At 43.4% G+C, this 229,380-nt stretch overlaps 8 protein-coding genes and 1 long non-coding RNA gene across 22 annotated transcripts; 4 read left to right on the top strand and 5 right to left on the bottom strand.

The window, feature by feature from the left end:
- Nucleotides 1-124: 124 nt before the first annotated feature.
- LOC310889120 (histone H2A-like) lies at nucleotides 125-2,395 on the bottom strand. Its single transcript, XM_083816175.1, has one exon. The coding sequence runs from the start codon at nucleotides 1,545-1,547 to the stop codon at nucleotides 1,038-1,040; it is 510 nt and encodes a 169-aa protein (XP_083672301.1). The 5' UTR covers nucleotides 1,548-2,395; the 3' UTR covers nucleotides 125-1,037.
- Nucleotides 2,396-25,760: 23,365 nt separating this feature from the next.
- LOC310893643 (ovostatin-like) lies at nucleotides 25,761-55,911 on the top strand. Of its 2 annotated transcripts, XM_083822930.1 has the most exons (36): nucleotides 25,761-25,915; nucleotides 26,797-26,980; nucleotides 27,716-27,872; nucleotides 28,771-28,823; nucleotides 29,311-29,331; nucleotides 30,200-30,368; nucleotides 31,545-31,629; nucleotides 32,335-32,452; nucleotides 33,183-33,303; nucleotides 33,524-33,633; nucleotides 34,313-34,471; nucleotides 35,244-35,471; nucleotides 35,687-35,744; nucleotides 36,927-37,072; nucleotides 37,489-37,638; nucleotides 38,490-38,660; nucleotides 39,236-39,365; nucleotides 40,745-40,832; nucleotides 41,529-41,757; nucleotides 42,323-42,449; nucleotides 43,301-43,422; nucleotides 44,034-44,085; nucleotides 44,376-44,459; nucleotides 45,473-45,649; nucleotides 45,955-46,036; nucleotides 46,903-47,059; nucleotides 47,543-47,617; nucleotides 48,926-49,091; nucleotides 49,721-49,941; nucleotides 50,386-50,601; nucleotides 50,741-50,865; nucleotides 51,160-51,250; nucleotides 52,843-52,914; nucleotides 54,153-54,255; nucleotides 55,238-55,327; nucleotides 55,716-55,911. In XM_083822930.1, the coding sequence occupies exons 1-35, from the start codon at nucleotides 25,851-25,853 to the stop codon at nucleotides 55,288-55,290; spliced, it is 4,365 nt and encodes a 1,454-aa protein (XP_083679056.1). In that variant the 5' UTR covers nucleotides 25,761-25,850; the 3' UTR covers nucleotides 55,291-55,327; nucleotides 55,716-55,911. The 2 variants fall into 2 exon arrangements, with proteins under 2 accessions (XP_083679056.1, XP_083679055.1); XM_083822929.1 differs by having other exon boundaries at nucleotides 55,238-55,911.
- Nucleotides 55,912-69,209: 13,298 nt separating this feature from the next.
- LOC310895460 (ovostatin) lies at nucleotides 69,210-107,188 on the top strand (the record flags this gene model as incomplete). Its single annotated transcript, XM_083826862.1, has 36 exons — nucleotides 69,210-69,266; nucleotides 70,480-70,607; nucleotides 71,135-71,318; nucleotides 71,690-71,846; nucleotides 73,325-73,377; nucleotides 74,274-74,294; nucleotides 75,385-75,553; nucleotides 76,096-76,180; nucleotides 76,993-77,104; nucleotides 78,100-78,214; nucleotides 78,419-78,528; nucleotides 79,182-79,340; nucleotides 79,807-80,034; nucleotides 80,523-80,580; nucleotides 81,068-81,213; nucleotides 82,326-82,475; nucleotides 84,001-84,171; nucleotides 84,441-84,573; nucleotides 86,485-86,581; nucleotides 87,073-87,301; nucleotides 88,554-88,677; nucleotides 88,990-89,108; nucleotides 89,568-89,619; nucleotides 90,396-90,479; nucleotides 91,089-91,265; nucleotides 91,775-91,856; nucleotides 92,325-92,481; nucleotides 92,902-92,976; nucleotides 95,940-96,105; nucleotides 96,384-96,604; nucleotides 97,230-97,445; nucleotides 97,844-97,968; nucleotides 98,321-98,411; nucleotides 99,918-99,986; nucleotides 100,921-101,026; nucleotides 101,368-107,188. The coding sequence occupies 36 exons, from the start codon at nucleotides 69,210-69,212 to the stop codon at nucleotides 101,430-101,432; spliced, it is 4,491 nt and encodes a 1,496-aa protein (XP_083682988.1). The 3' UTR covers nucleotides 101,433-107,188.
- An 8-nt stretch (nucleotides 107,189-107,196) lies between these two features.
- LOC310893562 lies at nucleotides 107,197-115,363 on the bottom strand. 4 transcript variants are annotated; one of them, XR_014579091.1, is made up of 4 exons: nucleotides 112,652-115,363; nucleotides 111,815-111,938; nucleotides 110,241-110,412; nucleotides 107,197-109,296 (listed from the first exon to the last, which is right to left on the bottom strand). It is a non-coding gene; the product is annotated as an uncharacterized lncRNA (long non-coding RNA). The 4 variants fall into 4 exon arrangements; XR_014579092.1 differs by having other exon boundaries at nucleotides 107,197-110,412; nucleotides 112,652-112,874; nucleotides 112,975-115,363; XR_014579093.1 differs by having other exon boundaries at nucleotides 107,197-110,412; nucleotides 112,652-112,874; nucleotides 112,979-115,363.
- On the top strand, nucleotides 112,052-152,079 carry LOC310893397 (alpha-2-macroglobulin-like). Of its 2 annotated transcripts, none has more exons than XM_083822334.1 (36): nucleotides 112,052-112,357; nucleotides 117,675-117,858; nucleotides 118,850-119,006; nucleotides 119,539-119,591; nucleotides 120,290-120,310; nucleotides 123,331-123,499; nucleotides 125,369-125,453; nucleotides 126,171-126,294; nucleotides 127,007-127,121; nucleotides 127,257-127,366; nucleotides 128,219-128,380; nucleotides 128,690-128,917; nucleotides 130,607-130,670; nucleotides 131,964-132,106; nucleotides 132,459-132,608; nucleotides 132,805-132,981; nucleotides 133,686-133,785; nucleotides 135,833-135,965; nucleotides 136,147-136,375; nucleotides 137,529-137,655; nucleotides 138,245-138,366; nucleotides 142,107-142,158; nucleotides 142,817-142,900; nucleotides 143,027-143,203; nucleotides 143,704-143,788; nucleotides 144,321-144,477; nucleotides 144,769-144,843; nucleotides 145,566-145,731; nucleotides 146,722-146,945; nucleotides 147,534-147,752; nucleotides 148,038-148,165; nucleotides 148,498-148,588; nucleotides 149,182-149,256; nucleotides 149,683-149,785; nucleotides 149,936-149,977; nucleotides 150,942-152,079. In XM_083822334.1, exons 1-36 carry the CDS (start codon nucleotides 112,269-112,271, stop codon nucleotides 150,965-150,967), a joined length of 4,446 nt encoding a protein of 1,481 aa, XP_083678460.1. In that variant the 5' UTR covers nucleotides 112,052-112,268; the 3' UTR covers nucleotides 150,968-152,079. The 2 variants fall into 2 exon arrangements, with proteins under 2 accessions (XP_083678460.1, XP_083678461.1); XM_083822335.1 differs by lacking the exon at nucleotides 112,052-112,357 and adding an exon at nucleotides 115,518-115,594.
- Nucleotides 152,080-154,508: 2,429 nt separating this feature from the next.
- On the bottom strand, nucleotides 154,509-182,737 carry A2M (alpha-2-macroglobulin). 2 transcript variants are annotated; one of them, XM_083822117.1, is made up of 36 exons: nucleotides 182,484-182,737; nucleotides 180,673-180,856; nucleotides 179,887-180,046; nucleotides 178,939-178,991; nucleotides 178,393-178,413; nucleotides 177,899-178,067; nucleotides 176,561-176,645; nucleotides 175,612-175,732; nucleotides 174,238-174,355; nucleotides 173,892-174,001; nucleotides 173,223-173,381; nucleotides 171,588-171,815; nucleotides 171,184-171,247; nucleotides 170,551-170,693; nucleotides 168,548-168,697; nucleotides 167,780-167,950; nucleotides 167,044-167,176; nucleotides 166,343-166,454; nucleotides 165,787-166,015; nucleotides 165,384-165,510; nucleotides 164,610-164,731; nucleotides 163,395-163,446; nucleotides 163,031-163,111; nucleotides 162,443-162,619; nucleotides 161,885-161,969; nucleotides 160,589-160,745; nucleotides 160,172-160,246; nucleotides 159,733-159,898; nucleotides 158,519-158,742; nucleotides 157,712-157,930; nucleotides 157,299-157,426; nucleotides 156,876-156,966; nucleotides 156,136-156,204; nucleotides 155,609-155,711; nucleotides 155,415-155,456; nucleotides 154,509-154,691 (listed from the first exon to the last, which is right to left on the bottom strand). In XM_083822117.1, exons 1-36 carry the CDS (start codon nucleotides 182,579-182,581, stop codon nucleotides 154,666-154,668), a joined length of 4,452 nt encoding a protein of 1,483 aa, XP_083678243.1. In that variant the 5' UTR covers nucleotides 182,582-182,737; the 3' UTR covers nucleotides 154,509-154,665. The 2 variants fall into 2 exon arrangements, with proteins under 2 accessions (XP_083678243.1, XP_083678244.1); XM_083822118.1 differs by having other exon boundaries at nucleotides 174,238-174,352.
- Nucleotides 182,738-186,707: 3,970 nt separating this feature from the next.
- LOC310893478 (killer cell lectin-like receptor subfamily G member 1) lies at nucleotides 186,708-198,974 on the bottom strand. Of its 2 annotated transcripts, XM_083822551.1 has the most exons (6): nucleotides 198,596-198,965; nucleotides 198,288-198,491; nucleotides 191,915-192,007; nucleotides 191,010-191,161; nucleotides 188,915-189,018; nucleotides 186,710-187,943 (listed from the first exon to the last, which is right to left on the bottom strand). In XM_083822551.1, exons 2-6 carry the CDS (start codon nucleotides 198,400-198,402, stop codon nucleotides 187,832-187,834), a joined length of 576 nt encoding a protein of 191 aa, XP_083678677.1. In that variant the 5' UTR covers nucleotides 198,403-198,491; nucleotides 198,596-198,965; the 3' UTR covers nucleotides 186,710-187,831. The 2 variants fall into 2 exon arrangements, with proteins under 2 accessions (XP_083678678.1, XP_083678677.1); XM_083822552.1 differs by lacking the exon at nucleotides 191,915-192,007 and having other exon boundaries at nucleotides 186,708-187,943; nucleotides 198,596-198,974.
- A 3,034-nt stretch (nucleotides 198,975-202,008) lies between these two features.
- On the top strand, nucleotides 202,009-205,543 carry M6PR (mannose-6-phosphate receptor, cation dependent). The gene is made up of 7 exons (XM_083822004.1): nucleotides 202,009-202,280; nucleotides 202,923-203,096; nucleotides 203,314-203,486; nucleotides 203,575-203,684; nucleotides 203,881-204,011; nucleotides 204,560-204,686; nucleotides 205,272-205,543. The coding sequence occupies exons 1-7, from the start codon at nucleotides 202,024-202,026 to the stop codon at nucleotides 205,392-205,394; spliced, it is 1,095 nt and encodes a 364-aa protein (XP_083678130.1). The 5' UTR covers nucleotides 202,009-202,023; the 3' UTR covers nucleotides 205,395-205,543.
- Nucleotides 205,544-205,749: 206 nt separating this feature from the next.
- On the bottom strand, nucleotides 205,750-224,760 carry PHC1 (polyhomeotic homolog 1). 7 transcript variants are annotated; one of them, XM_083821472.1, is made up of 15 exons: nucleotides 224,684-224,760; nucleotides 220,772-220,928; nucleotides 220,275-220,385; nucleotides 219,022-219,099; nucleotides 218,090-218,239; nucleotides 217,002-217,157; nucleotides 215,368-215,866; nucleotides 214,285-215,042; nucleotides 212,990-213,137; nucleotides 212,668-212,876; nucleotides 211,942-212,053; nucleotides 211,266-211,374; nucleotides 210,447-210,597; nucleotides 209,615-209,846; nucleotides 205,750-209,341 (listed from the first exon to the last, which is right to left on the bottom strand). In XM_083821472.1, the coding sequence occupies exons 2-15, from the start codon at nucleotides 220,883-220,885 to the stop codon at nucleotides 209,187-209,189; spliced, it is 2,982 nt and encodes a 993-aa protein (XP_083677598.1). In that variant the 5' UTR covers nucleotides 220,886-220,928; nucleotides 224,684-224,760; the 3' UTR covers nucleotides 205,750-209,186. The 7 variants fall into 7 exon arrangements, 6 of the variants coding, with proteins under 6 accessions (XP_083677598.1, XP_083677597.1, XP_083677599.1 ...); XM_083821471.1 differs by lacking the exon at nucleotides 224,684-224,760 and adding an exon at nucleotides 224,518-224,623; XM_083821473.1 differs by lacking the exon at nucleotides 224,684-224,760 and adding an exon at nucleotides 224,309-224,490.
- Nucleotides 224,761-229,380: the final 4,620 nt, after the last annotated feature.

The following is a 229,380-nucleotide window of genomic DNA, read 5'->3' as shown; positions in this document are numbered from 1 at the left end:
AGGGCCTGTCTCTTGTGTCCTTCACCCTGGAAGAGAGGCTGACAGTTTGCTCAGGCTGGATCAGGAACCTGAGCATACAGGGTGGGGAGCCTGTTAAACGAGAAGAGGCTGCTCAAGTCCTTGGAGCATGTCCAGCACTGGCCTCCATGGGCTTCAGCAGCCTCTTTTTCTTCGAGTGTCAGGCAAGGCACCACCAGAAGAAGAGCAACAACTGCCAGGCCTGTTACACGCACCTCTCCATCTGACCAGCCAGGAGGAGATTTTCTGAGACGATGCAAACAGGTCGTACCCCCACGTGGGAGCTCCTCTGAGAAGAAGCTCCCACAAGAAGCCTGGTCCCAAAGGCCCTCTTATAGACCCCATGGGCAGGTGGCCCTTCCCCCTGGCAGAAAGAGAAGGGAGGGAGAATGGAGCAATGCTGTGGAAGAGAAGTGCCTTTTCTTGGGCCCAAGAGCTGCATTGCATTGTCAGGAGCATCCCCTGGTCCGCCCTTGAAGGGAATGAGGGATGCGGTGGAGAGACCATGCTTGGACAACCCTGTCACATGGACAAGGGGCTGAGGGAGAACCTGCTGCTCTCTGGTCACTGTCAGGTGCCACTTTGATCACCCACGTGAGCCCTCTTTGCCCCACGTGCTCTCCCTCTCTCTGCTGTCATGCTTAGTCTCCTGTGCAGGAACCATTCTTTCCCGGACAGGGAAGGCAGTGCAGTGAGAAGGCCCTGGAAGCTCAGCTGCTGGCCAAATGCTGAAAGGCAGATTGGGACCCTGAGCAATTCCTCCACAGATTCTTCCCCGCTGCGACGCTGCCAGGTGTCACTGTTTAACAAAGCAGTCCACTGGCGGGGTGTCCGCTCCTTGCTGTCCCCCATCCTCCCTCTCCCCACTTCACTGCCTAGCATCCACAAGGCACGCCCCAGGCACAACACGGCATTTCAAGGGCTTTTATTGGGCCAGTAGACCAGAGCGGTGGATTTGTCAAGAGCCGGGCGAACGGGACAGCCCTTGCCATGCTGGTCTGGGACAGGATTTTCTGTTTTCACTTGGCAGTGACAGCAGCGGTGGCACGGGCAGGTGCAGCCCGTTGCCTGCGCCTTCTCCTCCTGTCCTTGGCCGCCTTCTTTTTGGAGGGTGAGGCCACGCGCTGGCTGTGGGGGACAGCCCTGCTGTGGTGCCTGGGCTTGCCTAGCAGGAGCTGCCTGAGCGCAGAGCTGTTCCGCACAGCCATCTGCAAGTGGCCCGGGGAAATGCGCTGTTGGTTGCTCTTCTTGGAAATCCTCCCAGCCATGTCCATGGTCTTGTGCGTCACCCACTGCAGCACAGCAGCCAGAAAGACGGGGGCCCTGGCTCCAAGGCGCTCAGCGAAGTGGCCTCTGCGCAGCTGCCTGTCTATGCGGCTCACAGGGAAGAGCAGCCCAGCCCGGGAGGAGCGGGAGGAGCGGCTCTTCTTGGCCTTTGCTCCCCTGCCTGTGGGGGGGCCCCCAGAGCACGTGGCTTCAGGCTCCCGCTCCTGCTCAGGCACCACACAGACCTCCTCTGCTCCAGACATGCTGCTCGCGGCTCAATCCTGAGGTGTCTCCAGGCTGCGCGGGCGGATCTCCCTGCGTCCTGACTGCCTTGCCCCTGCTCTTGCTGTCCTTGTTGGCCCTCGCGGTTGGTTTCCGTCCGCAGGTCCTGCCTGCCCCTGCCCGTGCCTGTGCCCGTCCTTGCCGGCCTCTCCAAGCGCTGCGTGTAGCAGGGTGGCCCCACGTGCGCTGCCCAGTGCCCACCACTCTGGAGATGGGCTCCGGACCAGGCCCTCTCCTGCGCAGGCTCTGGTCCTTTATCGCCTGGAGGGGACCAGTAGGCAGGAATCCCCCTGTGACCTCACCCCCCTGCCTGTGACCTCACCCAGCAGGGGGCTCAGGGACCACCCTGCTCCTGCTCCTCCCATTGCTATGGAAGAGGCTGTCCCCACACCTGGCCTTGCCAGGATGAGCCTCCTCCCTGCTCTCCAGCCTGGCCCTGCCCTGTGACCTCTCTGCATCAAAGGCTGCCTCCCGCCTCCAGCCCAAACCCTCATTTCCACTCCTGGGCAGAGAACCTCCCTCTCCTCGCCCTTCCCCATGTCTCAGGATCACGGGGCCATGCCACAGGGCCTCTGAAGTCACAAGGAGCCTTCTGAGCTCATCCAGACCACCCTCTGCTCAAGCAGGGTCAGCTACAGCAGGTTGCCCTGGCCTGGGTCCGGTTGGGTTTGGAAGAACTCCGCAGCTGGAGACTCCACAACCTCTCAGGGTGACATCACTGCACCTCCTCCAGGCTCAACAGTCCCAATGCTCTCGGCATTTCCCTCCAACCAAAGCCCGCATTTTCCCTAGGCTTCCACGTACTTTTGTTGCATCTTCCGGTTTCTCTTCCCCTTCCCTCTCCTTCCCTGTTGGGTAGGTCAAGGTGGAGAGTGACCCAGTCGGAAGGAATGCCAATCCCAGCCCGACGCCTGCTGTGGCTAAGCAAGAAACAGGTCCCTGGGGTGTGGTTGCCTGGGACAGGTTCGTCTGGGCAGGGCTGTGAGGGAGAAATGCCTCGAGAACATCTCAAGAACACCTGCAGGATATTGTTGGCTGGGGCACTGTGTCTGCTGTACTTCACTCCAGAGGCAATGCAGGCAACGTGCTCTGCCTGGATGTGGATCCCGAGGTCTCTTCAAGTGCCTTCCTTCAAGACTGAAAATTTTCAGAGACCTTTCTTTGTGATTTCAGCCTTCTTGGCTTTTTGTAGCAAGACAGAGAGCTTGCCAGGTGGCACTTGTTGTTGTTGTTGTAGTTGATGTTATTATTATTTTTTTCATTTTTATTAAACTAAGAAACTCATACCAAGGTGTCATTTAATCACTTTTTAGGTAGTCCCCCTGCTCACATTGCCCAAAGTGGGCTTCACACTTCCAACTCAAACAGTGAAGGCAGGTCTTCCCCTTGGCCCCATATTCCTCCCCTAGTTGAAGAAACTTCAGTCTCTGAGTAGCCAGAGAGATGCCAATTAAAGTGAATCCCAACCTCTCCTGTTTCCCTGCCTTTTATTTATGCGCTATTTACTCTCCCACAAATCAAGGGATTTCGGGATAGCTTTGTCAGTGTACCTGGCAGCCTGATGAAACGCAGAGGCAGTGCCTGCCAAAGAAGGGTGGCAGCTGGAGTTGCTTTCCTTCCCTCCAGGTCACCTCTAGCAGAGGTGTGGAGGAGCTAAATCATGCTGCTTAGTAGAGAAGCAATATCTCATGGACCAAGAGCTTTGCCTTTTTTTTCGTTGTTTGTTTGTTTGTTTGTTTGTGTTCTGAGAATATTGCATTTGCTGTAGTTGTGGAGTTTTAGGACCACTCTCTGGGATGATGGGAAGTCGACTCTCCTTCATGCATGAGGTCACTTCAGAAACAGAGTGTTTTCAGATGCCCGTACCACTGGTAGGAATGCGTTCAATTTTATATTTGTCTACTGGTATTGATAGCAAATTCTTGTTGATTTCCAGTCTCCCTGAGTTCATAGCATCAATGCCATGTGATTTTTAAAGCTTCCATCTCTGTAAGCAGTCATGGATCCAAATTAGTATCTATGAAGTATGCTGCTTTTGTGGCATTGCTGCTTGCAAGGGCTCCATGAATTGAGGTCTCTGACTACATGGTCTTCTCTCGAACAACAGGAACCTCTTAGCATAAGAAGTGTTTGGATGGCAGTATTTTACAGATCCATTGGATTTGGTTTTCCTGGATTTCTTTAGCATATTGAAAAATAGAGATCTATGTTTAAAATTCATAGTCAGGATTCCCAAGGTCACACAATTCAAACAACTCAGGTAAAAGACTCAATATTGTAGGAGTTTTCATATGCAGCAGCAGAAATCAAAATGCTGTTCTTGAATTGCCGTCAAGGTCTCTTGTCTATTAAGGTTATTGCGAGTTTCTTGCTGTTGGGAAGATAAAGGTTTGAAACTGCGCTTTTGCCCCAGCTCTCACAGAACAGAGCGCACTTGTTTGTCAAAAAGTAGCTTCAGAGTAAGTAAAAAGCACAACAGGGAGACAGTAGGAAGGCAGTGCTACTTCTTCATATAAGAGAGCTGGGACCTGACCATCTGCTCTGGGAAAATGAACCCCCTTCCAATCTGGGGCAGGGGGGTTAAGACTTCCCGTTTTACTAATCATTATGGAGGGGAAAAGAAATAAACGAAAAAAAAAAAAAAAGAAAATAAAAAAAGAAAAAAAAAAAGAAGCTTAAAAGTCTGCATGCAGAGCCCTCAAAGAAAGGCAGAGAGCATTACGGGTGTTCTGAAATATGAAGTGGATGGCACTGCTCACGGTTACAACTCGGGGGAAAACCTTGTCCCACGCGAACCGCTGTGAGCTGTTTGCGACACGACGACCAGAAGATGGCAGCAGGTGACACTGAGAGCATCCAGGGATGCTACATTTCCTTCAGAGATGCCCAGTTGTTTCGTCGTCCTAAAACAGAAAACTTTATTGATCTCAGTCCTACAGGCAATTATAAGCAGGACACACGGAAAAAGAAAATGCTTATCTTAGAAGTCCAATTCCTTCTCCTTCACCCTCTGAAGGAGATCTGGGAACTACAGCGATTCTGGGAACAATAACACTCTGACCTCAAGTCTAGTGACTTCTACACTCAAATAGCCAAGTTCTGCCCACCAGTTACCTCAATTTTGTAGCTTTTTCCCAACGATAAAGCCTTCGAGAGATCTTTTACAGTGTTAAGGTTTAATACTCCCTACGCTCTGCCCAGGAACATCTGTGTACAATGACACTTCTACAATGTCGGAACTCCCTGCACCCTTTCATGGAGACCACACCGTGAAGCAACACAGACTGCATTTCAGGATTTTCTTGCCTTGCTGCCTTGCTCTTTCTATGAAGGTTTCACCTGCATACAAAGGAGTCGTGATGGATGGCTGTATGAGATTCATGACATTCATGATCCATTTTAAGCACAAACAACTGCACAGAGCTGTATGACTAGGGTAAATGAGAGCCCTAAAATCCATATTTACCAAACCACAAGTTCTAGACATCTATTTCATCTTTAATACTCTCTTGCTCTTCTCTAAATGAGAATTTTACACTGACTACGTACGGAGGAAAGTTTAAAGTCATCAGATGAGATTTCATACTGTATTCAGGTTCTGATTGATAACATTCTAGTAAAAAGACTTCATCCTGAATTTACTTAGGATACTTATACTATACTGTAATTTTAAAATAAGTAAGAATTGTTGAGTATAGGGTGCTGGTTTTAAGTATAAAATCCTACTGGTTTCATTTCTATGTCAGAAAAAGTGCATTTTCTGGTAAACATTGGTTTCTTGGACCACATTTGTTCTCAGCATACATTAAAGTTGGCTTCCATAGCAATGAAAATCTGTTTGTGTTTGCGCTATGTATTTTTCTGAGGTAAATACTATATTAAACTGCAGAGCATTGTAACAGAAATAAAAAGTTTGGTATAAATGGTATCTGAATGGAAATTTTTATGTAGAGGCAGCTTAATAAAGAGTTAGAACAAGGAATAAATTAATTGTTGCAGAATGTTATCATTCAAATACCCAGAAAACAACCAGGCCAGTAACTTAACGCCATAAAGATACAGTGAGAAAGAGATGAGAAAAAGTCTTGCAGCCATAAAATACTCAAGTAGGAAAATAAAGAATGCTGAGACTGAGTAATTTTTCCTTATACTTTCAAGGGGCAAGAGAGAATAGTCATGCATATATCTCAGGAAATCTCTACTTGTGGAAGATGTAAATGGCACAACTAAAATTCAGTTAATAAAGATTAATAATTATTGCCAGTCAAAAAGAGGCTCTGAAGATATGATGAGGAACCCACAGCTTCTGTCACCTCTCATCTGTGCCACTACTGTTCCTTCCCAGAATACTTGGACACATATATATCTTTGCATTTGTAAGTATGAGAGACTGAGAGAGTGAAATCTATGGCAGAATGAGCATAATTTATGTTAGTTTTGCTTAAAATAGGAACCACCTCCCACTTTCAGAAGGAGTCACATTGAGCTTACCTACAACAGCCATACTAAAGAACGTAGATTTTTTCTTTTTCGTATCTAGAGAACGAGCATAGCATAAAGTTATAGAGCACCACTTCTACCCCATAATTTTCTTCTGTTTTCTTTGATTTTTCTGCTGTATCCTACACCACTACATGTGTTTTCATTTTAAAAACCTACTCACCAATATGCACCTTTATAAATTAAAATGTATTCTTCTCTGGAAAAAAACTTAAAACAATCCATCTTTACTCCCGTCATTTTACCTAATTTTTCCTTCAACTTTCTGTGCCTCTGTGCCATACACCACAAAGGCTCAGAAAGATATCACATCAAGGAAATCCAAATAAATAACAGGACATATCTCTTAAAAGCAAATATTTATTTTATTATGCAATAAACTTCTGTGCAAACATAGCACAAGACCCAGCCTTAAAGGTACCGCAAAGTATTACAAACTGTAGGAGAATAAATTCCTTCATTTATTCTAATGTGGAAAAAGAAATGGAAGGACAACAGATAATATTGTGTATTTCACTGTTGTTTTCAGTAATGTCTTCTGCCTGAGAGAAAACACAGCCTCAGACTGCATGTTGTCTTCCTCCTAAACACATAGTTGAGCAGGTAATCGTGCATTATAATTCTGTGTGCAAAATGTAGATCCTGCAACAGAATTGTGGATATCGTATCAACAAAATATCAGGTTGCCTGAAATTGGTTGTTAGATTTATCATAGAATCATAGAATGATTTTTCTTGGAAGGGATGTTTAAGATCATCTAGTTCCAACCCTCCCTGCCCTGGGCAGGGACAACTTCCACTAAATCAGGTTGCCCAAAGCCCCATCCAACCTGACCTTGAACACGTCCAGGGACGGGGCATCTTTATCTTCTCTGGGCAACCTGTTCTCGTGCCTCACCACCCTCAGAGTAAGGAATTTCTTCTGAATGTCTAATCTAAATCTACCCTCTCTTATTTTAAAGCTGTTACTCATTGTCCTATCACTATACTTCCTGTTAAAGAGTCCCTGTCCAGCTATCTCGTAGGCCCCCTCCAGGTACAGGAAGACCACTATAAGGTCTCTAAGGATTGCAGGACCTTGCACTTGGCCTTGTTGAACTTTATGAGGTTCACAAAGGCTTACTTCTCAAGCATACCAAGGTCCCTCTGGATGGCATCCCTTCCATCCAGCATGTTGACAGCACCACACAGCTGAACAGTGCTAGTTCCAGTACTGATCACTGAGGTATGCCACTTGCCACTGGTCTCCACTTGGACACTGAGCCATTGACCACAACTCTTTGAGTGTGACCATCCTGCCAACTCCTTACCGACTGAATGGTCAAATTCATGTTGCTCCAATTTAGAGACAAGGATATAATGTGGGACAGTGTCAAATGCTTTGCAGAAGTCCAGGTAGATAACATGTATAAATACCTGAGGTGTGGGAGACAGAGGGATTTGGACAACCTCTTCTCAGTGGTTTGTGGGGATAGGACAAGGGGTAATGGCCACAAGATAGAGCACAGGAAGTTCCGCACCAACATGCGAAAGAAATTCTTCACAGTGAGGGTGACGGAGCACTGGAACAGGCTGGCCAGGGAGGTTGTGGAGTCTCCTTCTCTGGGGATATTCAAGGCCCGTCTGGACGCCTACCTGGGCAGCCTGCTCTAAGGAACCTGTTTTGGCAGAGGGTTTGGACCTGATGATCTTTCGAGGTCCCTTCCAACCCCTTTGATCCTGTGATTCTGTGGTTCTGTGACATCAGTTGCTCTTTCATTATCCACCAATGCTGTAAACCTGCCCTAGAAGGCCACCAGTTTTCTCAGGCATGATTTGACCTTAGTGAAGCCACGTTTGCTTTCACCTATTACTTCTTGATCTACCATGTGCCTTGACATAGTTTCCAGAAGGATCTGCTCTGTGACCTTGCTGGGCACAGAAGAGAGACTGACCACGCTGTACTTCACCAGGTCTTCCTTCCTCCCTTTTTAAAAATGGAGGTTATGTTTCCCCTATTCCAGCTAGGGGGAACTTCATCGGACTACAATGACTTCTCAAATATGATGGTCAATGGCTTAACAATTTCTTTTGTCAGTTCCCTCAGGGTCCATGGATGCATCTCATCAGTTCTCATGGACCTTCACATTCCTTAGATGGTCTCAAACCTGATCTTCTATGGTGGGTGGTTCTTCATTCTCCCAGTCCCTCCTTTGCCTTCTGTAACTTGGGCTGAACTCTTGCCAGTGAAGACTGAAGCAAAAATGCCATTGAGTACCTTCTTCATATTCCAGGAAATCTGCTTTCCCATTTCCTTCAGGCGAGGGCCCACAATTTCCCTAGTCTTCCTTTTATCACCAATGTACCTATAGAACCCCCCCCTTCTTGTCCTTGACATTAGCTTTCCTAACCTGATCCCTGGTTGCTCAGATGATTTCTCTGTATTCTTCCAGGCTATCTGTCCTTGCTTCTACCCTTTGTAGGCCTTCTTTTTCCGCTTGAGTTTGGCCAGGATCTCCTTGTAGATCCATGCATGCTTCCTGGCATTTTTGCCTGTCTTCATCCTTTTTGGGATGCTTTGCTCCTGAGCTTGGTGGAGGTGATCCTTGGATATTAACCAGCTTTCTTGGGCCCCTTTGTCACTGACACTGGCATCAAACTGGCATGAATGGTATGGACTGAGTTTCCACTCCCCCAGCAACTTTAGTTTAAAGCCCTCTTCACCAGTTTGGCAAGCCTATGACCAAAAATGCTCTTCCCCTTTTCTGATGGGTGGACCCCATCAGCCCCTAGCAGGTTTCTCAAAGTGAGTCCCACGGTCTGTGTAGCTGAATTCCTGTCTGTGACATCAGTCCTTTAACCATCTGTTGATTTGCCAGAATTGATTGGCCCTTTCAAATTGTTTCCCTTTAACCAGGAGGATTGATGAAAAAACTGCCTGTGCTCTTGAGTCCCTAACTGCTGCTCCCACAGCTCTGTAATCCATATTGATACTCCAGGATACTCCATTTATCAGACTTCTTCAGAACAGGTGGAGGTTGACATTGAGTAGCCTGTGCTTGAAAAATCTTCTTGCTACATAACCCAATAGTAATGAGCCAGAAAATGGACACATATATAACGTACTTAATAACCAAATTTCCACTGTGGATTAACACCAGAAAGCTGCCATCCCATGGCCAATTTAAATCACTAAAAGCAGTTGCTGCTTACTCTTGTGTCATGGCTTTGTTTGAAAGAGTTAATTGTCTTTGTAGAGGCTTGCATAATTCTGTGTTTTGGATTTTTGATGAAAATAGTGATGATAATACACCAATGTTTTTAGCTGTTGCAGAGAGTGCTTGCAGAGAGTGCTTACAGAGAGTCAAAGACTTTTCTACTGATGCTGCCCTACCAGCAAGGAAGCTGGGAGTGCACAAGCAGCTGGGAGGGGACACAGCCAGGGCAGCTGACCCAGACTGACCAAAGAGATATCCCATACGATATGATGTTGTGCTCAGCAATAAAAGCTGGTGGAAAGAGGGAGGAAGGGAGGCACAATCAGAGTGTTGGTGTTTATCTTCCCAAGAAACCATCACATGTGATATGCCCTGCTTTTCTGGAAGTGACTGAACATCTGCCTGACAATGGGAAGTAGTGAATGAATACCTTGTTTTCATTTGCACACACAGGTTTTTCTTCACCTAATAAACCATCTTTATCTAAGCCTGTGAGTTCTCTCACTTTTAACTTTCTAATTCTCTCCCCCATCCTGCCATGGAGAGAGGAAGAGAGCAGCTGTGTGGTACTTAGCTGCCTGCTGGAGTTAAACCACAACATCTTGTGTACCTCCACAAACATTCACAAAACTACAAAATTAACTGCATGCTGTATTGCTGATCTAATTCAACACAGAACTAAGCTACAAGATTTAATTTTATCCCATATCACTCCACTTGGCTAACTGCTTGGCCATATGCAAATACACGTGCACATACATGCAAATACACAGGAGAAGGTCAGCAGGTCAGTTCTGGTCACAATGCTCACATCAGAAATTACTCCACAAAACTTGATACCCAAGGTGTCATTTCACCAGAAATATTTTGATTCTTGAGGGTCACGTCAATGTGATTGAAGAGTTATGTTTGGAGCACAGCAGCAGTATTCAGCTATGACTGAAACTAGCACCCACGAAAGAGCAGGGTGCTATTATAAAGATCAAATTCAAGCCATTCAATAAAGTTGGATGCACATTTGGAAGCACGGATTCAGATTTTCAAGAAAAATGGTCAGAACGCTCAAGGAATAATAAAGCCTCATTTCCTTTGAGCTAATTTCTCTTTTACTTCCTTCCAAAGCTACCTGTTACCTGTAAGTCTTTGCCTTCTGTTTCTGTACTGAGAACATCTATGCCTAGTATATATGCAGAACAGTCTTACAGCAGAGTGCTGAATTGTAAACGGAACCATCTTATTGCAGATTCCAGAAAACACAGAGTATTTGAGGATTAAAATAAGAATATTCATTCATCTTTTGGAGGTTTGCACTGTCTCCATGAAAACTAAGAGAGCACAAACCTTTGTACATATATGGGCACACTGGCTTGAATGCTTGCAGTAGAAATGGAATTCTGCATCAAATCTAAATGAACTTTCTTCTCCACTGAAAACAAGGTTAAAAACTGTTAGCATTTGATCTCTATTATTATTATTATTATTATTATTATTATTTAAAAACATGATTCCAGCTAATTCTAGTTGGTGTAAATCATGCATGTATATGCACATTCCTACTCGAACCGTGCAAAAACGTGACCCTTCTTCAGCTGAAAATCAGAATAAAAGCATTAAAGTCCAGAATCTGCCTCTGAAATTCAGGCACAGTGTAAATTGACCACCTTTCCAAATTATTCATCCCCCACTAATATGATAAGACAGGTATATTTGATTTATCTGCAGCACCCAAGTGCCCTAATACCTTTACTTCTTCCAGTTCAGCTGAGACTGCAAACCCAGCCTACATCATTAGCAATGCTCAGTGTTTGACTGCCAAGAGAGGCCTGGAGCAATCCAGGGCAGGACAAGCCTAGCTCTGCCTCAACTTGTCCTGAGAACAGCTGCCTCACATGGGAGCAGTACATGCATGTCCCCTGCCAAGACTTTTTCACAATTGCATTCAGAAAGCTAGATACCAAGGGCAGCAGTTTCTGGAGTACTGAAATGACTGAGGAGCCCAACTACCTTTTCAAAGGAACCCATTTCACTTACAGAGTTCCTTTCTAAAAGTCTTCCTAATCTAGCAACTGATTATTGCCACATATGCTTGCTTACTTCTTTAGATGAATGGCCTGCTATTCAGATAGGAAAAATACCCAGAGCATGGGAAAGTTGGAAAATAATATTTTCCTTTTGTATTAGAGCAGAGGAGGAAGAGAAAAAGTCAATAATGATAGTCAATATAAATGAATATTTCCATCCACTTAGCATCAGTGACAATAATCCCAGTTAGTCTGATCTCAAAAAGCATCTGGCACACACCGTTCCTGTGAGTCTTGTTATTGTTCTTGGCCCCGGGGTAAAAACAGGCAGTCTCTGTCCATCAGAATAACTTTTTCATCCTGAAAGAAGAGCAAAGAAAACAGAGGTTTCTTGGCAGTTATCTCTAGATGTAACAGACAGTCCCTCACCTTTTCAACTTTATGTCCTTCCTCCTCCAGTCATTTTTTGCCATTTTTTTTTCAGAAACTGATGCCAATTTGTGCTATAGGCCAAGATAACAACTGAAACATCTTACACTGAAATTTTATACAAAACACTGGTCTTTTAATTAATCACATGTTATGCAGACCAGGTCCAGGGAAACAGAAGGGTTTGGTACCTCTATTTCTGCTCTCTCCCTCAGCTTGATGCATAAATAGATGGTTTAATTTAAAACAGGCTGTTTTAAGAACAGTATTTGAATGTGCAAATATTTAGGATGTACTGTATGTTGCTAATGAGCACATCAGACCAACAGGACTTACAGAAATATCAGTCTGCATCTAACACTTTAACTTCTGTCTGAATGAGACGAGTGACTCAAGAATGATTTCTGAACAGCAGCCTATGTTCGTCATGATTGAGAAACTAAAGAGCCAATTGAAATGCAAAGTTTTCAAAAAACTTAGCTCCCAATTTTAAATCATGATGTGATTCAGTTTCATCAGTCACTCAGGGAGGAGGCAGTGTCTCTAGGATCAAAATATACCAGCACAAGAGGTATCATATATTTGAGCTTTGTACATACATGCTGTTATTCCACTTCCTGGATGTCGGCAATTATTCTAAACCAAAGAGTCTTTCAGTGTCCCCCAACTGTGAAATACCTGCTCCACTAGGATAGGAGTATTAGTAGACAATTCTTTTTGAAACCTGCCTTGTCAGAAGAACAGATGAAGCTTGAGATGAGGGTTGCATTTCAATGCCAATGCGGAAAAACAGGTCTGTCTCACCCAGCATTTGATCCTCTTGGGTAAGGTGGAACAAAGCCTCTCTTGTCCATGTTGAAATCAGGATAACAGAAATCTATCTTCAAGGGAGAGAAAAACCTTCCCATACTCATGCAGGCTTCCAACATGACCACTTGTTACCCAAGAATAAACATTATTCCTGTCTATCACTGATATCAAGACTGCAGGTGGTATCAAATCACTGTGGAACTCTGCAAAAAAAAAATAAATTACTTTGCAAGAATATTCTTCTCTCATTCAGCTCAAACTGTTTCTCTGTCATACAAAGGGACTACACAAGGAAAAAAGAAATGGTTACCGTCTCAGCATTACCAAATGCACATTTGTAGGGAGACAACTGCAAAACAATCAGTCAGGTACTTCACCCTAGCGGCAGCGATCTCCAGCAGTTTAGACATTCTCTGTGCAATGATGGGTTAGGTCACACAGAACATAGTCTTCAATTTGAGACTTGTTTCCAAACCTCACCATAAACTTTCTAGACAGCCAAGAGGGCAGAACAGAGCATATAATGGCAGTGTCCACCTAGGTTTTTGCAGCAAGGAAACTGTTACACCAAGAAAGAAATTAAGATGAGAATGCTCATCTGCTGGCCTGCTGCAGGTATTTTACCTACAGCACTATGATTTTCACAAACTTATGGGAAAGGTGGGACTCTGTTGTAAATACTACATCCCCCTTTTAAAGAAAAGAGGAGATTGACATCTTCAAAGTCTGATTTAATATAGTACATGTTTTCAGAAGGAATAAAAGCATATGATATGACAAAACTACTGGAGTCACATCCTGCCCCTACAGGTCATGCTGATGCAGAGATAGTAGCTGAATGCTGGATCATCTATGTGCACTGAAGAATCAGATATCCTCAGCTATGCTCCTCCTGACTTGTGTAAATACAAGTGCAGCTCAGACTGCAAGCCCTGGACAGCAAGCATCACTCAGGTGTTGTTCTGTATTCTCCCCAAAGTCAAGCAGTAGCAGAGTGGAACAGCCTCCCTTGTTGGATGCTAGTACTTTAAGACAGTGATAAAGAGAAGTCAGATGAGTAGTTTTGCCCCTGTGAAATCATTTCAAAGCAGACAATATTGCAATTATGCAAAATGCAGAAAGGAACAAATCCAAAGTCAGTGCCATAGAGATTGAATCAGACACAGCAAATTTACATTCAGCAGATATAGACAGCATACAGAACACATTTCTTTCATTTATTGATAAAAAAGCTGACAGTTTTAGATAACTGGTTACTTTAATTAAAATCTGAAACATGAGAGGGATTTGAAAACCTGACATTCAATAAATGAGCCAGGTATTTGAGAAGTGTCATTGCACTCAGTGTGTTGCAGTTACCATAACCTTGTTGCAGTTACTCTCTAGTTCATAGAGACTGTGACTTCATTCAACGCCACATGTCAACTAATTGTCAAGTAGTGCTATGTGTTGAAAACAGGTACAGTGACTTGGACACATTCTCTTACAGCTGGTGTTTAAACATCAGAGCTCAACTAACTGACGTGCAAGTTTCCCTTCTCCAGCAGGCTGAAGAGACTGAATTCTAGAACACAACGCAGTTTCATTAAGTCCCTCGGAAACCATATTTGCATGTTAAACAGATTACAGAAGTAGCTTTTAATTAAAATATGCTTTGAATCAGCCATAAGACAGCACATCAGAATCCAAGCTGTCCAAAACAAAGAAGTCAACATTTCTTACAGACTACAGGAAGCTGCTAAGCTGGAAAGAGAATTCCCATCTTCCCTCAAAACACTGCTAGTAAGAAAGGTTGTGCTGTAAATCTTGAGAGAAACTAACTGGTCTACTTATTATATCTGCCTTTCCATGGGACCAAAAGGTACATTTTGATATAGTTGACTTTACTGCTCACTCCTCCAGAGAAGTAGCACATCCCATTGCAATTCAACTGCATAGAGGAACACTTGCAGCTCATATCAAGTTGCAAATTCAACATTCAATAAAAAATTCAGAGCAGGCTTGGCGAAGGCTGCATTATTCTATCTCATCTGAGAGACACCACTGTGCTAACTCAGCAAGAGAAGGAGACCATCTGCTAGTGCCAAAATCTAAAATTCAAGGTCTTTGCAAGACATTAAACATAAAAATTTATATATAATAAAATAAAATAAAAAAATCTGATGTAAATTCTGAGTCAGCAAAGGCCTGAAAAAGCTCATTCACTTGGAACAATCTCTGCTTGTGGAAGGTGAAAGCAGGGAAACCATTGTGACCCAGAAGGAACCAAGAGTCCTTTAAAGGAGGCCCAACAGTACAGAGCTAGGCTTCAGGAAAAAATGCACACATGGAAACACTAATTGCCTAACTCAACTGAAGATTATTAATTTCAGTAGACTGCAGTAGAGACTAGTCTGCACTTTTAATTTTTGTTTTTGTTTTCTTATTAATGGCATGCTTTTAGCCTGCCAGCCCATTTTAGTGCAGGATTATGAATTAACAATCAGCTGCCCTTCTCTGAGAGTAGGTGACATAAAGGAGGTCTTGTGAGAGTCTGAATATACTGCCAGAAAGATTTACTAAAAGGTACACCAATAGCAAGAAAAAATTGTAAATGATCTGAGAGCTGATGCTTCCTACTCCACTCACAGCTTTGGAAGTTTTGGTCTGCTTGGTTCTCAGGCTTTTCACTGAAGTGCTTGTTACACTCCTTAACACAGATAACAAATTTTACTTACTTCTTTCTTCGGTACCTCTTTTTGGGAATTTACAGAGCATTTTCCTGTGGGGCACAACATGCTACTCGCCCACTTGTGCCAGAAAGGTGTATTGTAACCTCACTGGCAGCACTTTTGGGTTTTCATTATGGTTTGGTTAGTGGAGGCACAAAAGCTATTTTAAATATCCTTGTGGAAGGGCAACACATCTGAAGTTGCAGTGAGATGATTCCGTTCTGTGGGTTGATGCTGATGCTGTAAACCTCCTCCTTGTATCTCTGCAGTTACCTTGCCACTCTCAGTCACCTTACAAGTCCCAGGATGCTGGTGTCCCACCATGACAGCTGCTTCCTGCTTCTGACTGAGCCTCTCAGCTCATCCCACCAGGGCTTGGCAGGGTGGCAATGGGCAGGGTGCAGCTCGGGAACATGCCAGCTCCCAATGGCCCCGTCCTGTCAGCTGTGCAAAGGACCAGGACATGCAGAGTGCAGACTACTCCCGGACTGTGCTGCCCCCAGCCCTGTCCCCAGCACATCCCCCCCTGCCAGTCCAGGGCTGGGCACTTCCCCTCTGTAGCAGTCATGGCAGTCCAGCCCAGGGTCTGGGGGTGCGTGGCCTGGCCACTTTTCCCATGAACTCCATGGGATGCTCCACTGGGATTTGTCCCCTCAGCTCTCCTCACCCACTGGGAGGGACAGCACTGCAAAGCTAGGGGTTCCCCACAGCCCAACAGCTCCCTTCTGGGGCAATACAGAAGAGAAATAGATGAATTACAGAGACTATTGACTCCACATAGTGCTATGGTAAAGCATAATCTTCTCCCCTCTTCTGGTTGAAAAGCTTTGCCTGCTGCCTGGAAAGCCAGAGCTTCTCCATTAGCACAATGCAAGGAGGTTGCAGGTGTCATAGCCTTGCAGAGCAGGTCTTCAGGCAGCTCCTGGAGTCCCTGAGAAGTTGGTCGCCCACTGCCCAGCTCTAGCCTGCTGACAGGAGATACGTCTACGGTCACCCCCACCAACTTGCTGCTGGTTCATCTCCTCTCTCTCCTTAGCAGTCTTTCCCATCTGCCTCTTCTTCAGCATTTGTCTTCAGCATTTTTCAGTATTTGCCTTGCTCTGTTTGACACAGGAGCATCTATCCAATGTCAGCTTTCCATTTAGTTTCCCTTTGCCTCCTGTTTGCTCATCCATGCACTTCATGCCACGCCTGTACTCACCACTCCCAATTCCTGGCAGTAGCAAGCACGTCATCCAGAGAACTGTGTGTGATAGCTCCTTAATTACTGAGTAATCATTCCCAGATTATGAAAACTGTAATCATGGTTTATAATGATGCCACTCTGTACATATTGTAAGGGTATTTTGGCACTGTTGTCCAAGAGCCACAGGGGAAGATCCTATGGCTGTAATACCACCACCATAGCTTTAGTCTGTGGTTGGAGGGTCTCATTCCTCTCTGTCCAGGACAGTCCTGACTTATGCAGCAGGAGCAGTTCTTGTGTTCACTCAGGAACTACAATCTTTCAGGAAACTTCAGGAACTGCACAATTTACAATCTCTTCAGCCTGAAGAGCAAAGGGCAGATGGCTACAACACAACAGTGTAATCCAGGATTATAATGATTATACACATGGTGAGGATGGCATTCATTTTAGTATGGGGAAACCATGTAGTGATCGGTGTCTCTGTGGTGGTAAGGGCTTATTCCTTCAGATGCAGGATATCCTTTTAATGTCTGAGTCTTGTCTTAGCAGTCCAAATTCAGTAGCTTTTTCCACAGCAGCACCAGTCCCTAGGCATACTGTTGCAGACTGGAAGGTGACACAGCTCAGTTCTGGGGATCTTCAGATTTTCTTTCAGTTGTCAGTGTCCCTAAACATTTGCTTTCAGCAGCTAGTAGTGTTAATAAATTCCTTATATTTATAGGGATGAGCAGAGAGATACTGGAACACTGGTGCTTCTGTCCATCTTCCATTCCTGTTAGGAAAGTTCAAGTTTACACAGAAGTGGATTTCACGTAACATGCTTTTTTTTTGTCACAAACTCGCAATAGCTTGTCTTTCAATGTACTATATTTTGCAGAGACCACATTATTAACACTCTGAAAGATGCTTTGTGCAGTAGACAATGTATCATATATACTGCAGTTAAAACTGAAATGCAGACCCCCACCTTCCGCTTATATAGCCACAGCAGCACAGAGCCACATTACTTAGCTCCATTTCTATTTTTCCTGCTGTCTTGGATGAATTTACTAATCTTCACTGAGTTCTGTACAAATGTCACTACCCTTAGCAGTTCCTAAGATAGGTATTTCATGTCTTTGACATCTTTTATGACGTCTTTCCCTAATCAGTATACAGAGCTTTCTGTTGAGTTTCAGTCTTTTAACATACTGCATATTGGGTACATTGCCCAACAGAGGTGAAGTTGTTGCATCTCCTTGCTCTCAGGTGCAGCCAGTAGCGAGGCTGAGCATGTTATTCCTATTACACACACAAACACACACATACACCATATATGCGTATATATGTATATTATATATATATACACATACATGGCTGCCACACAGATCTACACAGACACACGGAGCACTCACAAGAACACAAACAGCACCAATAGCCTCCCCCCTGCTTCCCTCTCTGGCTGAGCTGGGTAGAGGTCCACTGGTGGGAAGCACATAAGCGTATGTAGAAGGTACCTCCAGCAGCTGGGCTTGGATACTCAGTTTGTCTAGTGATGGGTTTCACACCTGGAACATGGGGGCTGAGACAGCCCTGGGAGGGGTCCAGTAAGGGTGTCCATTCTTCTGAGTCCTTAATTTGGGTTCCCAGATGCCATTGTACCCTTGGAGATGGGCCTTTAATGAGCTGATGGGCCAAGTGTTAGCTGGGATACAGTATTATTTAGGTTCCTCCATCTGCCATTGTTTCTCTCTGCTCCTTTATGGATGTGCAGAGGAGCTTTTTGTCACATAAACTAACAATATCCATTTCCTGCTGTTCATCTTAAAACACAATATTCTGATGGTTATAATGCTTTCATGTTGATCTTTCAGTTTCCAAACTCTCATAAAGGATTTCTCCTCTTAATTTTCTCTGGATAAATCCAAGAGCTGTTCTCCATGGCAATGTGGGTATAATTATGATCATTAATAGCTTAGGAAAGAGCAACTGTTTTAAGCTTCTGTACAGAAGGAACCAAGAACAAATATGCCTAGAAAGCAAAGATAGCCTTCACTTCATTCAGACAGTTTACTTTCATGTAAGACTAGTTAACTTTTATTTGTTTCCTTCAATTTACCACTCTCTTGAAATCAAAATATTATCAAGTCACTTAATAAAGATAGGCAATGATTTCCATGGCTTGGATATGCTATATAAAGATAGATGAAATTCCAAAAGTAACTTTGGAATTAAAAAATTGCTTTTGATATATTTCTGTCATTTGGTTTGAGATCTCATTGTCAAAAGTAGCTTCTTGTCCTCATAACAGTGAAAATATCCAACTTTTGACATCAGATGAGTTTTGGTGTTGAGCTCCTTTTGTTACTGAGTGAAGGCAGCTATTAATCAAGTTTTTGTTGTTGCATCTGATCATCTGTGATGCAACCCAGTGCTTCTCAAACATCAGGTCCTATCAACAAGCTGATTGAGAAAGAAAAATCTGGTAGTTAAAACACGGAAATGTGTTTCACATTTTATTTCTGGCTCATTTTATTTCTGACGCATTGTGATTAAGATCCCAACCCTTGACTGTACCGTGCTTCGTTTTCTTTCATTCTATAGGCTGAATATTTTATTTTAGACAATGAAAATAGGATGGCCTGTATTGCATTTTGGAGCTTGTGTGTTATCTAAGCATCTCACACTGAAGTAATTTTCAATCGGCTGCTGCTGGTCACTACCCCACAAGCAGATCTGTAGGGCTCAAATTACTCAGTATGAACTACAGATTTTCAAGTCAGCAATAGGAAAGAGCGACTCCACTGAGAGATGTAAATAGATTGCCTCTACTTCACCAGAGAAAAGTGACCTTCCTCAATACCACGTGTCCTGCACCCGTATTTCCTGCTGTAACTAAAGGACAGTCAAAAGGAGACAACGGAGACAGTATCTCCACTGCTAAATGCATCTTCCTTAGGGAGGGCTCTCTGATTAAACCATGTGATGATAAATGTCCTATGTCCACCAACTCAGGGCTCTAGAAAAAATTGGTGTCAGAATTGCACAGTCTTAGACCACGTCTTCTCTGTAAATGCAGAAATAACATGAGGATTTTGCTGTAATCCACAGGTCTATGTGTTACATGTCCTGACATGCCTAATGGAGGCATGTGGAGGTGACTGCAAGTGCAAAGCCTACTGGCAAAACAAAAAGCAGACCTAATGTTGATGGGTCCAACCCCTCATGACTCAAGTATTGGTACCTGCCATGAATTATCTACAGAACTGGTTAGTTCATTCCATAATGGTTCACTTGGGTGAATTGATATCATCTAAGGTGGACAAACTAGGAACCAGGTCATGGGAGCCAGGTGATCTGATAGTGCAGAAAATACCCAGATACACAGAAAATGAGATTTTGGTGAAAGAGCAGATCATGACCACATGATGTGTACCTGTGGCAGTGGTGATGTGTGAGAGTATACAGGTGTAGAAAGGTTGTAAAACCCTCTTGTGGCTTTGTAGCATTTAAGGTGTTTCTCCTGCAAAACGAAGGTTCTTCAAGAAGATGAGTGCAGGGTGATCCCATTGTTTAGAAAAGGTGAGGTGGACAAAATAATTTGAGCTGGGTAATCATTGTTCCCTGATCCTTGCAAGAGTGACAAGCTCTTCAGGCAGATGCAAAAGCCTTGTTTTTGCTGCCTGAAGAATTGCTTTTGAAGTATTTTCTAGTTTCTGGTCACTTACAGGTTAGCTTGCTTAGTGTTACCCTTTACAAAGTTACAGTGGGTACCACAGGAGGTACATGTGGCAAACTGCGGTTAGGTCATACCATCAGGAAGACATTTTCAGCAGCCTGTAAGCCTTTGTTATAGGAAATAACATGCTTGAAAAAAATGTCTTGTACGAAATGGAAGTCTGAGAGTTGAGAGGCGTGCTGTAGCCATTACTCACACATTACTCAAAAGACTGGGAAAAGCAGGTCTTAAAATACAAAGTGGGATGTCATCACTTTAAATAGTATCTTTTATTTAAACTAGTGATTCGCCTGAACCACTGGCATCTTATAAGACTTATTAACTAGTTCTTAGCTTATCCATGATGTCATATAGTCTTTGTAGTGTTTTCAATTAGCAGTTTCATGATCAAGGTGCCTGTTTACCTGCATGTAGTAGTTCACTTGTCTTTGTGATTCTTTGGTAGTGATCCATTGGACCAAAGAGCCAGGAAACTGTTGCTCTCTGATGTCTGTTCTGACTTGATTCTAGCTGATGCTACAGACTAAGGAGTGAGGGTCTGTTCTGGCTCATGGCTCAGCTACAACTTCACACTGAGCATACCTTGTGAAATCTCTATTACCAAGGATCATCTCAAAGCAGTAAGAAAAGCAATTTTTTCATGTGTCAAGCTCTGCTTTCCTGGAATTGCAAAATATTCTTTTGACTTACAGAGTTTGCAAGTTTCCAGGAGAGTGAAAACAAGGGTATCTTATGAAATGGGTGATTGCTGAATGGGCTATTGTAGGGGCAGACTTACTGTTCTCTTTGCAAAATTAGATATAGACCCCAAATTAACTCCTTTAACCACAGAGAGTGGTAGGCTATTTAAAATCTGAATCTGGAGGAACTGATTCTAATACATTTTCTTTATAATAGAATACAAAATCTGAGATGTTGGTTTTTCAAAAAGGAAAGTCTGAAGTCCGTTTCTTTATTTTAACTCAATTACTCTTTGCCTTTTTTCATCTATCTCCATCTAAAACAAAGAAAAATGTGAGTAAAAGAACAAGGGATATAGTAAAGACTGGAAAACTTTTCTGTTGAAGGAAGTTCTTTGGTTGTTTTTTTTTGTTTGTTTGTTGTTTGTTTCTTTGTTTGTTTTGGTTGGTTGGTTGGTTGGTTTAGTTTGGTTTGGTTTTTACCCTTCAAAATGTTCTGTTTTTGTCCTCTGTGATCAAGTGAAATACATGTTCATGGTCCTTTATGGCAAAAGTCTGTAATAACCAAGCCTTAAGTTAAATCAGTATTTTGTTTGAAGATTTTGAGCTAATTCAGAATGGCAGTGACGTAACTAAAGCATCAGAAATACATTGTCCATAGATTGTTGGTTATTATTTGAGAAATGGATTTTTTTATATAAAATAGTTTCTTTAAATACAGTTATATTTAACATGTGTTAGATTAACTAAAACAATAGTGAGTAACAGTAATTGTACTGCTCTTGCACTCTTCTTGACCTTATCTTCTATCCTTTTTGTCATGAGTCCCTGTGGATTCTCTGGCAAAAGAATTCTCCCTATTCCCATTGTTTTTAAAGAAAGATTTATTATTAGTTTTGAATGCCTTTGTTACTCTTTTATAAACTCTCTCTTGGCCTGCCTTGCTACTTTAGTGTCCTCCTATTTTCATGTTTTGGACACAGCAGGCTTTTTTTGAGATGTCCTTATATGTTAAACTTTATAGATAAGAAAAATCAATGGTATTTCAAGTGTTTTGTTCCATATGAGGTTGTAAAACCTCATTTTTAATAAGCAAGTCTAAAAAATGTTCCAGAAAGATGATGTTGATAACATGCTGGGAATGAACAGTGTTCTGTTTACTTTTCCATATGTAAGTGGTACCATGCTTAATGTTATCTGATCTTTGTTATTACAGAAAACATCCAATATCAGAAAATGTTCCATCATTCAACATGAAATGATGCAGCGTACTATATCAATAGCACTACGCACTGCCTGCTGCTGGCAAACATATTGACATCAGCTGATAGCCTAAAACCTTGCAGGTAAGGATAGGCCTTGGAAGAGTGGAAGGCAATGAAGGCAAATTCATCCAAACTATCTAATCTCTGAGATATATACAATATTATTATGAGACATGTTGGCTTTTTTTAAAAGAAAAAAAAACGTTTTGTCAGAAAGGGTTTGATAAATGTGTCATGGGAAAGCATTTCTCAGATTACAACAGAATTCCTTTAGAAAGCTAGCAAATAGTCTGGAACCTTTGATGAAGGTATTTGCATAAGTGATATGGAAGCTGGGGCTCTGACTCCTCATGTACCTCTTTTAGAGACAAAAATGAGGCAAATTTTTAAAGAAGAAGAAGAAGGAGGAGGAGGAGGAGGAGGAGGAAGAGGAGGAGGAGGAAGAGGAGGAGGAGGAGGAGGAGATGGAGGAGGAGAAGAGGTAATGCAGTGCAGGTTGGATTGTTTGTCCTTCATCTCAGGTTAAGTCACAGCTTAGAAAGTACTCCCAGTTCTTGAGTGTTATGCAAATGTAAAGTGGAACTGCCAAAGAGAAGCCAGTAATTACATATTACTCATTCTTTTGGAAAATCCAAGACTTCACTGCTGAAAATCATTCCTATTTCATTCCTATTGAACTGCTGAAAGCCTTTCATTTTTCCACTGAACATATTTTCACTGTGTTGTGATTTAACCCGGCCAGCAGCTAAGCACCACACAGCCATTCACTCACCCTCCCACCTCCCTCTCTGGGGTGGGGGAGAGAATTGGAAAGAAGTGAAAATCTGTGGGTTGAGATAAAGACAGTTTATTAGGACAGAAAAGAAAGGAAAATAATAATCATAATGATAATAGTACTACTAATAATTTGTACGAAACAAGTGATGCACAATGCAATTGCTCACCACCTGCTGACCGATGCCCAGCCTATCCCCGAGCAGCTGGTCCCCCCACCCCCATATTATATATGTCCAGCATGATGCCATATGGTATGGAATACCCCTTTGGCCAGTTGGGGTCAGCTGTCCTGGGTCTGTCCCCTCCCAGCTTCTGCTGCACCCCCAGCCTGCTCGCTGGCAGGACAGAGCAAGAAGCTGAAAAGTCCTTGGCTTAGTGTAAGCACTGCTCTGCAACAGTTAAAACATTGGTGTGTTATCAACATTATTCTCATCCTAAATCCCAAACACAGCACCATACCAGCTACTAGGAGGAAAATTAACTCTATCCTAGCTGAAACCAGGACACACTGTTTTTTCTCTGACTCAACAGAAAGCAGGCATGACTTCAGATCTATACTGAATGAGAGTTTGAATTCTCTGCTGTTGGAATATGAGGTCTTCTGGGATCAGTAACTTAACTAATGTAATGAATTCATTGTCAGGCTTCCAGAGAAGCAGGTGCCCTTTAATTGAACCGAACATAAAGTCATAATATTTCAGTTTTTCAAGTGCCTTATCTTTTCCTTTTTTGAAGTCTATTCATTTACTGCCAAGAACTCTAGAGGCTTGCTGCACTTAAATAAAAGGTGATGTTCTGGAACGATTTGCACCTAAGCCTAGGAACTGATTGCCATTTCCTTCTCCTTCCTTAATTCTTCTTTGTCTATTGCTTAGCAGCTGTGGACTGCTAGAAGTAATACATGGGATCTGAGGTATTTCAAAGCTGCAAATGCAAACACATCTCCAACGCATTTAGCTGCCTTCTGCCCTGATTGTAAACAATGCAGCTGCTTTCCTCACAATGTTTCTGCCCTGTTTGCACATCACCCACCTGCCACGCAGAATTGTCACATTAGTGACAGGACATTCGGGGAAGCTTTGTGCAATGTTTCTTGCTAGGAACTCACTGGGAATAGACAGTAGCTCCAGCAGCACCTTAGGCACTTATGTTTGTGTCCTAACTTGGTCATCAGAAAGCTTCTGGGAAAGAGGAGCTGGTTAGACAGGAGTAGTTTAGAGTATTGCCTGTGCTGACAGAAATAATAACCCCTGTATGGCTGAGTCATTAGTAAGCATGTATTATATCATGAGAAATAAAATTGATAGTCGGGCTTTCAGCAGTTCTACATCTATTTGTACTACATCACTATAATAGTTCTCATTTCCTTCTTACAACCCTTAGATAACTGCAAGCCCACCCTGTGCTGCCTAACCTTTATTTCATTGCCCCTAGCTCTCTTCTGTGTCCCTAATTATTCCTACAGTATACTCAGCTCTCTCTCCCCTTTTATCACTTATTTGTCTAAAGAAGAAGAAGAAGAAGAGGAAAAAGTGGGGAAACTACCTAGGGTAGGCTGCAGTTACACACATGTTAATTGGATACCTTGTTGTTTTCTTTTGTTGTTGTTTGTTTGTTTGTTGTTTTTGGTTGGTTTTGTTTTTTCTTTTCATACAGAAGAGTGTGAATGCAGTCCCCTACCACCACAGATTATTTAGTTTTCTATGTTCAGGCTGTATTAGCAAGAGTGTAGCTAACACATCATGGAAATTCACTCTTCCCCTCCACTCAGCAACTATGAGACCACAGGTGGAGTTCTGTTTTCAGATTTTGTTCCCAAGTACAAGAACAGCATTAGTAGACTGGAGGGAGTCCATTGGAAGGTAATTTGGATGGTTAGTGTCTGGAACAAAGAGAGAAACTGAGACGATCTGGTTTACTCAGCCTGGAGAAACAAAAAGGAACATAATTGCAGTCTTCCACTATGTAAAGTGGGATTATAGAGAAGACATATTCTTCTCAGAGGTGCACAGTGAAAGGACAAGACACAAAATATAGTAACAGAAATTCTGATTTAAAGAAAAAAAAATATATTTTCACAACAATGGATGGTTAAGCATGGGAGCAGATGATGTGGACTCTTCATCCCTGGAGATACTCAAAACTTGACTGGATAAGCTTTGAAGTTAGCCTTACTTAAAATGAACTATTGGACCAGACAATATCAGGAGGTCTTTTTCAATGAGAATTATGTTATGATTATATATGTATAGCTTGACTATTCTAAAATTTCTCTTTCTTGGTCAGATTTACTTAAAATTCACCAACAGGCTTAAATGTTCTATGATGAGGGGAGCAGGAGTGGAAGAAAAAGATGACTGACAGATGAGTGAACAAAAAAAATAAGGTTATAAAATTCCTTTCCCTAGAGATATACTTGTCCTGTCCACTGACAGATAGACAATGGTAGATATTTAGCCAACACCATTCCTGAATGGTACTGTGTGCAGTAACAAAGACAGAGTAGGAATAGAAGTTTCCTTCTGTATGCTGTATTTTTACTGCCCAGATCCCTATGTAGGCATACAATAGCCCTGTGTTATGATTACTTCTGTTTGGTGAGATGTTTCTAGGGAAAAATCTTCACAGAACAAGGAAATACTTTAGCAATGGCAAAAATTAACAAGTTGAAACATTAAGCAACCTTCACACAATGACGTTAATCACAGAGCTAAGCTTCAATAAAACAGATTGGCAGGAACCGGTCTGGCTAGCTCACAAAGCTATGTGAAGTATGAGAGCTTTCCTAATCTGTTGTTTGAGAATTCTAAGAGTGTGAGAACATACAGGTGAGAGGAAGATGAACCTATGCAAATTTTATGTAGATATTTTTTGTTCGAATATGACTGAAGCTGGGAAGGAGGAGCACCATCCCAGGCCAGTTTAAAAGCCAGAAGACAGGCTGTCCACTTGAGATCAGTCTCTCTTCTTTCTTCCTCAAGGACAGAGATGTGGTCAAGGATACTTCTCAGTATTTTCTGCTGGAGCTGGATAACCACAGTGTCTTCTGAACCGTAAGAGATAATACCTTATGTGTTTTTATGAAACAAAATTTATTTCAGGTTTTTTTCCTTCTAGTTAATTTATCATGGAACATTGCTATGTAATGTAACCTAGATTCTGAAATATGTTTGAAATTGAAGTAGATTACATTGAAGTATGGTTTGGAATGATGTTCTCCATCATAAAACTGCTACAAAATCTGATCTGAGTGACAGAAACCTAGAACCAGAGTAGGTGAAATCTGAAGTGCATTGAGAGGACATTCAATATTAGGTTAGCAAGTAATACTAATGATCAGGGAGAAGTACATATTGGCAGTACAGAGTGAGAGTGTTCTATAGGGCAGATAATGTCTGGTTCCAAGGAGCTATGCTAAACAGTAATCCTGTTGCTATTATTGTTACTGTTATTTCTACACTTGCTGTGCTATGAGGGCTTATACAGCACTGTCGGTGTCTATGGCTTTATGAAAATCAAAGATTTCAGTGACAGTTTTCAAAAATACACCATTTGAGAAGGGGATTTAACCCTTCTCAGAAGTGCTAAAGGAGAGCACTGTGAAGTGTTTAGCTTTGTCAGATACACTGTTGGTTTTATTTTTTTATTGTTATTTTACTTTTGATCTTTGAATATCATCCATTCTGACTTAAGCAAGTGAAAATAGCAATAAAGGCAATATGAGTGAGCAAAGCTGGAGGTGGAGGGAAAGGAGGGAATGGATCCAATTACCAAGAAAAGACTGTGATTCATATTGTGTTGAAGACCCAAATCATCAGCTCTGTCATGCATTATTTCTTTCATATGTATAGCATTTCTGTGGCGTTTTCCTGTCCTGTTTGTTATTGCTTTCCTCTATGACTGAACTCTCTGAACTGGTCTTGCCTTCTTGCAGTCAGTATGTGCTGCTGGTACCAACAGTAGTGAGGAGCGACTCTCCACAGACCGCTTGTGTGCAGTTCCACAGCCTCAGCGAGCCTTTGTCACTGAGTGTTGTCCTGGAATACAACAACATCCAGACAACTCTCTTTGAGGAGTTTGTAACAAAGAATGATTTCTTCAAGTGTTGCGAGTTCAAGGTATTTTCTCTTTTGAGACTACTAAAGAGGGTGTAGAAGCTGGAAATATTTCAGTGCCACTGTCTTTGTCAGTGAGAGCATAAAGGTGAAAAGTGCAGGCATACAATATGACAAAAAAAAATAATAAAAAGCTGTTGGAAAAGCTGACAATAAAGACAGGAAAAAAGAAAAAGAAAAAAGAAAGAAAAGAAAGATATTTGGGCTGTAGAGGAGAGCTGGAGAAAGGCTTTTCATCTCCATTCATAGAGTGAATAGGCTTTTAATTGCCATCCCAGGTGCATGTGTCCTATGGAACTGTCATAATTGCTAAGGGAGAATTGTCGAGTCACTGGAGAATCCAGAAGGGAAATGCTCATTCCCTTTTCTATGACTCTGCAAGATCAAGACAAATATGACAGAGGAGACCCAAGATTATGTCTTCCAGAAAGCAGCAGGATAAACACTTCAGAACTAAGCTGTACAGCTAGGAAACTTGCCTGTAGGCACGTAGCTACATGAGATGAGGAAATGCTTAGGATAGGGCATAGCTTAAAACCTTGCTACATGGTGACAGAGATTTCCACAGCATAGTTTACCAGAGACTATGTCACTGGTAAATGTGGGGTTTCTCATGACTTAGCACAAGCTATTAATGATTCACTTCACAGGCAGTATCTTACTCAAGAATCCAAAGCGTCAGGGCACCTCAACATGCCTCATTTAACACATTTCTTTTGGGGTTTTGTTTCTCTCCAGGTTCCTCCTGCTGGTTCTGACCCCTTGGCATTCATTTCTTTCTCTGCCAAAGGCTCCACAGTCAACTTAGCTGAGAGAAGATCAGTGGCAATCGAAAATGTGGATAACACTCTCTTCATCCAGACGGACAAACCCATCTACAAACCAGGACAAAAAGGTGGCTGGGGAGTTTGACTCAGAAAGTGACCTGGGAAAATGAGTGCAAGGGTGGGTCAAGAATGACAAGGACTTCTCTTGTGGAGGAAAAGACCACAGACTGCGAAGGCAGTGGATAGTGTATAATTGTCATCAGATAGTGTGTAATTGTCATCTGACTTTGGGCTCATCAAAAGTCAGTGAAAAACAGAACCAATTCACAGAATTGCAAGAAACAAATAGGGTTCATGTATCTTTTCTGAGTTAATTTCATTTACATAATTTTGAGTTCTGCCAGATTTACTAAGATCAATCACGTAAAGAGCATCCTTAAAAATACAGAAAATAGTAGGCAAAGCTTGGAATTAAATTTCACATAAAAATAATTTGAGCATGTCATTTCCTGTCAACAGCTCTTTATAGTTAACTGCTAATCTAATTCTTAGAGCTAATTTAATTACCATAGTTAAATGACTACTGTCTGTGTTATAGTTAGTTGTACCTTTTGTACAAGCAAGTTAGAGTGCTGCAGGGTTTAAAATCAGAATAAAGATACCTTCTTCCTTCATTTTGATTGTTTTATTGAAGTGATTTGTATAGGCAGTTTCTTAGGAAACACTCCAAAGTACTGAATCCTTCAAGAACAACTGATGATAATATAGGATATTTGTATTCACTTTATAAGTTAATTTAGTCCTGGATGGTCAGTATTAAAGGCATTTCAGCTGATAAGTGTTTTGTTTTGTTCTGTTTTGTTTTCCACTGGCTAGGATAAAAAAAAATCCGTTCTAGTTCTCTAGTTCTCCAAGTACTTATTAGTTCCTCCTAAAAGCCTGAACAAATTTTGTTTCAGTTATACAATGAAAGTAACTTACCACTGCTAAAGTAAATGAAAATTTTTTGTTGTATATCTTTTTCAGTGATGTTTCGTGTGGTCAGTTTGGATAGCCAGTTCAGACCTGTTCAAGAGACAGTAAGTAAGAGTGATAGTCAAGATTTTTCAAGCTCTCTCTTGGGGTGCCTCTTCACAGAGACTCTCTCACTTGTATATTGAATAAGAAGGGACTGGAACAGGCCTCTGCTATTTTTGGAGAACTTCTGTAAGTTGACACCTTATCTCTTTCCTGTCTTTATAGAGGGCAAAGTTTCTGAAAGCACTCCTGGAAATCTCTCACAGTGCTCAGATATTGTAGCCACTTCACTTCACATGCCCCAGATCTGTAGAAAGAGATTGGATGCTTCTGTAGAAAAGATAAATTCATAAACAGGTTATCCCCCTAGAATTATCTCTTCAATTACAGACAAGAATTTCAAATCATTTCCCTGACACAGTCTTCTGTATTCAGAGAAAGGGGTTCACAGTTCTCTTTATGGTCTAGTATTTTTCAAGCTGCACAGTTAATTTCTTGATGTTCTGATCATTTTTTCTTTTCTTTCTATTTTTTTTTCCCCTCCTCCAGTATCCCCGAATCATCATTGAGGTAAGAGATGCCACATCACTAAAGTGCAAATTTCTTTGGAAAGGTCGTAGCCTTTCCAATGCTTCAGCATTCCTAAAACATGGCTTTCTCATTTGCCATTTCAAATGCATACTCCTCACTAGCCCTGTTGTGAATACCAAGTATCCAAAACAAATGAAATCTATTTCCATCATGATTTAGAAAACTTATCAGACACAGATTATGGCAGAAGGCCCACAGAAAAGTGTACCTAGATGATACCAGCTGTAGTATGCAAGTATTGCACTTTCAGATGCTTCTGTGAAAAAGGTTCATATCTAATACTATGCACAAATATTTACCAGAATTGTGAATAAAGCTCGAATCATTCATTCTTAATAGAGATGTATTAGATTTAAGAATCACAAATGTCGAATGTGTCAAATTTTTGTAAGTCAGAAGATGTGAGTCTTCTTTCCACCTCTATTACAACTGATTTAATACAACTTTAACTGAAAGTTTTCTCCCAGAATCTTTGGAAGTCAGCATTGATTTACGTCAACAAGACTTAACATCTTTAGATGATAGAAGATGTAATTTTCACCTTCTCCCATGCACTTGCACCATGCACTTATCCCACTCCTTGGATAGAAAATAATTACATACTACTGCAGAGGTTAAGAGTGGTTCCTTCTCAAGTAATTTTAATAATCAATTTTTAAAAAATGTAGGCTTGTTTAATGCACAAAGAGATCTGGAAAACTAATGGTAAATCAGAACACAGGTCATCAGCCCAAACTCCCGTTCATACAGTAATGCACTAAGCCAGCATGCCAGGATACAAAACTTAAAAGAAGACAAATAAGAGGGTGACAAAGTTTTTCATTTTTCTTTTTATCCCACTCTCCAGGACCCAGAGCAAAACCAGATTCTGCAGTGGTTGGACGTAACATCTACACATGGCATTGTCCAGCTTTCCTTCCCATTAATCCAGGAGCCAATCCTGGGGTCCTACCACATCATTGTGGAAAAGAAGTCAGGGGATAAAGAGTACCACTTCTTCACTGTGGAGGAATATGGTAAGCAAGTGCTGTGAACTTCATTGCGTCAGAGGCTGGCTCTGTCTAAGTCAGATAAGAGGTGTTGGTGTTTGAAATATCCTGTTTATGTCTAAGAAAGAAACACATGGAGAGAGTTGGGTGGAGCAAGTGAAGGCAAGAAGGAAAAAAGAAATGCTGAAAGAGACAACATTTTTCAGGAATTAAGATCCATGTCCTATCACTCAGGTGTTACGTTCTTCACTTGTTCAAAGGCAAAATTAATGACTCCTGAATCATTTCTGTCCTGTTTTGTGGAGGCCATCACCGTATGAAGGGCACTAGGATAAAATATGCAGCAGAAATCTGAAGAGGTTTTCTGTCAGACAGTAGATGATGGTTACCAGGTCGTTACTGGGAGAGGCTGGATAACCAGTGGAAGTGCAAGATGGAAAGTAATTAGCAGTGGAGGTGCCAAAGCGTTCATAGTGATCCCCTTACAGGGGAGTCACACAATTCATTTTAATTTTACAATTTTTTCATCTTATAGGTTGTGGCAGGTTTTCCCTACTAATGCCTAGAGAAGGCTTGGACAACTCCCAGCCTTTTTTCCTTTTTCTTTCTTTTTTATTTATTTATTTTTTTTTTATGACAGTAAAGCACCTTTCCTGCTCACCCTCTGGAGTTCTTTCATACATTTCAGTCTCCTGTGTACAGGTGTATGAGAAAAAGTCCTGTTCCAGCTGTGTTTTTCTTATTGCTGCTGACCTGGGATAAAGAAGAGGCTGAAAAGAGGGTGTGACAAAGGAGTGGGACCTGTTTGGTTTTACTGTTTCACTTAATCATTGGCCTTTCTCCTTCAGTAGGGCAGGATTGCATAGTGTCTTCTGCTCTACAGGGCTTAACTACATTTAGACATCAGTGTTACTCCCACATTTCCCTTGAAAAAATGCATGCCCAACTAAAGTCATTTATCATAGTTTCTACTGTGGCTGTTAGCATTACTATGATGGTTATTATTGCATTTAAAAATTATTCATCTTACCGCTTAAGTTAAATATATTGTCCAATAATATTCTACAGCGAAATCCTAGGCAGACTTCTCTCTCCCATGTTGGTGAAAATGCTTTTTCCAACTATTTTTTTTACTGTCTTCCTCATACACACCTGCCTATGGCATGCTACTGCTGATCAATCATATTCATCTTGCTTTCCCAGTGCTGCCGAAGTTTGAAGTGACAACTAGTGTGCCTAGGAGGATCTCTTTCTTTGATGAAGAAATCAGGGTGAATGTTTGTGCATCGTAAGTATTAAAGCTGAGAATAACACATCTGTGAACAAGAAACATGGGAAAGAGGAAGGTGTGACATGCTGTGAAACAAGGAACCTGCTGCTGATTCATGTGTGGACTGTAGGAATTCATTTAGCTATGGCTTCCATGGCATGAAACAACTCCACTCTGCTACACAGAAGAATTAGAACTGGTAGGATTTGAGTGTGTTCAACAGTCTGAAGGTATCAAATGGTACATGCTCAATAGCTGTTGATTTTATTAGTACAGAGAAGGAGAGAAATAGTACAGGAGGACAGTCTATCAATAGGATTTCTGGCTGTAACATTTTCGTCTTTCGGCAGAAAGACAGAGTGGCATAAGCTTGAGCACCAAGGACTGCAATACGTCCTGCTTTGTGTAAGGCAATAATGAGGAAAAGCAAGCAGGAGGGAATAATATCCCAAACCTGAGTCCAGCATCCCTTTCCAGCTGCAGACCTTAAAGAATGGCTACACCAAATCAATGGTAAGGTGGGCTTTTAAAATAAGGTGCCAAAGACTGTCTAAAAATAGTTGAAGGGAATTCAGGTAGGGCTAACTGGTCCTAATTCCTAGCTTCTCTTCTGACTGTGCTCTTGGCACTTCTGAGGGATTTAGAGCCTGCAATATCCCACAGTCTTTGCAGGTTTCATGCTAATTTGACGTAATTGGATTCTTGTTTCTCCTCCTCTCCTAGGTACACCTATGGCCAACCAGTGCAAGGGAATGTCCGAATCAATGTGTGTCAGGAGCGCTTTTATAACCCACGATGTAAGCAAAGCCAGAAACCAACCTGTGAAGCTGTCACCGGACTGGTATGATACAGGGCTAAGCCTTTCTTCCCAGTGAACTTGACTACTCAACATGTAACACAGTGTATGAAGGCCCCATTCATTTCCTGGGGAACACCAGAGAGATAATCCCAGAGGCATATTTTTGTCTCACTATCTTACAGGCAATGCTGAAAGACCATAAAGGTAGTTTTTACCAATGACCTCATTAGGAGACTGGCTTTTGCCATTCCCCTTCAAGAAAGGGGGAGAAAGGAAGTAATTTTTCAATAGAAATTTAAGTTCTGACTCATAAGAGTCAGTATGAGGGATGGAAGCTTATAAAACTATGAATTTGTGATTATTCCTAAAATGCTAGATTTGTGCTCTTACTGGGGATAATCAGCAGACCTCTGCTGGGAGTCTTTGAGGACACATTGTTAAACTGATTATTAATTTCTCAACTAGATCAGGTTCAAAGTGCTTTAAAGAAATAAGCTCTGATAAGAGAGATCAAGCATCATACAAAGTGTGTTTGAGAAGGGATGTGAGTGCAGAGAGGATGAGGGGGAGGGAGGAGAGATGGTTCCCCATGAAATGGTGGGGAGCTGGAGGGTAAGAAGTGTAAGGTAGAAGGGGAGTGAGTAGAAAGCAAAAGCTGAAGGAAATGTGAGCAGAGGCATGAAGCTCTTCAGAGACCTGATAATATAGGTTAAGGAGCAGTTTTCCAAACCTTGAGAACAATGGGCTTTTCTATTTGTGCTCTTTTTTTCAGCTTGGGAAGGATGGTTGTCTCAGCACTGTCATCTCCACCAAAACTTTCCAGCTCTACCGCAGCTATGCCAGGATGTATGCCAGGCTCAATGTAGAAACCATTGTCACTGAAAATGGGACAGGTAACACTAAGTGAAGGTTGAGAAGTAGTTGAGTAAATCTAAAGGGTAATACTTCTTGAGAGGAATCTCCTAGATCCCAATCTGTGCATCAAACAGTGAGCAATCACCATTTTATGTGGAGCTCTCCCTCCAGAACACCACTTCTCCATATTACTTTTCAAAAGAAACCTTTTTCTGCCCATTTCTGTTTCCTCCCCTTTATACTGGGTGTGTCTTACAGGTATCCAGATAAAAGACTATGACTATGTTGCAGTCAACCAAGAAAATGACAGAGTGATGTTCAGGAATATGGATCTGTATTACAAGAGGGGAATTCCTTACTTTGGTGAGGTGAGTAGCTGAGAAGATACATTTAGAAAGAACTCCCTCAGGTCCAGAATGATTTCTATGTTGCCCTGTTTATGTCTGCCCCTTTACTATGTAGTGATAGCTTCCCTTGATAATGTTGCATAGCAATGATTGCTGCATAGTTCTGTCATTACATTAGATGTTCCTAGAAAAAATAAGAAAATTGTATCAATAATGCCCTCAGCCATAATTAGAGAATGCCTGAGAGATGGGTAAGTGAAAGGTCATATGTGGTGAAGACAGGTCTGCAAGAAACTACCCCAGCAACAGCAGTGCCTGAACTGAAGGCAAAATTTACCCTACATTGCATCACACAGTCATGGGGGTGTTTACTTAGAGCAGTACAAGTGCTAGAGCACACCCAAATTCTTCCAAGCCTGCACATTCAGGATAAAGCCAGGCACAGAAATGAGGATGAGCTATTCAGAATTGTTCTTATATGCAGTGCAGAAGGAAGGTTGTATATGGATGTCCAGAAGCTTACTGAATTCTACAGTTTACCCATTTGCCTTTTAAATACATTTCACTCTTGATTTCTACTCCCTGCAAATGTGCTTAGTGCTTAACTTATTATCCTCTGGTGAGCAGAGAATTTCTCACCATTTTTCTTTTTTTTTTTCTTTTTTTTAACCTGAATCCTTTGTGTATTTTTTGTGTTCAGATCAGTGTGAAAAATATGGATGACAAGCCTCTTGCCAATAGGATAGTCGTGCTGGAGGTCAATGGAGAATACCATGCCAACTATACTACTGACAAGAATGGCATTGCTGCCTTTTCCATCAACACGTCTGAATTCTTTGATCCCAGTTTTAAGCTAAGAGTAAGTATAAGCCCCAGTCTAATTCCTGAAAAAATACTTCATCAGAGAGAGGAATTAGAAGCAAACAGTGGGTACTGGCAGAATTGTTTCAGGTGAGGAAAGCAGGCACTTAGTCCACCACCACCTGCAACTTGTGCGAAACTAGTATGAGAAAATGTTAATTCTTGAGAAGCAGCAGACTGCACCTCAGGAGCGTTTTGGCTGCAGTGATCTTCATCACCTCCCTACTTTTTCCTCAGCTCAGAAGCCCTTTCTGCTGCCATCTTCCTTCTTTTTATTCTGTGGACTAGAGGACCTTCCTCACAGCCTGCCCTGCCTTCCCCACCCAGCTTGGATGCACACCCACCTTCTTCCCTGCATTTCTGCTGTCAGACGTCCATGCCCATTACCACAATATGTTCTTCTCATGTTCTCATGCTTTTTCTCTGTTTTGATGGGAGGAGGTGAGAATCAGCATGGTGTTTGAAACCAAAGCCATTCCAACTCAACATTAAGTCCTAACAACCTGTCCCAGTCCAACAAGAATCTGAAATAACCTTCCTCCTGCAATGTGCCATGGATGTGTGGATATATTGAGGTATCCAGAAATGCTTCCGCTGTGGACTGAAGGAACACAAATTTTTCACACCAGCTCTTGCTCTTAGCTAAAACAGCCCCACAAAATCAATTTCCCGACAGAATATTTTAGAGGGAAGATGCCTTTGTGTCTCACCTGCCAATTTATTATTTTCCACTTTGTTGATTCCTCATGTATACCTCTTCTGCATCATAGGCCAGGCAGGCACCAGATGACTGTGCAGACTTCTTGATGTGGAGAAATGACAATGAACCCCAAGCCTTGTTCTTCGTCCGTCGCTTCTACTCGCGGACCAACAGCTTTGTGAGAATTGAGCCAGTGGGGGAGAAACTAAGCTGTGGCCAGCAGAGAAAGGTCAATGTTCACTATGTCCTGAACAGAAAAGGGTATAGGAATGCCAACCACACAAACTTCTATTATGTGGTAAGCGCTATCTCAATTCCCACAATGCCTCTTTTCTTCCACCTTCTCTTGAACACTATATAAGTCAGAAATCTCCAGGTCAGCCAGTGGCTATAAATCACAGCTCGACTTGACAGCCCCTGAAACCTCTCAGAATACCACTCAATATCAATGATTTTGTGGGGGAAAGTAGGAGGTGCTTTTGATTCTGTCTCACACGTTTTTTCTATGCTTAGGTGACGGCAAAAGGAAAAATTGTTCTCAGTGGCCAAAAGCAAGTCAGCATCTCTCATGGTAAGCTCTAGGCTGTATTACTGCTGTTACTTCAAAGCATCATTCCCAGCAGCAGAGCATTAGTAAGTTATGTAAGATGGGATGAAAGCAGAAAACTACAGCTAAATCAGGTGCTAGTTCTTAAACTTCATCACCTTTCACCACTTACAGTATCATTCACTTTTGATGCAGATTCTAATACTCCATATAATAATCAAATTGATCTTGTTAGCTGAAAGATGAAAACAGGAGGAATGTAACCTTTTCTGTTTTATTTCTCCTTTATCTCTTTATTTCAAGGAGTATTTACAATTTCAGTTACTCTGTGACATCCAAGCCTTCACCAATTAGAAGATTAAAACTTTCTGAAGTTTAAAGAATGCGTGTCCCGTTTGAGAGGGATATTTAGCAATTAACTGCTTGGAATTCACTGAAGTTTTGGAAATCTCCAATGAATGAAAAGAATTTAATCCTGCAAATGCAACAAATAGAACTAACTTTTTTTCATTGTTAAAAGCATATTTTATTGCAGAACCAGGTCCATTTCCAGTCTTTAGTAGGTGTCTTAAGTAAGCTTCACTCTACATATAGGACTTGTAGTTTAGTATTTGCCATCTTTGGTCTTTCTCCGGGCACTCAGGCACTATGGCTGCACAGTATGTATTTCACCATAGTTTACAGAGAGGCATTCTATTCATCAAAAAGCAGTCACGTCACATGGTTCTCCCTTCATTAAATCAGCTTGAAGCCGTGTGGTTTTCCCATAGTATTGGTGGCTAACCAATAGTAAGGTATGCGATAATGTGTAACTCACCAAAATATATTTGAAAGCTTAGTCCCTGCTCTAGTAGCTGTCATCCATATTGGCAAGAACTTCATAGTTCTTAGTGTTAAAAGAATGTTCTCTTAGCTGGTCTATATAACTGTTCTATCTCATCTGATATAGGAAGTTCTAGGTTTGAGATCCAAAGGCAAAATTTTGCTCTTTTTGTAGCAATCATGCACAGATTTTGCTGTCCAGCTTATACTGAGCTCAGAACCCTTTTTGTAAAGTATCCTGCTCTCAACGTTGTCTAGTTTGTATCTGGCATTTTGCTGATAGGAGGTAGGTTATGAAAAAATATGTAGTCCTTCCACCAAAGCTGAGGCATGTCTAATCTCTTTTGTTGGTCTCTTTTCCCCTGTTCCATGTTTCTTCCACAGCTCCCAGAGGTACATTCTCCATTACATTGACTGTCAGTGAGAAGCTTGCCCCCAGTGCCAGACTGTTGCTCTACACAGTGCATCCTCACGGGGAGATAGTGGCTGACAGCTCCTGGATACACAGTGATATATGCTTCAAGAACAAGGTGAAAACCTTTGCTTTCTTATCAAGGGCTACACCTGCCTTCTTTTTTTTTCCTGAGGGAAGAGTTAGGGAATGACTTCATTATGAGCTCTGCACTCAGGATGGCATTTAGGAATGGAAAAGGTACAGATGTGCCTCATAACTTGAGAAGCTGTCCCTGGAATTGACACACATGCTCGAACTCAGACTAAGTTCTCAATAGAGTGGGGAGGAAGAGATGACTAGGGAATTACAGTGATTAGGAATTTTCACTGAATTTCAGTGAATTTCACTGATTCAGAAGGGCTGTCTAACAGCAGGAGCTTTGCCCCACAGAGAATAGAGAATAGCATGAGTGCTGGTGAAAGGCAAGATTTAGATCTATGTGCCAAGCTGATTCTCCTAATTTCTATTTGTCTTTGATTTATTCTTTTCCAGCTCCGGCTCAAATTCTCTGAGAAGCAGGGTCTCCCAGGCTCTAACATCGGTCTCCACCTTGAAGCTGCTGCCAACTCCTACTGTGCTCTGAGAGCTGTCGATCAGAGTGTCTTTCTTCTTCAGCCTGAGCGAGAGTTATCTGCTGAGAGCGTAAGCTACATCCCCCGGGTTTTGTTCTTTTAATCTAGGGACATCCAGAATGACAGTTCCAATGCCCACCTATAATCTCTCTGTTGCTGGCTGTGTTTTTCTTTTTCGTATATAAACAGTCACCTCAGTGATTTAAAAAAAAAAAAAAATATAGCAGTTGTACACTTCAAAGCTGGTAGTGTAATATTTAATTTTGTAATGCATGGCAGCATTACACGTTTTAACAGTATGTTGAAAGAAAGAAAGAAAGAAAGAAAGAAAGAAAGAAAGAAAGAAAGAAAGAAAGAAAGAAAGAAAGAAAGAGAAAGAGAAAGAAAGAAAGAAAGAAAGAAAGAAAGAAAGAAAGAAAGAAAGAAAGAAAGAAAGAAAGGAAGGAAGGAAGGAAGGAAGGAAGGAAGGAAGGAAGGAAGGAAGGAAGGAAGGAAGGAAGGAAGGAAGGAAGGAAGGAAGGAAGGAAGGAAGGAAGGAAGGAAGGAAGGAAGGAAGGAAGGAAGGAAGGAAGGAAGGAAGGAGAAAGAAAGAAAGACCCATACTTTTGAAAAACTGTAGAGATCCTGTTCATTTCATGCTTTCAGAGACAGTTATGCCTTGAAGTGAAAGAGTGGGTACATGCTGCACAATGAGGATGCTCTAGAATGGACTGCACTGTAAATCCTGTCACAGTTTTCATTGGACTTTCTACATTTTCAGTCTGCAGTCATGAAAGTTTTTCATGGTATAACAGAGAGAGTCCTTATACTGTATCACTGTCTTAGAGCTGGCTCACCAAAGTCAAGGGCTTTGGTGAAGCAGAATTTTGCACATGCCTGGGACCTTTCCTTGTTTTTACATCTGTTGTTCTCACCTCCCAGGTGTACTATCGGCTTCGTTTGAGTGATTTACATGGCTATTACTACAATGGACTCAACCTGCAAGATGACAAGACTCAGGAGTGTACCCCAGTCAAAACCACCTTTTTTGATGGCTTGTACTATGAACCTGTCAATGTCAGTCGTGATGGTGATGCCTACAAGATTTTCAGGGTATGTGATTTATGTGGCTCTTTAAGTGAGAAGTAGTCCAGAAGAATTCATGCACATTAGCATTAAACTTTCTCAGGTGGTGGTTCTGATCCCTGGAACTGCCTTAAGCCTCCAGTCACACAGTTTATGCCTTCTCAACCCTACATCTTACTCGGGAAGACTGAGAATCACTATTAGATATGTCCACTGGGATCTTGCCCATGTTTCAGTACACTTTTCCTAAACTGGACAATGACCTTGGCTCATGATCTCAGGCATTCCTAGTAAAGATCCGAGTCCATTATGCAGGCCACTGGTTTACATGGATGTCTCCATGACTTTCCTTGTCCAGTTGCAATGAACCCCATCAGTACTGCTCTTCACAGAACACCAGGTGTCTGCATCACAGAAATGACATAGAGGTAGAAATGAGAGTGACCTGTGACATTCAAGGTTGAAAGGCTGGCATGTGAGGAGGGAGGAGAAAGATGAGGGATGATAACCCAGATGGGAAACATAGCGTAGTATAGCATAGCATAGCATGATACTTAGTATATGCACTGAGCGACAAAATTAATTGATTCTTTTACATTCAGGATATGGGCCTGAAGGTTTTCACCAACTCTGTGCTGCGGAAGCCAGTTCTGTGCAACGAAGACAGGTCAGATCGAGGAGATGACCATATCTATTTAGAACACGGTGTCAGTGGCGGTGCCTATGGCGCAGGTAAAAGAAAGTTCATGATGTGTCTCCATTCCCAGTATGCCTAGTCTTCAAAACTGCTGCATGTAGAAAATAACAGATAGCATGCTGAGCTTTTTGGGAAATAAGTCTCTGTTTCACAGTTTGCCTCTGGTGATCTCTTGTTGACAGTCCTCACAGAAGTGAAGTCACTTAGTTACAGGGTGAATATGGGAAAGACAGAGAATATTGGGACGCTACTTTCATAAATTGATATCAGTTTTCCAAGGTTTTTATTTTTTTTCACTAACGCACAGTTAAATATTTAAATATATATATTCCTTTTAAATAAAAGGAAATGCCAATGCAGAAAAATAATGCGAATTCCCAATGTTAAGAATTCACACAGCATTCAGCATACTTAGCAGATAGTCTGAAAAGAACTTTATAGATCAGCAAATGGTATGATTTTTTTTTTGTTTTCTCCTAGTTAAGTTTTCACAGCAAAAGAGCAAAAGTAATTGTCATAGGTTACCATAAGGGAAATTATTGTTCAACACTTGGAAGAAGTTCTTCCCCATGAGAGCCTTGCTGCACTGGAAGAGGTTCTCCAAGTTTTGGGATTTCCATCCCTGTAGGTTTTCAAAACTGAGCTGGACAAGACCCTTGAGCAACATGAGCTGACTTTGACGTTTGTCCTACCGCAAGGAGATTGGATTAGAAAACTCCAGAAGTTCCTCCCAACCTATTTTTTTCTATGATTCTGTGATTCTATGATTCTAATTCCGGCAAAATAGCAAAGTACTATCATTTCCATGATATAACTAGCAAGTCTGAGGAAATTGAAAGCACCTCCATGCCACATTGTTTGTTTAACATCTCATCCAAATCCACAGAACCATGGTCTTAGGTTCCTAATCCCAGTCATGTAGTTTGGCCATCTGAATCAAAGTAGTTTTCCAGTTGAGTGGATATTCAGCTCTAGTTTACTTGTCTGGATATGGTAAAACAATTGACTTCTAAGGGAAGTTTGTAAAGCAGTATAGACTTTGGTGACAATTCTGGCCTCTGTTGGCATTTGCAAATTGAAGAGAGCTAGTGATAGAGGACGAAGAAATGCCTTTCTAACTAGATGATGAGACCTTTCAATGTGAAAAAAGGTGAAGTGTCTTGTGAAATACCTACATTTTCCAGTATTTTCCCATGGGAAGACAGACTAGGTAAAAAAAAATGTTCCTTCTTATGCCCTATATTTGTTAGAGTTTTCATTTTTCTTATGGGAAAAAATGGAAAAATGCTCTGATTGAACACTTAGTGTTCATTTATGCTCTCAAGCATATCTGATTGCAGTTCAGATCTCATTTAATTGTTTGTTCTGGCCTGACCTCTCTAATAGTATACTTAACCATACACAATCTTCCTAGATGAGTCAAGGATTAATGCTAATAGCCTTGTTAACACTGTTCGGAAATACTTCCCTGAGACATGGATTTGGGATCTGATTCATACTGAGTGAGTATTTTTACCTTCATTTCTTACCTCTTATGGATTTTTGAGTTGCTGCATCTTGCTGAAATTAATTTTGGGAAGAATCGATGGAATGTATGTCTACTTTGTAGGTATGAGTCTTGTTTTCCCATTGTGCTCACAGAGCTTTGACATCCCAGTCTTATATACAGTATCAAGCCTACTTGAACCGTGACTCATATCTGCTCTTTTCTCTGCTACTGTTCTTCTGATGGGGAGAAAGAATAAGTGCTAACAATAAAATACAAGACTTTGTTTAGGCAAAAACAGGAGGAAAACTTGTTATTGTTCATTATATTTTTTATTTCCACCAGCAGAAAACTCAGGTTATTTTGTTTTTATTTCCAGGTTATAATAGCTTCTGCAAAGAGAATATCTCTGTCTAAATATGCATCCAGGGGCTGTTCTAAATGCTTTTTTTTTTTTTTTTCAATATGTTCAACTTTTACAAATGATATTTCTAAATTTAAAAAGCCAAGTATTCTTCCAAGTGCTTTTTAAAACATAGTTCACCAACACCTTCATCTTTACCTCCAGCTTTATATCTTTTAAAATATAGAGAGATATCTCATGGAAACTGAGATGAAAACAGAAGTACTAACTCAGCCAGGGGCCTATTCTGTAATTTGCCTTGAAAGTGCCAAAGATAATTTCTTAATCTGTTTTTCTTGTTTTCCTTAGTTCCAGTGGACAGGCTAATGTCTTTTACACCATTCCTGACACTATCACAGAATGGAAAGCCAGTGCTTTCTGTTTGCAGAATGATGTTGGCTTTGGCATCTCCTCACCTGTTTCGCTGACAGCATTCCAACCATTCTTTGTGGATCTCACCTTGCCATACTCTGTCATTCGAGGGGAAAAATTTAATTTAATAGCCAACATCTTCAATTACCTCGACAAATGCATCCAGGTACGTCAAGTCTCCTTTCAGTTCTGATATGGCTTGCCTGTTTCCCAGAGTTCCTAACATTGCTTCTGTATCCTGCATAACACATTAGAAAAACAGAAATAAGTGTTTAACTTATGCTGTAGCTTGACACATTACTCTTTCACCCTCTCTGCCAGGATCCATTCTTGATTCATCAGAAAAGGCCGGCTAGTCCACAGTTTGCTCCTTATCCCTACACAATTCAGTTATTTTTGCTCTTGAGGGAGGAACTTGAGAGGGTGTGGGTACTGTGCTGTACAAAACAATACATACTGAGTATGTAGTATGTAGCAGTTAGTCATAAGAAGGCCTGACTGATAAAACGAGCACAGACACCTCGGCACACTTCTGTAAAAAACAGCCATTAACAGTGGCCAGAAAAGAAACAGGCTCCTTAGAGAAATGTGCCATCCTTATTTCCCAGCACCATCCTTCAGAATCAGATGACAAAGAGCTTCTCCAGCAAGTAACCATCTTCTGTGACCTGCAGCTTACCTTTAGGGACAGTCTACTTCATTTGTAATCTTGCTTTCTCTCTGTTTCTCAGGTCAGTGCCATACTGGCAGAGTCGAGTGACTACAAGGCAGAAGTCCTTTCACCAGAGGGAAACACAGCAAGGGTGTGTGCCAATGAAAGAAAAACCTATATTTGGACTGTTAACCCCCTCAGTCTTGGTAAGGTTGTTTTTTGGTTACCCTGATTTATCCTTATTTTATCTTTCTACCTTTGTTGCTCCCACACTTCAACGAAGCATCAATAATCCACAGGCAAACATTTTTGGACAACTCTATTAGTTGTGTCAAAAATTTAATATTGGCCCTCTGCTAAAGTTCTCTTATATGCACTGAAAAAGCAGTGAGTTGTTCATTTCCTGTCTATTTTAGGAAGAACTGTTCACTTGCTTCGTTATGTATGAAATACTGACAGGGTTTCATGTGCCTATGATCCTTCAGTTTACAGTTTTACACCTAATGAACTGTATTCAGTAAGAATAAAATTTGCTAATAATTTTGCAGTGGGTTCTCAATAGGCAGAAGATATTGCTCCCCCACAGTTTTACAGATGTGTCTATTTACACTGCCTTGAAGTCGACATTGTCTTTTTAAAAAAAAGCAATCACAGTAGTTTATAAGTTTATATATGTTAGTGCCTCAAAAGCTGAAGTACAAAAAAAAACAACCAACCAACCAACCAAACAAACAAAAACTTAAATTAGCAAAGATTCTTCTCAAAATGAACCACAGATAGGACTTTTCTTTAAAAGATGGTAAAAACTGACAGCAAGTACTGTCAGTTGTTTAGCCAGGATCCATCCCTATTTCATCCCTTGTACTATGTCCCTAGGCAAGTACTCCTTGCCACTAGTGGGCAGATGTGGCGTTTTAATGAAATTTGTTTACATTGCCTTCAGAGCAAATACATTTATCAGCTGTCAGTCAGACTAGTAAGAGGCAGTGAAAGACAGGTGTAACTGCAGACACTAAAAATAACTTTTTTTTTCTTGGGCTGGTGGCTGGTTCTCCAGGAGAGGTGAAATTCACAATTACTGCTGAGGCCAAACTGGATACTGGGGATGCCGGAAAGAACACATCCTCAGAAGAGAGGACAATTCGCAGGGACACCCTGATTCAAACATTACAAGTTGAGGTACAGTAGAAAATCTGCATAGGGTTTCTTCTTTTTGGAAAATTCAGTGCCTATGGCTGTGGGTTAGAGGCAGTTAGCTAGTGTGAGGAGGCAAGACAGCTGACAGATGGAGCTATGTGCAGTAGGGCTTCTCCACATGAATCCAAGAGTGGAATTCACGATGATCCATGGCATCCAAGAGCATACATACCCTGACACTCCTTGAATGTCAGCAGAGCTGTAGCCATAAGGGAGATTTAATTCCTTACCTGTATGTGCCTTTCACCTGTGACTGTAATACTGGGGAGGAAAGGACAGATATGAAAGGAATGGGATTTACCTTGAGCATCATAAAGCAGCAGGCACATGACTCTCCTCAAGTCCTTCTCAGAGGCTGGAACCATCTATTTTCTACAAAGGATGGTGCTCAGCACAGTCTGTGGTGTAAAAAAGAGAGTAAGCCACAGCTCAAGAGATATTCCAGTGGAGACAGGGCAGGACAGGGTACAGGAGGGTGCACTCTCTGGATAGCCACTTCCATGTAATGCTTTACACTGCTTAATTGTTCCTGATTTCATAGTGATATTTTACACTTTTTTTCTCTCTCTGACAACTTCTCTGCAATCAAACAGCCTGAAGGTATCAAAAAAGAATTGACTCAGAGCTCCCTAGTTTGCACAAAAGGTAAGGCAAGTTTATTCATCCATTCCAAGAAACTGATAGAAATACTTCACTGCCTTCTTGATTTTCTCCTATGAAAACAGAGACCTTCCCAGGGGAGGAAGGACGGTCTCAGGGTTAAGGAGCTGGGCTACTATTCAGAATTTTCAGAGATACCTTAGACTCATTGGGCATGGGCCCTGCAGTGGTTTCTTTACCAAGACAGCAAATAATAACTGTAGTAACGCATAGAAAGTAAAGATCTGGGGGGAGGAAAATGTTTTCAACAATTCTTAGTTCTATTTTCTTGTCAGGCAAAACAGTTTCTGAACCAGTGTCTCTCAGCCTGCCAAGAAACCTGGTGGAGGGATCAGCCAGAGCTTATTTCTCTGTCATCGGTAAGTTTAGTAACTAGACTAAAATTAAAAGTAAAACATCTTTTCCCTTGTGATGAACCCAGTGCCACCATGTATACATATGCAAAACTAAAGTTGAGGAGATACTTCATCTGGATTTAGAGAAAATGTTTTCTACTTTCCAGAATGCCAAAGACAGAAGTTGCCCAGAATTATCTCATATTGTATCAAAAGAGCATAGAACAAAATAGTCAGATTATTTCAATATACTACATTTCAGGTGATATTGCATTAGCATATAGTGTAGTATGTGTATGTATATGTGTAGTAAAACAGTTGATTCAGCTGAAAATTAAGCCAGAGCAGACTTCCTGAAAAAAACAAAACCAACACATTTTTATTTCTTGGAAAGAAGACTTCAGAGATATGCTGACTGCACAATTCAAATTTATACTTCTGCATAATGAAAAACATTTGTCAGTTTATAAATACCCATAGAATGAGACTAACACATCCCAATCAGCTCTGCGAACCTTAAAGTCATTATTAAGACCAACAGTTCTCCTCAATGAGGTTCTGAACTCAGATTGCTTTCTAAAAGTAATTGTTCTGCATGTCTGGGTCAGTGCGTGGTGTGTTGGTACTGTGGAATACAACCTCTGTAGCCCATCAGCAACATACCCCCAAACCTCATTTTCATATGTACACACCAAATGGGAAGCACATGGTAAAGGCTAGGGAATTCTAACCCTTCTAACCATTCATAGCTAATTCTCAGAAAACATACCAGTCAGCATCAATCATTCCAGTGATTGGTTCCTTCCCAAATTTGCAGTTTTGCAGGCATTCAGCATCAAAATCAAAAATCAAAATCAAAATGGGGGTACTTCAGTCTTTCTTCTAAGCTGTGTCTTTGGTTACTGTGCTTACTCTGTATTGGTCATATAGAGTATCATAATAATGAGCTCGTAATAATGTAAAATAAAACAATGTAAAAAACTGCATAAGAAAATAAACATTTGAACTGAACTGGACTCATATCTTTCATTCTTCAGGAGACATCTTGGGCACAGCCCTGAGGAATATGGAAAACCTCCTTCATATGCCTTATGGCTGTGGAGAACAGAACATGGCCTTGTTCACACCCAACATCTATGCCCTTGATTATCTGAATAAAACTGGGCAGCTGACTGAAGAGATTAGAGCCAAGGGTACTGGTTACTTAATTACAGGTGAGAGCCTTTCACATTCTTCCATTGTGATCATTGTGATCGTATGCCCTGAGCTCTAGATGGTGAACAAGGATCTCTGAATTCTAGCACCACATGTACTGCACATAAGCAGTCAATGACAGCACCCCAAAGAAGCATTTGGTACTCTCAGGAGCAAAAGTAGCTAGAAATCCTAATGGCTGATATTATTCACCAGACATGTAGTACTTAATATTAAATACCAAAGTCTTACTGCTTCAGTTGAATAAACAGCAGGACTAGTCCTTTTCTGTGATAAGAAAATGTCTTCTTTATTGCACTTCTAGGCTACCAAAAGCAGCTATCATACAAACACCGGGATGGATCCTACAGCTCCTTTGGGACACGAGATGGGGAAGGGAGTGTGTGGTAAGTGGTGACAATTTCTATTTCCTTAGCTCAGAATCTTTGAAACATGTTCAAAATTTTAATTGGTTCTTATTTTTAATCATCTAAATGGACATAGCTCAATTAATTTGATCACCCAGTAAGTGAGATACTAATAAACTGGAGAGAATGCAACAAAACAATGATAAGATGATCATCGACTGGAGCACATAATGTTCAAGGAGAGACAAGGAACTAGATTTGTTCAGCCTCTAGAAGAGGAGTCTAATGGATAACCTAGGTGCAGCCCTCCACTACCTAGATCAGGAGAAATCTGTAGAAAAGACAGTCGGACTCATCAGAGGTACAAAGAGTAAGGAAAAGAGTTTTTCCATACAAAATTTACAACAGGGAAAACTGGACAGAATGAAAAAATTCTTTCCCAGGAGAAGGGTGCAACACTCAACCAGGTGCCTGGGGAGGGTGTGGAAATCTCCATCCCTGGATCCCTGGACTAGACAAGACACTGAGCAACCTGACCAAGCTTTGAAGTTGGCCCTAGTTTAAGTGGATGGTGGGACTGCAGACTTAAAGAAGTTCCTTCCCACACAGATTATTGCATAGTTCCGTTAGTTATGATAAGAAATTACTATCATCAGTCATCAAGCTGTGTCTATGCTTTACCCCTGTTCTGAAGGAACGGTTTTAGCACAGTAATAGAGAAATCTCATGTCAGTTTGTAATACCAGGATTTTAACTATTTATTTAAAACTTACAAAGTACTTGTTTCTTTTACCACAGAAGTTATGGATTTCATTCTATGTTCGTTTCTATGCATATCCAATTGCTGGTAAGCCTTCTTTATCTTGTTCACAACTATTTGCTTTCTGTTTCTGGTTCACCTGCAGGCTCACTGCCTTTGTGTACAAGTCATTTGCACAAGCCAAACGATACATCTACATCGACAACAATGTCCAGTCACAAACTTTGATCTGGCTGGCAAGCAAGCAGAAATCAGATGGCTGCTTTGAAAATGTTGGGTCACATTTCAACAATGCTTTGAAGGTAACTGAGTTCAGTATATTCCAAAACTTCCAGTCCTGCTACTGGGATTGATTTATATTATTTCTGCCATACCCAAATTTATCATCACACCCATACGCTCCCTAGTACCGTTCTCTAGTGTTGTTTGTTTATAAGCTGGGCAAGATTGTTATGTCTTCTATTGATTATTAGGTAGAAACAAGCAGAACTTTCTAAGCTAGAAGTCTCAGCTTTTATTTTCCACCACTGCATTTAGTTCCAGGCTATAATGTGCTTTATTGAAGATATGTAAAAGCAAAAAATAAACAAACAAACAAAAAAGAAATAATTACAATTTTGGCTTTATCCTGAGTGATCTTTATTTTTCTTGTTCTTGTGCACACAGGGAGATGGAAGTTGCTTCTGATCTCTACTCTAACTATTATCTGGACCGTAAATGAATTCATATTTCCTTTCTTTCTAGGATAGCTGTACTGACCTATTTTTTGCTTTTGTTTTCTTCAGGGTGGAAAAGAAGGTGAATACTCACTCACAGCGTACGTTGTGGCAGCATTGCTGGAGGCTGGACACTCTGTTGAGGTAGGTATTTTATTCTGTTATCTTTTATTAGTCTGGTCAGCCATGTACCAAGTAATGTTCAAGTCATAATCCTCCCATCCATATTTTTTATCTATGTCTTAAATATTGATTCTAGGACAGTATGGTCAGCTCAGGAAATCTGTCTACAGAACTCTGCAGCTGCCAGAATCATTTGATGTGTATTATAGATTAGTTATTTATCTAGTTTGTATAAATTCATCTGAAGGTGTAAAATCCCTGGGGAATCCAACTGTGTTAAACAATTATAGTCTATGTAGGTGTAAAATCCAGACTGAATTTGCCCACTCCATCCAGAGTCCAGTCTAGAATTATCTCTGAATTTTCCCAGTCCAAAGACCAAACTATCCAAATCTCCAGTCCTACAACTTTCTCTGTGCCTTTATATCCAAGTCATGTTTCTATATTCCTGTGTCATTGTTAACAATGGAAGGAAATGATGACATGTTGTTTGAAATACTTAGCTGGCTGGAATACTTAATAGGTGTGGGGGAATGAGAACTCAGTTTTGTTCTCTGTAATATACTTCCTGTATATCCTCGAGACTCTGGCCTGAATCTTTGTTCTTCTGTAAAATAGGGAAGAATAGAATTGTTCCCAGTCTGACAAATGTGTTCTAAGCATACTGAGTTTTACAAGACTAGAAGCTGCGAGATGAGACATCATTTCTGTATCAAGATAGACAGGATAAAAACATTTTACAGGATGATTCAGCCTTGTGGACTTAGTTCCCAATGTCTTTGTGAGAATCTCTGAAGCCTGATGCCACTCCTATAAAGTAAGACTGCAGTCAGACTACTGTTAACAGTGTGGTGGTGATATCTGAGCTGAAGCAGTCAGTGCTCATATAGAGAGTCTGTAAGGCTAAAAGGGTGAAGAGTTATCTTGATAGCTATAGCTAGCAAATGAGTAATAACACCCATCTGAGAGAACGTACTTCATCGTGAGTGCTCAATATACTTTACATAACACTGTAAAAATATTCTCTGTTTTATAAATGGAGCAACCAAGAGTCAAAGGATTCACCTGCATAAGATCATCTCACAAGTCAGGAAAAGAAACCGTGCTCTGTTAGTCATGCCGCCTCTAAATAAATGCAGAAAGAAGGCAACACTACTGCAAGATCACATTTTATAGAAGACACACTGTAGGCCCTTAAACATGTAATGGACTGCATATATTTTAGCATGAAGTATCAGTGATGGCAGCTTAAGAAGTGATGATCTTTAAAGAGAGGTCGAGACACAAACCCGAGTAACCTGACAACCCTACTATATTTTGTATTACTAGCATCCTGTGGTTCAGAGTGGCATGAACTGTTTGGAGACTGCATTTAGCAATGGGGTCCACAACCTGTATAACCAGGCCCTCTTTGCCTATGTTTATGGCTTAGCTGGCGAAGAGGAAAAATCCAGATTTTTCCTTGAGAAGTTGGATAAAAGAGCTACGAGAGATGGTAAGTGAAGTATGGCCATGATGCAGGCAGTACAGCTGATGGAATGGCCTTTGTTATGATGTAATTATTCCGATGTACGGTATTCTCATTCATGTTGCTCCCTTCTCATTTCCTGTCTGCTATGCTACTGAGTTTATGATCTCTATGATCTTCTCTCTCTGTGTCTTTTGGCCTCACAAAAGATTGAGCTGTGGCCTGATGTTCTTAGAATTATGAAATAATCTAGGTGGTAATTGATGTCAGGAAGACTCCAGTCCAAGGTAGTGGAAGACTACACATAGTTTTCCCTTTAGCCTCCTCTTCTACAGGCTGGACAAATCCAGTTCCCTTTACTATGTCATGTGCTCCAGTCCATGACCATATTGGCATCCTACTGCTGCACTGCCTCCACTTCATCCCCCACTTTGACTTGTACAGCTCCACTTTATTAATTTCTTTCCCCTTCCCTTCCTGTGTTCTTTTCTGTACTTAAACTAAAACTCTTACAGCTCAGAACGTTATAGGCTGAAAAAAATCTCTTAGGTAAAGGAAGGTGGGGAATTGTATGCCTATCTCCCATGTGATTCTGCAGTGAATTAACCAGCAAGTAACATTTTCATGCTTTTTACATCCTGCTTTTTTCTTTTCAGGTAGTTCAGTTCACTGGCAGAGAGAAAATAAGCCACCAGCAGAACATTACCCCGACTTCTATCCCCGTGCCCCTTCTGCTGAGATTGAAATGACCAGCTATGTGCTGCTGGCATTGCTCAACAAAGCCGAACTCACTCCAGATGACTTATCATACATTGCTCGCATCGTGTACTGGCTTGTCAAACAGCAGAACCCATATGGAGGTTTCTCATCCAGCCAGGTGACAAATGGGTGTGGTAAAAAGAATAGATTCTGGGAACAGTTCAGCCTGCAAGCTGGATCTCAAAAGTATGATGTTTCGTCTTCATTGCATATTTGTTTGGATAATATTTGATAAATGGTGCTCATATAAGTCTCCTTGGCAGGACACATTATGGTCTTCGTAGGCAGCTTCATACATTTTTTAGTTTTCAGAAATGGGAATTTACCCGATTTTCAAGTTAGCAGAAGATAAGGGTAACTGTTGACAGAGCATTATACCAGATTTTCTGGGATAATTCAATCCCATTAACCCAGAACTTGTAGCTTCTCTCCTTAGCTCTTTACAAAGGCCTTCTCCTTTTATGATTGATCACTGACAACGGAAAAGAGTAACTTTGCTAATCTCATGCTCTATTTCACAGCTGTGTATCTATCTCATTAGGGATCTTATTGTTCTTTTCAGGACACTGTTGTTGCTCTCCAAGCTTTAGCCAAGTATGGATACCTGACCTTCTCTAAGGAAAGCCATAACACAGTCAAAGTCAACTTCATGCAGTTCCCCAGTAAGGCTTTCCAGGTGAATGACAAGAACCGCTTCTTACTGCAGCAGGCTTCCTTACCCACTGTTCCAGGGAATTACAGCATGGATGTGAATGGCACTGGCTGTGTCTATCTGCAGGTAAGCAAGCTGGAAACTCACCACAACCCTGGTGAGAACTAAGCAGAGGTCCTCTTTACCTCATTTCCTTCCATACCTCATGCCAAAGCCACCAAAATCTGTAGATCTGTGACCATTTCACACTTTCCATCTCTTTTAGACAACCTTGAGATACAACGTTCATCTACCAAACAAATTTGCAGGATTTTCTCTCTCTGTACAGCCAGCCAATGTATCCTGCACAAACAACTTCCCACCAAAGTTTGACCTTGTCATCTCTGCCAGGTAACTTCCTCTTCTTGATCTACCTTCTTGCATTCTCAGTTTGGTAAAATATCCAAGGGAGGATTTAAGTACAGGCAGTTAATTGTCATTGTGCGCCTGCAGGAAGACAAACAAGACAATATCCTGAAACTCTCTCATGCTTCACTACTAAATTTCTCACACTTGTTGTAAACCAGTGGAACATCAGGACCATGCAGTATAGAGATTATCTGAGTTGTTTGTGAGTTATAGCTGAAAATTTCATTCAGTGGTCTCCTCTTCATTTGGACATTAATAGAGGTTTTCTCGTTTCAGTTACACAGGGAACCGCCATGTCTCCAACATGGCTATTATTGATGTGAAGATGCTCTCAGGTTTTGTTCCCAATAGATCTTCCCTGAAAAAGGTAAAGAATGGGAGCAAAGTGAATGGTAAACCTTGAAAATAAAGGAAGTTGACAAAAACAGTCACTGATTAGCAAATTGTGGACCCATGGGGATTCTACAAAGTCCCTGGTCATAGTCTTCTGTCACATACTCTGTCAAATTTGCAGCTGTTCATCTGCTGAAGACAAATCTGTTAGGGGCTGCCAAATTCAGTAGCTCAAAAGAGGTGAGACTGCTGTCCCCAAGTCCAGTCAGCAAACAGGGCTGAGCATGTATTCCCAATAGGCACACATGCACGCAATACATCTATACATCTATACATGTCTGGCCACACAGACCAATGGAGACAGAAAAGGCACATATAGCACGGATGGCCTTATCCTGTTCCTCTTTCTGTCTGATCAGGATGAAAGCTCATTTGGGGAAGCGACATAGGTATATATGCATGAACACAATGTGGAATACCCTCTGGTAGCTGGCCTCAGACACTCAGTCTCACCGGTAGTTGCCCCTGGTTCCTTGGTCTGCCTTATACTGGCACTTGGACATATATACACCTTCAGGGCCACTCCAGCCACTCCAGTGTCTGGGACTGAGACCCCTTGCAGCTACACATATGCATGGTGGGTACCTCCAATACATAGACCTTAGGTACATAGTCACTAATATAGCTGGAGTTGTATGTTTTCCCAGTTGCCTCATGCAGGCACATACACACACACAAACAAGTCTCTCTGCTAGCTAGTCCAGATTGCTGGCTTGTCCAGTATGTGACCCCAGGACCTTATTAGTGTCTCCAGTAACAGACTCAGACCTTCTGGTCCCTCCAAATCAGATCCTCTGTTCTCTTCAGTATTTGGCCCAGACTTGTGGCTGCTTCAATACTTGGCTGCCAATCCACATAACTTACTCATCTGTTAGTCCATTTTGATATACACTAGCAATCATGAAACTTAAACTCCAAGTAAAAAAAAAGAATAATGCAATTTATTTTAGAATCTTCTCATAGCTTGGTGCATCTAAAAGCACTCATCATTCAGGCCTGAATTTCTTTTTTTTTTTTTTTTGGCTAGAACCGTAAGACATTCATAACTTTTCTTTGGAAAATGAAAACCCCTGATGATGACATCATTGACATCCCACTCTTTGCATCCATCTGGCAAAAATAGCTGGTTTTAACATTTGGAAAATTTTATTTTTGTGTCTTTTTATAGTAAAATAATTTTGTTCATATGGTTTTCTGAACCTTTTCTGAGCTATTGTAGTATTTTTTTAAAAATATATTACTCTAGAAAGCAAGTTAGTTCAACCTGCATAAGTGATCGTGTGATTGTAAATTCTCGTTGAAATGAGACTATGCTTAAGCTAATAAGGAGACACACACACCAAACCTGACTAGTAAAACCAGGATACTTTTCACTGTGATTGATTTCAGCTTGCCATCGTATGAAAGCACTCAACTTTTTGCATTTTTTATTTTGGCCACTAGATGTCATGGTGGCACAACAGGAGCACAGCAAACACTTTAGACATTTTGCTAGTGTATAGCTATTTGTAAGTCTCCTTGGTAAACCTCCTACATTAAAATTGGTATCACTTGTCTTATTCATAGCTTCAATACCAGGATTCTGTTGTGGATCGCGTAGACATCAAGAACAACCACATCTTCTTTTACCTTCAGAAGGTAAGTTTGGGAGGTTTCTTTTGGGTTTTGTTAAACTAGAATTTTAAAATAGGCTCCCAGATAAAAGGAAAATCACGTCAAAAACAGATTAAGAATACAAACCTTAAAGAATTAAAGGGACTTTACCCTGTCCAACCTCAAGTAAGTTACCTAGAAATACAGTAGTTGTAGTCTAATGTGAAGAGCTTTGTTGCTACTTTTCATGAAGAATGCTATGTGATTAAATAATATTTTGCAAACATAGCAAAGTTGCATTTTGTGTTGCAAAAAATCATGGTCTACATAATATTCCTGAGCCTCTAAGTGACACTTTTCATCATTTGATGAAAGCTGAAAGTGTATCACAGGAAGTCAATATCATCCCCTCCCTTTTATAGAGAGGTATGTATGAAAAGAATGCTCCTCCCACACCAATGACATTAACAAAGGGAGCGAGAGAGAAGGATGAAAATCAAAACACAAGGTATCTTAAAATACCAAAAGGGGAAGGAGTGAGGAAGCAAAATGAATTATATCTACCTTTCATACAATAATAGTTATCAGTTGGTCTCCAAGGATCTAGTAAGGAAGATCAGAGGCAGTATTCTGAATTCGCAGAGAGCCTGAGGTGTTGAGATAGGAAGGTTTACCCAGCAGGGCACCAGTATTGCAGAAAGATCTACAGTCCATGGCTCCATTCCTATAAAGACATCAGCAAGATAAAAACAAGAAGAAGTGGAGAGGAAAGCAGGGTCACAGTCCCAGACATACAGCAGAAAGCTTGAAGATGAGGAAGAGGAGCAAGGAAGAAGGTTTGGGTCTGGCTGCAAGAGTATGGAATGAGGAAGAAAACAATAGGGGAGGTTGGGGGTCTTGAATTCAGTGTAATTAGAGAGAAAAAAAATGGGAAGGTTCACAGGAAGGTGGTTTTAGCTGGGAAAGAGCAAGGAAAGAAAATAACAGTAATTTTCAGTGAGAGGAAGAATGGTGATGTGTAATCAGTAATCACAGAATGGTTGTATTATAGGCAATGGAAGTATGAAAAGGAAGAAGGAAAATAGCTCACAGGTTTAGCAACAAAACATGTTTACCAACAACATTTAAACAATTGTCTGATTTCATATAAAGATTACAACCTGGAGAGAACTGTAGAATGGTACTTTGTCACCTAGTCTGACCCCGATGCATCTACTCAACCTTAGCCTCAGGAGCAGACATGTAAAGAAAAAGTCCTCATCTTTTTGTCTTGCCCTTTCCAGCTCTCCCAGAAAGCAATCAGCTTCTCCTTCAGTGTGGAGCAAAGCCTGCCTGTGTCAAATATCAAGCCAGCACCAGTACATATTTATGATTACTATGAAACAGGTAGGTGACCTCAGCAAACACACACACACACGCACAAAAAAAAAAAAAATTTTAAATCAAAGTACTGATCTCAGCATTTGCTAGGTGAGGACAGTGGATTTTCCCTTACTATCTCTGTGCAAGCTTCTCTTCATGTTTCTGCTGCTTTTATTTCTCTTTGTTAGAGAAGCAAGCTAGCAATTTTTCTGCTTTTTGTTACTAGACTGCAAAGGGTTTGCAGAAACATAGCAGATGTCCCCATCTTTTCATTTCTTGCTTCATTTAAACATACAGCAGATTAGAAAGTGATGCGTCATGAGTTGCTTTCTTACAAATTACATACAGAAAGAAGCGTGGTTCCACTTTCTTTCCCCAGTTTGGACATGATGGTTAAAATCAGTAACCCAAATACAACAGCATTCATGACTTCACTAATCTAGTTTGTCTCATCTAGCTTGTCTCTAACTTTACATTACCACAGTAGGCTGTGGTCAAAAAACTAGTCTATACTGGAATTCAAATACTTAAGTAGGAATTACAGTTCTGCTGAACTCAACAGGAGCTTAAGCACGTAATTAGAATATTAAGAGCCTGACCACCTTTCTAGATATGTCCTCAAGGAACAAATATATCGGGCATTACCCAATTGTGGCAGTTTTGTTATCAAAACTGTGCCTCAGGTTCTCACAAGCTTTTCTCAAGACTGGTATAACCTTTGGGAACTCTCTCTCAGCAGAACAGCAGCAGTATCCAGAGAATTCTCCCTGGAGTGCCTGTTGTACTACCCAATCCACATCGCGTGTCATCACAGTAACGATGTGTCCTCACAAACACTGGCAGAGGAGTGTATTAGGCGCTGATGCCTTGACGACTGACAGACCACAACAAAATTTATAAGATGTTTTCTGATTCAGCATAATGTCTTAATCTTATGCACAGGGACTAAGGTCTGAATGATTTCTTGCTCTCATACAACTGTCATCTTTCTTTTTTTCCTTTCCAGATGAATATGCCCTTGCAGAATACCATACACCCTGCTCTGCATCTTCCAACTGAAATCAGATACATGCCAGAAGAAGTAATGGGTCAGAAGGTATAAGACAAGCATCTGTAGGGGAAGAAGAGGATAAGAGACTTGGTTGTTTCTGGGGAGGGCAATGAAAAGCGCAGAGAAGAATAAATCCCAATGTGACATCGATTAAAATGACACATTCTGGTCCAGGCTTTAAAAACGTTTTGGGTCAGTGAGGATCAGAAACTGCAAATAAAGTGGTTTTCCTAATAAGGGAGATAACTGTGCAACCACCTATCTTTTTGGAAACTCATGTCATATGTTTCAGTGGTAGCTTTATGTAAAAGTAAACTCCTGAAACATGTATTTTTGGCCACAGATTCCTCTTAAGAAACCTAAAATTAGGAGAATAATCTGCTGATGATTCTGTAGATTTTGATTTATTTTGGTCTTTCCATTTATCCTGAAGGAAAACTCTGAAGAAATAACATTGATTCTCACATTTTTCCATGACTGAGCTTGGAGAACGTTGTTTACAGATGTTAGACTTCTAGTCACAAGAAGAAAACTTTGTGCAATCTTTACTTCCACTTGGAAAAAAGGATTCTCTCCAGATTAACACCTCATTTTTTACTGTTCTTTGGAATAAAACCTTCTGATTGGTAGTCCCAATCTCCACTCCTTGTTGTAAATGGGGACTGTAAGGTTTTTCGTAAGCTAAATGATTCATATAATCAACAGGTCAGTCAGTGACAATGACCTTGACATCAATGACATCTTCACTCAGAGGGTGGTGAGGCACTGGAACAGGTTGCCCAGAGAAGTTGTGGATGCCCCATCCCTGGAGGTGTTCAAGGCCAGGTTGGAAGAGGCCTTGGGCAACCTGATCTAGTGGAAGGTGTCCCTGCCTATGGCAGGGAGGGGGAGGGGGGGTGGAATTAGATCTTTGATATTATTAGATGATTTTTTTAAGATAATCAGATGAACTTCTGTACTCTTTCAGTACAGAAATTTTTCCTAATATCCAACCTAAACCTCCCCATTTCCTCTTGTCCTGTCACTTGGTGCTTGGGAGAAGAGACTGATCCCCACCTCACTATAGGTTCCTTTAACGTAACTGTGGAGTACAATAAGGTCTCCCCTGAGCCTCCTTTTCTCTAGGCTAAAAGAACCCAACTCCCTCAGCTGCTCCTCATAAGGCTTGTTCTCTAGACCCTTCACCAACTTCATTGCCCTTCTTTGGACACACTCCAGCACCTCAATGTCCTTCTGATAGTGAGGGGCCCAAAATGAACACAATACTCGAGGTGTGGCCTCACCAGAACCAAGTACAGAGGGACAATCATTTCCCTAGTCCTGCAGGCCACACTGTTTCTGATCCAAGCCAGGGTGCCGTTGGCCTTATTGGCCACCTGAGCACACTGCTGACCCACATTCAACCATCTATTGACCAATACCCCCAGGTCCCTTTCCGCTGGGCAGCTTTCCAGCCACTCTTTCCCCAACCTGTAGTGTTGCATGGGGTTGTTGTGCTCCAAGTGCAGTAACCAGCATTTAGCCTTGTTGAACTTCATACAGTTGGCCTCAGCCCATTGGTCCAGTCTATCCAGATCCCTCTGTAGAGCACTCCTACCCTGGAGCAGATCAACGCTTGCACCTAACTTGGTGTCATCTGCAGACGTACTGAGGGTGCACTCAATTCCCTCATCCAGTTCATTGCTAAAGATATTGAAGAGAACTGGCTCCAATATTGAGCCCTGGGGGACACCTCTAGTGACTGACCTCCAGCTGGTTTTAACTCCATTCACCACGACTCTGTGGGCCAGGCCACCCAGCCAGTTTTTAACCCAACAAATCATACACCCATCCAAGACTTGAGCAGCCAGCTTCTTCAGGAGAATGCTGTGGGAAAAGGTGTCAAAAGCCTTACTGAAGTCTAGGTAGACCATATCCACAGCCTTTCCCTCATCCACTGAGTGCATCACCTTATTGTAGAAGGAGATCAGGTTCATCGAGCAGGACCTGCCTTTGATAAATACATGCTGACTGGGCCTGATCCCCTTTTTGCCCTGCAGGTACTCTGTGATGGCACTCAAGATGATCTGATCCATAACCTTCCCCAGCACCGAAGTCAGACTGACAGGCCTGTAGTTTTCCAGATCCTCATTCCAGCCCTTCTTGTAGATGGGCATCACATTTACTAGCTGACAGTTGACTGGAACCTCCCCTGATACCAGGGCTGCTGATAAATAATGTAAAGTGGCTTGGGGAGCACTTCCACCAGCTCCCTAAGTACCCTCAGGTGGATCCAATCTGGCCTCATAGACTTGTGTATGTCTAAGTGGAGTAGTAGGTCACTAAACCTTTCCTCATGGATTATGAGAGCTTCGTTCTGCTCCCTGTCCCTATCTACCAGATCAGGAGGCTGAGTACCTGGAGAACAATCAGTCTTGCTGCTTAAGACTGAGGCAAAGAAGGCATTAAGTACCTCAGCCTTTTCCTCATCTCTTGTCACCATGTTTCCCCCCAACATCCATTAAAGGATGGAGATTCTCCTTAGTCTTCCCTTTCTTGTTTATGTATTTATAAAAACTTTTTAAATTGTCTTTAACAGCAGTAGCCATATTGAGCTCCAGTTAGGCTTTGGCCCTTCTAACTTTCTCCCTGCACAACCTCATAACATCTTCATAGTCCTCCTCAGTGGCCTGCCCCTTCTTCCAAAGAAAAAAAACTCTTTTTCTTCCTGAGCTCCAGCCACAGTTATCCCATTATTTTACTAAGGGTTTATCACGTCTCAGATCTTTGTACTAGGACTGCATTTCTTTAGAAGGAAGGTTGCAAGGAAATATCACACCTTTGTTGCTGCCAATTTCTAGTCTGCAGTCTTCCCATTTTGCCTGTTTACTCTCATTATTTTTCTACAGGAGACAGGTCTGGGCTTCAATAATGTTAGTTCCAAACAATTTACTAAAGGAAAGGATGTCATCCAAAGGGACACTGACAGGTTTGAGAGGTAGGGCCATGCCAACTTCATGAAGTTCAACAAGGCCAAGTGCAAGGCCTGCACCTGCATCGGGGCAATCCCAAGCACAAATATAGGCTGGACAGAGAATGGATTGAGAATAGCTCTAATGAGAAGGACCTGGGGGTCTGGGTTGATGAGAAGCTCAACATGAGCTGACAATGTGTACTTGCAGACCAGAAAGACAACTGTATCCTGAGCAGCATCAAAAGAAGCATGTCCTGCAGGTCAAGGGAGGTGAATCTCCCTCTCTGTTCTGCTCAGTATGGAGTGGCAGTGCAGTCTAGGCAAAAAAAAAAAAAAAAAAAAAGTAAAATTCAGAGTAATTTGGCAACATCAGGACCTGGGAAAACTTGGAAGGCAGCTGGACAGTTGTTCTAAACAGCTGAAGGATTGGACTTAGGATGCTAAAGTGACACAATATTTTTGTGAATTTAAATGCAGGCTGATGTGGGATAAGTGCCTTGACACCCTCGAGAACCTGAATCCGTACTCTGACTTTGGTTTCATCTTTCCAAATATACCACCTGACATTTGAAAGTGCCCAGAATTTGGCAGCTTTTCATGTGGAAACGCTGTGCATACAGAGAAGTCTGAAGGGACCTTTGTAATGAAGAATATTTACAAGCACATCATGTCTTCAATATTTTCAGATACTCTCTTGAGAAAAGAGAAACGGGGATGGAGATCCTTCCTTTGGGTTGAATTTAAGTGTTGCTTTATTGAAGGACAGGAATAAATAGTTCTCTGGCATTTCCAATGGAATGCCATGCAATGTGAATGTTGAGAGCTTCTACACATTTTGAAAAAAATGAATGACCTTTTGAGAAAAAGATTTTGTGAGGTGGTTGGCTTTCACTTCTTCCAGTTCTACTCAAAACCCAAAAGTCCTGTCCCCGGTATTTCTGTTCCCATCAGAAACTTCCCCCTGAGCACGATACCTGACCTAAAAAGTCACACAAAACAATGTTTTTGTATTTGCTACAGATGGACACTTGCTGAGGAATCAGCTATGACTCTGAGGACATTATGGTACCAAGTTGCCTTTTTAATGACCCCAAACTGCCCCTCACTCTCCCATCCCTGGCAGCAGAGATTGTGTGAGCTTCACAAGTGGTAAATCAGGCTAGTTCAAACCACTTTCTTCAGCTGTGCACACTCAATCTGCTGTAAAACAAAGGCCTTTGTTTAATGCCATTCCAATGAATGGTCAACTGCAAGACTGGTCAGATGGAAACTGATATGAAATGCAGCTTATTTCTAAAGTGCAGCATTTAAATTTTGCTACAAATTTCCAAAACGCTAGGCTGAAAGGGAGTGGCTGTGACAATGTCAATGGTATCTAGCAAAATCTGCATTTTATAACCTTTTACGCCTATAACTTTCCTCTTTTACCTCCAGTACATCTAGTGACCTACCAACTGTTTCTCACAGAGCTTGCATCATGTGAAGTTGCTGATGCAGGAACTTGGGAGTTCGCTCAAATGTAATACAAGTCTGACAAGTTAAACTATATCCCACACTCTCGATTATTTGAAATTTTCATTTTATTTGTTTGTCATGAAGTAAAAAATAGTGCCTTGGGGCTCTTTCACCTGACTTACTGTGATATATCTATACAATCCTGTAGCTTTAACGCAGAAAATTTGGGAAACTTGTCTATCTCTATGTTATGCTGTTTCATTCTTTCTCCCCATATTTCACTACCTAAGAAAATTAATTTTAAATTAATTCATGAGCTCCGTAATAAAGTCTTGATTCTTAAACAATGCAAAAAATTAGATGCTGCATAGAGAACTATGACAGTAACAAGTATGTCATCTTGCTATTGTTCAGTCAGTCAGTTGTCCACTAAAATATTTTTCCATATGAGTTCCGTATCTTCTCCACATGGCTAAGCCACCTAGCTCCTGGTATCTCCTTACCAAAGGAGAATACTTTCCTGTAGAAAGAACTTACAAAAATCTTACTTGAAAGAACAGACAAAGATGCAGAGCAAATACAGAAGAAATCTGACTTTGTGTCTCTGACTCAGTAACTATCCAGGTGAATCCTTCATCTCAGTCACCTTCTAAAAGCTTTTGATCAGTGCTGGAGGCTTTGCTGAGCTCATGGTCAATATATTAGCCCTGCTCAGTAGTGTCACTCAGAACAAACATATGCAACATTACTAGCACTGTTTCACACTGAGAGTTGTCTCTAACAATTAAGCTGTAATCTTCTCTTTCCTTTAACTGTTATTACTTCCTTCTTGTCCACATTCTCTCTGCCTTTATTTGAGAAAGCCAACTGAATTATATCAGCAAGGAGTCCCTGATCAGAGGCTAACTGGTCAGAGAACTAGGGAGGGAAACAGCAAAGAAGAAGGGACAGATAACTCTTCTTCAGTATTTCAAAGGAAGATCTGTATGTTCCTTCTAGGCAGTCTTCACAGCCTTCAGTATTGCTGTATCTTCCTTGAAATAAGAAGGAGTTAAAAATCAAGGTGCCCTGTCTCCAAAATAATCTTTTTTTTTTTTTCTTCTTCAAAATTTAGCTAGAGGATTTTCTATACTCTCACCAGGGTGTTATTTAATTTCAGACCAAATCCACAGACTTTTTTCTCTTTTCTCTGAAGTCAGTGGAGCAATTGACTGTTGAAGATACTAGCTTTCTCTTCACTACATTCACAATGGGAACCACTGAATAAAACCACTGAGCTAATATCTGCTTTGTACTCTGCTTTTTTATTGGGAGAGGAAAAATTCTGTCTCATGTATGTGCTGATATAGTGTCTTCTTGTGTGGACCTTGCTTCTGGAAAGAAGCCTGAACTACTCATTAAACTGAGGAACTGTACATCCTTTTACATCCCATGGCAGCTTTAGATCTCCAGCTTGTATGGCTTTACTAGAGAATTTTTTATGTGTCTGTTCCGTAACTTGTTTTTATTTCACTATTCAAAGTAAGGCTTGGACTGTTTTTTGTACCAGAGAAAATATTTCTGGAAGAGACAAAAAAGGTCAATTTAACCTCATCACACCAGGAAAAGTCTACAATTATACAGAATTACTTAGCAAATCTGCTAGCCATAACTTGTGTCCCAGACTGACTACACATCATGAAGCACTTTTTTTGAAATGCACCTAACATCTGAACAGAGTGATGACCTTGTTACTTAAATGGCTGAAATGAACCTTTTCTGAATACTTTTGACAATTCATTCCAGAACTTCATGTAGGGGATGGCCTCTCCAAATGATCAAAAGCAGGAGTCGTACATCTAAGAAACAATCAAGAATTACACCAGATCATTTCACTTAGTTTTAGTCCTCTGTGTCTCTTTCCTAAGTTTCACTTAGTATTCCTAGACTATATAAATAGGAAAGCTAGAGGCATGTATGCTTTCACTATTACCACTGTTTACAGGATCACCTCTCAGATCATGCTAGTCCATGACATCTCTGTTTGTTTGATGTAAAAACAGTAGGAGCGTAACTTGAACAATGCTAAGTCACTGAATCCCCTCCAAGCATTCATATTCAACCAAACCAAGTGTCAATAAGCATAAAAAAACTCATGAGACAACAATGAAAAGAAGTAATGATAGATGTAAAACTCAGACAAAAGGGTTTAACTCCCAAAAGGCCAAAAGAAAAATGCATTGAATGCACAGTGTCTGCTAGTGAGCAAATTCTGGAGGGAGCTGCTATACTCATCACGCTCATGAGTCTATCCTCATTTTATACTTGAATAGCTGTAGGATAGGATCATTGAGTTACAGCTTTCAGAAACTTACTATATCAGAGGAATTTAGCATGCTTATCTTTAGCAGTCAACAATTTGAAACTTATTTTTTAATGTTTTATACTTTTTTAATACTTAAAGCATAAGTATAGCTAAGATGAGTGCAGAAGACACTTATTAGGAAAAGGAATGACACTACATATTAAAGATTATGAGAAAAAAAATCCCCTTTTATATTTTCTGAGGCCTGGGGAGCTTTTATTTTCCTTAATTGCTCAAAATTAGCAATTCACTTCAGAAAAAATGTCAACAATTTACTATTTCATGAAAAAAAAAAAAAAGAAAAAAGAATGAGCCATGTTTTTACTGGAAACAAAACACTTCCCCCCTAGACAGCTTTAAAACTCTTGATTCCCCCCAACAGAAAAGGCTGAGAGTTTCAGTTTGTGCTCTTATTTTTGCTCTGTAGGGACTGTTCTAAGGCTTTTCTGAAGGATTGTTCTCTTTGTGGTTGTATTTAGCAATATCACTTCTACAGCAGGGCAATTAATACCCGAATAGTGCCCAGAAGGCAGAGTTTTCTATGTCCAAGCATCTCTCACATTATAACAAAGAGAGAGCCTGAGGCATATCATTTCCCTCTTCTTGGTGTCTGTTGGGTGAGTTTCTTTGGTCACGTAGATCATTCAATCAACTCACTGAAAGGCAGAGTGCATTGCTTGGCACAGGCATCACTAATGAGTAATATTAAAATGTGGTATTCTAAGAAACACTTTAAGTTCTAGATTTTTTTACATTTTTTGTGCTATTGAAAAACTAGGAACATCTTTAATACTCACTCAGCCATTCCTGATGCTTACTTTTCCCAGTTGTGAATGTTTTCTTTCTAGTACATCCCAGTAAGTAATGAATACCTCATTAAGCCAAAGCCTGGCTTTGCACCTTCCCTGCAGAGAGCTCAGGCAAAAACTCTCCCTGCTCTTACTTTCCCTCCAGGTGGAAGCAGTGCAGTAGTCCACTCCTTTTTTGATTGAGGTTCTAAGAATGTATTTGGAGCTGAAATTGGCAAATGTGCAAATACCTGAAGCTTTACCAAAAACTGCATGTTTTTGGAAAATGAGCTCCAAAATTAATAGTAAAATTTTTAAAAAGAAAAGAAAAGAAAAAGAAGCTTCTGGCCTTATGTGAAATAGATTCATGGGTGACTCAAGAATCAGTTTTTCAATGTCAGCTTCCTGGATATTCATATTTAGAACAGGAGATTAATAAATATGCAACTTAATTATAGGATCAGAAGGTTGGATTCAAAGCATTGGAGCTGAAGTAACAAAAGTAGATATTTGAATAAAAATTAAAATGAACAGTAAAAGAAATGCTGAAAAAAATACAGTGAATGAGCACTCTTGGGGCCCAAAACTGGATGTTTTCCAGATCTATTTAAACATACTAGTCCTAACCACACTCTCAATTCTTTTGCGGCTGATTCTTCAAATATAAGGTGCTGCCAGTGTCAGTAGTGGGCTCACAAAATACGCTGAAGAATTATAAGCCTATTGATATATAGGGCAGGAAAAAGAAATGATCGAAAGCTAGAGCAAAGAAAGCCAGAAGTGTCAAGAAGGCAGCAAAGTGACCAAGAAGGCAGCAAAGTATTGTTTAGGCTGAGGCCTTGCATGCTGGAGACTATGAAGAAAGCACATATGGGGAATCCTGCAGTGCCTGGTTGCTCTTCTGTTTTATCTTTGGCAGATAAAGCACGAAGATTCACAGTGGCTTTACTTTTTTTTACCCTTACTATGTTATAATGAACAAGTGTTAGAATATCCTGAACTCAGAACAGCTTCAGGGTTACTCAGTTGAATACAAATCACACAGACTATGTCTACTCAGCACAACTCCAGTGAGCAGCCTCTCATTGGCTTCAATGTTACTGTCCCCATCCATGGATCCTTCCAAAGCCCATGTGAAAGTTTTGTTCCCAACTGACACACTCTGTATTAAGAAGTTAGCTGAGTCATGTTTTCTTACTCTGCCGTGGTTAGAAAGATGCTCCAGAACCTTAATCCTACTTTAACTTCCACTGTGAGAAAAGATTACCTATCTGATCCCACTTCTTCCAGCAGTTCATATGGGATCCGTCTGCTGCAGTGTACATGAAGGTGACAGTAGAGACTCTGGAAGCTTTCCTCAGAAGTGTGAACTCCCATGCCTTTGCCACTTGGCAGGATTTCTACATAATCCATGTAAAAGCAAAGAGCTTGTACTCTCCTCAAGCTAGCAACTAGGGATGACATTACACGTGGATGTGACTCTTCAGTCACTCACTGATGTCCACCCAGGGCTCTCCAGCAGATGTTTTTTACCTGGCACTGGTGTTTTATGAGGTAGTAGCCTTAAAAAACACCTAGTTCTTTAAAAGGGAAAACTACGCAGCAAGGACTTTCTCTGACTCACAGTTTGCCTGAAACCGAGTTGTTTCCCCTCAGCCTACTTGGAAGCCTCAAATGCTTAGAAATATAATAGAAGATAATTAGGAATGACAGCACTTCTTCAAGGAAACATCCTCCAATATGTTCTGTACAGTGCTAAGCAGTTCAATATATAGCTGCAGAATACATTACCACTGGAGAGGAAGCAGAAATAGCCTTTCTGTTTGAGGAACGAGTACAGAACACTTCCAAAGCATAAGGTCAGGGGTGGAAGGCACAAACACAGGCTCTCCCTGGGAGGCACCCTTGAAGTAGTGCAATTATATCGGGTAACACAAGAGTATTGTTGTGCTGCCAAATAGATAGTAATAAAAGGAGAGAAAGCTGTGGACTCTGAATTGCATACCTCCAATAAAGTATCTGGAACAAACTCACTTTTTGGTGTATCATGGTGGAAAGGAAATTTTTTTGTGCAATAAACAAAATGGATTTGGAACTCGATATTGGTCGATAGCAAATGTTCAAAGTGGCTCCTGTATATCATAAAGGGACTGTAGTCTCCAACATTTGGTGTTATCAGAGAATCACAGAATTGTAGAGGTTGGAAGTCACATGTGAAGTATGTAAAGGCATTACTCCTCCAACATTCCCTCCTCACAGCACAAGTTGCTGTTCAGAGGGAGATTTGAGAACTATTGTGTCAAGAGTGGCCACAACTCCATGAAAGAAACTTAGGGGTACAATTATGTCCATAAAGCCTTTGTAGGCTTTATACTCTGATGGATGAGATCCCAAGGGGAAACAAAACTCTCAGATCTCCCCTCTCAAATCATTCCAGAGAAGAAGGAAGCTGTGGAAGCAGAGAAAAGCTATGGCAATTTGAAAGCCTCAGACAGCTAACTCTTTCTACACGGTACTGTTAGGAGTTGTCACTTAAACTTAAAGCAAATGTTCTACTTACAGAATGCAAAACATAGGGCTCAGAAGACAGGAGATTTGTGTGTAGCTGTGAAGCAGGAACAAGGAGTCAGGATTTTCCTGACAAGCTGAAAGGTCAGAGAATGTGTTTGGCACACTTCAGCATGCTAAAGAGGGCTTTTAGCTTCAGGAACCTTGCTAGCCAGGAGAGCAAAGTACATGGCAACATCATGTGCAGCTTCTGTCACAGCATTTTGGTAAACATGAAAGTCTCTCAGTACCAACCACGAGCTGAGGAGTATTAGCATGGGAGGCTTAAGGAGGGGTCATGCAGTCAGCTCATTGCCTCCCCAGAGAACATCAATTAACTAGCTATGTTTCTAAGGATTTTCTTTCCGCCCCGTAATAAAATTTTGATTCACATCTACAAGTCTGATGAATGAACTTACTAGATACCAGAGATTTTTCATGGAACTTATTCTGTTGTTTTATTGGTAATATCTCTACATCTGAACACAACCCTTGCTGCTGCCTGTCAAGACCAGGCAGAAAGGAATGTTGAATAACTCTTGGTCCTGTCCTTCCAAGGAGAGCACTAAAATAGTGAAGTACCCCATGAACAAGTGCAGCCTAACTTGATAGCCGAGCTGTACTACAATGTGTATAGCTTAGCCTAAGCTCTGCCAGGTAAGCTATGTGTAAGTAGAAAACATAATTAATATACCATTACCCACTCAGGCTTTTGCAGGAGCGGAGTCAGCAGGGAGACTCCAGCTGTACCCAACTTTGACTGGTATGTTTGCCAGTAAAACTGCATATTAAAGACAGTCGTACTACTTTAGCTCACACATGGTTATGTCTGCTCAGACCTAGGCCTCATCACACAGGAAGATAAAGGTCTCAGCTTTGAAAATAGGTTCTGGATGATCCATCAACACTCATATGAATCACAAGTGTAACAGAATCCTTGCAACTGGCTGACTATCACGTACCACCTTTTAAACCACTGCCTTTTCTAAGAGTGAAAACATCACAGGCCACTGAAATTAATTTCATCAGCCCTCCCTCTACCACATTTCATTTGTTGAATTAAATTCTATTACTCATCAAAATCACTGCTAGCTGTGACTATTCCTCCAGTGATACACGTATTTCCTTTAATGAGCTCACTGTTCTCTTAGCTGGCTTTGCTGCTAGGGAACTTTTCCAGGGCCCACTTATCTTAGAACAAAGAAAGAAATCTTGCATGCTTGACTGGAGACCTTATTGGTCAAACAGGACTTTACCAGTAGTTACCATGTTTCAGTATTGTTCCCCAACCACCTGGGCCAAACCAAGCATTTCGACCTTTAGTATCCTAAACAAATTGTTACAACCTAATCTGCTTACAGAAAGTTTTATAGGAAGCATAGTCAAAGTCACATATTGCTTCAGTGCTTCTCAATTAATTTATGTAGCTGTAATGACTAAGTTTCTTTGTGTTGATCCTCCTTTGAATGCAGTAATTAACCCATTTACAAGAAAAGTGCCAGTATCTACACCACAAAAATAACAGCTACAGATTTTGTAGGCATATCCAAGTTAGCTTCAGACTGCCAGCTGGGGTGCTGCTAGCAAGGCAACCATGGAACTCCTCATACAGGCTTTGCCAGAAGTCATGTCACTGCCTCACTACTGCAGTGCTCAGCTAGCAAGTTTAACATTGCTCTGCTATACTGTGCAAACTCCCAAAGAACTGTCACTCTCCTTTCCTACACTGCTTCAGTCAAACACGAAGAATTATTGGAAGATGATAATAAACTGCAAAAGAAAGAAGTGCTATAATGAAATTAAATGTGAGCAGCTACAAATACAGCAAAAAGATAAAAAACACAGAATTCCAGAGACTACTGGAATTTTCCAAGAGCCATTTCATGACCCCCACAGGTGAAAAAGAAAAAAAAAAAAAAGGTTCTTAGCAATAATAATGAGTAAAATTTGAGGCCAGGACATTCATTGACACAGAAGTCACTGTGACCATGTCTCTTGGGGGTTCTGGTAGATGAGAAACTTGACATGAGCCAGTGTGTGCTTGCAGCCCAGAAGGCCAACTGCATCCTGGGCTGCATCAATAGAGGAGTGGCCAGCAGCTTGAGGGAGGTGATTGTCCCCTTCTACTCTGCCCTTTTAAGTCCCCACTTTCAGTACTGCATCCAGGTTTGGGGCCCCCAGCACAAGAAGGATGTGGAGCTGTTAGAGCAGGTCCAGAGGAGGGCCACAAAGACGATCAGAGGGCTGGGGCACCTCTCCTATGAAGAAAAGCTGAGAAAGCTGGGGCTGTTAGACATGAAGAAGAGAAGGCTCTGGGGAGGCTTCATTGCAGCCTTTCAGTACTTAAAGAGGTCTTATAAAAAGGATGGAGAAGGACTCTTTTCCAGGAGGAGGACTCTCAAATTAAAAGAGGATAGATTTAGACTAGATATTAAGAGGAAGGCCAGGCTAGATGGGTCCTTGGCCAACCTGATCTAGTGGGTGGCATTCCTGCCATGGCAGAGGGTTTGGAGTTAGATTATCTTTAAGGTCCCTTCCAACCCAAGCCATTCTATGATTCTGTGATTCCTTGTTTGCTTATTTCATAATTAGATTCTCCTTCTCCATTATGATTAGTGGAAAGTTTAAACTAGCATAGTGAGTTGTTTGGACATAGGATGCATGGAACCTTTCTGTCCTGCATTTGGTTAGCATTCAGAAGGCATATATGCACAGAAAATATTGTAGTTAGTGCCAGTTCTTGAAGATACAGGTGGACTTTCTAACCAAAGCCACAATCCAACCTATATTTGGGCAAAACAAAGTTCATTATAACAGAAAGTTATAACTTTCATAGCTAATCTATCCTATTTATACAACATTTGAATGTCACCTAACCCACCTGATCTTTTGTTTAGACTTTCAAAATTAGCCTCAGAAAATTCTCTCTGCAGGAAGACGTGGACTGCAATAATTATAAAATGGGCCTGTCTGAAAGCGAATATTTTATTATGTTGCAATAAATTCATAATTACCTGAGAAAGCCAGGAAGAGCAAGAACATGCAATATAGGCTATTACTTATTTTACAATGTCAACTCAAGTTCAAGACTTTGACAGTGAATTTTTGTTATTGACAGCTCATGGTGTGGGTATCTCGTTACAGAAAAAAAAAGCAAACCTGATTCCTAGTGAAGCTCCTGAATTGTTGATACAGGTGGAGATCCACTTTAACAGGCATGACAGGGAACTGGTCTTTCAGAGTAGAATATCAGAATGTTGTCTGTGGTCTAAGCAACCACAGCATGCCACAAAGAAAGCTCTGGGCGACCACTAGTTGCTGCTGCCCTGTTTCCATTTCGTATGATTTGATACTCTGTGAAAATTTACAGACATAAAGGAAGAAAGTTTCATAGCTGTCCTGGGTGGCACACACTACCATTCCCTAAATCACATTCTAGCAGTAAACAAGAAGAGACAGTCACACAGTTTATCAGGAAAGCAGAGAAAAGTATGCTTCTTTGAAGATGTTCTGCCTTTGAAACCAAATGTCTCTAATAAAATTTAACCATTCTGCTGGCATGTAGTTGGGGGTTGACACTTCCAGCATTCATGCACCCACCCTGCCTTTTGCTCACTTCCCTCTCCTAGATCCTGGGGAGAAAAACAGAAGGAAGATAAAAATAATTGATTGAGATAACGACAGTTAATAAGAAAAGCAAAAATGTGCACATGGAAGTGAAGAAAAAAGAGGAATTTATTCACTAGTTCCCATTGGCAGGCATATGTCCAGCCACTAAGTGGGAAGCAGGGCCTCAGTACACATAGCAGTTTCTTTGGAAGACAAGTGACTTAACTATGAATGTTCCCCCTCCTCCTCCTTTACCCAGCTTTTATTGCTGATTATGATGTCGCTTTGGTCAGTTGGGTCAGCTGTCCTGGCCATGTCCCCTCCCACTTCCTTGCACGCCCCCAGCCTACTGATTTTTATTTATTGATTTATTTATTTATTTATTTTCTGGGGGAGAAAGAAAGCCTTGACACTGTGCAAGCACTGTTCACCAACAGCCAAAACACTGTTTTATCAACACTGATTAGCACATATGCAAAGCACAGCACTATACAAACTGCTATGAAGAAAGCTGGCTTCATAAAATTCATCCCAGCCAGACCCAGTACACATACCAATATGAATGGAAAAAAAGGAATCATAATTATCAAACAACTGCTTTCCAGCTTTGTTTTTCTTGTGAGGAGCAGAACATTAAGCACTTCATTTTCTCTTTAGAGCAAGACCAAACAAAAGAAGGAGGTAATTTTTCTTCATCATAAAAAAAAAAAAAAACGCTCTTTGGCTGAAAGTAGATTTTCTCCCCCTAAAAACAAACCAAACCAATCAACCAACCAAAAGCTAAACAAAACACACGCACACATACAAAATTAAAACAAACAAACAAACAAACAAACAAAAACTAAGTAGCTTCCACAAAGGTGTAAAAACTAGAACCCTGAGGCACTAACAAATGCTACCCTGTGATCTACCAACTGGCTAATTTCAGGATGAAATAAAACAGACTTCAACAATACTGCAAAATGCTTAATGGACAGAGATTAGTCCATCTCACCAATATTCAGAATATCTAAGAAGGAAGAGAAAGGAGAGGCCAACACATTATTTTAACCAGAATCAGGTGTCAAAGTATAGAAAGTTACTCTACTTCACCCAGACTGGGAATCCAGGAGGTAAATTATAAGAATGAAGGGGTAAGCCCTCAAATATTAACATAGTTTGACAGGCTCCTTCTGTTTTGGGTCATTTCATCATTTTCTGTTCCAAGCATCAGCATAAGAAGAAAAGCCCCTCACCTGAAAACAAGACTGCTAAGGACACTTTGTGCAGACATTCAGAGAAGTGCAGCAAAGTGTTGCTATCTGGAGACAGTGGGTTGGTGGTGTAGTTTGCAGTAGGGCTAGGGGAGGTTCTTGAAAGAATTAGGATAGACTAGGATCTCCACCCCTTACTGCAATTATAAAGGCACTAGCATCTAAGGAAGGAACCAGAAAGGAGTTGCAGGGCCAGCTCCTTTCTTCTGGAGCTCTTGGTGAGGAATGTTGCAGAATTGTTAAAGTAGCAAGCAACGTATTATTTCTTGGGAAGAGAATTTATCTCTTTCTTCTGTCTCCCAGTGAGAAAAATGTGGTTGAAGTTTCTTCTGGCTATTCTCCTCCTGCATGTAACAGCTGGAAAGGAACCTGAGCCGTAAGAACTACCACATTATTACTAATAGTATTCTTTGTAAGGCTTTAAAGACAGTGCTAGTTGATGCCACTACTTTTACTGTAAATATTAAATACTGTTATGACTCATCTTTCATATCTGGAGAGCTAAGTTAACCTGGAGTGTGGATGGCAAATGAGTGGTTCTCATTAAATACCAAGCAGACCTGCCTGTTGAAGAACTTCCAGAGAAGTTGATGTTTGTGTTCAGAAAGGACAATAGCAATAATAGCGACAATATACTTTGCTAAAAGCAGATGAGTACAGGACTAAGGTGATGGGCTAATGTGTAACAGTGGGGAGTGCTGGCAGAACTGTGTGGGGAACCAAAGACTGAACTCACTGGGAGCTACAGGGCAGGAGTGGGGGACACCAGCAAGAGTGTCTTATGTTTATTCCAAACCAACCTGCAGGTATAGAACAGTACAAACACTTTGTATTTGTTTCTTCCTGTTGAGGCTGTTTCTCCATTCTCTATGATGTGATCACTGTGCTGTTTGGATCCCACAGGCAGTATGTCCTGATGGTGCCTGCTGTCCTCCAAAATGACTCTCCAGGACAGGTTTGCCTGCAGTTCCTCAACCTCAATCAAACGATATCTGTTAGAGTCATCCTTGAGTATGGTGCTGTTAACACCACTATTTTTGAGAAAACCATGATGGCAAGCAATGGTCTGCAGTGCTTCAACTTTACGGTAAATGAATTTTAGTTTATGTCCCAATGGAAAAGTTAGCTTGTTGGAACAGCTGATGTCAGATGTTCACAGGAAATGTAGGGAGGGTGAAGAAAGACAGAGCAGGGAGCACAGGAAAGGAACACGCAGCAGTAGGAATAAGACATGTTGAAGAAAAAAGGAAGTGGAGAACAGGTACATAGTGACAGACAAGGAGAGATTTTTATTAGACATAAGAAATGTAGAAGGTTCAAGAAAGACATTTCAGATGATGGGAGTGAGATGGGTTTCTCTTTTTAGGAGTCTAGTCCATGGGTAGAGGTGTTCAACAGGTTCTGGAGCAAATGACTTCAAGACTAGCATCCTCCCCTTGTTTTCCTGTTTCCTTACAGATTCCTCCTGTCAATTCTGTCCCACTGGCTTTCATTTCCTTCTCTGCCAAAGGCACCACAGTTAGCGTGGAAGAGCGGCGGTCAGTGATGATTTGGAATGCAGAGAGCTTTGTCTTTGTGCAGACGGACAAACCCATCTACAAACCAGGACAGAGTGGTGAATATCTGTTTAGTTGATGGCATTTCCCTTAGGATGCAATTTCTTCAGATAGAGTTTTTTATGCAGGGTGTTCCTCAGGCTGAGCTACAGTCTAGACACCTTCTTCAGAATTTCTATTAAAACCATTATGGGTGTTTGCTGTGGAGCTCAGAGAGTCATCCTCAGGATGGCAGAAGACTACCGTCACACAGTCTCTATTCATTTTATTTGTCCCTTCCTTAGTTAAAAGAAGAAGGGAGCTTTTACTGCTGTCATTTCATTCCTGGTAACAGGCCAAGCAAGTAGAAAAATGTGATAAGATCACTATTTATATTGCCGGTTGAAACAATGCTCACACAGTCTGTGATACTAGTCAGCTTCAAAGACAGACAAAAGACCAAGACCATGATTTAAAAATGAAATACAATTTTATTTTTTTAAAGAAAAGATCATGTCGTTTGCCCTCTTAGCTCTGATAGCTTAGGACTTATATTTTCTTTCCCTTTTATTTTTTTTTCCTGCAAAGTTGAGACGTTTATGCTATTCAGCTATCCATACTTCTCATCTTGCTATAGAACAGATCTCCACATACACAAAGCCCTATTTATTCGGATCAATTTCTTAATTCACTGCTAGGTTTTAAGGTTTCTAAAACAACATTGTGGGAAACACTGAGAGAATATTTCTTTCCAGAGGTAAGCCAAATAACTTAGTAGTTAGACTGGATCATCTATATTTTAATTAGGGATGAGTTCTGTCTTAACCTATTGCAGAAAGGAAAGCTTACCAATCAGAATTTGGTTCCACCAAGGTGTCTCACAAACATGGCCTGATTATTTGACAGATTGTTTGGTACTGAGGGGGGGGAAGCAGTAGATTAAATTAAATGCTGAAAACATAATGGTTTGTAAGGACATTTTTGAAGCATGCTTTTTTCTGTTTTTCATTGTGTAGTGATTGTCATTCTCCTTTCAGTTTTGTAAAGACTTTTTTTTCTTGTAAAGAAAAAAAAAAAAGTAAAAACCTGTACAAGATTAGAACAAACTTAGCTAACAAGAATTGCACTGCATTAGGAAAAACTGACACTTTGCCGAGTTGCAGTAATATTAGGAGCTTTCATATGTTCAAAGCAACAAACCTCACTTTAGAGACTGGGTAATGAAGAGGAACAAATTTGCTTACATCATACAGACAGCCACTGAAAGAATTATGGCAGTCACTTGAGACTACCTGACCTGCACTGCAGTGCAGCCATCCCTTTTCTCTGAGGTTAAGCAAACTTTCATGAAAGAGTGAGAATACAATGCTGGGGAAAAGTGCACTCAGCAAAGTCCCTGTAGCATTCTTTTACCTTCAGATGCATTTTATTACTTACATCCTGTGCAAGTGGGTTTGTTAGAAGATCCAATGAAACTGGAGGTGCTAATAAAAGCAAAAACACATGCTCAGCTAAATAAGCTCCAGTACTGTTAATGCTTTGTTCCATGTCTTTTCAGTGATGTTTCGTGTTGTTGCTCTGGATTTCAATTTTAAACCTGTTCAAGAGATGGTGAGTGATCTGAAATATTTCCCTGTATTTAAAATTACTGGGAGACAAACTCCTCTCGAATTTTAAGTAAACAGTTGTTGTGGAAAAAAAAAAATACGAGTTTTTGCATAGACTACATGCGAAAAGCAAACAAGATTTCCTAAGCACATGATGTGTTCTACCCTTACCTTACAGTCACATGTAACTGGACAAGTGTGTAGCAGATTGCACTCCTGACACAAGACCTCTTGCTACTGCTGGGAAAGAGGCTTTAAAAACCCTCTGCCTTTGTGCTGCAGACATTATTTATAGCTCTGACTAGAAAGCCCACTTGACAGTCTCCTGCTATTACCATTCAGCAATTGTTGCTTGCAAAAATAGGCAAGTCAACCACCTACCGTACTTTGCTCGTTTTAGAAAAGAGGAAATAAAAAGACTTACCATGACTGTTTATTTCATCAGTGACACTTTTTTTCATTGCCAGTAAGCTGTCTTCATGCTAATGGTACATAATCCAAGAGATGGAGGGATCTTTACCGGCCTCTTTTCATGTGGTTGTAAAGCAGAAGACAGCACAGTGTTACCAAAAAAACTGGTGCTAGATAAACAGAGTGAAGATGTAAGATCAAAGAAGCCCAAATCACGATTTACATGCACCTCTGTAACTCTGCATAATCAACTGCTTGTGACTTCCGCTAAATCCAGTATGATCAGAGCCTGTCCCAGCATTATCGTTTCATCTGGTCCCTTTATGTAATCTTCTTATTGATGTAGAACTGCTATGAAAACTGATTACAAGAGATCTGGAATTATACTTATTTTTAGTTAGGCATTTCTCACAATCCTGGAGAAAAATAATTTGTGTTTGTTCAGACATCTAATTTCTTCTCCCACTTTTTTTTTTTTTCCTTTTTCAGTACCCCTTGATCGCTATTCAGGTAAGAGATTTTTCTCTTTGTAATGTACCACACTTATAAACAAAAAATCTAGAGCACATATGCTTATATTGGTTTATATTAAACAATATAAGCACGTGCTTATATTGGTTATATTGGCTGTGTCTACACATAGCCATATCCTACTCCTGAATACACTGGCAGAAATTAACAGAAACTCCATAAAATTCGAGGATGCTGTTCAAGCTTTACTAACATGGAAAACATATCTACCTTCATCTCAGCAGTTATAAAAGTTGTATTGTTCTTATGCCTGTCTTTGACTCCCTTACACCACCTCCAGTTTGTTCAACTTGTTTTGGAGTATATCTTTTCATAACTCAAGACTGTGAACAAATATAGGCAGTGGGTAAAATTAGTAGCTATACTGGCACTTCCATGGCATTTTGCAGTGGTTTTTAATCAGAAAACACATCTAGACAATATTCCTGCAAAACTTTGTCACACTGTGAAATCATGTGATATTATTTTGTTTGCATTGAATCACAAATATTTGGAGTTTTGCATGCATTTTTTTTGCAGTCTGTGTTGTAAAGAGTTCAAGAAAATGGCACGAGTTAGCATTCTGTAACCTAACTAGCATGAAATACAGTCGGAGGCAAAAGACACTTCAGTACAAAAGAAATGCTCCCTTCCTCCTTCTAGTAGCAGAAAGAAAAGAAAAAAAAAAAAAAAAAAAGGTTCCTTAAGGGCAAGATTTGTTGGGGATAAGGTAGGCTGAAGGAGAAACATGAAGAAGGGATTTTCTTTCTCTCCCCCCTTGACACAAAACTAGCAAAATACATGCTAAAGAGCAGGGGAAAACAGTGTAGTGCAACTTCCTCTGATCATTGAGACTAATACCTAGGATTGCAAAGGATAGCTAAATCTGAGATCGTCAGATAAGAATCTAGCAACATTAAGAACTGGAGTACCAAGGCATAATTTATCTCAAGTAGCATTTGCATTAAACAGCTTCTTCAATGAATTAAGAGCAACTTGCCCTATGTTTCTTTGTTTCTGGTTTTGTATGCTAGTTGCAAAAGATTTCTGAGGCAAACAAACTGTGACTCTATATACTTTTTTTCTTCAGGATCCACGGAACAACAGGATCTTTCAGTGGCAAAATGTGACATCAGAGATGAATATTGTCCAGATTGAATTCCCACTAACTGAAGAGCCTATCCTGGGGAACTATAAAATTATCATAGAAAAGAAATCAGGAGATAGAACAAGTTATTCTTTCCTTGTGGAGGAATATGGTAAATGCCACCTGCTGGTTTTAATTCAGAGTAGAAAACATTATTAGAGATGAGTCTTTATAAGGCAACCCTTTTGATTGCTAATACTTCAAACACCTTCCTGGCAAAAGTAACTTCAGTTATTTTATTTGTCATTAAGAAATGGAGGGGAAAAAAAAAAAGTAAAAAGACAACAGAAATTAACCAATCTGCACAGATTCAGCTGGGAAAAGAATCTGCAAAACAAATCAATAAATTGATAGAAAAATCCACTGTGATGAGCTAACCTTCTCCCAGACAGGTCCACTAACTCTCTGGCCATAGCTTTACAAGACTTCTAGATATCACAGAATTCATCATTCAGAATTGTCATTTTCATTGTTCTCATCAAAGCTTTGAATTAATAGTTAAATGAACCTTCACTGATCAGGCCATTTCTTGGCTATCTTGACACCCCAGTGCTGAGTTCTCATTCCATCTGTGACTAAAGTTATATCTTATTTCATCTCAGGAGGGACAATATGACAGTGTTGTTTTTTTTGTCTTTTTATTCTTTGTTCTAGTGTTGCCAAAATTTGATGTTATAGTCACTGCACCAGAAAGTCTTACAGTCATGGATTCAGAGTTCACAGTGAAAGTCTGTGGAGTGTAAGTACCAGGTGCAGAGCAATTAGTAAACATACTGAAGAGCAAGAACTTCCCAAAGACTGTGGAAAGAGAAAGGACTTAAAGAACAGACTAGAATAAGTAGGGCCTCAGAAGAGGTTGGTCAGGGCTGACTTGGTGGTTGGAGTTTTCATTTGCTTGTATTCTCATCTCATTTTATTGTATGAGTATTCTCTTCTCAGTGGTGTTTGATGGGTTAACCAAATATTTCAAGGAGTCCCCTTTTAAAGTATGATGTGTCCTCTCCCAGCAAATCACCTTAGAGAGGGGCCTTTGTACAGCTTAACACTGTTAAATTCTAATGTGGGTCTTAATGTTTCAGCTGTCTTTAACTTCCCCACAAACCTTAGTCCTTTGGAAAGACCTTGTTTACTCTAATACAAAGATCTTGTAATTTATAACTAATGGTTGAAATCCTGAACCCCTTACAATTATGAGGAGTTTTGCTTTGATCTCAGTGAGTCTAGGACTTCACTCTAAGAAGAAGAATGGAGAAAATAGTAATAATTTGGTTGGCAGTTACGTCTGGCCATCATCCTTATAGATGTATTTATTTTGACATTTACAGTATGGTTCTGGTTCATGGGTTCGTGGGTGAAACAAAACTCATCAGTATGTCAACTTGCAACTTATATTATCTTTCTGTAACAGAAAGAAAGTTATGAAAAAGTCTATGAAATCACCCTAGTGTCTGGCTTGCTAGATCACTGCTCAACCTAGGTCTATTCCTGCGTAAACTAGCTTAAGTCAGTTTTTCAAGCATCTTCTCATAGACATTTTTCTTCTTCCCCTAGGTACACCTATGGCCAGCCTGTTGAGGGGAAAGTCCAGCTGAGCGTGTGCAGGGATTTTGATTCATATGGGAGATGCAAGAAAAGCCCAGTTTGTCAATCATTTACAAAAGATGTACGATGCATAATTATTATTCCTCTTTGTGCTTGCCTTTTCCTCCATGTTCCTGCTTCTCTCCCTTTGCTCACAACACTTCTGTATTTTAATTTTTTTTTCTTTCCTCAGTCCTTCACTTCACTGAACTCACCTATTCACTTAGATCACTAGCCAGAAACTCAGGGCACTTAATTGTCTTGGTTTTCCACCAGGCATGAAGAAGGACTGACGTTTTCTTTCTTCATGACCTACCTGAAAAGTGTAGGCAGTGATATCTCCATCAGTCCTATATAGATCAATTTAAAAGTAATGGGAAAAGACTTCTTTTTGAAAACTATGGAAAATTCTTCTCTTGACAGCTGAGAACTCATTTTAACTGATAGAATTCAGTAACCATTTTTTCCCCATTTTCACTCCGCTGTGGAAGGCCTGGCATTCTTCAGGTGGAAGAAGTATTTCCCAGATATGGGAAATATATAGACCCGAGAACTTTACTTTCACTTGTCTCACCAGTTGAATGTCCATCTAGTTAAGCAGAGCTGTCTTCATACAAAACTATGCAGCACAATATTTCCAAAACAGTAGACTAAGAATTTCAAAATTAAAAATGTAAAGAAAAGAGATCATGTGATGCATCCACAGTTGGTTTCACGTGCATCAGTAATCTCCCAGGCAGAGTCAAGATCTGCCAGACAGGGAGAAGAAGATACAACAACTCTTTGCGAGAGTTTTTTCTCTCCTCTCATGCAAAAACTGATGGGAGTGCCTTTCCTCTCCCATTGCTGCCTGGCAGTTACTTCTCAGGACATTTCATAACGTAGAACAAACAGGAGTTTGATGGACTTAAGAACATTGCATGCTGTCCTGGGACATGGGTGTCAGGCAGTGTCATAGGAAGCATCTGCCCGAGAATTCAGTAATTCTAAAAGATACCACCAAAGAAGGGCATTGTATATTGCCAGTATCCTTTGTAAGCTGTGATCCTTGGTAACAGAATTTTCTTCCATTTCCAGCTGGAAACAGATGGCTGCCTCTCCCGTGTTTTCAGTTCCAACATCTTTGAGCTAAATCGCATTGGTTATATGAGGAACCTTGATGTGAAAGCCATTGTCACAGAGAAAGGAACAGGTAATCCCTTCTAGACAGTCAGAAACAGCAACAGTGGTATGGTTACAAAAAGACAGTAGAGGATATTCAACCTCTGTCTGCTGAGCACAAGGATGTCTTCCTATTTTTATAAGCACAGCGATCATTTCCAGGCAAATGCTAACTCTGAAGTAGCTATATACAAGACAAAATATATCTTCTCTTGACTCCAGGCATGTCTTATAGGTCTGCAACTTACAGCTGCTCAGTCTATTTCCATAACTCGAGTGATGAGCAGTTTGCAGTTTGAGAATATGGATCGCCACTATAGAAGAGGCATTCCCTACTTTGGACAGGTAAGTGAAGGAACAGATAGTTTGTAGTGAAGGTGACTGATGGGATATCACAAGACAGCCAAGACGGGAAAAACTAGGGGACTATTTTGGGGGGATTTTTTTCTCCCCAAGCTTCTTTCTTTACGTATAGAGTGCCTTATCAGTAATTCTGAATACTGAAGAGTACAAGCTTATTCTGAGTTTGTTTCTGCCAGAAATACTTTGGATCAAAACAATCCATTAATTAGCATTTTTCTAACTTGTGTTTTCAATTTGATACAAATCACTGCTTCTCCCTTCAGAACTGACCATTACAAATGAAAAAAAAATAAAATACTGGGCAATGAGGGAAGACAGAGTAAAAAAAATTTACAAAACAAACAAATATACAAGGAAATACAAATATACAAGGAAATATACAGGAAACAGTTTCTGTCTCAAAAAGCCTTTTCATGATTTTATGTTTGTTGACAAATCCCACATCACCCTGTCAGTGATTTAAAGTGGAGGTATAAATGTATTTTTCTTTGTCTTACATTCAGTTCAGCCTTTGTCAGTGAGGAAAGGATAAGGTCATCTTACCAGTAACACTGAAAGGAAAGGGTGAAAAACATGCATATCTACACAAAGAAAGATAACAAGATAAACATGTCTAGTATTTTCTTCTCCTATAGATCAAGCTGGTAGACAAAGACAACTCCCCTCTTTCCAATGAGGTTATTCAGCTATTTGTCAATAACAAGAATGTAGACAATTTCACCACTGATGCTTATGGCATTGCTGAGTTTAGCATTGACACATCCGAAATGTTTGATCCTGAGATCAGTCTGAAAGTGAGTACAGGGGGGGAGGGTGGGGGGATGGGGTGGGGAAAGGAAGGGGGGAGACATAAGAGAGAGAGGGAGGGAGAGGGAGAGGGAGAGGGAGAAGGATAGAGTGAGGGAGAGGGAAAGGAAGAGAGAGAGGGACAAGGCTAGTCTCAAACTGAACCCCAAAAAGATGGGATGAGGTTTGAATTCTGGTAATAAAAATGTCCATTCTTTGTCTTATTTAATATTCTAGAACTCTCAAAAATGCCATAAAAGAAGTGAGGAAAATACCTGAGCTCTTACAATTCAATGGCTTGCTGCAAGGCTGCAAGACCAATGTGATATTTCTTCCTTCCCAGTTTGTCTTAAGATGCAGTTCTTAGATATGTGCATTGTGTGAACTAATCATTCTGATGTGAGTACATGATAATGGTTTCTGTAGTGAGTTATGTTTGTTTTACTTTGCTTCCCTGCTACCTCTCCTAATCAGGCAACATACAAAACCAGTGACCAGTGCCACACTGAAGGTTGGATAGAGCCTTCGTACCCCGATGCATCTCTCTCTGTCCAGCGCTTCTACTCCTGGACTAGCAGCTTTGTGAGGATTGAGCCTTTGTGGAAAGATCTGAGCTGTGGGCAGAAGAGGATGATCACTGTGCGCTACATATTGAACACAAAAGGATATGAACATACCAACATCATGAACTTCTACTATGTGGTGAGCGTGGGTTTGTTACAGAGTTTCACTGAAAGAGCTTTACTAGGCAGATATCTGGGCAGTGGGTTTTACCCCCAGCAATTATGGTAGTACTTTTCCAGCCTCTGGATAACCAGCAACCACAATGACCAGAAACTGTACTGAGCTGGCTTGGCAAAAGTACCTGCTCAGGCAAAATAACCCACAATTTCTGGTTGTGCTACTTTATTTTGTAGCAAGTAACCACCTTCATACTGGCTTAGGCTATGGTTCATTTCCCTTCTGTACCAGAAACTCTTTATGGTATTCTGTGCCCTACTCATTTCCCTTCCTTTTTATGCTGCTTCCTTGCCAGTAACAGCAGCAGTGCCATATGGCTGATGTTTAAGCATGCGAAGCCATCCCAATGCACATGCTTCAATTGCCATATCAATGTACATTGAACTTGATTGTCATTTTCTTCCTCCAACCTCTACCAACCCATAAATGTATTGTTGTTTTCTGTACAGGGCATGGCAAAAGGCAAGATTGTCCTTACAGGGGAAATTAAAGTTAATATCCAAGCTGGTAAGTTAAGTTGCCATCATGTTTCTGCAATTAAAAAAAAAAAAAAAAAGATGGGTTAACTGGGGACCAAGAAAAGACTTCTTGGATGTACACAGCAGCTATTGAGATGGTAGTATCCCTCTACACCCATGCACAAGTGCATTACTAGTAAGATCACTATAAAATCAGATTTAGTCAAGAAACTAGTTTCAGATATAATTCAAGAAATAGTGTCCTGTAAAGATGTTCCCAAAGGATAATGGAGGGAATGCAGAGAGTCTGTCTTGGGGAGGCGGTCTGAATCTGGTCACCTGTTTAAACTGACAATAAGTCTGAGGGCATCTGGATTTAAGCCTTGACTTGTCACCTGGCCACTCCCTGTCACTCCAGGATTTTTCAGTTTGACTACAGATTGCTCCACTGACAGGTCCTGATGCATGTCTGTCTATGATGGCTACTACAGCAGTAGTACAGCCATCTTTGGGTGTCTCTTCCTCTCTAATAACAGATCAAAATGGCACTTTCACCATCCCGCTTGTGGTCAGTGAGAAAATGGCTCCAGCCCTTTGGCTGCTAGTATACACCTTACATCCTGACAAAGAGCTGGTGGCAGACAGTGTCCGATTTCCAGTTGAGAAGTGCTTCAAAAACAAGGTGAGAGGCACCGAGACAGAGCGAGTCTTACACATTGCCAAATAAATACGTATTTATGCACATGTTCACAACAAATTTCCAGTTTTACTTCTTGTTTCCGTCTACTTCTCTCAGCATCTCTCTCCTTATTCTCCTTTTTTCTCTTTGGTCTTAAATCTTTCCCCTACCTCCACCTCCTGGCTTTATTGCCAAAAGGTAAATCCTCTTTAACATTAAAAACTACTTTTCTGGAAACACACTACCCCCATATTGTACCCACTTCTCCAGCACTAAACTAGTGTATTATTTAGTTTCGACAGTCTACGTTTTAACATAGCAAACACACTTTAGTCTTAACCCACTTCACAAGGTAATCTGATTTTTTATAATTTTTCTGTGGAAAAAAAAAATGTAGTTTATGTTTACCACAACTAAATACATATAGAAAAGGAAGCAAAAATAAAAATCTTGGGGTCTAAGGTTATGTGGTTTTTTTTTCTATATTCTTTTTCTTGTGAAAAGTATTGATTTGCCATTTTGAATTGAGATTTTAAAGATTTTTCTCATCTTCAGTTTCTGAAAGCTAAAAGATCTCCATCATGAAACAAAACAGAAGAAAAAACAAGTGGTGTTAAGGATAATGTTTTCATTTAGCTGATACAGTCTCTCCTTCCCCAACACGCACGCACACTTTTCCCCTCTTACGTAACACAAGTATCAAACAGATTTCTCTATGACTGGATTCATACCAGAATCTGTACTGCAATTCCTAAGGTAGCCCATGGACCTAGTAAAAATATGATTTGCTCGTTGTAGTGCTTATTACATGTAGTCAGTGTCATAATCAGATTTGGTTTGACAATAGCAGCAACAGAATCACACTTCATTTTAAATCACTTAAGGTAGGCTTTATTTAAGTTGCCGTAACGTGTGAGTCTTATTGCCTAACACCCCATTATAGTTGAGGCCTGGTCAACAAAGGCAGTGGAGACCAGACATCACCCTCTGGTCAGACAGAGCTGTGCTTTAAAAAAAGAGCTTTTACTCTTCTTCTCATCCTCCTTTCACAGAAATCCAGAGAAGCCCTGAGCAGTAGGGATTAGCCATACCAATATGTGTTTGATAAATTTCAGGTCCAGATGCAATTCTCTGAAAAACGGATGCCCTCAGCTTCCAATGTCAGCTTAGTTATAGAAGCTGCTCCTAACTCCTTCTGTGCTGTGAGGGCAGTAGATCAGAGTGTGCTGCTCCTGAAGACTGAGACAGAACTGTCTGCAGAAACGGTAAGCTACCCAAACAAATACAATGTCTCCTCCTCAGAAGCACTGTTTTCTTCTCCATTGCCATGTCTCTCTACTGGAGATTGTTAGACTGTGTTAGACGTCTACCACTTTTTACATGTGCTGGTAAACCATCTATAATATGTAATACACGGCCTTTGTTTCTTGGCAGTCACAAGTCCTGTAAAGGACCTGGGATTTGATTTAACCAGTGATTCTAGGACTCATATGCTCATAGGGGAAATTTCAGTAGATGATCACAAGTCAACAGACAGGCCACACAGCGGCATCAGCTCTATCCTGGCTACTATATACCCAGAAGGGCCAAGCACAAGAAAACAGACTTGTTAAAGAGTAAAAACCCAAAAAGGAAGGTAAAGCCCAGCTTACTCTCCAGGTAGATATCCCATTATTCTTACCGCATGATTCTCAGCAACAATCACCTAGAGGGACACATAGAACAGGTTTCCCAGGACCATGTACAGATGACTTTTGAATATATCCAAGGAGGGAGACTCCACAACCTCTTTGGGCAACTGGTGCCAGTGCTCAGTAACCCACAAAGTAAAGAAGTGCTTCCTGGTGTTCAGAGGGATGTTCCTGTGCTTCGTTTTGTGCCCACGGGCTCCTGTCCTGTGACTGGGCTCTGCTAAAGACATCCTGGTTCTATCTTCTTTGCACCCTCCCTTCAGGTATTTATGTACATTGATGTGATCCCCCTTGAGTCTTCTCTTCTCCAGGCTGAACATTCCTAGCTCTTTCAGACTTTCCTCATATATGAGATACTCATCTTTGTAGTGTTTTGTTGGACTCACTCCAGGAGCCCCGTGTCCCTCTTGTACTGGGGAGCCCACAACTGGACACAGTATTCCAGGTGTGGCCTCACCAGTGTTGAGTAAAGGGGAAGAATCACCTCTCTCAACCTGCTAACAACACTCCTCCTAATGTGAAGGAAACCACTGGCCTTCTTTCTTGCAAGGGTACATTGTTGACTCCTGTCCACCAGGACCCCAGGTAGATGAAGAAGAAGCAGAAAAGCAAAGCTGCTTTCCAGCTGATAGGCCCCAGGCATATGCTGATGCATGGGGTTATTCCTCTCCAGGGGCAGAATTTTGCAATTTTTATTTTTGAGCTTCATGAGGTTCCTGTCAGCTCATTTCTCCAGCCTGTGGAGGTCCCTCTGGATGACAGCATGACCCACTGATATATCCACTACTCCTCCCAGCTTTGTGTCATCAGCAAATTTGTTGAGGGTATGCTCTGTCCCATCATCCAGATTATTAATGAAGATATTAAACAGGGTCAGATACAGTATTGACCTCTGGGGTACACCATCAGTTACTGGCCTCAGACTGATCCACTGATCACTATCACTGATCACTCCACTGATCACTACCTTCTGGGCCTGGCTATTCAGCAGCTTTCAATCCAGGAAACAGAGCATTGTTTCAAACAGGACAGCATCTCAGCTCTGGCAAGTACATGGCCGTGTAATCAGGATTGCCCTTTGTGTTTCCTTCCTTCATAGATATACAGTCTGCATCCCCTTCAAGACCTGCAAGGCTATATCTTCAATGGGCTCAATCTAGAAGATGATCCCCAAGACCCCTGTGTCTCATCTGACAACATCTTTCACAAAGGCTTGTATTACACACCTGTAATGTCTGGATTAGGCCCAGATGTATATCAGTTCCTCAGGGTAAATGTCCTGTACATTACTTAAATCTGTTGAAGTGAACTTCCACTTACGTAGCTTTACAGCTTTAATGGTTTGTTAGCAGAACACATACATGACAAATGTTCTGCATGGACATCCATTCTCATCTGACTGTGGTGCACTCTGATTTTCTGTCACGCGCAGAACTCCCTCAAGTCAGTAATCAAAGGCAGTGATGGGATAGTGGGAGGAATTGAATAAACCTCGTCTACAGTATGGTTATGGCTGACACCAAAATATTTCTTTCACAGGAAATGGGCATCAAATTTTTTACCAACTCAAAGGTTCGGCAACCAGTTGTATGTACTAGCGAGACTGTAAGACCTGTGCCATATTTCTCAAATGCAGGATTCACAGCTTCTACACACCATGTCAAATCATCAGGTAATATAGGAAACAGGAGAGAGGTTTTAAATTTCTCCTTAAATGAACTGGTATTTCTGTGGACAAGACGTGGACGGTACTCATAGATATCATTTGGCAATGTTCAAACCTTCCGAAATCTCCATTTGAATCCTGGTCTGACACAGAATGAGATAGCTTAAGATGATGGCTGATGGCCAAAAAAAAAAAAAAAAAAAAAAAACCTTTCAGGTCTACACTTCCGATTCATGTCCAGTTGTATGCTAGGAAGTGTTGGCAATTGGTAGAGTGTCAGACAAAAGTGACACTGTTGACAATGATTCCTTTCTGAACAGAGCTTGGTGAAGAAACAGTGCAACAGTGTGGCCAGGACACATATCTATGAACCAAATGTCACAAGACCTAGTCCTAGGTCTAATGTTCATCTATGCAGACCAAGAGCACTTAAAGAAATGTTTTCTTGCTTAATGACATAAGTTTATACCAAACTCAGAGACACATTAATTAACACTTATATGGAAATACTGACAGTCTCAAGTAAAAAGAATTGGTAAATACTAATTATCCTTCATACTGGTCCAAGCAAATTAAAGCTTGTCCTTTTCTGGAATGAGGATTGATGAAATTTTATGAGGAGCAGCTGAGTTTACATGGCCTGTTCAGCATGGAAAAGAGGAGGCTGAGGGGAGACCTCATCACGGTCTACAGCTTCCTCACAAGGGGGAGTGGAGGGGCAGGCGCTGATCTATTCTCTTTAATGACCAGTGATAGGACCCACGGGAATGGTGTCAAGCTGTGACAGGGGATGTTCAGGCTCGATATCAGGAAGAGGTTCTTCACTGAGAGGGTTGTCGCGCACTGGAACCGGCTCCCCAGGGACATAGTCATGGCACCAATCGTGTCGGAGTTTAAGTAGCGTTTGGACTGTGCTCTTAGTCATACGGTCTGAATTGGGTAGACCTGTGTGGTGCCAGGAGTTGGACTCAACTGTTGGACTTGGAGTTGGACAGGAGTTGGACTTGGAGGATCTGGATAGGCTGGACCGATGGGCAGAGGCCAACTGTATGAAGTTCAATAAGGCCAAGTGCCGGGTCCTGCACCTGGGGCACAACAACCCCAAGCAGCGCTACAGGCTGTGAGATGAGTGGCTGGAAAGCTGCCTGGCAGAGAAGGACCTGGGAATATCGGTTGATAGTCGGCTGAATGTGAGCCAGCAGTGTGCTCAGGTGGCCAAGACCAACAGCATCCTGGCTTGTATCAGAAACAGTGTGGCCAGCAGGGCTAGGGAAGTGATTGTTCCCCTGTACTCAGCTCTGGTGAGGCCGCACCTCGAGTACTGTGTTCAGTTTTGGGCCCCTCACTACAGGAAGGACATTGAGGCCCTGGAGCATGTCCAGAGAAGGGCAACGAAGCTGGTGAGGGGTCAGGAGAACAAGTCTTACGAGGAGCGGCTGAGGGAGCTGGAGTTGTTCAGCCTGGAGAAGAGGAGGCTTAGGGGTGACCTTATCACTCTCTATAGGTACCTTAAAGGAGGCTGTAGCGATGTGGGGGTTGGTCTGTTCTCCCACGTGCCCAGTGATATGATGAGGGGGAATGAGCTAAAGCTGTGTCAGGGGAGGTTTAGGTTGGATATTAGGAAAAACCTCTTTACTGAGAAGGGTTGTTAGGCATTGGAATGGGCTGCCCAGGGAAGTGTTTACCTTCCATGATACCTCACCATCCCTGGAGGTATTTAAAAGACGTTTAGATGTAGAGCTTAGTGATATGGTTTAGTGGAGGACTTGTTAGTGTTAGGTCACAGGTTGGACTAGGTGATCTTGGAGGTCTCTTCCAACCTAAATGATTCTGTGTAATTCTGTGTGTTATCCTTGTGGGTCCCTTCTAACTTGGGATATTCTATGATTCTATGAAATTTCCATTATCTCTTAACAGCTGAAGTTGCTAGAGAAGAACGTGGGAAGAGACTCATCCTTGAGACTATTCGTGAATTCTTCCCTGAAACTTGGATTTGGGATATAGTCCTTGTAAAGTGAGTATTGCTGCTTCTCTCTCTTTGCCTGCTTTTAAGGATTACTAAATATGTCCCCTGATGTCCTCCTGCATGACTGCAATTTATTGCCACCTCTTCTTACCATTTGGCCTGGAAGAACCATCTTTTTCAGTCATCATCTGACCACCTGCCCTCCCCACTTCCATGATAAAATGTCCCCAAAACATCTATTCCCACAATGTGTGTACCATGACTCATACTCTGTAAGAAGAAGAACACATCTGTTTAAAACATGGGTCTGCAAAACAAGAATTCTGTTTTCTTTCCAAAGTCAAGTAAGAGATGAGCAGAAGAATTTTCAAATGGACTTTTATCCAAAGATTGGGGTGATAAATTCTGGGGATACTCAGATGTGGGGTTTCTACAGACAGAATAGAGGTAGTGTTATTTTGAAAATGTGGAGCCTCTATGGGAACTAAGGTATATGAAACTTCCCCTGTCCAGACTCATTCTTTGTCCATTCCCACCAGCTCTACTGGAAAAGCCAGGGTCTCATACACCATTCCTGACACCATCACTGAATGGAAGGCCAGTGCCTTCTGTGTGGAAGAATTGGCTGGATTTGGCATGTCTATGCCTGCCACCCTGACAGCCTTCCAACCTTTCTTTGTGGACTTGACCTTGCCATACTCTATCATCCGGGGAGAAGATTTCCTGCTTAAAGCCAATGTCTTCAACTACCTCAACCACTGCATTAAGGTATGTACTTCTGCCCACACTTTTAGTCCCTACCCCATCTCCAAAGAAGCTACAGAGTTTGTTGTTTGGACAATAAAAAAAAAAAAAGTATCAAAATGATTGGTATAGATGACTGGATCTGTCTCTACTCTTGATAGATGTACTGCTCGTTCTATCTGATGATAAATTATCCTGACTGGATTTGTCTTCCTATGCCACTACAAAGCAGAGGGAGATCTGTGTGAACTGTGTCTAGGACAGGTATACAAACAACTGTCTCCAGAGATCTAAAGAGGAAGGAAACAAGTGTTTTGTGGAGGATCATTCACACTCCACAGCCACACAAGCCATCAATGTCTTTACTGGGGTCTTTTCTTTAGGGATATATGTGAAGCTGTGGCGAAGTAAAGTGCTTGTGCCTCCCAAACAGAAGTATGTGGGAAAAGCAAGAAGTGGAGAGCAGACAAACCCTTCTTCTCTGGGACAAAAGTTCCCAAAAGTACCAAAACAAGGAGTACCAAAGTCCCAGTACATGCCCTACAGAGTATGTGTCCAGCTAGAGACTGTACTGCTCTCAGACACTGGGTGCTTGTACTCTCAGTACTCTGCACTTTCCTGGTAAAATGCCTCCAGACCACAGGTGCACAGCACCTTTGTATTGAGAGAGCTTACAAACAGTTTAAAACATACTTAAAGAAAGAAAAACAGCTCTTTTTTTGACTTCTTGTTTCTTATGTTGTATCTAGGAATCCTTAAAAGAGAGCAGGTACAGAGTCTATATTTCTTTTACTTAATTTGATTGCTGAAAGTTAGCCCTCCAGTCTCACAAGGAGACCACCACAAAAGGAAGAAAAATCAAGACGCATCTTAGGAATGATCTGTTATTGAGAGTTCATCTCTTGACCTCGTTTTTTGGGTATCCCTACAACAACAAAAAACAAAAATATTAGACAGTGTTTTCCTTTGCAAGTTAGTTCAAAACCATTAGCACCAGGTCAACTGAACATAGCTCCAAATCCTGATCAGGAATCATAAGTATGTGTCAGATATTTAACATCTCATTGGAGAATGTCATGAGGAGCAAAAGAGAACACTGTCAAGGTTGTATCTGATAGATGATTCATCTACACACCATCATCCTGGACCTTAAATCTCTTCTACACTGTTAATACTGGACATAAATAGAGACCATCTGACCACCCTCTAACAATAAAGCACCGTTTGCCTATGGTATAAAATCTTCATCCCATCACATTCCTCTTTCTGTTCTCAGATTAATGTTTTGCTGTCAGATTCCCTTGATTATCAGGCCAAACTAATCTCCACAGATGATGATGGATGTGTATGTGCCAAAAAAAGAAAGACCTATGCCTGGAATATTTCCCCCAAAGAAATTGGTAAGTGCCTGTGAATCTATCTGGTTTTCTGTCCTGAGACTACTAATGATCAATTTATACCTCACCTGAAAACTTAATCTTTTTTTCACTTGGAGAAATTTGTCTACTCCTGTTTCAGGAGGACCAAAAAGCCCATCCAGAACTGCAGTTTGTTTATCATTCCCATTTTCAGAGATCAGTTCTCTTTCCATGTCTCACCTCAGTACTTACTCTACTACTCTATAGACATTCATTATCAGATGTAATTTCTTACTTTAGCCATAATTCTTTATGACGGAGGTCAAATTTCCCTCTTTTCTGCTACTATTTAAGGTCAAGTAGTATTCAGCATTACAGCAGAGACCAAAGATGATGGAGATTGTGGAGATGAAGCATCCAGGAACACCAGTATTGGCTACAGGGACACCCAGATCAGGACATTGTTGGTTGAGGTACTGCTGAAAGCTCTTACTGTTTTCCCTGTACTCCCTTTCATGAGGAAAGAAAAATGCAGCATAAGTACCAAAAAGAAGTACAAGTTTTTCAGGTTCCTTAAAGAACTTCTGGTTTGGCTTCACCTTCATCTTGCTAGGACAGGGTCCTGCTCTTCGATATAAGACCAAGTCTGCTCCCATCTGATGTCCTTTTCCATGAGGATCACTGGGTATTGGTTGGCCAGTGCACATCTTCCTCCTCCTCCAGAGGAGAAACTGGAAAGGAGGGACTCTATCTGACGGGTGCTCCCCTTTAGCAGCAGCCACATCAAGTATGAACCTGTAAACTATTGCTTTAATACTGCCGTTTTATGATGCAGAAGGCTGGGTATGAGTATGGCCCTTCTGTCACTGCATTACTTCTGCATGCTTTGTTCTCATCTGCTGCATGTGTCTCTTTTCCCCATCACCATCCAGCCTGAAGGAATCAGAAGGGAAGAGACCCAAAACTCCCTCATCTGTACAAAAGGTAAGTGCTCTATATACTGCTGTCCTGAAAGGAAATGAAGGCTGGAGTTTCTGCTCTTTCCTGATCATTAACGCTCACCCTCCACTTTTGCATGAGGTGCCCAAATGGCAGCTAGTGTGAGTGCTTAAGAGTTCAGTTCCCTGCTACAAAATTCATGTGTGATCTGGTGCATGTCACTTAGGCAGTGTCTGTGCTGCAGTCAAAAGTGCACAGATACTGAAGGAAGGCTGTTATGAAGGTATCAAAGGGAGAAAACCTTTCTGTGCAAAATCTATTCTGGGCTGCATGCACTCATGTTTGGCTGCTGTCCTCTATTCCAAGGACAACTGTAGCTTGTAGTTCTCCATTTCTAGCAGGAATGGAAGAGGGAATACTAATGTACCCCTCCATCCCATCTCGGTGCTGACTGCAAACGGTTTCCAAAGTTTCCTGGAAGCTGTCTAAAAGATGCACAACGGCAGCCCTGTCACTCCCCAGTGCCACACTGAAGAAAACCCCAGAGTTCACAGACAATACAGTCCGTGAGCAACAGCCTTATCTTGTTTAATTTATTTCTGTTGAACAATGACAGCTACTGCACCATTTGAGCTGTTTTTCACTAGATTAGTTTAGCTGTGCTACCTTCTCTCCTGATGTTCTTCGTGTCAACAGTGAGTTTCTATCTACTGCTGTCTCGTGTATAATTTTGAACTGTGCAATTTCTCCTGAGCATTTCATTTCTATAACTAATGCTCTTATACAAATGACCACAATATACTTGATATTATTCTTCACAGATGATGTCATTACTCAAGGTGTTGCTTTAGACCTACCTACAAATGTGGTGGAAGGATCAGCCAGAGCTTCCTTTTCTGTTGTTGGTAAATATAAAATTAATAAAACATGTAAGGAAAGAAAATTTTAAACTACAAAATGAAAGCTTTGTCAGGAACTTTGGGCTTGGTTACATGACTCAAAGGTCAGAACATACTGGCTTTGTAATACTGATAATCTTAGCTCATTCTAGAAATCTTTCCTTGAAGTAGCTATTTAGATGTGGCCTATGGTACCTTTACATAACCAATGTTCCTTTTCAGCATCAGTTGTTAATTCTGTAATACATGGTTCACTGTAGCATCTCTGGGCTGTTTACCTCTCCTTCTCTAGAAAGAGAAGTTTCCAGGAAGTTCTTCTTTTCACTTCTAATAAAGAACATCAGCTTGAAGTGGCACTAAAATAGGCAGTATTTCTGGCATGGGCAATTTAGTCTAAAAAGAGGCAGGGTAGGGATATTTTTGTTGACTGTAAAGCAGAACAGAACAAATCACGCAGTAAGCACTGGAAACTTCAGGCTCTTTGGAAAGCTCTTCAGTTCCATAGAGGCTTACAAACCCAGCCAGGTTTTCCATGACTCTCCCTAGTGAATAAAAATTATTGTTTATTTCAATGTCCATGAGTTGTGCTAATCCCCACACACACCCCTTCCCCAGGTGACATCATGGGCACTTCCATGCAGAACCTGCACCAGCTCCTCCAGATGCCGTTTGGCTGTGGGGAACAGAACATGGTCCTGTTTGCACCCAACATCTATGTCCTGGACTATCTGGACAAGACAAAACAGCTGGGTGAAGAGATCAAATCCAAGACCATTGGATACTTAGTGAGCGGTGAGAGTTTTTGCTTCCTTTACAGTGTGTGCCAAAATCCCCATTGAGGTCCAGTGAGCAGAAGCAGTAGCATGGCTATCCAAGCTGTACGGCACTGATGCTGTAGCACAGCTCACTTACTCAAGGGATGCTGTGACATTTGCTTTCTTTGATTTAATTATTTTTTCTTTCCTCATCCCGTTTTACTGAAATGCAGATGTCATGTTTACTTTGAGGTCTGTCTTTTAATCCTTTTTTTCTCTTCAACCCAGGCACAGCATCTATCCTAATTCTGTCAATTTAGGTGGAGCACAAAACTGGCACAGAGCTACCTATTCTGTGACTCCATGTTTCTACAGGACAGGATGTTCCATGCCTACATTTAAGCTCCCTCAGGGCTCCCTCTTTGCTTGGTAGATATATATCACCTCTCCACACTTTCCTACTGTGATTCCATATAAAACTGGTAGAAAACAAAATTAGGTTTTGTTTTTAATTAGGTATCAGTTCCTTCTTCCATCTTTTTGCAGGCTACCAGAAGCAGCTATCGTACAAACATCCCGATGGGTCCTACAGCATCTTTGGCATCAGAGATAAAGAAGGGAACACCTGGTGGGTGATTGGGAGCAGAAATGACTTAGAAATGAATTTGCATTAAAATCACGTGGTGTAGGTAAATGCTATCTTTGCTAGCTAAATCAGGTGTACAGAGCTGGGTAGGACTGGGACTCTGTAAGTACTAAAAGACATGGTTCTCTACCTCCTGTCAGGGAGTATATGCGGAGAGAAGGCTGGCTAAAGGCTCAGCTGCCTTTCTGATTCCCACTTTTCCTCTCTCCTGTGGAACACAACACACTGCAGTGCTCTGTAGCCAGGACCAGCCCCAGAGTGTGCTGGTCTTCCTCTCTGGGTCCCAGCTAGATGTTATTCTTTTTGCTACCCTCTCCTGGGGGAGCACACCAGGACAAAGCAAGTCACCAATTTGTTGGCTGTAATTATTCAGGCTTGTGCCTAACATGAGTGGAAGGGCTGACTTTTTCTGTTCCTAGCTCAGCTCACAGCTTCATGGTTCCCTTGCAGGCTCACTGCCTTTGTGTACAAATCGTTTGCACAAGCTAGTCGCTTCATCTATATTGATGACAATGTCCAGGCTCAAACCCTGATGTGGCTGGCAAGCAAACAGAAGCCAGATGGCTGCTTCCGAAGCGTTGGGACACTCGTCAACAATGTCTTGAAGGTGGTAGAGAATTACTTCAGTCAAATTTACACTCTTATCATTAAAAAGATGCTCTCCCATTACTGCCAAAAACTATCCTTTCCTCCAAATGCCCGTCTTCTGCCAAGAGCTCTCTCTCCACATCTTAGATTTAGTTGCTGAATTATTTCCAGTTCAGTCAGTTTCCTCACACTATCTTTTATACTTCATGCACACCCAAGATAGGATTACAGGATTGCAGCCTTGAGGGAATTACAGTATTTGTTTTTTTGAGGCTTTTGTTTTGCTGTTGTTGGTTGTTTGTTGTTGAGAATTTTTTTAAAATTATTTTTTTAATTATTTTAGCAATGGGTTTCTCTTAGTTTAAGATCTATTCCTGATGTGTGTGTGTTTCTCACTCATTCCATTCACTGACTGTTCCTCTCTCCATGTCCTTTTCAGGGAGGAGTAGATGATGAGCTGTCACTTTCTGCCTACATTACCATTGCCATGCTAGAGGCCGGGCACTCCAGCTCGGTAAGGAGGCTTTCCACTACTGGTATTCGGCTGGAATTGGTCCCCATTTGTTGCCTTGGATTCTGTGTCTGCTACAAATTGTCCAGGTAGTAGAGACGAAGAGAGGGAGAGAGAGAGCTCCCAGGGAACACGACCCTGCTCTGAATGTATCCGAACTAGTTGCTGTGATAGAAAAATTCCCCATCTCCATCCCACTTCAACCACCAGTTTTCAATCAGAAATTCTATACACCTCAGTGGAATTAGATCTCTGTTGGAGAAGCCTAGGATATTAAATGACACCTTTGAGCTACCAGATAAAAAAGCTTGCCAGGTAGTAGCCCACACATCGTGGCTTAGACTTAAACATGGCTTAGTCAAGAAGGTAAGGTATTGCAAGTTAATCCATGAAGTCTACAAATGGAACTGAAAGCTATGTTGGGAAAAGGCCACTTGGGAAGAATACAGGGACATGGTCAGAGGATGCAGTGATGAGACAAGGAAGGCCAAGGCCCAACTGAAGTTCAATCTGGCAAGGGATGTCAAGGACAACAGGAAGGGCTTCTTCAAATATATCAATAGCAGAAGGAAGACTAAGGAAAATGTGGGCCTGGTGCTTAATGAGGTGGGTACCCTCGTGACAAAGGATAGGCAAAACTGCTGAATGCCTTCTTTGCTTCAATCTTTGCTGCTAAGACCAGCCCTCAGGAATCTCTAAACCTAGAGACAAGGGAGGAAGTCTGGATAAAGGAAGACAAGACAAAGAGATCAAAGAGAATCGGGTCAGAGATCTCTAAGGCAAAACTGACACCCACAAATCCTTGGGCCCAGATGGGATGCATCCACAAGTGCTGAGGGACCTGGTGAATGTTATGGTTAGCCCACTCTCCATCATCTTTGAAAGGTCATGGAGAACAGGAGAGGTGCGTGAGGACTGGAAGAAAGCCCATGTCACCCCCGTCTTCAAACAGGGCAAGAAGAAGGACCCAGGAAACTACAAGCCAGTCAGCCTCACCTCCATCCCTGGAAAGGTGATGGAATCACTCATCCTAGAGGTCATTTCCAGGGACATGGAGGAGAAGAAGGTGATTAGGAGTAGTCAGCATGGGTTCATGAAGGGGAAATCATGCTTGACCAATCTGATAGCCTTCTATGATGGAGTGACTAGCTGGGTGGATAAGGGGAGAGCGGTGGATGTGGTTTACCTTGATTTCAGCAAGGCTTTCGACACTGTCTTCCATAACATCCTCACAGGCAAGCTCAGGAAGTGTGGGATGGATGAATAGACAATGAGGCAGATTAAGAATTCATTGAATGGCAGAGCTCGGAGGGTTGTGATCAGTGGTGCTGAGTCTACTTGGAGGCCTGTAGCTAGTGATGTCTCCCAGGAGTTACTTGGGATACTGGTATACTGGGTCCAGTCCTGTTCAACCTATTCATCAATGACCTGGATGATGGAACAGAGTGCACCCTGAGCAAGTTTGTGGATGACACAAAACTGGGAGGAGTGGCTGATACACCAGAGGGCTGTGCTGCCATTCAGAGCAACCTCGATAGGCTGGAGCGTTGGGTGGTGAGGAACCCCATGAAGTTCAACACAGGCAAATGCAGGGTCCTAGGGAGAAATAACCCTATGCACCAGTACTGGTTGGGAGTTGATCTTCTGAAAGCAGCCTTGCAGAGAAGAACCAGGGATGCCTGGTAGACAGCAGGTTAACCTTGAGCCAGCAATGTGCCCTTGTGGCCAAGAAGGCCAATGGTATCCTGGGGTGCATTAGGAAGAGTGTTGCCAGAAGGTCAAGGGAGATGATCCTGCCCCTCTACTCAGCCCTGGTAAGGTGTCACCTGGAGTACTGTGTCCAGTTCTGGGCTCCCCAGTACAAGAGCAGCATAGATCTCCTGGATTGAGTCTAGCAGAGGGCGACAAAGACAATTAGGGGACTGGAGTATCTCCCAAATGAGGAGAGGCTGAGAGAGCTGGGCCTGTTTAGCTTGCAGAAGAGAAGACTAAGAGGGGATCTTATCAATGTATACAAGTATCTGAAGGGAGGGTGTCAAGAGGATGGAGCGGGACTCTTTTCAGTGGTGCCCAGTGACAGGACAATAGGCAATGGGCACAAACTGAAACAAACTGAATATGAGGAAACGTTTCTTTACAGTAAGGGTGACAGAGCACTGGAACAGGTTGCCCAGAGGGGTTGTGGAATCTCCTTCTTTGGAGATCATTGAAAACCCACCTGGATGCAATCCTGTGCAACATACACTAGGTAACCCTCTTGGCAGGGGAGTTGGTCCAGATGATCTCCAGAGATCCCTTCCAACCTCAACCATTCTCTGATTCTGTGGAAAGGAAGGTCCATGAGAGTGAAAAGCAGATTTGTCCTTTTTAAAGAGTGACTAGTACAAAGAATAGTATAGGTGGGATGTTAGACTTCAATATACAAGTTTCTCTGCCTCCAATTTGTCATGCCTTTTTTAAGACCTTCCTGGTTAAGAAACACATTAGTGAGGACACGGGGTCCAATGGTGAACTTCTTTCACTTGGTGTAAACCTAGTGAAATACCACAGAATTAAATTAAAATTACAGCAGAATCACTGAGAATAGAGACTACCCCAAAATGCTGGGTTTGTTCAAGGCAACAGAATCTTGACCATACAAGTGCAGTGTGAATTGTTACCATAAAGGTAAGCGGAAGGAATTATGTGTGAAGGAAGCAGAGCAGTCTTTTGTTTATACACCTACATCTTCAAGAACACACTGAAAATCTGCTCTATTTGTATGGTGTTTCAGTCTGAAATCCCTCCTTAAGGGGATCTGGATTCTCTTTCCCAAAGTCACTATACAAACTGAAGTGCCATTCTAATTGCGATGACAGGATGAAGAACAGGTTTAAAGACACATTTGATCAGGTGAAGACAACTGTCCAGAATTCAGATCCAGATGTTACATTTTTGCTTTTTTGTTTGTTTGTTTGTTTTTGAAGTACACAGTAATACGAAATGCCTTTTATTGCCTGGAGACTGCATCTGAGAAGAATATCAGTGACATTTACACTCAGGCACTCATGGCCTATGCTTTCTGCTTAGCTGGCAAGGCAGAAATATGTGAATCATTCCTTAGAGAGCTACAGAAATCAGCAAAGGAAGTTGGTGAGTTTCAGCTATTTCAAGATTTTGGGAGGTGGGAAGACGGAATAGATCTTACTGATGGCATGTGTTCTAACCTTGACAATATTGAGAGTATAAGCACATGAATCTTCCACCAGACATCCCAAAATAATTCTGCAGTAAACTTACAGCACATCTGTTGCTCCATAGTAAGTAGCTATGAGAAAGAGACCAGGACATATTACATCTCTGAGGCAGCATTGAGCAGTGACTCCCATAATCCATTCTCATCGCTCCTTACCCTCTCTTTGTTTATTCAGGTGGTTCAAAGCACTGGGAGCAGAAGCAGAGATCCCCATCCGAAAAATCCCCCTTCTTCCCTGACCATGCCCCATCAGCTGAAGTTGAGATCACTAGTTATGTTCTGTTGGCATTGCTCTACAAACCCAACCGGAATCAAGAGGATCTCACACAGGCCTCAGGAATTGTGCAGTGGATCATCAGGCAACAGAATCCCTATGGAGGTTTCTCTTCCACACAGGTGAAGAAACTCCCTTCCACTCCCCAGCCAGTCCTAGGAACTGGGACACTATTTCAGTGTGTCAGTGGGGCTATGACTACCTGGTCTTATTTCTCTCCTGTTATTACAGAGACCAAGCCTTTTTGTTGGAGGGTTCCAAATTCTTTTCTCTTTTCTTATATTATCCTCTTTTTAACTTGGTCAACAAAGGTTAAATCCATGAGGGAGTAATTTCACTAGCAACAAACACAGATATTCCTGTCATGAATGAGGCTAAAAAACGCTTTGATTGCCAGGTCTTCTTTTTTGTATGACCAAGGGGTGCTCTGCAGTTCCTTAGGAAACATGCTTTTCCACTTGAAATATCCTGCTGAAAAACTTAAGAAGTGTGCTCTAGTGCTTATATTTTATGTTCTGAGACCTTCATTATGAGTAGAGAGTTTTCTTCCACCCTAAAACATACACGTCAGAATGAATTGGATCCTTCTATATGGGAAATTATACACAAAATTATCCTTTAATTAAATTATACACAAGTTCGGGTTGTTTTTTAGACAGGACAAAGTGACTTTGCTTTGTATTGGAACCATGACTTTGATTTCCTCTGCATCAGTCACACTGTGTAGCTAATTGTCTTTTATTTCAGGACACAGTCATTGCTCTTCAAGCCCTTGCTGCTTATGGTGAGGCCACCTACAATTCTGTTACACAAAATATAGTCAAGATCACTTCTGAAAAGCCTTTTGAGAAGGTATTTACTGTCAACAATGAGAACAGGCTCCTGCTGCAACAGACTCCCCTTCCTGAGGTCCCTGGGAAATACAACCTAACTGTGAATGGCACTGGGTGTGTACTTATGCAAGTAAGTGTCTGCCGTTCTCTTCATTGTGTCCCACATTCTGCATGCCATACAGCCGTGTTTCTGATGACTCTCCATCTGATTGCTCTTTACTTTTCCTAATGATTTGATTTTCCTAAACTCTTTAAACAGTCTTTTCCCCATCCCACATGCTGACTCCCATGATGGGATCACAGAATGGCAAAAAAATAGTCTTTTCTGATCAGCAACTGTTTTCTCTCTGGGTGGTGACTGGGTACAAGCACCTTTATTGTTAAAGAGCAGAAGTCTGATCAGTCCATCTTTGACATAATCAAGGACCTTCAATGTCCCCAGGAAACCTCACTAGGTCCGACGCTCTTTTTTAGAATTCACAGAAAATCCCTTGGCTTCCTTGAAAAACTTTTTTTCTCCTCCTCCAGACAGCACTGAGGTACAACATTCACCTTCCTGAGGGGGCCTTTGGATTTTCTCTCTCAGTACAGACATCAAATGCTTCCTGCCCACAGGATCAACCAGCAAAATTTGATATCGTCCTCATAAGCAGGTAATGTACTATCAACAAACCAGCTGAACTGTTGACAAGACATGCCAAGCAGACTGCTGTGTGTATTCAGTTTTGCTTAAAGTCATAAACCATGAGCTGATCTGTGCTGGAGAGAGTTGTTGATATCAACCTGTAAGACATATCCCAAAGGACCTTGTGATAACCCTGGTATTAACACATATGGTGCTTGCACATACTTGACCCCTTCATACCAGGGGCCTCCCCATTGCCTCCCATACGAGCCAGTCAGTAAGTGCATGTGATTCACTCCAGTTGTATGAGGCCAGAAATAGAGAGTGAGATTTGCTTCCCTTGACACAGTCCAGACTGACAGGGCACTCTGTTGTTTCAGTTACACAGGGAAGCGCAGTAGCTCCAACATGGTCATTATTGATGTGAAGATGCTCTCTGGCTTTGTTCCTGTTAAGTCTTCTCTGGATAAGGTAAACTATAGGAACAAGATTGAATGAGTCACTCCAGGGACAGAGGAGATATCCATTTGTGACAACAGGAGCTGCATGAAGACAGGCCTGGTTAAGAAGAATTCACACACAAAGTGCAAAGTTTTCAGATAACATCAAGTTGGGCGGGAGTATTGATCTGTTTGAGGGCAGGAAGGCTCTGCAGAAGGATCTGGATAGACTAGATGAATGGGCTGCATCCAATCACATGACATTCAACAAGGTTAATTGCTGGGTCCCACGCTTGGGTCACAACAACCCCATGAAGGGGTATAGGCTTGGGGAAGAGTGTCTGGAAAGTTGGGAAGAGTGTCTGCAAAGTTGCGCATCAGAAAAGGACCTGGGGATGCTAGTCTGAACATGAGCCAGCAGTGTGCCCAGGTGGCCAGGAAGACCAATGCTAACCTGGCTTCTATCAGAAATAGTGCAGCCAGCAGGGCTAGGGAAGGGATTGTCCCTCTGTGCTCAGCACTGGTGAGACTGCACCTCTAGTACTGTGTTCAGTTTTGGGCCTCTCACTGCAAGAAGGATATTGAGTTGCTAGAAAACAGAAGAAGAGCAACAAAGCTAGTGAAGGGACTAGAAAACAAGAGTTAGGAGGAGTGGCTGGGAGAATTGGGGCAGTTTAGTCTGGAGAAGAAGAGGCTGAGAGGACACCTCATTGCTCTCTATAACAACCTGAAAGGAGGTTGTAGTGAGGTAGATGTTGGTCTACTTTCTCAGATAAGTGATAGGACATGAGGCAACAGCCTCAAGTTGCACAAGGGAAGGTTCAGATTGGCTCTCAGGAGGAATTTATTCATGGAAAGTTCAGTTAGGCATTGGAACTGGCTGCGCAGTGAAGGGGTGGAGTCACCATCCCTGGCGGTATTTAAGAGATGTGTTAATGTGGTTCTTAGGGACATGGTTTAACAGGGGACTTGATAGGGCTAGGCTGATGGTTGGATTTGATGATCTTAAAGATCTTTTCCACTCTAAATGATCCTGTGATTCTGTGAAATCCTGTGAGGTGTCTGCATGGCTGCACCATCTTCATTACTGTGTGGAGGAATGCCCTACAAGGAGCTGTGAGCATATAACACAGACCTTCACATATTAAAAATTAGGAAGGGTTCCAGCTAAAGCCTGACCAGCTGGCAACTGCAACTCAGAACTGGCACTGTCTAAGCAGGGAAAGAGTCAGAAATCTACCAGGCTAGATTGGAAACCTATATGACAACGTAGGCAGGCAGTTTTCCCTTAAAGAACTGCAGTGCATCCCAACTTGGGAAGTGCTCATAAACTGTGCTAAGTCAAGTGCCAGTTTTTGCTCAGTCCCCCCTATCTATTCAGGAAAATTTGGACTCTAAAAATGTCAGCTGCCAGCGATTAACACCAGACTATGAGCAGAATGAATCCTAAAGCCACAGGGTGGTAGGTTCTGAGGTAGCACTTGTTTTTTAATGATTTATTAATATATCAGTTTATCTCCATTTCCTTATTTTAAAGCTCATTGATGGCCACACAGTGATGCAAGTAGAATACAAGAAAAATCATGTTCTCCTTTATCTGGAAAATGTAAGTTCTGAATTCTGGCTATTTGATTCATACAAATGATAAAAGCAGTGCGTAATAGACACACCTACAGCGAGGATACACTCTACAAAGTGCATTATTATGTTTTCTTCCCCATCAGCTTTGCCCTCTGTTCACTAAGCTGCTTAATCCTCAAACTACGTTATATCCCAAACTCCCGAACAGCTTCAAACTGACACCTGACCTACTAGAAACTAGAAAGAAATTAATCAAAAAAAAAAGAAAAAGTATGAATAAATTAATCAAAAAATCTTTTTATTTTCAGTAAGTAGTGGATAAATTCCAGTAACGCGGTTCCTTTATGTGTATGTTCCCTTGGTAGAGTCCTAGTACATCTCAGTCCTTCTAATAGGACATAGAACAATACTCTCATCTCCCCTGAAAAATTTTCTATTCCTTCTCTTATGCCAGTTCATTCCCAAATCTAACTTGTAATCTAACTTCTGGCCCAGAATTTGCATATTAAAAGTACATTTGCTTGTGGCCCTGTAGGACTAACAACAAAATTAAATCTCCCAGTGATGCATATTGATTCACAGTTTCTTGGTGACACATAATATCTGAAATGGAGGAGTTAGAATACCAGACTTGATTGTCCTGACCTTTGGGAAATCCTGGAGAATTAAGCTCTCAGTCCTTTGAGACTTTTTAAGATCCTCTGGCCTGAAAGCAATAAAATGTGTTTAACTTACAAAATAAGGTAATACAAACAGGATAGGAAACCTACACATCTTCTCTTCAGTTTCACTTTGGACTCTCCAAAAATATTTCTTCAGCTTGGCAGGCAGGTAATGCGTATCTGTATGTGGGGCATCATTGGGATTGGAATATATCATTGATCAGCTCCCCCTGTCTGCTCCAAGACTGTGTTATACGAATAGAAAGTCTTACGTGATCCCTGTCCTTCGGTTCTCAGATGTTGCAAAAGAAAAATAAAGAAATCACTTTCTCAGTTGAGCAGGACTTTGTAGTGACCCATCCAAAGCCAGCTCCTGTGAAGATCTATGATTACTATGAAACAGGTAGGTCTTTTTGTTTTAACCAGCATGAAGGGAAGGGACAGGGAGAGCAAAAATACTGCATGTGTAAGAGAGACAGAGAACCAGCTCTCATGGAACTAATACTCCTCTGAACTGTATTAGGAATTGGAGCTAATGCCAGGGGACAGATCCATCTCACTTTAGCGAGCTTGGGCTCATGTCCAAGCTGACAAGTGGGCATGACTGGAAAGGTATGAAAATGTATATCCCAGAACAAAGGAAATTTCAAGGATCTTCAAATTAAGTATGTGTAGGGTATGTACACCTCCAGGGAAATGAACAAGAAGTGGTCTCCAGGGAACATTTCTTTCCCTCTTTTCCAGAAGAGTATGCTGTTGCTCAGTATATGTCACCTTGCAAAGATGCTGTTGCAGAAATGGATGACTGATTAGCAAAGGTAAGTAAAAGCCAGGAAAAAATAATAAATAAATAAATAAATAAATTAATTAATAAACAACAAAAAGTGGCAATGAGGATGAAGCACTGGGGAAGGAAACAAGAGAGAACAGTTAGTAAAAAGAAAGGTGAGAAGGTGAAGTATAAAACAGCATGAACATAGGAATTGGCCATATGAGTAGAGTGATACTTGCAGGAAAGGAGCCTTCTATCTCTACCAGGCTTCCCAGGAAGCAGCCAAAGACAGTGACCAGATCCTCTCCTATGCTACATGCTCTGTGGAGTTCAAATAGGTACGTCTGTGCTGTTCAAGAGAAGGCCTCAGCTTCTCTGTAGGGTGAAAGCCAAAATGCAGAAAAACAGAGACACTGTAAAATACCTTCAGAGTCTTCTCAAAAATGACAACGCTTAACAAAAATATTCTACCTACAGCCTCCCTTGAAAGCCTCCCCTCCAAAGCCTGTGCTTCATGGGCACAAGCAAGGTATTTCACATGGACTTAAGAAACCCCATCCTGGCCAGCTAATGCACGTTCTGAGGAAAACATTTGAGTTGACATGAACCATGGAGGTGATGTGTTGACTAGTTAGATATACAATGCTGTCTTACTGTAGGGTAGGTCCAGGTCTGTGTGCTGCTCAGTGTAGCAGTTACTCTGGCTGTTATCTGCTGAACAATTCTCTTGGTGCATGGGCAGAGCTTGCTGTCAGTACTTGGTCTAGCTCCTACCTGTTTTACACAGAATGGGCTGCCTATTCAGTATCCTGAAAGTGTATTTTATATCCTGTACCTCCTGTTTGATGTTTTTGTTTGTGTTCTTTTTTTGTTTGTTTTCTTATTAAGTTTATTTTCTTTTGAATTTTCCCCTGCAGGATAATCATATATGTTCAACAATTGATGAAACACCCTATTTTCTTCTGTCATTAAGTCCCAGAAAGGGCCTTTTCACCTTTCTAAGCACAGTGGGAGTCTGTGATCTTGTTTGTACTAGTGTCTGTTTCTTTATTTCCCTTCATGGCATATCTCTTCAGATCTGCATCATAATCATGTATACTTTTCCATCAATAAACCTCATTTTTACACTGGGTATTGGCTTTCTTTCGGTATCACAGAACAGCCATTTTAATGACAATCCACATGTTATGGTGGCTGGCCGGAGAGGAATAAGAGAGAAGCAACTCTGTCCTGCATGTGACATTCAGCCTCCTATGCCAGCTGCAGCTGATAACTACTGGTAACTAGTGTAATATGCAGCATGTTCGGACACTCCCAGCCTCCCATCTCCAGAGTTTAGTCCCTGTTCCCCATGGCTATTGAACAGCCTGACACTTTTCCCCAGCCCCAGTAAGGGGCTGCCTCTGCTCCTTTGACATAAAAGTAAGGTTTTATGTACAGAAATCATGGAGTGCCTCAGCATTGTGCTAAGTACAGGAGCGAGTGAAGAAAGGGGCAGTTTCAGTCAAGGCCTGGTGACTGCCAGGTCCCATATCACGGGACATGCATGCATGGTAGGTACCTCCTTATGGAGCTGCGCCAGGCAGCATGTGTTAATGACCGTGCCTGTCCTACATCTTCCTAGTCCCAAATCTCACCCTGCCAAGCCAACCAGTCCACCGGACTGGCCAAGACTTTTTCCAAGAGAGATGGTGAGCACCTCAAACACATTGCCCTGGTCTGATACAAGCAACAAGCCCCCTGCCATCCTGCACCTCTCCTCATCACCCACACAGCTCTTCCCTGCTCTGTTACACACGGAGCCGCGGTGTTTTCTGCACGGGGGGCTGGATAAATGCTCATGGGCTGAACCGTGCCAGAGCCACAGCACAGATGGGAACAACGCGACATACGCCTGCCCTGCCTGGGGGCCGCCGGTCTGGGGCCAGCGCTGGAGGGAGGCAGCGGCCGGCTCTCTCCGCCCTCGCCCGCCGGGCGGCGCCCGTGCTCCTTGCCGGGCCACGGGCCGCCATGGCGCCGCCGACTACCTCAGGCCGCGCCGCTGAAGGGGCTGGGGGTCCGCGGCCTCGGGGGCTGCCCTGGGTCGCGCAGTAAGCAGCAGGTTTCGCAGGGCAGCTAGGAACGGCAGCGTCGGAAATAAAATCACCTTCGGTGCTTGTGGATGGTTGGGAAGTGGGCTAGAAGCCTGGCTAGAAACCAGGTACCGAGGTCTGGTTTATTTGTGGTGTGTTGTAGGGTAGTATCTGATATGCCACTGGGCTGTCCTTACCGGGGGCTGACCATCCGCCACAACAGCCTCAGTGCTGGCTCCTCGCCTTACACGTCGTCTTGAGTTAGGAGTGCTTGACTCAGTCTCAGTGGGCATGACCAGCTCCTTTGCATGCACATTCCTCAATCAGAAAGATTTCTGTAAAGCTTCTATCGCTGATTAAATTCCTTAAGAGATCCTGGCCTAGAGAGTAGTCCAAGTATGTGCTAGTCCCAAATAAAGTGCCAAATTTAAAACTAACAAGTAATTAGGCCTGAAATTCTGTATGTATGCTGAGGACACTGACAATTTTGAACAAGTGTGATTAACAACATTCTGTATGATGTTTTTAGCATGCTGTGCACCATTTAAACTGTGGCCAGTATTTTCATGCTGAACTCAGTGGACTCAGAAGTTAATAGAGTGATCTGCGGTTTACAATCTACTTTAAAGAAGACCAAAATGGACAGAAGACAAGGGGGGAGAGGACTGGGGGAAAAACGCACCTGTCATGTAAGAGTGTAAATAATAGTATAAGTGCAGATGAGAACTGTTGAAGCGCTGACAGCGTGTATATATGTTGAAAGGAATTGGGAAAGGGATCCATTTCACTGGTTAATTTGCTAATGATGTGTGTGGAAATAGAGACTTGCATTTTTTTTTCAGGGAAAATGAATCTGCATGTCAGCACAGAGTATCACCCTTCTCAAACTATTTTTTTTTTCCAAAAGGAACTACATAATTTGAGAAACAATATGATTTGTGCTTCTGAGTTCAATCCTGAAGAAATCTGATGTCTGAGTCTCTACAGGCAGCAGGCTACCCAAATACTCACAGGATCTATCAGCCATATGTGATTTTCAGAATTGTGAAGGGCTGGCTGTCCTGGATCTGCATGATACTAATGTTATAAAAAGGCATTTCATTAAGTTTCACAGACAAGAGGAATTTGTGGGCCATGAAATTGCTTTGGGTAGAGTGCAGATTTCTGTGCTACGTTACAAAATTAAAACTTCACTGGCAGTGGCAGGGAAGCAAGCACGGCTATGAATTTTGCTGTCCTGATACACTCCAAACTGTAGCAAATAGGCTTGATTTACACCAGCATCAGACTGCATTAAAGCAAGACAAATCACAGCAACAAGGTTGAAAAGGAGAGCAGGCTGAGTGGATGTGGATATAGTGATATATCCCTTTTCTGGGGAATTTGAGGCTAGTTAAGCGAAGACTTCAGTGTACCACATGGAACTCATAAAAAAAGCCCTCAGGTCCAGCCACATGTTATTGTGCTCAGGCAAATATCATTTTCTGGGAAAAAACAAGGTCCTGAAAAAAAAGGAAAAAGAAAAAAAAAAAAAGCCTACATTTTTATCATTCTTGTGGAGCCTTCTTTTCCTCTTAGGCCAAGCCTGAACTGTTAAAATATCAAGAGCGTATTTCCCACTGTAGACTCTTCCTCTGCATACTGAAAATGTAATATTTATATCCTGATTTTATCTGGTGACTCAAAGAGCTAATTGCCAGTTGGAGTCAGATCTAATAAACATCCCATGCTCAGACGCTTCCTCCAGATTTTTACATATAAACCATGTTCTCTTTGGCTCCTGCTTACACAAGGAACAGCAGTATTCCTTAAAGTGCATTCCAACAACTCGCAGATTTCTGGAACCTGGGTGTCTTGTTTTAGCTATATGCTTCATGGCACGTACACAAAATTGAAGAAAGTTTCTTAGTTGTTCACTAGGTAAAACAGGAACACGCAGAAATGACTGAATGTCATTTCTTCCTTCTTAGTCCAATAATATTGAAGTGTCATATCATTCAATCCTAGCACCTCAGAGAGTGTTATAGGTCTCAGAAGGTCAGAACTACTTTCATTTTGGCAAGATATACATGCTAGGCAAACCGTTTCCCCAAGTAGAAAATCAAACCCACTGTCCCAAAAGGTGCACTTAGTTTGCTGTGCTCAGTGTTGCACAGCACAGCTTCAAAATCTATCAGAGAACAGAGACAGATAGAGGTATCCTCAGAAACTGTTGTACAGGTTTGTGGACTGAGTCAGAAATGCTGCAAGAAACGGGAAATAAATTCACTACAGTGGTCTGCCAGTGCCTTCATGCCTGCTCTGCAGCTTATTTATCTTCTATGAATCTATCCATGCCTCTATTAAAAATGCATTAAAAGCTATTCTGAACTTTGGATTTTTATGAGAAAAAAAAAGGATGACAATTGTATAATCACATGAGAATGTCTTTGACTAAAGTGCTCAGTCATGCTTGCTTCCCTTTGTGTTTAAGCCTTTTTTGTAGTTTATGTGTGTCATGGGACTTGCTTTGCTGCTCATGTGGAGTTCACAGTGAAGAATTTGCTAAAGGCTGATGTGACCACTTATAATGACCACACTTGTTCTGGAACCTGAACATACACTTTTTTACTGTAGACCATAGGTCTCACCCACAGTGCAGGCAGCAGGGTGCAAAGTCTAGAGAAAAAAAAATAAGGGAAAAAGTATCTCCCCAAGAAAGATGAGCTCCAGTGTAGCAGTGTTCTCTTGCTGGGGTCTCTCAATTGCTTACCCAGTGCTCTCATTTGGAAAAAGAGTCCTTGGTTCAGGGCATTTGGATGCTTCATCTTTTGGCTCAAATCGTCTGTGATTCCAGTGATTGCAGTGTCACAAGTTAACAGAGCCAAGCTGTTAACAATGGCACAACTAGAACTCTGTATGACTTCTCTTGTTTTCTAGATTTTGTTACCTACTTGTTGATACTCAGGTCTTCTCCTGATCACCTCTGTCAAACAGGAAGTGTGAGTGATGACCAATGAACTCACTGATCAGAGAAAATCAGGAATGTTCCAGAGGAACCTTCTATCAAGAAGCGATGATGTGCCAAAATGCTCTGAGGAAACAAATCAGCCTTGCTCTCTCATCATTCCTCTGTTGAGTTCATTTGCCACCTTCCTGGTGGGCAATTAGGGAGGTACTGCCATGTAAGCATCCCCTGACACCTGATTCATCAGACAAGTGGCATGATCACATCTGTGGCACCAATGGCTGTGATAAGGGTAGCATCAGAAAAGGGCTTCTTGAGGAACAAGTGAAAAATATATATATTTTTTTCTCTTTCTCGCTCATGTACAATTTGAAATTGTGTATTCAGTGTTAAAATGAAATATTCTGGATCTCCTCAATTTATTTTTTCTTTCAAATGGAGAAGAAAAATTTTATCAGCTAGTCCTGCAGCTCAACAGCAAGACATAACTTCTTTCTGATCAATCTCCTAAAGGGTCACCTTTTGAGGGTCAAGAATTTTTTTAAGCCAGGCATCATATTGGATACAGGACCTACAAGCCTCCTTCAAGGAAACTTCTCAGTCTTGCCCTCTCCGATCTTCTTGCAAGCTCAACACACCAGTCTTCTGATGCCCTTTGATCCTGTCCTGGAGTTGTCCGCTCCTCGCTCCAGAGTTTCAGTGCTGGGTAAAATTCTCTTAAGAACATGATTTCAGGAGGGCTCCTGGACCCCGTGTTCTCACACTGTGTATATAACCTGGCAGTTGGGAGAGTGAAGAATTCTTATTTGAAAGCAAAGATAAATATGAATGAAGCAGGCAGAGGTGGAGGGAATAAAAATCACCATACTGTGTATTGACAGGGCTCTGTGTGCATGCTGCAAAGTCCTAACCTTGCACATTTTTTTCTCAGTCTTTGGCTCAGTACCCACTGGGAGGTGAAGGCTAGGTTATTACCAGAAACAATTGCATAACCATGCCACATGTTTGCCTTTCCTACTTCACTTTACTGGAAGTGATAAGCTCTAGACCCTACTGGCTTGGGGTATTAGTTGAAACCTGTTCCTCCCATTGCTGTCCCTCTGGTCAAGGCAAGGTGTGTCCACACTTACTTGCTGACCTTATGCCTATGCCATGGTAAAACTCTTCTAGGAAGTCCTATACACGGAGTTTGAGTTTCACGGCTAGCTCTGGAATGCACAGCTCTCCTGACATTTTCTGGCTCCTTAGGCAAGGTCCTTGTGCACTTAGGACTTGTCCTGTTCCCTACCAATCACTTGTGTCCAGTGCAGGGTATCCCCAAACACAAGGGAAGTGCAGTGGTGTAATGCAGCCAGGGCAGGCTCTGTAGCAGGACCCTAAATTCAAAAGGAACCTGTTCTTCAGCATCATGGCTTACACCCCTTTTCCTGACCCAAAAGGATAAATGTGACACACTCTGCGCTGCCCACCAAGGTGCAATGTGGAGGTGTATGGGAAAGGGTTAACCATAAGAGTATCCTATTTCTTTGCCTAATACTCCATCAGGACTTCTTGTCCTGCTTTCTTGTAGCATCCTCCGTCTCAAAAATCTGTACAAACACATCAGCTGAATTACAGCTCTCTGCACCAGGGAAAGATCTGTACTGGGTCTTGAGCAGCAGATCACAGCTGGCTTAGCTGTGGCCCAGAGAGGGGCCTGGGCTTGCCCAGTGTGACCCAGCACATCAGTAACTGAGCTAAGCATAAAGCCTATCCCTTCTTTAGCTCAGCCAGCTGGCTCCTGGCCCACCACGCCAATGGATCCAGACCAGTGTTCCCCCTGCACAGCTGGAGGATCAAGCCCCATGGCAGAGCCACCACAGTAAGCAGATGCTGCACAAGACAAGTACAACCTGGTCCAGCCGGAAAGGTGGCATAGACACAGTCGTCTTCCACTTCTTCTTCCTGCAAAGTCATTCAGAGGGGCAGTGATTTGGGGTTTCACCTTATTTATTTATTTATTTATTTATTTATATATCTATTTTGTAGCTAAATGAATGAGCATCAAAAGCTAAATGGGAAAAATCTTTGAAATGCCTGTGCTGTGTTAGCATGGTCTTCTTCTGTACTGGTACTTTTGTGCCATGAAGTTTGGACAGTCTCCAGGGATGGCAATCCCATGGCCCCTCTGGGCACGTGTTCTATTGCTGCACCACCCTCGGAGGAAGCATTTTTTCTGTCTGTTCTGTTAGAGTCTCTCTGGACACAGCCTGGCCCGCTGCCTCTGCTCTTGCCACTGCCTACCTCTGAGAAGAGCCTGTCTCTCCCTTGATGCTACCTGCCTTGAACACCAACCTCAGGACCACCAGAACCACCTCAAGAGGTGCTTGCATCTCATCTGAGGAGAAAGGGAGCCTGGATTATAACATCACAGAGAGAGATAAAGTGAAATTTGTAGTTTTATATGCATTTTTTATGACTTTATGTGGTGAAGTTTTATCTGAAAAGAGAAAACGTGAGTCATAAATAGTATTGTTAATTATCTCATATGCAGTTTTCAGACACATTTGTAAATACTTCGGCTTTTCCCCACCCTTTCCATGCAATAGTCTGAGAAATACAAATGTAATAGCTTTTCATTCTTTACATCAGGGACCATCTTAATTTCTCTGTAATATCAAAACCATATCTGTCAACATGAAACAGCTAGTTTCTTGGTTATATATTTAAACAATATTAATGTTATTCACTGATTACCTTGGATGGATTTAATGGTGGGATTTCAACAAGTGATCCCATTCCACTGTGCTCTATAAACATCAGACTGACATGCTGCAGATTTCTCATACCATAGGGTTAACAGCTTTGGTCGCAGTCTTTTTAGCAACAGACAGCATAGGTTTCTTTTAAGGCAAGACAAAAAGTATAAACAGAAGTAATATTTGTTATAAGAAGTTGGGAAAGGTGGATTAGCCCTACTTTGTATAGGGCTTGCACTACCAATGGTCTTGCCTTGCATCACACAAAGTCAGTCACAATCTATTTATAAAACCTAATGCATTACAAAGCACACTAAAACATGGGTAATTTGTTGATGCCTTTACCATACCTGAATAGATTTAGTTGTTCATAGGACACCACAGAAATTCATATGAGTTATATTAGACAGCCTAGATGTCCGCACTCAGGAAAGGCAGTTAATCTGCCACCAGAGCCTTCTGTCAAATTAAGATATTCAACAGGCTACTAAAGTGGATAATCTTTATTTGCTCTAATATTTTCAGTTTAATTTGAAGTTCAACTGATGAAGCCTTTTTACGGGCCTTCATTTCATTGAATATCTTCCTTCATCTGCATGTTGCGACTTGTGTAATGTTCACGCTTTCTGAGTTTTCCTAATAAGTTTTAGAGGAGCTTCTCTTCACTACAGCCTGTGAAATATTTTGTCTCCCACAAAATAATAAACCCTTTTTTTTTATCCTTCTGGGTATTGTTGTTAATCCTATTAATTTGTACAAATGCTTTTTCTTGTAAAGCTTTTTATTTATTTATTTATTTATTTTAAGTAAATTGCTTTGGGTTTGTTTCCTTTAGATATCTCTTATCAGATCAGCTACCCTTGTTGGAAGAAGTAGCCAGTCCTTCAGATACACAATCTGTCTTCCAGGTATGAAAAAGAACCAAAAAGCTTTCAAGCTAAGTACAAGTTCAAACCAATTGTTCTGCGCTTAATGGGATAGGTACCAGATAGACTGCCTCAGTCAGTGCTTGTGGAGCAAGGTGGGCAGTAGGATGTCAGAGACCTAATGAGTGGTTCCTGGGGGACTGAAAAACAGATGTTTTGTACCTTGTGGATGGGAAATAGGTGAGTAGAAGAAAGATTGCAGTGAGAAGGATCTCTGCTGAATCCCCGCTTCTGATAGTCCTCTAGATCTATGAATTTTAGTTTTACATGCTCATCCTTAAAGCATACTGTACGTGTCCATTCTGGTTTCTTTTTGTTTTCAGTTCACAACATCCTGAATGAAAACAGAACACGTGGGGTGAGTCATGTTTTCCAACAAATATCCAGGACACAATTGCTTTGAAAACTGCTACTTTGCACAAGTTATTTACTGGAGAAGACGGAAATGGGAGGGAGAGGACAGACAATAGGGGGCATTTTTGGAGAAAGATCCATATGGCTTTTATTACTTTATAGTTACACAACCAGATTTTATCAATATTTCCATCTCTAGCTGATAATCTGCTAAATCTTTTGGTTTCTATGACTGTGTATGTTCATTCCTTTTTCATATCACGCTTATATAACACTTATTCCTAGCACTGGCTGCCTCCTGTTTGTTTTCCTTATTTTTGTGGTTTGTAAAAAGGTGTTGAACTTTATTCCATGAGAGACTGTGCCTGATTTTTGAACACAGTTCTTAAACTTCCTTTCCTCCTCAGACATTTCTCCTCATCATTCACACTGCTCTTCCCTGCAGTTTTCTGTCAGCACAAGAGTCAAGACACACTATGTAGTTAAACTAACATTCAGTTTTAACATTCACTATATTTCAAAGTTTAATATTCAGACAAACCATTAGTGTTGTTCTGATCTTATCAGTTCCTCTGTACAGATCAGAGAACCTCTGCCACTAATGTGGCTTCATATAATCACATTCAATAAGATTTGTGCTAAAGTATTTTATCTCCTGAGTATTCATACACAACAGGACTCTTCACAGGGGTCACAAATCTCTAATAAGAGCGTGACCAATCTTTGATTCTTTGATTGCAGAGACTCTGTAGGGCAAGCTGAAGCCCTACAGCTGCAGTTTTGCAGTCTTCCAAGGGCTGATACAAATACCCCACAAAGTCAGGCTACTCAGGGAGTTCTGGTAGCTTGGACTGAATATTTCATTTCTGTGACCAGCTGGAATGTAGCAATCTTTTTTTTTTTTTTTTTTTAATTACTAAATTCAACTTCTGGATAAGCTGTTGCAACAAGATATTCACAGACAACCAAGCCAAGTGAGCAGTGCTGTTTCTGAGTGACTTTCACTATGGATGCAACTCACAGCAGCACAGCTCTGAATCTGGCAAAGGGAAAGGGGAGACACCTGGGGCACCTGGAACATTTTCACCCCAGACCAGGCAGTCTAAGAACAGGCAACACAGAATGATGGAAGATGATCACCATGCTGGGGGGCAGGGATGCCACCCGATGGCATTGCCTAATATTTATGCATGTTCACAGTGGAAACAACATATTTCCATATCTAGACCTGTAGTCACCTCACTTTGGATTTTATTCCTGACTGACTAATTGTCTAACCTAGCAGCCCTGTTAGGGGCTTTGTCAGCAAACTACTTCAGTATTCTGTTAATATAACATGAGCAATGCTTTTGCCTGTGGGTTTCCTTTTGTTCGTAACATACCTATAAACACAGCTTTTGACTTCAAAAGATGGCATTACTGGGTGTCCGAGCGCTGAGATTGGATGCCACCCTCAGGGAGCAACCTTGTGTCAAACCTGGTTCATTTCCCCAAGACTGTGGATCTCTGATGGGTTAAAGAAAGCAGGGTATGAATGGTTCGAAGATTTCTAATATAAGTACTGTCCAATAAACACCCTTCCCCCACATTGAAAGTCTCTAGCCAAATACTGTCCCTCTGCTCCAGCTCCTCCTTATACGCCTCTCGCCTCTCCCCATTTCCGGATGGGTCCTGGCCCACAGCCCTTATCTCCTCTAGCCCCTGGGCTGTTTGCAGAGAGCAGTTAAAAAGGGGCTGACCCAGCAGAGAGTGGAGGGGAATTACAAGGTGCAGGAAAACAACAGCACCGGACCAGACTGGATGTCTGCTTGAGTCACCACAGTCCTGCTCTGCACCATGGGGAAGGACTGGCTCTTTGGCAAACCAGATATCTTCCTCCTTCTCCTCTTCTTCCTCCCTGGAAATACCTCTCCCACTACAGAACCGTAAGCTACACATATGGAAGGGGGAGGGAGGTCTTAGTGCTCCTTTTTTTTTTTTGGTCATTTTTCTTCTTTTCTGTCATTCTTTAAACAGCTGTGCCAGTTTCTCCCATTCCTACCCTGCATCCCACTACTAGCCCAGCCCTGACCTTCCTGCACATCTCTGCCAGTGTTCCCTTTTCCCCTCGGTACTCCCCTGCTAGTCCAGCCCTGGTTCAGAACAATATCTCTGCCTAAATATATTCTTACCTAGAAATCTTCAGGTGCCTGAGTTTTTGTGGGCATGCATGTACTTACCTTTCCCGTAGTATCCTTGTTTTGATCATTGAGTCATTTCTCCGCGTTCTCCTGTTTCTTTCAAGCTGGTTTGTTCCCTTTCTCCTGTTTCTTTCATCCCGGTTTGTTTCCCTTGGCAGCATCAGACGTGCTTGTTCCCAAAGAGGATCTGTGACCTAAATTCCCTTCCGCCAGCATGGAGTCTGGCGCTGGCACCCTCCCCTGGGATGTCCACCCCGGGGCTCTGCAGGTGAGGAGCATGGCTGCAGCACTCACACTGCTGAGGGCCCCAAGGAGAAGCTCTGCAAGGGCAGATCAGCCTGGCCTCCCCACCTCAGCCTCACCTACCACAGAGGGTTCTGCAGCTTCTTGTCCAGGCAGAGCAATCTCCCTCTTTAGACTCTTGCTGCTGTCACAGCGTGCCTCTTGCTGTGCCACGGTTCTCTCCTCTGTGGTTCCGAAGCTGGTCTTGTGATGCTTGCTAGAGATCTCGTGCCCACAAGCACCGCATGAGCACTAGTAGCTGCAGCAGGAGGTGCAGCAACACTGCTGTTGCTTACTGTGTGGTCAGAGGTAAAGTGGTGACTGGCTCAAAACTGAAGGACCTTTGACTCACACTTCACCATCAGTCCCTCATTCACCTGCCCTATTTGGCTGCTTCTGGGGTAGATAAGCCAGCCAAGTCTGCTTTGGGGTCAGGCAAAGCTCTCCAGTGTCTCCACGGTAATCTTGTTCATATCCCTGCCAAAGATCAGACGGAAACTGCTTGGTCCTTTCCTCGCATAGGCAACATGCTGCTCTTTTTCTCTGAACTGAGCATCATTTTGGGAGGGGAGAAAGAGGAAAGGATGAGAAAGGTGTGAGGAGGAGAGGTGTATTTGGGATCACAGAACAAAGATAGGAGCTGAGTGCAGTAAGCAGTCAGGGAAGAGGTAGACAGTGTGGTCTGAGTAGTGAATTGCTAGGCAGGTGTGAGAATAATGGATCTCACTCACACTTGGTACCATGTGCTGCAGGGTTGATCCGATGCTGTGTATAACACAGGAGGGAAGCTACCCTAGAACGGAAGACCTCCAAGTCAAATCAAAATGAAGCTTCCAACCAAGATTTGTGTTCTGCATCTTGCACAGGGAGATAGCTTTGATAAGCAGCAACAGTTGTTGCTCTTTCTGTTTCAGAAGTGGCTATCTGCACAGGAGACACAATTAAGGTTCAGATTAGATATTAAAAAATAAATAAAACTCTTATTCACCATGTTACTGCAGCATCAGAACGGGTGACCCATTGCAACTTCCTTTTCCAGGAGAGAAGTTGGCTTGAGACATCCAAATGTCCTTTCCAAACAAACAAACAAATATATATATATATATATATGTACGATACTGCGGCATACTGACAATAGGACTTTTTTTCTTACTCTGGATCTATTCTGGAAGAATTCAACAGTAGGCATTGTTCACCTATTCTGATATGTGGTTGTGCATGTAAGCTATTTTACAATGTAGTGTATAATGTTTGGGAATATATTTGAGATAGCCAAAAGTGCTCGCTCATGATGGTATTTGAATTGACAGATATGGATACAGATTGACAGAGCTGATGAAACTCAGTGGTTTCTTTGCTTGAATGTTTGTTCCAGGAAGCAGCTGAGAGTTGATACATGGAAGTATCAAGAATCATAGAATCATGTATTCTGTGATTCTATGATTCTAAGCTAGTCCATTGTAAGCTAGAGTATTACCTTCTCCGTATAGACAAACTTAGCATTTTTAAGTCAGCCGCTTTCTCTAGGGTCCCTTATCCCTCCTTGTTGCCTGCTTCTGATGGAGTCACTGCCTCTGTTTTCAGAATACTGCCAACCTTGCTGGCAGCGAGGCTGGTGAGGTCTCTTCTGGTAGCCCAGAAGCATTTCGTCCTGGAATGGCTGTATATGGACTGTGTGACCCAGACTATTTAAAGCTTTCATAGTACTTTAATTCATTTAGCCCTTTTCACCAACACATCTCAAAACAGTTGAAGGGAGGTCTATAAACAGCGTATTTCATAACCTTGTTTCAAAGACCGTGAAGCTGGCATAGGGGGAAGTTCTGTGCATTGGCCAAAATTTCAGTGAAACAGTGAACAGGAGGAGGAATAAAGCCAAATTCCCTATGAACTAGGTCACGCTGTCCCTTCGGTAGACTGGACATTGCAGTCACATTGCCACTGACAGGATGCAAGGAAAATTAGATTAGGGGACGTAGGGTGAAGCTGTGGTGAGAAGGCTATGGAGGAAGGGTAGTGATGTAGCAAGCAGCTAGTTAGTGCAGCATAATCAAAAGCTGTAAGTCATTCCCTGGGTGGCTGGAGGTCCCTCCTTTCACTGCTTCTGCAGCTGCGAATAGGGGCCAGAGGTGCCTGCTGGCTCCTTACCATGCTTTATCGCATTGCCTGGTTTTGAGGGAAATGGAGGTACTCCCTAGGTCCCACTGTCTTCAGAGTAGTTTTAGGAGGGCCCAAAAGCTCAGAGCCTGGGCAGTAATGTAGCTCTGGAATGTACCCAACTATCTTTCCGCAGGGCTGAAGGGAGACCACTCTATTTCTACACTTCTCACATCAGCTCTGCCTGAATACACTCAGTCCTGCGAGTAAGCATTTCTTCATTCTGATGCCCTGGGTATGATTTCCATCCCTCAACAAAGCTGTTAGTACACCACCATACTTCTTCCTAGGTCACTTGTGACTGTGTGATCTTTACAAAGTGTTTTTATTAACTATCTGGTAAGGTGCACATTAGCCTGCCCCAGTGGAGGGTCCATAGCAAAGCAGTTTAAACAGTGCTGACCCAAGGTTTCCTCCCATACAGTGATTAACATACCTTGCAGATTGAATTGCCACCAGGACCTGCTGCTGAAGAGCTTGAATGTACACAGGGAACAGGGAATACCAGGTCCATAAAAATGGCCCTGCATCACACAAGAAGTGGTAAGTGATAGGTGCTGTGGGACAGAATAAAGGAGTAAGGCAGGTACTGTGCCTGAGTTTTCCACCTGCTGTACCCTTATGGAGCTTCTATTTATCAGAAGTGCAAGGTCTTCTTGTAGCAGGGATTACATCTGTGGCCCTATGTTTTCTAGCCCTTTCTGGGCAATGAATTTACCCAGGCCATTTTTGATAACCTTCCTATCAAGAGTAGCAGGTCTTCTTGCCTCGATGAGTCTCATAACAAATTTCATGTAACTGGGACCATGGGGTACAAACCATATCCCAGAGTTACCAGCAGCTGGGACTGACAGCTTCTTTCTAAGGGTCTGCACTTGGCTGCACATGCAGGTAGGGCCCTAATTATCAAATTCAGTGGTACCTGCTGGCTCCTTTTGTTCTTTACCCAGGGAAGGACAGTCAGCTGCTGTCTATCACATGATGCAATCTGGGTATGTTTGCTCTTCTTGGACTGCATGAGAAAACCAGAAGATTCAAGAGCCACAGGCTAGTCATACCAGAATTATACTTTGGACTTTATAGTACCTATTACCATTAGATTCCTTTATTTAATTTTGCACCTTAGTGAAGAAGTTCTGCTTCATTTTGTTTTTCTAAAAGTGTCAGTTAATGTTTTTACATGGTGTTGTTTAGTACATTTATTGTCACAGATGATGAACAAACCATACTTTAGGAATCCTTTGTGCATAACAGCTTTCTCTCATTCCTTTTTTTCCAGGCTAAAGAATCTTAATCTTTGTAGTGTCACTTCCTATAAAAATTATTCCAGATTTCAGACCATCTTTCATTGAATCTTTCTTCTAAATCCCTTTCTGAAATGGGAAAAAAAAAACAGCATACCATATTCGAGATGTGGATGCAATTACACATTGGCAAAATTATGTGTTCTGATTTGTCCTCTATTTCTTTACGATCTATCTATCTATCTTCTTTCTTTACGATCACAGATTTAAGGATAGTTCATTACAATCCATTTGTCACTTATCACTGAATGAGAATTTTAGAAGAGTGCTTAACAGAGTTCATTCCTGAGTGGTAATAGCCCACTAAGTGATGCATGATATACATGATAGTATATACTGTCGGGGTGCTATTTTCTTCCCTGAATCATTCTTTTCCCTTAATGAAGAGTTAATTTGCCATATTTGCTATAGTCCCACAATACGATAAAAGTTTTTCACAACTAGTTCACAATTTTTTCACTTTTCAACATTTTCTTACCCTGGATAATTATCAGAAAAATTTTACTTCCCAGATCACTTAGAAGTAGACTGAACAACAGGGGTCCCTACACAGATTTTCATGGTGACCTGCTTCTGCTGTACAAATGCACTATTTGTTCTTACCATTTACAACCTATCTTTTAAACACTTAATCCACATCAGAATTAATAATTGGATTTATTAATAAAAATTAGTAAAATTATCCCTTTTATTGGAGGGCAGCTTAGTTTACGTGTCTTTTGTGAGGGACCTTTGTCAAAAGCTCTTTGAAGATGCAAGTGCACTTCTGTTGCAATAAACCACTGCTCTCTGAAATCCTTTGTGTGCTCATCTTAATAAGGTCACAAACTGCAAGCACTCACATTTTTGCTCAGCGTGAGAAGGGTTTGGAAACCTGGATAAGCAAAAACAGGAGCAGCCACAGAAGTAGGTGGTTTTTTCAACCCTGTAACTGCTGAATTTTCAACCTTTTTTAGCTAATGCCTTTGAGTCTCAATAAGAGATTGTGGGATACACAAAAATCAATTAACAGCCTGGAACTTTTCACGCCATCCTTATTCCCTGCTGTGAAGCTGAACAAAACAGCCTTTATAAAGGGCTGTCTATTAGCATAGAAATAGTTCCTCTACTGAAAGCATTTTCTTGCTTTTAGGCTAATTAGTTAGGCAATTTAACATGTATAAACCCAAAATAAAATGTATGTGTTCATGTGTATATGCACTGGAGCTCACAGAGACAGTAATGGATTAGGCTTGCTGATTTGTTAATTTCCTTTCATTTAATACTGTTTTCTTTATACCACTTCACAATTCTGATCCTTGGTTCCCCCCTCTTTCTAGGCAATACATGGTGCTGCTGCCCTTTCTGATACACACCGATGCTCCTGAGAAAGTCTGTGTTCAGCTGACCCACCTGAACGAGTCTGTGACCCTGAGTGCCACGCTTGAGCATCAAGGGGAAAACAGGAGCCTGATTGATGATGTGGTGTCGGAGAAGGATATATTCACCTGCATCCCTTTCTCTGTGAGTATCTAATCCCTTTAGGCTGATCCTTTGTGCTTATTGCTAAGTCGTAGTATTACTAAACAGTTCAGAGATGAGAAATAAGACACTGCAGTTGGAAGTTTCTAAGTTAAGCCAAACAAACAAACAAAAAAAGAATTTGATGTGGAAAACTGACTGTGATAGCCTTATGAGGAACAATTTTCCTCAAATTCTGCATTCCACATGATATTTTTGTGCATGCAGGGCTTAGGGAACTCTTTTGGGATGATTCATCCTAGAACTTTGACTTTAAAGTAGAACATAACCCATCTTGGTTTGATCTCGTTAAGCCTCAGAGGAAAAATACTGAAGTGGAATGAGAACCATAGAAGATGGGGAAGTGGTAAAAGAAAGTGAAGTCCATGGGGTTATCTTGTCTCCTTCTGGGACATATTCATAATTGTTTCCTGGTGGTTGGAGAGTAATGTAAGCAACTGGTACCACCCACAAAAAATGAATCTGGGTAGATTTCCATTTTAATAAATCACAGGATGGAGCAAGATCAGTTTTAATATTTCTTTGAGGAAAGCTTATAGATGACGGTAGGGAAAGGCTTCCAGTATTGGAAGGACAGGCTGAAGAAGCATAGTGAAAATGCAAGGAAATGGAGAAGACAACAACCCCAACTCTCAGCCTGTCTTCATAGGAGAGGTGCTCCAGCCCTCTCTCTCATCATTGTTATGGGCCTCCTCAGGACCTGCTCTAACAGATCCATGTCTTAAACTGGGGGCCTCAGAGCTGAATGTAATTCTCCAGGTGGGTTTCACTAGTAAGGAGTAGAAGGGGACAACCATTTCCCTCAATGAGCCCTCCAAGTTCACATCAGAAAGTCATGTCTTACTCTTGTTTCCGGCCCTGTGCCTTTGGCATCCCTTCAGAGAAGTTTTAGACCTAGCTAATATTCTGTCCTCCAAGGGCTCAGTCCAATGAGATGAATCAGTAAAGTAATAATTCTCTTCATTTTCCTCAGGTCCCAAAATCCAATAGCACATCAGTGGCATTTCTCACTGTGATGGTGAAGGGGGAGACCCTGCAGTTCAGAAGCCGCAAGTCAGTGCTGGTCAAGAATTCTGAGAGTTTGGTCTTTGTCCAGACAGACAAACCCATCTACAAGCCCGGACAGACAGGTACAGAGAATTGGGTTGATGTTAACTCTGACAGCAAAAAATCGTCTGGGCTTCATTCCCCAGAGGACTCATACTTTCATTAAAGTTTTCAGACTTCTTCATGGGGGGAATTACAGCCAACAGTAAATCTTACTTCTGTCAGCTGAGATCTAGGGCATGTGGTACCTTTGTCATTGCTGTTTTCCATCCTTCAGGCAGAGCATCTTAGTCAGGTGGCACAGAATCAGCTAAAGGCACAAATGTGGGATGACTTCAAAGCATAGTCTCTCTTGGCTGCACCTGAATCTACAGAGCAGAACAAGCACTCCCAAGGGACAATTCAGTTTGGCCAAGAACTGATTATCCTATCCTATCTATCACCATCTGAAAGAGAGAGCCTAAATTAATTGCTTCTATAACTTAGGGATCTCAGTTCAGAGTTTGTTGAACAGTGAAGTGAATCTGAGTTATAAGTTATTGAAACACTGACATTTCCTGGTAATGGCTACAAATCTAACAGTGGAATTTCCTTCTTCTCCATTACACTCTTCAGTTCTATTTCGGATCGTCTCTCTGGACAAGGACTTCCACCCACTGAATGAGAAGGTAGAGACATAATTCCTTGTTTTTAACCGGGAGGTGTAATTCCCTGTTAATACCATTACTATCCTCATCCAGAACCACCAAAGAGAGCATTTAAAGCAAATGATCCTTTCTTATTCACACCATCCTTGACCCATCCCATATGTCATATCTGGTCCTGGGACACAATCCATCTGACTCCATTGACTGAGAAACCTAGCCCCTTTTTTCAAAGGGATTTAGATGTTTAGAAACAGATTACCAAAGGAATGTATGTGGATAAGCAAGCATGTAGGCAGGGAATTCATTAGAGAAAAAATGGGTGAGGCAAGTTTCTGTTGAAAGTGACAGATGTGTAGATGTTTTTGGCAGTGGGTGCAACCGCATGCTTAGAGACAGAGAGCAGCATGAAAATGACTTGATTTGAAGAAATTGGTCACTGGTGTAGTTCACCTTTTAGCTTATTTGTCAGTCAGATCCTCATATAGTTCTTCAGAAACTCTTTTTCACATATTCATATTGTGGTAAGACAAAAAGTTGGAGCTCTAAAATATTGTAGAAGAGATTCTCTTATCTATCAAGAACTAAGGAAGTACAGAAAAGAACTCAGAGGACCTCTTAGAAGGTTGTTTTTATTCCCTTCAGTCCAAATCAGGAAATTACTTCCATCTGCAGGCAACCTGTATTTCTAACTCTGATTTTCCTTTGTTCTTTCCCCACAGTTTCCATTTGTCTATATTCAGGTGAGTGGATAACTACATGTATATTATTTCAGCAGAATGTGAGTGCACAGAGGTATTATTCCTCAGCAGTGGTGTTTGTAGGCTGAAGTGCAAGGGAAAAAAGATGGGTGCATGACCTTTTTCCATTGTGTAAAGGACGGCTGATTAGTAGGGCATCAAAATAAGTTCTGACAATGGTTCTTTGATTGAGGAATGTGCTGTAGGACCAAAATAGTTAATGAGTACTAGCCATGCTGTGAACAGAATTACACATGCCTAGAGGTCATATCAGAATGGCTTATTCCTCTTCCCAAGCAGAGCTAGGATTCTCTGTCTGCCAAGTATGACTGAAACCATAAAACTGCATTAAACAAATTAGCAGAATTAAAGAAGTAAAATTATGTAAGTAGGCATATCCCCTATCATCCCAAACATGCCTGTTTTTTTGTTTTGTTTTTGTTTGTGTTTTTATAGTTGAACCTCAGTGATAAACAAAAGTTAAAGGAAGGATGATTCTGTCAGTGAATGAGGTACCCACTATTTCAGCTGAGTAACCAGAGTTTTCAATTACTATCAGAGACATCTTCTAGCAGAAAAATGATAGGAAGGACCCCGTGATAGATCCTGAAGTCATGATAGCAGCACCAACAATGATGAAACTAGTATTCACAATTCTCAATTTGGTTTGTGTGATCCTGGATCCTATGTAGTCAGTCGTAGTAGTGCTCCTTGTGGCTTGAGTTCCCTGTCTCCATTCTGCCCTGTCTCTCTCTAAAGCTGGGAGTGTTGCCACAACAGGGAGGGCAGAGCATGGGCTACAAACAGGCCATGTTCTTTTTTTCTGCCGTCCTGCCACAGTGCTCTTACTCTCCCTTCACCACAGCAAATGACCAGAACAGAGTTGCACAGCTGGTGGGCTACTGACAGTCTGTGAATAGTGGAAGAAAACAGGTTAAGAGACTTGTGGTGTGGGATAGGAGGAGAACGTCTCAGAACTGCTTTATGCTGAGGTCTCTCTCCTGGGTGCAGTGCCCCAAAGGAACAAGTCCCCTGAATACAGGAATTTCATGAAATGATCAAGAAGGAAGAAAGCCTATCCACTGCCTCCTGAAATCCTATATGCCTTTGTATAAAAAGACTAATAATTTCATAACCATTCTTGTATCAGTACCATGAAAAGCTTCCATTTCAAAATACCAGGAAGGCCTGGAGAGCTTTCAGCTCCAGCCTATGATGTGTTTGTCAGTACTGTTTAAGCCAGCTTGTGTAGGCCTTGTCCTCCATTCCCACCGGCACCTCTCCCTTCCTTACTGCTCCTTTTCAGTCCAGCACTGCTATTCAGCTTTCACAGATATCTGTGAGGCAGTCTTAGAGAAAGACTGGGGCTTTAGAAAGACTTACAGACATAGACTGGGAAACTCACCTGGCAACACATTCACCACTTGTTTTTCCCTAGGTTGTTGGGGGTTTTTGTTTGTTTGGTGTTTTTTGTTTGCTTGGTTGGTTTTGGTTTGGTTTGGTTTGGTTTGGTTTGGTTTGGTTTGGTTTGGTTTGGTTTGGCCAGATCAGATCCACCAGTGCAGTTTACCACATTCTTGCATTAAATTTGGACTGGACCAAAGAAAAGGGTGGCAACAGTGAAGGAAGGTGACAGCTTTAAAGTTAGCAGGGCTAAGGAAAGGAATGTTCATCATTCCATCCTTAACATAGCTAACTGACTGTAGTCAACCACAAAGGCAGATATTAGTATGAGACTATTTCTGACCTATTATTTTGACATTGCTTCTGTCATTAAAAAATAAAAAGACTTCCTGGGAAAAACAAACTTACATTCAGGCTTTCCCCATAAATCCATCACAGAAATGGCAACAAGATTACAAGCCCATCTGTAAACATTCCTCCCATAAGGAGGCCCAAATGGTGTTCTCCAAAATACGTGGTGAGCTTTTTTATGATGAAGAGGATTTGGTCAGAGCCACAGACACTTCACTGACTGTGCCTTCCCCACATCTGGGGGTGTTTCTTGGGAGCAAGTCTCTGCTGCCCTCTGACTGATGACCTCCAGCTAGGATGTCTTTCACATCACCTTTTCCTAAGCCCAGGGATAAAATCTCAGTGAAGTAAATGTACCCCATCAGCAGTTACTTACCTTGAGCTGTCTAGAGCAAACAGGCTTTTAGTAACAGCCAAGGTACAACGCATAGAGCAAGCAGAAAATGAAAGGCTGTAAACATTAACTGTGCTGCTGAGGGGCCTAGAAAGGGTGCATCAAGCTTCACTGCACCACTGCATTAGTTCAGTGACTTCTGTGAGAAATTTGGGGCTGTCTTGATGAATTTGGAGCACAGCCTGTTGACAGTCAATTCACAGTGAGCAATACTCAGCTGTTGTAGTGATGAGATTTCAGCCCCAGAATTAGGAATGGCCAGAGACAAGGGAGAAGTCTCAGCTGGGTGCACTTATCTTGGATGTACTTTCCCTATTCCTCTGATATTCTCCCTGTTCCTTCCCCCACGTCCCCACCCTACCACAAACTTTGGGCTCTTAAACATGTAGATTTCTCAGTCCCATATCTCATTCTTCAGAAGACTATGCACTGGTTCTCAAGCAGACTCTACTCCAGGCACAGAAAAAAACTTTGAACAAGCAAGTCAAGAAGTCTGTAATGAAACTTCCCTCCTTTCCCCCCATGCTCAATTTATTCCTGCTATCCATATTTTTGTTGTGTTACCTTGTCAGTCTTTCCCAGCCTCTGGGCCCCATACTTTGTAAGCATCCAATGTTGTTGAGAGGGAGAGAACACAAGACCTCCAGAGTTAAAAACTGTCTGCTTTCTTTCATGCTAGCTATGCAGAACTGACAGGTAAGTGCTCCTGGAGTCACAGATGCTCACAGATTACTGAGTAATTACAGCTAGGCATTTCATAGCCTGGATGTATATTTCCTGGGCACTCCACTGCTCTGTCCCTGCGAGCATCCTGCACCAAACTGCCATGATTATGTACGTAAGTTACTGCCTTGTGACTTATTCTCACCTGCAGGATCCACAGAGGAACCGTATATACCAATGGCAAGGGGTGGAACTGGAGACCGGCCTTATAGAGCTGTCCTTCCCTCTCACCTCTGACCCCATGCAAGGCTCCTACAAAATAGTCGTGCAGAAGAGCGTTACCTCCCATGTGGAACACTCCTTCAGTGTGGAGGAATATGGTAAGGAAAGGAGGGAAGGGCTGCAAGCAGGGTTGACAGAAATGCTTTTTACTGTGGCCTCTCAGTTTGGGATTTGCTGGGAATGGCATGAAGACAGGGATTCTGAATACATAGGCAATGGGGTTCAGGGTGGCTGACATAGAAGGTGCTAAATACCAGAGGTGGTTGCTCAGTTTATGGCCTGTGATCCCCACCTTAAAATTGCATTTGAACCCCACGAGTTCTGCAATTAAAACTTGCAAGTGCGTTTGAGGTGGCTGCTTGCCCTGGGCTCTGCACTGGATCTTCCCTGCGGCTCCCCCAGCTGTACAAAACCTGAAACACCCAGCACATTGCTCAGAACTTGCAATTTCTGGAAAACACAGGATGCAGACCGAAAGAAGACTGTATCTGAAATGCTTGGGCACTGGTTTATCTGGTTTACAGTTAGTCATTGTGGCTAGTATGAACATGGTGAATAATCTGAACACAAACCCAGGTTATAGGCTCCAGCCTGCCATGGTGACAGATGGGTTGTGCCTCCTCCCACAGAGATGTCTCAGACCTCCTCCCCCAACCAGAGATGTATATGCATTTCCTAGCTTCATGCTAAAATAGTTTTTCTTTTATTCATTCTTTAGCCTTATCCCCATGAACTTCCCCTGTTGCTAACTCTGTTACACCTTAGGCAGAGCCTTTTGAGGAAATGCATCCTGGGGTTGAAACATTGAGCTGAGGAGGTGCACACCCTCCCTTGTCTTACTCGCTTGCACTGGGGAAAAAAAAATAAAAATCTCAGGTACAAAGCCTGGAAGCAGGCCATTGTATGCTTTAATGCAGTCCTGGGCTTGAGTAGCTGGGGGGGCCTTAGTGTTGCAGGGTGCAAAATGGGTTGTAACTTAATGAGTGGCTGAGAGAACTGGGTTTATTTAGCCTGGAGAAAAGGAGGCTCGGGGGAGACCTTATCACTCTCTACAACTACCTCAAAGGAGGTTGTAGCAAGGTGGGGGTTTTTCGCCCAAGCAACAAGTGATAGGGCAAGAGGAAACAGCCTCAAGTTGCACCATGGGAGGTTTAGGTTGGATATTAAGAAAAATTTCTTCACTGAAACAGTTGTAAAGCATTGGAACAGGTTGCCCAGGGAAGTGGCTGAGTCACCATCCCTGGAAGTACTTAAAAGATGTGTAGATGTGGTGCTTAGGAACATGGTTCAGTGGTTGCCTTGGCAGTGCTAGGTTAACAGTTGCACTTGATGATCTTGGAGGTCTTTTCCAACATAAATGATTTTATGATTAATACTCAGGAGCAAAACATGCTTTTTACCTGCCACCCTTTATATCAGGCCTTATTGCTGCTTCATTCACTTGAGAATACAGAACTGAGGTTCCACGGCTAGGCACAGTAGAAACATCTGTACATGCAGGATAGTTTCACATACTACATGTCAGTGAGCCTAACAGCAGCCTGGGATCTCCAGAACGGTAAGGAGCAGCCAGAGAGTATCAATGATTTGAGCTGTTTCAAGGTGGTAAATGACATAAGTGGTGAATGTGCTGCTCCAAGACTTAGTTTAAATTTATGTGTTGTGAAACATGAAACACAACATACAGTACCAGTATGTCCCTCTGAATAGGCATATGTGAGGGGTGTGCATGGCTGTCTGATGACAACAGGATCACACAAGCATGTGCTGAGGGAAGGTAGGGGCTAGAACAGTCCTTCATTCCCTTTAAACCCAAATGGTGGTGAAATCTGTAAAAACATAGGAAAGGGGTAGCAGAGCTGTACGGTAGACCACACAGAAGTGATGGTTGATATTAAGCAGATTGTTTGGGTTTCTGTGCAGTACACTCTTTACCCTTCTCATCAGACTTTCTCTCTCCCATCTAGTGCTGCCCAAGTATGAGGTCCTGGTGAAGCTGCCCAAGATGATCACTATTGAGGATAAGGAACTTCCAGTGTCTGTCTGTGGTCTGTGAGTCACAGAATTGTAGTAAATCTCTCACTCCTACTTCATTCCTCCTTTCTGCTGAGCACAGAAAGAAGACCTTAGGAAGGCTTTTCATACTATTCTAAGACATCTAGTGCAGGTTTGTTCCACCCTATCTGTTCTGAGCCTGCTACTTGGCCTTAACAGACAAAGAGAAGGGGATTCTCTGTGTTCCTTAAAAGACGATGCCAAACCAATCAGCATTTCTCTCCTCCCAGTTTACTCTACACTTTCTCTTTCTCACTTTACGCTTCTGCAGTTAGAGCTTTTCTGCCATTCCTGAACCTTCCAGTACTTGGAGATGTCAAATCAGACATCACTTAAGCAGGTTGTGCAAACCCAGTGTTGTAATTTTTAACTCATAAATTGATCCACCTGAGCCCCTGTTCAACCTTTCTGCTTCTTCATTGAATCCTCAACAGTTTGGCATACAGGAATAATCCCAGCTAAAATAGTTTTATACAGACAATCTTTTTCTGCATTCCTGCAGACATCTCCCACCTAGAACAGATTCTAATGTATGATGTAAGAATCTCACCACCAAAATGATGGAAACGTAATCACTAGCATCATTAAAATATCAGATTAGTCAGGCTTTCAGAAGAAATTTTGTTAAGTCATCCACAGAAGTTCTTAAGGAGCTATGTTTGAATGTGACTTTGACTGACATCATCTAGTATATCGTTTAACACTTTCTAATAGGTACACTTATGGGAAACCTGTCCCTGGTTTGGTGAATGTCCAAGTGTGCCGGAAATTTTCTCATTCTGGTTCACATTGTTATGGAAAAGATTCAGAAGCTGTGTGTGAAGAATTTGTCAGGCGGGTGAGTTCCAAGATTAAAATGTAGGGGTCTTCCTTATGGGTAATGGGCAATGTTGTCTAATGGAGGGCAAATTTATGACTGTTGGGAGATGGTAGAACATCAATGATAACACTCTGTCAAGGGAAAAACAGATATTCTAACAGAAGGGTATTCTTAAGAGGTCAGTCATCGAACTGGAAACAGAAATGATGAAGAAAACCCCACGGATGAAATCCTGACCCCATTGGTCACAGGTCTCCAGTTAGCAGCTAATAGGCCCCTGGTATTAATCCCCACACTAAGGAAAAAATATGGGAAATAATTTTATAACTGTGGAAAGGACTGGCAGGGATCAAAGAGTGTAAAAGATGAGGAGAAGACAAGAAAGCAGTATAGTATATGGGTCAAACAAAAGAAGAGAGAAGGGACAACAAGGAAGAGAGTAAAGACAATGGAAGAAACAGGAAGAAAAACAAGGCTAAGGTAGAAGGGAGATAACAAGGAAACCACTGCATGGCTTGGAGAACTAAGTAAGAAGAGCCTCACAAAACAGAAAATGAGTGTGTGAAACACAAGGAAACAGGCTGTAAACAAGTACTGGTGTTGGAAACAACCCCAGAACATAAGGCTGGGATTACATGAACAGAAGTTAAGCATGTTGGGTTTGGAATATCTATTCCTGTTTCACAAGGCACCAAATTTGTTCCAATTTTCTCTCCAACCACCTGCTTAGGCAGATGCTCGTGGGTGTGTTTCTGATGTAGTAAGGACCAAGATATTTCAGCTCCAGCGCAGGGGATATAAAATGAACATCGAGGTGCAAGGCAAGATCACAGAAGATGGCACAGGTACGTATCATATGGAGATGGCAAAGTGATGGCAGGCCACAACAGGAGGGCCTGGCAAAGATGAGGAACATAGAGTGACATGTCTGTAAATGTTGCAGTTCCTTAATAATCCCTCTTTACTGTGCTCTTTCTCAGGAATAGAGATGGTTGGAACAGGCTCCTGTGAAATCACATCCGTCATGAGCAAAGTCAGCTTCCACCTGTTGGACTCTTATTACAGACCAGGGATCCCACTCTTTGGGATGGTAGGGAACTTCTGAGACCTTGGAAAGTGAATGGCACAGCAGACTCAGCGGTGTATAATCCCATCAATTGGAACAGCAGTGTGTGCAGAAGACATAGTCCACCTTCCTCTGCCTCTGCTTAGGCAGGCGAATTGGTGTCAGTCAGAGCACCCTGAGAAACACATCAATGAAATTCCCAGCAGTCATACCAGTTACATAATAGAAGGCCTGTTGTTCTGACACGTGAGGATAACATTAGGGAGCTGCCAGAATGGGCTATTCTACAGGGAAAAGTGAGCCAGGAGCAAAAGGTGACCACAACACAGGTAGGAGTAGTGACATCATCACTGGTTGACATTGACCAGACTGAGCAGAGCAGAAGTGTTGACAGTACCTGTTTCCACCAACAGTCCAGTGGTCACCAGACAATGTAAGATGATGAGTCAGGGCTGAGCTCAGTCAAGGAAGTCCAGTCAACAAGATGGGAACAGCAGGAGAAAGCTGAGTGTAGATCTAACTCCAGTGTAGCTTAGTCAAAGACTGGGGTAAGGCACAAGCCTGAACTCAGAGTTCCTGGACTGAGGCAGATGATATGTGGTGACAGTGATAGATGAGGCTGGCCATGGCAATTAAAACCTATTGAAAAACTCATGGCCCTGACAGATAATTTCCATGGGCCGATCAGATTGTCTTGCTGATCTGCTGCCTTAGACAACTTAGGACTCACCTGCACATTTCCACATTCATCTCTTCAGCTTTTCTCCATAAGAAACACCCTGCCTGGCAAGGATGACAAGGGGAAGGGGTCTGTAGGACTTGAGAATTGTTTTCTATTTCTAGTCTAAAACCTGAAATTTGCTTTTACTTTACTAGGTGAAGCTGGTGGATGGTACTGATGCTCCCATTGCCAATGAAACTATCAGAGTTTCTGTGAATGGAGAGAGTTACAAAGGCAACTACACTACAGATGAGCAGGGACAATCCTGGTTTTCCATTGATACTACCACTTTCACGGAAGCCTCCCTGGAAATCCAAGTGAGTGGTAGAGACAGGGCAGAGAGACTGGGGTAAGCCTCTCTCTCTTCTTGATCAGCAGAGGAATTATCTATCCATGGGTTATCCATGATTCTATGATCAGTCTTTCTGCCAAACAGGAGATAAAGCAATTCTTTTGGCAGTTCGCCTCTCTTCTTTGTCTCCTGTGCATGTTCTTTTATGTCTCTCTCTCTTTAACTTCATCTAAGAAGAGGAAAGACAGAACATAGCCAGAATTTTCCCATGGATATTTATGTGATCTGCTACCTGTTTTTGGTCAGCTGTGAACTTTTTATTCTTCTTTATCAGGCTGAACATAAACCTGAACTGAACTGTTATGACAGCGACTGGATCACGCCTTCATATGAGCATGCCTTGCGTAGCATAAGTCGGTTTTACTCCCCCAGTAACAGCTTCCTCAAAATTGAGCCCAAGTCTGAGACATTAAGTTGTGGCTTCCCCACAGAGATCCGTGTGCACTATGTCTTCACACCAGATGTTATTGGAGAGCAGAGGAAAATTGTCATTTACTATTTGGTAAGAATTGTTCCTGGTTACTTTGATCCATGGCCACAGAGAGCACTGTGGCACTACCTTCCACACAGCAACCGCAGCACTGCTATGCAATTAGTCCTTAGCCAGTAATAATAAAGGGAGTTTGAAACTGAAAGTGTGGTTCGTGGCTATTGGATTTAAACATATTTCCATAGTGTTTCCTGTGTTGTCTTCTGTGTGCAGACAGGGGTATGTTGCCCATGTTTGATAAAGAACAGAAGAGGGTCAAAATGTTGATGTAGAAAGTATTGTCTTAGGTGCAGCCAAGACTCCCATTTAGTAATACTCTACTACTAGTGTACCCTGTTCCAAATTCTGGTTCATATATAGCCACAGCTCAGAAACCAGCATCCTACAAGAAGATGAAAGATGAGCTGGAAGCCTGTCTCATACTCAGTTCTTTGGGAGACACCTGACCACTGAAACTAGAGCAAGACCTCTACCTACAGAACGAGAAAACTTCTATCTACAGTACCAGTACCTGCTAATCTTAGAGCTTTGTTCATAAATCAGGCAATGATTGAAATTTTGGGATACCAAAGCAACTGGAACAGACTATACCATGCTGGAATTAACCATGATTTGACTCATTCTGGGGGGCAGAGAAGAGAAACTAATTCAGCTGTGACTGAACAATGATCTATCACTTTTGCTTGGGAGAAGAGAAAGAATCATATGAATATTCAAATAGAATTTCTTTCCCCCTAAATTTTTTTCCCTGGTTATCCCGTTTAATGATGCTAGCAGAAAAGACAAGACAGAGTAGCTTTGCAGAACTAGAAGAAATAAGTGGAACAGACACTTCTGTTCTGACGGATTATAAAGGACATTTAGGGGGTGTTAGACTGAGATTACAAGAAAATAGGAAACTATGGTAGACATGTCCGTGTGCTTATTTTCAAGACTGCTAACCATAAATTGAGCACAAGACTCCTGTTTATCCTAGTGGCTTAGTAAGGCACATCTTAAATATATACATACAGCAGGTAAGAAAAGAGTGAGGAAACTTACATTTTTATAGGTGTGTTTCCCACACCTTGAAATTAAAATATAGTACTATGGAATAGATATACTGCATGGAGGACAAGATTATACAGTAAATGTATAAAGAGCTTTTTTGGCTGTGAAAAAGGAAACTATTTCTAGAGATAAGGAAATTACAGCTAACATTCAGGCTGTTGCTTCAAACCTGACTTTAGATACTTTATTCAAGTACTTTTTTACAGCCAGTGTTCTTCTATTCAAACTCTATGTGAGTTATAAAAATAATCCTGATTAATCCTGATTCAATCTTTCTCCATCCTGTTTCACAAAGCAAGTGAGAGTGGAGTGAGGAGAACCTTTGATCATCAATCTGTTCCAAAATGTTAGAAATGTGCATATGACCCCCCCAGACTTATGTATATTCAGAGGTAAAGTGCTTTTGAACCTGATGCAGTGTGTACAAAAGGTGGAGCTGATGAGGAAACACTAGTCCTTCTAGGAGGGCACATTTCTGGCTCCAAAGACCTAGTAAATTCCAGTTTGGCATTTGCTTAGTATCTTCTTGGTTTTGCTCACAGTTGGCAGTGCTATTCACACTCATACCCTACAGCTAACCCAGTGAACCTTCATTCTTCTTCCTTTCATCACAAGTAACAACAATTATAGGAGTGTTTCTCTGTCACGTAGGTGATGGCCAAGGGAAGCATTATGTTAGCAGACACTCATGATCTGACTGTGAATCCTGGAGATGGTGAGCAGAACTATGTATTTTTAGCATATGTGATGAAATGGTGGGCAGGAGGACTTAGAGAAATTATTGCAATTCAAGCATTCAAGAAAAATGGAATAACATTTTGAAAATTAATTCATTCAAGAAAAATGGAATAACATTTTGAAAATTAATTCCTTTTAGATGAAATGGTTTGAGTCAGTTTTGTTTGGTGTGAATTCTGTCTGTTGCTGTACTTTTGACTAGAGTATTTTAGCAAATTCTACAGAAACTATATAGAGTGTTTTGATTATTTTTTCCTCAAACCAGTGCTTTCCACTGACCTCCATCACCAATTCTGACTGTGGGTACTTGCCAGTGTTGTAAGACCCATGTGTACAGTGAGCAGGAAAAAGATTGTCTCCCTTTCTTTCTCTCTCTCACTTTTCTTCATTTTTGGGGGTGTTATTTCTCCCTTATAAGCATGCAAGCTATATATATACATATATAGCTTGCATGCTTATAGATATAACATATACATATATATACTAACCAATCATTTATTTTTGTATATATACAATGTTCAAAGATTACTCAAGCGAATGAGACTGGTTATGATGCATCTTTAAAAGTCTTTGGACAATAAGACCAGGGAAACCATTTTAGAAGCCCATGAGAAGGAGTATGCAGTATGTGGAAGTAAAAGATCTTACATGCTGCATGAAGTGATGTTGGGGGTGTGACTGAAAGTTCTGCTACCTCACTAGTTGTAGTGATTAAACTAACACCTTTGGTCATATCAAAAGATTTTCTGTCACCTTCATCCAAATTGTGACAAAAAACTCAGGCCCAGCTAGAATGTGGCATTTCCCACTGCAGTTGGAGTGACAGTTTGGTGTTTCAGGTAAATACTAGCTTTGGAGTTATTTTGAGGAGTTCTTTTTTCAGTTATTCTGCAACCTTGGCTGCTGCCACCTATTACAACAGTCCCTTATTTCTATGTCTTTTCCCTCATCTGTTTTTTTGTAGACTGCAGATTTTGGAGCTTGAGGAAGAAAAGGGTTGGGAACAGCAGGAGGTGATTCCAGGTGTTAGCTGGGGAGAATCTAGAGGGCATGCTGAGGCCCACTGAACATCTCATTTGGCTATTACATGATCACTGTTTGAATGCAAGTGTCTTCAGCAATAGGCATAGACATCAGTCATGCATCAGTACTCCTGCCCCTGTTAACTAAAAATGTTCAGCATGAGTGAACTTGACTTCTTTATCTGAAGAACGCAAATACGTAAGTCAGAACTTCTTGTATATAGCTTAGCATTTCTTCTCTCTGCTAGCTTACGGGATATTTCAGTTGACCTTACCTGTTGAGGCGACCATTGCTCCCAAGGCACGGATGCTTGTGTATACCACTTCACCCAGTGGGGAAGTCATCGCCAGTTCAGCGGATTTCCAGGTTGAAAGTTGCCTCCCCAGTAAAGTGAGTAAGAAGTCAGGTTTTATGTAACCCATGTTTGTTTCATGGTCAGTAGTTCGGTTATTAGTTCCAGAATGGAGGCAGAATTCAGAATGGGTTCATGGAATGGTCTGATCAGATGTTGGCTGAGGATTAGTGACTGAATAAGTTACAAAGCCATAACTACAAAAGTGGAGGAAGAAAGAATAAGAAAAAGAATCACTGCTCATTATAAATCACACTAGTCAAAGCTGAATTTATTAGAAGAGCTGTAGAGCACTAGCAGAACTCAGTTCACAAGGCTAGATACTTCGGTATAATAGCATGTAACTTCATCCGGAAAAGTTGCTGCTTTAACCTAATTTTGGGGTTGCAGGTCAGCTTGAGTTTTGTTCCCAAGGAGGGTCTTCCTGCCTCCAACACACGTCTGCAACTCCATAGCTCACCAAGGTCCCTGTGTGCCATCCGTGCCGTGGACAAAAGCGTTATCCTCATGAAGCCTGAAGATGAGCTCTCTCACAGATCTGTAAGTCTTGGCTGTTTCTGGTAATGAGCAATACAAGAATCAACTAGGATGGACATAAAGCCATATATTTTTATAGCTGCATTCACTATACCTGTTTTTTAGAAGCTGTCTTTTATCACTTGAGCATTAGGTAGTGTCTGTGTCCCCATGAGTACTGACCTGCCACATTTTCCCTTGGTTGTTTGCATTTTCCCAGTTGTATGATCTTCTCCCGGAAGAAATGAAGGAAATCCAGGGCTACAGGTTCAAGGACTACTACTTGGAAGAAGACAATGTAAACCCCTGTGTGTCACTTGACAACATATTATTAAATGGATTCGTCTACGTACCCATTTCTCCTGATGGCAAAGGTGATGCTTATGATGTTCTCAAAGTAAGCACCAGCCTTTCATTTTTATTAGTTACTCCTTTTTAGAATACAGTATCATCTCCTCTTCTTCCCTGTCCTGAAGGTCTTTTTGAATGAATTTTGGTGTGAGCTTGCTAAGCTGTGTATGCAAGACACACACAGGCCCAGGCCCTACATCCGTGTAGCCCATTGCTCATACCTAAGTGCTTCTCCAAGCCATTAAAACTTTGACAGGCCTCCTCAATGCCAGGACAAAAACCTGTGAATAGGCTCAAATAAGGAAGCAGTACTGAGAAATGACCCCTGGTGCCATAATACTAGAAACCCTTTCCGTACTCATGCATGTTGTATCTCTATCTGGCGTAGATAGCAGTTTAATAAAGTGACAGTTACTTTGATAACCCTCAAACATACCTGCACCCATCTACAGAGTCATGCACAAGACTTTTTAGGTAGGTGCTCTCAATCTAATGCTTTTCACACATCATTTTTACTCAGTTACATGTCCCCAAGGTAGACCTTGACTTTCTGCCTAATCATACCAGCATTTAGCTTTAGGATGAGTATGTCATGATAAGGCCTCAACATCTGGGTTGAACCAATCCATCTAGTGTTTATATACAAGCCTTTGCTATTCTGCTCAATTCCAGACATAAGTACATCTATTCTTGACATAGTAAAAATAGTTTAATTTCAAAAGTTTATTTTACTTTCTTTTTGTTTAACAGCTATTGGGCTTAAAAGTCTTCACTAGCAGCAAGATCCATAAGCCTGAAGTCTGCCCGCGTTACACAGTACACATGATGGAAAGGAATTACATGGTTTCTAGTAAGAAAGCCTGCTTCACTCTACCCCCACACAACTACCTAAAATTTTGCATCTTGCTTCTTTCTTCTCCTCTCCTTCTTTGAATATTAATTAGAATCACAGAGTCATAGAATATCCTGAGTCGGAAGGGACCAACAAGGACCATCAAATCCACTTCCCAGGTCCACAAAGGACCACCCAAAAATCAGACCCTATGTCTGAGAGTGTTGTCCAAACACTTCTTGATCTCCAGCAGGCTCAGTACTGTGACAATTTCCCTGGGAAGCCTGTCCCAGTGCCCAAGCACCCTCTGGGTGCAGAACCTTTTCCTAACATCCATCCTGACCCTCCCCTGTTGCACCTCCATGCTGTTCCATCAGGTCTTGTCGCTATCCCCAGAGAGCAGAGATCAGCACCTACCCCTATACTCCCCTCGTGAGGAAGCTGTAGGTCTCCTTGGGGTCTCCTCTCAGTCTCCTTTTCTCCAGGCTGAATAATCCAAGTGACTTCAGCCACTCCTCATATGTCTTGCCCTCTAGACCCTTCTCCTTGTTTTTTAGCCCTCCTTTGGCTACTCTCTAACAGTTTGATATTCTTATACTTTGGTGCCCAAAACTGCACACAGTACTCAAGGTGAGGCAGCACCAGCACAGAGCAGACAAGTTGATTCTGCTCTCAGATATGCCAACCTATTTCAGGATCATTTCCTTCTGGATTCAGTCCTGAAATATGAAACTGATAGAGCTCTGTGTGCTTATGTCCAGCTGGACAGGTATGCCTGGTTAAAACTGTGTGTTCTCAGTGAATCATATCAGGCCTGCAGCAGTGATCCTGTAGACACAAAGACCGTCTACCTTCAGATTGTCTGCCAGCATATAGAAGCTTTGTTCCTCCATCAAATAAAGGCCCATCTATAGAAACCTAAAAAAAAAAAAAAAAAAAAAAGGACAGTCTCTACTTCTAGGTAGTTACATTTCAGCAATAACTAGGGGAAAAACTATGGCAAAAGTGGACCAAGATAAATGAAAAGGTGGTATGAATCTGTGGGTTGATGTTTTACCTCTGGGGGCTGAAAAACTTCATTCTGTTCCCAGTTCTTCCATTCATGTGATTGTAAGCGTCTGGGTAGGTCACTTTGCTGCTGCAGTGACTGTGAAGATAGAAAAAAGATTTTTTTTTTCTTAATAGCTCTGAGATTAGAAAGGGTATATAAAACATTCTCACCTACACCACTTCCTATCACTGACTTTTTGTGGTACAATAGCCCAGTTAGTATTAAAAACAATAGCCTTTGGTCAGGTGAAATCTTCTAGCCTTCTAGTTAAAACATATCAAGTCTTTTGTTTGGAAATGCCAGATCTGTCTTCGGAGCACAGCATGAGACAGCTGGCTGCTTTGAGAAGTGGGAACGTCTTCTGAGACTGATGGAAAGTGTTTCGTAAGGCACAGCACTATTCAACACGGTGAGGAAGGGTTCCCCTACTCTGGAACTACTTATTTGCTAATGGCCAGAGACGTAAAGATACATATTCAGCTCAAAAGAATCTTAGACGGGGAAAGGGAGGGATAAATGTGGCTGCTGTTTCTGGCCATGTATAAACATAATCATTTTTTCAACAAAACTTAATAAATTATATGAAACAAATATCTAGAGGCAGTGAATTCCACATTTGACTTCTCTATTGCAATAGAAATGTACCCTCGGTAGCCTCATAACTTAGCTCCTGGATTTGCTGGCAGTGGAGGAAGAATGACCAACCCCACCCAATCTCTGAAAGAGCAGTAGCTTTAGGAAACATGAAATATTGAGATGACAAGAGAGCAGTACATTTGTTTTCAGTGGGCAGTTGATATGAGGTTAAGAATTTAGTGCAAGGATCACTGTGATCTGTTACAAATAGAGACAGCTCAAAGTCTGAGTCTGTGAGGCTGGCCGTAATCAAGTTTTCCAAGCTGTTCTTTAAATTTTAAAATTTTATCTAAGAATAACCACTAAATGGAAGCAAAGCATCCTCGTTGTTTGAAATGAGTTTGATATGTCTTTTTCTTTCTTCCTTTCCTTGAGCAGATTTAGTCAGTCCAGCGCAGCATCTTTATGATTCAGACTATGCAATGATGGAAGAGATGGATGCTGGCCATCCTGTGGAGACCATCCGGAAATACTTCCCTGAGACATGGATCTGGGACATAGTTTCAGTGAAGTAAGTGTTTATGGGAATGTAGAGTGTGGTCACTGGGGCAAAACCTCAGAAGATAGTTAAGCTTTAATGAAGGTGTCAACATTTTGGTGAGAGGGGTCTTTCTAGTAGACAGAAGGATTTTTCAAGGCCACTAAGCATAGATCAAAATATGACTGAAATCTTTCTCTCTGTGTCTCGCCAGCTCTGAAGGAAATGCTGAACTAGATGTGACCATCCCCGACACCATCACCGAGTGGAAAGCTAATGCATTCTGCACTTCGTCAGACACAGGCTTTGGCCTGTCCCCAACAGTGTCCCTCAGAGCCTTCCAGCCCTTCTTTGTAGAGCTCACCCTGCCTTACTCTGTAGTGCGTGGTGAGGCCTTCACGCTGAAAGCCACAATTTTCAACTACCTAACAGCCTGCATCAGGGTAAGAGATATTCACAATTTTGCTCAGTCTGAGAGCTTAGGAAAGACTACAATGGGCCATTTATAACATAGTTTCCCAAGCCAGATGACTGATCCCTGATTATAATTTCATATAGGTGTATGTATGTAGGAATTTTTGATGGATTTCATGAAGGAGGAATAAGTTTTCCCAACAACGTTTTGAAAGCTGTGTTTGATTCAGAAGCTAAAGCTCTGCTAATGAGGCCCCTGGCCTTGGCATCCTATATTTATTTTACTGTTCTGTACAAACAAGGAACTTGTTATAAGTTATCTTTAGACCATTTAGACTTATATTTATAGACCATATAGACTTAATATCCATAAGGTTATCTGTAGACCACAGTGTCATTGCATACCGATATGGAAAGTCCAGGCTCACGAGCGTGGATACACTTTTTTAGCCTTTAGTCTCACCTCATATAAACATCTCACAAAGTATCATGCCACATTTGCTGGAATATACTTCCTCTGACTGATTGCGTCTAACCCTAAGACACTGAGCAGAGCTACATAGCTTTAGTATTCTTATCTGCATTCTTTCACCATCAAAGGAGATCAGAGATAATTTGAGAGCTGATTCTAACGAAATCTCAATCACTTTTGCTTGGTGTTTTACAAACACTGATGTATATTCTAAAAGAAAGGAAGCTGAAACAAGGAGGAACACTGATCCAGTCATTTCAATGCAGTCCCATTTCCCTGTCTTTCCTGTTCTGTTTGCTATTTTCAGGTTCCTTATTCCACTCTCCCTTGTTACCTTACTAGCTTTCACACTGCTGGAGTTTTACCTCTTCACCTAATTAATTGTGATGGGGGGTCTGTGAATGAAACTCATGGTTTCATTCATAGCCATTGCTTTGTCTTTACTCACATAACTGATAAATGCTCTCCATTTTCCTTGAATCAATTTCCTTTCTAAAGAGTAATACATGTCGTGTTCTCCACACTTATCTCACCAATCTCTTAAAATTTTACTCACCTCAGTCTTTTTCCATTTTATTACCCTGTTCTTGCCATATCCATGAAGTTCTCAGTCCCACAGTATAACCAGCTCTGTCTGTAGTGCTCTGTCTTCAGTAACTCCAGATGCTCTGTAATTCCAACCTTCTTGACACTTCTCTTACAAATGGCAGGTCAGTGTGTCTCTAGCTAAATCTACTCATTTCCTGGCTGCTCCGGTAGAGAAGGAGGAAGAATCCTACTGCATCTGCCTGAATGAAAGGAAAACTGTGGCTTGGGCAGTAACACCAAAATCTCTAGGTAAGAGTCTGGACAACATGGAAGTACTAGAATAAGATATCTGTGGATAGCATCAGGTCTTTGGTGTGAGGAACTAGGACCCCAAACCTGTCTGGAAGTAACTTATCTGTGCTAGAAGTGGGAAGGCCAGCTCTGAGGCTGAGACACAATCTTAGGATGCAGGTCCTAAACAGACTTTCTGAGGATTGTGGCCTTTTCTCAAAATTTGAATAGAAATCACAAATTCCCTTAATACTTGCAAAGTGCTTAGACATTCCTGTTGTGGAGGTATGAAGTACCTTAATGTGGCTGGGTCTGAAATATTTAATTCAGAGCTTTCTTCCTCTGAAGCATCCCCAAACAAGACTGTTTGATTTAGAAGACCTGCTCCTCTACTGCTCTTCTTGCTGACTGATTAGCACCTGCTTGGGTGGCCATCACAAAAGAGGTGGTCTAGAAGGCCGCAGCAGGATCAAGATAAAACACTGGCACATATTTAGCTCTCCTCCTGGAAAATCTCTGTAACACAGCAGAGAGTGCCCAGCACAAACACAAACCCCCATTTCCCTTGTGCTGCCCAGCAGGACTGGCTGACCCCTGTTTCCTCCAGGGCAGGTGGAGTTCTCGGTGAGCGCTGAGGCCCTGCAAAACCAGCAGCCCTGCGGGAACGCCATAGTGGAGACCCCTGAGAAAGGACGGAAGGACACAGTCATCAGACAGCTGCTGGTGGAGGTATGGGGGATGCTGAGTTAGGTGGCACAGAAGAGTAATAATAATTTCATGCTACATAGTAACAGTTGCTGCATGATAAAGATCTTTAAGTCGTGATAGCAGAAATAATGGCTCTTATTCTGCATGCTTCATTAAACTAAGAGTTGATAAATCTCATACAGGCCAACAGATCCCATAACTCATAGAATTGCTGTCTTAAGTAAAAGCAGTGCATTACATTACATAAACAGGAAAAATAAGCAATCATGGCACGTTCATCCCAGAGACATCATCTGGGAGAAAAATGAGAACTCCTTGGTGTTGCCTGTAATAAGTCACAGGGATAGGCTACAAATGGAAGCTTTGCCAGAAAACTTATGTGTCTCCTCCAGCACATGACCAGTACTCTAGAACATGAAACAGTTGCCACGATCTACATGTATTTCCAAACAAAAAATACCATCATTGTTTTGAATTGTTTTTATTATAGTTTTAAGAATGTTCGAAACAGTATGAACTGACTTTTTATTTTTGCATTCTTTTCTACATTTTTTTCTTAGACACTGTTTTACAATGATTAAACCACAGTTTTTATGATAAATAGGCAGTCATAAAATTTATCCACAGTATTAAAACTCCCTGTGATATTAATGGCAAACAAATAATACTAGCTTTTCGCATAATGAGTTCTATACAATATCACGTCACAACATTGTCACTCCTATACATGAAAGGAAAGAAATAATCTTACTTAAGAAAATTTAGTCAAGACATCGCAACTCCTCCATAAATTATAGACATTCCAATTTTCAGTTAGGCAGAGCTAGGATTCATATAATACATTACTTCAGAAAATGTTTTGCTAACCTGTATGTAATGATGGAACAACAATCCTGTTTTTGTTTGTTTTGTTTTATTTTTTAATTTTGCTTATTTACAAATGAATGTGATTGTACAATGCATTCCATGTATCAGGGCACAAAGAACTATTGAATATTTCAGGAAAAAAATTGCAATTTCCTACATGCCTTCTGGAAAAAGAGTAATTACTTTGTTCTTTGAAGATACTGGAAGATAATTGCTTCTGAATTTTAAAAGAGTCTTTTCTCCCAGATTGTGGGGGGGTGAAAATAACTGAATAAGAATTAAAATAACTTCTGTTGAGTTGTCTAAGAGATTACTGGTATTACTCTGTTATTGTAATGAAGTAATTAGTCTACCCCATCTAGCCTCGAGTGGATAGAATCAGAGATTAGCATCCAACAATTAATTAGCAGGGGTGGATACAGTGCAACTTGCTTGGAGTGGAGCTCTGTCGTCCCAAACACACAAATGTCAGTACCCCCTGCAGCAGGTCATGGGACTCTAGGGAGATCAAAGGGAGATGACCAGAGCCCCTGGGGCATCCTCTTGCCCCTCGGGAAACCAATCCTTGATGAAAGCTAGTTGGGATACAGGATTTTTTTTTCACACAGGAATTGCATAGCTGGAAAGGAAAATCTTTTGAATAGTTAGTTTTGTATATTTGAATTTCCTGTTGAAATGTTCAAAATCAAACAAAACAATGGCTTCTCATTTAGTTGCATTTCAGGGTGGTACACTGAAACAAACACCAGGCGCTTTTGCAAGCAAGCATTTAGCTCAGTCGTGGTTTATCCTAATGCTTTCTCTCTTTTTATTGGAGTTTGAATTTTCCCCAAGTTTTTAATCTTTCTCCATCTTTTTATATTGAAGAGTGAGAGACAACATGTTTTAACTGTGTGAGAATGTCAGGGTAATACCGTTTTTTACATGCTGAAAAAAAAAATCAGTTGGCAAAAGCTGGAAACCAGTAATGAATAAATGGCAAGTCTCCTGTTTGGAGGATAAAAAAATGTTGAGAGGATCTTACTAAATTAAACTCTGAAAAAAAATGTTTTCTAGTAAAGATTTGATTCCTGAGTTTTATGCAGAATATTCTAGATCACCTCAACAGAAAATATGTCTTCTTTTCTGACTTTTCTGAAAAACTGGTCGAGAATTTTCTGAAATAGAGGAACAGAGGTTACCCTCATTAAATGTGGCCAAAAATCACCAGTTGAGTGGCGTATATTTAAATTTTGGTTTTTCTAATATGTCACTTGTGGGAGCATTGGAGTGCTTTAGTTATCACCTGTCAAAACTCTTGCATGAATATCCTATAGTGTCACAATCAGCTGTAAACAGAGTCTGAAATGTTCTGCTAGGCTGGACTAAGGAAAGTATCACCTTGGAAGATAGAGCCCTGTGGCTTCATTAGCACTGTCGGTAACATTACCTTGCATGTTATCAGCTTTATAAACTGTGAAGCCACGAGGTTTCTTTGAGTAATTGGAAAGGAAAGAATAGTATTAAATTTCGTGTTTGTAATTAGGCATGTTATAATTCTGTGTTACAGATGACAGATGTCATCTACCTGGACTTCTGTAAGGCTTTTGACACAGTCCCACGTGACATCCTGATTTCTAAATTGGAGAGATATGGATTTGAAGGGTGGACCATTCGGTGGATAAGGAATTGGCTTGAAGGTTGCACTCAGAAAGTGGTGGTCAATGGCTCTGTGTCCAGGTGGAGGCCAGTGACGAGTGGTGTCCCTCAGGGGTCTGTCCTGGGACCGGTACTGGGTGCACCCTCAGCAAGTTTGCAGATGACACCAAGCTGAGTGGTGCAGTTGATACAACATAAGGAAGGGATGACATCCAAACGGACATGGCTAAGCTTGAGAAGCAGGCCCATGTGAACCAAATAAGGTTCAACAAGTCTAAGTGCAGGGTGCTGCACCTGGGCCGGGGCAATCCTGGACCTGAGGACAGACTGGTAGAAGATCTCATTGAGAGCAGCCCTGTGGAGAGGGATTGGAGGTTCTGGTAGATGATAAACTTGACATGAGCCAGCAGTGTGTGCTTGCAGCCCAGAAGGCCAACTTCATCCTGGGCTGCATCAACAGAGGAGTGGCCAGCAGGTCGGGGAAGCTGATTGTGCCCCTCTGCTCTGCCCTTGTGAGGCCCCACCTGGAGTGCTGCATCCAGGTCTGGGGCCCCAGCACAAGAACGGTGTGGAGCTGTTAGAGCGAGTCCGGAGGAGTGCCACAAAGATGATCAGAGGGCTGGGGCACCTCTCCTACGAAGAAAGGCTGAGAGAGCTGGGGCTGTTCAGCCTGGAGAAGAGAAGGCTCCGTGGAGACCTCATTGCGGCCTTTCAGTGCTTAAAGGGTTCTTATAAAAAGGGTGGAGAAGGACTCTTTACTCAGGTAGATAATGACAGGACAAGGGGGAATGGTTTTAAACTGAAAGGGGAGATTTAGATTGGATGTCAGGAAGAAATTCTTTACTCAGAGGGTGGTGAGGCACTGGAAAAGGTTGCCCACAGAGGTTGTGGATGCCCCGTCCCTGGAGGATTTCAAGGCCAGGCTGGATGGGGCCCTGGCAAACCTGATCTAGTGGGTGGTATCTTTGGCTATAGCCTGGGGGGGTTTGGAACTAGATGATCTTTAAGGTCCCTTCCAACCCAAGCCTTTCTATGATTCTATGATTTTATGATTCTATCATCAGTTTTGTGTACAGAGGAACGTCTTTGTAAGCAACTTCTAAAGGCTTTGCATTATGAAGTAATTACCACAGGAGAATTTGCAAGTATTTCGTTTTCTCTTTAGTGTCCCTACTAGTTTCTCTGTTGATAATTCTTTTATTTCTTTTTCTGTCTATTTCTCACTTTTTGCTTTTTTTCTTCCCTCTTCCCCAAAGCCAGAAGGGATGGAGGTGGAAACTACGTATAACTCTGTGATCTGTGCATCTGGTAAGAGCTTATTTCTTTCTAGGACTTTTTTTTTTCTTTTTTTTTTTCCTTTTCCCTGAAGAAAAGACTAAGACATAAGGAGAAAATGAGGCTTAAAAATTATAGGCATCTAATGAAACTGAATAAACTAGATGTATCTCCAACTGGTAGTGAAACTAATTCTTCCTAAACAGCTGTGATTGTAATAGTTTCTGCAATTGCAGAGGCAGAAGTGTAGCTCTTAGGAAGTGAGGCTGCCTAGGTCCCTGTGGGGACAGAATATCTGGTATTTATTAGGGTTATCTCTAATGTCTTTCATTCTATGCAAGTAAAATCACAAACTGAACTCTGCCAGGACTGCCCACCAAAGCAGGAGAGGCCAGAAAAATAGTCTAGAAAGTGTATTTTCCAAACCAGGCCAGCTGATAGTGCAATGTAGAAATCCATAACATTTTGTGTGTGAGAGTATTGCAGGCCCAATGGAAAATGTGCAGGATGGGAGGATTCCACAACAAAAATGCAGATGAATGGATTTGTTGAAGGCAGGAAACCCCTGCGCAGTGAACTGTATCTCAACCAATTAGCTGACACACATGCATGTAGACATATCAGGAAGCATAACCAAACTGATCTGGTTGTTGTTTGTATTGTTGTCGTTGTTTTGTTTTGTTCTTCCCAGAAAAATCAATGTCAGAGACAGTTGCTCTAGTTCTCCCGGAGAATGTGGTGGATGGTTCAGCAAGAGCATATTTCTCAGTGCTAGGTAAGTGAAGCACTTTCAGTGTCACATGCTATTTTAAAATACTGCCGTGTTTTTTCAACCTGTGCATAGTTGACCTCTGAGCCCTGAATTGTGCTAATGTGCCCTTGAAAATCTCTCATTACCCAGGTGACATCATGGGCACTTCCATGCAGAACCTGCACCAGCTCCTCCAGATGCCATTTGGCTGCGGGGAACAGAACATGGTCCTGTTTGCACCCAACATCTATGTCCTGGACTATCTGAACAAGACAGGGCAGCTGAGTGAGGAGATCAAATCCAAGGCCATTGGATACTTAGTGAGCGGTGAGCTGGGACACAGCTTCTCTGTTAATTCCTTTCCTTGGCGTATGGATAAGGACACTTGACCACTGGCATGTATGATCTAGGGGAGATTTTCCTAGTGCATTCTCTGGAAGGGGACATGATACTGTAGTGGGTTGAGTGAATATAATACAGTATCTACAAGAGAGAGAATTCTGCACTCAGGTAGAGGTGCAGGGTGAGAGAGGACAGTGTCCAAACAGGAACACAGAAAAAGTCCAGAACTGGCAATAAAACAACTCTTTTCTGTAAGAAAACGGTTTTATGAAATATATAAATCAGCCTGTAACGATTAATCTTGGCAGCTGCTTATACAGAATCACAGGCCCCAGAAGGTCTTTAGGATTGAGATTTCAGAAGCATTCTTCACCTTTGGCTGGGCCTGAATTTTTACAGCCAGAACAATTTCTGCTACATTTCATTTGTATGACTCCTTGAAAAGTACTGAGACAACAAAAATATTCTTCTGCTCTCCATTTCAGGGTATCAAAGGCAATTGAACTATAAACACTGGGATGGTTCTTATAGCACCTTTGGGCCCCAATATGGGCAGGTTGGGAATACCTGGTAAGACTTCAGTACCACTGGCTTTGTATTTTTACTCTTCATCCCCTCCCTTTTCTCAGTGTCCTCTTGTGCTTGGTCATTGTGAAAGCTGAAATGGAGGTGGAGGTGAAAGGATAATCGTGACATCATAAATAATCATGTGGGATAAGGGAACAAGGAAGGATGCTAAGGGAGATCCCCTTTAGGTTTGTAATGGTGCACTGATAGCTATTTACCTCCCCAGTACCCTGGTTCAGCTCAAGTAAGGATGACCCTCAGGATGCCCAAGCAAGTTCTTTTTAACAGATGCTGATGAATCCCTAGAATGCAATTGCCCACCTACCCGCAGTCCTCATGTCTGTGAATGGCGGTTACTTTTAGCATTGGTCCCTGTCTCACCAAATTGCTAAGCTAGTTTGTAGTTTCCAACCAGTCCACATAACCAACTTCTGGAGCTTCTACTGCTTTCTTCCAGAGCAGTGATGTCTGCATGGGCCCCATCACCTGTGACGGATACAGGGCCGGCTGTCTCAGTTCCCTCTCTTGCTTTCAGGCTCACAGCCTTTGTCCTCAAGTCCTTTGCCCAGGCCCGGCCATACATCTTCATATATGAGAAGCACATCCAGGATGCTTTGATCTGGCTCACTCAAAAGCAGAAGGAGAATGGTTGCTTCCACAGTTCTGGGACACTCCTGAATAATGCCATGAAGGTAATATATCTGCCTGTTTGGCTCCATATGGCCTTTGTGAGGCTGGAAGTTGACTGTAAGTCAGCCTGGGACCAAAAGAGATATATCAGCACTTGGGGATTGGGAAGGAGAGAGAATCTATGTATATGAACTATTAAAAAAGCAGGAAGAAGCCAATGGCAACTTCTGAAGGACTTAACAATAAGTAGGAGGCTAGGAAGAATTTGTCCTTGCATGATGTAGATAGCATAGCACAGGGAGAAGTCAGTGGTGCTCTGTGGGAATGACATCTACTTTTGTGTTTCCCTGCAGGGTGGAGTGGACAACGAGGTCTCACTGACGGCCTACATCACTATTGCATTGCTGGAGATTCCTCTGCCTGTAACTGTATGTGTCACCTGAGTCACTATTGGTAGTAACTTACCCTACTAGGCTCCCACAGATTATCAAGCCCCTTTACCTTTCAAAGAGGAAATACTGTCTGAATATTCTTTCTTTTCAAGCCCAGACTAGAATAACATTTCCTCCAGTCTCCTCCCTTGTCCAATCCTGTCTCCCACATAAACATTTCATTTAATCTTTTTCTAAGTTCTTTTGTGAAGGATCTTGCTTTTGCTCATTTAAAAGAGTACAGCATGGATTAACTGTGAGTTAAATAATATTTAAATCCCAGAAATGACCCAGATAGGTTTTCTACATCAAAAAAATTCTCCTTTTCTGTTGAAATTGTACATTCCCAACACAACACTAGTAAGAGCCTACTGTGTTGGCACAACACCACATGCAATCAGTCAGGTAATGAATACTTTCCTAGGCAGAAGGATTAGAGACCTACTTCCCACTTTTAAAATCAAACTGGAAAAAAACATTGTAACATGATGTATTAGAAAAGAGAAGGTACTAAATGAGGAACAGCCTCTGACTGTCCATTTGTTACCTGGGGTAGCAGACATGGAGGGTAAGGAATACATGATGGTACAATCTCCATCAGACAGAGGAGTGGGGTTTTCAAGGGTCCGTGTGTACCATGGACCTATTCTTCCTGTTTTTCTACGATAGAATTCAGTGAGAGATCTTGTTGCCCAGTCTCACTGTCTCCCTCTCCACAGCACTCAGTGGTGCGTAATGCTCTCTTCTGCCTGGAAACGGCAGCAAATGGGAAAGAAAACCATGTGTACACCAAGGCACTGCTGGCGTACGCCTTTGCTCTGGCAGGAATGGAGGAGAAGCGGAAGGCGTTGCTTGGCTCACTTGAAAAGGAAGCAGTGAAAAAGGGTGAGCATTCCTGGTGGGATGTTGCTTTCTTCCAGCCCACAGACCTTATCTTTTCCTTTGATAAAATGGCTTTTGTTGGTGGGGCAGTGAGTACAGGAAATGGCTTGTGTGGGTGGGGAAAAGTGTAGGGAGAGGAAACATTTGTGCAAGGTGGTTGCATTTTTGACATCTCCCTCTCAGTGTCCGGTCCTACTTCTCTGCTCTGAGGGGATTCCTCAGGAGGCACTGCACACCACACCATCGGTGCTCAGCAAAAGCATGGCTCTGCTAGCATCTCACCTCGGTCTGCTCTTCTTGTAACGCCAACCACTGCTTAGTAAAGGCTTAGCAATGTTTATGGCCACTCCTTCCTCCCAGCGGATGTGCTCGACACAGAACAAAGTACAGAGGATGATAAACCAGGGAAGAGAGAGATGTGCTGAGACAGAAGACAAACATACGGGTCATTTCAGAGGTGCTAGCGTAAGCTAAGTGTCTTGCAGGAAACCGCATAAAGACTCGGAACTGTTCTGGTAAAGTCAGCCTGAACAGTCAGTTTGCCCAAGCGTTGTCTGTCAGGGTGGTGGAGGAAGCGTCATCAGCACCTTCTGCCTTCTGCACCTGTGGGTGGCTCTCAAGACCCGCTCTCATTTTCCCTCACGGAGCTTGTTACTTGTCCCACCCAGGCATCTCTACTCAAAATGGGACAGTGTCCCAGCCTGGTGCTCTATGTAGATCTCTGGCTCCTTGAGGTGTTCAAGCCCTTAAATGCCTCCATGAGCGTGGAGTTTAAGTGGAAGTGGTATCCTGGTGCGAAGACAGGGCCTCAGCACTCCTAGACTAGTTGTAAACATGCAACGAGTGAGGCGCTATTTCACCCTTCCTGTTTCATCCTGTAGTTGCATGCTGGGGGCTTTGTCCTCACCGCAGCACCAACAGGGTCAGTAACTCCTTCTGTGCAAGTAACTATTCCTTGTTGTCTTCTTTGCCCGCTCCCTGCCTCCTGTGAAGATGGGTCTGTTCACTGGCAGCGGCCTGGGAAAGAGATGGTGGCTGATCTCCCCTATTATCACTACCGAGCTCCCTCTGCTGAAGTGGAGATGACGGCCTACGTGCTCCTTGCTCACCTCACCACACAGCCGGCACCTTCCCAGGAGGAGCTGTCGTTTGCATCTCTTATTGCGAAGTGGATCAGCGGTCAGCAGAATCCCAATGGAGGCTTCTCCTCCACCCAGGTGAGCAACTTCCCTCCCCTGACCTCACACATCAATGTCAGGAGATTGTCAGAGTGTCAGAGAGCAAGGTAGGAGCACAGTAAGGTTTGCCCAGGCAGGAACTGTACCCCTGCAGTCTAGCCCCGTAGCATCTGCCGCAGCTACCAAATTCCCCAAAAGGCTGGAGGCCAATATATATGTCAAGTAGAACCACTGGGAGTGACTGGTATTTGGATTCATGACCTGGCTTTCTTGACAAAGAGGGACAGAACGGCAGTGGCCTGAGTGACAATGCAATTTGGAGCCCCCACCACAGTTTGCGTGTGCGCATGCAGGTGCTGCTTCCCCTGTGGAGAATGGCGTTGAAGGCTCCGCAGAGCTCCACAACAGGGAGTTGAGGGACGCGCAAGTGCTGTGCAGAGGACACAGCAAGAGAATGGAAGCATGTAAAAACTCACCTTTTCCATCTCTCCTTACTTGAGACTGGAGAAAGTGGAGAATGGAGGAGCGGGTGCCCACCGCCAGCAAAGGGCAGGCTCTGGGAGGACGGGTTGTGGAACGGCTGACTGGGCTAACCCGGCCCTGGGTGCCGGGACCTGTCTCTTGCAGGACACAGTGGTGGCTCTGCAAGCCCTGTCTGTGTACGGGGCTGTCACCTATGCCAAGAGTGGAGCAGCTTCCCAAGTGACCCTGAGATCTGGAGGGGACTTCCAGCAGGACTTCCAAGTGGACCCCTCAAACCGGCTGCTGCTCCAGCGCGTGCCCCTGCCCCAGGTGCCAGGGGAGTACAGCGCAGAGGTGTCTGGTGAAGGATGCGTCTACCTGCAGGTGAGGGCGATGGAGGCAGATGCTGTCCCGGGAGGGGAGCCCCTTCCCCGGCAGGAGCCAGGGAGAGGACAGGAAGGACAAGGGAGAGGGGAGGAGTGTGGGGGAAGGCTCTGGCAGAGGAGAAAAGTGTTGGTGTGCGGGGGAGGGAGAGCGGGAGGGACAGAGCTTCGTGTGAGGGAGCTGTGAGAATGGAGAAGGGGGAGGGCTGGGCCCGGAGACGATGGTCTCTCTCCTGGGTTGTGCACGCACACACACGCTCACACAGAGCTGCTGGCTCTCCCCCAGACGAGCCTGAGGTACAACGTGCAGCCCACGCAGGAGAACGCGCCCTTCACGCTCCATGTGTACACCACCCCAGAGACATGTGAGGACTCCTGGACTCCCAAGGTCTTTGACATAGGCATAAACGTCAGGTAAGTCCGTGCTTGGTCTGAGCCTTCCTGAGAAGCCATGGGAGCTGGAGGAGCCTTGGTGGTCCAGGGTGAGCCAGTCTGGGTGGGGCAGGGCAGCCCCCCGCAAGGTGGGCCAGAAGCAGCTGGGCTGGGAGGAGAGGCTGTGGAGGAAGGGGGCGTCCTGCAGGGGTGAAGCTGTGTGGGGAGCCCAGGGCTGCAGGAGTGGGGGGTGGGCTGGAGAAGAAGGTGTTGGGCTGCCTGAAAGCGGTGGGATGTCAGGCGTTAGGGAAGAAGTGGAAGTGCCCCCAGCTTTGACATGAGGCGCTCTCAATGTTTGCTGCTTGGTTCCTCAGTTACACAGGCGAGCGCAACGTCTCCAACATGGTGATTGTTGATGTGAAAATGCTGTCGGGATTCATCCCTGTCAAGTCCTCAGTAAGAAAGGTAGGAGCCCATGTGAATTATTTCTCCAAGGATATCTGCCCCTAATCCATTCCCTTTTTTAAAGGAGTGCCTAGTTCTTCTCCTGGTATCTTTTCCAATGTTAGCCCTGCCTCACTTTTCCCCTGGTTCTTCTATCCATCTCCTGTCTCCAGATCTCCTGTGGTGCACGAGGGATTCCAGTAGAAGCAGCCCCTTCTCACACCCGTACCACTTTAGGTAGCTTGCATTAATGTATTGTGTGGACCTGAGCCTGAGATTTGGGAAGATACAATCAGGTCCAATTTCAAGTATTCAGGAGCCTCAAAAGATTTTCAATAGCTGTGAAAATGCCATTCCCTCATTACCTTTTTTACTTTTTTTTTTTTTTTTTGTCATGGAAGTGCAACAGCATGAGATGGTCAGAACTGAGATAAGACTTACGGTGAGGGGCTCTACACGAGTATTTGCTGATTCCTATAGGACGTATGTTCCCCATGCATTACTTCTCAGCCTCTACCTGCTAAAAGTTTCGTGATTGGAAGAAGGTTCAGTGAGTTGAAGGAGGAGTGACATCCCTTCAGGTCTGTAACCTCTTCCTTGTCTTCTCTTTCCAGCTCTCAAGCATCCAGCCTTTCCAAATCCAACGAACAGAAGTCAGCTCAAACCACGTTCTGGTGTATGTAGAGAAGGTAAGGACAAACTCCGGGTTGCAGAGGGACACACGGTGGAGCTCTGAATTACATTGGCAATACCAAGGACAAAGAAGTAGTGGAATATTAAGCACCACAAGCCTTGTAACCATGAAACACAAACCTGTTTGCCAGTCTCCTCGTCTCTCTCGCATGGATGACTACCCCATCCCAGCCCTCAGCAGGTTTTCTCTCCGTGCCTGCACACAGATCAGCCCACACCTGCCCACCAGCCACCAGCTCCCCCAGTGTGGGGAAAGGCCCCAGGGTTTCCCCTTGCCCCTCAGCCAGGCCACACACACCCCCAGGGCCCAGGGCACTGGTGGCAGGGGGAGCACTAGTGGAAGGAGGCCAGCGAGGAGACACCGGGAGAGACCAAGGCAGATGCAGAGGCACCCCTAAACCTCCACTGCTTCCCTTCTCCAGCTGAACCACGAGACCTTGAGCTTTTCCTTCACGGTGGAGCGGGACATCCCTGTGCAGGGCCTGAAGCCAGCTCAGGTGAAGGTCTATGACTACTACGAGACAGGTAAGTGCGGGTCTGGGAGTGCCCCTGGGAACGAGTACGGGGAGTTGGATATGTGGAGGTGCATGGGAGCTCTGGGGACCCACAGCTGCCCCTGGCACCCATCCCTATGCCAGCCAACAGCCCTGCTCTCTCCTTCCCCTTGTTTTCCAGATGAGTTTGCCACACAGGAGTACAGCGCTCCCTGCACCACAGGTAGGGTATGGAGAGCTCTTCTCTTCTTCAGAGTTTTCTAAATCTTCCTCACCGTGCATGAGGTTTTCCAGTCAGTGCTTATCTGTGTCTGACAGTTATTTTGAATGAGATTTTCCCAGTGCATACGCACAAATTTTGGATGCAAAACTGTGAACACAGGAGGCACAGTGGTGTTGTCTCACTGAAAACTGACTCTCCTTGAATTCTCACAGTCAGGTCCTTCTGGCTTGACTGAAGGTTATTGTCCGGTTGGTGCCCCATATCCTTCTTCTTTGAGCTCGAGTTTCGTACATCATTTTTGTTGTCTTGGCATCAGGGTATCTGCTGGACCTTCCTGAATGCTCCTGCTAGTGTAGCTATGGGATCTTGCTGATCATGGGACTTGGCTCTTCCAAACCACCTGGCACTCTGCTTCCCAGAAGTGCGCTGTCTAAATCAATAGAACAAATCAAGGTCACCAGCATATATATCCCATACAGCAGCATGTCATGGTCTGACCTTCCGTGATACCGTACCATGCTCCAGAACCTCCTGCCCAAGCATGGTATACCTTTTCACTAAAGCTGTAATATGGTGCTGCTCGTAGCTCCTCATTTCCTACTCTGGGTATACAGCCATACATGCAGCAAGAAGTCCTCATCGAGGAGGAATCCTGCACAGCCCTTACTATTGAAATGGTTTGTCCATTTTAAGAACTTGGGTTTTCCTCCCTCGTATGGTGAGAGAAAACTGCCCTAGTGACAAACCCACACCTGTACACACAGCCATGACATTTTTCGTGGCGGGAGCATAGCTGTACGGTGTGGCACCCCAGCCTGCTTAGCAATTGTATGTGGCAAAGCCTTACAAGCTGGTGGCACATTGCAGCATGATACATCTTGCTCTGTCTTTCTCTCCACTTGAGAGAGGGAACTAGCATCTCTCTCTAACTCCTGTCCCCTTCCATTTTCTCTCATCCTTGCAGAGGAAGTAGATCAGGGCAACGCGTGAGGAATACTCCAAGCTGCTAGACCCCACCTGCCTCAGTATCACCACCATCTACAGAGAGAATAGACTGACATTTGGACAGTGCCTGCAAGGAATGAAAAACGAACTTTACAAACAAATTAACTGTACTGACCAATGATTTTTGAACAGCTTATTCCCAGTTCTGTTTCTTGCTGCTCAATCTCCAGTCACAGCTTTAATCTCTCTGGCTTCTTAGGTTGAAGAGCATCCCACCCAGCCATGCTTCCATGCCTGTGTGCAGAACTGTAAGGCTGACAGTTATAAAGATAGAAGACGATTTAAGTCAGGGTCAGCTTTTCTAATGTAGCTCTCTCCGAGATGTTTACTCCAAACGTGTTAGCTGAGATTCTGTCTAAACAATGGAGAAGGACAGGTACTTCTTGAGAGAAATTTCTCTTCCCTGGCTTAGAAACCATGACTTGATTGAATTGCCCTCTGCAGGTGCCTATCCATGTCTCTTACCTGGAGGCAGTCCGGATGATCAACTAACGTTACACAAAATAATGTGCCCAGGAGCCACTCCTTCCAGGATTGTTTCTTATTCTTAGAGATGTAGGAGTAGACTAACAGTCTGCCCTCTTCTAAGTTAAATGTGAAGCTTAGAACATGCAAGGGGTGTTGGGGCAGTGGAGGGCCAGAGGGATATATGCATGTATTGTGCATTCAGCTGATAACTTATAATAATAGCCTGTTCTCCAGATGAAGCTTGGGCCTTCTTGTGGAAACTTCCATGTGTTGTACCTGCTGCTTCTTGAAGGTTCCCAGGGAGTTATGAGTAAACACTGTCTTGGCAAGCAGCATGGCCTAGAAGCTAATAGCATTTACCAGTACCCTAACTATCTGAGTCTAGTATAAATAGCATGTTTATTTAAATCATAGAGCTGCTTTGGTGAAACTGTCCCTAATCCTCTTATATTAAGGTGTCTCCAGGTTGTGACTGTTTATTCTCATTAAATGCTTATTGCTAGATATCATGGCTTGTATATCCAAAGTATGCACAGCTAGTTGTTGCATCCAATTTTCTCTTAGTGCACCTATCCAGACAATGGTACTGAAAACAAATAAAGTTCTTCAGCTATTTTGCTAAATATTAATATTATTTCACATTATCTCTTGGTGATTGGTGTTTACTCACCCAAGACCTTTTTGACACCTCATATTCAGAGAAGCCTATGAAATCAACAGGCTTCAGAGAATGCTGAGCAAAATTTCTAATTGAGCATGAATACTAATTACATTTTTATTTGATTTAGAAATAGTAAAACCATTTCATTTCCTACCATAATTTATTTTCCAGGTGCTCAAAGCAACATAATTTTTGATTTCTGAATGAAACTGTTTTGATTTTAGACCGTTACAATTTGCCTTTGAAGCATGTAAAGCTTGCTCCATGGGGGTAGAAATGGAATATTCAGATATTCTTGTGCTTTCCTACAGTAGCGTTGATAAAGTTTCTTGTGTCATATGCCATGGAGGGCCTGCAAACATGTGACTGACAATTCACATCCTAGTCAAGCAGAGGGATGTTAAACTACTTTACAGATGTGGGCTAGGTGGGGAACTCCAGCCAGATGATAAGTGATGTGGCTACTCATGGGCACCAATTAGGCGTTGTCTAATTTAACCTGGCAGCAGCAAAATACTGTGTTAACTCTTTCTATGGTAGAAAACCATTATCCAAATTCTGTGAATGGAACATATTCCAGAGATTTTACAGATTTTTAAACTAAATTGTCATGATGATCACTTTGTTTCATTTGAGGCAGAAAAGATGCAGCAGCATAACCATGGTAAACTACTTGCCAAAAAGCAAATGAAACTAAAGGAGCTGTTGACATCTATCTACAGGTTGCTGTAAATGAGGGTCTGTATTTGCAAACCTATGTCTGTATGCACAAGTTTGCACACCTGGCACTTTTGAACCTGCTTGCCCTTAACTACGTCTCAGCTGGGACTGTGTACCTCCAATACTGTCTCTAATAATCCCAAAGCAGGGGGGCAACTATAAAAAAAAAAAAAAGAAAAAAAAAAAGTGCCAGAGCGAACTGCTTTCCTCACAAAATGATGAGTTTTAGCTCATAGAAGGGAAAGAGGGTCTTCAGACACCCACATGGATAATGACAACTCAAAGAGCTTAAGCAACATTAAAATAAATATAAGTTATTTGCTTAATCTGTGACATAGTATTGACAACCTGGGTCTGTGCATATGAAAGAAGCTGCATGAGGGACTCCTACAGATGTGTTTGCTTAAGCTATCATTGGAAGGTTCAAAGGCACTTCTGCACACAGAGCAATTCAAACAAAATACACCACATGCCATATGACCTAGTGAGCTAGGGCTGATCTCTACTGCATCCTTGGGAGAGACCCTTGGGAGACTAGAGAGTATGTGGTAATTTGTGTAACTAACATGCAAAAAAAGTTTAACCCAAACTACCAGAGAGGGATCCAGGACCTCTCATCTGAATTCTGTGGAACCACTAAGCCTAATTGTGAGCCTAGCTGTAAGCCTAGTTAGGAAAAAGTTAGAAACATACTAGCACTCTGGTTGATTTGTTTTGTTTCTGAAGGACATACCCAGATGATGGAAACTCGGGTATCAGACAAGCAATTTGGTAATCATCCCATACAATCTGGCCAACTATAAGAAAAAGTTCCACTCAAACTTTCGTTGCTATACCTATTCAGAGTTTATAGGTACAGTAATGTTGATACATAAGCATTAGACAAAAGAGCACAGTTATTTGGTTAAATAAAAGCTTCTACTAAAACACTCTGTCGTGCTTCCTTGGGCCATCACACCTTCTAAACTACTGTTAACTCCATGTAATACATCAGGCTAGGTCAGCTAGGGTCAGGCAAGATCAGCAACTTGTCAAAGGGGAGAAAATGAAAACTGTACTAAAATTACTCAAAAGAATATAATAGACCTCCAGGCCTCCTCTAAGGGGAATAAGATAAAGTTTTCATAAAAAAATGCAACAGTTTTGGCTTAGAAGGTAGATCTTGTTTGAAATTCTGGATGATGATGTTAAGTTCCCAGTCCCTCTCTGATTTCACTTCAGCTGTTTGGAAACAAACAGACAATGTCTTCATGGGAAAGGTTTCCTTTCACAGATCCTCCCTTCACTTCTAGCTGTTCTGAAAAATCAGTTTGGACAGGTTCTACAGCCCATCTGCTGCACAGCAGTGATTTCACCACGGAATTGTGGGAGTTATATGAAGAGAGGTTTATGTCCAAGAACTATCTTGCAGAAAACACCCACATTTACAAGCAGGGAGCCAAGTTTCCAGGGCATAGTGGACCAGGCAGAATTCCCTTTCCTCCTAGAGAACTGGCAAGTATGATGACAAACCTCCCCACTGCCAAAAAATGTCTGTCTCCTGGTATTCCCGAAGACTTGCCAAACACTTTCTTGCAATGGATGGCTCTTTATCTAAATCTCAGAGCACTTCACAGTCTGAGCTGCTGATGGGAAGAGTGAAAAGGCACACTAACAAAAAATAAGGCCAGAGGCACCTTTGGAGAATCAAGACTTAATTTATTTATACTGTCACTTCTTTTTTTGGTGTTCAGGTGTCCTTATGTAACGTTTCAGTAGGCCACCTTAACGAGAAGATCCTCTAGAGGCACAGACATGTGAGCTGATCCAGCAGGGCTCACACAAGATGTGTTCTTCAAGCGTTTCCCTGTTCAGCTTTGTCTGGAGGTGTGGAAATGACAGAATGAGAGATGGTTCCTGAGGAAGCAGTATCCAGAGCCCCGGACATCTTCCCTGCGTTCTGGTGGCCCCTTCTTTCATGCCATGTGAGTTCAAGCCCAGTTAAATCCTAGGAACCTATGTCACCTAAAATTCTGAGTTGCAGATGGATTGGGAATGGCTGGACATGTTCAAGAAATCCTTGCTACAGAGATGGAAGGGGAGGCAGAGATATCTGCCTTAGAAAGCATGTGCTACCCCAGTACATGTTCTCTCTCAGCACCTGGATTTCCCAAAGAATGGGAAAAAAAAAAAAAACAAAACAAAAAACAAACAAACAAACAAACAAAAAACCACCAGGGCAGTTTGACAGGTCCCCACTGAAGACATGTCAATAGCATCACCATCTCCCCAAGACAGCTGGGAGGCAATTCTTCAACATGACATACACAGAGGAAAATACAAGTGCCTCTGTGTAAATTAAGGCAATAACATTGGGATTGAGCCTCAGTGAACAAAAAGGAAAGGCTTACACAGGACATGGGGTAGCCAGTATTGCATTCCTTCTCTGTACTAAGGTATGTCACAAGACTGCTACAGGCATAGTGAAGACATGCCCAGAGACTATATCTAGGCTGAGGATACCCCTGGTTTGCAAAGATGTTCATTCAAAAGAACCTGCAATTGGGCATACTAGAACATGTCATTTGTTCCTATGTTCCCTACCTGTGGTGCAGGGAGCGCTGTACTCCTGTGTGGCAAATTCATCTGGAAAACAGAAGGGGAAGGAGAGAGCAGGGCTGTTGGCTGGCATAGGGATGGGTGCCAGGGGCAGCTGTGGGTCCCCAGAGCTCCCATGCACCTCCACATATCCAACTCCCCGTACTCGTTCCCAGGGACACCCCCAGACCCGCACTTACCTGTCTCGTAGTAGTCATAGACCTTCACCTGAGCTGGCTTCAGGCCTTGCACAGGGATGTCCCGCTCTACCGTGAAGGAAAAGCTCAAGGTCTCGTGGTTCAGCTGGAGAAGGGAAGCAGTGGAGGTTTAGGGGTGCCTCTGCATCTGCCTTGGTCTCTCCCGGTGTCTCCTCGCTGGCCTCCTTCCACTAGTGCTCCCCCTGCCACCAGTGCCCTGGGCCCTGGGGGTGTGCGTGGCGTGGCTGAGGGGCAAGGGGAAACCCTGAGGTCTTTCCCCACACTGGGGGAGCCGGTGGCTGGTGGGCAGGTGTGGGCTGATCTGTGTGCAGGCACGGAGAGAAAACCTGCTGAGGGCTGGGAGGAAGGTACCAGTAAATCTTGAAAGGTGGGCAAAAGTCAGTATGAAATTCATTCCTACTTTTGTCAGACCCATGGTAGTTTTGAGGTCCATGTCTTTTGCCCTGAGTGGCTAAATGTCCCCATGCTTGTGTTTCTCTGACCCATTCTAGCCCCAGATGGACACTCACCTTTTCCAGATACACTAAAACATGGTTGGTACTCAACTCCGTACGTTCAATAGCTATGTGGTGTTGCAGCTGAAGAAAGAAGACCAAAATTTTACTGAGTTGAGAGTAGTCTCCCTGTGCCATTTCCACAGGCCTATGGATGGGACGCTAAGGGAATAAAATACTATGGGGAATGAGGGAACCAACTAAGTCTGCAGCATGGAACTTAGTGCCTCCTTGGTAGGGCCAAGGTCTTCCCTTCACCAGTCTGGCAAATGAAGTACTGCCTGGCTTCAGCAGAGACAGATCACTGGTCCAAACACAGCAATGGAAAAATGCAATGATAACACATTATTTCAGGCTTGCTAGTTCTGCAGTGTCATCTCATAATCTCTAATATTTTCTATGCCATGCACTTGATGAACCTCTCAAAAGGTAATCTAACAAATGAACTGTTACAGGACAAACTATAAGCCACAAGGTAAGATTTGCAAAAGGAACAAGAAAGCAATACTACTTTTGAAGGTGGTACATAAAGACAATGTTTTTAGCAGGGTATCAGAACTCAGTGATAACTGAGTGCTGGAATCCCTTGTGCACCACAGGAGACCTGTAGACAGGAGACGGGTAAAAGAACCAGGGGAAAAATGAGGCAGGGCTAACATTGGAAAAGATACCAGGAAAATAACTAGGCACTCCTTTAAAAAAGGGAATGGATTGGGGCAGATATCCTTGGAGAAATAATTCACATGGGCTCCTACCTTTCTTACTGAGGACTTGACAGGGATGAATCCCGACAGCATTTTCACATCAACAATCACCATGTTGGAGACGTTGCGCTCGCCTGTGTAACTGAGGAACCAAGCAGCAAACATTGAGAGCGCCTCATGTCAAAGCTGGGGGCACTTCCACTTCTTCCCTAACGCCTGACATCCCACCGCTTTCGGGCAGCCCAACACCTTCTTCTCCAGCCCACCCCCCACTCCTGCAGCCCTGGGCTCCCCACACAGCTTCACCCCTGCAGGACGCCCCCTTCCTCCACAGCCTCTCCTCCCAGCCCAGCTGCTTCTGGCCCACCTTGCGGGGGGCTGCCCTGCCCCACCCAGACTGGCTCACCCTGGACCACCAAGGCTCCTCCAGCTCCCATGGCTTCTCAGGAAGGCTCAGACCAAGCACGGACTTACCTGACGTTTATGCCTATGTCAAAGACCTTGGGAGTCCAGGAGTCCTCACATGTCTCTGGGGTGGTGTACACATGGAGCGTGAAGGGCGCGTTCTCCTGCGTGGGCTGCACGTTGTACCTCAGGCTCGTCTGGGGGAGAGCCAGCAGCTCTGTGTGAGCGTGTGTGTGCGTGCACAACCCAGGAGAGAGACCATCGTCTCCGGGCCCAGCCCTCCCCCTTCTCCATTCTCACAGCTCCCTCACACGCAGCTCTGTCCCTCCCGCTCTCCCTCCCCCGCACACCAACACTTTTCTCCTCTGCCAGAGCCTTCCCCCACACTCCTCCCCTCTCCCTTGTCCTTCCTGTCCTCTCCCTGGCTCCTGCCGGGGAAGGGGCTCCCCTCCCGGGACAGCATCTGCCTCCATCGCCCTCACCTGCAGGTAGACGCATCCTTCACCAGACACCTCTGCGCTGTACTCCCCTGGCACCTGGGGCAGGGGCACGCGCTGGAGCAGCAGCCGGTTTGAGGGGTCCACTTGGAAGTCCTGCTGGAAGTCCCCTCCAGATCTCAGGGTCACTTGGGAAGCTGCTCCACTCTTGGCATAGGTGACAGCCCCGTACACAGACAGGGCTTGCAGAGCCACCACTGTGTCCTGCAAGAGACAGGTCCCGGCACCCAGGGCCGGGTTAGCCCAGTCAGCCGTTCCACAACCCGTCCTCCCAGAGCCTGCCCTTTGCTGGCGGTGGGCACCCGCTCCTCCATTCTCCACTTTCTCCAGTCTCAAGTAAGGAGAGATGGAAAAGGTGAGTTTTTACATGCTTCCATTCTCTTGCTGTGTCCTCTGCACAGCACTTGCGCGTCCCTCAACTCCCTGTTGTGGAGCTCTGCGGAGCCTTCAACGCCATTCTCCACAGGGGAAGCAGCACCTGCATGCGCACACGCAAACTGTGGTGGGGGCTCCAAATTGCATTGTCACTCAGGCCACTGCCGTTCTGTCCCTCTTTGTCAAGAAAGCCAGGTCATGAATCCAAATACCAGTCACTCCCAGTGGTTCTACTTGACATATATATTGGCCTCCAGCCTTTTGGGGAATTTGGTAGCTGCGGCAGATGCTACGGGGCTAGACTGCAGGGGTACAGTTCCTGCCTGGGCAAACCTTACTGTGCTCCTACCTTGCTCTCTGACACTCTGACAATCTCCTGACATTGATGTGTGAGGTCAGGGGAGGGAAGTTGCTCACCTGGGTGGAGGAGAAGCCTCCATTGGGATTCTGCTGACCGCTGATCCACTTCGCAATAAGAGATGCAAACGACAGCTCCTCCTGGGAAGGTGCCGGCTGTGTGGTGAGGTGAGCAAGGAGCACATAGGCCGTCATCTCCACTTCAGCAGAGGGAGCTCGGTAGTGATAGTAGGGGAGATCAGCCACCATCTCTTTCCCAGGCCGCTGCCAGTGAACAGACCCATCTTCACAGGAGGCAGGGAGCGGGCAAAGAAGACAACAAGGAATAGTTACTTGCACAGAAGGAGTTACTGACCCTGTTGGTGCTGCGGTGAGGACAAAGCCCCCAGCATGCAACTACAGGATGAAACAGGAAGGGTGAAATAGCGCCTCACTCGTTGCATGTTTACAACTAGTCTCGGAGTGCTGAGGCCCTGTCTTCGCGCCAGGATACCACTTCTACTTAAACTCCATGCTCATGGAGGCATTTAAAAGCTTGAACACCTCAAGGAGCCAGAGATCTACATAGAGCACCAGGCTGGGACACTGTCCCATTTTGAGTAGAGATGCCTGGGTGGGACAAGTAACAAGCTCCATGAGGGAAAATGAGAGCGGGTCTTGAGAGCCACCCACAGGTGCAGAAGGCAGAAGGTGCTGATGACGCTTCCTCCACCACCCTGACAGACAACGCTTGGGCAAACTGACTGTTCAGGCTGACTTTACCAGAACAGTTCCGAGTCTTTATGCGGTTTCCTGCAAGACACTTAGCTTACGCTAGCACCTCTGAAATGACCCGTAAGTTTGTCTTCTGTATCAGCACATCTCTCTCTTCCCTGGTTTATCATCCTCTGTACTTTGTTCTGTGTCGAGCACATCCGCTGGGAGGAAGGAGCGGCCATAAACATTGCTAAGCCTTTACTAAGCAGTGGTTGGCGTTACAAGAAGAGCAGACCGAGGTGAGATGCTAGCAGAGCCATGCTTTTGCTGAGCACCGATGGTGTGGTGTGCAGTGCCTCCTGAGGAATCCCCTCAGAGCAGAGAAGTAGGACTGGACACTGAGAGGGAGCTGTCAAAAATGCAACCGCCTTGCACAAGTGTTTCCTCTCCCTACACTTTTCCCCACCCACACAAGCCATTTCCTGCACTCACTGCCCCACCAACAAAAGCCATTTTATCAAAGGAAAAGATAAGGTCTGTGGGCTGGAAGAAAGCAACATCCCACCAGGAACACTCACCCTTTTTCACTGCTTCCTTTTCAAGTGAGCCAAGCAACGCCTTCCGCTTCTCCTCCATTCCTGCCAGAGCAAAGGCGTACGCCAGCAGTGCCTTGGTGTACACGTGGTTTTCTTTCCCATTTGCTGCTGTTTCCAGGCAGAAGAGAGCATTACGCACCACTGAGTGCTGTGGAGAGAGAACCAATTTTTGGAAGGCTGGGAATAGATGAGGTTTGTGCCTTACTAACTACACATCATTCCCCTGGATGCTGAAGTGGGGTCTGCCAGAATAAGGTCTAGGGACATACAGAGTACAGTATTTTTCTGAAATGTCTAACATGACAGCACATAATTCCTATATCACAGGAACCAACAGCTGTGTTTTTTTTCCAGTCTGGGTCAAATTCTGGACAGTACTGCGTCATCCTAGACTGACTCAAATTAGGGTGCAGACACATACAGTTACAGGCAGAGGAATTTCCAGCAGTGCAATAGTGATGTAGGCCGTCAGCGAGACCTCGTTGTCCACTCCACCCTGTCAGAAAAGACAAAGGTAGATGTTTAGTGACATATTTTCTCCTCTTCATTTTTTTCTACCGTTGCTGTGGTAATACTTTATTCTGTACTGTAGACCCTTTAGCTTTCCTCCTCCCCATTGCTGCTCATGTGGTGCTATCATTGCCACTTTTATACTGCAGGTTTGCCTTGACTCTTCTTCCTGTCATGGCAATCATACAGAATGGCCTCTGTCTCATTACTTCTTGCCATTGACATGGGATTTCTCTATCTGCCTGGGTGCTCAAGAAGCTCAGCTGCACCCATCTGACTTATGGTCAAGTGCCAGCTTAACTAAAAGCCAACCAGGCAGGCATGCTACCTTCATGGCATTGTTCAGGAGTGTCCCAGAACTGTGGAAACAGCCATTCTCTTTCTGTTTGTAGGACAGCCACCTCAAAGCATCCTGGATGTGCCTTTCATCTATGAAGATGTGAGGCCGGGCCTGGGCAAAGGACTTCAGGACAAAGGCCGTGAGCCTGTAATGAAGAAAGAGCAGTGAGAGGGGCTGTGCAGGCCCACTGTCCATCTCATGTGCACATCACCTGTCTGGAAGAAGGCAGGAAGGCCTGGGGAATGAAAGGCCAATTAGTTGGACCACAAGTACATCTTAACTTCAAAATATCTGTCAAAAAATAGTTTCTCACCTTGATTTCTCCTCTGTCTCTGGGCCTATAAAACCCTATGATCCTTTTGCATTGAGGCTACAGTTTGGAGGACAAAGACTGTTGATCTGCATCTAAACAAATCTCTTTGGAAAAAGCAGAGAATTGTATGCCAATTAGCTTAACATCAGCATGACAGTAATAATCAAAATGACAGGGAAGAATCAATCCCTCATAGCTCATGGTCTGCTGGCAGGACTCTCACTAGAAATTCATGTCTCATGGGTTTCCCAGAATTCCCCAGATGTGTCAGTAAAACTATGAATACAGTAGAACATATTAAAAGAGTGAGCTGAGAAGCTAGTGCTGTTACAAAGCAGTTATGGGAAGAAACAAGCATGTAGTGAGAGGCCAATGTTCTGTTGAGACACAAGGACTAAAAGCAAACAGAAGGCGATGAAATCATCTATTTTTACCATTACCTAAGTTGAAAATGCACGACAATGATATGCTGAAGCAACTCAAAGTTTTGCAGTAAGTCACACTGGCAACACACACTTTTCTCTAAGATGTCTTTCCTTAGTAACAGACAAACACTTTTGAAAAATAACGATACAGCACTGCTCTCAGATTATCACCCTTTTGACTTATATAAAAATACCTTTCCCAGCAGCCTTCTCAGCAGATGCTGCTCTAGAAGAGCTGTCACTGCAACTCTTCAGCTTTGTCCAGTTGGGATGTAAAATACCTGCTCCCTTCTTTCCCAACTTATTTCTTTCCTTTTTATCCATCATGGTCCTCAGAGTTGCAGGTGGGAGGAGGTGCTTCAGCTACATAACTGGCTGATGCAGCCTCTTTAATCGAGTGAGAGGCAGCACAGGGACCAGAATATCTCTGAAAAGTCTGCTTATCTACAACAGCATTTCCTATTTACCATCATACAGCATGTATTATAGCTGTGTAGCTGAGAAAGAGAGGATACAGGGGAGGCATGGATGACACTCAAATCTCACCAGGTGTTCCCTGTTTGGCCATAGCGTGGTCCAAAGGTACTGTAAGAGCCATCTGCGTGCTTGTAGTTCAGCTGCCTCTGATAACCTGCAACAAAGAGTTAAAGCAAGATTCAGAGGGAACATAAAAACAGCTGTTACAGCAAAAGCAAAAGAGAGAGGAGCAGGTCAGTCCTATACTAGCAAATAAGTACTGATACACCCCTACCTCCATACACTTTTTATACTGCATGAGGAGAAGTAGCACCTGTCTTTCTTCAAAAGGCAGGCAGGACACATTAATGACAACAAGCTACTATAGTGGGTCACCTCGCAACTGTGCACTGCATTGCAACACTGTTAGGGAGCAGAGAAAAGAGGGTACAATGACTGGGTACCCTAATACTTAAGAAACAGAGAATAATAAAGGAACAAACATGGAAGGGGATTCTCAGGCATACAGAAGAGATGATCTGAACAAGAGAGATGCTCTCTTTGCACATCTGGCCAGCATTTGACAGAAGAAAGCCACAGTGGATCTGGAAAAAATCCAAAGCAGACGCAAAAGTTGTGTGAGCTCACCGCTCACTAAGTATCCAATGGCCTTGGATTTGATCTCCTCACTCAGCTGCCCTGTCTTGTTCAGATAGTCCAGGACATAGATGTTGGGTGCAAACAGGACCATGTTCTGTTCCCCGCAGCCAAATGGCATCTGGAGGAGCTGGTGCAGGTTCTGCATGGCAGTGCCCATAATGTCACCTAAGGAACAGGAGATATGAGAGGGATATTAACAAAATTCAGGGCTGGCTACCAGAATCAGAGGAAGCTACAGAACAAGAGAAGCAGGAGATGACAGAGAAGAACAAAAGAAAATCTGTATTGATAATGATCCTGGAATGAAACACAGAGCAACACAGAAAAGGAGGGTAGTGAGTCAACGTTTAGGGCACCGCAGAGGACCCTGAGTGGAATGAAGTGCAGAAAGGGGAACAAGAAGAGCAGAAATAGAAGGGAAAGTACTTGAGACAGAAGGGATGAAATGCAGGAGTGAGGTGTACTGGGAACCAGGAGAAAGAGCTGTGAGGTTGGAGGCCAACACAGGCAGGCAGGCAGGCAGAAACAGTACATGGTTCTTTCTCCCATCAGATCCTTCCTAGGCAGCTCACTCACCCAGCACTGAGAAATACGCTCTGCCTGAGTCTTGCACCACGTTTGAGGGGAGAGACAGGGAAAACTCCTGAAAAGTCTTTCCTGAGAGAGAAACAAGACCAAACAGTTTCAGTACAGTCCCCAAAACTGTCTAATGTAACGGCAAGGGGCTTCAGTGGAACATCAGGAAAGCCTCCTCTTCCCTTCATCCCTTGCTATAAAGAAATAGGTCTCAGGGTCCCAAGTGATGGGGTGTGTTCTGATTATCTAGAAATATCAGCCTATCTAGAAAATGGTAGAGGCAGCACTATTTTCCTCCTCCAGGCATGTCCCTCCCATCACCCACACAAGAACAAATGGAGAGGGCGGGGAGGGAAGGCCTTACCTTTTGCACAGAGCACAGAGTTCTGGGCTGTTTCCTTCTCAACTCCTTCAGGCTTGGGTGGGATGAAGAAAAACAAGAGAAATGAGAAGTTATTGAAACAGGAAATACAGGCAGAGGGATCCTTAACAACATCCCTAAGAACAGAGTGAAAAGAAAAGTGAGTGAACTGGAGAAGGAAAGGCAGTCACAAACACTTCCTGGAATTTAAAGAAAGAGCTCTGAAATAATAATTTAAGTGTAAAAATAAAAAAAATAAAAAATAAAAAAAATCCGGAATCCAAAATGATTGGTGTTGTACATGGATGAAGGACAGCAGAAGGAGAGGGACAATGCTGCAGGACTATCACATGGGTGACTATTGTAACTGCTGTATGAAGTGAAACTCCTGCATCATTTTAACAAGTACTACAGCTTATAGTAAGTGCTTTTGCTAGCAAAAGCTCACAGTAGCTCTAGAGGGCTGCCTGGAAGGTGTCTGCAGTGCTATTTATCATAAACCTGCAGATGCCCTATGAAAAAAAAAAAAAAAAGCATCTGTTGACAATAGAAAGTAAAGATGTGCACTGTAATATGCGATGACACTACTGGTACAATACAACATAGTATGCAAGCATTAAGAGGAAGGCTAAGAACACAGAATATTTCTGTCAGATTTACAACACCCAGCATAATAAACTAGCATTTTCCTATAAAAGCTGCAGTACTGCCACATAACATTTCCTTCTATACCATGCAGTATCAGCAACTCTTCTTGCCATAGGAAATGGATAAGCTGTACAATTTTAACATGTTTTCATGGACTTTTATAATATCTGGAGTTTGTGGGGACTTTTCTGCAGGCATCTAACTCCCTTAGGTGCTTGTGATTCCCCTGCCTTCACCATGGTGCCAAGCTATGGTAGCAAACAGAACTGTGTAACGCTCAGCTTAAGAAGCAGTTTGCTTGGCTACTCAGCTAACAGAGAGACAGCGTGTGCTGACTGGTAAACTGTTTACGGTGGGACATGGGGAAAGTTTAAAATACTGGGGGGAGACACATTGCACAGTTATTAACCTGCAACCTTTATGTAGCCCTGCCAAAGTACAGAGATAATGTAAGACCATCATATCACCACACGGTGTAGTGACCGCCTAGAGCTCTGTTTCATGTGTCTATGCAGTGAACACTCTAGCCTGTGAGACAGCTCAGTCCTCCCCTGCCCACAGCCCACATACCTCCACCAGCAGCTGTCTGATGACTGTGTCCTTCCGTCCTTTCTCAGGGGTCTCCACTATGGCGTTCCCGCAGGGCTGCTGGTTTTGCAGGGCCTCAGCGCTCACCGAGAACTCCACCTGCCCTGGAGGAAACAGGGGTCAGCCAGTCCTGCTGGGCAGCACCAGGAAATAGGATTCACTTACATTTCTGGGAGTTTCAACCTGCAGGCCCATAGGTAGGGATTTCCCATCACAGCTGAGCCCAGCTTCTTTCCCACAGGTATTTAGCTACCTAAATCATGAAAAGCATGCTGGAGCAGATGGGCTGCACTGCCATTGAAAGGTGACTATTTTGGCGGCTCTTTTCCAGAACTTAGGACACCACTGTGGTGGGACTCATCAGTCTCATGGCTGTTCAGCACTCTGCTACTCGGCATGCAGACCATGGCTGCTACCACAACATGTAACAACAACAGCAAAGTGTGAAGGTCTCGTGGAGCAACCATCAAATTTCTGACATGAATGGAACTGACAGAATGTCCCTGCCAGCCAGCAAAGTCTCTGGCTTCAGAAGCTGATGTCCAAGGCCTGTAACACTTGATGAAATTGCACATAGTGCCAGACATGGCCTTGCACGCTATGAGTCCACCAGCCTTTACATCCTGCATAACCAGAGATGAGACACTCAGCCACAGTATTTTCCAGGAAACTATGTAGCTCTGACACCAGATACTGAACTGGGAGAACAGCACAGGGAAACCCTCCCTGCATTTTTCAGTACTCTGAGACTTTTACCTAGAGATCTGGGAGTCACCAGCCAAGCCACCGTTTTCCTCCCGTTCTCACAGAGACAATGAGATTCTTCCTCCTTTTCCACTGGAGTTGCCAGAAATTGAGTAGACTGAGCCAAAGTCACACTGACCTGCCATTTGTAGAGAGAGGTGTAATCAAGGAGGGGTGATCTTGAGAGACAGGGAGAACATATCAGAGAGACGGGAAAAAATAGCAATAGCTATTTCTTCTGTGGCAAAGAAGCAGAGAGCTGGAGTTGGATTTGGCTGTTTGGAGTATGTGGGAAAACACATAAGAATTTCAGGGGTGAAGGGTCTAAGGCTACTCAGAGATAAGAAGGTTAGGTGAAGGCAAGGAGTGTACAAGAAGGTACATGGGTACAGAGAAGGATTTAAATCTTCCATACCCTTATGCAGGCTGTCAGATAGCTGAAAATTGTGGCTTTCAGCGTGAAGGCCTCACCACGCACTACAGAGTAAGGCAGGGTGAGCTCTACAAAGAAGGGCTGGAAGGCTCTGAGGGACACTGTTGGGGACAGGCCAAAGCCTGTGTCTGATGAAGTGCAGAATGCATTGGCTTTCCACTCGGTGATGGTGTCGGGGATGGTCACATCTAGTTCAGCATTTCCTTCAGAGCTGGCGAGACACAGAGAGAAAGGACAGGGTGATTTTTATGGGATTTGGTGACTATCAGTACCCCTTTCAGCCTAATGAATCGTAATGGCTGTATGATTGGCCACACTATATTGGGCACTGCACATCTTTCAAACTCACTACTACTACATGGACAAACCTAACCACAGACAAAGGCAGTTCCATCACAGGGGAATGCCAACTGATCTCTGCAAACAGTGAAGGACTTCTTGGCATTGAAAAGGCTTGGTAGACATGAAATTCACGTTTTCATCTTGTAAAACCAATACTATTATAAAAGGTAGAGAGGAACCAGCCCAAGGCACTCACCTTACAGATACTAAACTCCAGATCCACGTTTCTGGGAAATACTTTCGGACTGTCTCTGTCAGCTCTTCAGGAGAACTGACACGGGCCATTGATGGGGCATACATTCTAGAGTCTAAGGATGATAATTCCAAACAAACAAGATCTACATCAGCATCATGCTTTGGTCTGAGAAAGTGGCAATATACACAACAATTAGAAGCTGTGCTGGCAGCAGATGCTTGCTGTTGCTGTAGTGAGCACTGGTACTATAAGCAGTGAAGTTTCAGGGTCAGGGTTTACTAGCAAGGCCTAGCTCTTCCGTGTTACCCACTGGTCCCCAGCAAAACTCATAGTGTGTGAGGCAACACTTCATGAAGTAAAAATGAGCAGCTTAGAGGAAAGAGCTGTTTATGACCTTGTATGCTTGGCTTTGACAAAAGGAAAGAGAAATCCACTGAAACAGACAAAGATAAAAAGTCCTTAACTAACTTCTAGTTTTGTTCATGTATACTTTGGCTAAATTAATTTCTATATTTATTTCTATATTTGTTTAAGCCTGTCTATAGGCCTTTACAACCCAGCAAAAGAGACATGCCCCATGCTCATGCTGAAGATGACATCTGTGAACTCCCCACTTCATCACTCTTGTTTATCTACCCCCCCAAAAAACAGATAGGATCTCTGTTCAGAACAGAGATGACAGCAAGACTCAATTCCTTTACCGCTTGTCCTCATTGCATGTTCAGATGTCATGAGTGCACTTGGAACTGGGATTCCTACAGGTATGTAATTGCCAGTGTTGCAATACCTAGGTTTCTTCACCTTGGAATTTGTGAAAACCTTTAAACCCATTTCCTAAGGAAGAGAAACACAAGATGGTTTTTTTGTTGTTGTTACTGATTCCAGATGAGGTTTACACAGCAGATTTGATGTTAGTATTTTATTGCTTCAAAAGCAGAAGCTGTTATGGTCTGTGGATTGGACCTTGAGACGATCCCCCCAGCCCTGGGTCTGGGTGCCCAGGTGGCTCAGAGAAGTCAAGGGATAGATCCCCTTTGTCTGTCAGGCACTGACTCCAGGCTGATTCCAGACTAGGGCTCAGGATGAGCCAGAGATTAGATATGGAGTCTCCCATTTGGAAGGTAACATCTGTGGCTACAATGTAGCTCAAAGACATACTGATTTATATGGGGTAATGGTAGTGGCACAGAACTTGAGTCAGAACCTCAATTCAAGCCAACCCCAAAGCTTTTCATGTAAAGAGAAAATTTTAAGACTGATCAATTCAAGTCAGGAGTACAGCTATCAAGACAGGTGAAGCTTATGACTCTCACTGAACTCAGTGTCAGACTATTGAGATTCACAAGTCATTTCCTTATGTTGCATCATGCCACAAAAGGCTTAAGCACTTTCATTCCTTCTCCCACTTCACTCCTCAAACATGCAAGAAGGTTTTACTTTTAGGATGTTGTAAGTGTCATCTTCGTTCCTATCCGTTACTGGAGAATAGGTGATCCCATCCACAACTATATTCTTCAAGATGACACATTCTTCCAGGGGCTCGTCCAAAAGTATGTCTGAACCATAGTGATAGCCGTGCAATTCCTTCACTGGTAGCAAGCTATACACCTGGGCAGAAGAAGCCAGGACATTTGTCATTTTTCAGTGTCCACTGTCACAATGAAAGGAGTTGGACACAAGCACCGTAACAGTCAAATCCACACAGCCATGGTCCTCCCTGAAGTGGTTGCAATAGGAAACTGAAAGTCCAAGGAGACATCCAAATTTGGAGATATTGACTTTTTTGCTATGGACAGTATGTTACTCTGGTTACTATGGCTAAAAGATATGAAAAATTACAGCGGCCAGCCTGGCTGCAGCCCTTTGTCCCTATTCTGGCAATGTTATTTGCTGCTTAGCATGAGGGGAATAAACTCTTTGACGCTTCTAGATGCTACTCCAGTAAAATAAATCCATGTTTAGAGAGAAAAACTGAAAAATCATCATTAAATACAGGACAGCTTTTGGCTCTGGACATGAGAAGCAGCTTCCTTAACAGGGTTTCCCAGTTACCATTCCTACAGTCATGCAAAATCCCAAACAAACAGCTGCTGCCCAGTTCTCAGATTTTGCCCACTGAAGATAAACAACAGCACAGGACAGCATTCCTGTGGGTTGCTCTTGTTCTGACCAGGCTTTGAGGTGCTACACAAATTAAGTACTTACAGAGGCAGGTGACAGGTCAGCTTCTGGCTTCATGAGGAGAACACTCTTGTCCACAGCACGGACAGCACAGAGGGAGTTTGGGGAGGCTTTGAACAGCAAGTGAGTGTCAGAAGAAGGCAGGCCTTCAGAAGGAGAGAAGCTCAAGTCCACCTGTATCCATAGGAATAGCTACGTCACAGATGCCCTAGCCTTGCAAGACTCCAATTGAGCATCAGTCCTGACCCTATGAATCCCACATAGACATGTATACACACACCCTTCCCTCTGTGCTACCCTGTTGTTGGGTTTCCTTCCTGCAGTGCCAGAGGAATCAGTACTAACAGCTCTTGTCAATTTAAGCATCGCAACTGTTCATAACTTTTAAGGCATTTGGGGGTTTTATGGCCACTGCGAATGTGATGAGATAATCCCACATAGTGGCTAGATCTGTTCAGACAGCTGAGCATGGTTTTGAACAAGCTTCAGTCTCTGTGCCGCAACCAGAGATGTTGTGGAGATACAACAAACCTGCAACGATCTCGCTTGGCAGATTCACTGGTAACATGAGAAGCAGTGATACCTTGGAGCAATACTGTAATATGTGCTGGCTGGTGATGGCTCTGAAGAACTGGCTTGTTGGTTGAGGCCTGCCAGCCTAATGTGCCTTCCTCAAAACCTAATTCACAACTCTAATGATCTCCTACTAACCTCTGCCCTGCAAGCTCTTTCTAGCAAAGCTGGTTTCAACACTATCTCACATGGTTTTGTAATAAAATGGCTGACCTGCATAGATCTTCCCTCTCATCAGCAATACAAATGCTCCCCTAACATACAGCAATCAAAGCATCCTTACAGTAAACATGTTCCCTGACAAAGCTGCACTAGCTGCCAGTCTCCTTCATGTCCCAGTGAGACCACACAATGCCTTTTGCTGACAACCCTCATCTCTCCCAGGGTGGTCTCCCAACCTTGTGAATGCAAAAAAAAATATTCTTGAGGAAATAGCAGAACAATGAATGTAGCAAGCTTGCTACTAGAAACAATATCTAGCATACTGATGGCCCAAAGTCTGTCCCAGCCAGGCTGACACCAGCTTTGAATCCAGGATGCTTTTGGAGAGGAAAGCAGTACCTAATCACATAAATTAATTGGCACTTAGCATGTGCCTAGACTTTAATACAGTGCACAGAATGACCTTTAAGATAAAAAGAAAATTCATGTGTCCAGTGTCTTACAGTAACACCAATCTCAAGAACTCATTTAGTTTAGCTTTTGGTGGGACAAGGGACTGCCTTTAACAGTGTACTATTATTTTGAAGCCCTAATGGCAGCTTGAGGATCCTCTCTTCTTAGGGCTGCTCATACATCATTCTGATCTTTTGCATGATGAATATGTGGGGCAGCAAGAGAATCGTTGTCTATATGATCACAGAAGGCTTTACTTTTCTGACCTCTTTCAGCTGAAATGCAGTGCTACTGGAGCATCAGTGCTACTGGAGCACCACCATTCATTGCTCAGTACAGATGGCAGGTTTAAGCAAGGTTTAGCTTCATTTACATATAACAGAAATTACAGTGTAGGAGAATTGAAAGATCTGGCAAATATTAGATGTGCCTACTGGACTGGGGCTGTGTGTGTTTTATTTTTGCTCTGTGACCACACAAGATGCCACATCATTCTTAGAATGAATTTGTGTGAAAAGGAGTGAAATACATGTGTTGCAGTATGACATAAGATACATGGCCTCCCCTTTTCTTACCCCAAACCGTCTGTGAGATCAGTGACTATGACTTGTTGATAAGAGAGGTTTTAGCAGTGTAATCCCTGCTAGCATTTTTTCTCCAGGAGTTGATCTCCTCCAAGCTAGTACAAACCAAAAAGCAGTGAAGCTACATAGAACAATTTATTGGTGGCTTGTCCAGTGTTAGCAAATCTAAATAAATGAGCTTGGCCAGGCTAAATCTAAAAAAAGCTTTGTCAGGTTGCAGTCTAATGGCTGCTCCCTCAAGAAGTGATCACTTACCTTATTGCTGAAACATTTTTCTATGTTGAACTTGGCTGAATCAGCAATCACCTCCCTGCTAGGAGTAGTGGTGTAGACAAGCACTTGGGCCACTGGAGCAATATCAGTTTGCACAGGCAACTGTAGCAAGAAGACCCCATTGGCTAACAAAACAAGAGCAAAAAGTTGAAGTACAGGAAACCTGCTCACGGGGCAGCCAAATTTCCAGCTTTTCCTTGATGATGAACTTCATTCTAGCCATAATGAAACTCTAGGCCTCCAACTGGGATGAATTTGTTTTCAAAGAGATGCGTAAGTCTCACTGTCTGACTGAAAAGGTCTGTTTCAAGTCCTGTTCTACAGTGCATAAGCAAGCTGAATTTTGGTTGAGTTTCTAAAAACAAGCCACCAGACTGTGTCTCTGAGGAGCACTGGAGTCTCAGAAATACAGTGTCAGAAGACAGCTGGTACAGGGGTTAGCGCAAATCTGTGCTAAAAACAAGTAAAGACAGAAAAGAAAGCTCAAACTCTTCCCAAATCCTAGGGAACATGGATATAGGGATCCCTGCACTGCACATGGAAGCAGCCTCTGTGTCTGCCACAGTTGCATAGCCTCACAGGACAGAGACAATATGGCAGGGGAGGGAAGCTTACCACTTTCCTGGTCCAAATCCAGAATGCTGGTGCCTGCTTGCTTGATGATTCCTTTGGCCATCACCTGAATGGAAGGAGAAACCCTGCTGTGACTGAGGTTAGGCATGAGCTAAACCTTAAAGAGGGAGAACCTGAGAGGAGAGTAACTGAGTGTTTATGTGTGAGCAACAGGGAGCTGGTTGCATCCTGCTCAGCTGTTCTCTGCCTCCCTGTAGCAGAATCCCAGTGCTCACCCAGGGGACACTGGGACATCCTCACTCCTTGACCCTACTTTTCCTGGGAAAAGAACATGTAGAGGATGAGGGGGAAGTGTTTAAAGCCTGCTGCCTCAAACCACAATTTCCATCTCCACCTCCCCTACAATTACCAGTGACAACCTGACTGTATGGGAAGCGCAGACTTACCAGGTAGTAAAAGACGATTTTCTTCTCCTCTCCTATGGCCTCTGGTGTAAGGATGTAGTGCACCCGCACCTCTGTGGGGGAGCCGCAGCTTAGCACCTCAGACTTGGGCTCAATTTTGAGAAAGCTTTTACTAGGGGAGTAAAAGCGCTTTATGTAGAGATGGTCTTGTGCATAATTTGGAGAAACCCAGGAATGGTCAAAGCAGTAGGAGTGTACTTTATGAGTTGCCTGGAAACAGAGAAAACACACACAGAGATCCTCAAACACAGGCAGATGAACTGGGACCAACATTCATGGTCTAGTGTTACAGGTTTGGTATTTTTTGTACTTAAAACAAAAAGGTGTTCTACCAAAACCAGAAACATGTGCCTGGAAGATGTAAGACAGACAGGGTGGCGGTATCCTGAGCAAATAACTGGGAATGACTCAATCCCAGAGAAGCTGGGCTTTGTCTCAAATAGACTGAATTGTGTTGGTTGTTTACTTACTGTCAGTATCAGCATATGGACTCTTTACCCTAATATCTTGCCCTCTCTAATTCTCAGTTAGTTTAAAGAGAAAATAAACCAATTTTAATTTTTATTCTCATTACTGGCACTGGAGAACAGATGGTGCTGTCCAGTTCAGGAATTACTAGCACCAGGATCAAGCTGAGGATGCTATGGAAAAGGAGGAAAATTCTCCAATTGAGAATTCAAAACCTAAATAGAACAGAAGTTTAGGGGTTGAGAGGCCATGTCTTCCTAAAAATAAGAGTGAGGGGAAAATATTTCACATTTCTAAGGGTGCTATTTCAGTATTTCATGTGCTTTCCATGCCCTTATTTCTTTATCTTTCTCACTACACTTAGAAAATCTTGCCTTTTCTTTATCTTGCAAAATTCTGCAACCTTCAAGCACATTGTGGTAACTTCTAGATATTTTTTAATGGTTTTAATCTGTGACAAAAGAATTGTATGGAGAAAAAACAAATATAATTCTAGACAAAGTGCCTTATTCCAAGGTGAAATATTAGGAAATGTGTATGTTACATATATATTGCATTTTCCACTAACAAAAGGATGCTCAGCAGCACTTCTTCCAGATAAATGAACTCCACACCACAGAGAGAGTTTCTGTGAATGGTTCATACTGTTTTTCTATTTATGGCAGGGGAAGAAAGGAAGGAGGGAGAGAAGGAGGGAAGAAGGGAAGGAGTTTAGAATCTCAGAATGCTAAACTAAACCTTGAGAGATGCTTAGATGAGACACCTGAGAAATCATTTAGCTGAAAAGACAGTGAAGCACTAGCAGCACTCCACCATGAGAGATTTTTAAGAATAAGTTAGACGCATCCTTGATACAGATTTGTCTAGGTAGGGTTGGTGATCCCTTGGAGCAGAACAGACTATATGATCTCTTGAAGTTCCTTTTAACCCTATATTACTATTGCCAAGCTGAAATCAAATACAAGATAAGTGCAACTGTCACATGGCAACCTGGTCTGTTGCATGGCTATTTCCACCATAGTGATGCTAAGGTTGGCAAAGACAACCAGGATCAAGAAGCTAAGTGCTTCTGTATATATAGTAGAAACTTCAGAAGTACTCCCCCTCCAGCCCTGCTGGTCACTTCATCACTTTGCCCCCATGACTCACTGTAATTCCAGCAGATTCCGATTCCAGCATGGAAGTGTTCAGGGAAAACTGTACCCTGCCCTCTTCATTTGTTGTGTAGTTGGTTTCCTGGCCTCCTTGGAAAGAAATCCTCACAGTTTCATTGGCAATAGGAGCACCAGACCCATCCTCAAGTTTCACCTGCAGGAACAAAAACAATATGATACAGGAGAACAGTGCCTGCCACCTGTACAGTCACCAAGCTGAGGATGTTGGGTCCATCTGAGACAGGGAAGTTTCCATGGCACTTTGCATGTACATCACCTCTCTCTTCCAGAGAGGGCTGTGAACTTTCTGAATCTTATTGCTTTGTCTCTTTCTTATCTCCACCTCTGTGCCAGAAGAGTGGGCACAGAGACTGACATGCATTCACACCAGTTAAGGCCTCCTATTAAGCAGGAGACCAGAGAAGCAAAATGTGACTTGACTGAAGAAGAGGGATCACAAGGACAGAGGGGGAAGCAGAATGAGGGCTATGCTCTCAGCTGCTGTTCCCAGGTTAGAGAGCCTGAAGAAGGGAGGAGGTCATCAGGGATTAGCAGCAACACTGAGGTTCAGCATCTTTGCAGATGTGGGCATGCGCCCACCCAGGAGGTTCAGTAGCATAACTGTTAAGCACTTATGATACTCCACTTCTCACAGTTTCCCTACCTGTCCAAAGAAGGGGATTCCAGGTTTGTAGTGTGAGTCTGAATTCTCAAAGGTGATTTTGCTGATGGTATTTGTGATCTCGGAGAAGCTTGTTCCAGTCAACACCACTCCTGCAGGAAGAAGATTGAAGAATTAATTTGCCTTTCCCTGACATTAATTATTTTTGCTCCAGGTCAATCTTCCTTTGCTGGACAAGAAATTTAGTTGATGCTCCTGGTATCCAGGTAGGAAGCTTTAAGATTCCAGAACTGGGAGTCTGCTTTTCTCCCTCAATCTGATTCGGCAGGCCCCTCTGCTGGCCTCTCCAGGGCTTATTATGTGTCTCTTTGATCTAGATCATTCATACCTGTTTCCTCCTCTTTAATCTTAGCCTCTACATGGAGCTTATTCTCATATCCACTTCTCTTGAGCTGGAATAACTTGGTTTTTACCACTTCAGAAACGCAACCATGGTTGTCTGTCTGCTGGAGGAAAACAAAAAGGCTGCTATAGTCTCATGTGCATGACATTTTTCCAACTTAATGATTCCATCATTGTGTGCTGTGTTTAGGTGGAAGAGAAGCTCACAGCCTCACAGGTCATTCTCTTCATAATTATCAAAACTGGAAAAGCACCTAAATAACTTGGCAAGGAGCATTCTGAAGTATCTGCAGGAACATCAGAGCAAAGAATGTGCAACCTAGAAGATTTTTGTTTATGTGTGTGTTTATGAAGTTTGGTATTCTAAACACTTGATACAGAAGCATAGAGAATTATTCTTGTGTATGCCACACAGGAACCATTTGCCAGGTGTCAGGCACATTAGAATATAGCTGCTGACCTAAAATGCACAAGTGATACATAATCCATACATAAAGTTTGTGTATGTGTAGAAAGAATAAAACAGCTGGAAAAGTATTTCCAAAGCTTGCCACCTCTCATTATCATCTTCATGTACAAGACAGGTCTCCACAGTCAAGGGAAGAGCTACCTGGAACAGAATTTAGCACCGCAATGTTCATATTTCCATTTAGCATGGATTACAGCACAGTGGCAGAGGCAACTGTGGGGATGATGCTGTTCCACATTCCAAGAACCATGCTCTCTTCTGCTTGCTCTCTTGTCCTAGTCTACTTCCACAACTGCTATTACCTTCACTTTCTGTCAATTAAGTTAGCACTAGTGAACTTGTCCATGCTCCAAACGCCATTCAGTATTGCTCTGTAGACTTGCCGGTGTGATAATAGTGTGTGTGTGTCAGGGGGGTATCTATCTGTCTTAATCACTGCTGCTAAATTCATATTCCTTTCCTCCTTGCTCAAACTCCTCCCCTGCTTTCTGTTCCTTTCCTGTCTCAAACAAGAAATTCTGATCCCACACACTGACTCTAGTGCAAGCCAACCCCAACTCTGCATTCACCATGCATACCTATTCTATCTCATTTTTCCCTTATACTCTCTAGTCTCCTGGATTTTATTTTATTATTTATTTTTTTTACCTTTTCCTTCTCTATCAGCTTCTTGCCTTTACACACATCTTTCTTACAGCACAGGCCTTTCACATTTAACCTTGCACCCAATCTTCTTTTCTTCTTAAGGCTTTCTTAAAATACATGGAGTTTCTCCCCTCTTCACACTCATGCTTGTACCTACTCCATCAGAGCAAACTTGTACCTAAAAGGCATGCTCAATAAACCACATTTTCTCCTATCACTTTGCCCCCAGGAATGATCATGACTCACCTGTCCAGAGAACTCATCACACACTCCCTTAGACTCTTCACCGTAGCAAGTGGATGAGTATTGAAACTTCCTGCACACACGGAAGCTCACGAGGCCAGGAACAGGCTTCCCAAATGTGTATCTACAAGCAGGGAGGATAGAAAGAAAAACAGAGCCATGAGGAACGTAAAAGGAATGGAGAAACTGATTAGCTCACCCCCAGTGGAGCCAAAACTTCCCTAGAACCACCTCCATGATACAGCAGGGTCATCGTAGGAAGTAAAAGGCAGCAAGAAATTTGGTAACTTTTCAGGATCAAGGTTGGCAATGAGGGCAGAAGCACTGAGTCTTATAAACCTGATTCCTATGAATAAGACATAAGTCTGCAGAAATCAGTTATTATAATGCTTATTCCGTTGAGAGTACACCTAGTCTTGGAGAACATGTTGCAAGTACCTACATCACCACCCAATTCAGATGCACCTGGTTTATCTATGTATGTGCATTGGGTCTTTCAGCTCACTTTTCATCCCATGCTGCGTCTCTTCCTGCAGGATGCGTGGAACATGCCATGCAGAATTGAACGACATAACCCAAAGGAAACATCACTTATGGTTTTCTCACAGCATTGACAGTAGAAGCCACATTTAAAATGCAATTCTGAGTTGAGCTAAACAAAGACCTCTTCTCTAGAATGGCACCTAATCTTACATCCTCTATGACTCTCATATGTCAAAAAATATGCAAAAATACTCTCAAAAAAAAAAAGAAACAGAAAAACAATATGTTTCTACATTACAAAGTGTCCTAAGCAATAATTGTAAAGCCTTTTGTCTAATGGTATATGTAGTCTATTTGGTCCTAGAACCCCACAAATGATTGAGAAATATAATGAAGTCTCCCAACAGGACCTTCATCAGTAGCTGAGGGGAAACCAGTAACCAAGGACTGAAAGAAGAATGACACTCACAAGCCACAAACTGTCACCTTCAGCTTCTCATCAAGAATGGTGATCACCTTGGGCATTTTCACCGTTACTTCAAATTTTGGCAGCACTGCAGCAAAACCAAAGGAAAATAGTCTATATGGTGGGGAATAACATAAGAATTGAGACCCAAAGGCTGCTCAAAGGTTATTCTTACAAACGTTCTGAAAGCTTTTAGCATCTAACTGGCCAGATTTTAGTGGCCAGTGTCATCTGCACATCCCACCGAAGTCAATGAAAGCCACCGGCATTCAGCCAGCCACTGTGTCAGGTAAGAAGACAGGATTGTTACACCAACTATTAAAATACAGCAGCTCTTTAGGTAACACAAGGGCTATCAGTCCCACAGCAGTATGATACATTAAAACAGATAGTTAGGTCAACAGAGATCTTTCAAAACCATACAGAGCTAGGACTGCAGCCTGGTCTTTGCATTTCCAAAGCATGTAGACTTTAGCAGTTTGGAAAATAGGAAAGACCCTGTAGCTTCCCTGCTGACTCACCACAGAGTAACATCACATCCAAACCCAGCTGCAAGAAGGTTTGTGGACAGTGACTGTCTTGGGAGAACTAGGAGGAATTCAGGGCAGCCATGCAAATTAAAGAGGACAGTGGGCTTCCAGAAGACTCATCCTGGCTACATGATCATAGCAGACTATTAAACGAAGGCTGCAGCTGGCTTGCTGGGGTGTTGAGGGAAGCAATGACTACTGGAAGGGAAGGCAGGGGAAGGAGGAGCCATGTGCAGATTTGTATTAGGATCATATTTCCTAGCCAAGCAGATGGGACTGGCACAGGGATGAAATCACCAGGGATATGTTAAGGCATTAAGGCATCACAACAGCTACAGGCTTAGCCTGTGGGGGAGGACAAGCAAGATCTGAATTTACAGCCTGCGCATACACCAAAAAGTCAGGACTTTCCAACTCAGGCAGGTGAGACCTAGACTCGTAGCATCACACTTGACGTGTGTAGCCAGCTGAAGATGAGGTTGTGGCTTTAAATCACCTCTGAAAGGAGGTATAGCCACTGGTCAACAACATAGACTGCTACAAGCACACTTGCTCATGCTGGGAGCTTTCCTGATATAGGCAGTTGGGAGCACTGCACTGCATGGCCTGGGACTTAGGGAGGAGTGAAGGCAGATAGCCCAAGTCCTTCAGTCTTCTCTTCTCCAAAAGGAATGACGCTTGGGAGGGAGAGGACAGAGAGACATTTTCCAGCCATGTAGGACGTCCTGATCAGATCTACCGCTCTGTTCAATTAATCTTTCATGCCCCATTGGGCTAGCTGCAAGGAACCTGAAACTGCAGCAACAGTTACCATACTCCTCCACAGAGAAGGGATGCTGGATTGTCTTCCCAGAGGCTTTCTGTACCACCACAGAGTAGGTTCCTTGGATGGGTTCAGAGGTGAGGTTGAAGAACAGCTGGATTAACCCCCCCTTTAACTCTGCCTTTGTCCACTGGTACAGACGGTTTTTCTTTGGGTCCTATAGATAATGAGAGCACAAGGAAATTGTGAGCACAGTGTGAGGCTGCAATAACTAAAAAGCACTAACAAAAACAGTGAGGAGAGGCCCACCCCCAGTACCACAGGAGGCTGTAGGGCAGGAATAGCAGGATTGTTGTGGGGAGCCCAGGGCTGGACAACAAAATGAGCTCTGGGCCCAGAGTACATGGTTGGCACATACGAGTTAAAGCTTTATGTGTTTGAATAAATATTACAGACCTGCTATATAAATAAAATAAACAAGAAACATCTTGAGGAACTGGCAAGTTTATAGATCTGAACGTGAATTTCACGTCTGTACATACCTCAATATAAACCAGTGGAAACTAGAAAGGGAAGAAATGAAACAGCATATTTAGAATGCACATTTAGACAGAGCGCAAACAGTACAGTCAAATGACCATGGCTACAACCATGTTTCAGGGAACTAGCTGATAATGCAGTGGGATAAGGAAGAAAGTCCCTGATATGGAGCAATCATGCATTTTGAAATACATCAAGAGAGTGGCATCATTTGTATCACGTATTCACCCAGGACAGAAAAGTCACCTGAAATTACTAACGTTGGATTATCTGGAATACCAGCTAGAGCAGATGTCCACTGTGATAGTGGCAGATTTGCTCACTGCTGTGGTGTTTACACCATTGTTCATTTGCAGCTACATTCTCAAACCTTTCCAAGAATGCAGAGGCAGTCTTATGCAGAAATCTGAAGAACAGATCCTGTTAACAAGATCTGAGATAACCTGGGAACTGCACAACTGTCTTTCCAAAAGACATTTCTTTCCTTACTTTTCACACATAGAAGATTTAAGGCCAAACGACTATTGAAAAGGAAGTGTTATACTTGCCACCTCATTCACGGGGTGAAAGTTTTCATCCAGAGAAACAATTCTGAACAGAACTGATGGAGAAAAACATATAGTGAGGTTTCACAGTGCAGTCACCAAGCAGAAAACATTGTTTGCAAACACAGCACAACAGAGAACAGTTGTTCTCTTCTATGGAAATCTCATTCACTACAAAGCTATGTCATGCTATGCTGCCCATATAAGAAATTATATTAATTACAGGATATTAAGAGCAAATCCATAGTAGTGGGAACATCTTACTGACTGTGGGCATCAGAAACTGATTAATTGGGACCAAAAATAAATTTGTCTTTGCCTACTTTGCAAAGATACATCTTTACACTGGAATTAGCATGGGTCTTCTAATTTTTTCTCTAACTAGATTGACTTCTTAGGAAGAGTGAATGCAAGAAAATAATTTTGGCACCTGGCTGCAAATTTGTGTTGGCTCTGCACGGACAGAGAATTCAGTGTCTCTTTTACGACATTCATCCCTGTCCAGGCCAAGTTTAGATGATGAATGGCCTGGAAGTAGTAGCTTATATAGTTCTCTCTATCTTCATATCTTCGTTGAGCAAAATCAGCTGCCACTTTGAAAACTATCTCACAACTTAGCCTGAATTTTGATCCTGTTTTCTATAGGACAAATAGCCAGTCATTGCTCCAGTTTTTGTGGTTTTAACAAAGGGGATCAAAACTCTATGGAAGGGAATCCAAACTGCATGGACCACAACAACAGAACTCCCAGTGGCACAGGGAGTGTGCGCAGGTGCCCCAGTTACATGCATGTACTTTAAAGTTCCCCAAATTGTTCCCACATGGAGGATTAAAAACATACAACTCAGCTATGAGAGACTGCTCTTCTGCCCCCCACTGAAAGCACTAAGACTGGACAGTTTTAGTAGTAATTTCTGCTTCAAATGCAAATCTTCACCCCTTCCCTGGTACCTGTCTGTCCAGGCTTGTAGATAGGTTTGTCTGTCTGGACGAAGACCAAGCTCTCAGAATTCTTGACCAACACCGTCTTGCGGCTGCTGAACTGCAGGGTCTCCCCCTTCACTCTCACAGTGATAAATGTGGCAGGTGACTGGCTGCTTAATTTTGGAAGCTGGAGAATGACAAGAAGGCAACTATGTTATGGACTGCCTGTAAAAGCCTGTTGAACTGAACTGGCCTTCCTAAAATAACAAATCTAATATAATCCTGACAGACCCAACACAGAGGTGAAGAAGAATAAAATCAGGAACAAGAGACTGATCTTTACTTGTCCATACTCCTGTACTTTCCTACAGCTGTGTAGTGATTGTGCAAGTATTGTGCAGTAAAGGAACTCACAATTCTGCCACTCAGTTTCAAGAAATTCTTAATGCCCTGATCAAAATCTTTCTGTCCTTCTGACATTCACAGGGGTTATGGAGTAATCCCTTTCCTCCTTCAGATAACGTCTCTAGTCCTTGCATAACATTTCCTTTTCCAAACCAGACATGTCAGATCCTTATACATCTCCTCCTCCTGTCTTAGGGAGGGGCTGGCTTTCCAGGACTGAGCATTTCCCATTCAGATATCATGCTAAGGAGAGCTCAGCTGTGACAGGGTTTTGAGGATGGACATGAACATACCTGTGGTCAAGAGGAAAGTGAATACCTATACAGTGTTACTCTGTTCATTACTATTCAGTGCCCTTACTGTTTATCCTTGGTGCAATGAATCAGCCTAAAGGGATTAGATACTCACAGAGAAAGGGATGCAGGTGAATATATCCTTCTCCGACACCACATCATCAATCAGGCTCCTGTTTTCCCCTTGATACTCAAGCGTGGCACTCAGCGTCACAGACTCGTTCAGGTGGGTCAGCTGAACACAGACTTTCTCAGGAGCATCGGTGTGTATCAGAAAGGGCAGCAGCACCATGTATTGCCTAGAAAGAGGGGGGAAGGCTAGGTCAGAGGAGCAGGAACAGGTGGAAGGAGCTGTACAGAAAGGGCAAATAAACCAATCTGATGACTACAGCCCTCACTGTTCAGGGTGAGAGCTACATTTTCTAGAAGTGTAGTAAGATTTCTGGCATGTCTGTAATAGCAGAGGAAAGCAGAGAGCTCAAAAGGAAAGCAGAGAGCTCTCAAAAGTAAAATACCACAGGAAATTCTCAATGTACATGTCTGGAAAGGATATGTTTTTCCAGGTTCCAGCACAATAGCAGTGTTCTTTCCTGGGACTCTGAATACTGCCTGTGGCAAGAAGAGCAAAAAGTCTATTAACAGACTATGTTAGTAGCATTCAGGAGTCATTCAAGTGCCAGTACCTAGTGAATAAATGGCATTGACTCCGCTCTGCCAACCATCTGTAGCGTTTTCTCAATCCTCACAGGGATCCAAAATTACCACAGTGTGGTGCCAGATCTTAAGCAAAACTCTGTAGCAAATTCAGTTCTTTGCAGGGAAGTGATGCACTTCTGGGTCATCGTGAGCAGTGGGTCCCTGCTCTGTCCTAGGCAGCCTACCACTTTGCAGAGCATGAGCAGTTTGGTGTTGCCATGCTGCCCAGAACTGCATCTGGGAATCAAACCTGATCCACCTAATGACAACCAGTGCATCCTTTTGGGTGGGCAAGGTCTGGCCTCCTCACCCCCAGAACAGCAAGTGACTGGTAGAAGGGACCTCAACACCTGCGTAGTAAGGTAGGGCACTCCTCTTGGTGGCATGGGAGGCTCTGACACCTTTATGTCCACCAGCCAGTTTGCAGGGAGAAAGCTCTGGCCCCTTGGATCCTGACCCTGCTGTCCACTTACCCTGTATTTCTCAAAGCACTGCAAGCACAGCCTTCCATACGTGCACACAATACATACTCCATCACATACAAACGGGGCAAAAGGAGGTAAAGGAATGAAGTATAATGTACCCCTGCAGTCTGCTAGCACCTCACAGACCTTAACTGTCACAGCCTTACAGTTCTACATAACTCTGTATGAGACTGAAATTTTCATTCCATTGGTTGGACTGAAAAATGTGAATTAAAAAATAAAACAATTTCTGGTCATGCCAAATCTGTTATTTGTTCTTGTTTTGAGTGTGTTATCAATCAGAAAAACACTCACATCTCCTAGGCATTTTGACTTGGGAGTAACATAATGAATGAAATGTTTTATTGTCTTTTCAAAAAATAAAAAATAAAAAAGTGTCTCACTTTAGAAAAACTGAATGTGTAAATGACTATAGAACAGCTATAAAAAGTTGTCTTTTAACTAAAGAAACAATTTGTTGCAGAGTTTCATTGAAATCATGTCAATTCTCTGTAAAAGCAAAAACTCTTTCCCAATTTTTATTTTTTTTTTTTTTGGCTGCAGCTTTACTGATATCTCAGTTTCACAGACTGCTCTGGGTCCCTCTGAAGCACTAGAGCTGCTGCTGGCAGAAGATGTTTTACCCAGTTCTGGTGTCTTTATCCCCAGGTAAAGGAAAGTAGGCAGAAGATGAGACACAAAGCAATAGATAGAGGAATAAAGCCCAGTTCTCCTGCCTGCCCTGGGACCCCCCTGTGTAGCTTACGGCTCTGTGACGGGCGAGACGGGCGAGGTATCTCCAGGAAGGAAGAAGAAGAGAAGGAGAAAGATGTTAAAGTTGCTGGGCAGTCCATCTTTCCCCATGGTGCAGAGCAGGATGTGGCGAGTAGAGCAGAAAAACAGATAACCCAGCCTGGTTCGGTGCCGCTTGTACTGCACCTCTGCTCTCTAAGTTAACCCCTTTATACTTTCCTCTGGAAACAGCCCGGGGGCTGGAAGAGATAAGGGCAGTGGGCCAGGGCCTGTCCGGAAATGGGAGAGGCTTGCAAGGAGGAGCTGAAACTAGCAGCTCTGAGCCCAGGCAGAAGGCCAGGTGCTGGGGGAAGAGGGAGGGGAGAGTGCCCAGCAGGCTGGAGCTGTCTCTTTGGGGCAGAGCAGCAGGCGATGGAGGAGGAAAGGTGATAGCTAGAGAAGAGAAGGGTTAACACCAGAGGGTAAGAGGAAGGCCTCCACTTCTGGCACGGCCCCCAGCTGGCCATGGCTCCGATCCTGGAGGCTCCTGGAGGAGAGATGATTTGCTTGGAACTGGGAGCAGAAGGTTGAGCAAGTGTTGAGGAAGCAAGAGTGGGTGTGCCAAACCCCCATTTACAAGCAGGACAAGCAGGCCAGTCCCACAGGATCTGAAAGCAGGGAGTGCAAACTGTGAAAACATTTCCCTTCCACCCACCCTGGTGGCTTGTGCTCTCCATTCCTGGTCCCACCACAGCTAATGCCAGGAAAAGGGGCCAGAGATCAACTGGACAATCAAATCTTCAGAGATAGTCTGACCTTCACCGTAGCACTGTCAGTAACATGATAGAAAGCTGCCAAAAGTTCAACCCAGTAACAGCATGTAACACATTAACCAGTCCCCCAGAGCAGCAGTTGCCCTCACGCAGCAGAACATACGTGGCCTGTGTCTTGCTTTGTCTATACTGGTTCTTGTTCCAGGTCAACTTATTGGGACAAATAAATCGAGTTATTGCTGTTTGGTGGAGTCCTTCCTGGTTTCACTATGTAACGCAGTGTGATGGATTGTGTTGTATCACAGAGGGAAATTTCTTTTTAACCATTATTTCTGCCACGGTTACTTTGGTCTGCAGCAGGAGGATCAATAGCTCTGGTAATTATTACCCTTGCAAGTGGCAGTAGAATATCTGTCCTATTCATAGTTATAAGCCAAGCTTCAAAGAGTAGACATCTATGTTAGAGGATGAGAACATAATTTGGAGAATAAAAAGGGTAACAGGATAAATCAGTTGTGTCTGTCCTTCCCCTCTCCTGCTATTATTGTAAGTTTGCTATGCTCAGGAAGTCTGGAGTTAAGAAATCCAAGCTCAGTGAGAGAACAAACATTCATTAGGGATCTCATTATGCCCTGCAGCAACCTCTATGGGAAGAAAAGAGGGCGGTAGTTCATGTCTAAGTTCCCTGGGGACTTCAGAAAGAAACGCAGCCCAAGCTTGTGCTCTGCCTTCTCCATCTGGTGCCTTAGGGTTGCTCTGCCTGCCCAAAAGAAACGTAACCCAGGAAAACTTCCCTCACCTGCAGAGAGGAGGATTTGTACTTGGGGTAGTAAAAGGAGATGACACTTTACATTGATTTAAACTGATTAAATACAAACCTTAGAGGAAAGAGGTGCAGGATTGCACACAGCAGGGGAAGCCAACACTATGCTTTTTAGCAAACAGTCTAACAGCTCACACTTACCAGAAACCAGGTCCCAATCTTTAGGACCTTGGTCCTAAGTGTGTTGTGTAGCCAAAAACTGAGAAATGTTTTCAGTCAATTGAGGGGAAAGGTTTTTAAAATCTTGAAAGTCCCAGTAGATACCAATGAGCATGCACAGATACCAAACCACCTCTTAAAATCTGCCCTCAAGCTGCTTGGTCTCCATCACATTCCCAATTGCAACTTTAGGGTCCACAAGTCTAATTCCAAGGGTTTCTGCATGGCCCATGTGATTCACCTTATAGGTGGTAGCATAAACAAGGCAGTGGAAATGAGCTTTCCCTCTCTCCTGTTGTTTCCATCAGCTGTAAGTATGACTGAGAAGGCCAACAGGCTTTCTAGAGTTTTTTGGCTGAATTTTAAGGGTTTATCTCTAAGGTCCCCAAGTAAACTCCTGAAAGGTGTTAGCCTGTTTATTAGGGGAATGTGTTTTAATGGTATCTTCCCTGCATTTCTTGCAGTAGATCTAAAGTTCTATTGTTTGGTGTAGCTGAAAGTGACAGGGAAGCTTCAATTAAGCAAAAACAGCAGTTAGTATCCTGTATCTGAAGCAAGAATCAAGCTGCATTCACTGATAACATCACAGAAGTGCCGATTGGAAGGGAGCTCTGGGAGTTGTCTAGACCATCCTTTCACTTAAAGCTGGATTGTTGCCAATGCTAGATCAGGTCTCCCATGACTTTGTTAAGCAAAATCTTATAAACCTCTAAGGATGGAGAATTTACCATTTATCAGTCATTCATTACTGCTTACAGTGTTCATACAAGAAGAACTTCCAACAAAATTAGTATGTATCGGTCAGTTATATAAACATGCTCTAGGCAGAAGATAAAAAGCTCTTGCAAAGATATTTGTTCAACTGCTTTTCATGGAAATAAATATACTTGCTTCAAATCCTTTCAGTATAGGGAAAATCTGAACCCAGAGAGGAGACTCTGGGTCTCCATCATTAAAACAGTAAAATCCCTAACTGAAAATCCCTTCCTTTCAAAGCATGGCCCACTTCTAAGGCAACCCGATCCATTTATTTATTTTACATTTCTTGAGCATCTATTTGGGATGAGAATGAGAGGCCATGTTTGAAGAGCTGATGCATAAAATAGTCTAGCATGCACTGCGCTGTAAAATCCTAGGAGAAGCAAAGCTGTTGCACTATTCATATGATAAACTAGGCAAGCTCAGAGTCATGCTTACCTCACGAATAGGCACTGTGATAATGTGAGTAGCTGTTTCTTCACTGGGTAAAGTAACTGTTAGGTTTCTTCCTGTAAATGCTACCAGCATTTTGACAATGCAGGCAAAGTCTCCAGCATTATTTCACAGGTCCTGACAACTTTCTGGGAGCTGGGGACAGTAACTTCTTTTGATAGCTGAATGGACGCTGGCACTTACAAAATCACTCACCCACAGTAACTCAGAGAATCTGGGGTGAAAACTCAAGGTTTTTAGCTTCTGCTCTGCTGCTTAAAACACTGATGTTTTCCTCCAGTTTCCCCAGGTCTGACCATTATAGATATGGTTACTGAAAAGCAGACCTACCCTTGCTGGGAACATTCCCAACTTAATCCCCTCTGCTCTGTGAACTCTGTATGAGTCTCAGCAGACATCCCCTTATCTGTCTATGCGAAGGTCTGTATTTTCATTTTAATTTGCCCTGAATTCTCCATGTGTTACACCCTCTATAAATGTCAAACTTCGAATACTCGGGGATACGCAATTGAGAGCATTCTGTATATGGCATTGCCAGGAATTTCCTGCTGTGTTGCAACTGGATTGCTCAAAACTGCATTAAACTGCTCCTTTCAACCAGGTGATGCAAGGACAATTAAAATTATTTTTAAAAAATACAATTGCAGAGGGGAAACAGCAATTTTCTTTTTGGAAACATCTTGTTTCTGTTTTGTCTGTGATTACACTGCTGTTTGTAATGCTTATTTACATGTGGCATAGCAGTAACAATCCCATTAACAATCACTGCCGAATTATTTGCAGTCCTCCTACTGAACATTTAATCTCACAGTTTCAGATGAAATCTCCAGTGCTTGGGTCAATTACTTTCTCTCTAGTCCTTCCCTGCCCTGCACCGTGCTGCCTGGTTCTTTGCTTTCATTATCTCTTAATTTCTACCACTCCTCCACACTTGTCTCCTCAGCCTCATCTCCCCAAACATGTCCTTTCCACCCGTCCACCTCCTGCTACCCAGAGTGCCCTCCTTGTCCTTACATTTAGCATGTAGTATGTAGCACGTTTCGATCTCTCCCAGACCAAACGCACAGCTCAAAACATCTACCACTAACCTGCTGCTTGCCAAGGTTTGCTACTTGGTATTTGGGAAATCCCCATGGAGACGCTCACATGCACACTGTGTCACTTACGCATAGTGAGGCAGATGTTCAGAACAGGCCACGGCTGCTACACGTGCTCCAGAGACCACTCAGACAGGCCAAGCAGTGTATGCCTACGCGTATGCACCAGACCTGTTGGACATGTACAGTCAAACTCACAGACCGTCAACAGCAGACATTTTGCTCACAACCCTGCCATCAGGCAGTCCAGTCTGAGTAACTGCTCTGACTGCAGTTAGACTATAAACTGCAATCCCAGGCCAAGGGATAAACTGGTAATAGTAAACTGAAATATGATATAAATATATGAAGAGAAATAGGATAAAGTGGAGATTAATAACATTTATCTTCCTTTGTTGAAACAAAATCTCTGGGTGAAAAAAGAATTTTTCAGTTGTGTGGTAATACAACCTACTGTCCCAGTGTTAATGTTTGCCGTGTTTTTGTGCTGTCCCATTCTTAGCCTGTCTGTTCTATGTCACCTGAAAACTTGTATTAGGGTTTTGTCCACTGCTTCCTCTCTCTGCAGTATAAATCTCCAGAGGTGGAAAAAGAAACATGTTCTTGGTTGATGCAATAATAACACACAATTAACTGCATTCCTTTGACTCCAAAAGTCTAGGCTCTTGATTAATTTGGTTGAAGTTGGCCTATAACACATGGTGTGCAGGTGGTTTCTTCCAAAAGAGAGAAGCAAAGACATGGATATACATTTGTATATTTGGTCCAGTACAGTACTGGATGTTTATTTTCACTGCTGGATTCACAGAAGTTGTAGTTTCCTTTCACCCTCCACTCTCCTGTTCATAACTCTGGGATGCAAAATGAGAGGTTGCACCGGAAGGAGTCTGTTTTATGCTACTGACCGTGAACAGCAGGTTCTGTTTTCCTCGTCCTGCTGGCACCATACAATGGAGATGCAGAGAATGGAAATGGAATCTGATGCTCAAGAATGAAGAAAAATGGCCAGCTTGCCTTCAGAGATCTGAGGACCCAGTTTCTACTGTTACAAAAAATGGTATTGAAAATAGTAAGAAAGGAGAGAGGATAAGTGCCAGGTCTCATCTGGTCCCAAACATCACTAAGCCAACAGATGTGGACTAGAAATGGATCTAGCACTGAGGATAACTCACCCTTAAGGGCAACAAACCTGTCCTCGCAAGGCATATTTGTTAGAGCAAGGAACAGACCTCAGTCTTGTGTGGAGCTTTGGTTCGCAGGACAATGATCCACTTGTACCAGTGATGAGACAGTTGTGAGATGAAAATGTATAAGGGATTTATCTAAGAGATTTCTCACAAATCCATGCAGCAGAAAATTCACAGCTGGAGGCCTGAAAGAGATCCCGTATGAGGACAGCACATTGTTGCACGGGGCTGTTAGACAGGACTCTGCAAAAGACATGGAACAAAAATGAGTCTGAGAGAAAATGCTGAGATTATCCCCAAGAGGCATGGAAGAAAAAGCTCTGATTTTGAAGGGTGGAGCACAGAGAAGGAAGTGACAAAACCCAACCTCCAATAATCAGCTATTAGAGAACAAAATGTACACCAAAAAAAGAAAACAGTCTTCCTTGGAGTTTACACATCTAAGTCATTTTACCATTGTGGAACCTAACTCAGAAGTGAACATAAACATGATGGCCTGCAACAACAGTGATGTCCATCAGCATGAGAACAGCAGTGCTGAGAGTTTCATGGAAATTTGATTACCTTCAAGAAGTTTGCAAGAACAGTAAACTGGATTTAAGGAAAGAACTAATCCAAGTGCTTAGTGTACTGACAGCATGATCTTGGGCAAACTTCCTTGCTGGAGAAGTGTTAGAGAATAACTCATTGTGTTGCTTGCTATAAAAAGGAAAGGGCAAGGCAAAGGCACTGGACCAAATCATAGTGTTTTGCCACATGCACAATGCTGAGTTTTGTATAAGTGAAGACTGTGCCAAAAATAAGTTTCTGACTTGGGTTGGCACAGCAAAGCAGCAAAGGAGTGGGTCCTTGAACCCATTTAATTGGCACCAGCAATTGGCAAAATGGGTGCAAGTTAGCCCAAAGCAGTAAGACAAGATGGACCGTCTGCTTTTTTGACTGAGCAACTGTGTAGGCAGTGCAGGTGAATCGCCCTTGGTCTGAGCAGATTGCAGGAAGTAGAAAAGGAGATAGTAATATTAGCCTTCCTTTTCATAAGTACATTACTTTACAAGGTGCAGGGCAGTAAAATTAGGGGTTTTTGAGTTCAGTGACATACAGGTAATGGTAAAATGTGCCCAGGAAGACAGTATCTAGTGCAGGAACTGTGGATATTCTGAAACACTGGGGAATCTGATTTAGCGCTGTTGTTTTTAAAACAGAATTAAACTCACTGGGTGCCATTGAGTATAGAGCCATCTTCCCAAATCCAGTCAGAGCCTGTGGTCTTGCTCAGTCCAATCCAGAAACATGCTGTTTGAATACTCTTGAACAGGTTCTAGAAATGGTGATGAATTATAAAGAGACTTATAAGAGTCAGCCTGAAAATGGAGGTAAGGATAAGTCAAGAGAACACACAGCAAAATACATCCTCTCACTTGACTGTTCCTTATGTGGTTCACAATACTGCTTCTTCACATCTGCTAAGATAGTCAGGCTGATCAGGGAGATCAGCCCTGAAGATCATGCCTGGAACAACAACTAAGTGTATACTCACAAGGAAGTAAGTGTGCTTTCACAGTTCAGGGCAATATATGTGAACCAAATGCACCACAGTCTTCTGGAGTATCCTACACAGAGCTTTATGTAGGAATGTATGCTACTAGTATTAACATTAATGCTCTCCCATATAGCTAGCTAGCTAGATAATGCAATGTATTAACAATTAAAGGTAAAATCTGGTCAGGGCAGGAAGTGCAGGCACCAACAGATCTGTGCGAAGAACTCAGAACTAAAGCTCATTACAATTTGATATGAACCTTCCTCCTACATGTTTTCAATGTTCATTTCCTTTTGCCTAACCTTTAACTCCTGTCTACTGTTAAAAGTTGAAGCCTGCAATAGAAACTCACCCCGAAGTAAACACCCCCCCCCCAAAAAAAAAAAAGGAGGGGGGGGAGAGGGGGAGAGAGAGAGAGAGAAAGAGAGAGAGAGGGGGGATTTTGTCTTCTCCACATTTGCAATAAAACCCAGCAAAAGCAACCTTTCAGTAGCACGGCTGGGCCCCATCCTTATCTCCTGCTGCCATAAAAAAGCTTCAGAGCAGACATTTTCATAGCCATTTTCAGACATTTCAGTAACAAAGCTGGCTTGCTAAAGTGCTAAAAATGCGCTTCCCTGGTAAAGGGCAGGGCGGGGGGGGGGGGGGGGGGGGGGGGAGGTGGGGGGCGTGGGAACAGTCACTTTGCAACATAGGGTAGCTATGATAGCTAGGAAAGTCTTACTTGTGTGGGGAAGTCTGCGGAGGGATAATGGATTATACTCAGGTGGTAGGGACAGTACTGAGAAAGCAACAGAGAGACTTTCTTCATGCACAGAAATGGGTAATTTGGGGAAGATGAGTGTTTCCCAAGGAGCCAAGATTTGCCTAAGAAAGTATGAGAGTCTGATACATATTCCCAGACCAGAAGACACCTAGCCTTGTAAGCCACTACAGAACACGTCACACAGTGCAGCTTTCATCCACAGACTGGAGGCTGTCCACGTTCATTGGACATGAGCTAGTAAGTCCTGGTTTGCACAGAACAAAATCAAGTACTTCTGCTCTACTTGTGCAGGTATGCTTCACTTCCGTAGTGGTTAGCTCTATCCATTTCTTTAGTAGATGCACCTGTTACCAGTGAGCACCTGATGGAAAATGAGCAGTAGAACAAGTGGTTTCTGATAACACCAGCACAACTGAGGTGTGTTTTTTTTGTTGTTGTTTTTTGTCAGAGAGAGGAAGTCAGCATTGAAAACAGACTGAGAAGGAAGTATCTGTACATGAACACAGGGAGTGGCAGGGGTGACTGAGCAGAAGAAGCTGGAGTGGTTGCAGGAACGAAAGGCATTGGTTTTACAAAAGACACTTTGAAAAAGAAGCATTTCTGAAGTGTAGTGATGTACTGGTTTGTAAGTAATGAGTGGAGATTGCACAGTGCCACAGTCTTTTCCTGTAATTATTCAAATTGGCCTTGTTGGGGCTAGGAGGGAGGTGGAGCAGGGCAGTGGAAAAGGCAGTCTCCCAACTTCCCTCCTAGGATGATTCTGAGTAGCTGACAGCGACCCTCACTTCTCCTTTCCCCGCTCTGCTTCTTGGCTTGCTGGGAGCTTATTAGGTATATACTGAAACCACAACAGCACTGCAACATTATAGTGCAAATATTATAGTTTAAAGGCTTGCTGGCCTTTAAACCAAAATATTGCCAGAGTGACAGCACTGCCTGGATGTTAATCACTGAGATATCTGCAAGGAAATGGAAGGTCCTCAAAGAATACAAAAAACATTACCATTTCACTGGTATCGCTGATCACCAGGAGATGAGCTCCCTGTGCCCAGCAGGATTCCTGGCTGGAACGCCAATCCTTCTTCTCCTTGGAGAAGGAGTAGCAGCTCCCTCTGTAGGCTATCCAATGCTCAGGGCAGTGTGGGTAGGAGTCATCTGCAAAAGAATTAAAACACCGGTCTTTCTCTACCATTAATCAACAAACAGAAAGGCTCTTGCAAGCAAGGGCCTACTGAAAAGCAACTCTCCTGGATAAAAGCAATGCAGAAATCACAAATCAGAATAAATGTCTAAAAACAAGAACACAGAAGTTCAAACCCTCTGTGCATTTTCCATGTGCGTGTGTCCCATGCACTCTAATGCTGGTGTAACTCTTCCACCCCGTGGTTTTCCCCTGAGCTACTCAGCTACCTCAGAACCAAAACTGGTTATCTGAAAGGAAAATACACTCTGGGTGTGCAAAACATAAGGGAAAAAAATGCCGTCATTCTGTGGGCACAATGTGATTTTGTCACACATCAGGTGAATGGATTTTATGAGGCAAACAGTCGACTCTCCTACATGGTTTAGCACCTTTTGTGTGCATGCAAATGTGTTACACATCTTATGTATTGCTTTACAGTTTACCATCCTAAATATAGCAGACAAGTCTACAAAAAAACACTCAGTATGTTTCCTTGTTCTTTGCCACAGTGTCTGAGATGGGTTGCCTAGGGCCTGCATAAGGCATGTATTCTTCAGAATATTCTCAATAAGCAATAGGTACATAAAGGTGGTAGAAACACAGAACAGCTTCTGGTTTAACCTCATATAATATAATGGAGTTCAGGATCTGATCTCCTGTGCTTAGATGAGTCTCCAGTCCTTCGCTCTTGGTTGCTCACCACCAGCACCCCTTTGCGCACTTACTCATCTTCCAAATCAAAGCAATCGCTAGGGAGACGCTCAGTATCCCAAAGCCTATAGCCAAGCCCGGCACAACCACTGACCTCAGACAGGGAGCTGTAAAAGAGAAAAGAAGAACCACAATGAACAGGACCCACACAAAAATTGATGGTGTTTTGGGATAGTTTGCTTGTGTCCTGGGCATTTCCGTAAGAAACTGCACTATTTAGAGCATCCCTGTCCCAACACATAGGTACAACAGAGGGGTTTGATATGTTTAATATGGTTTGATGCATTGCATATCATCACCACAAAAGAAAGAGCAGGGATGTACTACAAAACTCCTCCACCCGTCATTTAGTAATACACCCATGCTCTGTCTCTCCAGGAGTGAGTGTCTACACTCTGTACATTGCTGCCAGGGCCCTAAGAGCACTAAAAGGCCTCTGGGGCCTCCTCCCACCAATGCCCATCAGCCCAGGAGCCCTATTTCAGCTCAGCCTGGGGCCACTGGTCCCTGCCTGAGCTTCTCGGGAGGTCTCCACAGAGCCTACTGACCCAGACTCTGGCCTGAAGACCAAATTCCCAGGCAAGCCTCTCACCTGTCTCATCTTCAGAGATTTTTCTGATGACCTGGACAGCGGAGTCTGGCTGCACTCCCACCACCGTCTCCCCCGGTGGAAATGGTGTGGCAGGCTGGGCCGGGCACCTTACGGGGCTCTGTTCCCAGTCCACAGGAGCTGTGGTGTGGTGCGTGATGCCAGGAGAGGAAGCACCTGGCCCAAGCCAGCAGGTGAGTGGCACCTCATGCTGGCAGAAGACTATGAGTCACCAAGGGTCACCTCCAGCAAACACGCTCCTGCCTCAGTGTTGAAGTTCGAGGCGGAAACACAGAGCTGTACAGCCACGTCTACCTTGTTCCCACTTATGTGCAAACAACAAGGCCTTTCTCACAGCTGTCTCAGCAAAAGTGACAAGTTTAACCTCAGCATCCTGTTCACAAGCTTAGACACACAGTTGTGTTACGCCATCCCAGGACACTCCCAAGTCAATCCTACACTCTCGCGCACATCTCTCTCTGTGGGGCAGCAGGATGGGAGGACCAGCCTCAAAGACCTCTATGCCTCTCCACATTTTCATTGCCACCATCCATTGCTCACCCACTGTCACTGGCAGAGGGTGACTACTTAGTGAAGCCTCCGCCCTAGTCTACAACAACTTCCCTTCAAAGGGTGGGGAAGGATTTCAGTCTAGAGGACTGAGAGAGATCTGTTTGTGTATAGAAAGCACAGGTAACTTCCAGTCTACACCTTGATTTCCTACTGTCATGTTCTAGCATTGTGCTTGCCCCAAGAGATATTCTCTTAAGCCATTTGAAATCTCAGCACTAAAATCTAATCTCCCAGGTTGAGGAGAGGCCTGTACTTAATACCACGGCAGAGCTGCAGGTGGGAATTGATTTGCTTTTTTTATTAAATTCAATCTGATAGCTGTATAAACAACAAGAAGTTCTAAGAAGCACTAAATAGGCAGCTAATAGTTGCTGATGTTGAGGAATACAAGATTTTTCCTGTGCTTCTCTCTTAAGATTATATACTGCAACCTTTTCTAGTCGAATTCGAATCTTCTACGCAAACCCAGTTGCAAAGTCCCCAGCGAAGCTCATGAAATCTCAGGTGCTTGGTTGTGTCACACAATCCAAAGAAACATATTTTTGCTCCTAAAAGATTCTAGTAGTCTAAGGAATAAGATGGAGGAAAGAGAAGGCCAAAGACATTACCACAGCAAGCACATCAGAGACTTGGTTGAAGAAGGGCTGGGAGTAGGATGTGTTAACAATGGGATACAAAATATAAAGAGAAGACAGAGGAGGCTGTTCTCCATTCAAGTAAAATTAAAGTTAATGTTAATAAATCAACTACATTAATGGGGTAACAGTAACAGGAACCCCACAGATCAGGCAAATACTACTAAATAAATAGGGTGAAAATGGTACTACACATTGCCAGACAAGGATGGTGATAGCATTCATGAATTTTAAAAAAAAAAAAAATCAGAGCAACAGTTAAGGAAGCACAGTGACAATGACAGGCATCGATTTCATATTAAATCCTATAAAGTCATGTTAAATTAAACAAATGTCAGAGAATGGCACAGAGACAAAATGTTTTGTCACCATCAATAACTGCCTCACAGAGTGGCAAGCTGGGAGACGCTCAAAAATAGAAGCAGCTTGTGACTGCCCTGAGCTGTGTACAGGCCATGGCTTACCATGGATCCATCCAGCAGCTTCTTTGTCACAGTGACCATAAATGCACCAAGATTCAACAGGAGAGGAGGGAGAACACTATGGTATAACAATTTCAAAATAGGAAACTACAGGCAAATGAGGTGTTTTGTCAGAAAAATTAAAAGGCACAGCTAAAAGAACAAAATACTGGTTCTTTAGGGGAGACTTCAGTAGGAGAGACTTGTTATAGGATCCCTTGGTGGAGGCTGAAAACAAACACATATCATATCACATATCCAAAATACTGTAGAAAACACAAAGAAAGCCAGTGCTAAAACAGAAGGGGAAGGGACTTCAATGAAAAAGAAGAATACCTGGTTTCAGCATGGAAAGTCCAAATAAAGAAAACAGACAAGACTGTAAACTCCGGCAGATCAATGCGAAACTTCAGGAAGGCAAAGAGATTGTTGTAGGGACCTATCACTACATATTTAGTTTGCTACTAAACCCCTGTTGTCTATTAGCCATTCTCAGGAAAATATTGCCTGTCATGATGGACCATTCCTGTGTTCTGTCCTCAAATCTGTTGGTGTCCTGCTTCTATTAATTTATTTTAGTCTTAGAGATGTTTTTAGACTCACTGTTTTTAAAACCTGTTTCTGTTTTATCGCAGTATCTTTAGGCCTGTGGTTTTAGCTAAAATAAGTTTCCAGGGTAACCAAGGAGAGTATGAGGGAGTTTGTTCTAAGCATCATCCTTCTGGTAAAGAGATCTTTCCTACGGCAAAGGTTCTGTAGCATTTCTTGAAGCTAGTCAGTCTGGAACAGTTGGAATAGATCATCTTTGAAGGTCCCTTCCAATTGAACTATTCTATTCTATTTTTCATTACATGGACTTGCAGGATCTTCTAACTGCTTCACTTGTAGTTAAAAAAAAAAAAAAAAGTATTTATTTTAAAATCAATATTAAAGAAAAAATGTCTTTTCACTTACAAAATACAGAATGTCTATCAACTTTGCATATGGGAGGACAATGGGAGAACTGAAAAACTTGAATTCAGTCCTGTTCTCTCTGCCTGCTCTCTATTCCTCTTCTAAGGTCATCTTTGTACTTCTGGTGACATAGTTTTTATCAGTCAGTCAAATAATCAAATTAATTCTCAAGAGAATGGAGTCAGCCTAAGGTTAAGGTGTAAGGTGGAGCTTCTCTGCAGATCGCAGAAGCACAGAATGGTTGAGGTTGGAAGAGATCTCTGGAGTTCATAGGGTCCAACACTCCCACTCAAGCAGGGACAGCTATAGTAGGCTGCCCAGGACCATGTCCAGACAGCTTTTGAAGATCTCCCAAGGACAGAGACTCCACGACCACTCTGGGCAAGTTCACAGCCAAAAACTAAGCAAAATAGGATAAATATCTGTTGAAACATAATTATTTGTTCAGAGACCACATGCTTGGAGAAACTGAGAATTTTCACTTCTGTTTTCCTTCCTCTGTTGCCTCTCAAGGAAGACATCTGCATCCTCCAAATCACTGTTTCTGATTTTAGGGGAAACTGCTCTCAGGACAAAGCTATTGGGATGACAGTCTGTGAAACAGTTAATTCTTAAATGTCAGCAGTAGGCATATGAGCTGGTGCCTACTGGCAATGAATAGAGCAGTTCATCCTCTATTGTTTCAAACCAACTGCAGCAAAAATAAACTGACTTGATTCAGCAAATCAGCATCAAAACAAAATCCCAGGGCACTTCCACGACCAGAGCCAGTTAGTTCACTTGAGATTTTAAAACAAAAAGTTATGCCATTAAATAATTTTCAGAGAGGAAAAAAAAAAAAAAGAAAGTGAAAGGGGCAAGTCATACTGAAGCATTCAAGCTGAATTTGAGCCTCCCTTGAATTGTAATGATCAACCCAGGGAAATGGAATAACATTTTTCATAAATAAGGACATTTACTGCTTGCAGAAAGGTGTTCCTGCAGTCCCCCTTTTTTAAAACAGGTTCAAGAGTTTGTGCTTGATCCTCAACCACTGGAAATACCACATGAAGCTTTTGTAGAAGAGGAAGAGAGAAGTACCTGAGATGAGTTTGAAAAGTGGAACATCCAGACATATTTACACGTGGCTGTCTGGTGAACTGGGGAAGAGGTTCCTTGAGGGAAGGGAGAGGTTGCCTGATGCATATTTAATGTAAATATACAACGCTATAGCTTTCTAGAATAAAAAACACCCAGTTAGGTCTATGAGAGCTCTGAAGAGACGAGTGTGATACACTGCATTCATCTGCAAGGAATGCGACCTACTATTTTTAGGTTTGGGAGTCCAGATTCAGTTCAAAAACTGAAAGTTGTTAGCATTTTAAAATTCATGCCTTCTAGGACAATCTGAGGAATGTCATTGTGTTGTCCCAGATACATCCCCTCAGCTCCTGCCTATGTCAGTATGGGAGCAATGTGACTATGTGGTGCCAGAGAGGAGGTTGTAAGAAATGAGGGTACAGAGCTGGTTACTTGCTGTTACTACAAGCAAGTCACATAGGGTAACCACTGTTTTAAGTGACTGGTGGACTGGTATTTTGGTAGTGTGAAATATTTCAGGCTCTCTGGCAGCCAGAGAGGACAGATCTAGAGTAACTACCATTTTCGGGGAGTCTATGTGAGCCAATACCGTTTGGTTGGCCAGAAGACTGATCTGTGCACCTGTGATACACCTCTGACACTGGGTCACAGAGGTGACTTAGTAGCAAGGATTTGCATTTAAAAATGGAGATTAAAAACCTGAGAGCACATCTCCCAAAAGTGATGGGGGCAGGAAGAGAGAGATGTAGAGAGAGCTGAAAATAAAGCTCTTCTAAAGAAAGTTACTTAAACTTCTCTCCTTAGGAACTCCTTGCATGCAGAAGACAGCTGGAAAATAACCAAATATTATGCATAGAATATCTGTTCAAAGATCAGCTTTTTCAGGCCTTCTGGTTTTAGCTTAAAAATATAAGGATACATAAAGCAATTTGGACAGGAGGAATATTAAAAGGAAAACTGCAAACATCTCACCACAGCATCCTAGAATTCCCACCTCCGACAGGATAGGAGTGAACACAAATAGTGGGGAATGAAAGGATGTCCCTGTGTTTTCCAATGCATCAGAAAATGTGTTTTCTAATGAAAGCACACGCAAAATTGAGATTGCCTTCCAAGCAGGTGGAGTGCAACTACCAGATGTGAACTTGGGAGTGGGTTCTCTGCTGACTTTGTTTCTAGAAGGAAGCAAATGACGAGGCAGTAGTAACAACTGCAGATATATACAGTTACTCTGAGCATGGCATAGAAATCCTATCCCAAATATCCTCCTTTGCTGCAATAGCTCTGAAAAAAGATAAGGTCAACCAGTAGTGTTGCAGCCAATACAGCACGACTCACCTATATACACAGGCATTTAGTTTAAAAGCAATCAGCTTATGGGAAGGAGACGTTTATAAAAAATGACTACCAATGCAAAATTTCACTTTTCTAAGGTGAGATTTCTCAACTAAATGGCCAGAGAAATTGCTCAGTACGACATTTGCGAGGGCTAAACGGAGAGAATGGAGCAGAAGCGAGAGCAGAAGCGAGGAAAGAGAAACTTAAGTACTAAGAAAATCTTTCTGATAGTAAACTGCCCTGCAGGACTGTCTCTGGGGGAAAGCTGAAAATTTGATCAGTGGGAAGTATGTAAAACTAGAACAGAGAAAACATAGGAAAAAAATTATGACAAGAATCCTGCAGAGACCCATTGGAGAGGGTCTGGATGATCTCATATGCCTCTTCTGTCTCTGATCTCTGATTAGCATACACCCATAATTTATCTGTACTCACATCTCGTTTGCTATTCAAAGAACTGTTGCTGACAGTCTCTTATTGCTGACAAGCAGACAACTTGAAAAGTACAAATTTCTTTCAGAGAAAGGGGTGTCTGGGTTGAACGTCCGGTAATAGACACTGTAAGGGGTCTGATGGAGGGAGGAAGGGGAACAACACATTGGCTTTTATCACTGTGAAATACTCAGGTAATATTAAAATCAGAACAACAGTACCACGAGCTGGTACTCAAAATCAGTGAGTAGCTCACTGATTTATTAGATCCTGCTTTTGCTAGAAGTAAAATCCTTTGCTGACCTACCTCATCGAGCTTCCTTACCTCTCCTTTCCTGTGCAGCTTTGTCTCTTGGAGGAGTTGCAGAGAATTTGACAGAAGTATAGATTATTTCCTCACTTGTTTCTGTTGCAGAAGTATCTGATCTGCTTCCCTCCATGCCAAAGCAAAGAGTGCATATGACAAGATGTGTTTCGAACAGGCTGCTGACTGCTAGGGTTCAACGCCCGTGAAACAGGAAACTTGAGGCTACATTCAGAAGACAAAAAATGTGAAGTTGCAAAGCTGTGCAAAATAACCAAATTTACACCAGAATGGTGAGCGTTGTAAATGCAAGACATTTCATTTCCTACCCTCCTGAGGGATGTCTTAAGAGCAGCGTTGAGTGGAAGAGGTGATTAATCACAAAGTTCATGAGTTTTGAAGTGTTGCCAATGAAAGGCTTTGATTGCACTGTGGTAATAATTGTGAGAAAGTGTGCAGGTCTGAAGAGTTCCCTCTCAGGACAGAAGCAGGTGGATAGGGACAGTACAAGGTTAAAAATACCAGTGGGATAAACAATGGCTACAGCTAGCTGGCAGCCCAGCTGCTGTTGAAAGGGAAGTAAAAGTGCACAGCACATGTTTGTTTGAGAATGAAGCCTTATGAGTTTCGAACATTTTGACAAGGAACTCATTTCTATAATCAACACCCAGGGCAAATGTGCTTGAGAAACAGGCTGGCATTGAGAGCTGACATCCTTCAAGACCCTCAACAGTTAACATCTCAACAGCATTAGTACAAGAGAGAAATGAAGCTAGAGAAATGAAGACCATTAAAATGACTAAAGAGCATCTCACACATGAGGAAAGGCTGACAGAGCTGGGACTGAGCACCCTGGTAAAAAAAAAGGCTCAGAGGGATCTCATCAATGTATAAAATGTAAAATACCTGAAGGAAGGGTGCAGAGAGGACAGAGACAGGCTCTTTTCAGTGGTGACAAGGGGCAATGGACACAAACTGAAACACAGGAGGTTCCTCTGAACATCAGGAAACACTTCCTTACCATGAGGGTAATGGAGCACTGGCACAGCTTGCCCAGAGAGGTTATGGAGTCTTCCCCTTTGGAGATGGTCAAAAACAGCTCAGACATGGTCCTGAGCAACCTGCTGTGGGTGGCCCTGCTTGAGCAAAATGGGGTCGGACCAAATGATCTCCAGAGGTCGCTTTCAACCTAATCCATTCTGTGATTCTGTGATCAGAGATAAAAGGAAAGGAAGGTCCTCTTATGAAATACTGAAGATTGACCATTGGTGAGAATGGTGGGGAGTACTGATGCTTCTAGCAAGTTGAGAAACCTCTTATTTGCATGGCTGGCTGGCTTTTCTCTTGATCCAGATGAACCCCTCCACTTCATACTCAGACTGGGGATGTTTTCCAGGCTTGGGATGTACACCTTCCTCACTGGTACAGTTCATTTACAAGAACTGCCCAGGCAGTGACAACGAAGGGCTTTCCCATGGTTTTCAGTTCTAGGGCAGGAATGTTTGCTCCTCATCCTAGTGACATGCTGTAAATTTGAGAAGTGGTTGTTGGGGAAGACGCTTAATTTGATACAGAGCGCTGTGGACTATTTGTGAGAAAGCACATGGTTGGGAAGGTACAAACTGGCTATTTCTGCAAATCTCTCCATCACACACTTCCCTCTAAGGATGGCAGATTGCACCCATGCGATTCCTTCCAATAATGGGTTTCCGCATCGAGCCTTTAGATTGCAAGACAAGAAGTCTGTACTTGAGAGGAAGGGGAAGGCAGAACACAGCAGAGCAGCACAAGAGGGAAGCTCTCCTGAGTGTTTTCAATGGATATTAGAGAAGTGTAAAGAGATCCGATGAGCCCAGAGAGGGAGAATTTGCTATAGTCATTCTGAGTGTTTAGCTGGGAATATAAAGTGTGACTGGAAAGAAACCACCAAGATTCAGATACTGATTAAATGCCCAGACCAAGAGGAGAAAGTTGTGGTCAAAGGCACTGGCTTGCTGCTTGTTGGGCCAGTATGATAAGGAAGATGGAGTTATTTGTTGTCAAGTGAAGGCTTGTGGGGAAGAACTAAGAGCTCTGTTTTTATGTTTTAGCATTTTCCCTCAGATATCAGTAAATTGAGTTCTTAGTTTGGACAAGAAATAGAGGGGAACTGACCAAACTGCAGCATGTGCAGATAACACTGTTAATATCCAACTGTGCATATAAATCAATAGGACTGATGCAGCTGAGATGTCTGCCATCCTCCCAGTAGAATCAGCCGTAGGGTACAAATCACGGCCAGACTAAATCGATCGGTTTTCCAGGAGCCAACAATGCTTCTACCTAATTCTTCACTGCTGAAGAATCATGCCATAGGGAAGTCTCCCAGAATCCTCTCAAACAAGTTACTTCTCTACCATGCTTACAAATTCACTGAATCCAGCATTTCTTTCTTACTAAAAGACAAAAGCCTCAGTTGTTCCTTCTAAAAACAGAGCCATGGAAACTAGACTCTTACCATCACAGTGGGGGCAAATGCCCTTTAAATAGTCCAACGTCAGACCATTTATAGCTTTATTAATCCTACTCAAGATGTTCAAGCTCACCAACTTCATGCTGGACCTGGAATTCCGCTGCAGCAGCAAAATTTGCAACAGCTGAGCCAGCAGTGTGCCCAGGTGGCCAAGAAGGCCAACAGCATCCTGGCTTGTATGAGGAATAGTGCAGCCAGCAGGACCAGGGGGGTGATTGTCCCCCTGTACTCTACTCTGGTGAGTCTCCACCTCGAGTACTGTGCTCAGTTTTGGGCCCCTCACTACAAGAAGGACATCGAGGTGCTTGAGCAAGTCCAGAGAAGGGCAACGAAGCTGGTGAAGGGCCTGGAACACAAGTCCTGTGAGGAGCGGCTGAGGGAACTGGGGTTGTTTGGTCTGGAGAAGAGGAGGCTCAGGGGAGACCTCATTGCTCTCTACACCTACCTGAAAGGAAGGTGTGGGGAGCTGGGGGTCGGCCTCTTCTCACAGGTAACTAGTGATAGGACTAGAGGGAGGTTCAGGTTGGAAATGAGGAGACATTTCTTCTCAGAAAGACCAGTCAGGCATTGGGACAGGTTGCCCAGGGAGGTGGTGAAGTCACCGTCCCTGGGGGGGTTCAAGGAAAGGCTGGACCTGGTGCTTAGGGACATGGTTCGGTGGGTGACATTGGTGGTAGGGGGGTGGTTGGAGCAGATGATGGTGGAGGTGTTTTCCAGCCTCAGTGACTGTGGTGCCGTGACCCGCACGGAGGCCGGAGGTGAGAGCCCAGCTCCCAGGAGAGCCACGAACTGTTTACATTGGCCATTTTCAGAGGGGTACGAGGGCGCTGCAGCCTGACGGGCCGGGCTGCCCCGCGGTGTTCTGGTGGCGGGCGGCGAGGAGGAGGGGCCGGGGGCGGTGCGTGGTGCGCGCCCCCGCGGGCGCGGGCACAGGCACGGGCACGGGCACAGGCAAGGGCACGCAGGTGCCGCCCTCGCCCCGCCCCCCCGTGCGCGGCCCCGCAGCCCCTCACAGCCCGGGGGCGGCTCCCGGGCCGTGCTCGGCCGCCATTGGGCGAGCCGCGCCCGCCTCCAGCCGCTCTCGCCCGCGGCTATTGGCGGGGAGGGAGCAGCGGGCGGGCGCTCAGGAGGCGGTGCTCACCGCCCATTGGCAGGGCAGCGAGGGGGGTGGGAGCCTCGAGGCCTCTTTCCGTCGCTCATTGGACGGAGGCGAGGAAGGAGGCGGGCTCCAGAGCCGCTCCGCCTATGGGCGGGGCTCCCCGCCCGCGCTCCCCATTCGCTGAGAAATCGTCCGCGGGTTCCCATTGGCGGCGGAGCGCCGGGCGCTCGGGGCGCTTCCTGCTTCCGGCCGGCGGGGCGGCAGAGGGGAGCCGGGGCGGCGGAGGGGGAAGGCGCGCTGCGGGCGGGGCCGGGGCCGCGGCCTGCTCCGTGCCCGCCGGGCGGCCGTCCCGTGCCGTCGCCCCGCGCCTGCTGGGGGCTCGCCGGGCTCGGGGCGGCGGCAGGTGGGTGCGGCCGGGGGGGAGGCTCAGGGCAGCGCGGCCGCGTCGCCTCCTGCTTCGGCGCGGTGCGGGCCCGAGGAAGGCTGCGCCAGCAGCGAGCTGCTGCTCGGCCCGGGGGGGCGCGGGTCGCGGCTCGCGGGTGACGAGTTGTTGTCAGCTCGAGTGGTGCTGGGGGAGTGGCGTGGTTGTTAGGGTTAGGGAGCCCCAGCAGACGGAGCCCGACAGGTCGCGGTGGCTCTTCCCTGCGCGCCGTTTACGCAGGAGTTGCGGCGAGGATTGATTAGGGGCCTGGTAAATCGTTATGTGCTGACTGGCTGCGCAGTGCCTGCAGCTCACACCAGCGTTCAGCCTGCTGGGCTCTGCTGCGGCTGAATCGATGCTAATTAACACGTTCAGCAGCCAAAGTCCTTGCAGTCCCGAGGCAAAACTCAGAAAAGAATCCCAGAGAGTCCTCGTGACTTGTCCTTGAGTAAAAAAGCTAGGATTTGGTGTCTCGTGGGAGCTGTGAAGTGTTTCTAGACTTCTACTTCTCCTTTTCACAGTCAGGATTGAGGAAGTAGCCAATAATTGACTCTGTGACCCTGCAGTTAGTTTGCAGGGGGATGAAATGGTTAATCCCCTGTGTTCTTTGCGGTATGTGCCCAGGATGTCATCACCTCGCCACACCTCTGCTGTGCTGGTGGTCTTCATGGCACTTGCTGTTGGTGTGGGGGCTGAACCATTGAAAGAGCAGAGCTGCGATGTGGTCGGTGATGAGAGCAGTGAGTCACAAATGGAAAAAGCCCTGCTGAAGAAACTGGAACCCCTGAGCCAAATGAGGTACAGTGCGGGCACGTGTCAGCTTGCTGTGGGCCTTGGGGTTGCGCGGTGCCTGTGTTAAGGTCAGGAGGAGGGAAGAGTCTGGGGTTGGACTTCAGGACGGGCTCTGTCATTAGCATGGGCTGTGACTGGCTTCCCAGGTCTTGAGTGTCAACTGCTTTGAGCCCTACTCTTTGTGATTCGGTGGGCAGTCTGTTCCGTCCTCTCTCTGCTGCAGGTTTAACGCGACTGTGGAGATAGGCGCAGCAGAAAACTACACCTACCAGTTCAGGGTGTGCAGGGAGGTCGACAGCAGCTCACATGATTTTGCTGGCCTAGTACAAAGGGACAGAAGGACTGGAAAGACTACAGTAATAGGAAGAATCAATGAAACCCAGGTCTTCAATGGAAGTAAGACTACATGCAGTATCTCTTACTTGGTATCTTTCTTTTGCCTGCTGGTCTGGATTTGCAGCCTATATTCTATTTCTCTTGGCAGGTGACTGGATCATGCTGATTTATAAGGGGGGTGATTCATACGGTAGGCACTGCAGCGGTGAGAAGAGAAGAGCTGTGATAATGATTTCTTGCAAGCGGGGAGTTACAGCGGTGAGTGACGGCATGAGGTGGGAGAGGAGCAGGAGGCTCTCAGACAGTCTTTATAAGCAGAAGGGCCGTGAGAAGGCAGTGAGGTTTTCCTCTGTTCTCTGGTGGCTGTTGCACTAACAGTGATAAAACTGCTTTCTGGTAAAGTTCAGCATGCCTGGGCGTATTTTCATGTGACTTGACTTCTCCCAAATTGCAGAGTTCGTTCAGCATTGTTTCGGAAGAGCGTGAAAAGGAGCAGGACTGTTTCTACCTCTTTGAGATGGACAGCAGCGTGGCTTGTCCAGCTGAGGATTCCCACCTCAGCGTTGGCTCCATTCTACTAATCACGTGAGTCACTGGAAGAGCTGTTCGTGTTTGGGCCATAATCTCCAAGGCCATTTAGAAAAGCAGCAAGTGTTATGCTAGACCAGAACGTTGTAATATACCTACCCACAGCTACTGTTAAATGTGACTGTGCCTCTGAGCTTTGTAGATGAGCTCTAGCTTAAGGCGTGATGCTGCAGAGCTGCTCTGTTCCCTGCAGATGTCCCCCTTCATAGTTTACAGCTCAGTGCACCGAAACATGGGAGGCGTGACTTCCTGGAATGGTACAGCAGCTCTTTGCCAAAGCTAGAAATTCAGACTAGGAGTCTTGACTCTTCATTTTCTGTGTTTGTGCTTTGGGGCGCTACTTCATGTAATGATCCTGAAAGATACTTACTACCAGATCAATATTTTGGAGACCTTTTCTAGTGTGGTCTTGCTAAATAGATCACTTCTTAAGTGGTGCTCAGCTGCTTCCTCCAGTACCAACCTGAGACAGGTAACTGGCTTGGAATAAGTTGTTTCTAGGATTTTCTTAGCTCTGATTTTTTTTTTTTTATTCTGCCCTCCAGATTTGCTTCGGTAATTGCAGTCTACATTGTTGGTGGGTTCCTCTTCCAGCGCCTTGTAGTGGGAGCGAAGGGCATGGAGCAGTTTCCTCACTTTGCCTTCTGGCAAGATCTGGGCAATTTGGTGGCGGTGAGTGAAAATCTCTGTCTGTATATTTGCAGTCTAGGCCTGTGTGTTAGGATAAGAGAGAATGGTAAAATGGTAGCTTCCTTGTCTTCGTGGACTGTGTTTCTTGGGTAGACCTGCTGCAGTGTACCCTGTGGCAGAAGGAGAGGTTATTTTTTTTTTTTGGAGTGGGGAGGGGGAAGATGGAGGGCATTACTGACCTTGAATCCTTGCTGAGGCTGGATCCCTGCTGCTCATTATGGTTAATGGTTTTCAGGTAGGAATGTTAAGCTGGGAACTGTGAAATGCTCATGTCTGATTATGTGAAACCCTTCTTTGGTCACCTTAGGCAGTGCTGCTTATCCTCCGTGCGTGTCTCAGTGTTGCTGCATGCTATTAATTGGTTCCATGTCCTACTCCAGATTTAACGAACTGTCAGGATTGTCTAGGATATTTGCATGTATGTTCCTCTTACCCAGACAGTGTTTTGTGGACCTGCCCCCGATAGCACTGGGGTGGGTGTAGTCCCATAGCAAGCCAGAAGCTGCTGTGCCGCGGATGCCGAGCCTGCACACAGTCTGATTCCAGTGCGATAACCTGTGCTTACAGGACGGCTGCGACTTTGTCTGTCGATCGAAGCCCCGAAATGCACCAGCTGCGTACCGGGGTGTGGGCGATGACCAGCTGGGTGAGGAGTCAGAAGAACGGGACGACCACTTGCTACCAATGTGATGGGCTTTCCACACCGAACTCTTTTCTCCCCAGTGCTTGTTTAATCGGATGCTTCCCAGCCAGTTCTTCTCTCACTTCTGATGTTCTTTCTACGATTTGCTTTTGCTGTCTCTGGTGTGTCAAATATCTTGGATGCCTCTGGGTGTGAACAGCACTGGTCCCTGATCATGTGTCTTATGAATGTAATGCTGTTTTTCTTCAAAAATGCAGCAGAGCTGGTGGGGGGCAAGTGCTGAGCGCTGAGAAGACTCAGGAATAAAAGATTAGTCAAGAGGGAAAAAAAGAGCCATGGATAGGTGTAGAAAGGGAAGGGAGGCAGTGGGTTAAAACAGCTGAGGCTGTAGGGGAGGGGGCCTTTTTCTTTTTTCCTTCTAGGGTTTACAGGATCTGTTAGACACTGGATTTTTTTTTCCTTGAATGCATTTTCAGCTTTTGTAGCTTCTGCACTGTTACACGCAGTTTCTGTCAGCATAACCTGCACAAAGTGTTCTATGCCGGACTTCTTGAGGATGGAAGAGGCATTAGCACCCCTGCAGTCCTTTTTCCTAATGGAAATACGTTGAAAAGTACGTGCCCATTTCTTACAATAGATATCAAGGGATGCATATGCCATCCTCTCAAACCAGAGAAGGACAGCGTTTTAAAAAAAAAATATATAGGAATCCAATACAGTCTCAAGACTTTCCCGTTCAGCTGAAATATTGTCTTCTCTATCACTGAGAATCAAAAGGTAATGATGCCCTGCTAAGTAAAAGGGGCATTTGCTGAGAGTGAAATTCTCATCAAGGGAAAATGAGAAGGTTAGAGGTAGCTGCCACTTGAGTTCTGTTACAAGTCCGTCTGAGGTTAACTGCCCCCATAGCTCAGTTACTGTCAGAACTTTCTTACGCACTACAGTTCCTTGTTTGGCAAAGGGCTTTCCTGTGAAGCTATCAAAACTTATAAAGGAACCACGGAAGCCAAGGGTAAAATTACTAACACGCTCAAAACTGTGTTCAGGGACTCCTGTGCTTACAGCATCAGCTTTGGATAAACCCTTGTCCCCTTAAGCGTGGTCCAAACCAGTCTAAAGATATTTGCCCTGTGCAAATGGTACTAGTGTGCTGCTGCTGGCTGGGAGTGAGAGAGAACCTTCCCCTTGGGCGCTAGTGAGAAGTAGGTACAGCTAAGTTGTAAGACTTAATGGGAGCCTTTAGGAACTTGGCACCTGGTTCCTAATTGCCTTCTATGTGAGGAGCTAGACTTTACACAATCCTATTCTGCCATATTGTAGGTTGGCAGAGAACCATCTTCAGTCTTGAGGGTGGAGACTGTGAATGAGCAAGCCACTTCTGCTTTTAGCACAGACAAGGTTTGTATATTTGTGTACTGCCAAAGCAGACTGAGCAGTGGCAGGTGGGGCAAAAGAGGCGCCCTGCTTTCTTGCTGGGTTGAGTGGACAAAAAATTCCTGCTTTCTTTGATTTTTGTTACGGTCTCAATCTGTCTCATAACATTGAAAAAATAGGAAGTCACTAAGCCTGTTGTTACTGTTTTTCATGGTGGTGTGTAAGGTATTTTTTTTGTACAAAACACAACTTTCAAAAATAAAATGACCAAAAAAACCTGCTGGAGTGTTACGCTGATAACAGCTTTCTTTAGTAGCAGACCAGCTTTGTTAACTAAGGGTGAAGGGTCTTCAGTATGTGCTGTCTTGTGCCCCGACTGTCTCCTCATGTTAGTATGTGGTCTTACAGGGCAGGATATGCACACCTTTCAAACTGAAACTTTAAAAGCTCATGGAGTTACAGAGGAGAAAAATTCCCTATATTTTTCTGAAACTGTAGCAATCAGGTTTTTGAAGTTGTTCTTCTCAATTATCTGATACAAAAGTTACACAGCAGCCAGACTTGTAAAGCCTGAACAAGCATTTTTTTTATTAAGAACACTGAACATGAAATAATGTGAAATGTTTCCATTTCACTGAAATAAATCCAGTCCTCAAAGGCAGCTAGTAATATACATGACTGCCTGCCCTGCTGAGGGTTAAACTAAACATGAGTTTTGTCATGCTCAGCCTGCTCATAAAATGGTTTGTGGCAGCCTTCCTTTACTGTTAGAAGTTCTAAACTGCCCCCTGTCAGTGCGTGCACACCATCCCCCCCTATGTTTAGGCTGAAAAGTGTTATCAGGCAGCTTCCTTTGGGCCTGCATTAATTAAAGAAATCTCAGAAGTTGCTGCCACATTGTAGCATCTTCTAAGCACTTCCCCCTCTTTTTTCTGATGAGTCAATAGAGAGCCCATTCCAAAGATCTCATGTTTTCTTACTTAGGCCCTTAGGCCTTCTCCCATGCAATTACAGCTCTCCTACAATAGTACGTGGGTTTCGGACAGAACATTCTTGCATTTCACTTAAATAGGCATATGAAACTTCTGAAAATAGAAAAGTTTTTTTTTTTAAATCTTGCTTTCAGGTATTTGGCTGTAAGGGACACTTACATCTTCATGCTTTGTGTAGTTTCAGGTTTTTTTTCCATTTTTAAAGCAGAGGTGCTTGAAGAAAACAACTGCCCACATTTTTGCCTTTGCCGAAGTGCCACAAAACTTCTGGATTTGGTCCTTAAAACCTATGGGAGCTGAGTAGCAGGGGCTTAGCCTGTAACATAATTGTACCCCTTAGAAAGAAGTATTAAAGGATCATAATTCAGTTGTTGGAGTGTTTTTGTTTTTTATACTGAGGAAGAGAAGTATTTGTTTTACATCATCACCAAAGAAAGTCTGAGGCAGGTGATACAATCCTGCCAGCTTAAACTTTGTCCCATAAGCTCTCCTGAGGATAATAAAGACAGACACAAAAATAATACAAACAGGTAAGAGAACAATCCCCACCCCCACCCCACCAAACAAATGAACAAAAAAAGCAAACAAAAAAAATAGCTGATTTATGAAGAGCCTTGGTGCTTCTTGAGACTGCTTTGGATCTGTAAATTATACCCTTGCACTCGCATACTGGGGAGATACACCAAGTGGTATAGGGTTTCCTAATGTAAGACAACCCCCCACTCTCTGATTTCCCCATCACCTTGTTATAAGTACTCAGGATAAACGCTCCTCTGACAGTTTCAACGAGGAGCATCTGGAGTGAATAGCTGCCAAAACGCTTAGTCTTTGATCTGAATCTCTACAGGAGACAGTAAAGCTAAGGCAGCTCCTATTGCCATGTGCCTTCAAGTTTGGTATGCATGCTGGAATGGCTATTAAACCCAGTTCATGAACAGCCTAGGTTATTTATTTTTTTTAAAAGTGTAACAGAAGCAGCCTCTTTTGCTCTAGTTCTTTTTTGTCCACATCTGTCACTTGGAATTTACTAATTCACTTCCTAAATGCCTCAAGCACAGCTGCCCCCAATATCCAGACAGGACAGGGTCTTCCTATGCTTCAAGTTCTGACACAAGACTCAAATAAGATCCAACAAACCTGCTGTAGCAAAAAGGGACAAGGGCCCCTTTCAGAAGTCTGCTAAAACAGAAGTCTCCTTCCCTTCCTTTTTGTGGTAAATGGGAGAGGCATATTCAAAACCAGGAAGAAGGAAAGTTTCAAAGGCCCCAGGTGGGAGTTTCCTTCCCCCTTGTAGCACCATTAAAAGACCAAAACATGGGCTTGTACATGGCAGTTTCAGTCAAATTCCTTCTCATTCTTCTTGAATGCAAGACCACAAGGGATTGTCCCATTCTTCCCTGCCCCAGCAGGATGCTCCAAATCTGGCAGCTGCTCTGGGTGTCAGAGCTGAAGTGCATCTACTGCCATGAGCTGTTAGGTCTCCTTGAGGACGTTGATCTTGGCACAAATCTTGAGAGCTGGTCCCAGCTTGATGTTCATGGCACTCATGAGGTGTTCCTCCTTCAAAAGCAACAGGGCCTGGCCATCTATTTCCTGTGATCGAAACTCCTCAGCAATCTCCTGGCACCCTGTGAAACCAAGAAAACGGCACTAAGAAACAGATGGGCACTCCTGTCATTCCCACTCTTTATAGACCTCTGGCAGGTACGGAAAGTAAGCTAGGGATCTAACCAATCCCCCCTCCCCACACAGGCTGTTTGAGGAGTACAACTCACCCATTTGCATGACCTACTCCAGTTCAGAAACACATACAGAGTACGGTAAGTGCACCAGGTACCACTCTCAAAAGATTTCCCCATGCTACTGGATCAGAGGACCGCAGGAACGGAGTATAACTTCACCTTGCAATGATGCAATGAACTCGTACACTTCCTCCACGCTCCAACGACTGGGATTGCTGGACAGGAAGACGGGGTTGATGCCATGTAGATCTGGGGTAGGTGGGGCCATACTAGAGTTTGTCAGGTCCCTCTCTCCATGGCTGGCCCGTACTGACAGGGGTCCTGGAGATGTAGGGGACAGAGCCTCATCATAGCTGGAGTTATCGGAACCTCGACTTGAGTCCTCCTGACCCTATAAGCCCACAGGAAAGAAAAAGTGAGATTTTATTTTATTTTTATTTTTTAAATCAGTTACCAAGTTCAAAACCAGACACTGGTAACAGTAGAAGTCCCAACAGTCTGGGACAATTTCCTCAGGCTGTTAGTCCAGGGGCAGCTGTCACAAGAGTTCACTGAAGGGAGGCGAAAGTAAAATCTCACCTCCCTTCCTCTTCCTTCTCCCCATCCTCCCCTAGTCCATTCCTCTTCCTCATGTCAGCTCTGGAGCTCTTTCAATCCTTCTATAATCTGATTCAAATAATTAATCTGAAAAAAAGCTAACCGTACAGGAAAAGTGGATTGTTTTCTAGCAAGCCTGGCAGCTGATCACACTCACTCAGATGTCTGTGACATGCTGGAGTGAATACAGAGTAAACAAATACAAATGTTAATCTACTTTTTGCAGTGGATGAGCAACCAGAACAGCTTACTGTGCCTTGTGTAACAACTGTGTCGATGTGCACTGGTCATGTACTGTACAACTACATACACTCTGGGAACCTGGTACCTCCAACAGTGACAATTTTTATGCTGAAATCTGCCTTGACAGGGGCAGGCAGGACTATGGCCTTACCCTGTGACGCTTGCCCTGGATCTTTGTTCGAGCAATTTCAGAGCTGCTGCGTCGTGACCCCCGTCGGCGCACACGAGCATAGTTAGCTTCCTGGAATTCTTTCATCTTCTTTCTCTGCAACCGAAACTGATGGCTGCAGCTGACATTGTACCTCAAATAAGTAGAAGCAGAGCAGCAATTAGGAAGACAGCAATTAACTGAACGTACTGTTTCTCCTTTCTCTAGATGTGGATGAAACTTCTCTTTACCATCAAATTCTGTTCTTCCTCCTTCTAAGAATTCCCCCTGGAAGGAACCAGTCCAGACTTCTCACAAGCAATATTTGGACACCAGAGTCTTGATCTAACATCTGAAGGGTCAATTAAGTCATTCCCCTAAGGGAAAAAAGACCCACAACAAGCACTCTGCTATCAACAGGAGGCAGCAATGACTAGTGTAATTTCTCCACAGGATTTTCGCCCCCCAGCGCTCCCTTGTGTCTTTACTACCAACGGAGCAGACAGCTACCAGTAAGCGTTCATTTATTCAGTAAAATGTACCTCTCATAGAGGTTCTTTGGAGCCCAAGAACTTCCCTCTTCCCATCTCACTTCCTGAGCAAGTATGAAATCCTGTTTACACTCAATACCATATCCACTTCCTCTAGATCTAGAAGCATTCACAAATCATGAAGAGGTCCAGTACTAAAGGATCTCTGCGGTCAATGCATCCCATGTAGGGAGAATCAGATGTACTCAAGTACTGTACACTATCTGGAGAAGGGACACGTGCCCAGTTCCCAAGAATGTAGAGTCAGAAGAGGATGATGTCTTGCTATTACCTTTTAGCACAGGTCATGGAACAAAACCTCTTGGAGCCACGGAACTGGGTGGCTGGGGCATACTTCCCACAGTATTCACACTTCAGCAAGTTTGCCTTCTTATCAAGCTCTAGTGAGATACAGAGATATACACCATTTGATGATTTGAGCTGAAACAAATCACACGTAATGATTCCTCATTGCACTACTCTTCCTTTGAGCAGACAGATTCCAAACACTTTTGTCTTTTGAAACTACTAAACAATTAGCAGGGGGAAGAAGCTGGTAGAGGAGAGGCAGAAGCGCCACTAATTAGGACCCCAGGATGTTGAACAGAGTAGTGTATTTCTCCTTGTCCCTTTTGCTGAACAAGAAGTAGCATATCCCTCTTATCCTACAAGGCTGTGGAGGAGTCTCCATCTGCACTCTCTGCTGTGTCCATACATCCTTCATAGTCATTACAGGTACAGTTCAGATTCTGCTTACTAACATAGGGTGTGTTAGATTGTATGAACAACAACAAAAAAAGTAATGTCTTCTGACACTTGAGAAAAGAAGATCCTAGGTCTGTAGCCTGAGACTCCAAGGTGTTAGCAGGACAGAAAGGGATATGAGTCCATAATGTATAAAGTAGATAATAAAGTACCAGCAGAAACTTTCAGTACCACTAGCGAGGTACCCCAGTGCTGAAACTCACCCATAGAAGCACTGTCCCCTCCTGGAGAATTGCTGGACAGGTTTTCACTCTGGCCAGAAGGAGCCCCTCCCTGCAGTGGTTTCTCAGATTCTTTCAGCAGCTGAGAACCCACCTAGCCAGGAAGAGAGAGAATTTGGCCCATCAGTAAAGGAGCTCTGTGCCCACCACTCTCCTCTGAAGCATATGCCACTCACTCCTTACTATAACTCAAAATAATCCCTTCGCAAACTAAGGAAGGAGAGATGCTGAACAAAGTTACTCTTTCCTTATTCACAGATGTGGCAGTTCATTCAAAGATCACCAAGTACTGTCTGCTTTGAATATCCTGCAATTCCATGTGACTATATTTCCCCTTATTTGCTTTAACTTCACCTTCTCCTTACTCAAAATGCAGTGCATGTTTCCCTCAGTAGAAATCAGACGGAAGAACCTTCTTATAATTCCTGCATAAATTATTGCTTTGGGGACTATTGGAGAAAACAGTTCCCATCACATTTGCCAGTTCACAATTCCCATCTCGCTCCAACCTGTCGTCTTTAATACCAACTCCTGATGCTTTGCTTCGTGCGCGAAACCAGTTTCCTTTGCCTGCCTCTCACTTCTGTGTTTTGAGCTAAAAAAAGCTTACTTGGAACACAGGGAAATAAAGTCCTGTCCAAAGATGGGTGCCCACCACCTTTCCAAGAGACAGCACTACCTCCTTTCCCCACAGCAGTGAATCCTTACCGGAAAGGGTTCTGCTCCTTCCTGGATGACAAAGCCCTCAATGATGTGTGTGAGGATCTGGGGCTTAACAATGGCTTGTGGGGGTTTGGAGTCTCCCATCTGACGCGACACCATTGCTAGGTTTGGGGTGGGTGCAGAGGTGGGGGTGACTGATGCTCCTTCACTTGAGGTGGTGTTTGGGGTTGCAGTGACAGCAGGATCGGATTTATCTGGAATGTTAACAGCACCAAAGTCACTGTTACTATTGCTCCGCTTACTTCAAGTGGAACTTGAGATCAGATCATTATTACAGAAAAACCAGAGCTCTCCTTTTGTACCTCACCTCCAAGGCCATTCTTCTCCTCCATGTTTTTGGGGCTGTCTGTCACAGGTGAAGACCTGGCAGGCAGGAGTGCATTGACACTGGCCGATTCCTCCTTCTCCTCCTCTGACTCTGCCTTGCGTTTTACTGCTAGGGTCTGAGACTTGCCCTGAATGACAGAGGCACATGTAAGCAGAGAGAAGAACCCCAAAGCAGAGAACAACACAGATCGAAGGCAACAAGATACATCCTGCTCCACCATACTTCATCTCCAGACTGGCTCCCACTCCTGGAAATGCATCCAGCTCCCATCTTTGTTTAGGAGCATTTACCTAGCAGGGAGCTAAACCTTCGTAAGACACACTATCAGACTACTGACCAGGACGTAGCATCCTAGTTGATATACTGATACCTTGATATAATACCAAGACACCATGCAAACCTCAAGGGATTATTCCAGGAAGAAATGGAATGGCATTCACCCAGCAGTTTCCGAACAGGCTTTTGGCTAGATCAAATCAGTTCCAATGAAGAAACAGAGTCAAAACAGTAGGGGAAATATGCTGGATGAGAGCAGAATTGTCCCTCAGCTGTAAAAATCAAACAAATCCTGTGACAGCTCCCTGAAGAAGCAGCCAGAGTTTAGAAACAAACTGGCACACTCTGCCCTTGACTACACAAGCGAAAACCCAATCAAATTAACAGTCTGAGCAACTTACTACAGATATCTGAGCTGAAAAAGTGTCAGTGTCCCAGGGAGTTAGGCAGGCCCTGGTTGGCCAATTTAGAGCAGCATGAGAGGCCTAGGGAACATAAGCCATCTTTGTCTACCTCTGCATAGTCTGTTTCTAGGGAATCCTCTCAGGCATAGAGCCAGCTCTACCTCAGTGGCTGATAACCACGCACCAAGGGGTCTCTGACCTGGAGGTATCTGCACCTAATGGGGAGAGGGGAGTTCAGTCTTCACAGCCCAGTCAGCTGCTTTCTCTCTTCTGAGAGACAAAGAGGCCAGCTGTCGTTAAATGGGATATTTAGTACGTGATGTGGACACCTACTCCATTTGAATCGGGCTCCAAGTCTCACCAGTTTGTTTCATGCAAGCCTCTGAATGATGATGTGAAAGAAAACTGTTTGTAGTCAGTAACCCCAAGGGTTGGACTGGAATCAGCATTTTTCAGAGGAAAAGCCTCCATATCCCTTTATCCAAACCTCTTATTCCTCCCATCCCACCGACCCAGGGCTGGAATGCAATTAGTGTCCTAGGACTGAACAAAGAGAATCCATATGGTATTCCCCTTCTTGATGGTATCACTTACTGGCAGCTGGACAGACTGCATGTAGAATGCTGCTGGCATCTGAGCCACGACTGGAGAGGTGGCTGGGCTCTTCACCATGTGGGTTGTGCCTTGAACTTGTGCCAAATTCACCCCTGTGGTGAGAGGGGGAGCTTCCTGTGAGGATGCTGGAGCTGAAGAGGATGGGGAAGCAGCATGGCCTTGGGAAACAGGCTGGACCACAGCTGGCATTCCCCGGGAAGTCGTCACCGCTGCAGCAATCTGAGCTAAACCCAGCGCTTGGGCTTGGCCTGAGCCCTGCTGCCGAGTACCCACCACCTGCACAGGAATGTGTGGTGGAGGCTGCTGTGCTGCTGACATTTTGGCAGGCCCAAGCTGCGGTGGTTTGATGGGAGTGACCATAGACTTTGACTGAATTGGAACAGGTGATTTGGTGGTTGGCTGGCAAGGACTGTCCTGCTGGAGCTGAACAGGCTGTGTCTGGGACTGCAACATCGGTTGCACCACAAGGGTCTGGGCCTGCTGCTGGTTTTGAGGCGGAGCCTGCTGCTGCGGAGGTTGAGCTTGTTGCTGCTGTTGGGTCAGAGATGGTGACTGCTGCTGTTGCTGCTGCTGGGACAGCTGGAGATGGGTGGCTGTGTGGAGGAGCTGGGACTGGCGGTGCTGGAACTGCTGCTGGTGATGAATGGCAATCTGCTGCTGAATCACCACCTGCTTCTGCAGGTGAATCTGCTGCTGCTGCTGGATCAAGGAGTGTGGCTGAATCTGTGTATACGTGGCTATACAAACACAGAACCAGAGAAAGGGAGAGCACAAAGGTTAGCAACAGCACAGCTGGGAACAAAAAAAAAAGGCAAGCAGCCACCACACTGGTTTGAATTGTTATGTTCAAAAACGACTGACAGCTAACTGGCAGAGGACAGAGGGAACTGAATGGGCTGGGATGAAGTTCTGTCATTAGTAGAGCAGGATAAGCCCTAGAGAACAGCTTCCAGGAGCATGGGGACTGGGAGGCTTGTTGGGAAACCTCTCACCACTGGGCTTTAAATGGCACTCTTTCAAAAGCTCAACTGGTTCAAAGAGAAGGAACAGGGCACCACTTACCTGAGCTGATCAGTGTTTGGCTGGGTGCTGGTGTAGCTGTCCGCGTCAGGTTCATGCCCACAGTTTGCTGTCCACCACTGTCCGTTTCACCCTTCTTTGTGGCTGCATTCTCTGTCTCTGTTTGGCTTCCCTGGCTGATAGTCACTGCCTGGGCAGCTGCTACTGGTAATGGTTGAACCACCCCTGTGCCTTTCCTTTGGCAACTGCCAGCGGCACCTGCCGAGGCTGTCTGGCTCAATCCTGTTGAGGTCTGGCTCCCACTACTTGCCACCACACCCCCAGAGACACCATTGCTGCCTGCTGCCCCCTGACTCAAGTTGAGGGACTGGCCTGTGCTGCTAGAAGATGCCTGAGCCACTGCCAAGGTCTGGCCTGTACTTGTGGCCTGTGGTAGGCACGAAGCCTGGGAGTTTCCTGGTAGAGCTGCCTTCTGAGCAGAGCTTTGGAGCTGGGCATTAGTGGATGAGGTCTGCTGGCTCCTCACAGCCAAGTTCTGCACCTAGAAACACACATACAGAACACAGTCCATTTGCTTTATGCATGTTACTTCCTGGAAGTTGGAGAGAGGTATAGAACGAGAGAATGCATAAGCAATATTCTCTGCTGGGATGCAGGCCAAGTCAGTGCTTTAAGTCTAACATGGGGAACTGGCTAATACCGTAGGGCAAGGCTCAGGTGCAACCCTCACCAGAAAATACATTAATCTGTTCTGCCTTCTGCCCCATCTCTGATGGAAGTTAAAGATCTCGTGGCACTTTCTGAACAGCACTTGAGGAAAATACCATTCTTTCTGAGGCATGGGACAGCCTCCAGACCTGTCTGCCTTGTCCTTGCATTGCTAGGATCCACTTTAGCATGGCTGTAAAAGTACTGAGATAGCCCTTTAAAGACCAGCAATTCCTTTACAATTTTTGTGCCACCTGCCTGCTCTATCTGTACAGTGCTTTCCATTCAGGAGGCCTGCAGCCTTGCTGATTTCACCAGTTCCTCTGCATTTCAGTGCTACCATCCTCAGTATTTAATCCCCCTCCAAGTGCAGCATTATCTTTGAGTTTGATTGTGGCTAACTTTGCCTCAAAGAAAGTGCTCCAGAAAAAAAAAAAAAAATGAAGTAACTGGAAATCCCAAGAAAGACTAAGTTAGGACCAGGAAAACGGGAAGCCACGGCTGCTCTCTGACCCAGAGAACGATTTACAGCTGAGTGCAGGAGCTAAGACCTTGTGGCCTGTTCAGTCATTGGCATTTTTACAACAAACCACCCAGGTTAAGGAATACTATTGCTGACAAAGACTCTTCATTGCAGAGTGAAAGTCTCGCTGAAAAATGGACATAGAACTCAACAGTTCTTTTCACACAAGGACAACTAAAAAGCTGTGAAAACATGATTGATCCAGCCCGTGTCTCATCCCAGAAATTTTAATCAGAAATGAATCTACTCTCTGGAGGCAAAAAGCAAACACTGGGAAATGATGGCAAGAGAAAGCAATATCTCTTGCCTGCAATAGTTATAGGGACACAGAGTGGAGATAAAATAGAGTGAATCTTCTGTACAGGCATAGGTGGCTGGAGACAAAGACCAGAGTGCAGGTTGTGTACAGGGGAAGGGAAGGACTCTGGGAGGGGGTGTCACTGACCTGGTCTGTGTCTGCATGGACCCCGGGAGACTGGGTGGGTGGTACCTCCTGCTGGACAGCAGCCACGGCCCCATTAGGCATCAGGATGAGTTGGGAGGCAAGAGGCACATTGCGGCCCAAGGTCCGGTTTACCTGCAACAGGTTCCCCAGCTGTGGCTGTTGGGGATGGGTCAGGTGATGTGGAATGAAAGGAACAGAGGGGAAGAGAGAAAGAAAGACAGCGAACCACAAGCAGATTACAAAGCAACACGAGGCTGCAATGTTGTACATGGCATCCCCCCCCCACCCTTCCCCACGCTGCACTGTAACATAACCCTCAAGAGCAGGAAACAGTTTCCTTATGGAAACAAGCAGTCTTCTGTTAAATATGGGCCTGGGGCAACTCCCACAAGCCGCCCAGGACCAGCTAAAATACTTGGGTATAACTTAATTTTGAGATGTATATTCAGGACTGGTTGAGAAACAGTGATAAAAGACATACACCCAAGACCAGGGCTGTTTGAAGAGGGGATTACAAACTGTACCTAAAGCCAAATGAGACACAACATATTTTTCAAGTAGGTGACCAAACTCCAGATAGATTATAGTCAAGTCTAATGTTTTCCATATAGCAGCACTTCATACTAATCAAAAGGATGAGATATTTGTTCCTGTTGATTTACGTTCCTAGACTTAACGTCCCTGTGTGCAGTGACTGAAGGGAGTAATTTACCATATATCTGTTCCAGCAATCAACAAGAAGAGCAGCTTTATTTCTGCGACTTCTACTCAAGTCTAGGATATATATTTCACATTTATGCTCTACTGAGAAGTGCCATGGGATCTTTAACATCTATGCAGAGCAGAGACAAACAGAGTTCTTAAGAATTTCAGTACACAACACAAAGCTAATTAACCCTCAAAAGCTGAGCCCAAAGTCAAATGCGGTTTCAGGGATAAGTGCTTCCTCATCTGAATTTAAAACGTATCATATCATTCTTAGAGTTGGAGTTAGCCCTGAGGAGCTGGTAGTCCCAAACAGTGAAACACTGGAGTGTCTGGAAAGTGGGGTTTATGGTCAGGACACATTTTGTGTACTTATCTCTTACCCGGAGGTACATCTGGGCCTGTGACTGGTTGAGAGGTGGTGAGGTGGTATTCCCAAGGAGCACAGACTGCGTCAGAGTTGTGGCACTGGGGGAACTCACACTCTGTGAGCGACTAATCAGCTGAGCAGCTGACGTGGTGGCTAGGTTGATCTTAAAACAGAAAAAAGACACAAATCATATAAGAAGAGATGGGGACAAAGAAAGAAGTAAAGTTTCACTTACTGGGGTACAGCCAGAACAAGTATTTCACAGTTTTTTCCTGTATCCCACAGGGGACCAAGAAGAAAGAAGGCAATTCTTGCCTTAAGAGGCTATGTGACCTAAACTAGCCAAAATCCTGGATGCTAACCTCATTTGTACTATGAGCCTGAGTATCACTGCTACTTTGCAACTTCAGTAAGGGATCCAAAAGAGAATTAAAAATACATTTTCTCCAGCCTCTCAGGTAAAGGGGGGAAAAAAACATAACGTAATCTGCCTTACCAACTCATCTATACTCTTTGAACAAATCCCAGTTCCCCAGTACCCACTATAAAATCATACTTCCCCTCATTCAACAAGCTACCTCTACTCTATCCAAGAAAAAAAAGAACATTCCCTTCCAAGCTGCTCACAACTCCTTCTTCTTAGAAATCCTGATCTTCTCCTAAACTAAGAAAACATATCCCCAAAGCCTCAGGAAAAAAATATTAGTGTCTACCTTTCCAGCTAAGAAGCCTATCCCACTCAGAAACCTTTTCAGGGCTCCTCAACCCCTACCAATAATGACAGCACCCCAAATCCTCAAAGTTGTCTGTATCTTGTGGATTGCCAGCATTCCTAGAAGCTGTGTTTCCCTGGCTGACTGCCTTCCTAAAAGACAAAGAGGAGAAAGAACAAGGGCAGAGGGGAGGAGGGTGCGGGGAAAGGCTTTGATTTGTGTAATTACTTACGGAGGCCTGGGTGGTGGTAGTCTGTTGTGGGGTGCTGGTGTTGGGGGAGCTAGCTTGTCTACTGGCTGCAATTGTAGCCTGCAAGAGAGATTGACAGAGGAATGAGTACCTGAAAAAAAACTTTTTTTTAATCCAGCCCAAATATTTGGTCTTGTAAGAATAATACATTCCATCATCAACATCTTCTCCCATTCCCAAGAACGTTGCCCCAGTTTGTCATGCTACACACTGCAACCCCTCATCCTGATGCTCCAGCCCACTCTGCTAACACCCAGACATTTCCTGAAATACTACCAATTTGCTGAGCTACTCACGCAGATTAGTAACAATGCAATGACAGTACTGCATGTAACAAATTTCAGATTACAGCACATTCAGTTGGCAGAGAAGGGAAAATACATTTTTCTTTTCTATAATGATCCCATGGCAAGTACACTGTATGTGTTTAGTTGGTTTTACAACTAAGATTCATATAATACTGGTGAGAGGATTCTATGTGCTCTGTGCTATAAAACTGCAGGTAGGGATTTGAAAACAACTAAAACCTGGACTAACAGCCAAGAAGCACAGCTACTGATGGAGATATATGTGATGTGACAGTACACTTCTGTCTATGTAACAATAATTCATCTTGGCAGAATTTATCATCAGTTCAAGTGAGGAAAGTCGATAAATTAAAAAAAAAGTTCATTTATGCAGGATACATCATCTCAAACTCAACTCAATTAAAGAAACACCCTCCTTCATGGACAAGATCTACCCCAGATCCTTCTTGCTAGTAACTGGCAAAGAAACCATGGGATAGTAAGTTTCAAGAGAAAAATTCAGAGGATACCACATGAAATTTCACACATACAAAACTACATTTATTCTCAGGGGAACAACAATCCATCGTTCACTTCAAGACACTTTTAAAGTGTTTTAAAACACTACTGCATCCACTGGTGATTTAAACACCCATCTGTTATTTAAAGGAGGTACAGTAGTTAGTCACATGCCTCCAGTGTGCAAATTCCCTTATGGGATGCTAAATTTTATCTTCCCCTTTTTTGTACCTGAAAGCTAAACAAATCTTTCCATCAAGCTTCCAGTTTACTAGATGTTTATATTACATTCAAACAGCATGTTTAGCACATTGTAAGTAGTGCAATTAGGTACCAGTTGTCTAATTGCAGATCGGGACCTCGGTGTATAAGTCAGAGTGCAAGTAGAGAATGATCCAGTTCCTCACCTTCTGCCCCTTGGCAACTCACCTGCTGGACAGCAGCCAAGCTGTGAAGCTGGGCACTGTTAAGCTGCTGCTGGAGCATAAACTGATGAAAGTACTGAGCTGCATTGGGCTGTCTCTGGAGTGCCTGAAGAGCCTAGAGAAAGAGGAAAACCCAGTTGTTAAAAAACAGTATGCCCTTGAAATGTGATCAGAGAGAAATGAAGAAATAAATCGTGGCCTTGGGACCATACCTCATCCCCACAAAAAAAAGCAGAGCCACCAGATTAGTATAACAAAACAGGTAAAGAAGCTACAAACTTGGTAACAAATCACAAGCATATTCCAGGACAGCAGGAAGCACACTTTAAAAAACAGTTCCATCTGTGCCTTGGCTTTCCTACTCCCATCCCTGCACGTCTGGATCCCTGTACTCTTCCCAGCATGCTCCCACCTTGACGCATGACAACTCCGATGAACATGAAAGGGCTCACCACCCTTCCGCTGTTGCACACTCCATCCCAGAACGTAGCAGCGTCTTACCTGTACAGCCTGTCGCTCATACAGAGACATCTGTGATATCTGAGGACGGGTGCTTCCTCCAGAACTGGAGCTCCCGCTGCTGGAGCCGGAGTTCTGCTCACTTTCAGTCTCCATGGTGACAGGATCCTGGGAGCTCAGGCTGGGATTGACTCCAGATCTAAATCGAAAGGATTGGAAACTAAGTCAGGCTAGAGAAAGAGCCAAACTGTATTTCACTGCATTACACAGCTTTTACTTGAATATCCCAGTACCAGGCTTCTTCCACAGCTATGCTACATCAAAGGGGGCTGGGGATGCTAGGAGCTGAAATAACCCAGAAATTATACTCACAGTTTAAGTCTGCTGTTACCACAGTGTGAAACGTAATACACACGTTCTCGTATTTTTATCACCATGCTACAACTGGACGCTACAGCATCCTGAGCTCTTTAACAGGCAGCAGAGTGAAGTAGCAGCTGCATCTCATCCAGACAACCATTTGGTTATAGACCCGATCACCTCTACTTCAAGGCTAGTGAACTCAGGTGAATTAACTGTACTTCCAGTCGCCCACTGTTCTTCCACAACTTCTCATCACCTCTTCCTGTAGTCTCCTGAGAGGTATATTTATTCTACAACCGCTGCCCTGCAGATACACCAACTCGGTCCTTTCTCCCAGCTTGCCCCCCAATTCTTGTTTCTTTCTTTCTCTGATCACACGCACCTCCAGCTACTCAGTGTAACTCAAATGTTAGACTAGAAGCTGGTATCTGGGGTGGCAAGTTGCTTTAAGGAAGAGTGGAGCCAGAAGCAGGGCAGATGAAGGCATCACAAGCAATACCTATGAGGGGAAACACACTAAAAAGGTCGTACAGAGCCAGAGAGATATTCCAGGGGCAGAAAGATGAGGTGCGGTGAACTGCACAACTAAGAAAGGCCTGGAGAAGGCATCCGTCAGCCAAGAGGAAGAGAAGCAAGACTGAAAAAAGTGCTTAGCAGAAAAGTAATGTATCGGGATGATCAGGGAGTCTTTGTGTAGCAAGGAGATGGGCTACACAGGGAGTAATGGTATGAGGGCTTGGAGTGAGAAAAGGAAATGTACAGAAGTGGTTAGACATGAACAGAATTCTACTGAAAAAAATGACTTTTCAGAAGGATATCATTTGCATAAGGTTTTAAAAAAAAAAAGGCTTCCGATAGTCTCTGTATCACTGATGGCCTCTCTGTTTCCAAATTACCAGCTGGCTCCCCTGAAACCAACCTGAGAGACCTCTAAACAAGACCTTTAGGCTTCCAAGATCCCGTAGCATCAGCACAGCCCCTGTACTTAGACCTTTTCAAACCCAGAGTTTTCAAGCTTCATAGCCTTCACCAAAGGCAACTTCTTCCAGGTCAGTAAACAAACAGACCAGCACAGCATAAAAGGAAGTGCAACAATATTCTCTACCAGACAAGTTTTTAAATTCCTGAATGGTGCTAACCGCAGACAACTTCGAAGTAGGACAACAGCATCAACATTAACAGCTGTGGACGGCTGATTAAATCAGGGAACCACTGTTCCAAACCTACTCCTCGCAATCTGGAAAATTCTGTCACTGACCAGCACGCAGGTGTTGCTCCGGTCCTGGCTTCCCCATGAATCTTTACACCTCTGCCCTTGAGTCCTGTTTAGGCATCTCCCTCCTAACGCAACACTAGGGTCCTGTACCTGCTCCAGCACTGACCATGGGTATCACGCAGTCACCTTTCCCTCAGCTGAAACGCGCCCTCCCAGCTGGCCACTGCTGTCTTCACCCACAGCTCTGTTATAGTTAGGAACGGTCGATCGATACGTATACCCAGAACACAACAGCTCTGCGGAAGACAGTTGCCTTAAAGATGCTCCCCAGGGGGCAGCACCAAAAAAAGTAGATGAAGCCCAGAGCAACTGAAAAGGAGAGAACACAGACATTTTCCAAGAACGGAACCGGTGTAAATAAATGAAATACTTCAAACGGGATTAAAATGCAAGTCAGGGCGAAGCTACACACATTACACCAAGTTACCTAGCAGCTCAGCTACAAGCAGGAGACAATTACCTTACTTCCAGCACTCACTAGACCCTTCCATCAGTTGATTTAACTTGTTAATTTTACAGAAATATTACCCTAAATATCATTTTCAGTCAGATCAGTGAATTGTGGGCTCAGAGGTGAGCTAATTCAAATGCCGGCCAGGTGGAAGAGAAGGCAACTCAGCAAGCTGTTTGTCCAGCTTCACATATGACCTTACTCTCAGGGTACTTGGAGGAGAAACCTGGCTTCTGAGCTGGTGCTCTGCTCCACCAGCCTGTATTTCCTCAATATACAGCAGCATCAATTCTTAAGGTTACCAACGTTTTTGAGTTTCATGTTGATCTAGAGCTTCCTAAAAACAGGAGCTAGCACAAATCCAGAACCCTACTGAAACAATGGTGCCTCTGGGATGAAAGGCATCAAAAAACGTTTAGGTGTCTCTGTAGGCAAAAGGCCTTTTGGGGACGTGGACGGAGAAGCACGCTGTCTCTTTGCAGAAGGGACAAACAAAACCCTTTCCAAACTCAAAAACGAGCAGCCAAGTTCCACTGCCACCAGGAAAGTATACTCAAGGATGCAGTTCCACATTAGTGCCAGTCCAACCCAGGCACAGGCTGTTTCCACATAAAGTAGCCCAGACTTCGCCCCCTCCAAGCACATCTTCCAGCACCCTCCTCCCCGTGTCAGTCTGGCGACCACCGAGCTGTCAGATCACTCGGTTCACTTAGCTGCTCCAGGAGATGAATGATCTACCAAAAACGTAGAAACGATGTATTTTCCAAGATAGTTAACCAACTGAGTTAACCAACTCACCTTGCCGATGTAATTGGTAGATCCCACGCAAAAAAAAAAAAAAAAAGGGCGGTAAAAACGTGGTCCTTAGAAGAAATTGTCATTCAAACAACAGCTAAGAGAGATCACGCCTAGCAGAGCGCTGCACCCTAACGGGCAGGCACGGGGGAATACAAAGACCTGCTAACACCACGGCGGGGATGGAAGGACAGCAGGGAGGAGAGGGAGCGAACCAGGCCACGGAGCGGCACGAGTGTGGGAGCAGGGGCCGGCCCGGTGCCCCAGCGGCACGGCTGATTTCCGCACAGCGCAGGGCAGGGCAGGGCAGGGCAGGGCAGGCTCAGGCACCGCGCCTCCGAGCCCCTGACCCTTCCCAGGCGCAGGAGCGGCAGGCTCGGACCAAACGCCCGAGCGGAGAGGAGGCACCAAAGTTTCACTCGCTCACCCCACGCGTCCGCGGCTCCTGCCTGCGGACTATCTCCCAACCTCACGCCCGGCTTCGCAGCTTCACCCCGGGGGAGCCAAGTTCCCAAACAAGCACGGGGTGCCCGCAAGACCCACGTTTGAAAAAAAAAAAAAACCAAAAAAAAACACCCACCCACCCACCAGGACCTCCGCACGCCCGTCCCTCCTCCACAGCCCCCCGCAGCCGCACGGCGGGGCCACGACGCCCGGCGCCAGCCACGCTGCGGCACGGCGGGGGCACGGACACCTGCTGCACGGCCCGGCACGGCACGGCCCGGCCCGGCCCGGCACGGCCCCGCCGCCCGCACAAAGCGCCGGGGAGCCCGGGAGGCGGCGGGGCGAGGCTACCCCGGTGCGGGGCAGGGCGCACAATGGCCGCCCCGCGGGCGCTGTCAGCCCCGGGCCCGGCCTCGCCTCGCCTCGCCTCCCCTCCCGCCGTCCCCGCCGCCGCCTTACCGCAGCGCCCGCCGCCGCCGCCGCCGCCCGGCACGCCCCCCCCCCCGCGCGCGGGCAGCCGGGCCGAGCCCCGCCGGGCCGGGCGGGGCGGGGAGGGGCGGGGCGGGGCGGGGCGCGGGGCCCCCTGGTGCCGGGAGGGATGGGGGGGGGGGGGGCGGGGCGTTACCTCGCCGCCGCGGCCCCGGCCCCGGCCCCGGGGGCCCTGCGCGGCCGCTGGGGGCTGGAGGGGCGGGGCGAGGCGGGAGGTGGGGAGGGGGCGGGGCTTCGTTAGGCCCCGCCCACTGCCCCTCCCCCCCTCCCCCCTCTTTTTTTTTCCTTTTTTCTTTTAAAAATTTTGGTCTTTGGGGTTCCCCCCCTCCCCCCCGCTCCGTCACTTCCGCCCTTCGGGGCGCTTCCGGGCACGTGATGGCGCTCCTCGGCGCCGCTTGCCGTTGCCATGGTGACGGCGGCCGCGGCCTGGCGGGGCCGGGGGCTCGAGGCCTGAGGCCTCGGCGCTGCTGGAGGCTGGTGGTGCTGTGTCGGCGGAGAAGCGTCTGCGCTACCACCTGGGGAAGGTGGTGATGAGCAAACGGCACAGCAGTAATACCTGTGCCTGGCTGTTTAGAATCACACTGTCATTAAAGCTGGAAAAGGCCTCCAAGATCATCTGCTCCAACCGTCCCCCTGCCACCAATGTCACCCACTGAACCATGTCCCTAAGCACCACGTCCAACCTCTCCTCAAACACCCCCGGGGACGGTGACTCCACCACTTTGCTGTGTACACAGTGGAAACCCACGTGAAGAGAGTGTAAAGAAAACAAGTGCCGGAGTTTAATGACCACGCTTAGTCATGAAGAGAGAAGCTACACTGCACAGGCACTTTATAGCCTTGCTTCACTTCATTACTGGTGAAGAACATCTTCTGTTGATTACCTGTCTTAGGGAGGTGGTCGATTAGGGCTAACTGTTACCCATTTGTAGCAATAGCGTTGTAAGAGTGGTTGTTTCTAACATGAGAAATTCCCTGTCGTGTCAGGCTAGTGGCTCATCTTGACCAGAGCTGCTGAGTCTCCTCTAAGGACGACTGGCTGTCCACCAAGGTAGAGGGGGAAGAAATAAAAGAAAAGCAGAAAGGAACCATGCTTCACCTGCATGTACAAGGAGCATAATAGATCCCATAAATGACGAGTTTGAGCCTCGTGTTGCAAGAACGCTGCATCTGATTCAGTACTCCAAGTGCTGGACTATCATTTCACAGGAGATCCAGTGATTTAGTATCAAAATCAATCCCATTGATTTAGAATCAAAATGACATTTGCTGCTGCCTGAAAAACACACCATACACGAAAGTGCTTAGGCTTCTTGCTCCAAATGCTTGGGGTTCTTTTTTCTTTCAGATGGAAAAGTATCTGACTGATTTATTTTATTTATTTTTTAAATAAAGGTCAGACAGTGATCAAAGGAACAATGACAAGGCGGAGAACTCAGCCAACTTAATCCCTGTGAATCAACCACTCCTAAAAGCCTCAAGGGCTGAGCCATTTGTCCCTGTTGCAAACCCCACTAAAGGTGATTCAAAGGAAGAAACTCTTTCTGGAATCTGTGCAAACAAAGGGGAACTCCTGCAATAAAGAGGCATTAGGACTTACCATGGGATGCTTTGGGGAGAGGGATTTTGCAACTGAACAAGAGAATTTGATGGTTTGCAGGACTATAGTGGTATGTTTGGGGCAATAATCACAGGCAGGGAAATGGGGGGAATGAGATGGATCAGAGATGAACAGACATGACAAAATGAAGAGAAGAGTAAACTAAGCTGCTAATTATATAAGAAGCTTCTGGTCAGTGCGCTGGTCTGAACAAGTTTTGCACCTGATCACCAGCCTGTACTATATTCTTAATAAACTATTTCAGTTATTTCCTGTGTGATTATGCTCTGTTGTGTGTGTGTATGTGACACACTAATAAACTTACAAGTATTTTAGCCCGCAAGTAGGGTGAATGGTTTGAGAGCCAAAAACCCAAGAGAGGTCTACAAAGGAAAGCTTCTCTGACCACCGATCCTTAGAAACAAGATCAGGCTATTCATGCTATGTTTATGTGAGTGTCTTTAAAGTACTATCTCCTTTCTGTATTAAACTTTGTGTGCGTGCCTGTTGTGAATTTGCACACCACTCTGCTACTGGGGGAAATTCAAACATGTATGATGCTCCCATTCATTGGCCCAGGAAGAAAGGAAGCCTCTGGATCTTTCAATCCACCAGATTCAGCTACACTTAATACTTTTTAGGGATGGCAGTTGCACCTGGCCAATATCTACAGTCCATTCTCCTTGTTCTATTCCCAGAACTAAGCATGATAGTAGGGATCTTAGAGAATATATCACTACCTCTTCCCTTTGTTGTCTTTATAGATTGGTTTTCCATTAGTTTGTCTACATGCATTGTGAAACTGCCAATATTGTCTGCTCCTACAACTCCCATAGCTGCATTTTCTTATAGTGTAAAGTACTTTGTTTTAAACTGAGCACCAACCAGTTTTAGCATATGCCCCCAGTTCAGTCATGGACAGAACTGAAGAAAGCAGTTTCTTCTTTGCTGAAGAACATTTTTTTCTTAATTTTATCTGCTGCCTTCATTATTTTTGTAAATCTCGATTCCCCCATCTGCTCACCAAATTCTGCTCATCACATGATAGAATCTCAGCCTTTCTAGTATCCTCATAAAGCACTTGTTCCATCTTTCAATTTTTCTCACTGAGGCTCGCGCTACACTTCATGAAACTGGCTGGTAAGAACTGGCTGGAAACCTGTCTAGCACTATGCCTAAATATAATCCAGGATTCATTTCATCGGTAGCATCGCCTTCTCACATTTTAGGTGGCGACCTTCCCCACCCCGAGCTTCTCAGCAAGCTACGACATCCCAACCTATTTCAGCAAAAGAATTTTGCTGGAGAAACAGCATCTTGCAGAGCAAGCTATGGGGTGATGGTGACACTTAGTGGCCGTACAGGAGAAGTGCACCTCCTGGTTCACGGTTTTTTAAAGCTATTAGTAAGACGGTGGTTGCAAAGGAACTTTGTATAAAGTTAAGTAAACAGCACTGCTTAGCATAAGGATGAGTCTGCATACTGTACTGTACAGAATCATACAGTACAAACATACAAATGGGCATCTAGCCTATGTATCCATATTTGCCTTCTTTCCCTTATCCATACTCATTTACTCACTTCAGTCTGCAAGTATTCACTGCAGTCTGCAATCAACTTCAGATAGTGATTTATCCACCTCCTCAAAGAACTGTTGTACTCCACACTCTGCTGTAGTGGCAAAAATAACAGCATTATTCCACCTACCTAGTTTGGCTCTGGTTCCAATTTGTGGGAGCTTGCAGTGTCTCCAAGACTACTCTCAAGAGGATATTTGAGTAGACTGGTGAGTCCTCTAGCCAGATGGCAGTACTTCCACGTCATACAGGAAATGAGAGGAAAGCTAGGTTTACTAGGCATTCCAGTGCCGTAACTATTATGAAAACTTGCTGACCATCATTACTGGATATGAGAATCAAAGTGTACACAACTGTACCTAATAATGTCTTCTTATAAAACATGGCTTACATGCGGGAGTCACAGAATATCTGGACAGTCAGTTTACTGCAAGCACTTTTCACCTACCTCAACTCTTTTAGGATGAGTTTCTAAGATGATAAAGGATTCATTGATCCTTCTTCCTATATAGGGCTGTTGGTGTGAGTCAGGAAGAGAGTTTGAGAGCTCCAGATAAAACTGCCTTCCTGCAAGATGTGGCCTGGATGTCAGTTTCCACAACATTCACTTTTGGAAAAATGCAAGTAGATTTCTGAGAAGGAAGAGGTAGTTATTTTGTCTACTCATTACAAACAGGCTTCCTGTAGCTTGTATGAGAGGCCGAGCTAGGTGAGATAGCACTGCTTCTTTTCTCCACTTAGCCAAACTCACAATCTTTCCATCCCTATTTCTTCCAGCTGGCAGTCTTGTCTGATAAGCCTCAAAGACAAATATATTCCCACCTTGTACCTCTTGCAAGCTGCCCAGATCTCCGTTGGTATCCATGCCTTCCTGCACATAGCCCAGCCCATCCACACCCTCATAATGTCACTGGAACTCTTCATCAACTTCCTGCTAGCCCTGGCAAGTCTGGCCCAACACCATCTCCAGAACGAAGGTGGTCAGATGATCCTACCCATGTCAGGGTGTAACTGCCATTTTGTCCTCTCTCTGAGCAGAGACTCAGTGGGCTGTTCTAGCTTCTGTCCTCTTACCTCTCCAGCTTTGCCTTTTTTATAAGTCTTTATATAGTATCATCTCTACCTTCCTTACCCTATATACCCTATATTTTATTTCCTGTTTAACCAATCCTAGTGTGAATCTGCACTTCCTACCATGACAAAGGTTCTCCATGTTTGTGAACTGAGATAGTACAGAGGCCACAATCACAAATACCCTCATCTTTGTTTCCCATCCCTCAAGACAAAAACATCAACAACAAAACAGGTCAATGCATGCCAAATCGCCTTTCTGCTCCCTGCAGTGATTGGGATGTTGGAAAACATAAAGGGAAGATTGGAATGCTTTGTCTATGTCTAAGGAGCCAACACCAAGGGGCAGTTACCTGCCATACCCTGAAGGCAGGCTTCACCTCTCCTCTGCCTTTAAATTGTGAATTACATATGAAAGGAAAAGCAGATCAACAAGCAAAGGCTGATACATACCAATATACTTCCAGATGTTACTGGGCTTGGCCATCAAGACTGTATGAATTTCATTGTTTATCAACATATCATCCCATTTAAATTGCGTGACCCACTAGTTAGAGTGGGAATAGGCCCACCGTGAGACATCAT

This window comes from Anser anser, assembly GCF_964211835.1.
Source record: "Anser anser genome assembly, chromosome: 1".
NCBI lineage: Eukaryota > Metazoa > Chordata > Aves > Anseriformes > Anatidae > Anser > Anser anser.
The sequence above is the reverse complement of the archived record's forward strand: the minus strand, read 5'-3'. Positions and strand labels throughout refer to the sequence as shown.

Bases quoted from the DNA above. Each gene is read 5' to 3' on its own strand.
- LOC310893643 (XM_083822930.1), top strand. From the start codon at position 25,851: ATGTGGTCAAGGATACTTCTCAGTATTTTCTGCTGGAGCTGGATAACC. The intron at 37,073-37,488 runs GTGAAAACCTTT...ATTCTTTTCCAG, and splicing joins ATATATGCTTCAAGAACAAG to CTCCGGCTCAAATTCTCTGA. The intron at 44,086-44,375 runs GTAAGGCAAGTT...TTTTCTTGTCAG, and splicing joins CTCCCTAGTTTGCACAAAAG to GCAAAACAGTTTCTGAACCA.
- M6PR (XM_083822004.1), top strand. From the start codon at position 202,024: ATGGGCGGGGCTCCCCGCCCGCGCTCCCCATTCGCTGAGAAATCGTCC. The intron at 203,097-203,313 runs GTACAGTGCGGG...TCTCTGCTGCAG, and splicing joins GAACCCCTGAGCCAAATGAG to GTTTAACGCGACTGTGGAGA. The intron at 203,685-203,880 runs GTGAGTGACGGC...CCCAAATTGCAG, and splicing joins GCAAGCGGGGAGTTACAGCG to AGTTCGTTCAGCATTGTTTC.
- PHC1 (XM_083821469.1), bottom strand. From the start codon at position 223,700: ATGACAATTTCTTCTAAGGACCACGTTTTTACCGCCCTTTTTTTTTTT. The intron at 220,929-223,617 runs GTGAGTTGGTTA...CTTTCGATTTAG, and splicing joins CTACCAATTACATCGGCAAG to ATCTGGAGTCAATCCCAGCC. The intron at 220,386-220,771 runs GTAAGACGCTGC...CTCTTTCTCTAG, and splicing joins ATGAGCGACAGGCTGTACAG to GCTCTTCAGGCACTCCAGAG.
- LOC310893478 (XM_083822551.1), bottom strand. From the start codon at position 198,402: ATGGAGGGAAGCAGATCAGATACTTCTGCAACAGAAACAAGTGAGGAA. The intron at 191,162-191,914 runs GTAAGTGCGCAA...ATTCTTTTGCAG, and splicing joins TGCTTTGATTTGGAAGATGA to ATGACTCCTACCCACACTGC. The intron at 189,019-191,009 runs GTAATGTTTTTT...CACCATTTCTAG, and splicing joins TCAGCGATACCAGTGAAATG to AACCTGTTCAAGAGTATTCA.
- LOC310889120 (XM_083816175.1), bottom strand. From the start codon at position 1,547: ATGTCTGGAGCAGAGGAGGTCTGTGTGGTGCCTGAGCAGGAGCGGGAG.
- LOC310893397 (XM_083822334.1), top strand. From the start codon at position 112,269: ATGGGGAAGGACTGGCTCTTTGGCAAACCAGATATCTTCCTCCTTCTC. The intron at 127,367-128,218 runs GTAGGGAACTTC...TTACTTTACTAG, and splicing joins GGATCCCACTCTTTGGGATG to GTGAAGCTGGTGGATGGTAC. The intron at 143,789-144,320 runs GTAAGACTTCAG...TCTTGCTTTCAG, and splicing joins GGGCAGGTTGGGAATACCTG to GCTCACAGCCTTTGTCCTCA.
- A2M (XM_083822117.1), bottom strand. From the start codon at position 182,581: ATGGGGAAAGATGGACTGCCCAGCAACTTTAACATCTTTCTCCTTCTC. The intron at 162,620-163,030 runs GTGAGTGAGCTG...CCTGTTCCTTAG, and splicing joins AGCGTATTTCTCAGTGCTGG to GTGACATTATGGGCACTGCC. The intron at 157,427-157,711 runs GTGAGGGCGATG...GCTCTCCCCCAG, and splicing joins AAGGATGCGTCTACCTGCAG to ACGAGCCTGAGGTACAACGT.